Source organism: Cyrtonyx montezumae, unplaced genomic scaffold, assembly GCF_038088225.1.
Source record: "Cyrtonyx montezumae isolate F1298 unplaced genomic scaffold, pur_monq_1.0 scaffold_1, whole genome shotgun sequence".
NCBI lineage: Eukaryota > Metazoa > Chordata > Aves > Galliformes > Odontophoridae > Cyrtonyx > Cyrtonyx montezumae.
This window is the reverse complement of record NW_027071825.1, coordinates 10,451,091-10,738,886: the sequence shown is the minus strand read 5'-3', so window position 1 is coordinate 10,738,886 and position 287,796 is coordinate 10,451,091. Positions and strand designations below refer to the sequence as shown.

Genomic DNA, 287,796 nt, shown 5'->3' with positions numbered 1-287,796 from the left:
GCTAATTTCTTTTCTTCATCATTTAATCTCTTTTCCCCCACAGAACTGTATTTCATGTGGAAGTTCTAGTCTTACTTGCTTTGCCTGGGAGTTGGGTCACACGGGAATTCTTACTGTTGTACCAATAGAGTTATGCTGATTGGAGATACCTTCTGACCAAGCTATCGAAGTAGAGATGTCTGAAGATTGGAGCCAACAAGTAGTAGTGTTAGTCCACAATTTGGAGAGATAGAATAGTTAAAGAAATCTGTCCTTTCAGCATAGCACAACACTCAGTGATATCTGAAAGAACTTATATTTAGAGCCTTCTGTGAGTTTGTACGATCGTGCATTTTCTCTACAGTAGAGCAGGGGAGTTTCATGTAACTAGCTGTTGAGTTAGCAGCTTGTCCTACTGGCAGTAGGGTATCAGCATAAAGAGTTAGAAATGTGCTTGGCTATAGAATACATTCAAGTGGATGTAACAATTTTCATGTGTGGAGCAGAAGATAAGTATGCCTGAATTTTCTTATGAAATCTGATGCAATGTAATGGGCAATGCTAATGCATTATGTAACAATCCTGCCTTTCAGATTCAAAACTCACAAAGTAGCTGGCTTTCAGTAACACAAGATATTGTACAATTTCTCAAAAGGACTAAATCCAAGGAGCTTCTTTCCATTTAGAGTTACAGATCATTGTTTCTAATGAGTATTCATCATATAAGCTAATTTTGAAGAGCAAACCTGAGATTTGGAAAATGTTAAAAAAAAAATTAGATTATCTGATTGAAGAAACAAGTAAACTCTTCTTATTTGCCATATAACCATTTTACACCAAACTGAGAAAATCCTGTTCCATTTACTCCTTTTGAATTCCCTATGTACATCTGGCTTAGTGCAGTCTAAGCAGTTTTCTCACTGAAAACCTTTCAGCTCTTCATTTTGCCCAGGAAATGAGTAAAACAACTAGGCTTTTTCATTCTTCCAAACAGATGGCTTTTCTGGCTCCCCTCTATACTTAAGCCATCCAGAGCTGACAATTAGTCGCAGGAAGCAAAGTAAGAATTCTAGACTTCTGAAGTGTCACAAAAAAGGACAAATCACTTTCAACATTTCACCAAAGTATTCTATTTGCAAACTCAGTTTATCTTATTGCATTAAAAAATATCCTTTTTTTCCTACCCCAACTCCAAAAGAAGAAAAGCAACTTATTTTCTTGCATACATTCTGTAATAGTTACTGCTGTTTAAAACATGGCTGGTCTTAAATTAATAGCTTCAGCCTAGCATTCAGTGATTCAACAAAGCCATAAAGCTTTTTTCCTCTGTAAATGCACGAGCACTGCCACATTGTAAGATTAAAAAGTCCCTGCTTATAATGCATCTAAAATTACAGGTGTTTGCTTATGACAGCTGAGTCATACTTATCATAAAGAACTGGTATTGTCACAAAATGCTTCTCTCTTAAAGGTGTGTCAGCTGAGATATGCAGATTACAAAAAAAAAAGTCCATTTGTGAGCAACAGATCAGTGATAGGTTTTATGGATACTTGAGACTATAGGCCAAGACATTTGATGACCGGTTTCCTTACAAGGAAAAGATGTGTGTTGTATATTGGTATATGTATATGGATAGATTTAAAAAAATTGAACAGGATCCTGATACTTCAATAGGAAAATCATAGGCTGAATGAATAAACAGAAAACTTAATGTTTAAGACTGAGTGGATTAGCTAACAGTAACATTGAGTTGTGCTCAACTAGCTCTCATCCATTCCAGGATGGTTTATTAGGTTTGATCAGTACTGTGAAAGCTGACTCTACTGAACCTTAGGGCTTCAGATAGAGTCTCTGCTCTTGACCAGGACTTGCTGTGCAGCCACCCAAGCAATTCCCCACGAACCAGTCAGTCCCATACAGCTGGCCTTCGGTCAGAGCAAATAAGCCTGAGCTGAACTCCAGAGAAGAATTCAACTGTAACCTCCCTCCTGCATGCCAGTGTAGAGCTGGTATAGATCTTGGAGCAGTAGCAGAGACCATAAACCTTGTGTCTAATCACAGCATCACGTAGGCAAGCAGCAGTAGCTTGCCAATGCCCTTCTTGGAGCATGCTGGAAAGACACCAGAGCTCACTTAGCTGTCCTTTGGATCAGCTTCTCAATCATGCCGAATTGTGTAGAGTGAACTTTGATTTCTGTTATGGTTTTATGATTTTTGTTGTATCATCCACATGATGTTATGATGTGAAATATCAATAATACAACAAAAATCATAAAATCATAACGTTGCCCCCACTATAACATGAGGAAAATCTGTCATTAACACAGTTTTCCCTTGATAAGAATGTTTTGTTGTTGTTGTTTTTTGTTACTGCCAGTGGCAAGGCCAAGAGTGTTGTTACTGCATTAAGAAGTGAGGCTGCCCACAACAGAATATAGCTACCAATTACTGGTGTTAGGAAGAATTGTTGCACAGAAAAAATGGTTGTGCCAAGACTTCGGGTTTGGGTAGATTATATGAGTAGCTGTGGAAGGGGAAATGTGTTAGAGAAGTGGGATGGTGCTGGGCAGGACCGTGTTCCTATAGGCTCAGCATTTATTTAAAAGCTAGTACAGCATCCTGTAGGGAAGGAGCTGCCAGATAGCATGAACAAATGGAAAAAGTTTGAATTGTGGAGACAACAGAGTCAAAGTAGAGCCCCATCCAACCAGCTTCAAAGAAAGCAGGTTTCTCAGGGTTTAAATGTAAATTTTCTTGGGTGGAGACAATAAGTATAATAAGAATAAGCACAGTAAGTATGCTTGATCTCCTTGCTATGCATGGCTTGTCTTTGCATACAGTTATTTTCCTCTGGTAGGCTTGCTGAGCCAAACTGCCCTGTGGGTACTCAATTGCTGGATTCAGGCCAGCGAAAGCAGGGGCACACAGAGGTGGATTGCAGCCCAGAAGCATCCCCTTCATTAGCAGGAACCATTACCAGTAACATTGCACCATTAACAACGGTTGCTCTGTTATCATCCCATCACTAGACGTTACTGCTTCTTAAGCAAGACAGCGGAGCGTAGCGTTTACGCACTCCTCAGTGAATTCAAAGCAAATCCTGGTCTGGGGTGTGGTTAGGCAATATGGTTGGACTGGTTCAGACTTGTTGCCAAAAGGTGTCTTCTGCCAAGAGAGAACAGTCCTGCTCCTCCCCTTTGCTGGCAACACCTTTGCCCCCTACTTCTCACATGCTGTCCCTGTAGTCCATCGTCCAAAGCAGCTTACTTCTTAGCCATAAAAATTAACCCCCCAGAAATGGGAACAGCTTCTTGGTGGCTTGGAAGGTCTGATTTAATGGGTGTTCAGATGGGCACCAGTGTGGTAGGGGGGAGTGTGCGTGGAAAGGGTGCTGCTTTGTGTCAGCAGGCCATCAGATCAGCTCTGCTGTATTGCTCAACTGTGCCCTTCGGCAGCCATGGGAACTTGAACAAAATACAATAGATTTTGCTGTGAGAACACTCAGTTCTACTGTGAGAGCACTAGCACTTGGCTGCGGTGCAATAATGTCTTCAACCACTGCAGCTGTTGAGCTGAGCAAACATATTTCTGCACTGATCGCAGTCAATGCCTACAGGTGCTTCTGCAATAACAAAAGCCTCTGTTGCTCTTTAAGATTTGGGCACGTGGACAGAAGACTACATGAGAACAGCAGCAGAGTCAACAAAAAAAAATTCCCTCTCCCTCTTGTGGGATTTCTGTTGTTTTGAATCCCTTCACAGGATTTCCCAGTCAGCAAGAAGCAGGGGAAAGTGAAAACCGCTCGAGAAAGTGGAAAAGTGACTGAGGTTTCTGTGCAGCCTCCAGGACTGCATGGCCAGACTAGTAATTGGGGCAATTACGATGATGTTAAATTGGAAAGATCCTTTCTCTGCAGAAGCACGGTCAGTCTGCCCACCACAGCAACCGTCCTTAAAAGAAATTGGAAACATTTCTCTCTAGGTAATCTTCTATTACGCAAAGCTGATGCAGTTTTGGCTTTTCTAGCAATTTGCAGAGTTGCTAGGGGTTCTCATTATGTTTTTATTGCCTTACATAAGCATTTACGTAGAAAACTCGAATCTTTCGATCCCTTGTCGCCTGATGCTCTCCAAATCCGTAAAAAACGCACAAAAACAAAACACAAACCAGTCGGGTTAGAGAACGAGAGATGCACGGTAGCCCCTCTCCCTTTGGCAGAACGCATCGGTAAATAAGAGGGGCTGATTCGCGGGGAAAGAGGATGCAAAAATACGGCGTTAAGGGTTGATTTTTCACACACCAAAAGAAGAGACCCGGCCGCGGAGCCGCGCCCCGCTTTCCGGCCCGAGAACGGATCCCCCGCAGCGCGGCCTCCTCCGCGCGCTCCGGGAAGCGGCTCCCGCCCCGGCCGAGACACGGCCGCTCCTCGGCGCGGCCTCACCCGGCGCAGCCCCCCGCCCGGGGGCAGCGGGCAGGCCGTGCCGCCGCGCCCGCCCTCTGCCAGCAGGCGGAGCTGCAGGGAGCGGGTCCCCGCCGCAGTGGCTGGAGGGGGAGGGGAAGGAAGCGGAAGGAGCCGCCGCCGCCGAGCTGAGGGGAGCAGGCGCTGTGCGGAGCCGCCGCCGCCGCCGCCGCCGCCGCCTGGTGCGGGCAGCACAGAGGGAGCGAGCCGCGCGCCGGGCTGCGAGGGGGCGGCCGCGCCGAGAAGCGGGCACCAGGTGAGGGCTCGGGCCCGGGCCCAGCCCCGGGGAAAGGGGGACCCGGATGGTGCCGAGTTCGGAACCCGCGAGGGGAGGGGGAAGGAGGAGGAGGAGGAGGGAAGGAGTGGGGGGAAGCCCCCACGTGACCAGCGCGTGCGGGAGGAGGTGGCGGCTCGCGCGCCCCTTTCGAATCAGCTGGCCGGCAGCGGAACCTTCTGCGCGTGCGCGGCGGCTCCGCCTCCCCCCTCCCTCTCTTCCTCCCTCCCCATGCCCCCCCCCTCCCTTTCCCAGGCGTTACGTGTGTGCATGGGTGTCCGTGCGCGCGCCCGGTCCGAATCCGCGCGGCTGGGGACACGTGCGCGGCGCCGCGGCCGCCATGTTGGGTCTGAGCGAGCGTGCGCGCGCGCGCGGGGCCGGGTCGGGGCGCGGGGCGGGGAGAGCAGGAGGAGGAGGAGGGAAGGTTGGTGGGGGGGGGAACAGGGAGAGGAAATCTCGCGAGGTCGCGCGGTTCCTGCGGGAGCGGGCCGGCTGCGGGATGGCGGCGCGGCGCTGGGCGTGCTGGGTAATGGTAACGGGGGCCCGGGGGGCGGGGACCCTGCGCGCAGCCTCCTCCCCGCCGGCGTGCCCCGGGCCGCGCGGGAAGCGGGGCGGGGTCGGGCGCCCCGGGGAAGCGCTACTGGCTCCGCTCCCGGCCCTCCCTTCCCTTCCCCCGCCCCGGCCCGGCCCCGCCTCACCTCAGCTCACCTCGCGCTGCGCGGGCCCCGCTTCGCTCCTCAGTGCGGCGCCCGTCCCGGTGCCGGAGCCGCGCGGCCGCCTCCGCGCCCGTGACCCTGCGGCGGCACCTGCGGACGGGGCCCGGTCTCGCTGCGCACTGGCTGCCGGCAAGCCAGGACGAGCCCAGGACCCTTCGGCTCCTGTTCGGCCCTTGGTTGTGAGCGGCCGCGCGGCCCGGGGGCCGTGCCCGCGCCCCACGGACACCGCGCGGTGCTGTGCCCGCTGCCCCTGATCCTGCTGCTGCACTCAGGTCTTTGCTGTTGGACGCCTGCTGCTCTTACCACAGCGCAGAGAACACATCGCTGATCTGATGTCCCGAGCTTGCAAAATACTTTTCAGTTTCCTATTCCACTTAGTTGCCATAGCACCAGAGTGTCCCTGTTGTCCCAGGTACCCTTTGTCTCCCGGCCCTGTCCTACAAGGGCAGAACATATGGTTCTGTGTCATCCTTATGGCATCTTGTGTTCTCTCCCTGATTGTCTCAGAGCACTGACAGGAGCCGTGCTCTTGGGGTTGAACTCTTCTTGTTACTAATCTCGACTTAGGCTGATGCGTAATGATATCGAAACTTTCATAAAAGAACATGTTCTTAGGGCTCAGATTTCCAGCTGTTACCCAGAAGCATGTTTGCAGTCACTGTAAGATGCATTGTAGCAGCTCCTTGGTGGTTGTAGATGTATTTTCATGTTTTCCTTCGGTATTGCCATTACTACTAAACTAATAATATACATATCATTTAGGGATCAAAACTTTAGTTGTACTCTATATTTTAGATTAAATACCAACTTGTACAGCCATTAAGGATGTGCCTTTTCTGTGTATTTATGCCCTACATTTAATTACAGCACTTTTCCCCCTGTTAGCTGTTGCAAGGACTGGAAAAACATCTGTTGAAGAAAAAGAGCTCTAGAGGAGAAAAACTCAATTCTTTTAAAGAAAAGTGTATGTAGTATAATTTTGGTGATCAGGTGAAATTTTCACTCAGTTGAAGCCATTCATGAAACCCTCTTGCCTTAGAAAGGGTTAATCAGCAGTTTCCTTCAGCACGTGGCTTCTAGCAAGTCATTCAGAACATGAACAACTTTGGGTGTAGATTTCTGCTTATTTCATAAAACATGGTATGTCTTAAAATTACAGTAAAGGCTTTTTGGGAAGGATTGTTCCACAGTGTGGCCATGTGTGTCAATAAGGAGCAGCAGTTATGACCTGAAACTGAAATGCTGATGTGTCTATTTGTTACGTAGTCCAGTAACGGTATTTCTTGCATTCTCAGATGTACCACTGTTAACTGAAATGATTTTTCTTTGCATTGCATACTACAAATGTGTAATTAATAAGAGAGAGACGGTATTAAGTAGCTTATTTACTGAGCTATTTAGTCATGAAGTTTAATGATGTGTTTTGTCTCTGGGAGAACTAGTAAATGGGATTTTTGAACACAGTATTACACATCTAGCATGCAAAAATAACTTGATCACTGTTTCACAGACTTTAGGAGGATATCCTGTGGGCTTCTGTTCTGTTGTTTAACAGTAGCTGACTGCTTTGACACTCACCGTTGTTTAAAACGTAGGGTGATGTCAGATCCCCTCTGCTGTGGATGGGGATGGAGACTTTCCTCTCCCAGGATTTCTGGGGTACTGGAGGACATGTTGGGTTCTGGTTCTTACAGATTGTTCTAGGTACTGGAAGTAGATTGGCATCTTGTCAGTGATAGTTGCCTGGTGGCTGCAAGGTGATAAGAATTTCAATTTGCTCTTATACCACTGTGTTGGGTAAGTGAAATAAGGAACTGTTTGTTTATGTTTCAGAATGTACTCAGAAAGTTGGAGTAGAAGTCTTGGCAGCCTGTCCCATTTCCAGTTGTTTATTATCTTTTTTTGTTGTTGTTGTTTTAATTTAGTCTTTCACATTTGAAAAGCTCTTTCAAGTACTTACAGCTAGTCTATCAGTGGTTGCTGTGTTAGGGCTTTCCCCAAAATGGAAGTCTTTGCATTTTGCGAGAACTGTTGTTACAGATTTCTTCAGCCCTAAAGATCCAGATTTGAAAGAGAGAGCTTGCTTTTCAAGTATTTAGCATTTGCTTATATCCACAGATTTACATTGTACTGACATAAATCCTAGAAATGCAGTATTGGAAAACCTACTGTTTGTTCCCTTTCTTCCAGGTTTGCTTAAATATACTTGGATTATTACAGGCAGATATTTGTAGAAGTTGTCCTTCAAATCTTGGAACAAGAAAAAAATCTTCTACCTCTGTAGGAGGGAGAGAAGTTACAGAAAGGGGAAACTTTCTCACTTCTGGAGTGAAAAAGTTCTTAGTTTCCAATTTAAGTGTATTTTGCTGGAAATCAAGCTGCTTGTTATAAAAACTTGCTTCTGATAAAGTTACACTTTAGTCTAATATTGTTCTAGCTGTAGCAACATTGTAAACATGGCTTGTGCTGCAAAAACTGCCTTTGGTGTAGAAAAACTTCTAAGCATTTATTTTAGTTCTGTGAAAATCTTTCAGTTTGAGTAACTGTTGAAATACTATTAGGAAGTGCAGAGGTAAGCATTACATAGTACTTTTTCTTAATGGACGTTGTTCTTTAAACAAAAAGCTTTTAAAAAGATTATATGCAGTTTCATAATCAAAGCAAAATACTTGGTTTTGTTTTTGTAGCATAATAGCCTGATAACTTCTACAGTTTTTGTCTCAGCCTTGTGTATTAATTACAAGCTTGTATTTAATTGCTTCTGCTTTTACAGACAGTTATCTTAGAGGAGTTTTTTTATATCTTCAGACCAAAGCTTAAATCACAACAACTGTTCTTGAAAGTTACTTTAAGCTTTTAATGCTTATAATGAATTCAGCTAAATGTGGTAACGCCAAAAGATGAGCTGTTCCAATCCTCTGCCCTTTGGAAATACACCAGGACTGCTCTCTCTGCTGACCAAGTTCCTTTTTCATTGCTTGTTTCAACAGCTCATGGCTCCTTGTTAAAGTTTTACTTGATACTCTATTTAAATATTTTTGCTTTGCATTAAGCTGATAGCCCTTTGTCCTGCTGCTTCTGAAAACAGCTGACTCCCCTTGTAACAATGTTTTCTCTGTTCCATTAGCTGCTCTCCATTTCTGTTTCTGTGTATCAAGCTTCATCATAAGACATAGAATATGAATGTTGACAAGGTAGAAAATTTGTCAAGATTTGAAAGGTGTTTTTACTAGTTCAGTTAATTATATAAAGGTGTTTTTACTAGTTCAGTTAATTATATTTAAACACAAATATTTGCTTTGATTAATTGAGTGCATATGTGCCAAACTGACGTAAGAAAGATCAGTGCAAAAACTTCCCCTTCAAAGAATGCTGGCCAGTAGCAGGGCAGTGGGATTCTGTCTTTTCCAGCTCTGACCTAAAACATCTGATTCTGTCCTTAAAGTGCAGTGATTTGAGCTTGATTTAAAGCAGTTATTTTAGTTAGAAAATATAAAAATCCAAAAGCAAATGTGTGTTCTTGATAGTCTGCATGTTGATACATGAATGGTAATATCCTGCTTTTTGTTTTTGCCTTTTTGTTTTGTTTTGTTTTGTTTTGTTTTGATTGGTTCATGTATATACTTATATATCTGAACTGACTTTTTCAGAGCTAGAGATTTTGGGAGTGAATGTACTATTGTAGTATGTCTGTTACAGGCAAGAAAAACAGGAGCATGGCCCAAATTTAGAACTGGAAGAGCTATGCAACTAGGTTACTTTGCCACTAATACTTTAAAGGGGGAAGAGAGTGCTGGAGCTTCCCCTGTGTGTTTGTGTATGAAAGTTTTCCAGCACAGTGATAGAGCACAGTAGTGCTGAAGTTAGAAGTTTTATCTCCACAAGTAAAGAATCCAGAAAGACCAAAAATACTGTCAGAGAAGATTTGCCATGCTGGTTTCCACGTGTTAATTAAATGCTCTAAGGATGTTTCAAATTGGAGGAGCACAGCGAGTGGAATTTAGCAGGTGTGTTTTCTGAGTTTAATCCTGTTTAGTCTTTCAGTTTGTGACTTGGGTGATACAACGGCGATTTACTAATTGCTAGGACAGAGCTCAGGCTGGGGGGAATACAGGCACTGCAGTGTGAAATGATCTCAACGAACTGGACAGATCTGACGGAAATACATGGGATGCATTTCAGTAAGGAGAAATGTAAAATAATATGTTTGGGTGACAACAATATTAAAATGAGAAACAACTGGCAGGGCCACAGTTCTGCAAATAAGTAGCTGTATCACAGAAAGAACACAGATGAGTCATGCAGCTTTTACAAAACAACAACACCAGGAGTCACGCTGGGATATAGGCACTGGGTTGTTGTATGTAAGCTATGAATTCCTTCTGCAGCACTCAGCGTAGGCCTCAGATGGTGTACTGTCTCTGCTTTTTGTTACTGTGCTTCACACAGATTAGGACCAATCAAAGAGTATTTAGAGGAAGGTTGCAGTAATGGACTCTGAGGGAAGGATCAGGACTGAAATTGTTTAGGCTGTAGCAGAGATAGGGAGGCATAATAACAGGCTTTGAGTATGGAAAAGATTGCTTCAGAGAGGAATGTAATAAACTGTTCTCTCCAGGTAGGATAAGAAATAATGGTCCCAAATAGCACAAAAGAAGGTTTTGATGCTAGAAAAAGCTTTCTGGCTCTATGGATAGATAAAAACAAGGTTGAATGTCTGAGGGAGGTAATGGGATATCTGTTGCTGAAAATGCTCTAGAAAAGATCAAATAGCCTCCTTTTAGAGGTGATTTGGGTGTAGTTGGCCTGTCCTTGGTGTAGGGGGTAGGGTGATTTGTCAGCATAACATCTACACATTTTTATGATTTTTATAATGTTGTTATCCACGAGTAAACCAAACGAATGAAAAAACAAAACTGAACCAAACAAAAAATGTGGACCTTGTGGTAAAGTCTGATGTGACAGTCTGTAAGATTTGGTTTGAAGAGATGCATCAAGTACGTTCATTAAAGTGTTGATTTGTAAAGCATTTTTTTAAAACTTCTGTAATGTAATATTAAAATCACTTGAATAGGCATCCTATTTTATATTTAACTTCCTCTTGTGTGGTGTTTATGAGTTATCTCTTATTATCAGAAATAAACCGAGCTGGAGTCAGAGTGTTTTTGAAAACAAAAGAAAAACAAAATTAAAAAGATTAATCCTGGGGAGCAAGGGAATCGGATATATTGCAAGCTTTAAAACAGAGCAGATCATGCAGCTTCAATTTCTCACTGTGAGACAGAGATGACAGCTGTTATCTGAGAGATGTATATTGAGTGATAATCAGCACAGACAAAGATCTTCAGGTTCTTGAAGAGTTTATAATATAAATAGTGTTCTTCAAAATTGGTTTGTGTTCCTTAAATTAGGACTAGATTTTAGTCTTTCATCCCCATTGCTGTGTAATAGTAATAGCATGCTTTCTACTACATATGCTATTGCTAAACAAAATCTCTCCTTTGAGAATTTTTTCAGTAATTTGAAAACGTTTGATGAAATGAAGGAACTACCTTTGAAACTGAAGAGCATTTAGGATTAGAAGTACCGGACAGTCTGACAGAGCTATGTTTTGAACCAAATCCATTTTAATAATTTATTCTGAAATACTTCTGTTGAAAACCACATGAGTACTTCTTCTGTGACCTTGTTCAAGCTTTTCAAATTTTTAAAATTTGACAAAGCTGTCCTGGGCTTAAAGAATAATGAAGGCCAATCTCTGATGTATAGGTCTGTGCTCTGCAATTAGAAATAAAAGTTCAGTGAATTCTTTGACGTTCTTGGCATTTAAAGAGAGTCGAGAACTGAGACTAAATAATGCTTTCCCTCTATTTCTTCTTAATTGTAATTAGGCTTCTATTGCGTTTTTCCATCTGACCAATGGTATGAATTAAATGTTATAAACACTTCAACTCTGTGGGATATCATCATTCTGGTGGTTGATGGGAAATTGCTCACTAGATCATTGAGGAACAAGGTGCTGGTCGCAGATGTGGCACTGGTTTTAGGTGTTGATTTGATATTTGGAGAAGGTGAAAGTTAATTCTAAGGGTTTCTTGTGATTTAGTTAAATAAGTATGTTTTCAGAGCTGTTACTGCTTTTCTAGAAATTGATAAAGGAATAAAGAAAACACTGTCTGCTATATTAGAATGATGTAAAGTGAGAATTTGTTGCTTTCCTCAATATTTTAAGTCCTCCAGGGATTTTTTTCTTATACGTATCACTACAGAGCAGATGCTTTCTTGTAGTATTCTAAAGGGGTCACAGTGTCTCAGAGTAAGGGCACAGAGGCTTAAGTCTTGGGCAGAGACAAATGCACCTATTCCTTAAGCTGCACCTGATGAGCGAGCTGTTACTGAGAAGGAATAGTCAGAACTGCCTGACAGCTGAACTGCTGGGGGAAAAAAAGCTGTTCTTGCTGAGTGGTTGGAGAAGTATTTCTTGTAGAGTGGTCTGGGGGACCTCTGTGACTGTGAAAGGATTTGCAGTGGGAATCCATTAGGACAGATTGTTGTTTTATTTCTGCTTGGGCTCTTTTGTTTGTTTGTTTTCCCCATTTCCAAGTGTATAAAATTTCTTTGGCAACTTTTAAAATTGTGTTTTGCAAATCATTCTAAAGTTAGAATGTATCGGTACATGTTTTCTCTTCCGCCTACTGCCTTCTTGTTATTTACTTGCACTTTCTCTGTATATGTGTTTCTGAAAGTCAGAGTGTAACAAGCAGCAAGTCTTACTTGCTATTTATACGTGATTAGATGGCTTTTGATAGTAACTACTCTATCTAAATTGCCCCTTGAAGAGGTCTGACAAGGTGTCTGTGTTTTGCTAAGCTGCCAGGGCTGTTCTCTGGGTGTTTCCTCAAAAGCAAGGTTCTGGGAAAAAGGAAGCTCATCACAACTTCTCCCCTCCTTTCAGTCTGCAACTCCTCTGGGTTTTTTAAATGTTTTCTCCTTTAAAAAAAAAGTAGGCAAAGTAGAAGGCTGCTGCATACATATATATTTTAAATTAGTTTTCTGGTTTTAGCAAATTCATGGTCTCATGTCAATTTTCTGGAAATTCTGCCATATCCCATGCATTGCAAAAAATGCCAAAAGGCTGAAAACATTATTATTCAAAGTATCAGTATAGAGGCTGCAGTAATGTAATTACTTTTCCTATATGCTTGCATAGTTTTAAGTCCATCTGGGAGAAAATGAATTTCAAACAGAACAGAGTGTAGTTATCTCATTTCTCTTCACTGAGATCAGCTGTAAATTTCTCTGGATTGTGTAATTGGGAGTCCGTTGATCCTTTGTTGAGAGGATTCCTAAGGTATTTTAGATAGAAAAGGTCCTTCTCATAGTTGCTGCCATCTCACAGCCAGTGCTGGAAAGGACAATGAGAAACACTGACTTTTTGTATCATGTCTGAATTCATATAAAGCTTTCCTCCACCCCAAAGTGGAGCCTTTTCAGAGTTTATTTTCCTATTTCATGTTTCATTTCAGGACGTTTCTGATGCTGTTTCTTATAATGGTGAGGTTATTGACCCGTAGTGTGATTGGTCTTCATGTGGAAACAAAGAGAATCTTGCAAATCCTCAAGAATCTTCTATATTTTATTCTCATAAATGGATTGCTTTATGGAGAAGCCCATTTTGCTGTCAGGACCTTCCAAATTCTCCAGACTTGTTCTTTTTTTTTTTTTTTTTTTTCTCCCGTGGTTATTCTCCTGCTCCCTCTACCAGAAGCCACCCAACCACCAACAGTATGGGTTATTTATTTCTTGTTAGCATTTGTGATTTTCATTTATATCACTCCTAAGCTGAAAATATCCCTGGTTAATTACTACCCAGAAGTAGTTTTATTAAAGCTTCTGGTATGACATGAGGGATTGTTCTTTTGTTTTTTGGGGTTTTTTTTTGGCCTTTTTTTTTTTTTCTGCTATCAGAATTCTGAATGCAGAGAGGGAATGTTTTACCTGAGAAATTCTCTTTATAAAAAGAGTCAGGGGATTCTCTATCAGAAACAGCAGAGCTCTGGGAAGGCTTGCTGTGTAATATTCTCACTACCCTTTTCAGGCTTGATTCGTGTGTCACTATGGCTTTCTTACATGATGTGTACCAAGTAATTCCGTGGATGTTTCTTGTTGTATCTGTTCTCTCAGCAGGCCTGATTTGCTGAAGTAATATGAGCTGAAATTTAAGGTTTCTACATATCCTCGCTCAGATGTGTCCCTTCCCGCGTACAGGCTATCCCTGCAGCTTCCCGAGTGGATTAGCTGGTGCTACTGCTTTGAAACATTTCTTTTTCTTACACTTCTACTATTGACTTCCGTATGAAGTGTGATGATTGTTTCATTTTGATTCTCACTGACTGTATTTTCTGTAACAAAATGTTGAAAACAGCCCAATCAGTTACGAATAACAATGCAGAAAATCTTCTCTTTCTGTTGCCTTCTTTGTATCCCCCAGCTTCTGTCATTGGAGACATGCATCAACTGAAGTTAAGTTTTCAAAAGAATTAATTGTAACAGTTTTACATTCATATTAACTGTAATGCAGAATGAGAATAGAGTGAAGTAAAGCAGATTCTGTGACCCTTGATTAGCAGAAGCAGATGTAGAGAATGCTTTTCCCCATGGTGTTCACAACACCAGTAATGTAGGTAAGTCCTAACCTAATGTAGGTTAGGACTGGTCAATACAGACAGAAGCCATAGCGTGGTTGAATTGTGTTCCATGCATCAGTTATAAAATATTTGTATCCTCAGAGTGGAAACATAGAATTCTAAGTTAAACGAAGTAACTGCTCCTCATGCTTATAAAGAGCTAAGGATAAGGGGCAGCCTTTGAGAAGGGCTTCACGTTACAGCTAACCTGATCCAGTGTCTATCTGTCACCAACATACGTAGGTCTGGGCCCTGCTTTCTGGTAGCACATGTGCTTGTCTGACCATTACTGTAAGCCTGTTCAGGGAGCTAAACCAGCGGAAAAATAATGGCTCTTTTGTAGGGTTTGTATTTTCTAAATCAGCTCATTGTGAGATCAAATTGAATACTAAGGCAAATGCATAGGAGAAATCAGGATGGCACGTCAGGGTCATGGGGAGTGGGATTGCCTGTGTTTGTAGATTAAATCAGTTAACTGTAAAATGAAACCTCACCTGGGAAGTCTTGTTGAAAAATTAAATAGAGAATGACTGAAGGCTCACCAGAGTTATGTGTCAGCCTTCTGGGTAAGGAGTGAGATGATAGGTGGATGTGGCTTTGTGTGCTGTATTAGAAAGATACTGGGGAAGTGGTGACTAGGACACAGCAATGAACTAGGAAAATACTCTTTGGAGTAGTTTCTATGTAGATACAAGTGGAGCAGGGGTATCACTAAGAGAGTTGCATTAATTTATGTTCAAAATGATGAGATCCTCATGGAAGTTACCTGCCTAAACAGTGGAAACCTGTTTAAATTAAGGCATGTTCTGAAAGGGGATCAGCTGCTAAAAAAGCAAAAACAAAAGGTGTGTTTCATTGAATCATAACATACACTGTTGATGAAAGTGCTGTTTTCAGTGCAGTCTCCTGGAGTGGCCAAATGTATTTTTAATTATTGTGCTAACTCACACACATATTTACAGATATACGTCTTTACTTTAAATACATAAATGCTGTAGACTTGCTCTTCCTCTCTATTTAAAGAGAATAAAAATGTTTCTAGTGTTTTCCTCAATTAAGCAAGGGCTATCCAAACAGTATGTATACAGCATTCCTAGGAGGAAGCAGCAACCACGTTACCTGGCAAATCCAGGGGGATTTGTTGGTCAGGGGACTTGAAATTTCTCAACAGTCCAAACATTTTAGAAACATGCTGAGCAAAGTTTGGTAGTGTTTGTGTTAATAGAGCGTTCATTTCACTGCAAATAGTGATTGGAAATTTTAATGTCAGGATTTAATCTAAGACCAATAGAGCTGATCTTATGTATTCTTCCCACAGACATAATTGTAAAAAGGAGGCTTTAACCCATGCTCTGTTGGGAGGATGCATGTACTCCTTTGGACAGTGCATTAAATGTTTTCATTGATGGCATTAAGGGTTTCTTTTTTTTTTTCTTTTTCTTTTCTGTTCTGTGTGAAGTGTGTAGGTATTTGAAATGTTAGCATCCTGTTAGAACTGTTCAGTCAAACACTTCTAGAGTAGGGATATATTGATAACATTATTTCAGTGATGACAGAAGAAAAGAACCATGGTAATAATGTAGAACTTATATAAGTCTGATGTTTTGATTTCATCACTGTCTAGAGGCAGAGTTACAGAAGGATCTCACAAAACTGAATGGATGGGGGATAAATAGAAGCAGAACCTCATTTTCAGTAATGTGAGGTAATGCAAAATAATAATTAAAAAAAAAAAAAGACCTCCCTGACTTAAAGTCAGCTATTTCTGCTCAGGAAAGTGTTTTGAGAGGTGCTTTTATAAAAACAGAATTCAGTTTTCACAAGCTGTCAAAAAAAAGTAAATAGTGTTGACTATTATTAGGGGGGGTTCATAACGTAAAACATTGCTATTCTGTAGTAAGAAAAAATCCATAGTGTATAATATAGGCCATTCTTTGAACGTTTTATTCATCACCGGTCTATCTGCCAGGCTTAGCACAGAATAGCAAAGGAAGAATGATCAGAGGTTTGGGACAGCTTTTCTGCACAGAACAGCAGGGCGGTAAGCCAAATAAAATATCCATTAATTCTGTGAACAGACAGCAGGTAAATCCTCAGGTCTGCCGTGCCCTGTACCATCACTGTATTTCAATACTTCTTGTGTTTGTAGATACAGTGAAACTAGCTTTCAAAGGTTTGGGGTTTTCATGTATTTTTCTCATGTTGTCGGGAAAGGAATGTAATTAATTGCATATTGCCATAGGAGAGAGAACGTGTCACTGAGTTATGAGTACTTTGTGCATTCAAGGTACAGCAAAAGCTGCTTTTAGGAGCTATATTCTTCCTGTGTTTCTGTTTTCTCTTTTATGGCTGCAGCATTATGCTGTAGGTAATACAGTTATTCATAGTGAAGTACTTTCATATTTTTAGACAATAATTGTAGATGTTCTCTAAGAACTGGCAGCTGGGGTTTTGGTGATATTTTAAATCATAAAGCTAAGCAGTTTTATGGATGGCATGTAAATTACATTTGTCAGGTTAATCCTTGCTTAATACTTGATGTCAGCCCTTCAGAGGTACTAAGAGGAATAAGCATAGCACTTGGTTTGACATAGCTCTCTTAAATTTCTTACAATAGTTTGAAAAACACTATGCTTTAGAAAGGATCAGAAAGGCTTTTCTGGGACATAACTGGCAAATAATAAACTGTAAGCAGTTTATTATTAAAAGAGAGCAACAGAGTCTTCTGCTTGATACTTTTCAGTGTCAGTGCAAGTGTCAATATGTATGTCAGAGTGAATGAATGTGACTTCTAGCTTTGTTATTGATTCTTTTCAAATTCATACTGTAAAGATTCTGAGCTGTGTCTGTGGCAGATTCAGAGAACTGCTGATCACACTGTTTTCAGTCTTGTAAGAAATAATCATTTTAACTAATTGAGTCTGTGTAACTGAATAATTCGCTGGGAGAATAATAATAAAAAAATTTCTTTACAATGTATTTGTATAAATTAATGTAAGTTCAACATAAATAATTTTCCTGCTTAGTCTTAGTTTTCTGTAATTTCTTGAGATGGAGTTCTCAGTATGATGTCAAGGTGCAGTGTGTGAGATGGTCAAGTGCCTGTAGCACAGGGGCAAAGGCTGCGCATAAGAGCAGGAACTTAACTGCAAGCACAGATTTTGTGTTGCTGTGATGGATTAGCCATTTATGCAGGTATCTGAACTCTGACAATCCATTTTTGTTTGCTTAGGATAGATGTGGAAACTATATAATTCACTCTTTTTGCCCCAGCTGCTGACAGCTCCTTCCTGTTGCCAGAATCTGGTAAAATATGCTGAAGGTTGACTGTAGCTCTTCTCCTTTGTTCTTGTACTTTAAGAAACTCTCTAGTGGCTGAATCTGGAACTTGAATCACCTTTTTTGTTTCTTCAGGCCTTTTACCTGCTGTTACATGGTAATTGTGAGGAATGGTAGGATGAGCATCATCTTTTTTTCTTGCAGATGCATATTATTAAGGATTGTAGGCAGTATATTCAAACATACTTCTATATAAAAGGTTAAATTCTTTTTATTGTTACTTTATTGAAGTGTGATTGTACTTAGCATAGTATATGAATTAAAAATTCATGAAATAAAAAAATAATAAAATATTACTCTAGGCATGAGTTTTGTCATCTCAAGACAAAGACTAAAAGTCAAACCTGTCAGAAATGAGTTTCAGGAAAATACAATGTGAAAAGCTTAGATGTCAATTAAAACCTTGAGTTCTTGCGTTCTGTTAGGGGAGGATAAAACTGAATGCATATAATAAAGTTACTGGTACTCGCTGTATTCATTTGAAACATCTATGCCATTGTAGCTGCAAATGTATACTTGGTTTATGCAGCAGCTTTCCATCCTGGGTAATACTATGGATCTTTTCTTCTTCATTCCTGAAAAAAGTGTATACAGACAGAGTCAAAAAGTGAAGCTGAAGGTAAAACTGAGTAACACAGAAGTGTCATCCGGTATGGTAAAATGGAAATTGTCATGATAGTGCCTGTATTGGGTATCTAACCTTTCATCATTACTACTTTCTTTTAGACAGATTATGGATCTTGATATCCATTTAAAAAAAATGAAACATTAGATTTCTCTTTTACACACCCATCAGTGGGTTAGCTTGAATGCTGAAAAATTACAGGAGCTCAAGGAAAGATGGGGAAAATTCACGGAAGAGAAATGCATTGAAGTTATTACACAGACAGAAATGACACATGACTTGGGAGGACTCTGAACTGAAAGTAATTCCAGGTGGGAAAGGTGTTGTGTATTCCGTTCTTCTCTAGGCCTTATCTTACACCTGTTGTTGGAGACAAGGTACTGACTGCATAGACCTTTGATCTATGTCAGTGAGAGGAAAGATGTTGGAAATAAAAAAGAAAAAAAAGAATAGACTTGCTTCTAAAGAAATGAAGTTTTCAGAGTGAATAGACAACATAAAAGGGAACTGGATACCTATGTGCACAGATAACAGATACATTCATGTGCTTGGACAGTAATAGAGAAGTCTTTTTTTCTCTGTAAATGTAGTGCAGTTTCTCAATGTGTGGAACATGGTATATATTTAGAAAGTGCATGATAAAGTATCTGAAGTATTTATAAAGTGGGATGAATAATACAGTTGGGAGGAATTTTGCACTTTGTAGGCAGTCTTTCATTTTATGCTTGAGCAGTGTGGTAGTTTTGAAAGTAAATTCCTCTTTGCAGGTACAGAAAATAATCAGCTGGGTACTGCAAAACAACAACTCTGGAGAACAATAATACTTAAAGCAGAATACCTGACTATTCCTTATATCACAAAGTTGGGAAAAGAAAATGGGAAGAACATTCAGAGAGTAAACTGTATTTCAGAAATATGTTGACAGTTTAATGGTAGGTTTAGAAGAGCAGTATAAAATCTTAGAAAGCTTTAGAAATGCATTTTTAATCTATAAAATATATCTATTTGCAAGTTAATAAGCTACCAGGAACAAAAAAAACAAAAAACAACAGCTGATGAATGGTCATATTGTGCAAAAACTTTTGGCTGAGCCTTTCGTGATAGCTGATTTCATACTGAGATTGAAGCAGAACAAGAAGGCTGAGATGTTAAATGTGAATGCATTCCGGACAAACTTTTTATGTGTTTCCATTTAATACTATGAACAGAGGCAAGGCAGAACACAGAAAATCAGGAAATTAAACAGTGTGTTGTTCATCAGTTGAATGTACTGGTCTACCAGGACTGAGCAGAGCAAGAGAAAGCAAAATTGCAGTCAAGCTAAACAAAATTGCACGATTTAATCATAGTTCTATCAAAATTATGTATATTAGAATGAAAAACAAAAATAGACTACTTTTGTACTGTTAAATCAAGGAAATTCTGACTAGCTATGCTACCTGGAAGCAGTTGAATGTAGGCAGAAGCAGCTACACAAAGTAATGTACTAGTTGAACTGGTATCACTTCTGTTTTACATATCAAGACCAATTCAGAATTAAGAAGAAAAGATATATAAAAATGTTCTTATCTTCTTCAATAATGTATTGAAGGTTTTTTCTGTGGCCAGATGAAGAGCAACAATGAAACTAGAAGTGATTGGTCACTGTAAGAGCTTTAAAAATTCAGTTACTAGTGCACTTAAAATACCTTTGAATAGTTTTTAGTGGAAATTTCAGTAATCCACATAGACTGAAATATGCAGTGGTCTTATTCAAGAGGCTTATGTTCAGAAGTGAGCAAGGATGAGAACGTTGAACTGAAGATGGCTCTGAAATCTGCTTAATAAGCTAAGTGTCGCCTGCAAAACAGAATTTTGGAAGAATTTAAGAATAAGATGTTGTTTGTAAGTGCTGGTATCTGTTGCTCTGTCAGGATGCTCAGGCACTGGGAGGAAATGTCTTTTTACTTTGCAGCACTCTTGGGGCTACTGAAGTGAGCCAGGCTTGTTTTCCCTGTAACTGATAAATTCAGCTCATGAAGAATACTGCTTTGAAAGACTATTTGCAAAAGCAAAGCTGTCATATTTACTTAAGTGTAGCCAGCAGTTGTGATTTGTATTAGACCAAACAACAAGAGGCAGTGAAAGTAAATTCTTTTCTGTATGGAAGGCTAGAGCAAAAGGATATTTTTGCCACAAATCACTGTTGTGAGAACTGCAGCAGTGGTAAGGTTCTAGCACAGAGACCTATCAGTGAAGTGTTTGAACAGATGCACTGTCTCAGATTGTTTCTGCACAAAATAGACATTTCTGTACTTGCTGTGGGCCAGAGACTTGACTTGGTGTATTTGATGGCACTATACAATTTCCTTAATCATAGAGGAGAATCATGGAATCACTGAATGGTTTAGGTTGAAAGGGACCTCAGAGACCATCCAGTTCCAACCCCCTGCTCTGGGCAGGGCACCCCACCAGCTCAGGCTGCCCAGGGCCCCATCCAACCTAGCCTTGAGCACCTCCAGGGTTGTGGCACCCACAGTGCCTCACTGCCCTCATGGTGAAGAATTTCTTCTTATGTCTAAATCTTCCTTCTTATAGTTTAAAGCCATTATCTCTAGTCCTTTCCCTACACAGCTCTGTAAAAAGTCACTTTCCAGCTTTCTTGAATGCCCTTCAGGCTACATGCCTCTGCTCCTGCTTTCCAAATTTTCTGGTTTGGTACTTGCCTTAATATTTTTTGCAGTGGCTCTTGCAATCCCAACACATGGGGAGAATACCTGGTTGTGAGTTTGTACTGTTCTGTCTTGTACATCCATCTTTGACACCATTGTAGCTTTTTGGGACTTATGTAGCTGACACTGTAATAGTCTGTATTAAAAAAAAATAAATGAAAAAAGAACCTTTACTGATGTATTTCAAATACATGCCTTTGACTGAAAATCGTTTGGGATAAAAAATACACAGTTTTGTGCAGTACAAGCATTACAGTGTACTTCCTAAGGCAGCATGCTTGCAATTATTTTGAAAGTAAATCAGAGTGGCTATTTCTAGTGTAGTGTTCTATACATATGAGCTGTAATACTACAGCTTGCCTTGGGGCTTTTAAGGAAGTCAGACAGCACTGTTTTCCTTCAACTTCCTTCTCATAAATAAACTATTAGCAGGGTTATTAACTACTTGATGATTCTGACAATTGCAGCCTACCTTTTGGGAAACAATATCTTTTCACGCTTAGTTGTTGTTTTTTTGTATGTTATAGAAATTAACTGAATTATAAATTAAAACACATTTTTCTTGTTTGCTTTATTGGTATTTAACTGTATGGTTAAGAAATTAAGGACTATTAGAGTCTATTTTACTAGAATAATATTTTGATGAACGGTTACTGTAACCAAATTACTGTTACTGATTTTTTAACGAGCTGCTTTCCAAAAGCCTGTTTAATTTATTGTGTCTGAGATATCAGTCACATAGGTGGTTTTCTTCAGGTAACAGCAAATTTATTTAGCAGCTGAAAGGTTTTAAAAGAAAACCAGTGAGAATTTCATTGGAGTGATGTTGTGGAATAGGGAGATGGAGTGGGAAGGCTATTCAGTGATAAGCAAGACGTGGGGTTAAGGATATGGTTTTTTTTAAGTGGTACATTGAAGTTCATGGTGTATACTGTTTTTAGTTTTCTTGAGAAGTTAATTGTATTAGACAACAATTACTGAACAGCAATCAATAAAGCAAGAATGTTTAGTTAAGGCTGCTCTTCATGGAATGCATGAAGATGCATTGAATGAATCACATGGAATGCAATATTTTATTAATTTGCAAATTTGTATTAAATGACTTTATAGTAGTTGAACTTTCTATGCACGTTTCCCATAAGTTAAGATGAAGCAGTAGTAGATATATTAAGTGTGGAGTCTAGTTTATTGTTCCTTTGGCTTTAGTAGCACCTCACAAAGCTTGCATCTTTTCATTTTAACCACCTAGACCCATGTGAAAAGATAAAAGAGAAATTGATATTTTCACCTTAGAGCTTTTGTTAGATTAATTTCATAAAACAGTTCTACAAATATTTGTGTTTAAAAAGCTATCACAAATATATGAGGCAAATCCTCAGTGATGTGTTGAGGTGGTGTGTATGGAGGGGTGAGTGGGTGAGCTCCCAGGTTCTGAGAGCTCTCCTTGTCCAGTTAGTCCCAATTCTGATTTCTCTCCCACTCTATTGTAAGCTTTCTGTCTTCTGCAAGTTCTTGGTGATTTCCAATCTCTCTTTCTCCTTGTAGTTGATATCCGCTTGCTTTGTTGATCTGACCACTTTCCTTCCCTCTCCGTTTGTGTTTAGCATTCCCCTTAGCTTGCTTCCATCCCGCTTCCACCATGCGTGGAGGTAGACAAATTCCTTGAACAAAAGGTCAGCAGTCTCTTAACCAGTAGGAGGTTTGGTCTGTGTTTGTTCTTTTTCTTCTGTATTTGTGCACAAAAATGACTAATTATTTTGACTGAAAATTGAGGAGAAAGGAAGCAGGGTGGGAATAGCAGTCCAAGGCAGATGCTTCAGCGTACGATTTCAGCTCAAAATCTAATTTGGCCAAGATACAAGAAACTGAAAGCAGTTTAGGGCTTGTCTGTAAGGAGAAGAAATCTGATAGAGTACTTCCTTTTCTCAAGTTCTACTGTATAGTTACACCTGCATAATTTATACTTGCTTTTATATAAATTGGCAACCTTATCTTAGAATTTGCCTAGGAAAGGGATTATTCCTCTGTTGTATCTGTCCTCCTTAATGCAGGTTGCAGCCTTTAGATAAACTGCTGCAGACTGGAAGAGTTGCAAAGGGACAGATGGGCATTGCTAGTCATTCACATATAACTTGCTGTTTTGCCCTTTATTTTGTGGTTTAAAGAAAGAAGGTTCAGTGTAAAGCAGCGCAAAAACAAAAAAACAAAACAAAACAAAAAAACCTGTTATGTGGTAGAGAAGAGGAGGTTAAGCTCTTGTTTCTTTTTGGACGTTCTGTAATTTAAATACTAGATTCAGCTTACTCTTCCTCAATATAGTTTGTTTTCAGAAAGAACTAGAAACATTTTTTTCAGTAAGATACTTCCTAAACATTTCTTTTTTCAGTCTTGTCTAAGAATAGGTTTGTCTGTCCTGGTGAGCCCTTCTATTTTGAGGAAGAAAATGAGCATATTCATCTATCCATTGGATGTTTCCCAGTTTAGGGTGTTTTTGGTTAGGCCCATCCCTGCTGATTTGAAGCGATACAAAATTGATATTTTATTCTACATTTCTAAGTTTTTCCTTTTTCTTCTTTATTTCATCTTGCTGTCCTGTTACATAGTATGAGTAAATAGAAGTAGGCCTATTCAGGCAAATGGTATTTGACCATATGTAGTGTAATTTGTGTCAGAGATGGCTGAAATCTGAGAATAATTCCAGACTGAGAGGTCTCATGACATGTATTTATTTTTACTCTTGCTACTTTTAGACTTACATTGTGGCTTTATGCAACTTATTATATATTATCTGTGAGCGTGGATTGTTTCTGTAGTTTGAAATTATTGCTTGTGTTTGATATATGAAATGTGAAGTCAGAAAAATATAGAGTGTTCTTCTGAAAACTAATTTCTTGCTAATGTAGTTATGTGTGGGAAGAGATGCTGGCATACTTAGTTTTGATAGACTGGTGAGTATAATATAATGTATATATGTGTTAAATAAAATTCATCCCTAATTTGATAATACCACTTTGCTGGGAGGTGATATGCTTTATTTTTGAAGAGAAACTGAAGTCCTGATAACCCGAGGTCACTGAAGGTTCTCTTCTGTTCAAAGATGGTTTTTGTCTTGAACAAACACTTTAGTAAGTGATTAGATTGTATGTACATGAATAGCTCCTGTGATATTCGTTTGATACTGTAAACTTTTCATTTTTGAAAATGTTTAAAATAACATGCTGCTGCTCTACAAAGAATTTAAGAATTGTTTTATGGAACTGAGGAGCCCCAGTTGTATTTATTAGCTTAGGTGATCCCTGGGTATTCTTTACTTCTGAAATGCACTGTATCTCAGCTGTGCTATGGAAGCTTAAAATTTATCATCTGATTGCTTTTTCTGTCTCTGAATCTGTGTTTTGGAATGTATGGATGGTGAGAAGGCAAATGATGTAATCATTGGGAATGTGTAGCCTGTGAGAACACAGAAGCCTGTTCAGGATGCCTTTCATGTGATTTTCTGTGGAAAATGCAAACTCTTAAGATGTATCAGCACTCCTCCCACAAATAAATAGAGTCCTGCTAATGGTTAAAGATTGTGTGTATCTGTAATGCATGGGTGCAGTAATTGGCTAACAATTTCTAATGTGAACATAATTGACAGTAATCACAGAAAGGAGATACATGGTGAATGTTAGGCTTTTTTAATCCACTTTAGTGTAGAAGACTGAGCTATACACACTTGGTCAGATTAAACTTGGTTTTTGTCAATTCTGTTTTGTGTCTTGACAGAAGACTTAGGAAAGAGATTAATGAAAGGCTACTTCTGGCTACCAGTGTCATATCGTCACTGTGATACACCAATGGGAAGTTCTTGGTGTATTGCTCTGTCCTAGAATGTGAGCAGTGACCAGTGATTCCTGACAGATTCTGGAATAAAAAAGAGACGTTTATAAGTTGAGGAATATGGCAGACTTTTCTATCCTCATGCGTAGAAGTCTGTTCTTTGAAGAGTTCTGTGCACTGTAGCAGCAGGCTAGATAAATACTAGGACAGTGGAAGCAGCATTTTGAAATTAGGGAAATAAATTTGGGTGAGATACAGAATAATCAAGTGAATGTTGTGTCAAACTTCCTAAGTTATGCACAGTCCTATATTCTGAAGTCATACCAAGTTATTAGCAAGTTATTCTTGCTAATTATGTTTTCCAGTCTTTAAGCAGTAATTAAGGTGCAGTTGTTTCAGTGTATCTTGCCTGTTTAAAATTTTACTTCCAACCACACCCAGCAGATTAAAAAATAATAATAATAACATACTGACTGAGTAAAACTTCTTTGTTCCCCCCCCCCCCCCCTCCAGTTTCTCCTCATGTGATATTTATGTTCTTTTTGCTGTTTGAAAAATCCTCTTGCCCTCCCCAAGGCAACGAGACACAGCAGGGATGGTTTCCTTCCTGCAGTGAGTAAAATAGGGTTGTTTTAGTGGAAAGTAAATTGGAGGGGATATAGTATACAAATCTGTGAAAAGCCTGATGTTGCTTGTTCAGCCATTCCTGAAACAACTTATACAAATGTTCTTTAGTTATGGACTGGTAAAGTAATTACATATTTTGAGATTTAGGCTTTCTTCTGTTTGATGCAACATTTTTATGTTGCTTCATGCTTTTCCTATATTTTTTATTCTGCCAAACTTAGTGAGCTATGGGATTTTTATTTATGATGTTTGTTTTTTGTGGAAGTCTGTCAAAACCTGTCTGCACTTGTGGTACTTAGGTGCCTTTCCTGTCATTTAAAGGGATCTATAGGAAAGTTGGGTATACCGGTTTAAGTAACTCAGAATGACAAACAGAATTTCAAAAATAGAATAAACTTGATAAAGAAGGAGGCAAAATAATAGTCTGAAGTCACTGTGTAGTGGAGGTCTGGATGGGGTTAATCTCTGACTGTTCAGGATGTGTTCCTGTGGTGGTTAGGTGGCAGCTGTTCCTTTTTGCTCATTCCTTTCAGTAATTTGCCTCTTGTGTTTTTAAATATTTTTCCTTGCCTCCTTGTTTCTCTGTTCTGTATTTGTCTTTTGTTTTGACAGTTCCCTTGTTTGTTAAACTCTGAAGTTCAACTGAATAATTGAAATCTCATTCAATTTAGTTATCCTTGTAAAAGAATTGGTGATATTTATGTAACATCACTCTAGAAGTACCTTTCCTTATTGAATTTTACTGTAACTAGATACAGTTCTGTATATGCACATAGATACAGTATGTACAAATAGATACTGTTCTGCACTTCCTTTGATGATTTTATGTGAAGTGTCAAATTAATGGGGAATTCATTTTCTACTCAAGGCAAGGTTGGATGTGGCTCTGGGCAGCCTGGTCTAGTGGTTGGTGACCCTACCCACAGCAGGAGAGTTGAAACTAGATGATCTTTGAGGTCCTTTTCTACCTAGGCCATTCTATGATACTTTGACTGATAGAAGTTATATTTAGGCCCAAAGTAAACAAGACCATTTCACAAGGCTTTGTATATTTATAATCCAAATATAATAACAGTGTAGTGTGAAAAATGTGGAACAGCTTGTCAGCTTGGGGTTTGCACTATGAGGTTTCTGTGTTGCAAGTATGAAAATAAGTTTACTTTTATGTGGTCAATTGAATACAAATTAAAATTCACTAATCTCTGTTCTGTAGCATACGTCTCCATAGTACTAAATTTTCTTAAGTGTGATTCCTAATTTTTTTCCTCATTAGTTGTTGGGTGTTGGTGTCACCACCCAAATCTAGAGAAAACTCAAACCACCACGTATCGTTTGGATCTTTGGATTTATTTCTGCCTTTCAGTATCAGAGTTGGTTCACTTCCACTATTAGGAAGGTAGTATGTGGTGGTATTTTCCTTGTGAGAAAAGTAAGTTTATTGTGAACTCTGGGAAATTGTTCACTTGTATTGTGTCAGTTAAGCGTGCGGTCATTGTAGATTTTGGCTTCCTGCTCAGCTGATAAAAGCTGAATAGCAGAAATAATTATTTTTCACTATGCGTTTAGTTATATTTGATAATACATTTCAGAATTTGTAATAGTAAACTGTATTTTTACTACTTTCTTTCTCGTGTTTCTCAAAGTATGTTTTGAGGTTTGAACATGCTATTGCAGGGCTCTGTTGTGAATTCATTTTCATGCACATCTTAGGCAAGCTGTACTGTATCACTTAATCCAAGAAAAATATTTTACATTTGAAACTTGAATTAGCATTTCATGTTCTTAATTACTTTATAACATACTGTTCTGTATGGGGACACTCTTAAAGCTGGTAATTGCTTCTTAAAAGAAAAAGCTCTGTTACATACTGCGGCATCTTTTTCTTAATGTTAATGAAGTAATTTACATGTTTTCTTGATATCCTTTGTCCTTTTCTCAACAGTTTTCAAAAGCTTGCTAATGTGATGGCGTAAACTAGTCAAAAGGCATTTGGATAACATGATGGATGTCAGCAGTGGTGCGTGATATTGTTGAGGTGGCACAGTGAGAACCTGCTGTGTGAAACGTCAGAAGTTTTATATTTCTTCTAGTTTTGCAATGGTAAGATTTTTGTTTTGTTCTAAGTAACAGATAGTTCTGTAAGGTTTGTTTCCTCAGAAAGTAATAACAGCAAAACAGTTAATATTTTGATCTTGTGTATTATTTCTGGTTTCTGACAAGGTTGGCAGTAAGTTCTTGCAAAAATGTATGTTGAAATTTTATTTAATATACTATATTGGTATCCATTTCAAACATCCGATATTAATCCTTGAGTATACTGGTCATAATTAGAGCAGTGTAGGTGAAGAGGAGTATCTAAATGACCTTTTTCCTTTTTGTGTTCATCTCCAAATGAGAATGCACTCTAGAAAGCATTGAGCTTCTATGATAAAAGGGAGTGTATAAGGACAAGTTTATGCATACGGAGAATAAGTATGAATCACCATTGTAGACACAGGAGGAACACCAAAGCAGACAGCGTTGTTAAGTGTCAATTGCTTAAGAGGTGTAACCGTCTTGACCCATTCTCACTTCTCTGCAATAAGACTATGTGACACTAAATAGTAGAGTTTTGAGTATTTATACTCTCACTTATGTCTGAAAATAACTTCAGGAAACAATCTTTCTCCTTTTGTCATTTTAAACCTTCTTAAAAAAACATCTTAAAAAGTTTGATTCTGTACTGAAAATCTTAAGTTTTCACATCTCATGACAGTTGAGCAGGTTTCTGACGTCTGGAATTTGGCTAGATGGAGGAGGGATGCTATGCAGTTATGCACAAATGTGAATCTACTCATGATCATGTATATTATGATAGATTTGTGGTGAAGTGCTGATTGACGTGTTGACTTTTTAAAGATGAAATGAATAGAAGAGGTATAAGACTAAACTAGTGCTTATGAAAAGTGTTATTTTGAGTTTGGGCAAATTGAGTACTCCCACTTTTCACCCTGAAGTCGCAAATATGTGTACTCTCAAACTGGTTATTCTAAATTTAATGTTGAGTCTGAATTTTCTTCAGTGTAGGTTATAATTCATCCATCCGATTTCATGAAAAGTTTAAAAATGGAGTGGGCTTAGTAGAGAGTAATTTCTAATATCTCAGAGGAAATTACTGACAGTGTAGCCATACTTTCTATTGATGTAAATGGTGCAAAAACTGGAGACAGTGGTTGTAAATTGAAAAAGAGGAAGCCTGTCCTGTATTTGAGAAAAAGTAGATTTTTTTGTAAGGACAATTAAATATTGGAACAGGTTGCCCTGAGAAGCTGCGGAATATCTGTACTTAGTGGGTTTTAAGACTCAGCTGGATGTAGCCTTGTGTAACCTCGTTTGAATTTTATTTGAGTGGGAGGTTAGATTATGCTGCTTTTTGAAGACCCTGCAAACCAATGAATGATTTTATGATTATGATTCTGAGATTAATGAATGCAACTTTTTTTTTTACAGGTTTAATTTCTTGGCACAGAAGTGGTATTTATGAACATGACTATGCCATGACATTAGATAGATGTGATAATATGTGCTTCAGAATTGCTTTGTCTGTAGATTTTTTTAGTAATTTTTTTCTATTTTTTTAAGGTTTCCTGATGAGTGGATCATGATGAACATACTTTAGGGACTTGCCATAGTATGGCTGCTTCTCGATCTACTCGTGTTACAAGATCAACAGTGGGATTAAATGGCTTGGATGAAAACTTCTGTGGTCGAACATTAAGAAACCGTAGTATTGCTCATCCAGAGGAAGTTTCACCCCATCCTCAAGTACGATCAAGGTCACCAAAGAAGAAGCCAGATTCTGTGCAAACTCAGAAGGGAACTAATGGTGGAAGAACTACTGATTTGAAACAACAGAGTGCTCGGGAATCGTGGGTGAGCCCTAGAAAGAGAGGACTGTCTACTTCAGAAAAAGACAATGTTGATAAACAGACTGTGGAAAATTGTGAGAAAAGACAAGGAGAACCTGTATCACCAGTTTTGAAAAGAATTAAACGCTGTCTACGTTCAGAGGCACCCAACAGTTCAGAAGAAGACTTGTCTACTAAAACAGAGAAGGAATCTTTGGAGCGTAAAAGCTTAGTGTCGGACAATGATGCAGTCTCTCCTGGGACTAAGAGAGCTTGTCGATGTCTTATATTGGATGATTGTGACAAAAGGGAAGTTAAAAAGGTGAATATTTGTGCAGAGGGGTTTAATAATTCTGCAATAGTTGAAGAAATCACAGGCTATCAGACTGTCAATGGAGTTGGTGAGAGAGACTCAAATTCTCTAAACTGTGATGACTGTCAGTTTGATGGGAACGCTAAGCAAAACAGTACTGGCTCCTGTATACCCAAGGACAAAACAGTAGCAGAAAATGGAAATTCATTTGCCCATTCTTCATTGTTGCTTAATAGCAGCAAGGAGGACAGTGTTGTAGACCATTATGTGCCTTGCACAAACTCTCAAGAACAGGTAAAGTTAGAGGACCACAAAATAATAAGTGACTGTTTGCCTGAGGAGCATGCTCATCAGGCAGATGAGCCAGCTACTGGGTCCTTTTCTGAAATCCAGTCATCTTTGTTGAGGGATTCTGAGGAGGAAGTAGATGTAGTAGGAGATAGCAGTGCCTCTAAGGAACAGTGTGCTGAAAACACCACCAACAACCCGAATACTCATCGTGACAGTATATCAATCTCAGGTGAACCTGAACCACATTCTTCAGTGCTGGACTGTGTTTCAGCTCAAATGACATCTATTTCTGAACTTCAAGAACACAGATACACATTGAGAACTTCACCACGAAGGGCTGCTCCTGCCAGAAGTAGCCCTACTAAAAATAACTCTCCATGTAGAGAGAATGGACAGGTTGAGGAAAATAATCTTAGTCCCACTGAAAAGAATGTACCTGTAGGTATTAATAATATCAATGGATCTCCCAAAAATTCTGAAGAAATTAAGCAGAATGAAAAAGAGAGAAATTTTAATACAGATAATGGGAGTGATGGACTAAGAAAGCCACTTTCGGAGGCTAGGCTTGTTGCTGGATATGTACCATCTGCCAAAGAAAGTGCCAACAGCCACACTGCAGAGGATGAGGAGGAAGAGCCTGATGTGTATTACTTTGAGTCAGATCATGTGGCATTGAAACACAACAAAGAGTATGTGTAACTATGGTAACCATGAATTCTGCTTTTGTCTTACAAAAATACATAATAAGTATTTAAAGTACTTTTACAAAAACTTACCTGCTTTAAAATTTTCATATTCTTCAGTCTTCATTTTTCTTTCTTGCTTCTACCTCAAGCAAAATTAAACTATTTAATATGCAGTATGGTACAGCAATGTGGTTTATACATTTGTTGTGATGGGAGTTCTTTGGACAGAAATTGTTTTTGGAATCACATCTGTTATTTCTTTTCTCTAGAAAAATAGCTGGAAGCAAAACCAAAGGATTAATCATCCTCTTTCTAATTAAATGAGTTCAGTTACATATCAGTGCCCCTTATAGAGAGCACAAACAGTTTGCAGATTTGTCATTCTATTGTATATAGAATTTAAGGTTTGATACTTTGTTTTCTTGCTCATGGGAAAGACCATTATCTTATTAGGGAAGGTGAATTTACTAACTGCAGCAGTTTGAAAACTTCCTCCAGAATAAGTTAATTCCTGCGTTGTATACATTCTAATTATTAGATAAGTGCACTGACTCATTTTTACGTTTACATAGATGTCTGTAAGTAGAGTTATGGTAATAAATATATGGTAAGTGTGACAGTGATTCCTTAAAACAGAAGGATTCTTCTCTCAGTGAAGAAAGTTTACATAGAAAAAAATATTGTCTTCAAAGAGTAAATCAGCCCAAATTTTACTGAACAGTCTTTGTACTGCTCTTCTGAGTTCTGTGTGTTTTGCTGTTTAGTTGCAATGATTGCTCGTCTTATTTGTTGTGAGTACAGAAAGGCCAAATGTGAGTAAACTTGTTTGCTCTGTATTAAGAGCTAGAGCCACTGCTTTAGTTCCTGTAAATAATTAGAGCACAACTATAATGATTATGGGATACTAAGTAAAGGTGATAGTTTAGTCTAGCAGAAGTTTGTCTGTCTGAGTAGTTGCGTTACTTTCACAATGAAATTTTGCTCAGTGTTGGATGCAAATGCATTTAATTTTTATTAGAGAAAACTGTGGTTTAGAGAATGATTGAGGCACACTGACATGTTAAAATAACAATGAGAAATCTACAGCTTTGGCCATCAGTCCAAAGTGTATGGATACCTTTCCTGTTAGAGAAAACGTCAATCTTGTCTAAATTGCAGATGAGGTACACACTACTTGGCACTGCTAATAACTTGCTGTCTGAATGCCTGTTTTTAAAAGAAAGTGCCGTGGTTTTTATCTTCTATTTTATTGATTTTTGGTGAGAAAAAGTGAAATAATAGAAGTCTCTTCTAAGTCAAAAATCTCTATTTTTTACTTTTCCTAGGGGATACGTACTTTTGAAGATAGTTTTAGCTGGATGCTTTTTTCCTTTAAAAAATGTTACTAATACTGGAAAATTTTGGACAAAAATGATTTATTTTTCTTCATATAATAGTCATATAATTGCAAGTAAGTCCAGTATTCCAATGGTTTCTCTTGATAATATGATTCTTCTAAAGATCTTAAGTCTGTATTTGGTATTCTTGAATGCCTTATCAAAGTAAGTTATCTTTTATCTGGAACTACATTGTTCAAGAATTAATAAAATACAGTGCAGTACATTCTTTCACAGATTTAGAAATAGCAATGCTCACCACAGACTGCTCTTAATTCATGTGCTACAGTTTTTGACTAGCTGGATTATACCCATTCAGTCTCACTGATTTTTGAAAACATTAAGTTAAAAACATGTTAGCAGAAGTGTTTTTTTATTAGTGAGACACAAGAGAAATTTGAGTGTTCCTGCATTATCAGGTAAAGGCTATATTCATGTTTCCTATTATATTTATAGCTTAGCAAAGTGTGTGTTAGTCTTATTAGATCTACAAAAGGCATACAGTTTTGTTTTTTCAGCCCTTCGTTTGTGATTAAACTTGTCTTTGTAGGTGATTTTTCCTCTGGCTTATGTTTCTGTTCACTTTTGAAAGCAAATTTGGAGAGAGATTAACGTTTTGACTAGGATCAGGAGGTAATATTGTTCTTTACATCCTCCATACAGGGGAAGAAAGGCTGTATTCCTCCATAATGAAGAATCAGTTTATGCCTATAGACTTAAATTATTTCTAATTTTATTACATTGCTTGGTTACATGCGCATTCATACAGCTGATTTTCACTCTCCAAGAAACTATTGCAACATTGATAAGACTTGAATATAGGAAAATCTCCAACAGCTAGTGATATGGCTTGCCACGTAGAAAACAAGTAAAAACATATTGTGATACTCTTCTGTATGAGTATCTATTTTTTCAGTGTTGTCATCTTTAAGCAACATACATACATTAATATTTTGAGAAAGCTGGTGATGCATTAGAAAAATAATCACAGATAGCAAGATGTGGAATATTATTATTCTGAGAGAAGGTTGAAATGGTGGGGGTGCTGCACAACCCTCTAACAGGATATATCCATCCTACTAAGAAGGATCCCAGATCTCTAAACAGAAATTTTATTGCAATGTTAAATGTTTGTATCAACAGCAATGGGCTGATCTAGAGGCTCATATCATTGGAAAGTATTGCTAATGTTAATTACACCCCCACTTTGGATTTTTTGTGTATTGTTGTAATGCTTCATAAAAGTACGATTCGGTGAATATTTGAGAACTGTGCTATATTTTCAAGCTTAGAAGTTTTTGTTTTCTCTTGAGATATTTTCATAAAACCAGAAATTCTACATAGCTGAATTTTATATGTTGCACTTACTGTTTTGCATGTCTTTTATCAATAGCATCTAATATCTTTTTGCTGTTTTAACATTTTAATTCTTTCTTATAGCGCACAAACTGAGTTTCTTTTTTTCTGTCTTTACAATAACTTCTCAGTATATTTTCCACTTTGTCCTGTGATGATGTTTCATTTAATGTTTTGTTTGTTTCTTTTCCCCTCTGTTTTCTGTTTTTGGGGTTTGTATTGTTTGGCAGGCATTAGGGTTGTATGAGGGGAAAACATTCTGCTCAACACTTTTCTGTAGTGCTACTGAAGACTTTTGGTGAAAATGTAATTGAGAATTGAGTTTCCATGTACATATAAGGCATTGTACAGTGTCTTTCCGAGATCAAGTAATTGATGGGTAGCTTTACAGGGAGTTATCTTTACAGGGAGTGCTTAGGCCTGTAGATACAGACACAGTAGAAAACTACATGAACACTTGCCTGCAAGCATAAAGTTGCAAAAGCCAGTACATTGTGTTTGTTAAATAAATATTCTCATATCTTTGTTTTTATTTCTTTGTAATATTTAAAATTGTAATAGTGGTACTGGCATTTAACCTGAAGACAGACAGATTAGAATGAAATAGTTTAATACATCTCTTGAAACCTCACCTTATGAATTCTTACTGTGGATTTGAAAGACAGGAATATGTTAGATATTCCTGTAAGATCTAATACTTAATTCACCATTCACAACAGCATCATTAATTTATTTGAATGTGTTTAACTTCCAGTCTTAAATGCATGTGACGAAAGAAGCATCTCTTTGGTACAAGTTCTGTATTTTATTCAGCTGGTCACAAATGATTCAACCTAATAAATCAGATTTTAGAAATTCTCTGTAGAATTTCATCTCATTGCACTTGCTAGAATGCAGCCTGCTGCATCTTGGCACGCTAGTCGTTTATTTGTTATTACCAGTTCTTCTTGAAGTGCAGCTCTAATACAACAGTATTTATCTCCATATTTCAGATATGTTTGAATATGTATGTCAGAAGAAAGATTGAATATATCACACAGTATGGACTGATCTCAATGTGAAGATAGGTAGTGTAACATTCCTTTGTAGTGAGTTTTTGTAGCTATGAGTAGCTAGTACTGTAGAATGAATTATCTTTCTATATTATTTTTCAGGACACCTTTGTCTCATTTTTCTCTGCAGTGTGCATGCAGTTTTATTATGAGAAGACTGGTTGGTAGATTTTCAGCATCTTCAGGAATACAACAAATTGGTGCAAATGAAAGATCAAGTTACTTTTCAGTGGCAGCTTTATTCCTTCCTGAGGTGGAGAACGTTAGAATTAAGCAGTTATTTTGTATATATATAACCTCTGCTGATTTCTTAATGGAAAAATATTTTTCAGCATTGATAAAGTATAAATTTTAATGTTGGAGGATACTAGAAGTTAGCTGCTATTTTTTATAAGGGCATATGTGCCATATGTATTATTAGATTGGAGCGTGTTTTGATTCATGTGTGGTCTGCTCTGCAGCGTGGTGAGATGGCATATAGTGATATATTTTTCTTAAACTACATACTAATGTAGAATTTAAGCGTAGGTTTTCTTTTTCCCACAAAGCAGACAGATCCATATTCTCAGTAAGTACCAAAACATTGGCTTTAAGTAAAAATCTCATTTCATGTAGATCCTGAATGCTGCAACTAATTTATGTGCAAAGCAGAAAAATAAGAGAAATCAATTAGAAACTCGTAATACAAGTTTCTGATCAATTGCAGAGTGGTAGTGCAGATAATTTCATTACTAAATCACGTTGTGCTACTGTAATAGGTATAGCACCAGATCTGTTAATTTAGTCCTTATTGTATTTTATACATTATTTAGATTAATGTATTCAGGATTTTTAATTATTTTTTTAGGTTCATTATTTCTTTTTTTGCTGTGGTTTTACTGCTAGCATTATTATTACTATTTATAACATACTTATTATATTCTTATAAAAGAAAAAGTAGCGAATGATACAAAATTACTGCAAGATCAAAGAAAGGTTTAGTAAGAGTATTTTCATAGTCATAGAATATGTTTTATAATTACATAAACTATCCAATAAACATTAAATGATAGAGCTCTTAATCTGTGAGAGGTAATGCCTTGGGCATTGGCTGTGTCTGCTTTTTTCTCACTTGTAATAAGTTTATTCCGGTAACTATTAAACATCAAATACATTTGTCAAATTCATTTCTCTGTCTTAGAATATATTTATCTTGCTGTCAGCCACAGTACTGTCCTAGTGAACAGTGTTACCAACCACAGAGCAATCCTCATTTTAAATAATGCATCCTGTGGAAAACTGTCTCCTTTGCTCCTTGGATTCTCTTCCATTCTGATTTGCCTGGCTCCTCCTTTTCTCCTTTTTTCTTTCTGCAGTTTTACTTCCAGGAGTCCTCTGTTGTCACTTCCTGACCTGGAAGAGGACACAAGCTCTGTGGTTCAGAGTAGTATGTCTGCATTTGCTTGCCTTTCCCTTAGTGGAGATGGTGGTTGTGATCTCTCCCACAGAGAACCTTCAGGAGCTCATTTATCTTTCAAACTTCTTTGATCACCGTAGTTCAGAAATCCTGTGGGAAAAAAATGCACAAATTTAAAACAAAACCCTACCAACTTACTATTTTAATACAGAACAATGGTAGAAATTCATTTTCCCACCTTATCATTAAAAGCACTTAGAATTTATGAAGGATCCTAATAGCAAATCAGGTCCTGATTAAAAATAATAATTTTTAAAAAGAGGTTTTAATTTATAAACTCAACACAGCTGCATGCAGAGTAACATTCTGGCCACATCTATGCACGAGTGATACTTGTTACAAAAGTAGTATGCATAATGACATTTAAAAGTTTTGTTAAGCCAAAACAAGCTGTGTCTTTCCTTAATCTATTTTCATAGTGAATAATAACAAGTACATTTAGCTTTCATATTCCATCCTTTTCTTTCCTCCTTTACCCAGAATTGTACGTTTTGTTCCTATAGCAAGAGCATACATCTAAATGGGGGTTTTCTTTCCTATATTTTAGTGAAAACCTGCATAGGTTAGCAGAGTATGAGTTGAATGAGTTCAGTAATCAGTACCTTCAGCTTTCACAGATTTTAATTTATTTTATGAGATGGGGTTTCAGTTCAGCTGCGTGAGTCTTGTGGTAACATTGGATGCTCTTATTCTGTCTCTGTAGGGAAGCTCCTTGGCTACTTTCCTCAGTATCTTTTTAAGAGAAGAATATCCATGTGGAGATAATGAAATTAGAGTGGTGCTTTCTCTCACTGAAAGAATTGGAACTGTTCTCATTAGAGATAAGAAGAGAGAAGTAGAAGTTGGGGGTGTGCTATTTGTATTCCTTTCCATGCCTCTTGTGAGAAAAAAAAAAAAAATTCCTCTGCAGTTTCTGCATGTCACTCCAAGCAGAGAATGACAGGGGCCTACAGCATCTTCCCCATTATCATGACTGTCCCACAGGCAAATACTTTATAAGGTGCTGTTAAAGGAAGATCAGCAGGCTGTACTAATGTGCTAACTTGGGAAGGGCAAATGGATGATTTTTTAGCCTTTCGTGTTGACAGAACTGCAGCAAGGTACACAATTGTTCAGAGGCACAGAGATCTAAGAGCTACTAAAAAGTTTGAAAACTAGCTGGAAATGCAGTTATTTGCTGAGGATGGTTTAGTATGGCTAATACTAAGCACTCTTGGATTTGGTGGACAGCTCTTGACAGGAACAAAGCCTATGGAAATGCATGAGTGTGGGTCTTCTGTTTCTGAGCCAAAGATAAAGACTTAAGAAGGAAAGGGGCATTGTAGGTTCATAACCAAAAAAAACATTATTCAAGTGCTTAAAATAGGAAGGGAGGAAGTTAGAAGGAATGTGTAACTTTCCTTGAGCTGCCTTTGAAATAAGGGTGCAATGACATCCTTTTAGCATCCAGGTAAAATACTGCAGTAGAGTTTTTTGGTTTAGTGATGGTGGTTGGGTTTCATTATGTATCTGTTGTTTATTTGTTTGTTTTTTTAATGTCTTCCTTTAAAAAGAATAATTTTTGTTGTACTTCTTGACTATATATTGTTTTAAATTAGTGCTTATTACAACTTCATCCTGCATTCAGAAATTGCAATTTTTTTTGTCATCGAGGTGAACATGGAGAACCTGCTATGTGTAGGCTTTGGTGTTGCTTCATGCATAAAATAGAGATATGATTTAATAATTTACATATCTCAAAAGTATTCTAAGTGGCCTAAAGTAGAAATATTATTTCTGGATATAGATAGTACAGTAAATCACTGTACATATAAAGAGAGCAAGTTGTAGAAGAAGGAAAGTTGATTATGGATTGCAGAGTTGGCTGTAAGTCAGTTACCTTAGTCATAGCATCTTAGCATTAGTAAGGAAAAACATACCTTGTGTTGCTTTCTTCAGGTAAAGGTGTTTTTGTCCTGACAGGAGTTGATGTGTGCCAGGTCTTGCATTCACTTGGGAATCCCAGCCCTTTTCCCTACTGCAGTAACAGATTTCTAAACATCTCTGGTGGACATTAGAATAATTTGCGATAAAAAGTACATTGTTTAAATTTCTGTGTCATGACACTGGCAAAGATTTCAGATGAAGCTTAAGCTTGGGGCTTTATCTGATGTTTCTGGACAAAATTTCAAACAAACAAAAAATCCCCACATTTTTCATTCATTCATTTGTTTTTTTAAAAAAGAAGATTCGTCTTGATCTGACTAGAAATTTTCTCCAGGAAGCTGCCTTAGGTTAAATTGGAAATTCTAAATACATTTTCAAGTACTTAGACTAATACTAGGGCACACTTGCATTTTCTGCATTAGTTTACAGTCCTCTAATGCAACCTGATTAATACACCAATCCTTTCTTAGCTTAGCATCTGATAAGGATTTTTTCTGAACTGCTGATACTTTGCCAAAATCCAAAGTGATTAACTGATTAGGAGAGCATTTTAAAATGTATTTTGCTAGAGTGCCAGTAGATGGCACTAAAACAAAGACTTGCTCAAAGCCTCCCAATGAATCATAGATAGTGATAGTTGTTGGAAATACAAGTTTCAATTGCTGCGTATGTTTGCAATAATAATCTAATAGTGATAGATATATGCAAATATTTAAAGGCATAACTTTGGGATAACATCTGAAGTGTTAAAAATCAATAATGGATTGCACTAAAAACAAGGGATTAAGTGATAAATATTCACCTCTAAGTCTGTAAGATGGCCTGTGTGAATGCTGTGAGACTGGGGTGGTAGAAGTTAGACCTGTTAATAAAAATAAGCAAATGTGAGAATATTTATTGCATCATTGGAGGATATTATGTAGTCATCAAATATTGAAAAAGATGAAGTTCATATTAGGAAATAGGGACTAAACCTTGGAACTGAAGGGATTTCATTCTATTAAGTTTAATTTATTTTCATGAGGGGAGAATGGATGTAATCCATCTGTCTCTACTTTAAAGATGAGAAAATGCATTAAAGTTATGTTTCAGTATTTCATGATGAAAACTCAGCAAATAGTGCACTGTAGCATACTGAGTTAATGTGCAAATTTACTTTGGATAAAGGTACTTGAGATAGAACTTCCTTTTTATGGATGAGACAGTACCCATACATGGCTTACAGCTTTCTCAATTGTTCCTAAATGTTTGTGGATTAAGACTTTATAGGGGGCTTGATTTCAGAGAAGGCTCTCCACGATTTTACATCTGTCCCTTATGTTGTCTAACAGGACAAAACTGATGTTCCACATTTATCTAATGTAATTTAACTGAAAAGCCTCACTCATTAATTTCATCCTATTTGCAGATGTGGTTCACATACCTAAAAGTTTAAATCTTCCTTTCATACTGATTCTCAGAGAACTCATTCACTTAAGACTTAAGAGTATGCTTTCCCCTCAAGAAATCTTCAGAAACCAGAAACTAGCATCTGACTCGTAGTGTGACTCTGACATGAGTTTATTTAGACATGCTGAATGACACGGCCTCTTGTAGGTGCTGCTGCTGAGTCATTTCATGTACAAGTTGTGGAAACGCAGAAGTACATTGTGTAGGATGAAAATCTTCCTGCGAAGTGAGCTGTGTTTCAGGTTTACATCCTAGAAAGTTCATTAATTTCAACTGAGAAAAGTGTAACTTCCACCAGGGTATGGCTGCACTTTTCCTTAAGTAATGGAAATTTAGTCATATGACTTTGTTTTGATTTAGCAGTGAATATGAGATCATTTTCCGTGGTAATTCCTCACAAACGTTGTAGAAAATTGTGTAGTTTCAGCCGGACGATTCTGAGGTGGTGACTGTGTGGTTGCCTTTCTGACATATCCCACAAATCTGCAGTGAAGTGGAGGCCCAGGTCGCAGTAACTTTCTCCTTTTCTGTGCCTGATACCTTTCTGTGAGTTCTTGAGATTTTGGAGGATGGTGGCTCACAACTTCAGGAAGTAGTTTGAATCATAATTGTTACGTTTATTTACAAAAACCTTTGCAAAATGTATCATGAGATTCTTATCTACTTTTTGTTGTTGTTGTTGTCTGGAAATGTCTTAGAAATTATGTGCACACACTGTTTTTTGATAACGTGGTAACGTATTGTGTCAGAACTGACAGACTTCAAGAAAATGCCAACTCTGTTATTTGGCTTAGTATTTTGCCAGAGAAATGCTTGGCTCTGTTGTGGTTGCGTGGGATCATAGAACTAAAAGCCTGCAGAAACATATGAAAACGGCAGTGATTTGAAATGTAAAGGACTTATGTGGACTGTTACACATTTGGTTGAAAACTTGTGTTGGAACTTAAAAGGATGGTTCAGTGCTCAGCAAATATGACATAACTGAATGTGGAAAATTTTAATTATTTTTGGTGTTTTCCTTAGAAAGTGAGTCCCCAAGATCCACATTTTCCCCCATTTAAACAGTTCTTATTTTTGTGTAATAAAGCTGCACTCCTATTCCAGAGCTTCAGAAAATATCCTCTTGTTAAAAGCAGAATGTAGAATTTAGAGTAGCTTGAAGTAAACACATTTCTTTTGCAGAAGTGTAAAAAAGTACTGTGAACTGTTTACTCAGAACCTCCTTCTCTCCTCAAATATTTTATAATAGTGCAATGTAACAGCAGATCAGCATTGTGTGAAATGTTTTTGAATGATTCTGACACTGTTGTTGCATTTTATGCATTTCCGTGAAGACCAGAGGGGTCATTTTTGTGCCATTGAACTTCTCCTTACAGTGATAACTTAAATCACCTGAATGCTTTAATAAGGTGAAGTAGTTTGGGTTCACTGTTCTTACTTTTTTTGTTACTTCTCCTTAGCATAGTTTCTTCTTCCCTTTAGAATTAATTACTGAAGGCCACCTCATTAAAGTGATTTCTTCTCTGCCATGTGAATCCTCAATTTAACCAGTACTCCTTGTAAAATGTATTTGATTGCCTTTTTCCTTGTATGTATGTCAATGTGGAATATAATGATTATTTCCTTTCAGTTCCATTTTAAAAAGCAATCAAATACAGTTTGAATAAAGAAGGTAAATAAATATCTGCCTTTCTTTTCTTGAGCCATTTTAACATCGTTTTAAGTGGAAATTCTTTTGAGTCTCCATTGTTATGACTGGAGTTAATTCCAAAGGGTTGAGGCTTTTTGTTGACCTTCATCTCCCTGAGTATTTTTATTAGCCTGTTTATGTTTCACTTCTCTGGAGCATACAAGGTGGTCCTCTGCATGAGGAGTACTTCAGTGCTCATGAGTGTATGGATGGAGGTTGCTCAGCACAGAGATAAGCCGTAATCAGAAATTACTGGTAAAAAGTTAAGTGAAGGTTTTGTGATGACTCTTCTGAGCCCATATCAACTTGAATTGCAGTATTCTCCCAGGCCAATCTTGATGTATACCATCACAAAATTTATTTCTGAAATCGTTTTGTGTTCCCGGAATTACCTTACTAGTTATTTAATGAGCATTTCAGGCATCAATTGAATTTAACCTGAATATGTGCAGATTAATTTAAGTAAGAAGTCCATAAGAGATTTATATATGTTTTTTAAATAAACTCAGCACTTTAGTTTCAAGCTGAAAAACTTATGGCTTTAGGTTTGTGTTTTCAGCTATTACATTTAAGTGGAAAGAAAATTACCTTTTCTGGGGTGATGCGGTATCTAGGCAGAAACTGAAACACTTGATGGTATGAAGCCTGTGTTGTGCCTTGAAGCTGTTTTAAGCCTCCACTTAAAGTCTTACTCGACTACCAATGTAGTAGATTGAAAATCTTCTATTAACACTGTACCCTCTTTTTATAGTATGTGTGGAAATGATTGCGTTATGATTCTTTTTACTTTAGCAACAAGGGAATAGGAAGGAGATTTTACTGAAATAGTTTAGTCGTAAATAGATCTCACGTGATTTTAGTATGCACTAAGTTGCATCTTGCATTGAACTGAAATACAGTTGTAATACTAAATGTCAGAAGACATTTTCCTGAAAGCATTGATACGTAGTAATTTGTAACAGGGCCACAGGTGGATCGGAAGCTAAAGTGGGCAGCCATACCTGTAAGGCTAATAAAAGGATTGCTTCTTTATTATAAGGCTGTGTTACTGTATGGTGTGATTTCCTCTCCCGAGTTCGCTTTACAGAAGACAGTGTGGGCATGCTCTCTTACCTGGTCCAGATGTGAGAGTCATCTAAGTGACTCTTTAGCATATCTGTTAAATAGAAAATCAGATTTGCATGAGGATCAAGCATGGCGTATCTGAGGGAACACTGACGTTTCAGTTAACTTCTGTATTCTTAAATAAATCTCTCCTGTATGTATTTATTTGTAAATTTCTTTCTGTGGTTTATTGTCATGTTTTCAAATTGTTATTCTTTTCTCTGAAATGAAGCTTCTCTGAAATGTTTAGCTGCAAAGTTTTTAAGAGTCATACATACTGTAGGTGGTTGAGTACACTGTTAAATTTTGGCAGTAGAATCGTTCATGATTTATTTTGGAGTGAGAGAAATTGCATCACTTTGTTCACTTTTTTTCTTGTAAGTGAAGGATATAGATCATAACTGTTGCAAATATGAGTAGCTTGTCCCTGATAACATTGTTTTAGCTAGCACAGGATTTTGGTTTAAAAAAACCTCAATGCGCTAGTAGTAATAGTAGTATTTTTTTTACTGGTTTATATAAATTCATCTACTTAAAATAGTTTTGATAGAATTATTTATATAATTCAGTAAAAATGGCTGTCATCTGTTTCTAATAAGCTATGAAATCTGTTAGATACTAGTAGATAATCATGGCTAGTATTTAGGTTTGGGGTTCACTCTGAAAGACAAATTTAGTGAGATGTTTTCCTTTGTCTCTGTAGTTATCAGAGACTGTTACAGACGATTGCTGTACTCGAGGCTCAACGTACTCAAGCAGTTCAAGACCTTGAAAGTTTAGGCAGACACCAGAGAGAAGCACTGAAAGATCCTATTGGATTTGTGGAAAGACTCCAGAAGAAGGTATTTCAATGGGCATTTCTTAAGTCTTACTCAGAATTTTTTTTAATAACTAGTGATTCATCATCTGTAGAAATTGGAATTCCTTATATACTTGTATAAGCATTAGGAGTTTAAAGCCCTTTCTCTGCTGAGAAAAAAAATGGCCCGTTGTTTGCTTATTAAATCTGTAAGAGAGAGCTTTTCAAATAATTAATTAGATACGTTTTCTTTCATTTTTTTCTTATGTAGAAATGTAATTTTAAAATTTCTAATTGTAATGTGAGTGTGTTAAGATATCTTGAAATCTACAAGTCATAACAGTTCAAGGATTTGTGACTTTTCTCATTAGAGAAATTCAGTCTTGTACTATTGAGTGAATTTGGTAGGGCAATTTTTAAAGAGCAGGAAATACAATACGTAAAACGAAAATGAACACTAAAAAACGTCTAGAAGAGCGCTGGGTAACATAATTAAAGCATTGTATGAGAGAGGAGAATGAATTTTGATAAGGAAGGATCTTCTTTTCAATTAAGAAAAAAACAAACACAACATTCACAGAGTTGTTAGAAAAGGTTTAAAGGTTGAATATTTTTTCTCTGGCACGTTTGCCAGTGACAAACTTCTAGTCTGGCAGCAACATTCTGTATTTCAGTGGAAAATGAATTAGGTATTTTACAGTGCCCTTTCCCTGAGTTTGTAGAGACATAGATTTAAAGATAAGTCTGTTCTAAGCCCATTGGTTTCAGTGTTTGTTTTCCTTTATGTTTTGGGATGAGTTAATAGCATGCAAGGCTTAATAGGTTTCATTTGATAATGTGTTATTTAGGAATTAGTAATGCTAGCTAAAAGCATCTGGTGCATGTAAGTTTCTGAACCCAAGGAGCAATAGCTACTCTTAAGCTTGACCTAATAAATTGGTGATCCTTGCTACAGTTGTTGTGTCCTACATACAAGACAGCAAAATCTGTGTAAAACACACGTTGAATTCCTTGATGGGATGTGTTTAGGTTTGTCAGGTGATAAAACAAATCTGCAGAGTCCTGTGGTTTCCTGTGTTGTTTTTTTTTTTTTGACTTGAGAAAGGTACAGACTCTAGGCAAACAGTATTTGTAAACAGAAGTCAGAGAGACAGCGATGAGAAATTGAAGTTAGAAACACTTTATTTCAACTATAAAACATTCATTTTAAAGTCTTACACTCAATAAGCCATCATTGACCGTGCCGCTGCATATTTCATATGCACTGTTGTGTATTACTCTTGAAAGACACTTTCTCCTTAAAAAGACTGTGTGCTGCATGGCACTTCAAAAATACTGATTTTCAATTTTGTTGTTAGCTAAAAGGCAGCATCAGGTTTTCATGACATTTTAGGATTTGTAGCTATTTGTTTGGATATACAACTCCTACATTAAATATTGCTTTTCAATGTTTACTTTTTTTTTCAGGTTGATATGGGTCTTCCATATCCTCAGAGAGTTGTTCAACTCCCTGAAATTGCATGGGACCAATACACCTCTAGCCTTGGAAACTTTGAGAGAGAATTCAAAAACCGAAAACGTAACAGTAGAAGAGCAAAGCTAATTTTTGACAAAGGTAAAAGGAGAAAGAGTGTATGTTACAGAAGCCAAGAGACAAATATGGAGATTTAAAAAATCCTTTCCTGTGTTCCCGCCAGTAGGTATACCTGCAAGACCAAAAAGTCCCTTGGATCCCAAGAAGGATGGAGAGTCTATTTCATACTCTGTCTTGCCTTTAAGTGATGGTCCAGAAGGTTCTACAAGCAGTCGTCCACAGGTAGTTGCCACAAAAGGAAATTTTTATGAAATAGTAACTTTAAAAATATCCACAGGCTCATAGTAGTTAACTTCTACCTCAAATGCTGAAGCTGGACCTGAAATTCATGGACGTATTGAAATCTATTATACTGTTTTTTTTTTTAATTTAGGCAAAACTTACTTCAAATTTTCATGCATTTCTTTGGTCTGCATTTGGTTTGACTTAGGTAGGAAAAGGTTCAGAGTACCCTTGCCACATGTTTTCTAAATAGCGTTTCCATTTTATGTGCTCTGTTTGATCAGATGATAAGAGGGCGACTCTGCGATGAGACCAAACCCGAAACTTTTAACCAACTGTGGACTGTAGAGGAACAGGTAATGCAGAACTTTCCATTTATTTTATAGCTGCTAGAACTTACATTTTAATAATGAAAACAAACTGTGTAATAATATTCAATTAGTAATTAGAAGTGTAGAGTCACATATATGTAGATATTTGTACTTTAACAACTCACATCTATATTAAAATTGTTTTATTTTTATTTTTTAACTGTTGATTTGTGCTTGATACAGAAAAAACTCGAGCAGTTGCTTCTGAAGTATCCACCAGAGGAAGTAGAGTCTCGACGGTGGCAGAAGATAGCTGATGAACTGGGAAATAGAACAGCTAAGCAGGTAACAAGTGAAACACTTTAAGAAGTAATCCCTCTCATTGATTTTTGTTGGGTTTTTTAATTGCTTTTTAGAAAGCACTGATATAAGTTTGTATCTGGATTTATTCTCACCTCTTGATTTGCTTATTTCTCGCCTTAGTAGTTGGCAGTCATTTTTATACTTGCAGACCAAAGAATTGGTTCTGTACTGGTGCCCATATCCACAAAAAAAGGCAAGAGAGGAGACAATGAGTGTTTCTGCATCTGACTTTTAGGAGGTTTTTTTTTCCAGTAAAACAGTGTAATTTCCAGTTTGACCAGAAGAAAAAATGCTGATGTCTTGTTTTTACAGTATTTTAATTTCTTCTGTTTAGCTGTCACGCTTTCACATAAATGAAATAAGCATTTCAGTGTAAAACATCACTTCATTTTTAGTCATACCTATATTTATAGGTATATTTTTTCATAGTGGAAAATTAAAATGTATTTATTTCATTTCATAAACAAAATATAGGAGTACTTTCTCTGTGATACCAGTGTATAATTTATGTGTTACTGTTAAGACCAAAAAAGTTTAATTTCAGCAGGTTAGAAGCTGCTCATGTTCCTTATCACTACTTTTAGTAGATCTCCTCTGTATTTTTAAAGAAGATGATTTTTTGCTATGAATGCCTTTGAACTGTCTGGAAATATGATAAGTGCAGTGTTACAGGATATGTAACAGATCGAGTAGTTCTTGCAGTGATGAAAGTGATCATTTGGAGTCTTTATATTGTGAACCAGTGTAATGATACTGACAAAAATTTGATGTGGAAGCCTGTAATTCTTCATTTGACATTCAGCTGTTGCATGTTGGTTTTTGTTTTCAGGTTGCCAGTAGAGTGCAAAAATATTTTATTAAACTGACTAAGGCTGGTATTCCAGTTCCAGGAAGAACTCCAAATTTATATTTATACTCAAAAAAGGTGAGACAATATTACAGCAGAAATTCCTTTCTTTTTTTTTTTTTTTTTTTATTTGCATTTGCATGCAAATTAAAACTTAATCATTAATATTTTAGTGGATTTGATTAGTCTTGATTACAACTTTCTTATTTACAAGCTCCCCCAATGTATTTCTTAATTGATGTATTATTTTGACATTAGCAATGTAGAGTGAATTGGATGTTGTGCTAATTTCACATCAACGCCTGTTAATTGAATAATCTTGGGGAGATGAAGTGTCAGAAAAGATACTGCATTTAGATTGCAGGCAGAAGTAATAGGGATGGAGAATTGATCTTAGGTGTGTTTTTTCCTGATTTGTAAGTTTACTGTATTTGATCTAGAAAAGGATAATGAGAACTGTATTGAAAGAAGATTAAGAGCTCTATGCTTCGTACTGTACAGTCATCTTTTAATTAACAAAACCATAGAAAATTAAGTATAATGGTATACTAAACTAGCACGAGCACAGCCTTAATTCTAAAATGCTGTGTTTTGTTGTGATTTCCAGTATGTGTGACCATTAAAATAGAAACCTAGTACAAGTGATCATCAAAATACGCTGTTTTTCCTTGTCTTGGAAGGAGTGAGAAAATAGAGTTCTGAGAAATCTTCTTACTTTGCAAAAGAAAAGAGAAGACTAGATTTTTGTGCTGACCAGTGGTATGTTTTGAGGTAGTATTCTTGGGTACTAATGAGAACTCTAGACATTCGAAGAGGGCAGTCTCAGTGTGTGTATTGTGAGGGTTTTTTTTTTTTCTTTTATTTCTGTTACCACTATCTTTAAAGAAGTTGTTTAAAACTTATTGGCAGTAGCATTTTGTTAAGTGACATTACGTTGTTTTTTGTTTCCATGTGTCTGTAATGTTTTCTGATAATGAATAGAGTAAGCTTTACATTGTTTCTGAAGAACAATCTTTTAGAAACTTAGTTCCTTGAAAGTTTTGGACCTGAAGATGCTGTCAGACAAACCTGATAGGAAGATCTGCCACTGTGTATCTGTAGTGATTTAAAATGTTGCACACACCCACTTATCTCCTAGTTTCCTCTGAAGTTACTGCGAAGGAGGAGTACTTTATCAGGAACTTTCTAGTGTGTTTTCTAACATGGTAATGCCATTTTACTTTCACTAAGAGTTTAATCTGCTATTCTACTCTATAAACAGAGGCAGGGAACGTGTAGATGCTGCTTTATTTCTTGGAAAAGTGCATTCTGGTAGAAGGACAAAAAAAAAAAAAGCCCCATAAAACGACTGATATCATATCATATCAACATTGATATCATAAATACTGCAGTGAGATTCATGTGTTACTTGTATGCTGCTTGTACACTTGACTGTACTGTGGGGCAATTTCAAAAGAGTGGAAATTTGCTTCTGAAAATAATCTTTTGGGTTCTGTATTCACATTTTAAATACATTTTTAAATGGGCTTAGTCCTCCCCTTTTTTTTTTTTACCTCTTAATTTTATTTGCAAAGACTGCTATTATTTAACGTGAGAAATGCTGCAGGGCATCACTGTATTTGTTGAGTAATAGGAGAACTTAATTAGTACATATGTGACCCTTAACTGTATTTTTCACTGATTTGAGCAGCGATCCATAGAGCATTTTTTGCTGTTCTGCTTATATGCACAGCAAACTAAAAATTGAAATCATATTTTATAAAATCCTTAACGCTCTCAAACTGCAGTGGTAATGCTGCCAACTTAGAGATTTTTCTCAGGCTTATATGTTGAACAACTCTAATGCTTACGTCTGCTTTTACAGTGTGATTAATATCCTTATTCTTATGACAGTGTTGTAAGAATAAGGTCATTGTGCCCTGATTTGTAGCAGTGTAGCTTCTACATTTTCTGTTTGTAGCCCACATTAAAAGATAAAAATAAAACACACAGTGGATGAAAAAATCTTAACAAACTGTGTATGTGAAGGAGTTGATTTCTCAGTCTGCTAATATAGCTATCTACTTAGTATATAGATTGTATCAGTCTGTAGTTATTCCCTGTGGACAATAAGATACTGTGACAGAAAGAAAGTGCAAGGGAAATTGAAAGCCTGGATTGTGTTTATGCTGTGCTTATGTTTGTTTTCATTCTGAGTATATACATGCAATACGAACTGCAGTATCTGCTTTACTGCCAGAAATAGATGTATAAGTATCGGATGCTGATCCTTACAGCACACATTTCTGAGGGACTAAAATACATTATTATATTTAATGTAAATACTGATGTCAAGAGAGGTTCTTCCCAAGGGGTGGTACTTCAATTTCTCCACGGACATCACCTAGTCTGGTTTTTGAAATGGTTTCTGGAGAGGTGAGAATCCTATTTAGTTCTTGAACATCTTGTTGAACTTACTGATATACTGATATAACATCTCTTCAGATAAATGATACAGGAAATTATGCAGAATACTCCAGTTTATTGTTTAACCATTGCTAGCTACTAGTGAAAATAATACAGAACCAGCGATTCAGCACTCCAGGGTTTAGTTCATCAGTTATGACTTATCATTTTCAATGTAATACATCATGTTAATCGTGATTCTAAGAATCTTGTTAAAAAGCAGAATATGTTAAAAAAAAAAAAAAAGAATTCAGATCATTGGTTAAATTTCTTGGCCATAACTGTATGCATGATAATGCAAGTGTTTAAGTGTAAACACCTATTTTTCTTAAATTTCAGATCTAGTACTGGTTATGTATTATAGAACATTTCTTCTCAGAGTGGTGATGCACTGGCACAGGCTGCCCCGGGAGGTGGTGGGGTCACTGACCCTGGAGGTGTTCAAGAACCATGGGGATGTGGCACTAAGAGACGTAGTTTATGGGCTGTGTTGGTGGTAGATGACAGTTCAACATGATGATCTTTTCCAAGCTTAATGATTCTATGAATGCAGATCTGTTTTCCTTATATTAACAGAATATTTAAATCATTGTATCAGCTCACACTGAAATACAGCCTAACCTTGCAAATGGAATTATGCTGGCACCTATCTTAAAAGAAACCAGAAAGGAAGCAAAACGTAGGAAGTCAGTGAGTGTTCATAAGGCAGGTGGAAAAATTCAACACAAGTGATGGGACATCAGTTGCAAACAAAATGTTCGCTTTTATTCTGTGCATTGTCATTCTCCTGCATAAATGAGGTACCAGTTTCCAATCTTTATTACTTCATATCTTTCTTTAGGAGTAAATGGAGCTAGTATCAGTACCTTTGGTATTTCTGTCTGCATAGCTACATTTCATCCAATATAATTTCTTTGCCTTTTTCAACTACTCATAGGTTTAAAATAATGTTAGATGTTGATTTCCTCTTCAAAGAAATGGTTTTGTTACAGTGGTATGGATTTGTAACTGGTTTTAGGAACTTCTGGGACACAAATTCTTGGTAAATGAAAAAGTAATAACTATTTTAACTATTTTTTAAGCTTTGTCTACATGACAACCTAGACAGAGGGCAAGACTGTCCCCTCTTCTATAATTACAAAAAAAAAAGCAAAAAAAAAAAAAGCTTTTCATGCTTAAGAGTTTTTGATTCACACTGTTTTCATTAAACTGTGGAATAAATTTAAGATGCTTAAAAGGTAGGCTGGAAAGGAGCTAAGTAAAAAGTCGAGTCAGTTTCATTCACCAAATATTCTTCTATTTGGTATTAAATATTCTTCCATGGGGAATATGTAGTGAGGGCTGAGTGCCTTTAAGTAGTCTACTTTCAAATTGCTGTGCATTCTACACCTTTAGACAGCATCACAGTTGAAAGGTTTCAGATGCACACTAATGGAGTAATTTATCTCCTCTAACATATCTTAGGTTCCTTTTCCAGTCAGCAGCAATGAAAAAGAACCTTCAGAGAGCATGTATTCCTAACTTGTATAAATGTCTTTTGTGGTGGAATGAACTGCTTTTAGCATTAGCTTTTTCTCTCCTTAGACTAAAAAAAAGAAATGTGGACAAAATTAGTCTAGACTTGTATTAATTTGATTCTCGGAAAATCTTAAGAATTTGATGATGTGTCAAGCATGGAGATGTGTGGAAAAGTACTTCTTTGCTTAGTCCCACATTAGCAGTGTCCTTTGAGGTTTGGAAGTCATTAGTATCTTTGCACTTTGGTTCTCAGTCTTTAAAATGATGGCAGTTTTATTTTCTGTTTTTCTACTGTCTCATTTGATTAAGTGGAAGTGTTTATGATGAGAGCACTTTCTTGATAGGTTTTTTACCAGATCACTGTTCATCTGATTTCACCTCCTGTTGGGAAAAAAACTCCACAATATGAGGCTGTACAAAGCTCTGATACAGAGATATAAGTAAACATAGTGAAGGCAGGAATGACTTTTTGATAAGGTTTTATTTGATAATGATTACTTAAATGATAACGAAGTAATGTCTTTAAAAATGTACCGTTTTTCCACTGTAGTCATCAAGTAGACGGCAGCACCCTTTAAATAAACATCTTTTCAAACCTTCAACTTTTATGACATCTCATGAACCTCCAGTTTATATGGATGAAGATGATGACAGATCCAGTTTTCACAGCCATATGGATATTGCAGCAGAAGAGGAAGTATCGGTATGTCATTTAAATGAGTCAGAGAATATATTCTTTACTGTCCTCTAAACTTTTAAAATGAATGATATGAAGATTAAGCATCTTTGTCATAAAAGTCACTTAAATATTTTAGTCAGATTCATGAGCCATTTTGAATTTGCAAACAATCCACAATTGTCCACAATTGCAGAAAATTTAGACCAAATCAGAAAGGAAGGAAAGGAAGAAATTTTAAGAGTTCTGTGCTGAAACAGCTTCTAAAATGTTTTAGTTATATAGTTTCAAAAAGTCATCAGACGTAACATCAGTTTTAAAATCACATAAACTGTGTAGATACAGTTCTAGTTAAAGCTGTGTTGTATTGCATATGGTCCTGGTAAAATTTAGTCTGTTGGCATCATTGCTTCTTGTCTTTTTTTGCTGGCAGAATTAATTATGGATTTTCTTTCAATCTGCTTCAAAGCATGAACTAACAGACTGAGTCCTCAAGCAACAGACTCCAGTAGATATCCTATCCCACTGTGTTATTATATCATGCAGTGTTCCAGTTTCCTGGTTTATCATATGCAATAAGGCATGTCTGAATTCTTCTGGTTTTACTTACATCCACACAGTGATTCTGTATCCTACTATTAAGATGTTTGGCAAGGCTCACAGCTTGTTGAAATCACTGCAGCTTTACTGTGCTTAGACCAAAGGACCTGACTTGTAACATCTTTTTTGGTGAGTCTAGTGCCATCTTGTGTGTGAAATAAGGCCACCCAGGATAAGTCCATTCTTTTTTTTTTTTTTTACTTTTTTTCTTACGTGCACTGCAGAGTTTTCTTTAAATTACTCAGTCTTAATGGCATCTTTGCTCATACTGTCTTCTCTCTGTGATGGTCTTTTTGTTTGTCTACTGGTATTTCTGCTTCTTTTTTTTTTTTATTCCAGTATGAATCTTAAAAGGCGTGAGAAGAAAAATGCAGATTAGAAGAAATGCAGATCATTATTATTTTTTAATATTTTTAAATATTAAAAATATTTTTATTTATTATTTTAAAATAGTTATTCTTTCTGTTCTGAATACATTTTTTTCTCCTATAGTGTCGTAACTCCAGTAAATAGGAGCCAACTAAGATTAATTTTCATTATTTTGATAGAAATTGCTGTTTTATTGTTTTGCAGTGATAGTGGTGGATGCGTGCCACCTCTCCCTGGTTTCTTTTTTTTTTTTTCCCTCCAAATTTGGCTTAATCTTCTCTTTCTTCATTAGTGCAACGTTTCCAGATAGATATATTTCTGGTTTGCAGTAATGTAGAAAGACACAGGTGAGCTCAGTTATCAGAAAGATCCCTATCATCAGTGCAAAATAGAAGCAGTTTAGAAGGAAAGAGAGATATAATCAAAGTGAGTATACTGGAGTCTGCTTTAATCTTATCAGGTCTCTTAGTGACAGCCAGTATCTCAGGGAAAATACTGTGCATTGACACGGTTAAGAAGATATTTGATGTAGCTAGTAAATTGTAGGAAAAGTTTTCTCTGTGTTACTCACAATAGAAGTATCATGTGGTGTTTAATTGTAAAAACAAAAGATTTTGTCTGAGTATTACCAGTTGGCTGGGATAACCATTCCTCAGACATCACTGTAGTATAAATTAAATATTCTCAAGTGAAGACCCTTTGTTCTCAAAAGAGAGAATTTAACTTTCAGTTATAATTACTTTATGGTGTGAACAGTCTTAATTCTAGATTACAATGTACTAATCCAGAATCAAGTGTCCACACAAGGAGCTACTGTACCATATTTTATTCAGTATATGATTATATAGTCCTTTAAATATTTTCAGAATGACAATTAAATACTTGATATGGCCTTCAGAAGAATACTTAACACTAAAGAGCATGAGATTTTCCCTCTTATCCTTCAGTAAATTTACTAAATAACGCCGTCTATTCAAGCTTCACAGGTTTTTAAAAGTAAATATGGGTAATGTGTAAGCTATGTTTTGAGAATTATTACCTATAGTTCTTTTTCATAATTGAACATGCCTACTGGTATAGCCCGTAAAGACTTTGCATCTTTGAAGGCAGCTGACAGTTACCCAGTACAGCTGCTACAATTAAATAGGCATCTTGAAGTAGGCATCTGAATTAGAGTGAGAATTTCTGTCTTCTTACAGCATACAGTTCTTCAGTCTTTGCTGAAGAAAATTGGATGAGAAAAATCAGAGATTGTGTTTTTTATTTAAAAAGACAATTAGTTGTTACAGATTTCTGTCAAAGTTGGATGCACCACTTTGTAGGGATACAAACATTTTTTGTAATTCAGGGAAAATACAAGTCCATTTGCTCAAGCTATTAAAAGACAGTGTGAAATTAAGGGAAACAGCTTTGAAACTTCTGCTCTTACAATCATGAAATGACATTTCTCATCACTTTTTATTCTTAAAGGTAAAGGTGAGAATCTAGTACTGTTAAGATTGGCTTTATTGATTAAAAAGTACATGTAACTAAAGCTTGATACTGTCTTGGTTTATGGGTCTTTTAAAAATATGAATATATAGGACTTAACAATATAAATACAGAACTTCAAGTTAGGCATTACTGTCTCCTTTATCATACAGCAAAGGTATTCACCAGAAGGAAGATGTCTGCATGGTAAAGTTTTGGTATAATGCAAATAATAAATTATTAATTGCACAAATAAAATGTAAGTTAGTTATGTGTACTTTTTTCTGTGCTTCTAAAAATAATTTCCCAATTTGTCTCAGAATATATTGCCAACTTTTCTCAGATATTTATATTTAATGATTCATGAAATATGTTTTACTAATTATATTCTTAAAGTAAGTTGTATTTCTCTCTTTTTTTTAACAGGATGAAGAGAGTATTCCAATAACATATCGTGAGTTACCTGAATACAAAGAACTGTTAGAGTTTAAAAAATTGAAGAGACAGAAACTACAGCAGATGCATGCAGAGAGTGGATTTGTGCAGCACGTGGGATTCAAGGTAAGCTGATGCTCTGCACTCTGCTGAGTAACAGAAGAAATCTTCAAAGATAACATGGTTTGAATTTCCTAAAAAGGCTTTGTTTAGTACTCCAACTGTGGTTTCATCATTCTTGTTCACAGTGTCTGCTTTTCTTCATCTTTAATCAAAACAACCCAGGTAATTCACTCTTTCCCATACCTCAGGTTTCACACAATACGTAGAATGCTGTATGAAAATGAATAAGCATGCTAACTTTTCTTCATTCATGGAATTCATGAAAATATAACTCTAAAGATAGATTATATAACTACAGAATTCTTTTTTGGCATTGCACTCTGTCTTGCCAACAATACTCTGATAATAGTTCTCTGATTTTTGGAGTTCTTTTTCCTGCTCCTTAGACCAAGGAAAGGACAGTTTGAGAGTGACTGTTTTGTCTGTTGGTTTTTCACTACAGAGGGAAAAGGTAGCAGCTTCTTATCAAGTAATGTGTACAGAAGTTGAAACGATTCTGTAAAACAATGTCTATGTGAAATTAAGAAAAAAAACTCAGAGTTAAAATAGTGCGTTGTCCCAGTGTCAACCATGTCATAAACTATATGAAAGAAAAGATATTCTCCAGATTAGGTTTTCTGTTTTGCAAGGCATTTTTGTTGTGACTGCTACGTTGGAACAGTTTCTTCGCCTTCTTCAGAGTATTAGACAGCTACATTAATGTTCTAGTGACTATCTGTGTAAGAACGAAAAACATACAGTTTAAAGTTCAGTTGATAATAACTGGAAGATTGAGTTAGCCTCATTAGTTGGCAGTGATGGACTTAATCATGTTGTTAGGTTGCCAAGGCCTCCTCCTCTCTCCTCTCTCTCCTTCAAGTTAGTGGTTTTGTTCCAAAACAAAATCAAAATTTTCACGAGGTAGAGCAGCCTTCTGGGCAACAAACTACTTTGTTCTGCATAATGTTTTGTATGAAATTATACTGAAAAGTAAATTGTCATTGTGTACTGGCAAGCATTTGAAAGTTTCTCTGCAATTCCAATTTGATTTTATTATGTGTTACAATCTATGAAATTACATGCTTATGTACAGTTTTCCCTCGGGAGCGCTGCCTTGCGTAGTGCATGGTCACCTAATAAGCATCTCCTCAGAACACTTAGTTCTGCGTGACCTTCAGCCTTATTTACAGCACATTATTCAATTTCTACTTTGAATATTGAATTATTCAGTCACGTGTGGGCTTTTTAAGGTTTTCATTGCTTTAATACCGAAATACTTTGCAAATACTATTTTTTTTAATAAAATGAAAGGTGTGGTATCATTTCCGAGTCACACAGGAGCAGGAAGCTGGAGCACAGAAGGGGTAAAGGTTTCCATTATCTTTGGCTCTGAACTTGAGATAACTGGAACTGGATTTTTTATTTTTATTATAATGTAGTATTATATTGAATTTTATATTTTCAGAGAAAAGCTCTATGTATGCTTACAACTTCCTCCTTATCACTCTGAAAGCTGTTGGTAACCCTGTTTGTAACAGGGTTATTGTAACCCTCAGTGGATTGTTTGTGCTCAGGAGCAAGTTACTGTACTGTGCAATTGAGTTTCAGAGATGGCACCCAAAGCTCTCTCAGAGCACTTCATGTCCTGAATGAAGGAGTATAAGCTATGTGAGCACAAGCTTGTTTCCACATTTTTCTTTCCTTTTCTGTCCTGTCCATGCAGCACTCTTCCTGGTTTTGATTTTGAAAAGTTCTTCCCTCAAAGTCCTGTTCTCATAGTTTCATCTTTTTTTTTATCAAATCTCATTGCATTTCTGCTTCTCCTCTCTGAAGTCATGAACTTTCCATGAACTTTGTGTTCCTTTTGCATTTTTTATTCTCGCATTTAGCTGCTCTTAACATGGGCAGTTCCTCTGAGGGGAATAGTTCGTTTTTTCTTACTCAGATTGAGATTCAGGATTCTCTTCCTTTATCTGAACCTGTTGTCCCACTTCTTTTTCAACCATCGCTGCTTTCTTCTGCCCTGGAAAGCAGATCCTTGTTATGATATTTCACGTTTGGACTTTAGCTACAAAAAGGTCTTTTAGACATACAAGAATAAGCAGTGAGTACGGGCAGAACTGGGTGTGCTTTTGTTGAGCAAGAGGATAATGTCAATGTGTGGAGCATTCAGGTAGTGGAAAGCAGAGCGAAAGAGAGGTTGATCAGTCCACAGGGAGGAGGGCCTATCTCAGAGTATGAAGACTTCTTTATCCATGAACACACGGTCTGCAAGGAGAAGAATTCAGTGCATGCAAGCAGCAGTCAACCTACATATGTGCCTTCATATATGGCATATTGGTATATACTGTTTCTGACTGAAGTGATTTCAGTTGGTTTTCTTCAGTACTCTTCAATCTGCTCCACAGTGTGATAACTGCGGAATTGAACCTATTCAGGGTGTTCGGTGGCACTGCCAAGACTGTCCTCAAGAAATGTCCTTGGATTTCTGTGACTCTTGTTCTGACTGGTGAGTAGGATTCTCCTCTACTCATTATTTGTAATTAACGTGATTGTATCAGTGTGGCTTAATTGCAGTGCATGCTGGGTATCTACTGCAGCGTAGGATATGTATCCTGTGTTGAGTGAAGTGAAAGATTCTTTAGCATACGTTTGTGGGAGATACACATCTAGGACACACTTAAGAAATATATTGAAAAAATAATAACACATTGGACAGATTTGGTTTGGTACTGTTAAGAGTGGGAGAAATTGTTTTGTCAAATAATTTTTCAGTGTCAGATTTGGTTTGGTATGACTGTTAATGTGATCAGTATTTCTGAAAGTTCAAAATAAGAAAGTATTTAACTTTTAAACTGTTATCTTTTTCTTTCCCTTGCAGTCTGCATGAAACAGAGATTCATAAGGAGGATCATCAGTTAGAACCTATTTACAGAGCAGAGACGTTTTTAGACAGAGACTACTGCATGTCCCAGGGCACCAGTTACAATTATCTTGACCCAAACTACTTTCCAGCAAATAGATGACATGGGAAGCAGATCTACAATCTTGGGCTTACTATTCTATTTGAAAAATAACAATGGCACCATTGTTAATACTGTGCACATTTTGGAAAGACTGTCTGCTTTCCCTGAAATGTCGCTCACAGCATGACAGCTTCCTGGGTGTACTTGTCAAACTACAGCTTTGAGCTGTCATGGTCCTAGATCACTGAACAGCAGCTGAACATTCCTAGTGTGCAGAAGGTTTCACTGGGAGACTTTTCTTTCACCACGTTAGTCATTTTTAGGTGGTGAATCTAAACACAAAAGAAAAACATACAAAAGGGTGAGCCAGAAATGAGAGCACACATTGAAGATAGAGTAAATTCCAAAGGCATTGAAGAACTTGGTTATAATGAGATCCAGAGGAGATGAAGTATTTATATAAAAACAGTTTAGTAGCTTGCAGTTTTGTTGTGAAATAGTTTTCAGCACAGTAACTGACTTCTTTAGGCAAGGTTTTAACCAATGACAGTGTTTGCTTCTAGGATGTACTCTAAAAAATGCTCACTGTCTCAGCGATGGTTGGTTACAGGCCTTTATTAAATCGGAGCTGCTTAATCACATTGACTTTCAATTTTATTTTTTATTTTTAAACCACGATGAACTCTATTTACCAACAGTGAAGCACTATGGGAGGCAACCGTGGCATTGCTTCCTTAACCAGCTCATGGTGTGTGAATGTTATAAAATTATCACTCAGATATATTTTTTAAATGTAATGTTATATAAGATGATCATGTGATGTGTACAAAATATGGTGAAAAGTGCCAGTGGTAGTAACTGTGTAAAGTCTCTAATACTCAACATTAACTCCTTTAAAATAAAATACACAGCCTTCTGCCTCTGTATTTGGAGTTGTTAGTGCAACTCATCAAAGAAAACTGCCTAATATAAATCATATATATGGTAATAATTTTTCCTCTTTTGTAGTCTGCACAAGATCCATGAAAGATTGTATTTTTATTACTATTTAAACAGTGATTAAATTTAGCCTGAACAGTGAGCAAGGGTTCACATGCATTCTTTTATACTGCTGGATTTTGTTGTGCATCATTTAAAACATTTTGTATGTTTCTTCTTATCTGTGTATACAGTATGTTCTTAAATAATGTTCAATTGTCAGGAGAACTGTGAGAAATAAACTATGTGGATACAGTCTGTTTATATATAGAATGCTTGCTGTGACTTCCTTTCTGTGTAGTTTTGACTTTTTAATCAGAATGGAGAACGTGAAAAGGACATTTTAGTTTGTCGTGCGGATATTCACTATGCAGACCTGCAAGATGCCAGCACCTTCCTCTGCTGTGCGTTCAGTGGGAACCAGTGGTGTTCTGCACCCACTGAACTGTGCTTTGCCTTTTGCAGGATTAGCATTTTAGTTTTCTCCTGTCCTACTCATACTTGGTTCTTTCAGATTTCAGAAAAATCAGACTTAGGTAGCTTTGGTACGCTGTATACCACTGTCTGAGAAGCTTTGTAATTATTGTGACATATTTTTAGTTAATATATTTTTATTGAAATGTACAGCTGGTGATTCAGAAATACTTTATTATTTTATAACTGTAGTAGACTTCCAATTGCTTTAAAACTTGAATATTCCGAGTAATTAGCTATAAAGGAGAGTAATCTGACTTAAAAATGGCAATAAGAAGGGTAATTGGCCGGTTGCACAAGAGCTTTAATTATAGCCTGATCAGTGTTCACTTTCACAGAGACGTTTGGGCGCAGTCATTTTCTGCTTCAGAGAAAAGTAAGTTTAAGCATTTAATCTATTTAGAAGGTAATAGAGTACGGTTACCAGAACACTGAGCAAGCATCCTGTGTAAACATCTCACATACCTTGTATACGTAGATAAATTTAATAAACCTTAGCAAATACAACGGAAACGTTCACGAGATGCATTTCGGTTTTCCCTCTAGTTCAAAAAGAAGCCCCGAAAATCTCTCGTGCAATGAGGGAATGGGAGAGACCCTTTTATGGTGTTTGTAAGAAGGTGGAGTTGGTGAAGGTGTGTTATCAGGGAGAGGATCTGCGATAACCTGTTTGTTTGCTGATGGTACCCTGAAAAAATAATTGGAAGGAAGTAGCAGAAATCAGTGAGCATGTGCTTGAATGCAAATATCCAGACATTGATTTAGACAGCTTGGGAAGAAAAAAATCCTTATTATGCTTTGAATGAGATTGGAAGCAGAAGGAGAATTTGAAATCTGAATCACTTAACAAAGCAGTGTCTTGGATAAGTCCTTTTCTAATTGAATGTGTATAAATATTTATATTTCCATATGCATGCGTATACAGCTATTTCTCTTGCATACATTATGAGCAAATGCAAATAGATTCCTAACGCACATACACCCAATCAAGCATGGGATTCTTGGGGTTTTTTTTCCACAGGAACGACCATAAAAAGCAGAAAGAAGAACGAAACTGAAACTGTATGTTAAATAATCTTCGTATTTATTTATTTTTAATTAGCAGCTGACTCTTGCTTTTACTCCTTTCCTGGCAATAATGATATTCCACGTGTTTCAACCTGTGTTGTCATTACAACCAACAAAGATAAATACTCCAAAAAGCTACCCAGGTGAATCTGCGGCTTCAGAGTAACTGCAGATTTTTTTAATCTTATTTTTCTTAACTACTGCACAATACAGCTGCTGGTGCTTCGAGGCTCAGTGTAGGAAAACCTGACTTTTTCCGACTGATGAATTATTAAAGTCACTTGCTTAAAGCTGTTGTACTGCAGATGTTACTGGTCACGTAATGCCACTGTTCTGGAGCTGGAAAAGCACTTCCCAGAGCATCAGAGGTAAAATGTGGTCTATAAAAGGACCCAGGGAAAGAGGAACATCCTGGATTTGGAGGATAAGAACATATCTAATGCACTCCTTTGAAAAATAATTGAATTAGCATTTACAGGGCAAATGCGAGGAAGTGAAGGAAAACAGAAGAACCTGCCCTGAGTGGAAAAAGGACATACTTTGTAAGCATGCTAATTTGAGCTATATTTTCAACTTATGTACTGTGCTTTAAAAAAGGATTAAACCCACGTAAATTATAACAAAGGATCACTTCTCATTTTTGTATGTTTTATTTGTATGACGTCCTCATTACAAGAGAAGTAACTTTGAAAAGTACAAATCTGCCGCAGCGAGAACAAGTTGGACAGAACGAGCAGTCATGCAACCCGCTTCAACTGAGCGTGTGCAGCGGTGCCAGGAAGAGGAAGCAGTTGTACAGGAATGCCAAACAGGCTTTTCTGTACGTACCAGTAAACCAAAGAAACAATATTTCGGTTAACTTCATGGAAATAGGATGGGATATTTACAGATGTATTTTTTTGCACGTGTTATGGATATAGCCTACTAAAAATGCAAGCGGTGTGATAATCCCTGATCCCTGAATAATTTTTTCCCCTCTTTCCTGTTGTTTTCAAAGTCTTGTACTGACATTGCCGAAACAACAGATGATGATCTGAATTTTGCATTTGTAATATTTTTGTAGATTAAGGGTGTCTTCATTCACTGGTTCATGGTCAACATTATACGTAGACTTCAATATAAAAACTCTACTATTGTGAATAATTACCAAATTGCACATTTAACGATGCTATGCAGTCATTATTTTCAACTCAGTCTACAGAATTAGGAAGCCGTCATTCGTAACATCCCACAGTTTCCCACAGAATGGGGCTGTCTCAAACCTGGTGTCTGCTCTGTGGCAGTGGACCAACAGACTGACACCATATTCATTTATATCTTCACTTACAATTATTTTTTTCCTATTCCTGTTGTAATGGTGCTCTGGGGATGTCTGGAAACTATTTAAACATCTAGTCTGACTAATTCCAGCTGTGTGACAGTGGGGCGGAACAGAGAACAGATTTCAGTCACTAGAAACCAAGAACAAGCTAAGTGATGCCACAAAAATTTAGTGCTGCTAATTAAAGTAATAACCAATGGGAAAATTATTTGCAGCGTTCTTGATGTACAATACAGTGAATAACGCGGTTGAAGAGCTCACTGCTGATCAGGCAACGTGCCTGACTCCTAGTCAGATATACAAGGTGATGAAATACAAACCAGAGCTCTGCTCACCATGCTGCTTTTAGCCCGGGAAGAGCAAACAACCAACGCAACGTTCGGCTCTTGCTGTGAGTTAGTGTACAGGCTGCTTCCTATTAAGTGTGTTGTCTGAACAGAGTAGGTTTCATCCAAAATAACATACCACATGCACAATTCCAGATCCCTCCCAAGAAAGCAGTATTGCTTTGAGCAGCATGACTGCCACGTGCACACGTGAGGCTGTGTACACACCACTACTGCGTTTCCACTGAAAATGCTTCATCCTTTTTCAGCAAAGAATCAATTGACTTGCAGACTTCCAGGAAAACATCCTCTGCTGTTCCCTCCGCATCAACCTGCCAAGGAGACAAAGAGCAATAGTTTTGATTAAATCATAAAGGATTATCTTAAAATCCTAACTGTTGTACACACAGAAAGAAAACAGACAAAAACAGGTCCCACATAGAAGTTCTGTTTCATGTTACAAAAAGTGCAGAGAAACGGCTTCCATAAAAATCAGCCACCAGTTCCACTGACTGACATGAGAGGGCTCTGGAGCAAAGTGCATTGATCAAATGAGGGAGGTTGAGCTCTCTATCCAAACTACTCATATTTTAAAGTAAAATGACATCTCTGATATACAGAAAACTTTCAAAGATCACCAGAAAGTGATTTTTATGTGTAATACTCTCCATAAAAACCTTAATAGAATAACTTCGAAGCTGTGCCATTAATTAAAGGAATAGCATTCTCTAACTTGTGGATTTGTTCCTTGTCATCTGAAGGGTCAGAGTGAAATGCTGTGTCTGACCCAAGGATGGTGAGCTGCCATGGTTCTGTTTCTGTGTTTATATTGTCAAGTTTGCTGAATTGGCTGTGGTTCTCTTAGGCCTGCGGGCACGTTTCACAGCAGCACACATTTTGTTGTGTGACCATGACTTTTGTTGAAAATGTTTGGTTTTTTATAATGCAAAGATTCTGTTTTGGCTTGAAGTTGTCCAGGACAGCCGTGTTATCTTCTTGTGAATTGATGTCAACAAAAACAACACCAAATTGTTATTCCGCTCAGAGGAACAGCGTGCTGCACCACTGTGCACCAACAGTGCTCGGGGAAGGTGAACTTTTGTTTTCACCGTAGTGGCAGAAGCAGCTTTCCTGCTGGCTGTGCACACCATGCCCGTTACACCCTGTGGCCATTCAGTTCCTCCCCCATGCCCTGGTGAGGGTCTGGAGATTCCGTACCCCAAGTTTTGTTTCCCCTCTGTTTTGTGGTGTTCCACACGTGCATGCCATAATGTGCACACATACTGATTAGACCCATGGCAAGTTTCCTGAAGCCTGTTCTGAGCTGTGTGCTGCCTTTTTGTCTCCAAAGTGCCGACTAGGATGCCAGACAACTGTCGTGTTTGAAGGGGACATTCCAGCCCATCGTGCTTTCTGCCACCTCTGTGTTCTGCAGAGGAAAAGGAACTTGAAGGAAAGTACTTTTGAAATAGGCAATGAAATTCCCCTCAGACACAGCATTGTCTTGCAGCCAGCTCCTTTACAGCCTGTCTGCACTCAGCGTCCATGCTTCTGGTCTGCTGACAGCCAGGTGAGACTAATCCCCTGAGGGCAGTGTGAACCTGATGGCAGGCAGCCTGTTCCCTGCCAGTCTGACCAGGCCAGCTTGGTTGGATCCTTTGCTCCTGAGATGGGTGGCTCAGGCACGCCTGTGTAGCTCGACAAAATGTGAGTGCCGTACCCTTGGATGAAGCATGTGAGTTTGTGGCTTGCTAACTGGTACATTAGGCAGGCATTCTTCAAGATGTCATCTCCGTGTCTGTGGAAACGCCTGTCCTCTTCTTCCTCTGATTCCTCCCAGAAAGCTGACATAACGGGGCTGTGGCTTGCAGGGAACTAAAACAGCACAGCGTGAATGCTGCCTTGAACAGACAGCTCTGAGCCCGAGGCAGTAAAAAAATGCAAACATATTCTGTACAGCTCCTGCAAGCAACGGTTATCTGTGCTGGAGCTGCAGGGCACATGCCAGCCTGTTGTGAGCATTTGGTGGCTCCTCGTCCCAAACAGCCCCAGTGCTTCCTGTGATGGCCTCCCAAATAACAAAGGTCCAATTCATAAAGCTAACATAATGTTGTAGCACAGAACTAAGTTAATGTGGCACTACTTCACAGCTAGTACAGCATTAATTCAGTGGCTATTCTTCATATTATAACATGACTCATGAACCAGGTACTGTTTTCAAAGTTATTCAAGGCTTCTTATGTTAAAAGCAAGGTCTAGGTACAGTTTTATATAGTGCTTCTAGTTCTGAAATGTTTCTACAGCTCTAGATAGATTCTAATATTGAACAATGTAATGAGCTTATATGAAATGATTGAAATAATCATCTTCATGATACAGTGTTGCTCAATTTAGGATTAAAGTCAGGTGATTACATTTACTGTAATAAAATCTCCACTTGATGTGCTAACATCTTTGTCATTAAGTAAGAAATGCAGGGGAGACATGCTGCTGCCCCAATTCATGTTTGGGGTGAACTTAACCATTGTGTATTTTCTGTAACCCCACTACTGATGTTTCTGATGTACTTTTCCACAATGCTTTCTCAGCTAACGGGTCAAACCACCAAGGGGAGTGACAAATGCTGTTCATTTGTTCCTCAAGTACTTATCTGCTCACGTTAATGACTGACAACTCTTCAAAAGATGGAGCTAAATTACATGTCTACTGTCACTATTACCATTGATCATCCCTTCTCTAAAGGGAAAACGTCACATTTGCCCCTCCCTAGAGGAAGTGCTAATAGGGGATATTAGCATGAGAAGGTTCAGAAATGGAAGATTGTGCATGAGGTGGCGGGTGTTCACTGACTCAGTGGCCATCTGCTGACAGTTGTTTGTTTCATAACTGTTATGGGAAATGTTTGTGATAAGAATCGAATAGTTCCTACTTAAGCTGCACGTAACTTCACCTGAAAAACAAAAACCCAACACTGTAACAACACTATGAGGAAGAGGAGAAAAGTAAGAGAAAAAGAAGAAGAATTTGCTTGTTTCTTCTAGTAATATTGCTTTTCCTCAGATAACTGTTTGAATGGGGAACTTGTATTTAAGACACCTTCTATTTTGATGTTAGATACATAGGATCAGTCCTGTCTTGCTCGACTAGCAAAGCATTGCTCTCCTGTATTTCTTATTACCCTCCTACCTACTGTCACTTGAAAAAAGCTTTGAAGTATGAGTCTGACATTAAAAGCAGTCTTTTTTTTAATTTCCCTTCTCAATAGACAGAGGGCCATACATTCAAAGATATTTAAATCTAGGCATGTTAAATCACAAGTACATGCCTACTAAATTTTCAAACACACTTTTCTGTCCAGCTGCCTTTGAAGTCACTGAGAAATAAATTTTAAAACAACAATATCTACCTGCTTACTACAGCTGTCATAATATATTTCATTCATCTGAAACATCTGCTTCCCACAGAATTACTTAACTTGCAACTGTTGTTTTGGTGAGCACTGCTTTCAGTGCTCAGATTCCCAGCAAGCTCCTTGTTAAAAAGCACCAACTTGCTGTCATTAGCAGCAGTTGGATGTTCTGTAACTGACCATAAAAGCAATGATGAACAGATAAACTATATCTCCAAAACATGATTCGTTTTTAAATTAATTGGAAATTTCCTAACTCATCATTACAACTACTTTGCCCTCCAGAACGTAGTTTAGAATCTTGATGCCTCAGCAGAAATGACACTGTCATTCTTTGCCCTTTGTTTTGTCAGTTCCCCTTTCCTGGCAGATACATCCTATGAGTTTGATCACAGGTCTTCCTGTGATGAGCAGCTGGGAGTATCACCAGTGCTTATTCCTGTCAGGCTCACAAGTATTTCATCTGCATCCGAAGGTTCCAGGACCCTTTGTGCACGTCTTGTACTTGTACTGCTGTGTGGAAATACTGACAGGTAATCTTCGTCAAAGGGAAATTCGAAACAGTTCTGATCTTCTGGTAGCTTTGTCAGGTCACTGTTCTTGTTCAGAGATCAGCAGAATGGAAAAATGCTCCATTTCTATGTATCAGAGTAGTTATTTGTTGTGCATCAATGCACTATAAATCTGGGTTTAGAGAATGTCATAAAATTCTCATTGCTTAAAATGTGAATGCTGTTGCAACCACATAGCTTTGTCTTTTCCACATTAATAGAGCCAAGAGAGTCCCAAATGGCTGCAGACAAAGCTCAGTCAAACCTGATTTTTTTTGTCTCCAGTGTGTTGAGGAAGCTCCTGCCACTCACGTGTAAGGCCATTTCACATGCAAAGAACAAGCAAGCTAATTTGACAGCATGGTCTCAAGCACACCTTGATGTGGCACAACAAACCAGTTCCTCCACTGAGTACACATGGAGCATTTAATTTCCACGTCAGACCATTTCCTGGCCTCATGCCCAGCTCTGAATTTTACATTTGCATATTTAATTTCCCGCCTGTTTCGGGACTGAAAACTTCTAGGCTGGGTGGGACAAGTTAAACACATACCACCACTACCGTGTGCCACATACCACCAACCCATAGAAAACTGCCCAACTCTAAACACAGTTGAATCATACCAATATGCCAGAGTAATTTTCTTGTTAATTAAATCTGTTTAACAATTCTGACTTTCTCCTCAGTGGCAAAGCAGGGAGTGAGTGCTATAATTAAGTCCTGCAAGACAAAAAAACCACTACTTAATTAAGAATTATTAGCGGTGCTTAGTCACACATTGCAGTAAGGTGGCTAAAAAAGGTTGATGCTGAATCTCAGTGGTGATTAGGTAGGATTTAGGCTCTTAATATTCCTCTAAAACTTTCAACATCCTCTCCAATAGATTCCTTAGAAAGACCCTGACTGGAATCTCCAGGGACACACAGCTCCCACAGGCCCTCCACATAGGCAGGGTACTGTAACCACTGCAGAACTGGTGAGGAGAATTTGAACCAGAATAGTTTTTGAAGTCAACTGCACCGTGTGAGTAAGTGCTTGTAGCTACTTCTTGACTTAGACTATATGTGGAAATTAAACTGTAAAATGGATTCTCACAACTGTGCAACATAGAACCATAAAATCATAGAATTGTTTGAGTTGGAAGGGACCTTTAAAGGCCACCTACACCAACTCCTCTGCAATGAGCAGGGATATCTACAGCTCTATTGGGTGCTCTGAGCCTGGCCCAAATGTCTCCAAGAACAGGGCATCCACTATATCTCTGGGCAGCCTGTTTCGGTGCCTCGCCACCCTAATTGTAAAAAGACTTTTTCCTATACCTATTCTAAGATCACTTAACTTGGTTAAAAAAGTCACCTCCCTTTCCCATAAACAATAAAGTGTTACATGCTTCTTGTATGTAAGCTACAATGACTTCTGTTCCTTGCTGCAGACACACCAGGCCTGCTGGCCTGTACATGAGTCTGTCTGAGGGTGACAAGAATTATGTGGGAGGACTGATTTTAGAAGCTTACTGTTGCTGAATATTTTGGCAGTATTCTCCAAAAGCTGATAAATAGCTGAAAGTGTACTTGTCCACATCATAATGGCTTGGTGTGGGGGGGAGATCCCTTTACTTAACATTTAAAATGCATTCACATCTTTGATAGCAGATATGTATTTTTCATTTTAGTAAAAATGAGGTAGACGTATCTATATGGAGTACCTGTGTTCAAGAAAATAGAGCGCATTTTTCAACCTTTAAAGGGAATTTTACATAGTGATGTTTATAAAGCTGATTTTACAGAGCTTTCATACCCAACAGTTCCACTCAGAGGATGGAAGTATGCTAAAAACATACATCTATCAAAAGGAGTTGCAGACACCGTGCAGACACTGTGCAGATGCTGTAAGAAGTAATGCATGCACTGTTCAGGCAAAGCATGATTACTTTTCGACATGCAAACACACCATGTCACTTCCTGAAAAAGTAATGGTACAAGAGTGCAAAGCACACGTCCAGTTCTGACCCATAGACTAGGCAAGTCCCTTGAAGAACTAATGAGTTATGAACTTACAAGAGAAGACTGCACGTTTTGTCACTGCATAGATTGCATAAGATATAAAGAGGAATCATACAGCAGTAGGAATTCCAGCAAGAATTCATATCAAGTGAAATAAGGTAGAACATGAATGCAAAAATCTGTGTGTTTTATGTAGTTTCATTCTCTTTGGGGCTGTCAGTTGCTTAATGCTTTGAGAAACATGGTTGGTACAGCTCACTATAATAAGATTCTGGAGACAAAGAGAGCTCCACTTTCCTTATCGATTGCACTATGTTGGTATATTATGTATTATACTGAATTCTTAATGAAAAGCAGCCTTGCAATTTTGGCAAATAGTTCACGAGAAAAGAAAATATAAATAAAACTAGATAATTATGTTCTTGATTTTTAAAAATAATGTGGATTTTTTTCTTCCACTCTGTATTCTGGACACTTCTTAGCAAACGACACCAAACAGGACTTTCTCTTAAGTAATTAGTTCTGTTTTTCTTAGGACTCTGTCATTTACTCTCTTCCCAGGTCAGGATGTGGGCACACTAATTAGATGTGTGTTTATCTTTTGGATACTTTGCAGAGGAGAAAGGTTTGGGATAGGTGATCTGCTACATCCTCTAGAAAAAAACATCCATTGTATTTGAAGAAGTATTTTTGGCTTCTGTAAATTTCAGGACAAGAAGAATCAGCAGTTTGCTGTGATGGACCAGGGCAGCATGCAAGAAGAAATGTCGACTTCCCATGTATAGGAGATTACAGATGTGCCAACATATCCATCAGTTAATTGCAATGATGTAATCTTTCTTGCTTCTCTGAAAAGTATTGATTAGAGAATATATAAGTGCTTTAAACATCTCATTCTCAGCAGCGTAAACTGAAGAAATTAACTGAAATGAATACAATTATGTCATTTATTGAAGCTGAAAGGTATTTCTTGTGTGTGGGTCTGTTTTATTTCAGGATATACACTGTCAGTTGTGTAAATGTAACTAAAGGACTTTAGATTAACATAATCTTTCAACCTAATAATGAAAGCTTTTATAGAGAAACAAATCTTAATACCTAAAGAAAAGCTTTCAGTGTTGATGTTAAGTAAGAGTTTCTATACAGATGAGGCAGTGGTTCAGGATGCATTGTCAGACTCAGGGTAAGGCTCTGTTTTTATTCTTTCAAGTTGTACCATGGAACTCAGGAGTTTGCAGAAGATGCAAACACATCAAAGAGGTGGAAGGTGAGATCAGACTGGAAAGTGCAAAAACATACAATTCATAAACGGTGTGCCAGTGTTGCCCAAATATTGCTTATATAATGGAAGAAGGAAGCAATAATTTAATTCAAAATGTGAATCAATTTACCTTGCATAATTGTGTCTTGCTCTCGTAGTATGCAGTCAGAGGTTTTGCTGCTTGGTAATAGCCTTCAATTCCTTCCTTGATGGTTTCAGCACTGCTGAAGTGCTGACTGTTCTGATTTCTCATCAAAAAGCGACTGTGCATGGTTTCTGCAGAGCAGTCCAAACAAAACACGAGTTTTGGTTCCCCAATCTGAAAACAAAGAAAAAAAGTTAGTATTCAAACCAGTAGCCTGGCAAAACCTATTTAATTTGGAAATTCTACCTAAATAGACTTCAAGAAAATTATTAGCAAGTTACTTATTAGTGTAGGCTTATTATTATCATGTTTATTAACTCTTCTTATCGCAGCAGCGTTTAGATCCTAGTGTTCAGGGTCATGACTTGATTGGGCTCCACACATACAAGAAAAAGAGATATGATCTGAAAATTCTAGCTGCTTTTCTTGAAGCTCACCAACATGTTCATTTTTTGCAATTGTTTGGTGAAAGCTTGATGCAAACAGCACTGGACTCATGGTGTGCTCAGATCCAGGAGTTGGATTCTATGAGTCCCTTCCAACTCAGGATATTCCATGACTGTATAAATGAGGGATTTGATATATTGCTTCACATTTTCAAGTTGGAGGATCGTTTCCATATTCTGTGAGAACCCTACCACTTAGTGTATAGCTAGTGTCAGACTCATCCTGAGAGAAAGTCTGCCTTTTGCTAAATAAGTAACATAAGTAAAGGTTTATTTGTTTTTATTCTCAGGCCTTGGCAAAGCTGGTAATTGTCTCTATCTACATTTGATAGTTTATATTTCAGTACTTTCTGGATGAAATAGAACTTGCAGGAAAGAACAATACATTCCTGATAATATTTTAGGAGACAGCCAGAAGGTCTAAACACAAATCTCTATCGTTCTTTCTCTAAGATGATCAAAAACACAGATATCATTTGGAATAAATCTTGTGGTACACTCTGACATGCCCCCTGCTCAGGCACAGCTCTGTCTGACACGAGGTTTTATCTGAGCAACAACTGTTGGTCAGAGTGTACAGCGATAAATTCCACTCAAGCTAGTAAAATAAAGGTGTTACAGGATCAGAGATAAGTCATGTAATAATTTTTATGTGCAGTTATTTATTGAAGATTTCAATTATGCTCTCAAGCTTTTTCTCACTCCTTTCATCAGGGATTAAAGAATATCGCATTAGGAAAAACTGAGAAAAAAGTGTTCAGAAAGGATGGCTGTTCTTCCCAGTAGTGACTGTTAGAAATTTATGTTTTTTCCAAGGTTACAGCAAGGTAAATCTCAATTACTGATACATGGAAATCAATGTCACTGCCCCAGTTTGCATTCCATAAAAGAAGAAATATTCTATAGGTAAATATTTTGTGTTAGAATTTGATTGGGGATGGCTGGATTGCGTTGACCTTTCCACTACCATAATGACTTTCTAAGAGACAGCTGAATCGAAGGGATTATTTTGGACGGTTCAATGACAGACGTTTTTTCCAGGCATTTTTTTTGCTCACAGCTCAGAAAACATTAATGCCATTAGCATTAGCAGCAGCAGTATTGGGTTTGGGGATTTAAAAAGCAAGCAAAGCAGTTTTAACAGTGCAGAGATTTGAATCAAGAAATTAAAAAGATGTGGGCTTAATGATTTCAACAAATGCCCTTTTTTCTAATTGGTGCGAATTTATTCCCTCCCCCAACTCCTCATAAGGAGTTCCATGGTCTTGTCTAATTTATAATGGTATAAAAGGAGGAATAGTGTCTTGTTTGACTGACTGATTTACTATTGAAAAATCTATGTGGTTCTTGTAAAGGTTTCAGTACTCGTATTCTCTTGATTTCAGAACATTACAGAAACACCATTCTTAAATGTTAAAAACTGCAAAAAGTAGAAGTAATGTCCTTATCAAATTTATAGCAATTTTTATTACTTTTATTTTATTTTATTTTATAAGCTACTCCACCTGGTAATGTGGAGCTTTTATTTTAGTATTGTTTTCTACTTCTCATGTATAATAGAAACACTGAGGAGGGAACAAAGGATTGTGAATTTTTGCTTCTCTGGAATTATGGCTAGTAAAAAAATTCAGTTATTTCTTAGAAAGGAGAATAAGCAGTTTCTACAAAGCTAATTCTAATTAGAGCTGTCAAGCTTTTAAGTATAAGCCCTATTTCCAAAGTCTTCTAAAAAGAATCTCTTTGTTAACAATTATAATGCTTTTTGCACATCATGTAGATATGAAGCATTATTCACATGCACTTTGACACCATTAATATATAATGTCTCACGCTCCAACTAAATTCATTCAATTATAATGTAGGAAGAGATTGTGACCACTCTTCAGAAAGAACTGCAGAGCATTATCTCAATAATGACTCATTAAAAAACAAACAAACAAAAAAAAGAAACTTAGTAAACTTTCTGAGCAGGCAAATTTACCCTGTGAAGACTGAAGTGGATGCATTGATTCACAACATGTATTACAGCATATTCAACGATATACCTTGGGGTCTTTGTATTTTACTGAAAATACCAAGGAAGGCTTAGGACTACAGAATCTTTTGCTATATCCCAGTGTCTATTGAAACTGTTAATCAGCTAAATAAAGCAGAAATTTTTGAGAAGAAATGGATGATTCATTCAGGGGGCTTGTATAGAGAGAGTATTTTCTGCACATTTAGAAATGGAGAGTTGAGATTTCTGTGTAAGTCTTTGCACATACTGAGGAAATCAGTAACTCTGAACTGCCACACAGCCACTCACAAAACACTCTTTCTATGGCTGTTACCTGTTACTCATCACAAAAACGATGTCAGTGTTTGCTGATTCAAAGTGGCAGCAAGCTTTAGCTGAGGTCATTCAATTTTGAGAAGTTAACTTGGTTTCAGACCTGGTTATTCAGACCTTCATGTACCGTTCATGACAAGAGTACCCCCTATCCACTAGAATTAGAAAGCAAATGTCAAAAGTCATAATTTCCACTACATGAGAATGGCTCTTTGTTTTTATTACATCTAGTTAAAATTAGCCTTTACTTCTGCTGGTATTACACTGTCTGTGTAGGTTAAGTGGAAAAGCTCTAGTCACTGTATTGGCAGTGTGATCAGCAGCAAAACTCTGTTCTGTTGGCTGTTGGACAGGCTCTTGACAAGTCCCTGTTGCAATCTGTTGGAGGTAATTTCTCAAGCAGCACCAGAAGTATAGTTGTATATTAACAAGAATAGTAACAGAACTACAACTGCACAGTCACCTTGCTCTCAAACTCTTCTGCTTCTTTCAGCTCTCGGGGATAACCATCAACCAGAAATCCTTCCGTGTCTCCTAAACTGGTGATCATGGCTTCTTTCAGTAGCTGTAGGACAATACCCTGCATTGGAACGATAGGTAGTTACTTGATTAATTGATTAATAAGAATAGCTAGTACCTTAATTTACTACACTGACTTATGCCCTTTCATCACTCTGATCTGTTTTGCTAAAACCATGTCCTGTGATAGCAGGTGATTTCCTTTGGTACGTGCACATGTTTTGCAATCATACCATTACAGCCTATCCTAGAGGTTCCAAAGTATCCTCTAAATAGTTGAGGATATTTTGTAGTTTCAAAATTAATTTTAGTATCCGTGAAACTTTGTGGGCACTGCTGCATTTTCTCATCTAATTGCATTTGCTATGTCATTGTCATAATTATATTACATGGAAAGTGTTAAGAGATCCCATCTGATCAATCACACTGAGAAGCAAAGCAATCAAAATCAAGCCTCATCATAGCTTTTAGTTTCCCCTGAGCAGCACTTCCCCATTTCTTTAATTAGTAAACACACCCTACAATCTAACTGTACTTGCTGAAGACCCATCAAGGGTTCAAGCTCCAGACCTGCCACGTAAAAGTCAGGTCTAGCTGAGAACAACATACTGTCTTCATAATCTCCATTAAACTGCAGTCCAGCTGCTCTGGGATATCAGCCAGCTCTGCAGAGAACCACTGCAGGTATTATAAATTAGAATAGCTGCCAGGAGGACCAGCTCTGAATCTGAAATGCAAAGCTATAAAATGTACATAAAGTTACTGCTTCCTGTACTTATTCTTACATTTTGCAATGCATAGCGCAGCATCTGTCTTTCTGTATTTCGTGATTCATTTATATCACGTATGGAACTCAAATGTAAATTACTCCTGGCATAGAAAAAAGAAACAGGTGCCACATATCTGTCAATGAGGAAGATTCTCTCTTACGTTGCGTATTCTTTTTCCTTTAGTAGGAATTCTCTCTTATTCTCTTATTTCTACTCTTTTAGGCAATCTACCTACTGCTGCCTTTGTAAACTGTTAGCACTCCAAATAAAATTGTATCTTACTCCAGGCACAGGTTCACCACATTCCATGATGTCTTTGATAAATTTACTTCTTTCTGATAGTGATGATATCTCATTTTGGAGGAGGTCAGCAGTGGACAGATGGGTAAATCCGTATTTCTTGGCTAACTGTTCACATTGGCTGCTTTTGCCAGATCCAGGGCCACCTTTGTGAGGAAAAATATCAACAATTACAAAGGAATAAATATCTTCCTTTACTGAATTTATAGCAACTAAAAAAATGGAAAGAAGTTGATGACTCCCCACTTTGATTATTATTATTATTTTTGTTAAGCACAGAGACTACACTGGAACAAGTCATATATTTCCCTTTTGATACACCACAACGCTGACTCAAAAAACACGTACTGAAGTCAAGGAAATGTTTTGCAGAAGAGAACTTGTTCCTAAAGCACAATTACTATGTCAATGAAAACCATTAAACAGACAGGAAACAGAGGAGTGTATTTGATTCAGTACACATTCAGGCTTGCTAGTAACAACAAACATTAGCAAGCTGATCTTGCTAATGTTGCCAAACGTAGCAAAATCCCTGCCACCATTTGTGGAATGGAAAGATAAAGGCAGAGATGGTGACACCTGTCTGTGTTACAGGCACACGTGGAAGTGCAGCAGCCAAGCCGCCTTGCACCACAGCAAATGCAAGAGCAAAGTATCACTAAGCTCCAGCATTTCCCTCTAGCCAGGTCACTCCCACAGCTGCTGGTACACCTGATGAAGCAGCTGAACATGGGTGGAGGCCTAGTCCTGCTGTCCCTACAGTTGCACATCCCACTTGCTCTTTGTGCACACTGCAGGGGGCCATGAGGGCCTGGTGCTCTGCACAGCACCTTATCACCCCTCATTCTCCTTGCATTTAGCTGGGAGCTGGAAAAACACCTTGTCTCAGGGCAGACTCCATTACTCAGGTGAAGCTGCTGAGGTGATTTTTCCCCTGGGTGAAGTGCAGGCACCTGCTGCCCACCACAGCTGTGGGCTGGGCACTCCTCCCTCCCAGAGGCCCACAGGTGACAGCAAGTGTGAGCTGGGTAACTGCTGCTGAAAGAAATATCTCAGTAGCTGCCATTACACCAAGAGCTCTCTGTAGCAAGCGTTCATTCTGGGCTCTGTTCAGAGACGGTGGTTGCCTCATGCTCCGTGTGCTGGTACTGCCCTGTCTCACCTCCTCACAGGAGTGGCTGCTCCTCACTCCCATCCTGTGAAAGGCCTCAGCTGCCTGAGCAGCCGTGACTGCCCTACTCCTGCTGGAGAGGTCACCAAAATGGAGGAAAGTTATTTGTCATGGATCCTGCTCCTGTGGTGGAGGCCCCCAGAGCTGCTGGAAGAGCTGAGGTGAGCACCTGTGGGGGAATGGGGACTGTGTTGGCCTCCAGGAAGGGAGGGGGGAATACACTAAATTCACATCAGAAAGTAGAGACTGTGGGGAGAAATCTCTGGGTGTGTGGCAGTGTGAAGTGCTTTGATGGATCTATTCAGAGCTGCTGCAGTAGGAGGTAATTGTACCCTTGCAGGTAGAGATACTTCTGAAGAACAAAGCAAAAGATAAAAATGTGCTTTATTAAATAGGTGTTTTTTTTTTTTTTAAGCATGTGGCTTGTATTTTTCTTGTGACTCAGAACTCTGGCTATTTGGATCCATTGTAAGGATTTAAGATGCTAGAAAATATGCAATACTAAGCATTTTTTTATTTTATTTTTGTGAATGAACATAGGAATAACGCTTCCACCATACAGTGAATTTGGCATAATCTCATTCTGACTAGAAAGTTTTAACTTTGGCATTCAGTTTAAGAAATAATGGCACTGAGAATGTAATGTTCAAAGAAGTTACAGTACTGTAGCTGAGAATAAACTCCGGGCCGTAAGGCAGAAGCAACAAAGGAACAGTTTTGTCTGGTGTCAGCTGCAGTCTGCTACTTCAGATTCACAAATATAATTATCAACTCATGGTGCGAGATTCACACTTGTGCTATGGTTTTAGCTAGAAGTGTCTTTGTCACAGTTATTTTCTTTTCAGTGTAGGTTACGTGTTGTTTTTCTGTTGCTTTAAGATGAAAAAAATTATTTTGTAAAATCAGCCTTTGGAAGCAAATAAGGTCTGTGTAAGATTAGCTATAGCGAAATAGATGTGCAGGCATAAAGGACAAATTACCTGCAAGTACCTGTAATAATAAATTATTTCTGGTCATGTTTTTTAGATTAATAAGTTTGTGTGTGCTTGATTACATATTCTGTCTTCTGGCTTTAATCCATTATCAGAGCAGTAATTTCATGCTTCTTATTTGGTGTATACTCAGTGTTAAGAATAAAAATTTTTCTTTTGGTAAAAAGAAAAAGCTATAGAAAATACTTTCTGTTTCTTATGTAACTTCTCTTCAGTGTCCCTTCACAGACTAAATAAAACCAGATCTCTTGCAGAAATGACAATGTGAGAACAATTTTAGGTCATTTAGCTAGCAGATAAATACTTACAAAAGCTAGTCCTACCTCTGTTCCTTAGTAATTTAAAACAGGATGCTATCAAATATGCAGGCCATATGCCATAATAAGCATTACTCTTCTGCCAAAACATTCAAGTTGCCCGTCTTTATTTTCATTGAAAAATTCAAGCAAAACTGAGATTAAAATGCTGAGTCCTTTAAAGAGATGAGAATGTAATTAAATAACAGCTATGTGGTGAAAGTGATAATGTTTATGGCCGTTGCTATTAATTTTGCATCATTTAATGAATAGCAAAGCATCTTATTACTTGACAAATGTGTGTGACCCACTTTACATATTCTTGTGTTTTTCATAGCAACAAATGAACTCGCAACTCTTGTTTTTCCTGATTTGAAAAGGGATTGATGCCCCTAGGCAGCTCTGTTTTCCTGAGGTCTGAAGGCATACTCAGTGCTTATGCCAGCGTTAATTTATTTAGCTGAAGTTCAAGCATTAGTTAACATCCTAACTCCTTCTGAAGGCTGGAATGTAAGGTGACTGCAAAAGAGCTGTCCAGGTGGGAAAGGATGATAAAGAGCATTTTCTTACTAATTAGTACTTTCCTTCTGCTCAGGTATGTGCTTAAAGGAGTGCAGCTTCAACAGCAAACTAACTCTACAATTATGAGGCTTATCAATCTGTAGTATGGCAAAAACTGTATTTCATTCTTTTAGGTCTTTTTACTGAATATATGCATTTTTCTAGAACAATTGAGAAAAGTAGTCATTTATGAAAGTGTATAATGAACAACAGCTGCTTAGTGTGTTGTTTGGGAACTGCTGAGTCACAGCCTGAGCCACTGATTTTGAGCACCTGAAGGAAAGACCTGGTCAGCCCTAGGAGCACAGGTGAAGGCAATTCCCCTGTGCTACTGGAAGGGATGGAGCCAGGTTCCAGTCCTCTCTGACCTCATTTAAGGGCTGACTGCCACTGAGGAAGGGTCTCTTGTTGGAGATCCCTCCTTTTTGGAGTTCCTTCCCACCATACCTAGATCTTTGGAGACAGGTGAGCATTTGTTTTCCTTCTTTTGTAACACCTCCTTGTTCATATTGGTCTCTTTGCCTTACAACCCTTACATATGTGTAACAAAAGCCATTACAAAGATGAGAAACCTTCACTAAAACTTATTACACTGGTTTTCAAACATTTAAAAAAATTGGTGGTGAAGTTTCCACAGTAGCTCAGCTGTCCAGAGGAGGAAACAGGCCCCCACTTTTGTTATGAAGGCATGTGACTTTGTGAACACTACCAATTTTCTGATATGCTGTCATATTCTACTCTGCATCTATTTTGAACAAAGCTTGTGTTAACCTGTGACAGTCTGATTCACAGTTACTTGCTATTCAGAGTTAGTCATGTTCTTTTCTGCTTTTCAAATATAACATGCAGTTATAAGAGGTGAAGTGTAGAAAATACCCAGAGAAAGTGAATGTGCTGTGACATCTAGGAAATTGTGGCATTAGCATGTGAAAGCTTGAGCTGTGGTGGGTTTGGGCACAGTTCTTCTAAGGAACTGACCACGGGGAGCTAATGAACAATGGTGACCCAGCTCCTCATCATGGAGACCTGAGGCTACCAGGGTTAGGTTGACCAGGTTAGACCTTGATGAGGTAATGGAGGGCTTCCACTAGCTCTCAGTTTTTCTGGTCGGGGTCACAGCTGTGTTAGTGCAGCAGGGGAGCTCTATTGGCTGCATGACAGGCAAGAGCTCTGCAGGCTCCTGCTGGAGCTGACTACACAGCTCCCTCTTCAACAGCAAGGCAATGGGAAAGCAGAGTGTGTGTGAGTTGCCACAGTATAAGGGACTTGAGGCCTTTTTTGAGCCAAAGGCATAATGACATTTGTCAAAACAGACACGTATTGTTACTGGGTTTGCACTCAGGATGTGTTAATAGCAAAACTACAAACCACTTTTTGTTGGCCTTCACATACAGAATCCAACTACTAACAGCTCTTCAATGCTAGCATGCTTGTCCATTATGTTATTATTATTGTTGTGTACTGTGCATATTGCTTTAAAGCTCATTTATTAACTTAAAATAATTATAAACTTAGAAATTAGGCAGGTTGCATCACTCAGTGAGATTAATCTTGGATTCTATTGTATCTCTCTGTACTTTCTTGTACTATAAGATAACAAATACTTGAAACTGGGGCATCAGACTGAGCATAAAATTATATGTCATTCTGCATATTGTTCTTCCTATAGACCAGGTTAAGATTTAGAGGTCTGCCGATTGTCTTAGCACAGGTTTCAGTTCCATGATTCTGCTACCTGTGAAATTGTATAAAGAGATTCTGGGATGAATAACTTTCTGGCAGCCCTGCTGACTTAGGTGGCCAACTTTCCCAATTTAATTATTGGCTGCAAAAGTGTTTCATGGAGGGTGGTTCGAAGGCAGAAAAAGTGGTCTCAGTGGGTAGGGAGGATTGACAGCTGCCTGAGCAGCACTTCTGAATTTTTAACCACAGCCTGTGCTACATCTGTGAAAGATCTTGATTTAAGAAGTCAAGCCCTCCACCTGCTCCACCTCAGGCCCCGATCACCCCCAGACTATAACGGACTGCAATTCCATGCTTGTGATTCAAGTGCAATGGTCTGGCCTGGAGCACATCACAGTCATGAATTAATGATGGTAGAGAGAGCTGGGACTGCTGCAGGCAGAAAGCAGGGTCAGGAACAAGCAACAAGAGCTGTTTGTGGACTGGCTTTGATGTCAGAAACATTAGCAAAGTGGAACTGGCATATAGACAGAATGGGATGACTCTGTTTTAAGACTGCTAGATCTTATGAGTTTACTGTATACCACATAGTATGAACATTTACATAAAATGCCAACAGCAGAATTTTCAAGAATGTAAAAATTTATTTTAAAATGTTTCAATTTCTAGACCTCATTTCTGTAATGAGTGTCATCTCTGTATGATGGGAAGGTGCTTGCAGGTGAAACTTAGGTGTACAATGGAGCTCAGAAATCAGAACTGAAAGTAAGAGAATCTGTCAAACTATTCTTATGTTCAGGCTGTGATTTTGGGGGGGCCTTGATCAGTTTGGCAATGCTACCTGAATTATTTATGCAGATACAGAAATCTTAGCTACAGCTAATGGCATTTGAAGGCTCCTAAATACCACTTCATCTGTTGTTCAGGTGCAATTTCAGCCTGAGTGAAACTATATAGGAATGATACTGCATTAAAAATAAATAAAATCTTTTTCTGAAAGACTGTTTTAAGCAGAAAACATCCTGAAGTGCATGTTGACAGTGATGAGATGACCCAGGTCATGTCCTCAGGACATCACTGAGGTTTTTCTCTTACAGAAAGCATACTGGTTCTCTTTATGTGGGAAGTCAGAGAAAGCAGCTTTCATCCCTTTCCACAGTTGGTACTTTGATTTGGGTTTAAATTGTCAGCACTGCTCATGCTCTGCCTGACTGACTGTAGAAGGACTTCTCATACAAGTACTGTAGATTGATTTAGGTTGGATGGGGCTTCATCTGATAAGTTAGATAAGGTTGTTCAAGGTCTTTGGGCAATGATGTATCATGGACAAATAAAGTGCTTCCTTTCCTCCCCCTCGTATGCAGAAGCTAGTGTTTGCAGCTGATAATGCTTTATCTGCAAATGTAGGTGGGGATAATGCCTTCAGAGTGCCAGCTGGAAAGCTAGTCTTATTTACTCTGACCTTAGAACATAAAGAGTAGTGGGGAGTTTGCCTCTGATTCAAAGTGCAGTAAAATTCCTGGAAATGTTCTGCTTAGGTTTCAGCTCCAGCCAAATACGTCTGTGTCTTACAAAACTCCTGTGAGAGGATGGGGAGGGATAATGTACCCACTAATGCTGTTAGGAAAGGCAGTTTTCTGGATGTGCTATTGTGTACTGCATTAGCTAAGTATGATAAAGCCATGAGCTGATCATTGTGGTTACGGCTACTTTTCATGTTGCTCTGATGAAAGAGTGGTGTGTTGTTCTTGTTTGAAAAACTGCTTGATTTTGAAGCAAGCAGTGATTCCTTCCAAGTAACTAGTACGAAGCTTTCAGCTGAAAGTTGTTAATTTTCTAGTTATGTGGAAGAATCTTCTTTAAAAAAAGTCTGTGGCTTCTGTTAGTCCTGTTTGTGTAAGACTTAACATTAACATGGTTGTATTTCCTCAGTGAACTCCCAGAAAGCAAGTATATTGTAGACCTCTAACCTGCAAAGCCTCAGTGCGTGCTAAGTGTTGTGTGAGGTAATGGCATGATAATGGCACACAGAGCAAATGCACGAGTGAAAGATGTGTTTACAAAATGTTTCACATAAAGGTAAAGAGACCTGATTTTTCACCTGAAGTTATGAATAACATCTTAGCTAAAGCTGGTGAGTCAGCTTGGTCATGAGGTCACCCAGTAGTGCTGTAACTGCGCAAGAGCCATGGCTGTTTTGAATTAGTTTGCACTTGGACATATCTCCTGCTCTGAACTTCACACAGTGATTGTTAGCATAGTCAGTCACAGGTTAAGAATGTGATATTACATCCTAATTCCTTTTCTAAAGACTGAACCATTATGGTTGAATACAAGCAAGCGGTGTGCCCATGTGGTCAAGAAAGCTGATGGCATCCCATGTATCAGGAATGGTGCAGCCAGCAGGAGCAGGGGGGTGACTGTCCTTCTAGGCTTGGCACTGGTGGGGCTGTGCCTGGAGTGCTGCGTTCAGTTCTGAGTCCCTCACTACAAGAAAGATATAGTGGCCCTGGACTGTGTCCAGAGAGGGGCAATGGGATTGTGAAACCTCTTAAGAGGAGTGGCTGTGGGAACTGAACCAGGGACTTAGGGATGTGGTCAGTGTTTGTGGTGGTAATGAGTTGAACGAGATGACCTTAGAGGCCTTTTCCAATCTTAATGATTCTATAATTGCACTGTAAATACTCAGCTAAATAGTTCTTCTAATCTTTTGAAGAAATTGTATACTTATGCATGTATTTATTTAGCTTTGATTATTTTTAAACTCAGTTAGACAAAAAATACTACTTACCGACTACAAAAAAGATGTTTGATTTCTTCAGGTCTTCTGAAAAATCTAAGATAAAAATAAGTTATTATATTGGCGGCACCTACTCTTGCTGACTTTCCATGCAGCAAACTGATCTATTTTCTAGAAACTAGATTTGCTTTCTGCTCTGCATTGCAGAATAAACAATTGCACTGTTCATTTATATCCCACCCTTGTCGCTGTCACTGAGGATATGATTTAAAAGAAAAAAAAAATTACTGGAAAGCTAGACCTTGCATATATAAATCATCTTAAAAAACAAAACACAAGAACAGAAAATGAGCATATGCACCTTGATGTAATAATTTGCCTCCCAACCCATTGCATCTTTCTTTGAATGTATGATTAGATCATGATTGGTACAGAAATTATTTGGTGTACTGTATCAGAGACATAGCCACAAATTTCCCTGAATCTCAAATTCAGACAAATAATAATAATCTCAGTTGAAATTCAAATATGTTATTTTAGCACCACAATTCCAGTATGAACGGAAGTGCTGGTTTTTTGCTCAAGTTGTTGGGTGTCTTGTTTGTTTCTGGCCAGCCCCCAGTCACTACCCTGATTATACAAAGGTGGGGGTGGTCCTGCACCATGTGAGCTTGCTGGAGATTTGTCTTTAACTACTTGCAACGCACACTCATTTACCAAATTTAATTTTATGTTGATAGAAGCATCTATATCTCTTGTTATGAAATACCATTAAATGTAAAAGATTTAAAGGATAAATAAACTCACCTCCTGTGCTTTCGTAACCAGAAAAACTTGACTGATCCTCCTCCTGTTAATTAAGCAATTGACAAATTGAAATGGATTTTTCCTGCAGAGTAGTTTGAATTTCTTCTATTTGCTTATGTTTTCTCCATTTTCTAACCTCTGAGCTTTAATCTATGTTGACTGTGACTATGTTGACAGGTTTGCACTGTCACAGTCTGCTGTGTTCTGCAGACTGAAACCTGGAGAACCCCTGGTAGCTGGAGAATTCAGTGGCCTCTATTGCTTTTTTTTTTGTAAGGAACACCTTACTGTGTCCTTAGTTCCAGTTTCTAGCTGTGCTGTTCTATCATGCAAGCAGCTCAGGTGCATGCTGAATTGGTTTTGGTGGTATGAGAAGCTAGAAGTGGTGGGAAGGCAACACTGGAGCAGTGGTAGAAGTGAACTACAATATAAAGACAAAATTAGTCCTTTGTCTGAAACAATCTGAATTTGACTGTTGGAATACACTGCAAGACACAATTTGTTACAGAGGCTGCTGAACTGGAAGGAGGGATTGCACCAAGGAAATGGGGAACTTGGCATTTTGTTTTTTTTCTTCCTGATGCTCGATTATTTGGAATTATTTTGCTGTGTAGTTTATATATAACCACTGAAAAATTAAGGACACTGAGCAGCATAAGAGTCAGAGCAGGAACTGTGTGCTGTTCTTATAAGAACTATGTACATATATGCAGGTCATAGTCTGGATTACATAGTGTCAGTACATTCACGTTATCAGTGCCATGTATAGCCCATAAAATGATAACCTTGACAGTAACATCTGACATGATTGGTGTCTAATATCAGCACAGTACCCACCATGCTTGCTATCTCAAACATAATTAGAGTAGACAAAATTATATTCGACAGTAGCATAGAGTTTAAAAAAAAGCCTGTATTTTCTTGGAGTTCTGCTTCAGTATGGTGTCAAACAGCTGCCATCAGAAATGTATCGCTGTGTGAACAGATTAAGTAGAATGAGCAGTGTGGTGACCAGAATGGGCAAACTACTGGCTGCTCTAACTCGTGGGGCTTCTGTACTACGTGTGGATTTCTGCATTCCCATTTTCACTGAAACACAAGCACTCTTCATTAGGCTGAAGTGCCAGTACACTGACTACATTAGTGCTTTTATTCTGTGATTCTCCTGTTACACTGCGGCAGAACTGCTTTTTTTATTAGTAGTATGTTTTTAAAAGGCAAAATTAAAGTTTGAAGGGGGAGTATTTTGGGAGAATAAAGTAAAGATAAAAGATTGATTTATTCTTTGCAATTCAAGTGATAGTATTAACCATGCTCCTTCTTTGAAGTAGTAATACAATAATTCTCTAGACCTTGCAGAGCACATATTACATACAGAAATCCTATTTTTAGATTCAGCTTTTTATCGTGCCTTTGAAGTTTATGAATGCAAGTAATTTAGGCACAGAGTTTAAAGTCTCTTTAAAAATCAAGAACGCAGTCACAAGTTTACCCTACAATCAAATGAATGAGGCATTACTCCTTGCAAGTAGTCATACTGTTTCAAATAATGTACTTTTTTCTTTATAATTGCAGAATGGGACTGCCTCAGTAACCACACTGTGCTGCTCAGAGCAGCAGGTGATAATAAAGGATGGTTTAAGCCAGGAACAGGTCTCATTTAGTAGAACTGAAATATGTAGGAACAAGAGATAGAGGTGATCCTATATAAACTTTCAGGTTTTTTTTATTTGACAAACCTTATTTGCTTGAATAGACCAAGTGGTCAACTAGCTAAGCAGCCATGTTCACATGCAGAAAAAATTCTGTGAAAGGCTTTTGTATTCTAAAAAAGTGAACTGTAACAACTCAAAGTCAGGTAAACAACATCAAAATAATGCTATTTATTTCAGTACCTGCTTGTTTTTCAGGTACAGAAATACTGGTTATGAAAGATTTATTTCATGCCTTTTTTTTCCCCTAAAGAGCTCCATGTCTCTAGGAGTCAACTCAGCATGCAGCCTGATGTGAGTGGGACTGTTGGCCTGGGATAGAACAAGCTCACCATGTTCAGAGAATAAGTCACTATCAAAACTTTATTTTCACACAGATTTCAGTGGCACCTAGCTCAGAGTGGAAAGAAGTCCTGACAGCTTGTCTCATGGGCAGCTGTGAGAAAAGTCAGGAGGAAGAAATCAGAGTAGGGCCACAGTTTATTCTCCACAGCTCAGAAACATTTCCCCTCTTCTTCTTAGTCTCCCCAAAAATACAGCCACTTTTCCTGCTGATCTGGATGAAGAGATGCTGCCTTCACAGCCTGGAGTCCTTTTTAGAGGGTAGCAGAGACTGGTTAATCCTGCATTTGACAAGATCTAATTGTGTGTTTCTAGCAGTAGGTCTCTAACTTGTAAACAATTTGACTTCTGGGGGCTTGTGAGCACTGTTCTGCCTAGTTGCCAAAGTGCTGTTTAAGAGAGCTGTTAGATTTGGTTAGTATCACCAGTTCCTAATGTAAGTTGGCCATTACTATCAGGAATATAGCGATAGAGTGGCAGAACAGTTTCAGTATTCTCAGCGTAGCTGTTTGTGTTTAATTGAAAGCAAGGTGAGAAACAGGTCTTTTGCTAATGAGCTCTGGAGGAAAGTGTAATTTCAGCTACCTTTAAAGCCAGGTGCCATCTACAAATATTATCTGGAAACATGTCAGTCTGTGGGACACAGCTGGTCACTTAACTGCTTCGTCAATATAAACAGTATATTGGATTCTGTACAGCCAGCAAACTTCCCCATCTGTCTCTAGATGACATTTGCCTTCAGAGTTGAAAAATGTAGGCTTCTGGCTTGTCACGTTACTCATTACCAGTGAATAACTGAATGGCATGTACAGGTTAACAAGTTGTGCCTATCATTGCTAGATGTAAAAAGAAGTGACAGTTAGTCACAGCATGCAATGTGGAGGTGATACAAAATTGTCCAAATCTTTGAGTTCTGCAATTAATTAAGTAGGACTATTACAACATCTCACTTGAGAGAAAGCAGTAATATATATATATATATATATTTATTTAATGGGACTTTTTTCATCAGGATTTAAATATGATTGCTGTGAATGTTTGTTGCCTGAGGTGAGAGGTTTTCTGTTCCAGTCCTTTTTTTTCCACCCACATTGAGTTCTTATTGCCCTATTGTTGCTGTATGCTTTGTGAAAATAGTGGTATAAAGTGCCTGATACATTTTGTTCAAGTTTTCAACAGACATAGAGACTACTCCTAAGGAGAATGGAGGCATAGAGACAAACAATTATGATTAAATATTCATTTTGCATCAGGGCAAGCCTTTGAAAAAGTAAATGTTATGAGTAGTGTGTAACAGAGAAAGGGAGAGAATTTGGTTTCATTAGTCAGTGCTATACAGGATTATTCAGAGACACTTAACAAACTGAACAACACAGTAGTGTAGAAAGCTTTGTATCAATAAAAGCAATGACATTTGCAGGGGAAAGCACCAAATATTCTCAGATAAAAACTGAGCATCTCCAAGCAAACCAGTTCAGGAGAAATGTGAACCAAATAGAGAAGGTTTCTAAGAAATTGTATGGCCAAATTTATTTAAAAAAATATTTTTTAAGAACTGGAGGTATGCTATCAGGTAGACCTTGGTTGGTCCTTTTTAGAAGTTGCTATGGATATAATGATATTTTGAAGTGATTAGTCTGATTATGTATGGAGAAGAAAAAGCTTGTGTGAATATTGTTGGAAAAATGCAGAAGGTGAGCATTTATTCTGTTGTCTTTTCTATGGTATGGAGCATTATGGTAATATGATCTAAGTGACATGTAGCAACAGGGGGATGTGCTCCTCAGGGTCAGCTAATAAAGCAGTGTTCAGTGAAATAACAACACAGTGCACACTGAAATATCAAACAGGAATGTATCTGTAAATATGAGGAAGAGTTCAGCTGAGAACTGACAGCCAAAGGAAGTTAATAGCAAAAATACACTAAGATTAAAAAGGGGGCTACATTATGTGTGGAAAGAGCATTCAGTTCTAGTCATTGCTGATAGCAAATCCTAGAAGGGTTGTCCCATCTGATGCTTCAGCAAGTCGACCAATCTATATTACAGATCTGGATAATACTGAACTTGGGAGTAACTTCATAGTTTTCTTCTGTGAGATTTTTCCACCCCTTCTTCTGGGTTATTTGTCAAAAAGTTCTAAATAAATAGTGGAAGGACCCTAAATAATGCCAATCTGGGTCTGAAGTCGATCTGTAGGTTATTAGCTGGATATTTTCCACATGTGTATCTGTCATACTATGCCATACTGGCAGTTTGGTGAGCAAGTCAAATATACTTTCCAAAAAAAAAAAAGGAGAGTGGTGTGGGGAGGAACTAGACTATCTCTGTGTGTGTGTGTGTGTGTATAAACCTTTTCAAGTAAGCCCTTCCACACCTTTGACTTTGTATGTTTTGAATTTAAATATATATTTTAATTGTCTTTGTGAAGTCCCTGGAGAATAAAATGAACATTCACTGTTTCTATAACACATTGATACATTTCAATCAAATTCAAGCACAACTAACTCAAAATATGTTACAGACTAAGAGAATAACAGTAAATACATGCTGCTTCTATATCCTATTGCGTATCTTCCTCATTTTTGAACACCCATATTCTCTTTTTATCTACAAACTCAATTTGGCTCTAGAATGAGACTGAACTGAAAATGCATCGTGATTTGTGCCTAAAATTACACATGATTTTAAAGATTAAGTTTCAGAATGTAAATATTCAATGGAACATATCAGGCACAAATCTTTTAAACAAATGAAAACATCATGTTTCTCTGCGTAGGAAATATTTGTTGAGACTAAAACTTGTTATATGTGTACATTCTCTTTTTACTTATTAATACAAGTGATATCACGTGAACTGAAGAACTAAGGATGTGACTTCATTAAAGTGATCTCATCAGCACTCTTTCAATGGGGATGTAAGTGTATCTAACCATCAATTTTTCAGCATGCTGTAGTGCTGTTGATCTCTTTTGGCTGTGTTATGAGAACAAGTGTTCTGCATCTATAGCATTTTACTTTTACAAAGAACACTACAGTTCCACATAAATCTTCCCTGTGATTCCTTTGGCAATAGAGGTAAGGACGTTATCTGTTCTTCAGCAGAGATATTAGGTGACTTGTCAATAAGAGCACTATTAAATATGGAAGAGCCAGATCTAGGACTTAGATTTCCACTTTCACCTGTTTAGATTGCAGTACATTTGAAGCTGAATTCTTACTCCTTAATAAAACATGAAATTCAGCTTCAAATGATTGCAAACGATACTTCTATGTCTAGTACCCTTACAGTCAACTTCAGCTGTCAGTTAAGTAAACTCCCTGATTAAGAATGGTCAAGGGAATCAGTAAGCAGTGTGAAGTGTCTGTCAAGCATAATCAGGGTATACAGCTTCTCTGCTTGAGCCCAGTCTGCTCTGTCACCATCTGTGTGGTTTTAGTTAGACATGTTTGCAACTGGTCTTAAGAGGCATGTGCCTAATTCTGGGGGATGGTCTTTCAGATTAGATGCAGTCACTGCATTCAAAATCAGAATGGGGCCCTTATAAATGCAGTCCATCTGCATTCAGATCACAAAATGTGAGGAATCTGACTATGCATTAGCTAGGTGAAGCTGAGCATTGGAAGAAATTGAGTGTAGTCAGTGCTGAGCTGTGGAATTTGTCTTCTAAATTCCTGTTTTTCTGTAAGAGCAAACGTTTGGTTTTGATGTGATACACTAGGTTAGTTGCAAGTTTTATGTATGGGCAACAGTCCCTAGGAACAGATTTTTATGAGCTGTATTGTTCCTTACCTTTAAATTTGATTTAAGACTCAAATAGCTTTTTGAAGCTTAGCTTTCTCCACACTTTATGTTGAAATATGGCTCTGGAAAGAAGGGACTGCTATTCTCTGACCTCCTCTGATCCAGAAGTAATGAATGTGTATAAATGACATACAGTATGAGTACACTCAGACTTAGAGGTTTTTCTTCCCCCAAAAGTGTATTTTCTTACACAGTTCATACTGCTCAGTGGAGCAGAGTTGCTTGTGGCAAAAGAGATTAATAGTAATTAAGACAAGAGAACAGTGCTAATGTTATTTGAGGTGATTTTTGTTTGTTTGTAGTGCATGCAACCAGGAAGTGCAGACAAAATGGTTATTTCTAATAACATCTACACAAGGCATTTCCCTTTTGCCTCTGGGTTTTTAGCAAAGACAAGCATTTCTATGCTACTTTCCTTGTAAAATAAACCTTATAATATCTATATAGTGATGGAAATTAGTTTAACACTTGCAAATCAAGTTCATATATATATCTTGATTTAAAGGACATGCAAGACATAAAATGTATGTGATTATTAAGCAAGAAATATGTATTAGCTTCATATTGATTTCCAGGCACAATAGTGCTATAAGAAAAATATCACAGAAATGAATTTTTAAAGGGCAAACCTAGCAACCAGGGGTGGGGGAGAATGCATTTTCCAGTAGGGTAGCAGCAGCAATTGGCGTGATCAGAGCAGCAGTGTTCTGGTAATCTGGATTCTGAATTTGGGTTGAAAATCTGACTTAAAGAAGAACGGAGGCTGCTTTAATATATCTTCATGATTTGAAGGCATTGGCAATGCTCAATGCCCACGTTTTCTGTGCATAGTTATTATCTACAGCACATTTTAAAATACTTAATCACATACAGGTCTGTAACTCTTCAGTACATTTATTGTTATGAAAGTTCCCTGTACCTACAAAGTTATTCCCAGAAATATTTATTTTCTTTTAGCATTGTTCTTTTCTGTAATTTGCCATCACTGCTAAAATGATCCTACTCTATGTGGAGTATTTATGCTCTTTGGGGGTATTTAAACTCCCAAGGGGGCTTTTTGATAGATTAGGGCACTAATCGATCAGGGAAAAGTGTGGCAGGAAAACTTCCAGTGCATTTCAGCTGCATTCTCAGTGCTGTTCAGCTCCTGCTCTCAGGCTGCTAATGACACTACTAATGGAAGTGTCCCTCACATTGCATGCCATTGGCACTATCTGCAGAGCTGGGAAGCAGTTCTATTTTTTTTTTAGTTCAGCTAACAAATGCAATCTGAATTAAATTTTTCAGTAAGACTGTGATATGAGTGCTTTGACAAGGAACACATAAAGTGAAATTCAGTAATTTGCTTCTTTTGGAAAAACTAAAACTTCATGTGTTATTTTCCACAGGTAGCTTACAAAATATTACGCTTCTGATCACATGCATCATCACCACCGTTCATTTATATTGTTAGCTATCAGCTCCATTATTTAATGAAAACGGAACTCCAGGACTGTGAGGTAAGCTGTGAAAAGTAACCTGCCTTTAGTCTTAAAGATGTTGCAGCAGTTCAGTCTGTATTTGAGAACAAAGCAAAGGAGTCAAGGGCAGAGTGTGCCTTTTGCTTATTATCTTGTGAGCTTTCTAAAAGGACATTTTTTCTTACTCCTTTGAATCATTCTTTAAGATGATTTGTGATGTCTACAACAGGCAGTTTTGCTCAGAAATGTCTTCTCTTGCTCATTTCTAAGCTCTTTCTAACCCACACACGGTGTCATGTGCTGCAGCACTTGTCCAGGATGCACAGTAATACATTTTCCTATGAGCTCTGTTCTTCAAACTGCCAGTCATAATTCAGTACTGCATGGTGGGGGAGAGGCACTTTTATTTCAGGATGGTACTGCAAAAGTTAGCAGGCGCCTCTCCCTTGTGTGGCAGGAGGCAGCGAGTGTTGCTATGCCCTGATTACGTCTGCCATTTACAGAGAAGCAGATGTATGCACAGACACACAAAGCACAGAATTACAGCAGGGAGAAAGAGGAAAGAAGTGTAGACCCAGGAAATGTAGCTAATGAGAACAGACCTTTTAAAATATGGAAGTAGAGCATTGCCTGAAAGAACTTGGCATGGAGAAGGACGTGAACAGGGTGCTGTAAAATAAGAGCAGCATGTGGCCTCAGATCTGTGATTTGCTGCTACTGAGATATAAGTTGACAGCTGTGCTCAAATTTTTCTCTCTCAAAGACCTTTGAGACCAGTTTAACTTTTGACCAGGCCTGTTATAGGTTTACTGGAACACCCATTTTGTGTGTTATTAGGTACTTTATAGCTTTCGACAAGAATCTTCTACAGAATTTATAAAGAACTAATCTGTTGAGAAATATTTTAACTGTGAGAGCTCCGCAGATCCAATATGCTCTATTATGAGGAAACTGTAAAAATAGGTCAGTTCTTCCTTTTTACAACCAGTATTTAAGCCTAAATTACTAAAGTTGACAACATAATCATTGGATATGTAAGGAGAAAAAATAAACCAAATAGGAAATATATGCTTTCAAGAGGATGCACTCAGTATTTAAGTATTGCTACTATGCCCAGAGAAGCCATTCTGCTGCTTCAGTATGATGCAAGTGAGTTATTTAAAGAGTAGTTCTGTATCCATTAAAGCAAGATAATATCTTTGTAATCATTGCAGTTCAAAGCATAAAAGTAAAAATGTGAGTGATTAGTAAATATTTTCTCCAAAAATGTGCTGCTGCTTCAGTACTTTAAAGTACAAGAATTGTTGCTGAAATACTTTGAAGGAAGGGCTTTGGCAGAGGTCCCCTGGGGTGCTGGACAACATGAACAGAACCTGCCCACAGAATCAAGAAACGTCTATGTATTTCTTTATCAGCTTTATGAGCAAAGTGAAATGTTCTGATGTGGATCCTATTTGCATTAATTGTGTGGGATGCCTATTACTTGTTCCCCATGCATAGTACACATTCTCTGGGCTGTAAAGGTAGATGTGTAATGGGTAGAACTCATAAATCCAGCTGCACAGTTATTTGTGCATGGAAGGAGAAAGTCTCTTGTTTTGCCTCCAGAGAAACAAGCTGGTATGAGGAAAGCAGGTACAGTATTCTAACGCTATTTCCAGAAATATGCAGGGTGAAATATGGTAAATAGTAATGCTTTGTTCTACAGGCACCTTGCGCAAGTCACAGAACTGCCTGAGTTGCTGCAGAAATATTCAGTAGAGCGTAAATGTAGCACATCTTGAAGAACAGTGCTGTCAATGTGTTTAAATCTCCAGTAACTCACATGAGCTCATCCTCCTTGTAACCCTGTCCTCACTGAGGGGTAATCGTGCCCTGTCCTGATCACATCAGTGGCAGGCTAGTGTTTTGGATTCAAATGCAGAAAAGAAATGGAGATGCAAAGATTTCATCCATCTTAGGCAGCTCAGTCCCCTAACACGTGCCGCCTCAGAAAGTAATGCTAAATAATTTCTGTAAAAGAAGGAACAAACAAATATTTCCAAATAAAAAAATGCAGATTGAGTTCATGGCAATTTTGCATGCCCATTTTGCCATGGTTTGCTTGGGGAAAAACCAAGCAGTTGGCTTTTTTTTTTCTTGTGCCTTTAGTACAGTGCACCATGGTGATTTTGAAAGACAGAAATCTTCAAGCTAACAGAATGATACAGAAACACCAAATACACCTAGTTTGAGCTTATTAACGGAGCACTTTGTAACAGACAAACAGTAGTACTTTGTTTCTAGAGATGATTTTTTTTTAGCATTTAATAGGACAGTTTCCATGGCAACTTGAATTGAACAGATTGTTCATTGACTTCAGTACATTTCTATTAAGCATCTTTTCTCTGTAGTTAGGCCTGCCTGTCCAGCTCTTTCATCTATTAGGATGCTTTTGCATTGTCATTTTTTTTGCAGATATCCCTAAAGATTAGATTCTGCTTTTCTCAACTCTTTCTTCTTCAATGATTGTTTTTGATAGAGTTTCTCAACTGTCCTCTAAGTTTTCTTGAGTCCATTTTCTTTTCTGTGCCACACTCCTGTTTTTTTTAACAGTTTCTCTTTAGAACAAGATGTAGTTCAACTTGATTCCTCTGTCTTCTTGTGAAAGAGAAATGCACACAAAACCCAAAGGGTTTCTAGATATTTATGGTCCCTTTACTCAGATGTGCAATGATTAAAGCTGTATACTACATATGAATAAAGCTGCTGTCACACTAGAAGTTCCATATATTCTTAAAGATAAAGCAGGTGATTAATATAGTAGGTCTGATCACTTCAGATAATTTAATCAGTGTTCTCCCAATTTTAAAATGCAGCAGTTCCAATCAGAACTCTCACTGCTAATGTGGATGTGCCATTTGCTCTTCGTCATATTTTAATGGAAATGCTTGGAACATTATATTTGAAATCTTAAGTAACTCTTGGATCCAATCTTCAAGATGTAGAGAAAATGGAGTTAAAGCACGGGTACAAAACATAGTAAATGCTGCGCAATGACCTTTTGGTTTAATCCAGAGAGTTTTAATCAAAATGAGCTTCAAATATGCTGTTGCTTGTCCATTTTAGGTGTATGAGTTTTGCTTCTGCATAAGCTTTTAGGGCATTTTCATCACCTATGAATTCAGGTTTTGTGCTCTGATAATCAGTCAGGCCTGAAATGTTGTTATAGTCCTGGTAGCAATGGGGTCTGCTTTTCTTCAGTGAGCTTAAAGCTTCCTGTTACTCAGCAGCCCAGACTTGTGTATGTGCTCTGGGTGGGAAGTAACAGCAGCTTGCAAGCAGAATTGTCACTGCATGGCAACAATTTTTAATCAAGAGCTTGTTTCCTCTCAATATAATGAGAGTAAATCTTTTTGAGGGCCTTTTTTCCCCTCCACTAAACTTTGGTTTTGCTTGTTGCTTTTCAAGTGATCTGTCACATTTTCTAATTATAAAACATTCTGAATTTGCAGCAAAGATTGGGTTATGCAGTTTACTTAATTCAATAGATTGCTTGTCACTGCTAATCAGGAAGAACTTCATTATCTTTCAGTCTTTTTTACGTCTACTTTTCCTAGCTCTTTGACATACCAGAGTTGGGGGTGGGGGAAGGGGGAGTGGTAAGCAATCTTTGCATATGCTACTGCATTTACCTAAGTGTGGTCTAACTCTGGAAGGATGTGGAAGGAATACCTTTGTTATGAACTGGTAGTTTCCCTTGAGGCAAAAAAAAGTAATCGTGTTTTGTAGATTTGAGATATAATTCCCTTCCATACCAAGCCATTGAATAATTCCATGAAAACTTTAGAAGAAGCAAGTATATTTTTAAGGAATTTACTTGAAGTTTACATGCTATTATGTTTTATAGGTATCAGTTTAATTAAATGACTTGTTCAGGGGTGTATTCACTTCACAGTCATTATAACCTCTTCATTAATTAATTAAAGTATCCTCAGACTAGCCAAGGTTGTCTTGAATGCCTCATTTTCACAAGAAAATAATTGGATGCTCTTTTGTTCTGTAAGACTTTGATAGCATTCACTGAAGCCAATTTTTCAATACTCCCTTTTAGCCTGAATGCACTCGAAATAAGCCAAATGGTAGGTTTCTAATTAAAAACCCAATTCTTAAAGATAAGACTTGTCTGATCTCTGGAAACAAGTGGTGTTATATTAACAGCCTCTCTGGCAAAGTTGAGAAATTGAATGACAAATATAAAAGAACACCATGGTGAGCAGTGAGAACCTGCATTGCTCTTGAGAGCATTCCAGCAACAAAAGGCAATTGTGATTAGACTGAACAGGCACTAGTCATGACTGCAAGTGCTGTCAATAAAGAACATTCTATAAAGACTAGCTCTTTAGAAGCTACAATGTTGCACCCAAAAATGAGTGCCCAAAAAGATATTTCATGCGTTTCAATACACATTAAAATATCTGAAATTTATCAGCTTACTGTACTTTATCTTTTAATTGAGTCACAAGTAGTGTAATTGCTGCTCCAGAAAAGGCTGTAGAGAGCACTACTGTGTGAAACTTTGGCAGGTTCTTCTACAAAGCATTCTTACAATGAGGTATTGATGGCTATTTATTTATTTATTCATGAAGAATGCTTTTGGTTAGCCAATCTAAATAACTAGCTTATTTGTTCTGTAATACAATATTTGCCAGCTATAGATCTGAGAAGGAAAAGAAAAAGAATTAGTGATTTGGAATAATTGTTTTTTGTTAAAAAATAAAATCCCTCTTACCTTATAATGCTATAGAGACTTAGTGACTACAAGTATTCTAATTCCTGAAGTACTTGTGCATAGCAGCAGAAAACAATCACACTGTTTTCATTTGTTACATGAATTGAATTAAAAAACAACTCAGAAAAAGCTTGAGCTTTGTATTATGTATTTTGTAAATGAATGTTCAGTGCTCCATGTCCTCTTCTAGAAAAGTCATATCTAAACTTGCAGTACTACTGCTTTGCATTGTTTCAGTGATAGGTACAGAGAGTTTCTGAAAGCGTTTCTGTGTTTTGGAGCGCTCCTTGGTGAGGTGAGGAGTGCATTGGCAGGTGGAACCACACCACTTGCTCTCCTTGTTCCTGCCTGCTGGCAGGAGAGGTTATTTGGGAAGGGACAGCATATGTCTGAAGAATTCAGGTGATTCTTCATTGGCTTAGTTTACACTGGAGATTTTTCCTCCCTCATTTCAAGAACAAATAAATGCAAAGTTTTCTCTATATGTCTGCTTCAGCTGTGCTGTGTGCTACTCATCCTCAGCAGTGCCTTTGCCTTTAGAACATGGTACGTACTGCTGTAACCTCCAGCTCCTCTTGTTCAGAGACTACCAAGATGTTCTGCTAAAAACACATTTTTAGCAGCTCAGCTGTGTAAGGTTGCTTAGAAACAAGCCTTCTTATCCCCCACATTCTCATGACAGATTTCCTATGCAATAACATCACTGCATGACACATTTGTATCCAGACAAGCATTCCTTTTCCACTTGAAATTCTCAGCGTAAGGGTTGTTGATGCTTTACACAATTTGTAAACAGCATGCGGTAAATAGCTGGAGTATTAAATCCACTGCACAATCAAAACAAGCTGAAGTTTTGAGTGTAAGCAGTTCTTCACTCCTGAATTGAGTTATTGATCTTTTCTTCCTGAGAGTAATTTCTAATTTTGTTCTTCACACTGGCAAACTGGAATGACTGCATGGTAATTTTTCCCTTCTTTGCTTTGGTATAGAATATTTTTGTATCGTACCAAAATTTAGGTTCTAATAGCATGGTTGTAATTGTATTCTCCTTTTATATTTTCTTCATATTTACTGGATACGAAAATATTAATTACACAAATGCTTACATATTTTAAGTCATTGGTATCAATTATTTCTACTTGCAGCTGATGACAACCATTGTCAGCCACTTCATATTTATGTATCTCTTTATAACTGAAAGGTTTTTAGCATTGTTTACTTAATTTCTCCTTCTGTTTGATAATGGTATTATACTCTTTCCAGAACGATGGTATGTAGGTCTGATAAAATAACAAAAAAAAAGCTAACAGCCACATCTGGCAGAAAGAATAGTTGCTACTGATGAAGATAACAAGGTCCCATCATTTTTGTCTTCTTTGGTCTCATGTAAGACAGTCACACAACTTCTTTCAAATCTAGCTGGCAATTAAAAAATTAGTATAATTTTCATATATTTGTCAGTTTATTTTGTAACTATAGAATTCCTTATTCATATTGTTTTAACACACTTCAAACATTACAAAACAAGATTATAATTTCATCATAACTCTGCTAAAAGCCTTTGCCATTAAAAATGCTAAATTTAATGTCAACGTAATCCAAACTTTCCTGGGGTAGAGAATGTTTCATGAAGGATTTATGAAAGAATGGGATTTAAATTGGGATTAGGAGACAAAGGCTTGCCGCCCAATTGGCAAACAGCCAAACTGAAATAACTGAGACAAAACAAGCAGGAGAAGGGTGGTCCTAATATTGTCGCTTGCTTTAAAATTTCACAAGAAAATGTACCTTTCCCAAATAATGGGGAAAGTGTTGGAGAACTCTTAACTGCACTTTGACAAATAACAGAAACACAAAAATGATGTTCTTTGTCATCAAGTTGTTCACAAATCCTTGTGGTATGTTATGAAAATGCAAGGGTAGTCATGAAAAATTGTACGTCAGAACCCAAAACCTATGAAGCCACCATCCTTAGCAGTGTGATAGGCAGATGGCTTTAGAAAGAAAGTCTTAATGACTGTTAGTCTTCAATGTTTTAACAGCACAGAAGCAGAAATTATAGCACAGAAAAAATAATAAAGACATCTATGCTTGGTTTGGAAGGGAATTATATCTCAAATCTTCAAAACATGAGTACATTTGTACTTAATGTGGTACCCAAGCTGTACTTCATCTCACATGCAGTTTTATTTTAATTCTAGTACAGACCTGTATTTTTGGTTGGCTACAGAATCACCCAATGGTTCATGTTGCCAGGGTTGGAAGGCTCCAGTGCTCAGCCACCCTCATGGTGGAAAAAACTGTTTCCAGATGTTCAAATCGAACCTCCTGTGTTTGTTTGTGCACACTGCCCACTGTCCTGGCACTGGATACCACTGATGAGAGCCTGACTCTTGTGTTTGCATCCCCCCCTTTCAGACTTTGGTACATGCTGATGAAATTCCCTCTGAACCTTCTCCAGGATGGACAGTGCCAGTATTCTCACCCTTTCTTCATAGGAGAGATGCTCTAGTTCCTCAACCATCTTAGTGACTATCTTTGCATCAACTGCTGCGAAATGTGCAAGCCCCCTCTTTCTTTTTTTTTTTTTTTACATATGCCTTGGGATGTGGTACCCTTTGCTGCCTCCTTTTCTCCTGTATATGTAGAAGATATATATGTATAAACTTAGTTCTTGGCTGTGTATGGAATGGAATCAGTAGAAAAGCTGTTTTTGACACACTGTAAGCTTTGTTAGGTTTTTTTTCTTCCAATTTTTATATAGACTTTTTCAAGGGAAGAGTGCTTGGTTTTGGTTGTTTTGTATTTTGTGATTTCATGCCTCTTTTTTGAAAATCATTTCGTCCCATGTTCTTAAATATACAGTAGACTTGCAGTGCATTCCAGAAATCATTTGGCAACACTGTAAAAAATCATGGAGGGATGTCAGCAGTGTGTAGTAATAGAAGATATGGGCTCTTAATAAGAATTCATTCTTTTCTCATAATCAGAAAGTAACCTTTGTGGATCACAAATTTACTTATTGCCCTTAAAAGCACTTGTACTGAGCTATACTTAAATTTCAGAGATCAGCCACTCTGCTCAGACATTGTAAAGTCCAGAACATACATAATCTAGAAAATCGTCTAAGAAGAGGTCATATATATATATACACACATAAAAAATTACCTGGTCTTCAAAGTCAAATTCTGTATAAGCAGTATCTCCAGAATCCATAATCAGACTGCAATCAAGTTCATTTGTCCCTAAAATAGGAAAGCAAATTAGACTTCAGAAATGCTGGAAATTTGCAGTTCATGTGATGGACACTGTAGTACTTCCAGTTGTCACTATGTATGCAAGAACTTTAATCCAAGGTGTCATTCAAATCTGCTAAAATACCTGAATGAAATGTATTACATTAACAAGCCTTCAAAAAAGCTCCCACAAATCTTCAGTAATGGTTACACTGAATAGTGAAAACTGTACATTTTCTGGGCAGTGTGTTCTGCATGCCATGACTTGGACTTGTAAAACTGCTACAGGAATCCTAGCTTAGAGAATAGCACAAGTCATAGTTGGAAAAGAGAAAGGAAATACTAATCAGTGATTAGCAGGTACAGATCCTGGAGAGATGCTGATGGGGATGAAAGCAGCATGCTTCCAGCAACAACAGTCCTTGTTCCTCTCCCAGCCCTTCCCTAGATGATTGTGTGAATCTGTCCCTTATCCTTGCATCAGAATCAGCAAGTTGTGAGCCTCTTCCACTTGGGATGATGAATTTCAGTTGCTGAGAAGTCTTCAGCTTTCTAAAATTAGTTTAAGCTGAAGGTGCAGGGTAACAGAAAATCAGGCTAGGCGTTTTGAGGAGTCATGTGGGAGGGTGGCGACTGCTTAACATGAATGGGAGGATTAACAATCTTTCTTCTGTTTAAGTATAGCAAGGATGTAGCATGGACACCACCATCATTTTATTAGCATCACCACCTCATTCAAATTATCTTGCTCCTGGGCAATGAGGAAGGAAACAGTCTCCTGTGCCTTCCAGAAGTGCAGCCCTGAACCGAGTCCTACAAGTATTCAACACACTAAAAAATAGGCATGTGACTGCTGGATAATATTTCACACATTACTGAAATTGTGTAAGAAAATACTGTAAGGGCATACAAGGTTTTCAAAACACTGTCAGCAGTCACAGGTGAGCCCAGCCACTTGTCCTCCCAAGGGAAGCAACAGGAAACACCAAGGGGTGTACAATATGTATTTAGTGCTGTCTTTGTAGGGTGCCTGGAGAAGAGAAGGGTCCAGGTCCTTATAGCAGCTTTTTAGTATCTAAAAGAGAGTTGTAAGAAAGAAGGGTTTGTTGTGGTCAGACAAAGGGAAAAGGTTTCAGACTAAGAGAGAGAAGGTTAAGACTGGATATGAGAAGAGTTTTTTTTACAGTAAGGGTAGTGAAGCACTGGAACAGGTTGCCCAGGTATGTGGTGGATGCCCCATCCCTGGAGACACTGAAGGTCAGGCTGTACCTGGCTCTGGACACCTGACTGAGCCGTAAGAATGTCTGCTCACTGCTGGGGAGTTGGACTAGATGGCCTTTAAAGGTCCCTTCCAACTCAAATGATTCTATGATTAGATGGTGAGCTAAACGTTACTAGGACAGAAAACAGCAAAGAGAAACTGGATGTCATTCTGACTGAGGTCATAACTGCTTGACAGAGATGATGATTCCAGAGTGCCTTAATTTGCAGTCCATATTAGAACTGTTGCCCCATTCATCTTTGATGCAACTATTCAGATTAAGTAAGAGACACCAAGTCAAGTCTTTTACCTATCATCTGCTGATGCTTTGTTTTTGTTTTTTACCCTCTTGATGTTCACTTCAGCAGAATGTTACAGAAAACCCAAAAACAAAATAGAAAAGGGGTAATACTTTTTCTGTCACTGATTGTTGCATATATATATGCAGTGTATTCTCTGGCATATACACTTTTACAGACAAGTATTTTCAAAAGGCTATAAAGATCTATGCAAGCAAATAGAATTACAGCTACCTAGAGAAGAGTAATTTTTTGATTTATTTTACACAACTGTCATCTTGTTCTTAATATTGTCATTGCTGATAATATGATTTAAGTAAGACTGAACTGCTATTAACGATGGCTTACCTGGACTCATCAATCACTTTTAAAAGCACTTATGTGCTAGTATTTGATTAACTGTCACACAGCTACTACAAGCAGTATGCGTCCCCAGCTAGGAAAGTTAATATGAAATATGATTCTGGAAACTTAAACGATCAGACTGAAAATGAATACTCATGCATAATGTATCTTAAGTGACAAAAGCCATAATGGTTATGCAATTTTAATGTTGTCAAGCATCTTAAGGGACATTTTCTTAAACTAGGACACTGAATTCCTTGGGGAAGCGTAACTCTTTTCCAGAGAATATTCGCGAAAGGTCAGGAAATTCAAAAATCTGTCTCTTCTTTCTTGGCATAATGTAATCTAACAAAAACCATAACCATTTGTTACTAACCAGAGTACAGAATGCTCCATTCTACTGTACCTGCCAAAACACAAACCTAGCAGAAATATATTGAAGCAAATGGCTATTCCCAGGACAAGATAAAGCAGAGAGGGGCATACCTGTGATACTCCAGTATGTGTAAGCATGAATTTAAGTGCCAGATAGCCACTTGGCAACGCAGTGAAGATAATGCTGGCAGTAGACAAAGCTAGTGACGAGACTAAGGCTGAGAGGAGGATGTTAGGAAGAGTGGATAACTCAAAACTCAGCTCAACTAAATCTTATGTTGTAGATAACAAAGGAGAAACAGGAAATGTTTGCTTAAGAAAAGGAGTAAGTTTTGTTAAAGCTTTTGTAAGTTAACACGCCCTCTCGCTTTAAATGAATCTGCATGCTGTAGATCTGCAGTCCTACACCCAAACAGATTATTGTAACTTTCACTGTGCTTTCTGTGCGAGCTGTTTTTCCTTTGATAGTTTCATAGACTGAGAACTTGGCTAGCACTTGTTTACCAAGCACTAAGAGGAAAGTATTATAGTTCAAGGTGTCCTAATTCCTTTTGGATGGATGTCCCATTACATCTGATTTTTAGAAGAGGAAACTCAACAGTTAAAAATAAACAAAATGCATGAAAGCTCCACTGCCGTAGAGAAATAACTTGCAAACATTTGATCTGAAAAGATAGATTTGTGACTTGAAATATGCTTTCTCAATTTCAGTGAATGTATAAAGTGGATGTAAGGCCAACCTGGTAATTATGTGCTCTGTGTTCTCCTTGGGGAAAAAACAGGATTTTATTATGTACAGTACAGCACAATTAAAAATAAATCAGTTGGAAGTTTTTATTAAATCCCCCTTAACTGAATAATCAGCTCTCCAGGGAGAAGGGGACCTCTGGAAAAGTAGCAGCACATTAGCTAAAATGCATTCTCTTTTTTTGCTAGGTTTTTCATTTGACACTTATGGCATTATTCATAAGGGTTTCTCTTGCTAGGGACCTGAGAGGGTATAGAAACACAGCAGGGAGGGAACAGTTGAATTAATGAGTTGTATAAGGGTGTGCTGACAGGCACACCCTGCCAGATCTGGAAGGCATGGAGAATATGTCCCTTGACCCCAGAAGGGATGTGCTGCTCAGTTGCTTCATTCACCATAAGACCGTACTTTTAAATTTGTTGCTGTGTTTCCTGACTTGCTTGTTACTCCCAGACTGAACTGTACAAGATTGGTAATGTTAAGCTAAGAGGATATGGTTGTTATGGGCTGCTGTGTGGTTCCTATCAAAAGTAAATGTAGCCCAGAACCCAGAGCCACAGTGGTCATAAACATCTCTGGTCCCAGAAAATCTGTCAGTGCTCTGAAGTTAGCTTTGTCATTTTCTCCAAAAGCATATTCACTTCAGTTTTCCTGAATGCAAATATCAGGCATTGTTTTTTCACAGTTCACTAAATTCATTTTTATGAAGAAGCTAAATTGTACTGAACTGTCTATATTTAACCACATTTGATTTAACTTCTCATTAGAAGCTAGCTATGTATCATCACGTGAGGTAATTATGCCCCTTGAACCATTTGTGTTTTGGCAAATCAGTTAACGTATTTCCAATCCTTGCTTAAATCTGTTACTTATGTGAGGTCCTAGTAGCAATGCTATTCAGTGTGGTTCACTGGCTCTAATATGCCCATACTCATGTTTTAATAACTACAATATCTGCACTGTCTAATGCTGTTATAAATTAATTTAAAATTATCCTGTGAAAGGTCTTCTCATGTTATGGAGCATGCTCTGAGGGTACTTTCTAATAATTTAGTTAATATATGTCGTGTAAGCACTTGAGCAAAGACAGATGATTGTAAGATAAATTTTCAGTGTGACAGAATACAAACAATTTACTGAAGGACTGATTAGCATTAGAATGATAGCAATATCATTTGGCTGTCAGTAAGATGCTTCTAATACCAATTTTACTGCAACCTTACACTGTTGAATTTTGTGTCAGGTTGTTGCTATTAGCAACAGTCTTAATATGTCATAGGAGGCCACAATGAGAAATTGTATTATAATCCATAAAAACAGTTGTTTTCTTTCAGTGTATATTCTTACATGGTTATAACTGGTTCTTACTAGAGTATGAATTAAATTGATGTGGATATATTAAAATATTATGTTATGTCTCCTTTAGCCACTGGGAACCAAAAGGATTAAAAGACAAAAAGTGATTAAGAGAATGCTGAAATTGTGTCCTTTAGAAATTAAATACCTGGTCTCATAGGATCACTAGAAATCCTGCTTTGAATCTTCTTAACACTATAGGTGCTTGACTTGAGAACTAATTAAGTGATTGTGGCATGCTTTCTGTCTCCTGTTTAGTGAAGACTTCGTTAAACGTATCAGACTTTCAGGGAACTGACCAGAACTCATCCAGAACCACAGTTTAGTGGAAACAGATTAGCTTTTGCCATTCTGTTTTTCAGGGCTAACACCTTTATATCGTGTCTTCCCTCTTATATCACTGAGTGTTAACACATTTTATTAAGAAATCCACCGGTAATTATCAATTAACAATTAATAATTGACAGTTAACAATACTATACAGTGGGAATGTCATTTTTAGGTTTGCAGTCAACCTTTTCTCTGTAGGAATAAGGCTATGCACATAGGAGGTATGTGTGCTGCTTAATGGAGAGAACTAGTGGCCTTTGGTCTTGTGTGCATCTTATCTTGAAAATTACCACTAGAAACGTGTAGGTTTGCTAACTTTTTTTTTTTTTTTTGCAGACTTTTTTTTTTTCCATTTTTTACACTTCTTTGATAACTACTCTATTTCTTTTTGGACATTATCAAAACCAGCCTCCTGGGGGGGTTTTGGAGGCTAACTAGCTTGGAACCCATTTTCAGATCATCAAAATATGACCTAATCTTTCTGTCTGAAGCAGCACTTTGCACATGCAGTGTTAGCTGGTGAGAAATAATCGCCCATTTGTCAAAAAGAGCATCTTGATATACCTCAGGTGATTGTTCATGATTACAAACGACTGAAGTCATCTTGACTTGTCAATTTAGGGCAGACAAGTTTTCCCTTAAACAAAGGAGAGTTCAGATATATGATTTTTCTCTAGTACATGCATCTAATATTCGTTTTAATAGTAAAGCCAATATATTTTATGGAAAAAACATTTTGCCTAGAATTTCTTTTCTTTTTTTGTGTGCTCCTTTTCAAGACAACATTTCTGATATCATGTACCTATATAGCCCTCAAAATCTACTTGGAAGGAGGCCAGACATGCCATCTGTAAAAAAATAAAAAAATTAAAAAAATTAAAAAAAATAAATTGTGAAGGTACCAGGAAACATTTTCCTGTAAGCCTCAAACAAAATATTTCTGACAGATGTCACAGATTTTTAAGGCTTTGATTTTTTTTTTTTCAGCTGCTGTTTCTTCTTTCTTTTTTCCCAGTTCTTTGTACCTCACAGGCTTTTTCTTTGAAGGTATTCAAGCCTCAGTGAGCACATATAATAAAAGTGATAGTAGTAATAAACCTTTAAAAAAAAACCAAACAACTTTGCTGTCTTATGCTTACACACAGTTTCTTGAATTAGTATCAGATTTTAGGGAGAAAGTATGATGATCATTAATACCTTAGGCTTTCAGGTGACACAGATATAATCTGGAATTTAAACATGTCTGGCAACTGGAATCAAACACCATATACAATTTTTTATTAATGATATAGTTATTTGGTTTATCTACAGTGTTTTATAGCCAGCTTGTAGAAAAGCAGGATGCTAGCTGGGTTGTATGAAGTTATCAAGTGTAAAGAGCTTTATTTGCCGTTTGTTGTGGAATTTGAATTGGGTCAAGACTTTGCTACAGTACATATACTTGAGGAATATGAAAAGTATCCCACCACTGTCAAATGCAGTAGAAAATCGTGGTTCTTTAATCTTGCATTAACTCACCTGCTGCAGCCTCTTTGTTAGCAAATAGCTTATTGTCAACTGCTGAACTTATATCAAAGAATACTTCTTCTTCATCTCTGTCTGCATCAAACTATTAAGAAAAAGAAAAAGTGGCAATCAGACACTACTTACTACTTGGCTGATCATCAGTGTGTAATCCCAAGCTGCCTTAATTCATTAGGAGTCCAATTTTCTAGGTTCTGTCCATTGCAAATTTTATGAACAATTCATCTTAATTTTTACTAAACCATTTTGTCAATTTCTAGTTCCTTGTCAGGAACAAACTGTAGTAAAATTAACTTGATTTCAGAAAATGAAGTTTCAAAGCAAAAAAGCAATACTTGTAAAATCTATTATGTTTTAGATAATGGAAAAAAATGACAGAGTAGTGACCATTCATTTTCACCTCTTTTCAGATATAGTGTAATTAACTACGTATAATTTATAAGAAAAGCATTTTCAGGAACCCCTGAATTATCTGAAAGCAATTTGAGTAATGCATGTGTTCTAGTAGTTATACAAAATTCTCACACAAAGGTGAAGTATTTTTGAAAGTGCATCTGTTATATAGAAAAGAAAGCTTTCCTTGCATTGGCACTAGCACAGACTGTTCTCGTGTAGATATAAATTAGGGAGCAAATGACAAATAATTAATTGAATTTATTTTAATTTTGAATTCTTTTCCTTTATCCTGTCTCTTGGTAGTCTGACGCTGCATTTCCCAAGTTTTCTTTCAGCTCTCTCCAGTAGGTGTTCTCTAGGCCAGGTGACATTGTTTGTCAGTTTGGGTTGTTTGGTTTGTTTGTTTGTTTCCCTTAAAATATTTAACAAGATTCATTCATTTAGATCATCATTTGTTGAGCTTTATTGGAAGAAAAACTAAGTACATTTTATTACTCTTGCTTTAAAAGTTTTCTTATTTCTTGAAATTGAGGCCAATTACGTGACTGTGGAGAAGGGAAATCCCATAGCCCTCTGTTACTGAAGCAACCAAATAATGTCGTGTGAGATGCCTGTCGTTCAGTGCATGCCCCCTGTATAAGAGTTGATATTATCATTCACTTTGCATCTTCAGTGTAATATATCTTAAGATGCAGAAAATGAACCACGGGGTAAAAAGCACCATGTTACTGATTGTAAATCTGTGAACTTTGGTGTGTTCGTTCTTCCATGTTCGAAACTGTCGAGCACTTTTTCAGATATCTCACCAATACCTTTCTGTCTCATGGTAAGAAAATCTCTGGCATGTAAAAGCTCTGGAGAGAGAAATTCAAACCTCACTAGGAACTTGGCCGCTGACATTTATAGAGATTAAATATTTTTCTAAATATCTATTAGAGAGGATAATGCAATAGTTAATAAGTAGATTATGGAGATACTGAATTCCTTATGTAACACCCACCATTGCTGAACCAGCATTAGTCTTTTCATTATACTTTATGATGACTTAAGTAGCATCTATATACTACTTAATTAACCTAGTCTGTTATGGGCTAATGAAATTTGCTTTCTTATGGAATTTTCCATCAGCATCTCAGGGTAAACCTAAAGGCAAATCAGCCATAGATTCAAATTATTATTATTATAATTATTTAGAATGGTGGATGTCAGGAATAGTACAAAAAATATGGAAAGAACATTGAAGAGACGAAGAATGATTCTACAGACTAGAGCTGTTTGAAAGAAATAAAATGGAAACTTGTGTGGAGCCAGAGTATATTAGAGAGAGGCAATTGTTTATATATATACATATATATATATATATATATATATATATGTTGCCAACAGGCTAAATTCTCAAAACCTGAGTGCTCAAATTTGTACTAGCTCTGTTATAAATCATCAACATCTTAATAGGTAGATTTATACTTAGCTCAGTGCAGCAAGTTGTTTCTACCATGGATGAGCCCACTTTCATTGTCAATATATGGAATTTTCAGATTGTTTTTTCAAATCGATTTTGTGGCTCCAACCCTGAGACCAAACTCCAACTGCTCAGAAAGTTCATCCTGTAAAGAAGCACAGTTGTCCATCTGTCTGCGCAGACAGATTACTAAATTTGAGGAGTTTTCCATCTTGCTCAGTGTTAATTGAAGCACAAAGTGTTATTGTTTATTTAAACTTGCTTGCGTTTTCCTATTGGATTTCATCTTAATTTGTGTCAAAACTGAGGCTTCTGGAAGAAGTAGTCTTAAGTGAAATGTTAGGCTACTGATGGGCAATGTATTGTCAGTGCAGAAAGAGCGCCTTTGTAATTTCTTCCTTTGTAAGGAAAGTATTATCTCTGTGAATTCTTTTGTGGTAGCTCTCTCTGAGGAAGCACAGGGTATGCTTTTCTGTATGCTTCTCAGTAAAAAATATTTCTTTATTTCCGAAGGACGATGAGTTGTATAACATTTGTTGACATGTGTAAGCACAAAACCCAGTACACTGTAATCAAATTGTGTTTGATCCTTACTGTGTAGGTCATATCACAATTAGAGAGACGACTGACTTACTTTCTCATTAATAGTATTTCTTTGAGTAATTCAGTTTACCGTGAAAAAAATGTATGATCAATCTCAACATGTTCAGAAGGTTCCTAGAACTTGAAACGTCAACTTCCTCATTCAAAGAACACCAGCTGTGCTCCAGCACTTTATAAAATCTGAGCTTTGTAATGAAATCCTATATTGTCACCTAAAGAAAAATAATTTGAAGCTTGCACATAGGCTCATTTTTTATGCTTGCAAAATAAGAATAGTAATATCCTGAGCCACAGGAAGGAAAGGTAGCTTTCACAGGGAAAATGTTTTCAATGGAAAATAAGTAACTGTGTAAGTTCTTATCTTCACTGAATTGCTAAGCATTTTAAAATGAAATCCTTTGATAATTCTTGAATAAGTCTTGAATAAAACATAGAAGGTACTCAAACAACACTTCACAAAGAACAAACAGCAGACAACTTCTTTATTTTTAACAGAGCATGTCTAAACTGGTTGATTTCCTTACTGAAAACAATACCCTATCTGCTTCAAAACTCAGCTCCTAAAAAACAAACAAACCAAAAACTTAAATGTATGTATCTACTGGTATTTGTATGGATGGCTCTTTTTTCTTTGTAAAGTCAGTGGAGTTTGAAGTCTGGTCTCACTCTACGGTTTTTCCTTTGATAAGGCACTAATGGGGTTTATGTACCTTGCCATCTATTTTGCTGGGGCAGGTGAAGAAGGAGGAGCTCAGAGGATAGGAGAAACACATCTCTTTTAGAGACCTGGCCAAAACTCTTAGCCAACAGGATTTTTCTGGAGAATTTCCTAAGCATGTTTGGTGGCTGGACTTGGTAAGAACCTATAGAAGTGTTTTTTCCATACTAACACACACAAACATGCAAGTAGCAATTTCCATATCACTTCTATAGGGCAGTCTTGCTTCCAAGATGCATCTCCCTTTGATTAAGGACAGTTTGAGAGACTGGTGTGTCCAGCCTAAAGGCACATAGCTAATGAAGAGCTGGAATGGAAAACTGAATAAAAGTCTGAGTTAGGAGGTGCTCCAAGGTATATTTTTTACTCTACCCCTATAGAACTCAGGAAAATATTCAGCCTGAGGGAGAGATCACCTTCATTCTGCCTCCACTGGGTCTAGGAGAAATCGTGTTTTTATTGTATTGCACCTTAACCCTAAAGGAAGGGACAAGGATTACAGATTCAAGTGTGGATAGACGCTGTCCAAATTCCCACAGCATGAATAACTCATTGTTGGCAGTTTGCTATATACATCTCAGTGACATTACAGGAAGATCTTTGATCACTTGACTCTTCTCCAAATATCTCCTGTGCTGCATTAGCCAAATACTTCAGTGTTCCCATTGCTACAGCCCTCAGCTCAGTGAAACAACTCTTATTACAAATGTGATTTCCTAGAAAAGGTTATATACTCAACAATTGTAACTCACATATGGCGATTAAAACAAGTTTTAAAAAAATTCAGAGAAATAGAATACATTCCTGCCCATAAATAGTATTCTTTTCCAACTATACTTCGTATTTTGATTCAGTGAAAAGCACTGATATTGCTGCTAAATGCCTCAACATTTCCCTTTCAAGATGAACAGCATTACTCCTGTTAGCTTTTGTAGCAGAGTTTCTGAATGAAATTACTAAAATATTGCAGACTGGTCTTTTTGTGTTAGATAATCTCAAGATATTATCAAAATATGATTTTTGCCTGCATGTTGTCAGAACTTTCTAAGGTGGAATACTACCAACTGAAAGCTAACATGAGAAATCCTCCTTAATCTCAACTGTACGATAAAATATGAGAAATAAACTTGGATCCGAGGACTAGCATATGGGTTATACAATAAGCCTAAACATTATCTGCTGAAGTATCTTAATATGTTAAATCTGTATTTCATTGGAGAAAAAATTTGAAGTTTGTAGGTGTTGGAAACATTGGGAAGTATAGATGGTTTGATCTGGAGTTGTTCAAGGCCATGCTGCGTGGGATCTAGTTAGTATCTGATTTAGTGGTTGACAACCATGCCTGGGGCAGTAGGGCTGGAACTTTGAGGTCCTGTCCAACCCAAGACATTCTAGGATTCAAAGATTCTGAGTGGAATTTCAGATTGTAAGATTTAGAATGTTACTAGATTTTCCTTGGAAAAAAAAAAGAAAAAATCTACTTCTTAGCCAAACGTTTCCTGTGTATGTAAAATTCTGATCTAGAGTAAGCAGTGTTTCCAGTGGTGATCTCTATACCAATCAACTTCATAAAAGCATTGGTATTGTTGGTAATAAGTATCTCTCTATTCTTTTTTAGTCGAAGAGCATTACGTTTTGATTGTGTTATTGTTTGTCTCTAGGAGCATGACTTGTACCAAATCTGGGATAATGTTGAGCAAATGTCAGTTTGAGTTTAGGATTGGCTTGTAAAACCAGCTTCCAATTGTGCTGCCTCAGGAAGGACATGAATTTGTTTCCTGCAGCAAGGAGTGAGCCTACTGCTATTTTAATTTCTATACCAGAAAGTTCTGTTTAGCTGTATGAATTATTGGAGCATGTTGGTTACTTCAGAGCACTAAGGAGACTAACTGATTTATAAATGAAAGCTGGCAAGCTAAGGAGATAAAGATAGAAACTATTGCTTGAGTCATCATGGAATGTGACTTTCTTCCATGTAACATGCATTTTTTTAATATGAATGCAAAAAAGTATCCCACATGATTATGTAGGTTGAAAACATTTTTCTAAAATACCATAACTAGAAAAGTGGACAAAGTGGAACTGATTGTCATAATTTGTTTAATTTTTCAAAAGCTTTTGATGTTATTTCTATTCAGAGGCTATGAAATAAAACATATTTGTAGGGAAACGCTAAATAATATAATGAATTTAGAAGTGAGAAAGTTAACGTGATAAATATCTGAGGGATGCCTTGTCAACAAGGTAGCAGGCAGAATAACCACTACTTTGATCAAGGAAACAGAGAACAAATTAGAAAACTAGAGCAGCTCGCTTACTTTGGGTAGGGAAATGAAGTCTGAGAAATGGGTTGGGATATTGGCAAGAAAAGAGTGTAATGTGGCTATAGTGTAAGCTGCTGGAGAAAGATGAAATATTATACAGGCTTCATTTGAATCTTTCTTTCTAATGCAATTTCTTGACTTTTTTTTTTTTTGTAATCCTTTGAGTTAAATGAATTATAGAATACAGAAATAAAGAATATAGAAACTCTACTACTTGAGATATAGTATAGGTTAATAGATTGAGATATAGCTTATTGCAGGAAAAGCAATCCAAGTAACGTATATTGTGTATTTATACATCCTTTATACGTCACAACTCTCTTTTTCTTTAGTTTACACAGAAAATTATAACTTTGATATGCTAAGGGAGAATCTACAGCTTTACTTTTTCTTAACATCAATTATTTTATAAGCTTTGGGTCTTCTCTGTATTACAGTGGCTTCTGGGTAGTATTCACTGTCAGTACAGCTACTTTACCATTGCTGTATTTTTCTGTTGGATATTACATCATAGAGTTGCTTACATTGTAGATTATGTCACTGCCATCTTGTGAAATGGCAGATGGACATTTCAGATGTGAAGCTTCTAACTTTTCATTTTCTAAAGTTTTTGGTTTTCTTTCATTATCTGTTTGTTTAAAACTGTTTAAGCAGAATGATCTTAATCATACAACTGTGCAGTAATACTCATTTCTACTTGGACTCAGAAAAAATCAAGGATAGCAAACTGCAGAATCAAGTGTTATCAAAGAGACTGCTTCTATAGTATGTCAGCTCAGAGTTCATGAAAGGGATATCTTCCCTTCAGCCTTCACTGCAGTTGTAGTACTGACTTCAGTTCAAATGCTGACTAGAAATAATGGCCATTTAGAACATTTAAAAATTATTCTTTGGTTTTGATTTCTTTTCCTTTCTTATTAAAAATTTTAATAATTGTATTAGTATGTTTCATGTTATCCAGAAATGACATAGGCTCTGGCGTGATTATGGACCCTGAAAAACAGGATAGGCTAGAATGTGGGTTAGGCTGTAGGAGAAAACCTTGATTTAATTGTATTTTGTGCTCCTAATTACTTGACAAGCAGCCATACAATTGTAACTATGAATTAATGCATGTTTATGTTAACAATAGAAAACTACTTCAGTACAATCTTATGGAAGCACTGTAAAAGCAACACAGTGAAAATGGGCATTTCTTCATGCTTCTGAGATAAAGGACATATAGAAAATGAGAGATGCATATGACGAATTCCAAATTATCTACTTCCTATATTGCCAAGATTTTTTGAAAAGTGGCAATATGAATGGTTATAAACAATTTAGTCTTTATTTTAAACAGATTCCGCAGTTAAAAGAATATTAAGATGCAAACCTTATGAGTAGAACAAGCTTACTATTAAGTTGTGTGATGGTTAGTATCAATTCATTCAATACTAGGCCCAAAGGTATCTTTCTTTGCATTTTTTTTATGTTTAAGAAAAAAATCACAATGAAGCGATTGACATTTCTTTACCTTTGCTCTGAAATTACTTAGAGTGTAGGGGGGGAAAAAGACTATAAATATTTATATATATATATTTTAAATATATATATATATTTTTTCTTACTGAAGAGATTATTTGGAGTGGGAATTTTAGGTTCCCACTCTTATTTCTTGTGATTTAAGACGAACAGGAAGTAGAAAGCAAAGCGAAGTATTTTAAGCATTCCTCTCTTTTCAGTATTTTTTCCTATTAAATTCAAACACTGTAAAATTAAATAAATAAATAAAAGTTCACTCTGATGGTCACAGTCTTCACCAGAAAATACGTGTTAAGCAATGTCAATTCTGACTCAGTCTAATAGTAAAGTTGTGATAATCTGTAGAGCCAAGACAAGATTTGCAAAGTTGTCCAGAAAGTTTAGTTTCTAGTCATTAAAAGTAGTTGTCAAAGTCTTAATGAAACAACAGATCTTTGTATGTAAAACAATATCTGACTTTAGCCCTCTATTGAGGAAGGTGTGCTTGGTGATGAAACAACTTCACACTCTTCTAAGGTTATGTTTCTGGCTGCCTGCCTTTATTATGTATTCCACACGATTTCTTTGTCTTCAGAAAATTCCCATGGGGGGGGAAAATAAAAACTTACTGTAGGATAGCTGTATTATCCTCTTCGGATCCGAGCAAGAGTGACATCCTCATCCAAAGGATGCTCCCAATTACTAGTAATGTTTAGGTAATGTATCAACTACTTTTTCCTTGTCTGTACCTCTGTGTTATCATATGCATTATGAAATCTAAATGACATATTTCAGAACCAGTCTGTAGATGCTCTTTTTGGACACCTGGTACATATGTTTGCTCAGAGCAAGATTAGGGACAGAACTGCTACTAACATTGGTGAGAAAGCAAAAGATCGATTTGACATAATTTTGTGGACATACACATTTCATTTTCTCTTTATGGAATTGCCCTATTTCTTTTCTTTCTTTTTCTTTTTTTTTTACTAATGTAAAAAATACAGGAAATGTTGTCTTTGCAAAGTGTGCTGCTTTTTCTCATCACTTTTCCTCAACCTTTCTTTGTTACTTTGACACAAGACATTTGACTCATAGATAGCGAGAATGTAAGGTGATGAATTTTTCTCATATACCCTTCAGAGAAGTGTGTTGTTGCAGATGAATGAAGGTTAGATTTCACCTAGCAGGCATCAACTGTGAAATTCCTGTTAGAATCAGTGGAATAGTGTCGATTTACACCAGTTTATGATCCAAGCATTTAATGTAGAAGGACACATTTCTCTGTGATTATGAATTTTTAACTAAAATCAGAGAGAAATTTAACTAATTGTTTCCATGATTCTGCACAGTCTAAGCGAGCAATTGCAATTTAGAAACACTAGAAACAGCTAAAACAAAACATCAGAGGGAGAGCTTCAAAACCCAGCCATAAATTCATGGGTGAGATGACCGTAATGATCTCTGCCCTTATAACTTGATATAGTTTTGCATGCTTTATATTCATTCGATTGGGAAAGCCAATAGTTGTCACAACAGATCTGCAAATAAAAGGAGGCAAACAAGCTTTAGGATTATGATACTGCCTTCAAAAAATCATTGACAACTGTATAAAATAAACCACCTTAACAATGCAGAAGCAGGCTTTCAGAATAAGAACTTTAGATTAATCAATGTTAAGGTTGGAAGGGAGGGCTACAGCCGCTTACCCTGTTCTTTTTGGATAATGTAGACAAAATAATTTGCCAATAGTGTATGCATAAAGCTTGTAACTGCTGTTCTGAGCTGCTTGATTTCTAGAATAATACCCACTGCTGAGGTAAATGTCTGGGAATAACAGATGTGCCTATGAAATCTTGGCTCTCGAATTTTTAGCCTACATTTATTTTGCTTCAATTTTCAGTTAGTGGCATTGAAGCTCCCAGCTCTCCATCACAGATTTTTAAACAATTAACTGGTCTCATGTGCATATTGTGAAAACCAGTGCGTGCACAAGCCAGCAGCAATGATTCTGCAAATGCCAGGCAATCTGTCCACTCCTTTTTTAAAACAGAGCATTGGCAACTGCTTGAGGTCCCAGCAGCTACACTAATGGGCAGTTGTTAAATCAAAATTCTTTATTTTGTTGTGATTTTTTAACATGTATGTGGCTATGCATTAAAAGCCTTTTAGTTAGCAATTCTGAACTGTGCTGCAGCACCTTGAGTCAGTGGATACCAGTGGGAGATAATGTGAATATCAGACCAGAGTTTTCATCATCTGTTTTTCATAAGAGCAACATGGAAGTTCTAAAATCAGGCCAGTAGTTGATATCATGCTCTTTTTTTCTGCTATGAGATTGCAATTTGGTGAATAAGAAGTTATGAAAAACAGGTTCTGACAACTGTATGTATCTGAACACAATGTTCATAATGTTTGTCCCTGCCTCAAACACCACCAGAGATGGTGGAGAAGCCTCTCTGTTTTTATTGTTTCTGCTTGTGACTTCTCTAATTGCCATCAGTTCATAAGCTCGCTCAGTTAAATACAAATTCTCAGTGTAAAACATAGCACTGCTTTCAGTCTAGAGAGTAAACAACTTATTTTCCAAATGAAAAAAAAATCAACTAGAAGGGTATCTTTGTACAACTAACCTAATGTAGCAGCAGTATTTCTAAAAGCATTTCACTGTCTTTTCATGGGTGAAGAGGATGGCGTGGGAAGTGTCAGATATTTTTGTTTTCAAGTGTTTTTTGAAGGCACTGTTGCAGTGACTGGATCTGATGACTGCATTCCATACTGTCACTATTGCCAAGGAGGAAAGCTTACAGATTTCCTTAGCTTGGACTCAAGTGATCTAGCTCTCAGAAATTTTTGAAACTCGCTGTCCCAGTTTCCAGAGAGCTGTAATCTCTTACTTAATTCTAGCAGTTCTGGGGCAGGTTTATACTGCAAAACAAGAAGATCCTAGTTATTTGTAAAGCTTACCCTGTATTAAAATTGCACCAGGAGAATAGGAGAGCTAGCTAACTATGTATCCCCTGACAAATGAAATTCTGCCCGGCCCTATTCACACTAAACAGTTTCTATCTTCCATTAATAGCCCTCCATCCGATCTTGAGATGTTGACTTCAGCCTTCTTCCAGTGCAGAATGCAAGAGCCTGCAGAGAACCCCTTTATCTATGTTCCCTGTGCAAGCAATTGATTTTGCACACCAGCTGATTTTAACAGATCCCCTGATGTGAACTCAAGTACTCTTTTACCTTAAATAGTGAGAAGCCTGGACACTTGCCTATGATTTATTTTGCAGAAGGTTTTCTACATACTCTCCTCTCAGAGCTGCACCATTTTTTATAAATACATAAATTAAAAATAATCACTGGGGTGAATATTTGTCTTTTTAATCCTCAAGCCAATCTGCGCAGTAAATAAAGATTAGTTTCAGGTCTATTTTCAAGCCTCAAATGTTAGTTGTTTTCTAATAAATCTTTTTTAAGGGCTTATTTATTTATTTGTTTTAAACAGCACAGCTAGTGAATTTCTGGTGGAAAAAAAGTAATTTTATTTGAAATTTACTCATGACAAAAAGAGCAGACGTAAACTTTAAGTTAACATACTTTGCAAATATTGATTATTATTTATCAGAACGGTATGCACCCTTGATAACAGGCCTTCAAATAAATTCAGTTGAAATTTATTTCTAGCATCGCTGCCTGTTCAAACTGAGGGACAGCTATCATTTGAGGCATCTGTCAAAAAAATACTGTCAGTGTTTCTGAAATAGAGTTCTAACCTTAATTATGAGAGAGTATCCAGATCTGTATAACTTATTCTGTGTAACTCTTATCCTACAAAATTCAGTGCTTTTCTAAGAGATACTCTCCTGCATGTAGTTAAAGATATAACAAATGGCTCTCAGAACCAAAACAAAAATGACTTCAGAATTCATGTGGCTCCTGACCCTCTTTCTAAATTCAAGAGATATGAGAGAATATGAATTGTAATGAATGAAGAAAAGCTTCTGTTCACAGTACAGTTCTTGAACTCATTTGTGTCTTGCAACCATGAAGTCAATCGGAGTTGAAAGCTAATGTACCCACAAAACCTTTGATGGCCATTATAGAAGGCTGAGGCAACACAGGTCGATTGAAGAAGAGAAGAAAATTGTGATTATGTTATTGTAAAAAGAAAATCAAGAACAGAAATGAGCAGTACTGAATGTAAGTGAAATTGGTAGAATATTTCTAGCACAATTTGTGAGATAAGACTTCAGGATACAAAGGATTATTGAAACTATTTTCAGTGTGTTATAGACTGAGAAATTTAATAAGCAACTTGAATATAAACTGTATTGCCCACATCCTAGGTTTCCTCTCTGTAAGGGTTCTGTGCTTATACAGAAGTTAGTTCATTTTAGTAGAGAGAACCAAAAAAGCACAGAAGGTGGGATACACTAGGAAACCAGTGAAAATAGTGTTTTTAAATTGCCTAATTGGCCTCTTGCAGTGGTAGGAAAAGGAGATGGCACAGGCATTCTAAAATGTGTATTATTACCAAAACATAGTAGATGGTAGAAAGCAGGAGAAGATCTGAAATGCTTGCAGGACAGAGAATTTTGAAGTGCTAGTCTTGAAAATGTAGATGTTTTAATTTGACTTTGTGGTTAAAAGTGGGAGGGGAAATCCAGTGGAGGATATAAAGAGAATATTTTAAGATCTGCCTAAAAAATACTTACAGCAGAACAGATCAAGGGGTAATATATTTATTAAAAAAATCCTTGATATATAACCAACAGATGATAGCAAATTGTGATGAAAATATACCACATTTTACGTGTTAATGTCCTCTATTTGCTGTACCATGAGTGGCTGCAATGTTGTGCTTTTGGCATAAGAGATTGTGTTCATTGTGAGTGGGCACAACAGTTCTTCCTTCACAGAATATAACAATGGTATCTGTGATTGCAGTGTTCCAGTGACATTTGGAATTATTTTACCATTTTATTATTTAAGTAGATTACTGAATTTCCAAATGTGGCATGGTGACAGCAAGGCGGAGAGATATATTTACTAGCCATTAAAGTTCAGTAGTGTTCAGATGGGATGTTACAATTGCTACCTTGGAGAACAGAAAGGATGATAATTGTGCTGGAGAATAAAGGAAGTATGCATAGTTATTCACAAATTCTTTGCCAAGAATTGTAGGCTGTGTCTAAGTAATAGAAGGCAGTGCTGTGTGGAGATGCACATGCTAACTCTAAGTGATGTAACAGTGGTTGCCAGGAGCAGAACAGCCATATGAGTGGTTACCTGATGAAAGCATCAGGGAATATAAGAAGCAGGATATATTTATGTCAGTGAAGTGCTAAGCTAGTGCAATAGCAGTGTTTCCTAATTCTGAGGTATTGTGTAAGGGTCTTGAAAGCACTGCTTGGTAGTTTTTTGGTTTTTTTGTTTTTTTTTTTTCAGTTGTATTAGAAAACAAAATCCTTGAAAGAGCTATTAGAAGCATTCAAAATGATACTGTGCACATGTGAAGATGTACGAGGGGAAGGCTACTGTTCTCACATTAGCACTGTCTTGTGTATTGTGTTCCCTGAGTCAGACAATACATGAGTATCTGTTCAGCTTTCTCAGTTCCTCACTAACACTGTAGCTGTATCTAACGAAGTACTGTTGAACATAAATGCCAAAATAAGACTTGAGAATGATAGAGAAAAAAGCCACAGTGGTCTGGAACATTAGCTGCATCACTTTTTGCTGACAGTCTAAGCATCTCCTTCATTTTGACACTTCCTGAGCATTCACAAATATTGAAAAAGTTATGTTTACAATATATTAAAAAAGAAGGGAAAATCTTTTGTCTGTTTTTCATGTAGCGAATCTGCAGAAAAATATTAAAAAAGGAGGACCAAGAAAATGCTCCATAACATGGTGTGATGAGAGGACTGTCCACTCAATTTCATTTCACCCCTTTGAATCCAGAGTGATTGCATCTGCTATCAGATCAAACATTCGGTTACCTAGTGTTAAAAGGAATATAAATATTAAACAGCAGCCAAAACTACTAGATTAAGATTCGTGAAATATAGAAGTTACATTCCGTAATATCACCTAATGTATTTATATTTTATCAGAATTGTGAGAGTGAGAGCTTGTTGGAGAGATGAAAGACTGCTGGTATCTAAAATTCTTCCATCAATCAAATGTCAGCAAAAAGGGTTTTGACAAAATCAGGAAATCCCTGACTAAAAAGTTTTCACAGGGAATATCCACCAGGAGTAATCAGAACTAAAAATCACTTTTTTTTTTTTTTTTTGGTATTTGGGTAATTTATTTTACAGAAAAGCATGACTGAAATGTGGTTTTGGTTCTTCTGCTAAGTCCTCACAAAATCAGATGCAGTTTAATACAGGAAAATTTGCTCATGGATGCCAGATATTCTTGATCCAATGAAAAAAGTCTTCCCAGAGATAAAGTATTTTTTCCATGCTGATTTCTTAGCATGGGATTCTTCTAAATAAGAAAAAATTAATCTTCTGTAAATCTCACTTTAACTGCAAGTAGGAAATTAGAAGCTAATTATCACCCAAAGGACCCAGCTTAATTACTTTAAGGTGAACAATTTAAAATAACTTGAAGAGTATGTAGAGCATGATATTTTAAATATCTCTTGCAGTTCATTTCTCTGCATGATAACTTGGCTTAATCACTTAGCTTTAGCTCCAGATCTGTAAAAACAGCACTGTTAATTTTGAACATGCATCAGCATTCACAGTGACAGAAATAGATAAAATGTGAGACAATGTGGCTGTCAGAAACAGCTTTCCCTCTCTTGTATTCCTAAATCAGTTTTGAACCATATGCTCATCACTGACCAACTATATGGATGCAATTTTCAGTGTTTTTCTTTCTTTTTTAATCATCTGCTTTTTTTTTTTTTTTTTTTTTTGCTCTAGCAGTTAGTGGTTAAAGGGCAAGATTTCAGAAAGCTTGTGTTTACTTAAATCATCACACTTTTGAATTTAGAAAATAATACAGTGCTGTAGCAATTCTGTTCCCCTCAGCAAAGAATTACCAACCTGAAGGTTTTTTCTGCACACATGCATGTACACAGATGGCAAGTTTCCAAGCGTGGTCACTCTCTTGCAGACATTAGCATTTCAGTATGCTGAACTTACTAGCATAAATCATCCAATAAGAAGCTGAGAATATTTTGAAGCTTTGGAAGTATATATGGTGCACATGCTTCTGCATATACACAAATTAATCATCTCTCCAATACAGAATGAGTATATATTTATAAACGGTTTGCTTAGGTACATCTCCACATATATTTCATTCATAGACGTACTTTGATATGTTTTTCAAAATAATCTTGCTTAGTACATGAATGGATGGTGTTGAGACACCATGTAAAACCTAGCAGTGATGACAGGATATATATGCATGCTCTAGTTCTGCAGTTCCAGAGGAAATAGTTACAGAGACAGGCTTGCTCTCCTGTCCTAGTTTTCCTGCGGAAGAGCTATCAAATATAGCAGAGATGCACAGATCCTTAATTAGTGGTGGCAGCTAGGTGACTATCATTGTCTGCTGAGATTTGGTTACCTGTTCTAAGTTTCAGCATCTTTTTCACTGCTTTGAATCACCAAAGTTTCATTTCTTTGAATCGCCAAAGACAATGAAAAGTTACTCTAATTATTTCTCATCTAACATCTCATTTCCCTTGCATAGGATTTTTTCTTATGGTTACATAAGCATATAAGTTCAGGAATCCACAAAAAGATTCAGGGAACTATGCAGTAAAACACAAGAAGACTCCTGAACTGCAACCAAAACCCATGGTCTCAGGGTTCCCACAGAGAGGTGCCTACGTTCTTTGTTTGATTTGAGAAGTTTCAGAAATACTCAAATTTGGCTCTTGCTGACTCTTTCTAGTCAAGAAACAAGAAGTATCCTGAAAAGCCAGTATGGTAATCACAGTGAAAGCACACCTAACATGCTCCTGCAAGTCTGTGTTCATGACTACTGTATTTTTAAAACAATGCAATTTTTAAAACAAAATTGAGAATGCGTTGGTTCACTGGGACAGTTAATGGGAAATCTCAGCTCAACGTCATCTGTAAAGCAAAGCTCACATTTCTGAATTGTGTGGAGAAGGGGTATGCTGAGAAAAGGACAAGTCCATGTTTGAGTGAAACCATGTGTAATGCGTTTGTAGTACTTTGCTGCCAAAAGTCCAAGATGCATGGCATCAGATGGCATATTAATGCAGTCCCAAGCCTCTGGTGGAGAAGTGAGATCATGCAGGGGAGGTGCTGGCTAGCAGTCTCTATTCCTGGAATTATTTCAGGGAAGAGAGTGTGGGACTTTTTAAAGATTATTTAATATGAAACTGCATGGAGAAGAACATATACCACTACCACAAAAACAAGAGCAACGAGTAAGTCTTCCTTTTACCAGAAGAGATATAAATGCCTTTAGTGAGGAGAGGATTCTCAGAGCTGAGTTATGGTTTGTGAGAGGTGCCAAGTGGTGGCTCCCATCAGGTCTGAGCAGGGTGGAGGGTCAGATCAGGTGTTTGCTTACCATTTCCTATCAGTAAAGTCTGGACTGACCCTGAGAACTCCTGACAGGACCCACACTTCTCAGAGGGAAGCAAGGCAATTTAAGGGGAATGAGTAACGGAAAGTCCTTTGAACTCAGAATTCAGAGCTAATGAAAGAAAGAAACAAGACAAAGCAAAAGGCCTAAATCAAAACCAGAAGTTGGACAGCTATATGATAGCACAGAAACTTTAGAAATGGATTATAACTTAAACTTTCACTAGTGTATTGGTAAATCACAGCCTGGAGCTGAAGTTCATGTCAGTGTGCAGTGCTATTGAAAAATGCTTTTTATAACCAAATCAAGAGAAAAAAATTATATAATGCTGTTCCGTAGAGAATTTTTCCATGACAGTTGACAGCCATTAGGCTTGTTTGATGCTAATGAGGGCAGACAGCTCTATAAGCTATTTCCCTCACCCGCTACTGTTTCACTTCTAAATTTGTGCTCAAAAACTTGTTTCCAGCTTCAGCTGCTTTTTCTCATTTTTCTTCATTTCTCTGACTAGTCTGAAAGTCATTTTAATGTTTTGTGTAGCCCTAAACAGACAAGTGAGATACAAAGAGATTGGTAAAATCAGCATTTTCCGATGTAGGATGCTGTCCTGTCTTAACTGTTGAAATAAGGTTCGCAGCCTTCTTTTAATGCATAATGTTTCTCTCTCACTAAAGGTAGTCTTCCTTTTTTTTTTTTTTGAACACACACTGACTTATTAATATAACAAGGTTGTTACTGAAGCACTAAGCTTACATTGAATTTTTACAAATAGTAATTAATAATAGTAAATTATTTGTAAAAATAATATATATTTATATATATCAGATGAAATTCCAGTTCAAGGGATGACTTAATCATCCTTCAGAAAATAACTAGTAGCTGGGTGATGACTATCACTGGAGTAGGAATAGCAGAGATTTAAAATACATATCTGAATAAGACGAAGCAGGGACCCAGCTTTTCCTCTATCCTACAATCTTCCCATAATTAACTTTGGCGTGGTACAAATCACTAGTTTCTAAAATACAGGTTCTTTCAACTTCCCTGCATTAGAATGGATTATGTCTGATGGAGTGTTTGTAAGAAATAGATCTGGAAACAGAGTGCACTGATGTCTCAAATGTAGGTTGAAGTGTTAGTATTACATTTGTTATGCAGATACATACTAGTACATGCGAGCGGAAGATATGACTTCCACCAGGAGGAGGTGATGAGTCCTACACTGGTATTGGATCTGATAGCTTTGGAAAAACTTTTTCACTGATTAAAGGCTATGAAATTTTTAAGGTTTTTTTTTTTTTTTTTCTCAAAACCAAAAGAAACATCAAGCTCATAAGGAAAGAAGGCAGTGGGATTTCTGAGTGATAGCAAACATGAGGCAGAGTAAGAAAACATCTGTTATGTCCATTGATGTTTGATTAAAGGAATAGGACAGTAAGTTGGCAGAAATACAAATAGATTTCCCATTGGGCAAAATCATTTCCAACAAAATAAACACGTTAAAAGTAACTCTTGTCAAAACTCAAATAATGCTGGTCTCTAAATTGAGCACTAACAAAAGGAACAAATGATGATAAAATAACCACTTTTTAATGTTGAAGTTTCAAACTTTCTGTAGAGGTGTGTAGTTTTTTATGAGGGCTTAGCATATGTCTCCTTTAAGTCCCGTGGTTTTAAAAATGCCCTTTTGTAGGAATTTTTACTTGCTTACTTGTTCTGGAGTATACTTGCTTAATCTATTTCTTAATCTATTTTCCATACTTCTTTCCCAGATACTCCTTTTTTCCCATTTATTCCCCACCAACTTAGCTGCCCTAAGCATCTGCAAAGTGTGTTTTCCATATGCAATGAAATCTTACAGAAATGAGATCTGCCTTATGTATTCTTCATCATCTACAGAAAAAGATACCCTCATCTTCTGGCCATAAAACTAGCACTGCATCTAACTCCCAAGGCTCAGCTTGACTACTGCATCTTGCTTCGTAACAAGGGAAAAGCAACTGCTTTGGTGCTGCTCTAATAAGACATGTGAACCACAGTTTCAGTTCCAGTTCTAGCCAAATGCCCCCACATGCTTTCTCTACAAAAGACACACTTTCCCTGAAGAACTACACAGGCTTTCTGTAGGAAAAGCATTTTTAAAGGCTATAGAAATATTACAAAACCCATATTTCCCCAGTGATTTAAAAAAAACTCCTAAGACCTCCAGTCCTCTTATTCTTCCAAATATAGTTAATGACAATGCTCAACAAAGGTTCTCTGGAGAAAATGAAGCATTTCTTGGGATTTTCATTCTGAAATTCCCAAAGATATTGTATTGTTTTATTAGGACTACCAACACCATTAGATGTCTTCACATTTAAAGACACACTGACCAGTACGTGGAATTTGTGATATTTGGTGTGAGGAGAATGCATTTTAATTATTCAGGCTATTATAAGAAACAGAGGCCAGCTGTGATCTTATAGTACCGTATATACTACCAAGTTCCACACACTGTTACAAAAAGACAGCTTGTAAATTAGAACTTGTCACTGACTCAACTGTTGTCAACTGCTCATTGAATTAACTACAATTAAGTACTTATGTACTTCAGGAGCACTTAGTAGCCCTACTTCTATTGTCTCCATCTAGCTTTATTTATGCATGCAGCTTTTGATTTCTTTTGTGGTTAGAGGTTGTCTTTCTTGCCCTGAGTACTGCAGAAATCTGTATTCTTACTGATTTCCAAGTGGTCTATTTACATCCCAGTGTTCTCATCACTGTAAAATGAATGTGTAAAATGAATGGCTAAATCTGGTATCACCATCTTGGCACAATTTGGAAGATAGTTTAAGTCCATGACAATATTACCTCTCAAACATACTTACATATGCCTGCACACACCCTTTGACTCTCACGTACTGTTTTAGCATAGCAATTAAGAAATGTTATGGATTTGTACAGAACACAATGTAAGGAATATCATATACTGAAGTACCCCTTGAATTCATATCTACAGTCAGAAGACAAATGTTTGTTTTCAGTCAACAGAGTTTGTTTGTTTTCAGTCAACAGAGTTATGAAGAGCTAAAGCATAATTTATTTTGCCTATCTTAAAACAAAAGAAAACCAAATAAACCAAATATAACTACAACAGTTTTCAGAGGTATATAGTAAAGGACTTACTGTGACGATTAGCCCTTTTTCCTGGAAATATTTAACCAGTGGAACAGCATTTTGCTTGAAATTCATTAATCTTCTTTGAGTAGCTTTCAGGTTATCATCAGGTCTCCCTTGCTGTTCAGCACGCTTCAGTAACCTTTCCTTGAGCCTTTGATTGGAACATGCCAAGAACACCACCAAATCTGGGGTACAGATCTGTGGAAAAAAGCAGTTCAAGAAGCCTGTGAATAAACTGACTGTTCTGCAAAACGGAATTCAGCAATTCCATCACTAGATAAGGCTTAGCTATGCAACATTTACATAAAGTGGATCTTTATTATGTGATTCATTTTTCTATTATATCTTTGGGGGATGAGAAGAAATGATAGACTTGAGGAAGACCTTTTTCTTACATGAAGGCCTGTATATTTGTCTCATATGAAACTAAGGAAAATATTGAAGAAAATTTGTTACTTCACCCATGAAAACTTGTTTAGCCTTGCTTGCTGTTTTCCTTACAGGAAGGTTCCCCTAACTAAAACTCAGATCTTTATAAAGAGCAAAATACAAGTGCCCCATATTCTGCAGGAAATGTATGGTTTTCACTTCAGGAAGATTTTTACCTTCAGTAAGGGTAGCATTTGAAATCCAGTAGCTACTATGGAGATGACAGATGCCTAGGACTAGGGGAAAATAAACCTCTTCCAAGATCCACAGTGAGATTTGGGATGCAGTCTGGCATGGTTCACTTTTTCCTTTTTAATGAACGTTTTATAATTTCGCATGTCCCTTGGTAGTACAAATTGTCAGTTCAAATATTACATAAATATTGTCTGGACTTGACATTATTATCCACTTATTTTCCTGTAAGCCTTTCTCCATTCCTCTAAATTTCACTGAAGCATAAGTGCACTTTTCAAGAGGTTGGATGGCAGTTAAAAGGATTTTAATTTTTCCTATACTTTTTAGTCAGTGTGGCAACATCTGTTTTAGCCTCCACTTAGTAATGCTGCTTAATGCTTACAGGCAGTTTTCAGAGGCTGTCACTACTTAGTACATATGCTGGAAGAAATAGTCAGAAATGTGAATTCAAAGAATTTTACAATGTACAACTGTATGTTGACCACATTCATAATATCTGATTTTGTTCTTCTATCTAATTTACTGTTTTTACAAATAAATCTCTCTCTCTTGAACGACTCACTTAAAAATCTTGTTAAAATTGCCTTTTAAAATGTTTGTGTTAGATTTTTATGCAACATGGACTTATTCAAAGTAGCTCCATTAAATGAAGGTTGCTTCGTTAGAAACATAACAAGGAATTGGAAATTGGGAGTTTAAAGAACATACAGCAATAAAGAAATCCAGATTTTGACATAGATCTGCTTAAAGAGAGTACAAAAGAACATAAGATATCAAAACCTGTTGGGTCAAGGAGCACTATCTCATGAAAGGGAATGACTGATGCACATTGTAGAGGATAAAGCAGAGATATCTCTTTTCCCAGTGTGGATATGCAGCTGACTGTACCTTCCTAACAAATTCTGCAAAAAACTGTAACTGTAAATTAGAGATCTAGAAAAGTGAGGGACAAAAGTAATTTATACAAGTGAATAGCTTTATTTAGTATTTCCAATTCTGCAGATTCCAATAGCCATGAGGAAAGATGGTAAGAAATCTTCAGATGAAGCAGTAGCTTCAAGCTGTAACTTCAAGCTGTAGCTGGCCTTCTTCCCACTTGCAACACTTACTCCCAAACACTTTCAGGACTACCACCTACCATATACTCAGGTCCATGAAGTCTCACTAGACCTCCTCTGGTGTAGAACCTGAGCTCTTGCTTATCGCATAACTAAACCTTACACAGAGGACTTAGAATAAATAGATTTCCTGTTAAGTGAACAGCTCTAAAGGAGAAAGAGAAAGAGCCAAAGGAAAGGTCTCTTTGAAGCAAACCTGGGACTGCAGCTTTCCACAGTCAGCCTCAGTTCTTTAAAGAAACTGTGGCTGAGTAATTGCAACCTCACAGCGAAGGAGGGATCTGAAAGTCATTGTGACCCCATCAGGTGTGACAATTCTCATCTGCTTAAATCAACAAACTAGGCAGACTACAGCAGATACTTCTTTTCTAAGAAAATGGGAAAACATACTCTGGGCCTATTTTTTTTTAAGTTTCGAATTGTAAAATGAAGATAATAATGAGATACAGCATAGTAATTTCTATGGGAAATTAATTAGTCTCTTAATTATTTCCTATTACATTCTAAAATGGAAAGTTCTCTACGGGAACTAAGTATTGTTCTTAATTTTCCGATTTGTAATAGTAACAATCCAAAAGACAATATCAGAATCCCAAGAACCAAAGCTATTGATTCTGACAGTCTGGCTTTTGTAATTTGAAATACATTTCATTCACTGAAATAAAATGTCATCGAGAACAATGGCTACACAAAGTTCACAGAGCTTAGTTTTAAATGAAGCATTGAGCAAAACTTTTTTGGAAGTGGAAAAAAAGGTAATTCGAGTGTATGTGAGAAAGGAATACAAAATAGAGCCTGATTATGTGATGCCTTGTTGAATTCCTCTCTTTCATGCAGAATACTCATCATCATCATCATCAGAAAGTAGCTGGAAATCATTTAATAAACATGTTTCTGCTTGTTTTTTGATGCATGAAATAGGAATTTCTATATCCATGTGGAAACAGACTTAATGGCATTTACTATGTTTTCCAACATGCATTTATAACCTGCAGGATAAACCCTTGAAAGACTATTGATATTCCACTCCTGTTTTCATAAATGCTCTGCTTCCATTTATCTCAGTTGCACCCATTTGGAAAACATGCCTATAATTAAGGTGGAATGTAACAGCATAGTGTGGTCATATGGACATCTGATTACTTCTCCAGCAGTATAGATAGCTCCCTATAAATATGAGTATAGAACTGATTTTCTTTTTTTTCTTTCTTAACAGAGAAAAGAATTTTTTATGACTCATCTGAAAACAAGACTAATTCAGAGCTAACCGTTGTTGAGTATTTTCACTAGGGAATAAGGTTTATTCTTAGACCGAGCTTACAGAAATGGTCTTTTGTGTATAGATCCAGCAGAGATCCTTCATGCTGATCCCCCCTAAAACACTCATCTGATGTAGAAGGTAGATAGTCTTATATCCAGGGTAACCATATTTAACTACTTACAAACTGGGATTAGGCAGAAGAGAAAATCTTGGTCTATGGGAACAGATAAGTTTCTGTTACTCACAACTTTCAGAAATGTATCTGATACAAAGAATGTATGGCAACAGCTTATAATACCAGTGGTAGGAAATGTTCAGGCCTCTCATTCTTTTAGAGCAGTATTTACTAGTAAGTAAATCATACTCTCTTTTGGTCTAAATCTCCTTTCTTAAAGTAGTACAAAGAGTAAGTTAAGAGTATTCCATTCAAGTCAATATCAAGTATCATCGAGTCCAACTCCTGCAGTCTTCAAAGGCACAATAAATGAGAAAAAATTTTAACTCTATTTTTTTTCTTTAACTTTATTTCAACTCCACTAAGAAGTTCCCAGAAAACTGATTGACTTCTTCAGTACTCACAGCTATGAGGTCTGACAGGCTGAAATGAATAACTGACCATTAAGGAATTAAGCTGGTATAACTAAGTGACCAGAATGGCAGAGTTGCTACTGGCCTGTGAGCACTGATGAAAATCTGCTAAGACTTCTTTCCTGATCAAAATATATGGATGATAGGAACAGTGATATTAAAAAGCTCAGAATAATAACACAAAACTTTGAATTCTAATTTAAAATTCCTCAGATCTGCAAAGTGCTTTTCATCCACTTACTCCAGATTGACAGCATAGCTTGGAAACAGAGCGAGTTCCTTCTGGCTTCTAGATCTGAGCAGGAATAGAAGTGCTGTGATTCTGTGAGTGTTGCAAGTGATACACTGACTTATCTTAGGCACTTTAGTCACTGGTATGTGATGCGTTTTAATGCAGTTCTGCCTAGCAACACTTTAAGTACTTGCTGTCCACATCAGAGCCTGACAACATAATAAGAAAGAAGTCATAATTTTTTTTTTAACTATAACTATCTTTGGGAATGTTAGCATAAGTTGGTATGCCTTGGCTTGTTTACTAACATTTTACTAGAGAAAAGTTTAGCTTCTGGATTAGTTAATGGGATAAAAAAGTACAAGAGCAATTACAAGTGAATTTCAACTTGTTCTTTATGTATTTCTGTGCCATATATTATATAGGACAGGCATTGTAACCAGAGTTCAGATATATATGTATTCATTTAACTTTTTCACAAAATAAAGTGGTAATGAAAACTAAAATGTCAGGGCTCTGTGTGATAGCTATGTCAGCCGTAAAACCAAAGGAATTATTTTAGCATAATTTATGTTGAGGCTATGAGCAGATTCAGTGCAGTTAAATTCTGTGTGTGCCTGCAAGAGAAACCAGGTGCCGTAACTGACTTAATCCTTTTCTGCTGGCTATTAATACAGAGAACCACTTCCAATATAAATTAGTTTATCTTTGCAATAACTCAATGCAGTTCTTAATAGTGAAAGCAATATAATAGTGTATATAAAAATGTTTGGTAAGCAGAGTTCAAGGAATTACAGTGTGTTTGGGAGCAGTTCAGATTTTATGCCTTTCAGTTCTTTAACATTCATAATATGCAGAGGCAGAGAAAGGGGAGATGGTGTGGCTTAGAACATATAAAGTATATGGATAACAAAACAATATAGACTTACTGTGATTAATAAAGACCAGATATACTTGATCTCTTGATCTATAATTATTCTTGGTTTTTGCAGCCTGCTTTTTTGTAGACCTCCTATTCTCCTTACATTTGTTCAGCCTGTGTTTGAACCTTAGCTATTCTCTCAGTATCCTGTTGCACTCTCCTCTAGTTCCATACAGTGTAATATCTTGTTCTTTACATTCTCCCCCCTGCAATTTATTTTTGGTATGCTTGGAGTTTTTTTTTCTGTCTAGGTAAATAAGGGCAAAGGAGAAAGGTAATATGGTGGAAAATGCTACTGGTAAAATTCTTGGCTTATTTAATGCTTTCATGACACTACAGATGACTATCCCTTCCAATACACTCAAAGGATGAAAAACTAATAGTCAGCCTTGTTCCTACTGTGTATTCCTATTCTATATCCTATATGACTGAAAGAACAGAGAAGGCAAACATATTCTACTCAACCACATACACAATTACCATCATTATTTTAATTTATAAAATTAAAATAAATTCCATCGGTTTTCTAGCTGCTGCACAGAATAAATAATGCTGTAAAATCACTGTTCTAAAGGATATGATTTCATTTTAGAACACTTGTAATCAAAACAATTAGCAACAAACAGTGAAGAGATCATGTAGTATGGGAAAATGATTATATAAATACTTCAAGTATCTTTTGACAGTTCCCCTAATAGTAACCTTCACAATGGCTTGTGTCTTATAAAATATTCTGGGTTTTTTCAGGAATATAAACATGAAATGGTCTTAAAGGGACCATCTGTAAAACCAGTATTAGTCCCCAAGAAAGCTGATGATAACAAGAATAAAAACATATTTTTATTCAGAACTTTTTATCTATACATTTAAGTATTCTGCAGGTGAAGTCTTTGTAAGAATAGGGTATATGAATTACTGAATAATGTGATTTGTCTATTTGCCTATTTGTCTATTTGCATTGTGTAGTATTTCATCATTTTCTTCACAAGAACATTACATTGCTTAATAGGTTTTCTAATTAGAAAGCATCTTACTATGTAATCAAAACTTTCTTTCCTGAAGTTTCAACTAATTATTTCTCATATTGTCAGTTTTGGATAATGAGAACAATTCTGCTTCTTCCTCATTATAAACTATGAGTGGCTTCTATATACTGTGAACAAGAAAGCAATAACATTTCTGAGCTGTGGAAAACACCTGCTGCATCTTTAATTGCAGACCTACACAAATCATCACAACAGTTAATCACTGAATTCTCCACAGCTCAATTACACTCCTCATTGAGGGATTTCCGAGTTGCTTAAAAACGTTAACATGTTTGATGTAAATAATTTGACATGCCATGGATTACTGTCAGCCCCATCGTGTGAGGAAAGACAAGTACCATGTCTGCTGGTAGTTCCCTTGCCTAATCACAAGACAATCCATACGTGAGCAACATTATGGCTTACTAAACACAGGATTTTAAAAAACAGCAAACATTTTATTTTTGTAAAATATGTCAATATGAAACACTGCACATATTCTATTCCATTGGATTAAAAAGTGTTGTATGTTGAAACATGTACATCCTTTTTCTGTATTTACTTCTGTTGCCTTAGATATATTCATATACAAGGTCAGCTGCAAGGATAGATTAAATCAGGAGGTAGCTTAAACAGACCAAGTTTTCTTCCCCATATTGATTTCAGAGCAGGTAAGACTGAAATATGACCCTTTATGAAGTGCTGTGGGATTTTTTTTTAGAGGGACTCAGTCATCTATCTTCCAGGCAGAATCAGGCCTTCAGGACGATGATTTAGCAAATCCCATTAGACTAAAAATGAGCAAACTGTCTGAGAATATAATCAAGTCTAAAATGACTATATCCATTCTCTATTGTCTCTAGAAAAATAAGACCAATCTACAGCATCCTTGAAGAAATGGAACATACTAAAAAGGAGCAAAAGTCAGGCTTTTTATTTTTCCATCAGTCTTTTATCAAGTTGTCTTACACAATCAGCAAGGGCTAAACAAATCTGTAGAGAGTAATCCATCAAATTAAATTAGGAAATACTGGAATAACATATCTGAATGATGCAGTGGAAGAGTTCAAGCATACATGAAACAATTTTAATCTTTCTCCCCTTCCGTGGTGTGGTTGGCCAGAGCCTTTTCTATTACATTCTGGATTCCATATGTTAGTTAGTTTTCTAATGGGTCTTATCGTGGGTGCTGAAGTGATGTTTAACTGGTTTTCCTTTGTAGAGAGAGAATCTAATAACCTGAACCACTTAATAATTCAGATCCTGTCACTTCTTCCAGTTTCACCCCACCCCCTGTTCTTTCATCAACCACAACATCAGCACAAAATTAGAGTACCAAGAAATACACTTAAGTTATGCTATCACAAAATATACTGGAGATAAAAATGAGTCAAAGAAATGACCATTAAGCCTAAATTTATGCTCTATGTTTCAGTTATAATCAATCATCGATTTTGTTAACAATAAGGAGATATACCTAGCAGTTGTTGGCTCTTTTCTATAATAACTATTTTATCTATTTCCTTTAATTTCCTCAAATCAGTATTCTAAATTTTGCCCAGAATACTATCTCATAAAAGCACTTTAATGAAATGCCTCATTAACTGCTTCCTTTTGTTACTTCTGGCTTGGCAATGCCACTTAGAATTCAAAGTACGGAACTGGTGGTTTGCTAGCAATTGTGAAGTACTTTGAAATGCTCTGCTTGAAGGTGCTCTGAAAATGCAGCACTGAAACTGCAACCATTACTTGTGACCATAAATGTTACATTAACAGCACTTGGTAAGAAAATGACATAGCCTTTTTTTCTTTTTCTACTGAATTTAAGTATTTTTAGATGAGTTTAAAATATACACATGAGAATAACATCTGATTAGAACTCACAAATATTCTTTCAGCTGACTAAGTCCTAGAACTGTAATTTATAATAACCAAAGTGACTTAAAAAGAAGCACATCATTTCTGGTTCAGAAAACCTGCAAAACAGGCAATTTTATTCCAGTCTTTTCAATGCACAGTAGTAATGTGAGATTAAATGCATTGTGAATATACACATTGATTTATGTATGTTTCTCTTAGTGTACATTAAATTGAACAATTAGATATGGAAATGTTTTCCCCCTTTCTAAAGCACTAATATATATATATATAAATCAATTGTTAGATTTTATGTAATTTTCATCATCATGAGAGGATTTTTAATTACTGAGGCAGGAGACTTGGATCATTGGTTTTGTTATTATGCTTGCTTTTTACAAATACTGTCTTCACACTCCATTGCATAAACCAAAAGAATGACCTTCTTTTAGTCTGTAATTACAAACTTGCAAAGATTTAAAGAGCAATACTCAGAAATAACAACTCATCTTTCCTGGAATTCAAAGAGCCTAACTGTTAAAGAAATACAAACAAAATAAACAAAAACAATCTCTTACTTGGTCCTCAAAGGAGATTGCCTGGGCAACGTCTCTGGGAAATCCATCAATCACTATACCCTCTTCATCAGGGATCTGCATTAATCTCTGTTTGATCTCAGTTATGGTTGTTTCCTTTCACAGAGAAAAGAAGTTTATTCAGTATTGTGAAGTAGGTTTCCTTGATGGTGCATATTAAGACAGTACATACAGTCCCTTAGAAAGTAAATATTAACAAAGGATAGGCTTAACTCTGCTGTACCTGAGGGGCTAGTTCTCCAGTAGTAATTATTTTAGCAATTAAACTCCATTTTCTATTACTGCTTGTGCTGTGGATCTTCTTCCTTAACAATTCACCAACTGATATGTAGTTAAATCCATAGCGTTCTGCTATTTTCAAACTCTGTGTTCCTTTACCACTTCCTGGGCCACCTATTTTTAAGAATAAGCAAAACATTAAATTAACCATCATCGAAAGTACCCAGTCATATGAGACATCTCTGCTGTCAACACCAATCTTCCAGTGCCAGAGCACAGCTTGCAGTTGCGTGACTTGTTACCAGTCATTAGAAATGGGTCTCATCTACCCAGTTACAAAGGTAACAGTTTTTAAAAGTTCAAAAGAATACAAATTACTTAAGAAAAATTAAACATCCTCTTCTGGGCTTGACCTCATTCTAAAAGGAATTTTTCCTGATTTGTGGTAAGGGAGAGACAAATGAACAAATCTCCTCTGAACTCTTTAAATCCAAAGGAAGAGTCAAATACTCTTGTTTACTCATGGCAGAATCATACCAATTTGTTGGGCTCAGCTTGCTAGACAACTTGAAGAATGAACAGACCTGGAGCACAGGCAGAATAGATGTCAAAATCACAGCCACATTAGAAAGCGGGGAATACTGAAGTGAGGGTCACTCAAACAGCAGAAGTGAGAATGCATGTACAGTCAGAATGGGTCTGAACTAATAGAACGTGATAAGATGTGAATAGCAGAGAAACTGGAACCCAGTGTGTAAAAATAGGGAATGGTTTGGTAGAAATAAGTACTTACTTATAGAAAGATGTGTATCTAAGATGTGTACTAAGTAGCATACAAAACCAAAACCAATACAAATGTTTTGCTATTAACTCCCAATACTAAGTAGCCATTTTGGGAGCATTTCTGTTTGAGAGCATTGAGTTTTACTTCAACAGACAAAGATTTAGTCTTATTAAAAATATAATACACATTTTCCCAGAAAATTAAAAAATACAGCAATGTGATGGAAATAAATATGGAGACAATGAGCTGCCTTCTAGTAACAGTAGAACTCTCTCTTATCTTTGTCTGCATAACTCCCATAAATAGCTTTCAGGCATGTATATAATTAATACAGACTTGGCTGTACAATAATATTTCCAGGATTTCTTCCTACACTTATGGTACTCTGTGTAACCAGGCTCAAACCTGTACCGTAGCATTACATGTCAGAGAACTTTCAGTGCCACCAGCAGCTGTGAGCACCATTTCTGCACCCCTACTGTGCTGGTGACTCTGCCTTGCTATTGCAACTCAAATCAGGACCTTCTCTCATTTAGTTCACTTGCTGTTTCTTGCCAAACAAGGCACAAGTCTTCTCTTTTAGCAGATTAAATTAGGCTTTACAGCTATTCTTGAATATCAAGTCTTCTAGGTGATCTAGGGTTTTTTTTCAGCTATCTTCTTTGTTAGAATAAAAAAATTCCCTACATATACAATATCTAAATCCCTCATAGATATGCAAGCATTTGTTATAACAGGAATCATCTCTTCTGCTCAGGTAGCTACAAAGCAGCTTTGCTTTGGCTCTCTTCAGTTCCTTCTGATGGCACTCTCAGCCTTCCCCATGACAGCTACATTTCACCAAACCTGCTCTGTTTTGCTCCTGTATCAAAACCGTACCTGATACAGATGTTCAAACAGATAATACTATGTTGTTTACAATTTATTACAGGCTCTTGGTAATCTGGAACAATAGTGGGTTTGTAGTAGTTGATTCCCAGTGTGCTCTTCCTTAGGCAGATATAAAGGACAGCACAAAGAAGTGCCTCTGATTGCTGTTGGCTTGCATGGAGTAGATATCGCCAGGTGAATAAGTGCGTCTATTATTAACTGCAAGAATGTCTACTCACTCTGATTTCCATAAGCTATATGTACGAAGTCACAGGATTTGGTCTAATGTGCATAACAAATAATGTATATAATATATCCTATATGTTATGTGTTTATTCAAGTGTACCATTTGTCTTTATTAACTGCCGTGGCCTTTGTTTTTGCAATAATACTAGCTATAAATAAAAGCAGCAGTGGGTTGTGACTGCATTGAAGCAAAGGGTTTGTAAAACATTCTGGATCTGATGCTATGCATTATTCTTACAGATATAAAACTTTTCTTCAACGATGGAAATTCAGTTTATTTCCCTGAGGATGTCAAACCAGTTTGAAACAAAATGTTTTGCATCTTAAAAAAAAAAAAAAAAAAGATTCAAAAGATAAATAGCTTATATGTAGAAAATTAGAAACAGTAGAAAATTCGAGAACAAGGAAAGTAATCTATATATTACAGTAGAGTTACAAAAGATGCCAGAAAAAGAGAAACTGCTTCTTGAAAAAGCATCAGTCTCTGTAAAAGCCTAAAAGAGCTGAAAAAAAAAAAAGTAAAACTTTTTGAAACCAAGTACGTTTCTGTAAGGGAGACATTTCCTTTATCATTAAAGAGAAGCAGAAGAAAAGGTATAGACTGACACTTCTGTTCTTTCAATTCAAATTTGCAAGCATTAAGAGAGAAAAGATTTGCTTTAATGTTCATAAATCTCTCATGTATCACTATTTTACAATCCAAAAGAATATCCCTTCAGAGCAAACTGAGGTTATCCATTTACAACCTAATGGGAAACAGGTTATAAAAGAAAAGTGACTGGACAAAATTAATTCCCACAGCAAATCATTGTAATTTCCATTTTTGACTCTGATAAATCATACTGGCAAACTGCCTGTTTTCTTCTTCATTATTTCCAGTTATTCTGAGATTATAAATTACTCAAGAAAAGCATGATTATTTCTTAGATGTCTAGACTGCGGAACATTTGTTGCATCTAAGATTATGTTTGCTAACTAGTTTTAAGTGATACTTGTTATGCCCAAAAAGTTTTACTAAGGCAGTTGTTTTAATATGGTTTTGACTTTGCTTACGCTGCTGTAAATTCAAATTAAACGCATGTAGTAAAGGCTTTTAATTTAAAAATCAATCTGTGGACTGGATATAACAAATGAAAGGATCAGCCAACTATTGACAGCTCTAGCTGTGATTGATCCTTCAAACTGTTCTTATTAAATGAAAACTTTCATTTAATATTAACGAATGTTTTTCACTAAGTGCATTTTAAAAACAATGGTTTAAAAACATAGTGCACAATGTGGCTAACGACATCTTAGAAATATTTTTAAGGTATTCAGACTGTATCAGTAGTAAAAATGTATTCCTCAAAACATGTTAGGAAGCACATTTTTAAAACACAATCTTGTTTCCTAGTGTTAAAATCCTTTGGAAACTTAATTTTCCATTCATTTAGATGCATGCCATCCTGGCTGATTCTACCTGATTTTTCACATACTCACTTTGAAGCTTTACATTTCATCAGCAGATTTTTCTGCAAATGTAGAAGAAGAAGAAGCAAAAAACCACTGTTATGGGGCTACTTGGTGAATTATATACATGATAAATTTCATAAAGAAGAAGCTGCAAAAACCTTTATGCAAGCATTAAGATCTTAGGCCAGTGCATTACTAAAGTTCACTAATATGTGAAGCTGGTTCCCTAACTTCTGTTCATTTCAGTCTCCCACAGTGAATGGAACTAGTGTCACAGTAGCTAGGCAGTAAGGTAAATTAAGTCTAGTTAGCCATAAATAGGTTTCTTAACCAAAATTTTAGTGGGCATTTTATGCAAACTGAGAAGTATGCAACACATTTTTTTTGTGCACAATGTTTGTCTCTTGAAATATAGAGTGTTTTTTTTTTCCATTTTCTACCTTTTATACTTTCCATTTATGTTTTTATGTACTTTCTCAATTGAAAGTTGAATTTGGGAGAAATTTTCTTGATATTGCACAAAATGGGACAGTAGCTGTTAAGCTTCACGTAGTATAGTGTTGCTATCAGATCACACTATAACAAACAAGAAACTCAATTGGAAAATAAAGCTGAAATAGCCTTTGTGGGATGTTTAGAGTTCTCTATATGAAAGGGAAAACAAGCTCTGCAAAATCCATGCTCTGCTCACTGTAGGCTGGTGTTCGAGGATTTCACTTTAAATACTCCTGCACTCAGTTCCAGAGGTGAAAGCCAATCTCTTGCTTTTTTCTAGACTGAATCTTCATTCATCCCTGTACTGTAGTAAATTTCAATGACTTTTGTGGTCACTGAAAACAAGACAGTTTTTCTCCCCATTAAAAGGAAGGCTAGCTAATTAATTAAGATGAAAGAAGGGCATTTGGTCTTTTTCCATCTAACATAAACTTGATAGTTCAGTGGTGCATGGAGAGATTTGCATGTTGTGAGTCGTCATTCAGAAATAAAATATGAAGGTGGTACAAATGCCTAAGCCATTCTTTTGGCATACCACAAATATTTAGAAAAATGCCTGTTTTTCTGTTTGCAGTATATTCTATCACATTTCTGAGGACTGCTGGATGCAGAGCCTACAGCACATGCTGTTCCTAGAGAACCCACTTTATAATACAGGGAAGGCACTTCTATTTTGCTGTATGCTACTCTCTGTAACAGAGAAAATCTCTCTTTTTAGCATAAATATTTATATGTGATCTTTATACCCTGACACCTGTGCTCTACCTACTTAAGCTGTGCAAGAAAGACAACCACCCCAGATGACAACGAAACTAATTCAAACAAGTAAAATTCAGCCAAAGAAGAAAATGTTGATTTAGCCTTAAACTGCAGCTATCTCTTAATAAACAGTATGATTGTTTGAGGCTGGAGAATATGAGTTGCTTAAAAAGGGCATTAAACAGCACACAAGAGAGAACCTGGAGAGAGCACAATTAACTCTCTTTCAGGGCTCTCTCTCCCTGAAGTTGGCACAAGATTCACTTGCCAATAGATCTAGGGATTAGTTTGAATGTTACGCACTAGAGATAGAATACACTCAGGCCAGACAGGCCTAAAGATCAATTTTTAAGGTTCTAAATATAGAGGACAACAGTTCCTATCACCTATTTGAGCTGGCTTATCCATTATTTTAAATATCCCCTTTTTTTTGTGAGCAGCTTTGGGTGCACCTACAATAGGTGTTTCAGTTGAGATCCAGAGGAATAGTGCTTTGATTCACATGGGGGACCTGTCATGAAATGGATTGTTTTTGGTTAAACTGTACCGGCAGATATGCTCCAGAAGTAAAAAACAGACACTCCAGCCACTATCAAACACTGAAGCTACAGAATAGGACCACAAATGCTCATAGTAACTCCATTACAGTGTTAGCAGTTGGGATGTTATGTTCTCAGCACTAACAATTTCACTTTCTGATTCACTCTAATCAGGCTGTACCACTTGCTAGGGCAGATAGAATACCTACATTTAAATACACACAGGCATCTGCTGTGTTTGCAGAGCAAGTGAAAAAGTCAAAGCAAGAAGGACAAAATGTTGCAGAAATGAGTCTGCATTCATACCTATGACAAGGATAATTTTTGGTCGAGGTCTTGAAGGATCAAACACATCATATTCCTCAATTAGCTCAGCAGTTTCAGAAAGATCGGTGTCACTTTCTATAGAAAACTGTTGGATTGGAGGGAGTCGGTCATACCGTCGGTAAGGGAAGTTCGAATTTTCAGGCATCACTGTAAAATAGTAAGATAAACTGGGAATTGTGCACATATACTGAAAATTCAAAACCTATTCTGTACACAGATTTAAATACAATAGGCATGGGATTAGCTTTACTGTAGTAAAAATTACAGTATCTTCTAATCAGTGCTGGCTGTTACTTGTATTCCTCGCCTCTAGTTATCTGTTTGATTAAACTGGAATCAGTAGGAGTCCATTCTTTTTGGTGTTTCCTTAAATTTACAAACACTTCATTTTTTCTGTGAAAATCTGTTCATAGCACCCAAAGTTTGGCAGTGGCCTCTGAGAAGAGGGAGCTTGTGTTGTGCAGACAGCCTGTACTGCTAAGCAGAACTCCTCTGGTGATACATGTTGTACACAGAGATAGAATAGTATTCTTGTTAATTAGTTTAATGAACTGCAGGATGGTGAGGAAGAATAACTATGGCAACTAAATGATAAGCTAATTACTCCTTGGTAACATTACAAATAAAATAATTACAGGTATTGATAATGACATTTGTTTGGTTTTATGAGAAACACCTTTTTCTAAGAATTTGTCGTTTGCATAATATTTACTACATTCTGCATATAGCTTCAATATAAATTAGGCCAAATAAAGGTGTAAATGTGGTGAAGTTAGTACATACATTACCCATAAGGACCAACCAAAAACATCAGCCAAATGCATTAAGAGAACTTTGACTCTATCTTTGCAAATATTTTATGGAAGATATGAGAAATCTGTCCACTAATGTGTTAGGCATTTACACAGCAAACGTGCATTATCTGGTGGCAAAATGATTACAACTTCTTCTTTCACACATTTGTTACAGGAGGAGAAACCCAAATGTGAAAACACAAGTGAACAGAAGGAAGATCAGAAGGAGGCTTGGTCTGCTGCAGTCGTGAGTATAAAATAGTTCAATAGTGGATATAAACCGATTCATAATACAGAAAATATAAATATTTTCATACTTAATACATTACCATTTCTGAAAAAAGATCTCCTGGATTGCCCTCCATTGAGTGGAGGCAGAGTCTTCTTTTCTGGGCTGACAAAAGTGTCCCATTTCACTTTTTCTGGTCCTCCAAGCTCTTTCACTTTCTGTAAGCAGCTTTCCAAATATTCAATAGGGTCATCAGGTTTGTAACACATCAATCCATTCAACAGACTCTGCAGTGTCAGATCAGAAATACATACAATAATGATAGATGTCAGGAAAAAAGAAGTACTACTTTGAATTTGACCTTGCACAGAGAAATCTTGTATTCCTTGTACATTCAGACTTCCTCATTCAAGCCAATGCATGAGACTGAGGCCTGCATAAATTATATGATTTGAGCTTGTTGGTGTCACAAAAAATGATTCAGAATAAGGGGCTTATGGTTATGTCTTCATACTTGACTTTTTGCATCAAAATGGAAACTGAAAATAGTTTTAAAAAAAAGTCCTTAAATTTTCTTATACCTGCCACTGGCAAATATATGTTCAGCAATGCGCGAGCCAAAAAAAGCCACTTACGTACATGGTGTATTCTGTTAAATCACTAAGATGTATATTTTTGTTGGAAGACGTGTTAAGCCACAGGTATAATATGTGTATTCCTGAGTCAACGGTTTAAAGAATAACAACAAAAGATTTTTAAAAATCATGAGAAATGCCCTTGGTAAGCAGTGGAAATAACAAACAAAAAAAAACCAACCAAAGTTCACAGGCAGCTCCAGATTTAACAGAGTGGAAATTCCCAGCATTAGAAAATCCCTGTCTGTGCCATTCATTCCACACTCATTGTACCAATGTGCATTGTGGAGTGTGTGCAAGAAGGAATGCTAGGCCCTCCTCTGACGCATGGGAATTGATTTTCCTTGACAAAGTGATACATAGGTCACCATCTCACCTCTGCACAAGACAACTGCATCCAACCTGCTTCAAACAATAAATGTTATAGGGTGCTTTTTCTTCCTTTGTGTTTTTCCCAGTCTGCGTGCACATACTCTGAGGGTCATAGTTGATGCTAGTCATAAAGAGCTCTGAATCAGGATCTGCTCAGTTATTGTCTACAGTTTATAGGATAAGTGAGTGCTACTTATGTAGGTTTGTAATTATAAAATAGGGTACAATGTATTCATATCTAGGCGTTATTTTACTTACCTGACCACAGCAACTAGACATGTACACATTTCACAGATGTGCACCATTATTGTAAATTGCTAGCACCAGCCTTAAGCCTGCATAGAAAAACAGTTCGATCTGCATCTCTTGCTAAAGCATTCACATTTTCAGTGTGTCTGTAAAATGTAACCATGCTCTGCGCCCTGTCATTTCCAAACATACAGAGAACGATGTCTTGTTTCAGAACAGACTATGGAAATGGCATATGTGTGTTTTATATAGCAAGCGGAATGCCTGCTTCTGAAAAAATACATCTATTTATATAAAAATCCACGCTGCACGGGGAAGAAGTAATCACCGACCATTAGCAGCAGGTAACTTGCAAGAAGCCAAAGAGAGTTTGCTCCCTCCCGAGGGGCTGAACGAGGGCAGCCGCTGCCCCCGCCCCGGCCCGGGGTGCGCTGCGGGGCTGCCGCCTTCGTATCTACCGCGCGGCATCACCCGCGCCCCGGGGTGGGGGTCCAGCCCGCAGCGGTGCGGCTACGTCCTTCCAGCCACCTTCAGCCCCCCCGCCCCCAACATACACCCAGCCCCGCTAATCCTACCTCGAAAAGCTGCGGGATCTCTCTGCGGGCAAGATACTCCTTCGCCTCACCGGCGCTCATACCGGCGGCAGGGGAGTAAGGGCACGGCGGTGCAATGCGGGAGCCTCTCGCCGAGGCTTCAGCGTGCGGGCGGGCGGGCGAGCCGAGGCGGGGGGAGGAGGGAAGGCAGGCTGCCCGCCTCCCCGTCCCCGCTGTACGGAGGGAGCGGGAGAGTGGTTCTCCCTCTCCTCCCCCAAGGCAGGAGGAAGGGCGGGCGCAGGCTGCCGGGGAAAGTTTCAGGGGGTGCCTGCGGAGAGGCGGAGGTGGAAAGGGGCTGAGCACCGGTGATGCTCGGGCTGCTAAAAGCTGTAAGCATTGTGACCATTAGGTCACAGAGTGGGTCCTGACGAGGTCCCTCGTCTAACCTCCAGGGTGAGCTCTGAGCTTACAGCAGGTTGTTGAGGTCTTGAAGTGGTCTCAGCCTGCAAACCTCCAGAGGTTGCGCAGCCTCTCTGGGCAGCCTGTGTTTGGCCGGTCTTCTGGTTTCCTTCCATAGCGTTAAAGTCTGCCTTGCCTCAGTTTGTCTCACATCTACCACCATTGCACCATTGGGAAGTGCCTGGCTGCACCTGCATGGCAACCTCCTCATAAGCAGTGGAGAGCTGCTCTATGCCCTGTATGCTATCCCAAGGCTTAACCAGCTCTGTTCCCTCAGTTCTTCTAAGAGCAAGTACTCTGACAGAATCGTAGAATCATTAAGGTTGGAAAAGGCCCCTAAAGTCATTTAATCCAACCATCAACCCAACCCTACCATGCCCACAAACCCTGTCCCTCAGTGTTACGTTTCTGTGATTCTTGAACATCTCCAGGGATGGTAACTCCACCATCTCCCTAGGCTGCCTGTTCCAAAGCTCTTTCTGAGATGAAATTTTTCTTAATAACCAACCTGAACCTCCCTGGTGTAACTTAAAGCCATTGCCTCTTGTCCTATTCCTGGACAGCTTTGTGGATGTCTGCTGAGCTCACTCATTTACCAACATCTTTCTTCTAGTGGGGAGTCCAGAACTGGATGCAGTAGCAGGTTCTATTTGTGCTCTGATGAATGATGTTGAGAGTGTATCTTCTGCTGCATGCTGGAAGTTAGAGTAGATTATTTCAATTGCTTAAATGCCAATATCAAGTTTGATGTTCTAATTGGATCTATCTTTTTGATGCCGTTGATTTTTCCTAACACAAACAATATCCGTATAGTTTCACTGATGCACACCCTAACAGGACTAGATTAGCTAACTTCAAGCTGAGCATTTGTTTTCTGTAGCTCTGTATTTTTACTACAGTGGATGGGTCTTCCCAGGAGTCTTTCAAGAAGCTTCTCCTCTTGTACGTGGATTTATTTGTGTTTCAACATCAATTTGATACATTGCTCTCCTCACAGCAGCCATATTCCTTGTCTTGATGGCTCTGTAATTGCCCCTTTCTTCCTTTGCCCTACCTCCAGACTTTTCTATAGACACTTTCCTTTCTCCTGAAGAGACTTTGAGTCTGCCAGAGGCAGATCCATTATCTTCTTCAAACAAACTAGTCTGGAAAGTTTTCCAAGTGTTCAACCATCCAGTTAGTCCAAGTGATTTCAACTAGAAGGAGAGCCACAAATATCCCTTTGCATTGCTCTGCCACTGATGTCCTGTGTTACCCATCAGGTGAAGTATCTCTAGAAAGAAGCTTGGATAAGACAACGTCCAATATAAGACAGTGTCAGATCCTTAACAGCTCTATTTTCTATGAACCCAATGCCATCTTCTTAAGAAATCTGCAGTGATGTCATGGAATTAGAACATCTCATGCGCTAAACACGTGGCTTTAACTCTTCTTTCTATTGGTGAGATTTCAATACATCCAAATGTAAATTAATTGAAAAGTGAAGTATCTTATTTTTTCCTTAGTGTGTAAAAAGTAGTCTCCAACATCCTAATTAAAAGACACGAGTTTGTTTTTAAAAGACCTTAAATTAAGCTTGACAAGAGGAAAAATGAGTTAAATTTAATAGATACTTTCTTAAAATAAATTCTGATGTAAGAGTGGGCTAATGGAAGATGCCGTCCTATTTAGGAAAACAGAGCTGTAATTTTGGCATTTTGTGGTTTTAAAATTTATTTTTAGCTCATGCCAAAAAGTCTAGCTATACTATTATTGTCCCAGACAAATTCCATTCATAAGTTTTCACCATATCTATATTTATATATTCAGCTTTTATGGGTATATAACTATCCCATTCAATGTCCTTAAGTATTTTTTCCTTTCACATGCTTTCCATGTTGTTGTATGCATCATGACATCTTTCTCGGGAATGGGTTGTTTTTTTGTGTGTAAATTCTAGTCTGACATGTTTATTTTCCTCTACAAGTTACCTTGCATTTTGCTCAATTAGATCATACTACCAGGAAAAAAATTCTGACTTTCTGCCATTAAATTATTACCATTATGCACATCTAAGTTACTATTAAAAAATAAAAATAAAAAGGCAGAGGGATTTTTATCTGTTCTTTGTTGCACAAAATCAAAATCTTTGATACAGAAATTACCACCTCAGAAGAAGTATGGCCATTTAGGAAATCCATCAGACTGAATATGTCAAATATATCCGGAAGGTATACTTTTTGATTTAACAATATGGCATCTCCTTCTAGAAGTAATTTGTTATGCATTTGCCTGTGGCAAAATCCCCATATTGAAGCAGGGTCACAGATCACTGCTTCTCAAAGGCTCTGAATAACATCAGCAGCAAAGAATTAAGAACACATTAATTAAATATATGCATAAAGCTAGGTTATTTATTATTTCAGGTATGTATGTGCAACTTAAAGGCAGCTGCTTGAAAGTTAGCTGCTTGTCTTTTAACAGTATCTGATCAAGACTGTGGATGAAGTTGAAGCGGTTTCACTGCTTCAGAAAATAACACAGGATACAAAAGAAATTGAAAGAAATGGGAACATGAATTTAAACTCCGGAGCAGTGTCCACTTCTGAAGATACAGGCAGCCCTTCACAGTACTGGGGTGAGATAGAATTCCTGGTAATACTTCTACCACTTCCTACTTCTTCTGCAAAATGATAATTCAGAAGTTCTGGAAATTGATCTTGAAACTTCTAATAGATCCTGTATCACTGGGCTGATTCAATTTCCATTCTTGTTGGTTTTTCCAGCAAATAAATGAAGCTGAAATAATATGAAATTAGCATGGGATCAGCTGGAATCTGCTGTTCTGGGCCATCTCTTCTCCTTCTTGGTTAAAACAATTACATAACACCCAGAGCCTCCAGTGATAACTTAATTAGGTTCTGTTTTCAAAAATCACTTCAGAATCTCCCTGTATTTTCTGAGTCTTCTAGGTTTTTTTGGTTGTTTGTTTGTTTTTTATTTTATGTGTGTTGCCTGTTTAAGCCTTAGTGGTTGTCATTTTTTTCAAATAACCTGCAGCTCTTCTAGATGTCTTTATTGCATCTGAACTGATGTCCTTGGATTGATGTGCTTTATACAGCCTGGTACAATACATGTGGACAGTTTGAATTTGTAGATTCTGTAATTAAAACAATTATGTGCAACATTTTAAATCAAATATGCTGAATTATATGCTTCTGATCCTGAAGTAGCATGCATTTTAAAGTAAATACAGACCTTTCTTACAGCCCTGTATCACACTTAGGCTGTTGGTGGTATAAATTAATCCAAGGTTACTTAACTGATCCTTTCATTTTCATGAATGTTGTTTCCTCACATTTTCTACTTTGCTAAATCTTTTTTTCTTTTTTATCTTCATCTTTTTTTTTTTTTTTTCTTTTTTCCTACGAATGTCTAAACAGACTCCTTAAGTGAGCTACATCGCTAATTGAAAGGTAGGGAAAATTCTACCTGACAAAACCTAGTCTCTGGACGTCACTGAGTCTCAGAACTGCCATTTGTTGTATCTTTAGTGGACACAAAAATGAATGAAACCTGGGAGGGAGCAAAGAAACTTGTGCTCTGAAGATTAATACTTCAATACGATGAGAAAAATAGAAATTAAAGGCTATGATCACATCACTCCTTAGACTTTTTTTTTTTTATACACTAAATAGATGTGGCTTTGACTTTCCCATTAAAGTGTAACCATTATTCTGACCCTTTCCTGAACTCTTTCCAGTTTAGCAATAGGCTTCTTCTGCGAAGGCATCAACCAGGACACATTGTTCCAGAACCAGTCACGTCAGTGCCAGGTACTGATGTGATTCAACCTGCCTTTAACATCGTAACAGTTCTCTTTTCACGTTGATGGATTGAAATGTTACACTGACCTCCGTGTTGCAATGTGGTTCATCTTTGGCTGGTTGTCTAGCAGGCTCCTAGCAGCCCTGCTTTCTATTATACTACATGCTTCCATAGATTTCTCCCCTCTAGAATCAACAACTTTTTTTTTATTCTTAGGTGTATAGCATCATACATTTGCTTGCAGCACGTTTACCATATTACCCAGTACCAATACCCTCTCTGTGAGTTACCACTTCCCTAGTCTTTGCTGTCTTCCAGTGTTTCTGTGTTATTACCAGTGATTTTGTCCTTTTTTTTGTTGTTGTTGTTTATTTGTCTGTTGGTAATCAATAGAACAGTTATACAGCACATAGCCAAAACACAATGCCTATGGAACAAAACTCAACATTTCCCATTTATATTTCAGCTGGTTTTATTTTTCAGTACTAGTAATGAATGCATTGATTTCAAGGGTTCATACAATCCTCAAAATGTCTTTTCCAGCTGTTTTAAAACTGTAATACAAATTATCCAGATATGCAGATTTACTCAGTTTTTATTGCCTAAAATTTAGAATACTTTTCTGGCTACACTTTTAATGGAGAATGTTTCATCATTGCCCTGTGATATAATTACATCATCTGATTATTTCCCCGTATACTGAACAGAAATAGTTAGTGAAGGTTTCCAGTTGCTTTTGTTATATCTATGCAATCAACTTCAATCATCTTGCTAAGATCCTTTTCATTCTTCTATACGGAAAACCAGTTCTTTTAGTCCTGTTTCACCTGTCTGACCATTGGTCTTTTTGTCATTTTGTTTGCATTCTTGTTTTTTACAGTTTTTAAATCTCTGACTTTTTTTTTTTTTTTAAGTTCCCAGTATTTGTTATGGATCCTTTTCTTATTCTTAAGTATCTTTATTTTCATGCTAAATTGAATATTTTTCAATTTAAGTACTTAACCTTGAACTGGCTACTGATAGATACTATGAGGATATTGTAGAGACGTTATATTGCTTAATAAATTCAAGACTGCCACCTCAGGAAGTCCTTAAGTCTTAGCAAGACAGAAAGGAATTGATCCTGTAGAAGTTTATCTGTTTTTAATTCCTAAGATTGCTGCTTTCTATTGCTGGGTGGATCACAGTGAAATTAAAGAGACCTTCACTCTTATTCATTATGGCTTCTTAATTCTTTTTGTTTTATTTTATGCTACTTAAACTGGAACTTTGCAACCAATACGATTTAGAAATAACTTTTTGGGAAGATTATTTGTTTTTCTCAATTACCATTTTTTCAGTAAACTGAATTTTCAATGACTTAGAAAGGGTCAGATGCATTTTTTTCTTTTTTTTTTTTTTTAATACCCAGTAGTCTTTGTTTCTTTGTCTTTTCTTCCTAAGGAATCCAACCACAGATTTTAAGGTTCTAATCAAATGAATTTGTCTCAAATAGATACTGTCAATAAAGTAATTTTAGCTTGTCTTGTTTACTTTATGTGAGCTAAGGAAATCTAAGTAGGTATAGGAAAAAAAGAAAAAGAAAAAAAGAAAAAAAGGACAAATAAATACCACACACATCAGTAAATAAAATAAGTTCGAACTGAATAACCTGGGGAGATGGAAAGAAAAGAATTCAACCACAGCTACTAGAGTTCATTCTGGAAACTCTAAAGAGCATAAGATTGTTCGAAATTGTGATTTCCTGCTACTTATCATTTGGGTTTTATTTGAGCAGTATAATGTACCAGTGCCTTATTTGTATAACCAGTTATTCAATCGTATGGTGAAAATCTTTCCTACTTGAAAATCACCTTGATAGTAAGTATGGCTCTTGAAAAGAGAAGTCTCTTGATTTTTTTTTAATAGAAAGCTAAATGAATGGAAAGGAGTGACAACTTCCAATCTGAAGGGCTTAGAAGAGTCTTATGATATGACATGATTGCTCTTATTGAGAAACTTTCAACAATTTTTCACACTGATGTCTTTAAAATGGCTCATCATATTGTGATGTCAAGTAATGGGGAAAAAGGTGAGATATGTTTTTCTTTTACCTGCAGTCAAGGAGGATTCTAGACTGAGTTTTTCCCAGTGAGATAGAGCCTATGGGACATCTGCATTTACAGGCTTTTGTTTCAATATAGAAAACCCAAAGTACTATTAATTTTGAACAAACTGTACATTTAAACAGAAACTTTATTTTGTCACAGTATGATTTTTTATACCTAGAATTCACAGTAGAATAACACTGACGTGTTCTTGTTGAGATTGATTACTGCAATAACTAGTGTTCTAGTAAAAATCGAAGAGCCACCTGTTGCTACACTCAGTAATCATCACAAAGCAGTAGCTGTCAAGATGCAGGTTAGCCACTGTTGTTTCACTGTTAAAGAACTTAATTTAGGTTAAAGCTTTGTTTGTTTTTCATTTTTCATTATGAAGTGGGGGATGACTGTCCAAACCCTCCTTTATAAGCCTACAAAGGTTGTAACTTAGGAAGGTGCTGGCTCACAACTCTAAATTTTATTTTAGGAACAAATTAATTTTGATTGAGCTAAGTCATTTCTGAATGAGCTAGGGTTCTTGAATTTATCTATTTAACTTTTTGTTCTTGCATTGCAATGAATAGAACTCAATTTATAGGGACTAAAATGTGCATACTGCATAATAATTAGATGAAAAGCAGAACATAGAACAAGGAAAAGATTTATAAAAATCATTTTCAGATGCAATGAACTGTGTTGAGAGACAACATGAGAGGAGCTGGCAAATGTTTTAACCATGGAAATGTTTTAATGTTAATTCAGGATTCATCCTGACTTTCTGCTGACGTACAAGAACATTGAATTTAGTCACTGACTTCAATGAATGCTTTCTTGACATTATAACAAATGAGAATTGGATCAAATACCTGTTTTTCAGTAGAAGATGACACCCTGCCAGATGGCTTATTAGCAGAGGTAACAGAACAGTTGATGAAATTGTAATATACTGGTTGAACTTGTACTCCGAACAACAAAGCATGGGCTGAAAACTTCTGGCTAAATGGAAGAAGTGTCTGGCTTGATGCAGGATAGAATGTGACAATGAATAATGTTTTTTAACATTTGAAATTACTAAAAATACTCGGCACTTCTTGAGTCACCAAGTCCTATCCTCCTATCCAATAAAATTAAGTAGTTGTTCAGCCACAATTCCTAGCAGGGCTCCTTACATTCTTTAAGAAATCAAACTATTCTGTTCTGGATAGCAAACACACCTTGACTGGGAGTTAGAGTCATGACACAATGATCAAGAGAAGACCGTTAGATGTTTCTGGAGAACTTTTTACAAAGTTCTGCTTCTCCGTGAACATGTTTCAAGAGTCAGGTTGCTACAGATCTGCACAGCTGTACAAGTGACAGGTTCTCTGTCTGCAGTTTTCATATTTAATCATTAATGTTCAGGAAAAAAAACCCAATATTTTAAATGTGTTTTGATATGCATTTGAAAAAATGATCACTTGCTTCATATGTTTCTCGTTTTATATTCTGGATCTTATTGAGCTCATGATGCAAACTTTGATAATATCTTTCATTATTCAAGTTATCTTATAAAACTTTAGTCACTAATATGTTCTATACCTCCATCTATTCAAAAATTTGAAAGCAAAACTTCCTGTGTGTCTGCAGTTTTAAGAACGACTTTTACAGCTCTCTGACTATAGTGGGCCAGAAACAAAATAATTAACTTTTCCAGGTATTTAAAATTCTTTTCCCCTCCCCATTCTGTTTCATTCACTCAGTCTCTAGGTTAGAAGAATTATGACTTATATAGCTATCTTTCCTATCTGACTTTTATTATGGAAAAAAATGTTATGAGCAATTTCTGGAAAAGAACTGAATTTACCATTCAGTATTACTAATGCAAACACAGACATATTTCCCTTCCAAAATGCATTTTTCATTTTTGAACATATAAAGATCTCCTCTGAGAGAGCACATTCTCTTTCTAGAATTATAAGCAGATAAATAGCCTAATGGAAGAACTTATTTCAGAAAAGGATTTGAAAACCAATCTGACAATTTTAGATTATCATAACTAGATACAGAATTACTGAAGGAAATGGAAAAGATAGTTCATGCTGCTCTGTCTGCCAAATGAGGACATTAGGAAGACAAAATATGTCAAGCCCCTTTAATTTTAAATACTTTTGTGATAAAAATCTATCCATGGAAGAGGATTCACATTAAAAATGCTTCCCATAACATGATGATGTATAACAACCTCTCAAAAATAGTTTTCCTTATCTTCTGCAAATACACAGGTAAACCTAATCAGATGAAAGAATGAAAATTAATATATAGAAACAACACCCAAAAATGTTTAGTAAGGTTTGCAATATCCTGGTTTCAAGATACCAAGAAATTAACACTGAATGCTTTGAGTCCTTGGGTAAGAATTGCTGAACAGATGGAAAGTGTTTATTATATTTATAGCTAGTACAGTTGAATTATTATCTGATTATCATATCTATTCTAAATCAGAGAGCTGCGATTTCTGTACCTGATAAACACATTATTTTGTGAGATATATGATCGTTTAGCTAATAGATCTTATAAATAATATGTATATGACATGCTTAAACAGCGGCCTTTTATTGAAAGCTTGACTTAAATGATTTTTGAGCTCCAAAAAGATTTTCCTTTTTTTTCTTCCGCAATTGATTAATCAGTTGTCAGAGTGTCATATCATCCAGAGCATTAAGCTAATAATCTGTTAAAAAATGAACAAAGGGTGTCACAGAAAACAGGTCTGAATTACCTTCATAGTCTCTACAATCCAAGCTAGGCATATATTCAGTTAATACCTGACTCTATTGACTTGGACTGTGCTATTTGGGTTTTTGGTCACTGGACTTTGGGGAGTATAACCATTTCACTGATGTGAACTTATGGTGATGGTGAGGCAAAAGCCTGCTAAAATTATCACACTGAATGTTCTTTGAAACTGGAACAATATCAGGCTCTGTGCTTTAAATATTTAATACAAACACGCAATGATTATTCTTTGTTTATATTTTTTTCCAAGCACAAGACAAATATAATTTTTTCAGCACTTTATAATGAGAGAATTTTTGTTTAAGGAAGTCCTTGCTAGCTCTCAGAGACTTAAATTTCAGGAAGATGACTGCCATCTGAGAAAATATTTTTGCAAATGTACCTATGCAGATACTGACTAGATGAAACTGACTGTTGTCTTTTCTACATATAATTCACGTTCAATTAATGTGTAAATTCAAATGTCTGCATTAAAAATATATAAAACCATTAACCACAGTAAACATAGGTTTTAATTTTTCAAGAAATATTTATTTAATAGTTGAAATAATTTGTTCGTGTCATAAAACAGGACAGATATATACAATCAACAGATATGTATTAATGTATTGCTAAATACTGTTATCACTATGATTTCTTCTTAAAAATCTCATTAGGATACACTTCTCATTGTTATTATCAGAGGTGAAAAAAGAGCCTTTAGGTTTTATTCACAAGAAGATTGCAGAACAATATAGAAAACATTTTATAGAATTCATAACCAAATGCATTCTCATCTCAGCAGTTCTCCGCAGCTTGCACAATGCCCTGATCAATTTATGACACAGAATTTGTCTTTTAAGAAATGAAGTATCTGGGGGACTGCCTTGCCACCAGTTCACTTTCTTGCTGAATTTATTTCATTTCATCCACACTCCTTCTCAAGTAATGACCCATTTCAATTTTTTAAGTAAAATTCCACTTGGCACTGAGTGCCAGCACTTTAATGGTAAAAAGGCATTTAACTGTCCTACTGCACAGAAGGAAATTCCAACAACACTGCATTTTTATAAATCACAGCAAAATCTGGCTCCCAAGTATTATCATTTCAATTGATGAAGTCATTCTGGCATTTTTACTTGGAAACAGCTTCCAGTAAATATGCTCAAAGAAACGAGTACTTTTAATTCCAAATAGCATTAAGTATAATGCAGTTAGAGATTGAAATATGTTGAATTATATTCCATACTTAGATCAGCATGAATACTTTCCATCTGATCTGCAGCAACTTTCAGAGTAACCCACTAAAAGTAGCTGAGAAGGAGCCAGACACTGTGTTTGATGTAATTTGAACAGTCTAGGAAATTATTTAGGTTTGTTGATTCATCACTACATTTGTTTCTAGCTTACCAGTTACTCTAAAAGGTTCAAGCTATCCTCTTGTCTAAAATTTTTTTTACTGTTTTGATCCATTCCACCACACAACGCCAGGAAAAACAAAAATAATTGTTTGTATTTATGGTGGCTTTTTTTTTTAAATATATATTAAATCATTCCATCTGTTAAGAATATTTCTGTGAATATCTTAAAGGCCTGTATTTGAATTTGCCTTAAATTTTGCTTTTCAAGTACAGTCTTCCACTAATCAGTTCTAATAACTCATCCCACTCTAATCTACATAACCTTTGCTGGTAATTGACTACATTCAGTATACTCACTATTCAAATATTTAACATTAATCAACACTGTTGTACTTGGTGTCTGAGTAACCTTTTCCAAAGTTGACTCCATTCACTGTCTATATATTTCTATTACATTTTTCACAATATTAAATCTATTTTTTTTCCAGGTACTGTTGATATGCATTCAGCCTGTAATTCTCAAAACTTTGTGCTTGTATTCTCATTTAGCTGATGAGTAGTTCTCAACAGAGTAAAATAAAACCTTGCTTTTAAATGAAGGTTACTTGGAAGACAAAAGGATATATTTAGATTGCAGGCTGTAATTTAAGAATACACAAGACAGCTTTAAGTAATGATAAGGGAGCTAACATCAGTTCATCAGTAATATAGCTCTTTACTTGAGTTCATTTAACCAGCAAAGCAGAGAAAGCTTCAGCTTAGTCACTGTGAGGAGGACTTTCCTCCTCATGGTGAGGAATAGCAATGAAAAACCACAAAATCATGACACCTGAGACAGTCCAATACTTGGTATGTTTCAGACGTGTAGTAGACTTAGAACAGAGATGTCAGAACTAGAGTGGATTCTCAAACATCATGTGTTATACCCACTGCTTGAAATCAAGAGTAGAACTATGGTTTTGAATTTAGCTTTACTTAGAGCAATTTAAATGAGATTATCTTGCTCCTACATAAAAAGCTCATAAGTTTTCCAATTGAGAATGAACCCCTTAGAAATATCAATGGGAAAAACACAAAGAAGGGGATAATTTTAAAAAGATGGAGGCATTCTTTTATTGCTGCATCTTTCACATATTTTGTTACCTTAACAAAAGAGAAAAATTGATAGAAGTTTTCAGCACTGATTTCTGTTGAGAAGAAGTATTGTCCCACTAGGCCAAATGTAATATTTGATGACTGCTATTATACCTAACACAGTATAAAGCACTTCTTTTTATATTTTGTTTTCTCATATTTTACTTATATTTCTGACAGGATAAGCTGTTGAGACTGTTTGTAACCCACTGTCTTCTGAACATTAAATACTGTATTATTCAGCATATTGGAAACTACATACTTGATGAGATTTGAGTCATTAATTACAAAGCAACACTAATGACATGGTAGATGGTTAATTCATTAAGAACAAACGTCAAGTGAATTTCATTCTAGGGTTCGATATTTTTGTCAGAGTTCTAATTTGACCTCAAAAGGCATTTGAGAAGTGATTTATGTAATTTCACTTTATAAATAAGAGTGGAAAACATTGTCTAGTTTGATTCCAAGCTAGACATTAGCAACTGCGTTCTATGGGTGAACAAAACAGTTTCTGATGTGTTTAAGCAGTGTTCAAAAAGAATCTGTTAAAACAGTCCAGTAGAGTTGTTTCAACTTCATAATTTTAGAAGAAAGTTGTCTGTGTAGTAACTTTCCTTTGAAAGTTCTGTATTTATTACTATCATAACACTGTTGTAAATTTTTTATCAGAATTACCTTGCTATTGTGTATCTTTTTAATTACATTCTGTAGAAAAGCCATTCTGCCACAAACAGAAATGGCAAAAAAGAAACAAACAAAAACACTTAAACAAAATATCCTATGCAAACAACGAAGAAGTTAATACAGTCAGTCATTAATTTGATTACTATTTTCATTCAGGTTCCATAACTGGAGACCCAATTTTATCAGCACCCAGCACCTTATGAACTTATGAACTTATGAGCACAGACACCAAACTTTAGCAGACTCATTTGTTGGTTACAAAACCCAGAAGCAATATAAAAATGGGAGATATTCAGGGACTTTTCTGAATTTTCAAATGTATTGTTCTGACAGTCAAAATGAAGGAAGTAATAAATCTGCATTTTCTTAGTAATAATATAGTTGACCTATTACAGATGATTCCTCAAGAATCTGTCTTGTTGACATATTTCATTGCAGGAGTTTCTTTTCATTTTTCTTTTGGAAGCACAATAAATGAGCTTTTTTTTTTTTTTCCTTTATTGTATTTCTCCTGTAGAAAGTCATTGGGCAATATGTGCAAGTCTGATAAGAACAGTAGAAGAAACACAGGACCAGGATCAAGAGTACACAAAAAGAAGAGATGCTAAGAGATATACAGGTAATATAACTGACGTTAACACTAGCAAAAGTAGAGCTATTTAATTGGTATGTATATATATAAAAGTGCAACACACTTTGTGGCCAAAAATTTTGAGATAAACCCCAGTGGGCGCAAATTCTTGTTTTAGTAGCTTACAGGTTACATTTGCAATTGCTGCCCCTCCTCAGAGGAAGGCTAGGCACCATGCTGAGCAGGAGGAACCGACAGATGGCTCTAAGTGGGCAATTTCAATATGGTTTAGATTAGAGGATTAAGGCCTGAGCAACCTGCTGGAGGAGGGAAGAATCTGGAAGGGCACCAAGAAGTGCACCAATGTGAATACCAGCTGTAATCACAGCAGCTTTTTAAATAGTTGTTTTAATTACAAATCATTTTGGAATACACATTTGGTGTCCTTTCTAATTACTCAGCAGGAGGTTCAAGAAACATGGTGGCAAAGGTCAATCTAAAAAGACTCTAAGCATGAAAAATGCTGTGATTAGCATGAAAACAAAGCAGAATGAAAATGAGAAGCAGATAGCATAGACCAGATTTTTAGTCTTTATTCTAGACCAGTCTTTATTCTAGACCAAAACTCTTATACCAACATGGAAGCAAACAGAATGTCTGTACTGAGAGCTGCCTATAGGGCACAGAGATGAAAAAAAATAAAGGCAAAGCTTTTTTTACTATCTTAGCAGGAAAAAAATAACTAGTGATGCCCCCTCCAGGAATAATGCCTGAAACTCTGGGATGTTCCTGTGTGGCAGATGAATAATAAAGCCTATAAAAGACTGAGGCTGTATAGAAATGAAATTCGTAAGTAGCAAAAGGAATAGATCCATAACAAAATGAACTCAAGCAGGCTAAGGGAATCTAGAAGGCAATAAAAGCTAGAGAGACCTGAAAAGCTGAAGTGAGCACTGTATAAAGGAACATATAAATCAGATGGAATAATGACCATTCCTTTGGTCTCCAAAGTGCTTGTGAAAGTAAACTTGCTCTATCTCAGTTCTGTTTCCACTCTGGGCAGGGAAAGCATCAATATAACCTGAACACCTAGAATAAAAGAGTGACACTTGCAGTGTTGCTGCAGTTGATCGAAACACTGCTCACATGCTGCAGCAGACAGCACGTGACACGTGATGAATTTGCAGCTATGCTTTTACATCAAGAGCCAATTGAACCTTGCTGTGTGTTGCCACATAGAGTCATGACAAATAACAGCAATACTGACAAGTGTGCTTAAACTATTCTGTCTGTGAAACCCAGTATCTGAAATGTCTCATCCCCTGCAAGTAATATTTCAGCTCTGAATTGCTCAGCACAAGCAGTAGATGTCTGCAGAGTCCATAAGTGAAAATTTATGTCTACATCATTCCAGTTCTGTCAAATTCATGATATAAATGTTCTTTCCTTTTTTCTTACATAGCAAATTGTATGCAATGAAAATAATATAAAAACTGCAGTCAGATATTTCAAAGAATGCCATGATTAAGGTTGCCAGTGATACGCATTTCAGAAAGTTCAGGAGTTTTTTAAGTTAGTATGTTTTTGGTTTTAAAATATTATTTATAAAACAAAAATAGATGTTAATTACTTTTCATGTCAGGAAGGATTTCTTGTAAGGAGAGATTCTTTCTTTCAGTAACATTTAACCTAACTCTTTAGTCATTATGAATCATAGATTGAGAGAATGGCTTGAGTTGGAAGGGACCTTAAACACCATCCACTTCCAACCCCCTGCTACTCACTAGACAAGGTTGCCTGCACATGTGAGCTAAAAGGTAATGAAGACCTACTCATCATAAACACGAAATCAGCTCACCAGCTTTATTAAACTGGATGAGTACATGCTCTGAAAGATATCTGCCTGTCCTTTGGGATTACTGACACATCTTGAACACATCTGAGAACGATAACAGAAGAAACATTTGAAAGGGCAGGGAGAAATCTTATACGTGGTTCCATTTTAAATTCATGTATCATTCTGGAGCAAGAAGATTCATAATGCAGTTTACAGTTATGGACAAATGGACACAGATAGCCACAGCACTTCTCAGTGTGTTCACAACAGGCTCACACGGGAGACATGCTCAAGCATAACGGGAGCTGGTGGCTACGGTCTTTGTAAGGGAAGATGTTCACTAGCTTAAGGCAGAAAATGTGATCTAATCACAGGTGATTAGGTTTATCATGAGGAAACCAGTCATGATTATGATTTCAAACAGCAAACGTAATGTTCTAACATATCAATATATGAAAGTATGCTCTGGGCTGAGAAGTCATTACTGATGATGATGGAGCAGGAAACATTTCCATGGTTTGGGGCAGATTCTGTATCTTGTAATGGAAGGCACCAGACAATCGAGCTAAGATATGACAGGGTGAGTTGGTGGAAATTAAAAAATCATACTAAGCGGTTTGATAGATGGAATCACAAACCCGATGATTCATTGGCTCTGACAGATGAGCCATGCGTGCTAGGCAAGGCTACAGCAAAGACACCCTGACACAAGATCTACTCTCTTTCCTCTGCTCCCTTTCCCCAGCCCCCCTGCTGCCCTGAAGCTGCTCCGCTCTGCAAACACAGCCAAACTCCGCATCCTGCCCTCTCCGTGCCTCCCACAGCACCCAGGGATCCGAGCTCAGTTCTGGTACGAAAATAAGCGCGTAAATCCGCACTGAAAGTGTGTAAGTATCTGCGCAGCTCGGAGCTGTGGGCGCCCGCCTGCTCCCCAAAAGTAAACCGGGCAGCGCTGCGCCTCTCCCGCTGGGCGGCACCGCAGAGCATGCGCAGAGGCCGATCCGCCGCTTCCGGCAGCGCAGCGGGGCAAGATGGCGGCTGCCATGCACGCCGCCCGCGGGGGTCACGCCGCCGCAGCAGCAGCGTTGCTCTTGGGGTGCTGCGGTGCGGCGCTCGCCAGCGGCGTCCAGGTACGAGGGCTGGAGGGAGAGCGGTGACGGGAACGGGGGTCGAGCGGCGCCGCAGACTCCGTGCCGCCTCCTGGGAGCTGCTTCCGTCACCTTGCCGGCGCTCGGCGGAGAGCGAGGGCCCGGACCGCCCCTCGTGGGGCGGGAGCTCCGCCTCGCTCCGCCCCACCCCGGCTGCTGCGTGCCGTACCTCCGCCTCGGGGGTGGGCTTCGGTAAAGGAGTGCGGCAGATGTCTGCTGACCGGGCACGTGCAGCTTTCTTAGCAAAAAGTTTATGAAAAATCCCTCCTTTCTTTGAATACGTTTGCAGCCTTCTGAAATGCAGTTCTGCTATGGCAGTGCAGTATAACTTTCAGTCACGCAGGCTCTGTTTTTTTTTTCCTTTCTGGCCACTTGCAAAGCTGTGTGTGAATTAAGAGTTTCCCTGGGCTTCGTGCTGCAGCTCTGCCCGCTGTCAGTGGGTCTGTGGGCCGCATCGCCCGCTGTGCTGATTTCTAACGTCAGGAACATGCTTTCTGCACGGTGTGCTTGCTGCTCCTGGAGTCCAGACCCCTCTCTGTGTCCGGATCCATGCAGTCTGCTTGGAAAGGGCCCTGTGCCCTGCACAGCCTGGTGGGAGCCGTGGTCGGTGGAGATTGTTGCTATTGTCCTAGCTCCCAGATTCTAAACATGGGGCTTAAAACTGTAGATTGGCTTCTCTGCTAGAAACAAAAGGCTTCAAATTTCCTCTGAAGAAACAAAAGGAACAATAAAATAGAATAAAGCCCCTTACCTCATTAAGGAAGAAATTGTAAGGCAATAAATTAGTGTATTATGTTCTTGGAGCATAATATGTTATAGGCACGCATGGGCTTTCCTTGTTAAGTAAGCTGAAAGTCACTATTGGGTCTTTTGTTAGTTGTTTAGCAAGTTTCAAGAAAACATTAGCTAACTTGGGTTGAATGTGTGACATGGATTAAGAAAAATCACTGGCTTTGAAGGTTTTGAAAATTTTATTTTAGGTATAGTAAATGCAAGAATGCATCAAACATGCTTCGTGTTGTGGAAACAAAGGTAGAGACGGTCATTTCTTTCTTACTGCTGAAAACATCTAATATTTTCTTCATCTCTCAGGTTCAAGCAGAACAGTTCTTCAAAAGCGGGCATACAAATAACTGGGCAGTTCTGGTAAGTGCAACCCTGGCAAATTCTACAAAAAAAAGTTTACAGCTTTTCATTACATGCTGTATTTGTGACAGTTGCTCAGCAATTCTGTTCATTTGAAAGTAATGAAATGGATGGTAAAGACCTGGGAATAAATACATTTGAAGTGATCCCTGCAAATTGTTAACTGTAGTAAAATTATCTGTTCCGTGTAAGTGCACATTGAGCACTCGGAACATAGAGATATGTGGCAGATTTCATTAAACTAAACTTCAACAGTTTAAAACAGTTAAATTATCGCAGTGCAAATTGAGCCAATGGGTAGTTAAGATATCAGAGAAGTGTGTCTCTTTGACCAGGAAGGTATAATTTGTTTCTGATCTGTATGTCCTTAGTCAATCTGTTAACTTGTGATAACAGGCTTAGAATAAAAGAAATTTGGGCAACATAATGGTTAAATTGACTGTTCCTAATATTTTTCTTTGCCATGAATTTTGAATCATGCTGTAGAATTGATTCTTAAACACAGCTCAGGTCTTAATGACTAATTTCTTTCAGAACTCTGTCATGATTACTCAGTAGCAGATGTTTGTTTTACAGATACTAAAATTTAGCAATATAAAATTAAATTAAATAGTAATGAATTGAATTAGAAGGAATTATTTCTGTATTACAATTCTATTCTATAGTATTTCTATATTTATTATAGTATTTCTATATTATTTCTATATGTCTTTAGTATTTCTATATTTCTGTATTACAATTCGATTTCTATAGTACAAGCTAGAAACTATTAAAACTTCAAGTTTTAGGTTTAATACTGTTCACAAATCAAGACTTCTGTTAGCATGCTTAAAAAAACAGTGGAATATTCTGTCTGAGGAACAATACTTTCTATCCTCAACAGATTCTCCACAAGTTTGTTTTTTTTTTTTGTTAACAGTTTATGATTTGTCTTTATAATTATTATTACAAATTTTTTAAGCAATAATGTGGGGAAGATTTGGCTGCCATCAACTGCTTGAGGCCTGGGATTGTACTGCAAACCCACCTTGCCAATAATTGGAATTACTGAAATGTACTGTGAATAGCTAAATTCAGAGTGTAGGCATGTTTTCTACCATGTTGTAGGAGGTAATGTAGGGAAGGGGCAGATGCTAATGTCTTGCAAAGTTACAGCTGCATTTGCCAGGGTTAATTTTTAGAGTTATGAGTCTTGCTGAAAGGCAAAGGTACTCAACATGAGTTTTTGAAATTCCTAACTGAATGAACTTGAGGATCCTTTCAGACTGAGGTTTGATTTTTATTTAAGTTTCTTAAAGGACAGAGAGAAAGATATTCTGTAGCACAACTTTGCTTAAAGATGTTTAATTTACAGTTGAAGAATTTAAGAAACTGTCTGAAATACTGTGGTCATTCCTTCGTTTTTTCTGGTTTTTAAAATCAGGTCTTGAGGAAATTTTTCTGCAGAAGAAACTTGCTGTTGGTGTAGAAATGAAAAGTGAATTTGATGTAAACACAATGTTAAGGCTAGCAAGGAGCTGTAGCATGCTGCCTCTGAAAGTTTTGGAATCTCATTGGTTTGGGGTTTTTGAGGGCAGATTAAATAATATCTCACCAAGGGAATAGATATTTTCCACCCTTAATGATTCTATGAATGGCTCATCTCCTACCCTTCACCATGTTAATGTAATTGAACTCCTTCGATATTTTTGAGAATTTTTATTCAGATTTTGGTTAGAGCTTACATAGCTCTTTATTATGTTTGACTCCTTAAATACAAAGTACTTTCAGAGTGTTTTCCCCAGTGTGGTTTCTGCATGAATTCACTTATACGTTTATGCAAGAGTGCTCCCAGAAGGAGTTTGCTATACAGATGAAAACTCTTCCTTAGATTTTTCTTTCATTGGATGTGGAGAAAGTAAGTGGGGGAAAAAAAAGAAAAAAAGTTATCTGCTAACTGTTCTTGCTGGTTTATTCCCTAAAATGGCTTATTGTATAAGTACTTGGGTTTTATGTCAATTTTCTCATAAGTGAACATGTAAAGAGCATTTTTTTTTACACTTATTTTCCACATTTATTTCTTTGAAACAGCACATTTATATATGTGACCTATATATATAGGAATAATATGAGACTTTCTTGGTGTTGCTGTTTTTGATTGTTGATTGCTGTTTTGTTACTTTGTTAAATGCCAGTAGTCAGTGTCTTTTGATGCATATGCCCGGTCTACTTGTGTATTTTACACTAGTTAATGTGGTGTTGGTTTTTCTCTTTCCTTAAAAATTCAAGGTATGTACATCTCGATTCTGGTTTAATTACCGTCACGTGGCAAACACTCTCTCAGTATACAGAAGTGTCAAGAGACTGGGCATTCCTGACAGGTGAGGGGACCTTGGTGAAAGCAGTTCCTTTCAGATGTGCTATTAAAGTCCTTTTGCTGTCTGGAGCAGTATGAAAATACATTTTTCTTCCAATTTTAAGGTAGAAATAAGTGATTCTTGGATATGCTCTTTTATGTTGGAGTTTCTTTGCTTGTTTGTTTCAAAGGATTTGTTCCTTGTTTTAAATGGAAGGGTATCTGTTTGGTGACTTAAATCACTTGTCATCTGACAGAATTCATTGGGAAAATGGTTTGTGCTTCTATGAATATAAGTTGCTGTGATTTGTTGATGTGTGGGAGCAGTGATTCACTTTTTAAGATGAAAGTTTTGCTAGGATAAAACAAAATGAATTAAGGAATAGTTATTGATTGCTGTAATCATTATGTAGTTGAAGTTTTACGTTATTAGAATAGCTGTACTATACGTGATTAGATTAAATTAGTTTAACAGTTAACAGGCAAATTAACACCAAAGTTGTTTTGCTGGATGTGTGGACAGTGTGTTTTTTAAGAATGCCATATGGTACATGTTTGTGCTCAACTGTCTGCATTTTATTCCAAATAATGTAATTTACTTGGATTATTTTTGAGGATTTGTGCTTCAGTTATTTTGGATAGCATTTATCTTTTTAGTGTGTGTTGAGTGCATCAGCACTTAACGAAGAGCAAAATTACTCTTAAAATACTCATGTAGACATACAGGTGGTGACATGGGTAAACAATGACTACCTGTTATTTCATATTTTGATCAAGCCCTGACCCTGCCTGGTACTGATCTCTGGCTGCGTGCTGGTTGGTACAGCATTATAATAGTCCTCCAAGTGCTATTTTATTTTTCTTGTTACTGTGAATAAGGCAAAGTGTGTCAGGTGTCAGCTCACAGTGTTCCTTAGAAGAATTCTTTGTTAACACATAACCATGCAACAGTGTATCAGATGTGGTATAATAGTTAGAAGAACGTTTGTGAGCTCCTGGGATTTAATGAACAAAATAATTTTCGTTGTTTTTAACTGGTCTTCTTGAGAGGGCACAAGCAGGCTGGGATTTCTTCTGTGGAGCTGTATGAAACGACTTAGCCCTAGTCTCCAGATTTAATAAAGACTTTGTCACCTAGGTCTAGGTGAGTCTGTGTCACAGAGTTGCTCGTGTTCACTTGTCTGCACATTCAATGCAGCCTGAGTGAAACCTGTTGCTAGACAGCACCTAGCAGTCTTTCCCTCTGCGGCAACTTTATAACAGTGAGTACGTACATAAGGAAATACAGTGTAGCTAAGGAAATTTTCACTTAGAATGCCGGGAATCTTCAGAGAGTTATAAGCTACTATTTTAACTATGAGATTATTTTGTTCTAATTTCATTTTGACTTTTGTAGAACTAGAACGTCTGAAAGGTCTTCCTTGTATTTCACAGTCACATTGTCCTGATGCTGGCAGATGATATGGCATGTAATCCCAGAAATCCTAAACCAGCTACTGTGTTTAGCCATAAAAACATGGAGCTAAATGTCTATGGAGATGATGTGGAAGTGGATTACAGAGGCTATGAGGTAACCATACCTTAAATTACTTGGTCTGTGTTTTTATGTCTCATCTTATGAATGCTTAATGCCAGTGTGAAGCTTTCGATGTGGAAATGAAATGTGTGTTAGCCAGGGCTATTTATGTTTCTAATCTTAAGATTGTGCTTTTATTAAAAAAACAAACAAACAAACAAAAAAACCCCAACAACAACAACAAAAAAACCCTACTTATTTTTCTCTAATAGTTACAATATAGGAATCCACATTCTACTACCTTCTTATTTTTGTGTAGTATTCTTTCAAACCAGGAGATCTTAAACTGGACAACAAATTAATGTTTTAATAGTGCTGAGTAACTGTTGATAAAAGTTTATACAAGCATATAAGTGTGTACAGAAAATATGAAACTTTGTAAAGAGATGAAGATACAATACCAAAATACAAATATGATTTTTTTTTATTATGTTCTTTCCTGAGCATGGATTTTTGCTAGCATTTGAGCTGTGTATGTCTGCATGGACAGCAAATGAAGTTTTATAGGAGTTTTTACAGTCACCATTCTGATGATATCTGATCACTCAAAAGACTTATGTAACTGAAATTGAGCTTGTTTTTCCTCTCCTGAACTACAGAAGTAATTTAAACTTTTATTTTTCCATGGCAACACACACTAATTTTGTGAACATTTTATGAGTACATGAGCAGTTTTGGCAAAATAAAGGTATATACTGACAGGTTTTCAAAATGATGAGAAACATATTTAGAAATTATAATGGTAGTAGTCATATTGGATATAATAGAGCATGAGGCTAATATTAGTGAGATATAATACAGGATGCTATGTAATTGTGAGCTCGACTGCAGTAAAATCTTGAACAGAAGATGTCTGTTGATCCAGTTTGTCATAGAGTATTGCATCTTCCTAGATATGCTGCATATTGTATTGTTCCATTATTTTTTTAATGTAATCCAACCTAGAATTATTGATCCATAGTTTTATCTTTAGAAAATTATTTTATGCTTCTATTCCTAGGTTACTGTGGAAAATTTCTTGCGTGTATTAACAGGAAGAATCCCACCAAGCACTCCTCGATCTAAACGTCTTCTTTCTGATGACAGAAGCAATATTCTAATATATATGACAGGTAATTAGAATTTTCTGTGTACAATTTTAATGACATTTATTGTTCAGCTGGATGGATCTTTATGAAGGCATGAATTCCCATTAAGTTCATAAGTTCATAAGTTCATAAGGTTGGAAAGGACCTATAAGATCATCTAGTCCAACCATCCTCCTATCACTATCTCTACCCAACTACTAAATTAAGTCCTTTAGCACCTCATCTAAACGCTTCTTGAACAGCGCTAGGGATGGTGCCTCAACCACCTCCCTAGGCAGGCCATTCCAGTGCCTGACCACTCTTTCAGAAAAGAAATGCTTCCTCATTAAGTGCCCAAACAAAGAAAAGGATTGACAAATGATTTTTAACTTACCTTGTCATACTAATGAAGAAAACCTTTAAGACTGTACTTACAATTTAGACTGGAAACTATATTTAATAATTATACTGTCCTCGTGCTGGAGTCTTACTGAAGCAAGACAGTTTTTTTTTTTTTTTTAAGAAAGATGATCTCCCAAGCGAAGTATCTTCCCTTAACCTACATACTTGCCTAACTTGTGTTTTTTCTGTCAGGCCACGGTGGAAATGGTTTCTTAAAATTTCAAGATTCTGAAGAAATCACAAATGTAGAGCTTGCTGATGCCTTTGAACAAATGTGGCAGAAGAGAAGGTAATAAGAATGTATTATTTAGAGGTTAAATACTGTATTTCATGAACATGCCTGAAATCTTACTGGTAGGCCTAGCTGAACTTTCAACAGTGATGCTATTTGTTGTCCATAGAATTAGCTGAAAAATTATGTTTGTTTTAAATTTTGTTTTCAGCTTCCTACAGTGAGAGCTGCTCCTATGAATTGCTTTGGCTGAACATACCAGCTTAAAATCAATCAGTGTGAAGACTTCTGTTAGTTAGGTTGCTAGTAGCTATCCTTGTAACTAAAAAGCAAACTTTCTGTATTTCAATCTAAAGAAAATTGAGTAAGAAACCTGTTTTGTTTCTTTTAGATACAATGAATTGTTGTTTATTATTGATACTTGTCAAGGAGCATCCATGTATGAACGATTTTATTCACCTAATATAATTGCTTTGGCAAGCAGCCAAGTAGGAGAAGATTCTTTGTCAGTAAGTACACTCTTGTGGTCCTAAAGACAATTTTCAGAATACCTGAAAAAAGAAAGAATTGCTGCATTTTTTTTTTAATCTAAAATTTCTCTTCTTATTGCTTAGTGTTTAATGTGTTTAGTTATGAACTACAGCTTCATAACCTTCTAAGGTATATTTTCCTGATTTATGTACTGTTGCAAAGAAGTGGGCTAATATGTTTTATTTTTTGATGTTTTCTATCACAAATAAATAATAGCAAAAAACATTTCATAGTATATTTTATAAATGTAAAATAACAGAGAAGTGTAATTCAGTGTAAGGAAGATGATGACTCACCTCTTCCTTTGTCTACATGTTGATTTTAGCTATGCCTGTCAACACTAGCTTTTATTTGAGTATCTTTGACCTGACACTTGCTCAGTTCTATTTCAGTTCTTAAAAGTTTTGAAGGACTTGGAAAGGCTTACAGAAATTTTGAGGACCCACATGTCCAGTGAAAAGCGAGAGGCAAATCAACTTTGGCTAATTGTGGTAGTTAAAGTGGTGATAGAATTCTGTGCTTTCTGGTTAATTCATGCATTATATAGATTGGGCAAAAGTCTTATGGGAAGACTAATGAGAGATCTGAGTAGGAAATTTTCAGCCTAATGAAAATTCTTACACTTGGTATATGGAAAAAAATAACCGATACTTATACCCCATTGACATCACAGAAAGAATGATGGCTATGAGATCCAAGCCAAATTGAAAATAATCTGTCTTTCTCAGCTTTGTTTTCCAAGTCCTAAGAAGCTTGGGACAGTACATAAATTCACTGGACTTCTAAGAAGGAAGTTCCCAGCTTCTTGTCTAGATATAGTCTAGAAAAATGAAAATAACCCATGTATTACATCAAGAATATGTTTCTTAATGAGTAGTAATTTGACTTGTGTAATTTTCCTGTTCTGTCCTGCAAATGCCCAGTAACTGTTTCACATTGTTTTGAAGCATCAACCTGATCTTGGGATTGGTGTTCATCTTATGGACAGATACACATTCTACATGCTAGAATTCTTGGAAGAAGTTCATCCAGCCAGTCAGACAAATATGAATGACCTCGTAAGTAGAATCTCAGCATTCACTAATTCATTTTTTTCCACAGTGTTTTCCAGCTGCTTTCTGCACAGCTACTGCTTCTCTCAGAAGCAGCTTTGTGGGGAGAGCTTTTTTACCATTATTAAACAAAACAGTAGTGTAACATTTAGAGGATTGTCCTCAGTGTGAAAGTGGCTTGTTGGCTACAGAAAAATATTAACTAAAACAAGCCATTTAAGAAAAAAATCATTGAAAAATAAACACAATTCATTAAATATTTAAATAAAATGAAATATTTGTGCATAAGAAGTGATAGTTGGAAACTTCTGAAGTATGTAAAATCAACTTAATAGATAGCAGACACTTTGCAGATATGGAAAGGCAAGAATTGTAAATATTTTACGAAGTTGATTAAACAGAATTCTGTCTGTGCACTTACAAATGCACACATGGCTATGGAGGCTGATTAGTTTCTGTTTAGTTTCCAGAGCAAGACATGTCTAAATCTATTTGTGTTTGGAGTTTATTGTATCTCAGGTGAATATTAAATGAAGCTTTCAGTTATGAAGCAGGGTAAAAAAACAACAACCAGGTAATCTAAGATTAAAATGTATGCAAATGCCCTTATAACAATTAGATACATACACTGATAAAATGGCATAAAGATTAGCCATCTTTTGTTTACTGAATTAACCCTTCATGTCTGTTCTAAGTGATGAGCTATGCTGTGGTGCCTTCTAGTTGTAAATCCTGATGTGCTGTATCAATGATCTAGGAGCACCACTGACTGAGCACATGGTGTTTGATTCATTCACATCAATGGAGCAGCCACTCCTTTGTCTACACAGGCTTGTCCTAGCCTGACTGTCAGATCTGCAGTAGAATTCAGTCTAAACAGCCCCCACTTAACAGATTTTATGTTGACATAGAATTGATTCAATGACTAAGATTCAGGATTCCTTTACTGCAGTGACAGTGAAATTGCCTTGTAATTTAATACCTGTCTGGTCATGAGATACAAAAAACTTCAGTATTAATCTTTTTAAAGACTAATATGCTAGTCTTTTATTGACAGCACATCTGCTTCTACCCTGTTCATTCAAACAACATTCTAGTTTTGTAAACTAGAAAATGAATTGACATTAAAATAAATAAATAAATAGATTAATTCACATATGTCAACAACATAGAAAATGTTTTTGCTGGTCAAGTAGCTTACATTTTGGGCTTTTTGGAGAATATATTTGAACATTCTGCTTTGCATTTTTGTTTTACCTTGTATGCCAAATTATTAGGAATACCTGTGGAAACTTACACGATGTAAGATAATTTATCAGTGTATGACATCACAGCATGAATCTGTTTAATGCTGCTCTGGGAAGGGGAGAGAATGGAACCAATTATATGATTTGGTTTCAAAAAGTACTGAATCATGATATGCATGTATTTCAGCAGTGGTGCTATAGGACACATACAGATAATAGTTTGGCACTGGAATACACTGTTAGTATTGTTCTGGATTAAGAACAAAGAGCTAATACTTTATGCAAGCCTGATTTTTAAAATTCACACTTGCATAATCTGGGTAGTATATTAAGTGGCTCAGTAACTAGTTCACTCACAGCTAATGTGTACTTGTTGACCAGTCTTCTGTGTCTGATGTCTACTCTTTCAGAAATGCTCTGTATTTGTTACATGGCACCCATCACATCACCTATGCAATTTTCTGCAGCCGCTTTTTAAAAAGCTTCACTTCACATCCACCTAATGTTTGGATATTGCATTCCTGTGAAGAATGAGGCATCTTTCCTCCACCTACTTCCCACCTGCTCCATCTGTGTTGCTAAGGGGGTAGCAAAAAGCTGTGCAAATGACTGATTTTCAGTTTGATTGCAATTCCAAAAAAAGTAAAAACTAACGTGTCACACATTCAAACTTTCAGACACAAATACATTCTAGATGAGGCCTAATTTGATATGAAATAACTACAAAATTTGGCAAGAAAATTTTAAGGTAAAGAAGTTTCCATTTGTGGAAATCAGACAGCTTTATTTAATTAGCATCTTAATTAAACAGTTTAGAAACATCAGTGTATTAAGAAATGTATTTCATTTAGCCAGTTTCTTGTTTTGCTTTTTCTCCTTTGAAGACCTTAGTTATTAAAGTGCTAGTCTGCTGGGGTGTCATTGCTTTGCAGCCCTTTTTCACACATGTACTGGGTAGTTGGATTGTTAATACTGAAATCCTCTATTTTTCAGTGCCATTGCATATTTTTGTTCCAAATTTGTCTCAAAATAGTCCCATGATAGTAAACTGTTGTGGGACAGATTAAGAACAGTCGAATGTGGTATCTGTTTCATGGTTTCAGGGCTGATGCAGTTGTTTTGGAACATGTATTCTAAGACTTTAGAAGAGAGACCTCTGCATTACACTTCATATGACCAATTATATCATCCTAGCCCAAAGCAGCCTGGAGTAGAAAATTAACCCAAAATGGGAATAGTTATGGCAGAGTTATTGAGTCAGAGCTACTAGGCTTTGCTGACTGTGCCATGCTAATTGATCTTTAATCTGTTCCTCTGCTTACTTACTGACTGATATTTTTGCAATGATATGTGATCTATTGTAACTATTTTTTCCATCTTTTATTATAAGATGTTAGTTTCCTTTTCCTATCAAAAAGTTTATCTAAACACATTATTTCTGATCAGTCAGATATTTTCACCTTTTTTCAGTGATCTTCAGTATTAGTAATGTGAGAGCCATTAGTTTTCTCCTTTGTGTTAATGTTAAATATATTAACACATATACACTTTCTTTTTAATCTTTCTTTAAATTAAATTAGTTATAATACATGTTGAATAAATTAGGATCTTGGGATATTTTGTTTTCAGTTCTTTCTCTGTTAACAAATTCTGTATTTCTGTATTAATCACATGATCTCCACATGATGTGATTAATGGACCTGTTTGTGAGAATCACTTGGAAAATGTCATTTTAGAAAGATGAGCATCCTTGGTAGTCCTGTGCTTGAAATGTGCTCTGTTAAATGTTCTTTGTTGCAGGAACACACAAGGACTCATGTAACCTGTAGTGTTATCACCTAGTCTGCAGGCTGTCCATGAGGCAGTACAGTGGGCAGCAACGTTTGGTCAAGAAACTGCTCAAGGCACTGTAGACCTATTACCTATATCTCACAGAATTGTTTGCTATGGCTTTGTTTGGTGAGGTTGTGCATTTGGTAGTGAAATGCTTTCTGTGGACTGAGTAACAAACTCAGCTCTCCCAGGTCAGAGTCCAGAACATGAGGCCCTGATTGCCTTTCATGGCTACATAATTTCAAGTTGTGTAATGTTACTAAATAAACTACAAATTCTGTGTTCTAGCAGATCCCCTGGAATAAGGAATCTGTCTGGATGGAAAATGCTAGAGGCTTCTGTGGGCAGTGGGGTAGAACCTGTGCAAAAATCCCCAAATCCAAAATTTTTCATCCATAATCTATTGGTTTTGCCTTGAATAATTTCTAGATTTCAAACAGTTTTACTACTTAATAGGCATACTACTTTGTCAGATATTTCAGATATTTTAAATGTTATAGCTAGTCTGTCGTTGTTGTGTCTACTTTATTTGGTGTAAAGATATATTTGCAGAAAGTGAGTCCATTTAAACTAGTTTAATTTGTTAGTGCTGGTTTTGCCTTCCCACTGTTGGAATTTGTGCTGGAGGTAGTGCAACTGATATGTATATAAAATTAATAGTTAAGTAGATAGCTGATTTGTAGATGTTACAGGTGTGTCTCTGTGAACTTAATGTGCATAGTACAGCTTTGATATTTTAAGATCCTCATTCAACATTAATTCACGGACTGTAAGCCAGAAATAAGGATAAGGATTTTTTTTTCTGGTAAGAATTTAGATTCAGCATGAAGGCCTTCACAGTGAGCTACTTGTCATGGCCTGTGAATCATGCCTGCCTCCCTTTGGTACACATGAAGAATTTATACCAACTTCTGCTTTTGGGGAAGGTATAGCAGTATTGTTGCTTCTGTATTCAGAAATGCATTCTCACGTTTAATTAATCAATTGTAGTTGATGGTTGACTTTCATAGAACTCATATTGGTGTTGAGGATTAAGGCTTTTTGTTTACTCTTTTTAATGTTTTAGTTCAGTCATATTTTTTTGGCTGTGGAGCTTGTACCAAAATAAACGTGAGTTATGTATGGTATTTGTCTTACTTTTATAATGATTTCATTTTGAAAAGTACCTGTAGAAACTGTCAATTGATGAAGGATATGGCATGACATTCCATATTTGTTTCCAGTTTCAGGTCTGTCCAAAAAGTTTGTGTGTTTCCACTCCTGGGCATCGAACTGATCTCTTCCAGCGAGACCCTCAAAATGTTCTGATAACAGACTTCTTTGGGAGTGTAAGAAAAGTGGAAATTACAACAGAGACTATTTCTTTGGACCATAATTTAACTGGCTTTGAAAGCGAGTGAGTAGTTATTATTTATTATATTTAGTATATTATTTAGCTTTGTTCAGCAGAAACAAATCTGTCTTGTAACTATAAAAGAAAGAAGAGCTGTTTTCTGTGAAAGGATCAGAGAGTCAATTTGGACTTATTACTGATAAAATTGAGATTTGTCAGCTGAAAGTGTTGTTTAAAAAAATTCCCACTCCCTCATTCCATCTTGCAAGTAAATACTTCTAAAGACCAAGGTGTGGCTATCATCATTAACAAAAGAACTTAAAATTATCTTTCTTCCTTGATAGTTTAATGTGCAGAAACATTTTGTTTCAGTTAATTCCTTTTTACAGTACTTTACTTCTTCAGATAAGTTCTCAGTTCAAACCATCAGTTGTTTCATTAAAACTATGTTTTCTTAATGAATGCTTTGTTTCTGTTCTGCAAATTCTCTGCCTTTTTGGCTTTAACTGTCCAGAGAATTTCAGTTGCAGAGATGTAACTATTTATGTGAGTAACATTGCTGGTGCAAGTTTGTTGGTAGAGTTAACAAGGATTCTGTTTCTTTGTGAATAAGGAGGAATTATAAACTCCTTTGTATTTTTGGTATTCTGTTGCCACCTATTGGAAACATGTAAAGGAAGATGTGCTTGTACTGTAGAGTTTATTTAGCGTTGTACTTCCATTTCTGATACATCTTTTAGGTTTCATGATACCCTCCTCTAGGAGGGAAGAAAGAAAAAATAATCTACTGTAACTGAGGATACAATGGTTTTTCAACTTGTAAATTTATGTGTTTATTGTTTATTATCACTAAGGTAAAGTAAGTTGTTAGTGGATATCAGTTTCATTAATTTTAAAGGTAACAGTAATTCTGGTCCTTGTAATTCAAACTACCTTACACTAATTGCAGTGTATTTTATAATTTAGTTTCATATTGTACTTTGAACTGCATTGTGTGTGTTAGTACTCACCATCTACTAATTAACTCATTTTTTTTTGCTTTATTTAGAACAGTATTTAATGAAACTAGATTTGCTTTTACCTCTGAAGAAAAAAATAATTTCTAGGACACTATGAGCAATTCTAGTTTGTGGAAAATTTAAAGGAAAATCAGGTTTTAGACTTCTTTATTTCAGAGTTGCAAATTATACACACCCTCCTTTTCAATTAAATCTAGTAGTGAGATACATTTCTTGTTATGAAGTCTTCTGGTTAATGCTCTAGTTAAGGATTTTGCTTTTAGTGTACTAATAGTAGGTGAACTTTTTGTAAGCTTACTTTGTTGCCTACCAGAATGCTTAACAATGAATTGTACAGGATGCTTTCTTGGTCCTTATCAATACATTATTTACTATTTTTTTTCCTGTGCAGCTTTTGAAATGGGCTAGGATGTTTTGCTGTCAGGATGGAAGATTGGTGATTTGGTTTGTTTGTTTTTTCCTTTCTCTTGAATGTGTAGTGAAGATATTATTTTCATTTTATTTTATATTAATGCCAAATGCTACAATAATTTTTTAATGAAATTTTATCTTAATCAGCCAAGACCAGAATTTAATAATCTTTCCAAACAATCCTGAATAATCTTGTTTGTGCTTAATAGTGCTTCTAAAAGCCTTTGTGAAGATGAGAAAAGTCACACAGAACTGAACTTGCACTCCTTAGGAATTTGCCTTATAATGAACACATATATTTGCCAAGAAGTGTCTGATACAGAAATCAGAAATCCATACTCCCTAATACAAATGTGGATGTGTCACATAGGTCACTGTAAATCTGTGTGCACAGCCTTTATTCTGAGGACATCTGTGCAGAATTTTGTATCCTTTCCTTGTTCTGTATTGTATTTGTTATGCTTTTGTGTTAAAAAAAAAAAAAAGTTTTGCAGTGTTTATTTTACTTTTAACATTTGATGTGTTTTCTTCCACTCGTTCTTTTTTGAATCATTTTATTTCTGTTTTAAGCTTTTTTCTTCTGTTCTTACATATTGGTGGCAGTAGAGTGCTACAAAATGTTTGTGTTAGGAAGCGAAACTAAGAAAGTGAAGTAGGGACCCCAGCTTGCAGTCAGTGCTAGATCTGTTGGTTTTTTTTGGTTTTTTAAGTTGCAAGGGTCAAGATGTGCAGCTAAGCATATTGTTTAAAACATAACAACCAAACAAAACCACTGGCTGCACAGATAATGGGTAGAGAAGATGCTGCTGTGAGATATGCCTGTGCTTTGGAATTGTGCTGTTTGCAGGCACTAGCTCACTGCTGTGACTTTGCCAATTCTTTCCAATAGAACCCATTTCTTCTGTTACACAGTTCTTTAGCAATTACTTTGCATTGCAACACACTGAGAGCTCAGCACAAGCAGTTCCTGCACTGCGAGGTCAGTGTCAGTGTCTGGTACTGACACCAGCTCTGCTATTCCCAGTGTGGCCTTAGGAGTTCCCTTTTCTTGAGCTGAACTCATACAGAGAAAAAATGACTAAATAATCAAAAGGAGAAGCTTTCTTTCTATCTGTTTAGTAGTTGGTGACTATTTGTGAATAAAACTTCTAAAACTAAGGAAAAAAAAAGGGAATCCCCCTTTGTTTCCTTTCTTTATAGTAGTTTCAGTCTAAGCTATGTTCACTTCAGAGGGTTTCTTCCTGACTTGGCCTGTAGCTGCCACCTTCAGCAAAACACCTGGATGACATGGATCCTGGGGCTGTTACTGTGTGTGTGTGTCTAAATCACTGTAAGAGAATAATATGAACGTGAAGAACAGGATCGTGAGTCTTGGAGACAGGTCTGAGCATTGCTGATCAGTGCAGGGTATCTGTCTCAACCTTGGATTGTGGCTGTGCAGCCTGTTAGATCACTTTCTCCTGTGCTGCTCCTGTCATGAAAAAGAAGAGAAAATAGCAGAGAAAATGCTGGGAAAAATTAGGGATTAATGTTTCCCTAGAGAGTAGTAAAAGTTGAATTAAAGACAATATCATATAAAACCATCCTACTTTCATTGCTTTTGAGGTTTGGACTTCAGATTTATTAACTGTGCTGAGCTGAATTGTGCTCTACTATTGGGGCCATTCTAAAACTAAAGAGGTTGGCCACTTGACTTAGGAAGAGTGCTTGTGTGATAGAGAATAATTGTGAGTAATTGGTTTATTTGCAGTACGCTACTACTAATGCTGTCTCTGTCTTTTTTTTGATAGCAACTTTTTATTTCTGTTTCCTGTTCTTTTCTACTGGTTATTTTCAGTTTTACGTGCTTGATAGGCAAATCTGCTGTTGTGTATTCCTGAATACAAAGGGATCCAATTTGTGAAAAAATAGGTAATTTGTTTTGGCTAGTAGATGCTGCTTAGTGGAGTGGATTTTTCCTAAAATAGCAGAAACTCTGTTTAGAGATCACCATTAATTTTTGATCAGCTGCTCATGGAGGTGGGTGGGCACCGGGAGGTGGCAGCAGCACTATGGCAGCCAGGCCTTGCTGGGGTGGTGCTGGCTTTGGGTTGGATTTTTTTTTTCCCCTTTATTTGATCAGCTTTAGGATGAAATTAGATGAAGAGAGGAAGGAGGAGTTGAATTATTATTACTTCCAGAAATAATGCTTCCTATTTGATTATTTTGGCCTGTGACATCAGAGGTAGATATTGGTAGTATGGCAGTAGAGGTTGAACCTTCCCACCTTTATCCCATTACATTTTGTTGCTGTGCAACAGATGGCAGCAGAGGAGCAGTTGACAGAATGGCAACCTCCATAGTGTATTACTTGGTAGGATACATTTTCACTTCTGTAACATGGCTATAAAGTAAATAAAGATGACTGCCAATATCAAAAGGAACTGCTAGCTGTAAATTGTGTTGGGAAAACCTTAAATACACAAAAATATTATGCTTGGTTATTATGCTCCCTGTTTAGCAATGAAAACCAGAGTTGAGTAACAGATTTTTTTACTCATTTAAAATATAGTACTCATTTGCAAAATAGTAGCTTGACTCAAGTTTTGTTTGATCTTGGATGTTTTCTTCCTTTAGTGGAGTTTATAGGACATTCTGTATTTCTCCTGTGACAAAGGTTTAATACTATGCTGTGCTGTAGTCACTTAGTGCTTTTTCAGTTGAATACGACTCTGCTCAAACCTATGTATGTACAGTACAGACAGGCATTGACACACACACAAAAAAGAAAGCTTGGACAGTGGAGGTGGAATGCCCCAGAGAGGTCAATTTAGTCTCATCTAAAGTACATAAAAGTCAATGGCAATCTTTCTGTTAACTTCCAACTTGTTCTTCATCCATTGACTTTCATCTGCAAATTGACTTGTGTTATAATAGTTCCAGGTACTAGTCAGGTAATGACAAAATTTGTTGCATGACAGATTTAGAAGGAGTCCTTCAGTAAATTTAGCAGATTTTAACAATCTGAATAGCTGAGAATATCTTGGAATCACAGGATCTTCAGTCTAGATTTTTTTTATTGTTTATCTACTCCTTTTTGCATCTTTTTATGTAACATTCTTGTTTTTTTCCCCTCAATATTTCTTCTCATTTTCTCCCTTGTGTGATCTTTACCTGCTATTATTTTTACAGTTGAGTGGGCTGCTTTCTAATTCTAGTCCCCTGAAGTACTCTTCAGACTTTCTAGTGCTCTTCATATGGAGATCATGATTTGATTTTCTTGCTTTGCTACCCACTCACAAAATCCAAATTAATGTCTATTCTAGGAAGTACTTCTGTAGTTGTCTTCTATGTTTTGCCATTCAGGAATACCATGCAGTCAACTCTAATGTTTGTCCTGTATCTGACAAGAAAGTATTTCCATGTATGTGTTTTTTGAGGGCTTTGATACAGCATTGTAATTTCAATAAAATTATAGTAGTAGTTATTGTTATTATTATCATCATCATCTTCGTGTAAAAAAATACCAGAGCAGCTGTTGATCTTTCTTAGGTGTACTGTTTGTGTACTTTTTTGTGATTTCTAAAGAAAATTTCAAGGGAGTAGAAAAAATGGGGGGGGGGAAAGCAATGAGGCAGCTTGAAACAATTATTATGGGACTATTATGTCTTTGGAATTTAGTGACCAAGCATATGTTAGCATTCTTTATGCCCTAGAAATGAATCTGGGCACATGACAATTAAGTCTCCAGGGCTCAAATAACATTGCTATTTTTTTCATATGGTATTAAAGCATATGCACGAGCTCTTAGTCTTTCTCTGTTTTGATGTTGTGAAAAAGCTTACACTTGTTTTTTGAGTGCCTGAGGGATTACCTTCCAGATGGCCAGAGATTTCTGCCACTGAAAATTTATATCTTGTCCAAAGCTGTGGGGGAGGAAGGGGCATTTTGCCTTCACAACACATTTATATAACTGATGGCTAAAAGACCGTAAAACGATCTCTATCTGCAATTCCCAGCCCTTCCAATAGGAGATACTTTTCTCAAATCGAGTGTTTGGTGGACTAAAGTTCTTGCCATAGGGCTGTTAAATTTCTTACTTAAGTCCTTGAAGTCCCATTATTGATTTCAGTAAGCTGCAAGATGATCTGTTTGATAGTAAGAAGTTTCTCTGCACTGCTTATTTCTGGAGACTCTATTACGCTCTAAGAAGTTACACTTCACAGTGAGCTTTCTAGGGGCTTTAGTTCGACAGTGAAAATAAGAAAGAAAGAAAAGTATAAATGTATGTTGTGGGAGGAGGAGAAGAGCTGAAATCCTAAGAAGTATTAGGTTATTGCTAGACATCTCTGTTCAGTCCACTTAGCTGTTTGAATAGACAACTGGCGATTTCAGGCAAGGAGGGAGAAGGGAAGCCACAATTGCATCAAAGGATGGAAAGAAAACTAGAGGTGATTACAAAAGGAAATCTGATCATATAAGAAGTAGGTTTACAAGATGGCCTGCTGAGAACCATTTAATATTAGTTTACAAAGTGGTACTGTTTTATATGCTTGGTGAGGGGTATCAGAAATCTATATGAAGTGTGGGAGGAGGAATAACAGATGCTGAATATGTCTACCAAAGTTCTCAAGCTGCTGTTAAGATTATTGTATGCTATCTCTTGGACAGCAGAATATTAACTGTGTGGCAAGATTGATCTTACAGGAAAAAAAAAAGCTATAACTGAAGAACTTACTGCAAAATAGAATTTGTTCAGCTTTTTTTTTTTTTTTTTTTTTTGTCAAAGGCAGTAGACTATAATTGCATGAAGGATAGGTACTGGTAAACACCAGGAACAATGAACAAAAAGTAATGAAACACAATAAAGGGTTTTGCATGCCCTTAAAAAAAGTATATGGGAGGAAGAATGTGGGATACAAAGGGAGTTGGAGCAATTGCTCTTTCAGGATTGGTGTAGTATTTCTTTTGGATCCTAGCTAACTCACTTCAGTGGGCTCCAGTTACAGTTCAGATGTTGCTGTGACTGTAAGAGAATATAAGTAGTAATTGTGGATATTCAGCTTTCATAGAGTGGTGATGCCCATCTTCATTGTGCCAGGTACCATTAAAATGGCAAGACTAGATTAGACACAACTTCACATAATATTGAAAAAGAACTGAAGAGCATGAAAACCCTTTACTCATCTGTTTATAGGTCAGGGCCAGTTTGGAACATAAAGACAGGCAGGATTTCTCTTTCATACAGTGAGCTGGAAGATCCTACTGTGTATATTTGTTTACAGTCATGTTCCTATTTTGTATTACAGTATCAGAATTAGTACAATTGAAGGCAATATATTACTTTGTCATAAACAGAACTAACATATTTTGCAAACTGAAATTACTAGGTTTTTGCAAAATCAAACTGTTTCTTGTGAACATAGGAATAGATATCATTGGACTTCCAAAAATATAAATTGAACTGACCTACATTATTTGGGGAATTCCACTTTCACTCCACAAATATGATGGGGAATTAGTGAGAATGCAGTGTGACCTAAATAGTATTTTGGTAACTGTCAGGAATGAGAATTTGGGAACAAACAGAGGGGCAGGGTGTCTCCTTCCTGCCCCCTGAGTATTCAGACTGTGCACTTCATTCCAGTAGTTTCCAAGAGAGGACAGGAACACAGTGGAGACTGGATTTTCCTTTACTGTGATGAAGGGAGGAATAAATGCTGAGCATTGATATTCACAGGCACTTTAGCATAAGCTCTTTGAATTACATGATAGCTATTTTAAGTTTCTATTCCTACTGGTTAAAAAAAAATGGTGCTGAAGTCTAGCTGGCATAGAAATTTGTTCCAATATTGAGAGAATGCTTGATTAGAAATCAAAACACTTAACAGTGTTGCACCATCCCCCTGACACCCGTTGGCAGATTTTCAATTTTATAGTAATATTTTCCATGTAATTTCTCATATATTGCTACGTGAAGGGTACAAAAAATCAATCCTGCAGGGACCAGATACAGAAGAAAAGATGGAATAATATTGATTCTTTGTTGATACATTTTCAGACACTCTGAAGGATAACAAAAATTTTTTTGTTAATCTGTAAGAGTCATCTTCAGAAGATTATAATCTTTAACTTGAGCAAGTGTATGTTTACACCCTGGTGTTTATCATTTTAATATATATTTTTTAAATGCTGATGAACTAGATTATTGGTTTTCCAGTGACAGATGGTGGATGACAAATGTTTGGATTCACGCAGTTTCAAAAGGTGTGCAGAAGGGTACTTTGTGGAAGTGAGCTACCTCTTATTCTGCAAAAAGTTTAAGTTCATATTTAACATTGCATTCAACAGGGCCACAAAGATGATGAGGGGCCTCATATGAGGAAGGGCTGAGAGTCATGGGACTATTGAGACTGGAAAAGATTGAGAAGGGAACTTAACAGTGCTTATAAATATCTAAAGGATGGGTGTCAAGTGGTTGGGGCCAGGCATGTTTCAGTGGCACACAAAAACAGGCACAAACTGGAACATAGGAAGTCCTATGAATAAAATACGAATACACGAATAAAAACTTTACTTTGAGGGTTCCAAAGTGCTGGAATAGGCTCTCCAGAGGGGTTGTGGCATCTTCTTTTCTGAAGATACTCAAAAGCTGCCTGGATGCTTTCCTGTACAACCTACTCTATGAGAGTTGCTTTATCAATGGGTTGGACTTAGGAGTTGCCTCTGGAGATCCCTATGTTTCATTAATTAGGAATCTGAATAGCCCCATCAAGTTAACCACTACTGAAAGTGTATTTACTGGTATGGGACATTGCATGTTCTTAAGCCAAAGCTGGGCTTGTTTATTCTGCTTGGAATAGCCAATTTGGCTATCAGAATAAACAACTAAAATGCATGTTTTCCATGGTCCAGCTAGTCCCAGATAGTAAGTTAGTCTGTTCAGTTTATACTCCACTGGCACAGCAGAGCTGCTGCCCTCGCGGGGAAGGAGATTATCTGCAAAGAGTGAGCAGATGGTCTCTGTGCTCCCCACAGAGGGCATTGTATCATGGAGAGGGCAGAGCCAGTCCGTGGCTAGGAGTCACTGGCTTGGCTACCCAGAGCAGCCAAAGGCATCCTGCTGGCTTCCACTCCTTGATTTGCAGTTTGTGCAGAGCCCATATGGGCTCTTAAGAGGACAGGAGGGTGAGCACAGTTGTGTCATGCCAATCTTTTCCCCATGGCTGACTTCCTGGAACTACAGTCCAGGGCTATGGTTTAGCTGGAAAAAGCTTTCCAAAACTAGGGAAAAATCTGCCTTGCAGATTATACATCTAAATTTCTTTTGCACAGCACAGTGCTCTGAAGGATATAAGTGGACAGATTTTCAATGCAATAGGGAACATCATTTAAGTGCAAACTGTGTGAAAGAGGCAGATAAGGGTATGTTTTTCCTGTAACTCTACGGTAGCTGTTTAAATTTTACAGGTGGGATACTGTATGTTGTACTGTAATTGTATTAAATAATTAGGATGAGATAAAAATCGAAGTTGCTTGTATTTGTGCTTGATTTCTGGTCCTGTGTTACCTGCAAATGAGACATGTTGCCATAGGCATGTTTCAGCTGCTCTAAAATGTTAATATTTTTCTGTTTGAAGTTGTAGGACAAAAGCTACACCTCTACGTATTTAGCAGTTTATGACTCAGTTTGTGAAAAGAGAATAATGAACCTAGTAGTTATTAAAAGGTTTATCTCAATTCAATGGTAACACAATATTTAAACTTCATAGTTCCCTACTGACTAGCATTTGGTGTTTTTTTTTTTCCTGTTGGTTACTTAAGAGTCTGAACCATGTCTACCCGCTAGAATAAAATAGGAATGAAGACTGCTTGCTGTAGGTCTAAATTTTATCCGGGGAATTGGAGCAGAACAGCTACTAAGTGAAACTGCTCTGCATCTCAGCTGTAGAGGACATAACCTCTGTTGCTTCCTTAGCTGTCAAATAGTGCCCTACTTCATTTTCTTTTGTGTGTGGTTTTCCTCTGATATGTTTTTACTAATGGATAATTTAATACAAAATATTGTAAACTGACATATCTTACTAGATGCTGAGGAGCTTTTATAAATGTCTTCATTAAACATATAGTGTGTCTGTAAAATGGATAAATCTACAATGTACTGTAACTTTTTAAAAGTAAAAGCTTTATACAAAAGCTTTTTTTCAAAAATTAAAAAAAAAGTGATTCAATGGAAAAAAATCCTTAGAACAGTGGATCTCTATGTGGTTTCTGAATCTAATGGTACTACTGAAAAATTTTAGCTTAGTAGGAATCTGCAACTGTATAAAGTAATCTAGGAAGAACAGAAGAAAGAAGTGCTCTAGCTGTGGAAGGTAGAATTTCCATGCCATGTGACTAAGGTGGCTTAGGTTAGTGTTCACTACGATATATTACATGAATGGTTGTTACATTTTAAATGATGTATAATTGTTCCGTTTCTGATAAGCACCTTGAAAACAACTTTCCCCCATCACTGTTATTGAATTTTCCAGTAGCACTGTTGACTACTGAAAGGCCATGGTGTGGGACATGTTTCCAGTCTGGTGATGGAGTGGGGATAAACTGTGGTGGTGGGGCATATGTTCTGCTAACAGGGGGCTTCCATTAGTCACAGAATCCTTATTGCATTGGACTATCAGGGTTTTATGCAAACATAATTATTTCTTTAACACCAAGAGGGAGTATACGAGTCATTTGGTAATTATGTGCCAAATTATGACTGTTGTTAAATCATGTAATTCTAAATATAAAGCATTTTAAATTGCAGTACAGATCTTAAAAGATTATCATTATCACTGTGTTGAATTTGTGTACACATATATGAGTTTTATGGCAGGTAATAATAGATGCAAAAGATGTATTAGAATAATAGTGATTAGCAGTCTGACATGGAATTTATTTGTGATACTAAGTCACCGAAGGGGAACTTGGTTGAATTTGTAGATATTGTAGATAATTATCTCTTACTGGTTTCTAGCTGTTTCTTCCCTCTTCCTCTAGATGTGAAATGAAGACTAAAATAGCTGTCCTTTACAAGATATATTGAGACTAGGGAAAAAAGAAGGGAGGTGGTAGGGGGAAGGTCGTTTACATGTAAGTGATTATATTCTAAAATGCAGCTACGGAATAGACGTAATCTCGGTGTGACTGTTGCCTCTATCTAGCGGAACGTAAGAGAAATAACTACAGAAACTATGGCTGAGATATTATTATAAAGGAAATCCCACCTACTGAGGAAATCCTAGGTTCTTTTAATGTGCCAAATGAATGTGCAACCTGCACACTGTAAAAAACTGAAGCCTCAGTAAATATTGTGTAATATAAATTGAAGCAGGAATTAATTACTGTGTTAATACATTTTGTGCCTACTGTGCTCATCTTAGATACATTTTGCTAAATGTAATCGGAATTGTACAAAAGGATATTTATATAATAAAACTCAATTAATTATAAATTTGAGATTAAAAAGTTACAGGAATGAAGTGAAGGAAATTGTAGAATGTTGTTTATTCTCATCAATACTTGTCTTTATGAAGTAAAAGGATAATTTCTAGGTATGTTTCTTTTCAAACCAAAGTGGAAAAAAAATAACAAGAGAGGAGCAAATCAAGAAGTTGGTGCAATCAGAAATAGCAGCAATTTACATGTTGCTAATCTGCCTAAATCAAACAAAAATAAACTGTGTTTTTAAAAACTGAAATGAAGGATAATCTTCCTATCCATAATCTATGACAAAAAGATAAACTGTTGTTGTTTAGGCAAATGAATATTTGAATGCAACCCATCCCCAAACTAATGCAGAATCATTCTTAGCACTGAGTTCTTTGATGTAGTAATTTTCTTAGTTTGTAAATCCTTCATCTATTTTGCTAGTACTTCTCGATAGTGCTTAAGAGGACAGCAGTATAAATGCTAATTATTCTGATTTTCAGCTCTGTTGCAGTTTCCAAACTCTGCAGCGACATCAGTGTTCCAAAGAGGGTACAAACTTCCTTGCTAACTTGGTTCTTATCATTTATTTTTTTTAAGTATGCTGAAGTGCATGGCCCAGAGTTGTGGCAGTTGTAGAAGTGTGGTAACTAAGGAGGCTAATGAGAAACCTACATTACATATTGAGTATGTCTGCAGTGCTCTGCTTCTCCACAGGTCAAATGCAGAACCAGTTTGATGCTCTAGCTGTGCAACTGGTTGCGTTTCACAGGGAGTTATCACTCAGTTTGAAAGGATGGCCTAGAGGGCAAGATAGCCAGGGGTGACACTGGTAAGCTGCCAGAGGCTGTAGAAAGGCTAGGTTGTGAGAGTCTGCCCTGAGAGTGGCTGGATGATGATGGGATGGGTTGAAGAAGCAGTTTTGGTCAAACAGCTCAACAGAGAGAGGTCAGCAGGGTTAAGAGCCATTGGTTACAAGAGGTCATTTCCATGGCCTACTCTTGTCAACTGGACCAGCTGTCTTCAGAACAGCACTGTCTGTATATATTCAGGAGCAACATTAGGGGTCAGACGTCCACATCACAGTAAAAATTAGAAACAAATGCTACTTTTGGAACTTAATTAATGAGTGAGGTAGTTAAATCTACATTAAGCTATTAACAATAAACAGATAATATTTTTAATGCTCAGTCGTGTATATTGAATGAATTTTTTATAGTTTAATCAGACCAGGGTTTGTCTTGTTATTTGAATTATATTTCATGAGTAGAGGGGTAAACACCTGCGAGAGGAGCAGAAAAATATGACACTGTCTTGTAAGAAATATCAAAAGTGCATCTTCTATGCAATCAAGGAAAAGCAAAACCTCAAGAAAAACATAAAATAGAGGATTTAGTCCTGAACTTATATAATCATGGAAGAATAAATTTAAGAATCTGAGTGAAAAGCATTTGAAGATGGCTCAAGCCTTACCATGTGTACTTCATCTGTTTGCTGGCAAAGACAGTTTGTTTCTTGTGGGTTCTAGACCAACTTGGCAACAGACTATGTTCTAATGTGAAGAGATATCTTCTGAAAGTGACAGGAAACATTTCCTATATGACAGAGTGATTTGAATTGATGTTGATCTGCTGTGGTAGTGTAGCACTTAAGCACATTTAGCAGTTGCAGGAAAAAAAAGCGCGCAGTGATGATTTTGTTTATTTTTGTCCTGCTTAATCTACTTAAAACAATGTTGGCCAGTTTTCTTTTTTCTTTAACAAGAAAAAAGATGCCAGAAACCAACTTGTTTTCGTAAGTTGGCACACAAATTCTCTTTTCTTAAACATCAGTGTTTTTTTAAAATTGCTTTATCCTACATGTACTGGTCTCTGAATTAGTGTATTTTACGTGAATAATTTTCAGATGAAAATAAGTAAATGTACTCAGACATATATATAAAAAAAGCAAAAAGCTTCTATTGCTAGTTTTCAAAAAGTAATAAAGCCTAAATATTTTTTCCAGTTATGAGAGCGAAATAGCTAGATTCTCATCTAGTTCACTATACAGCACTTTAGTCAAGGAACTATTGTTATGGAGCAGATAAGATTAAAAAAAAAATCATTGGGTTTGATGAAAACCTGCATGAACAGTGGGGGAAAAAAAGTGAACGTTACCATAGCAACCACCAGGGCTTTAGACAGAAGCTAAGTAAATAGTGGAGAAATGTAACAGAAAATGTGAGGGCCATTTGATAAAGCATTAAACACTGAAAATGAAATTTTAAGGAAAACATGATTAATACTCAGCTTTTATCCCTTCAAAATTCCCAATCAGCAGCTGATTGTCCTTCAAATACAAATAAGAGGACTGTTGTTAATAAAGACATTTTTTTATGAATTTCATGAAAAACAGGTGACAGTTGCATGAAATATTTCTTTTTTTCCTCAACAGAGTTTTAGGCTACAATGTAAACCAGTGTGGTTGAGGAGGCTTTAAGAATGCCTCTCCTGTTATATACAGCCCTTAGACACAAAGTTTGCCTGATGGAAGTGGTCCCACAGTAGAAATACCATGAGCTCTCAGTGGGATTTTGTTAGCTTGACCGGCAGCATAACACTGTTTGGCATCAGATCAGCAAAGGGATCTTTAAAGTTCTTGGGCAGTAGAATTTCAGGAATGGGCAATGTTAGTAAACTGAGGGGGGCAGAATGTCCTGTATAAACAGGTTTATGTGATCTGCATAGTCACTTTCCCATGCCTTTGTGTCTGAACCTGTCCTCTTTAATTTACATGCTGTGCTTTGATTTTTGTCTTTTTAAATGCAGTTCATCTTTCTGGGTATTAAGCCTGGTATTTTGGCTCTATGTTGCTTCACAGTTGGGCAGAATTAGATGTTATGTGGGTGAATATCAAATGTACGTGTGGTAAGATTGCAAGCATCATTTCTTTTTTACTTCCTATGCAGCTGTTAAGTCTGAAATTTTGTTTTAGTCCCTGCAGAGTGGTCCATGTTGAAACCTAAGTAAATAAGTAAACTTTGAAAGTAGAACATTCACTTTAATGTTCCATCTTGAAAGAGTGTGAATACTAAAAGTTTGAGAGTTGACACAAAAAGAAACAAAAAAAATACTTTTTCCTTTCTTTAATGTACTATCTGTCTTGCTTTTTGTCTTCAGGACTACGTCAGCACCTGCTTGGTTGCTGTGTGTGTTGCAGTATGCTGGCATGGTGCAAGTGGCTGGCATCCAGTATCCATGCTGTACCATGCCCTAGGCTTTGCCTGTTTCAGTGCAGTTCTTGACTGGTGTTTGTTTCTTCTGTTCTTCTGGTTCAAATCAGCATTGTTTCTGAAGAGCCAGAGATATAAATATATGTCTGCGTTAAAGTAGGAACTTAAACTGGTGGAGTCCAATATGGCTGGCTTCAAGTAATTATTCTGTGTCAGAGCAGTATGTTATATCGGGGCCAACTTAGTGCTGTGGCAGTGTGGGGGCTTGGTTGCTGCTCCCAGATCTTTCCTGAAGACAAAGTTCTTTGCTCAGTGTGCCCACCTCTGATCCAAAAGCTCTGCAAAATCACATAACAGCATGAGGCCTTATTATCTCACAACCCAGTCTGCTAGGGCATTGAGGTTTTTTGTTGTATTGATGTGCACGTCAGATCAGATAATGCGTAAACATTATATTGTGAAGTAGTTTTCTGTGATGATTCAGTTAAGTTCCTGCTGCACATGTTTAGCACAAGTATAACAGGAATGTTTTCTAGTGCTGTTTTTGTACTGTGGTGTTGTAGTTGTGTGGGGACCCAGGAGTGTGGTGCTGTGGTGGGTTATGCAGGCTTGAGATGCTGAGCATGTTGTGAGAAACGAGGTCTGTCACTGGTGACATAAGCCAGGAACACAGCTGAACCCTGCATTTTTGTCAGATGAAACTCAACCCCACTAGGTGGTGCAAACAAATAAATCACCTTACAAAATACTCCTTGCCAGATTAGTAAGCTTGGGGGAAATGTGTATTTCACTAAATTAGAACACAGTCTTTAATTTTACCTTTGTAATTACATACATTAGTTATTAAAATGAGTGCCATAGACTTCTCTTTCCACGTGCAAGAAAAGGTGCATTCTGTTCTTTGCTGAGACGTGCATATCTGCCTTTCAGGTAGCGTAGGCTGGCAGTGGGTTGCTGTGTTCAGAGCTGAGGTGGTGACCTGCCGAGGGAGTAGAAAAGCTTGCTATGTTTCTGTGCTGGCAGAAGGACCTGCTGATATCCTTTGAGGGCCTTTCCAGGCAGTAAGCTGTACCTTGCCTGGGCCTCAGAATCACTCCTTTATCCTCAGCCAGTTGCACTTTGGATTCGCTTACCTTTGCAGCAATATCGTATACTTAACAATTATATGCTTACGAGAAAAAACTTTCAGCTGGTAAGCTAAAATACCTCACCATCAATTTATTGTCCTGAATAATTTAGTGTATAAAATTCCAGTAGAAATTCACTTTCGAGATGTAATGTATACAACTAGTCTGTAATGGTAATTGTGCTATGTTTATTAGGTCTGTGGCTCTATTATGCTTTAAACAAACAAATGACGACGAACAACAGAAAAAAACCCACAAACACTCAAACCTGAAAGCACACGTCATTGTGCTTCTGGATGTGATTATAATATGACATTATCAATTCATGTTGTACTAGCTATACCATTGTGTTGAGTTTAGACAATAACCTATTAATAATTCAGTCTTTTACTAGATTTTATCTTCTTCTTTCTTCCTGCTCAAAAGCCCTCTTATTGAATGGTGGCTTTGCAAAAGATAAGCTGGACAGTAGTTGGTCAGCAACTTCTTATAGTCACAAACTATTAGGAAAGGTACTTAAATTCTCAAAAAGTGCATTCTTGAGATTAGTAGAAATTCCTGGGGCCTTCCACTTATGGAGATCCATCAGCACTGTTGATTTTTGTCATGAGCCATATTTTACCAGAGTTCATATGGCTTCCCAGCAGACTTCAGGCTGCCCTGCCAGCTTTACAAGAAGGTGATGGCATCATGGCTCTGCCGAGGTGCTGAAGCAGCCCCTGCATGCACTGCCGAGTGAGTGCTGCTGTGAACATGTTGTCAGCTGCTTAGCAATCAGTGTGAGACAGCAAGTTCTGTGGTGCTGTTTTCCCCACTTATATCTGTCTTTTGGGCCTTTCTTTCACAAGGAGTGCAGTATGTTCATAAATGCTTTATTATCATGTTTCAATCCAGGGCTCTGTAATAAGACAATGACTGCAGCTCTGTAGGAAGTGAAAGTTGAGTACTTTTCAGTGCTGTATATTTACTGAAATTGAAATTTTTCATTTCAAATTGACTTGAATATTCATCCTTTAAGATGGCTGTGTTTGCCACATTTGTCCTAGCCCCTGTAAATGAAGTGGAAGTTTGTTTTGCTGTTGTTGTGGGCTTTTTTTTCTTAGTAAATAAGGCAAGGAGACATTAAAGAAGAAAAAGTAAACCCAGCAATGCTTGACATAAAATGCTGCACGTCTAGCCTGCACCCATGAAATCTCAATTGACCAACAGCCAATACATACACTAGTTACAAATAATAAACACATACTCTAAGTTTTACAGTAAGGTTTTATTAGAATGTATAATCTCTGTTAGTTTTGTTGTGGTAGGAGACCAACACGCTCAATTGCCATCCTACACTTTTGGCTTTTACTAACTCCAAAATCAGACTAGAATTTGTATTTGTATTATGATTGAATTAGAAGGATTTTATATATTAAAGCACTTAGGTATTCATCCTGAAAAAAGTGGTGCCTGTTGTGTTGGTCACTTGTATTAAAGTAATATGTGGGAGTCCCAGCCGTGAATGTGGATCCACCCACAGCTAAGGGTCAGAAGAAAGATGCCCACCTGCCATCATGGTGCTTACATTCAAAGAAGTCTAACAATTCTGGTGACAAATAGACTGAACATTAATGAAAACATAAGAGGGAAAACTGCTAATTTAGATATCTAGTCTGATTTCCACAAAACATAAAGATAGCAAGTTAAAAGCTATGTGAAAAAATGTGAAATGTTTCACTATATATTTGGTAATACATAGCATCCAAACCTTCATTTGGTGGTTGCTTGTTTGTGATTTCCTCACTTTGGATTTTTTTTCCTGAGCATATTACTGTGCAGTTGGAGTGGTTCCATTGTTTCTGTGACTGTTATTCCATATGCAGATGGTGAAAGAGAAATCTGGCCTCATTATCTGTACTAAATGAACCAAGAAACATAATTCTTACCTCAGTTTCATATTTGCCCTTTTTATGTATATGTGCATGCATACACACATGTGCATTGTGAAGGACCTGAGCAGCACTGAGGGCTTTGTTCTTTTATGTAAGGCATCTTGAGAGGTTGAAGTTTTTAATTTTTGACAGGGTGGTATTGTGATATTTTCTGCTATATGCAGTCTGTTGCTGGTAGTATCTACGCTGTAGTGTAAAATTAGCAGGAAATAACTTCTAGATAATGGAAGAACCAACTGCTGAGATTAGGTTAATAAACCTTGCTGGACACAGGCACAGCCAGGGAGATGTGTGGTTGGAGAGCATGTTCTATATGCATACTGAAGGTTTGATTTTAAAAGTTGAAGTCCAGTTTTCACAAATGACTACTTAATATTAGTCATCATAAGACACTTTTGTTAGAATAATAATTCTGCTGAGAAGTTATTTATTTACCTATTTTATCCGGTGCAAGGGAAACCCATGTAGATGTTCTTGAAAAATGTGCTGCTTAATTTTTTAGGAACTTAACATGTCATACAACTAGTTTTTTGCAGAATTATTTTGTTCAAGAAAATCTTGGGTGATTGTATAACCTTGCTTAATATATGCAACGTTGATGATAAGACCATTCCAAGATTTTTTCAAACTAGAATTCATATAAACATGGGTATGGATAAAAAAATGGAGACTTATTTTAAAAAGCCTTTTTGTATTAAATGTTTTCAGCCCTTTGCTGTTTTAGTAAAGCAAGTAAAACACTACAGAAAATTTAAGGTAACTGAGAAGGAAAGATAAGGAGGGAAGTGGTTGAAGTTCACTCAGAACTGCTTCTGTTCCTGCTTTAGCCTTGTCCCTTGAAGTCTGCAAAAAGAAACAGAGCTTATGGCTTGTGGCATGCTTAGACTGCATCTGTCTCCTCCTAGCAAGAAGAGAGTGAAGTAATCAGAAAACTGGATTTGGCAAGTGTCTGAGATGCTGGATTTTGTGTCAGGTATTTGAATTAGAAACCACCTTGGAATATTAGAAGCCTGGGTTGTCCAGCCTTCTGTTCAGCTTTGCTGCCAGGGATAACTTGCAAATCTAGGTATGTCTCTTGTCTGAGTATATCTGGCAGATACTGCTACTACTACAGCATTGAATTGATTGGAAAGAGATAGTGTCCCTATATCTGTCCCATCCACCTTGGACTTTGGCTTACCTTGACAAGTGGCTTGCCTTGCTGCTGCTGCTTCTGTTCCTAGGAATAGAACACCAAAATATTTCAAGCTGTAAAGTTCATAAAATCAGGGAAACATTGCTCTGGTTAATATGCAGTGGTCTATGGTGAACAGGAGCTGGGACCTTTCTGGTCGTAATACTAGAACCAGGACATAAGGGAGGATGGAAATGCAGATCATGAAATACCTGTATAAATTAAAATGTTGTCTGCTTTCAGATCACACAGTCATCAGTTCCTTGTTCAACGTCAGCAGACTCAGTGGCTTGCAGTACCTTGATGTCAAAGAATGTAATGTAGCTAAGTGTTAGGATTTGAACTTGAGGTTTCATCTGCTGTTAACAAAAACAGAACCAAAATCAAGACAAAAAATGATACAGGCTGCCTGTAAGAACAAAACAAAAGCAAAACAAAAAGGAAATAATGCTCTAGAAGATTAGAAAGAAAAAGCTTAAGAGCTGTATGTGTTCTTTGCACGAAATGTGAAGTAAAGCCCTCTAATGTGTTTAATAATATACTGTTACCTAGACACGTGTGCTGACAGGAGAGCCATTGGATCTTCTAAAGCATTTTCTGCTGGCAGTCAGCCGATTTGGAACACTGCTCAGTTCTGCCATGGCTGCTCAGAGCCAGCTGCAGAGAGAGGAACAAAGGAGGAAACCCAACTGGTGAAAGAAGAGAAAATGGTTAAGTTATGTGGTGTATTGTTTTGCTGTCCATGGTGTATCTATGTTTTCTGCTTTGTAAAAATGTGTTACTAATGATGCTGTATCCAAAGAGATAAAAAGCAAAATTTAGTATCAAGGGGAGAGTAGATTGCGCAGCAAATCACTTCTTGAAACCCCAGAACTGTAATTTTTAAGATTAATATTCTGAGTGCCCAGGATATAGCATGTTTAAGCTTAGTCTATTATTGGAATGAATATATACTCTTCTCTATGTAGAAATGTTTTAGTTCATTTTTTGTTGTTTGCTTTCTTGTTATTTCATACCAGCAGAGACTGGAAGCTGGCAGGCTGATTAGCAGCCCTTCTGTAAAGGATCTGAGGACTGTGGTGGGCATGAAGTTACATAAAAATCAACAGCAGACTGTTGTCATCATTAAGGCAAACTGCCTGCTAAGGTACATGAGATTGTTAGCATATTGAGCAATGATACTATTGTTTTTCCTTGATCAGTGCTAGTGGAGTCCCACCTGAAATACTGTCTGGCTTTTGGCCTTCCCCTTCAAGAAAGGTACTGAGGTCCAGGAGAGGGGTCATCAGAGGCTTGGCCAAGATGGTGAGGACCTTGAGCACGCAGCCTTGAAAGATGATTGAGAGGTCTGGGCCTACTTGGACTTGTAAAGACAGGAATAGTAACGGCAAACTACAGTGGTTTGAAATGCAGTTACAGAGATGCTAAACTCTAACCAAGGAATATTGGCTGTAGGTTGCAGCTTAGAAGGTTTTGGTTTATCATTAGGAGAAATGTTTTTTCAAAGAGGATGGATGGAGTAGCCCTAAAACTTGTTACGTAGAGAGGCTGGTGAGATTTTGGAGAAAGCTAGACAAAGCTGCTACTGACCTGATCTGGTGCTGGGAGATCTAACTAAGTGATCTCCAAAAGCCTCTTAGAAACAGTATTTCTTTAATCCCAAGTGACTATCTATGTTGTTGAATTTGAGTAAAAAGGCAAAAAAAAGTGAAGTAGGAAGCTTGAACTGCAGGGAGTACAGTAGTAGGTCTGATGGTAATGTCAGACAGAAAACAGACACCACTGCTACTTTGACAAATTCTTGTAGTGAACTAAATATTCTCATTAGAAATTATAACTGTATGGTACATTACACAACTCATGAACTGTAAAAACAGAAATACACACTATAGGTGTTGGGACTTAAAAACCCTTAACATTTTAGAAAGTGCTTGTTGAAAAATGGAACAATTTAGACAGATGCAGATACATTCTGTTTAATTTAAACATATGCAGAAAGAAACAGTGAAATGAAACAAAATATGAATTTAACTGTAATGGCTGCTAAATAATGGAATTTCTGTGTTGGCATGCTCCCATGTTAATTATTTGTTTTAAAAATACCTTCCTGCTTATTTTTCTGATGTTTCATGCACTGACAGGTGTAGTTTGAGCCTCAGTTACTATGTATAGCACACTTCTAACAAAATTGAACATGTGCTCAGCTAGGTAGAAGATAGTCTTTTCTGGCTGGTTTGGACCATCAGTAAAAGCTCCTCTGATATTGCTATACTTGTCTGTGTAATGTGGTCTGAGTTTGGGAATTCATGGAGACTCTTTTTTCTCCCCAACAAACTGTGTGTGCTGTGGGGGATAATTGAAGTAAAACAAGGAGTAGCTACTTTTTGCTGTGGACTCAGATGGTGATTTTCAATGATAGAGGAGAGACTTAGCTGGTCTTTTTATCTCCCATTTTTTATTAGCATTTTGTGCTTCAGCAGCATCAGCATGCTGAAGTTTAAATTAATTCAAGAGAGATTTTCTAATTTACCTAAAATGTGGAATATTTGAGATAACAGAATAAGCCCTCCAGGTCATGTGTTTTCCAGTGGCAGTAAAGTCAGTTCTGCTTAGTTAAGCTAATATTCTTTCAAATTCCTTTCCTGTGTCTTGCCTAAGTGTAAAAATTGGTGCAGGAAGAATAGAGAGTCCCTTCAGTGTCTAAACATATATTTTAACAAAAGTCATTGGCCAGACAAGAGAAAAGAAGGATCAGTCAACCTGTGGCTGAAATGCAATACAGATTTCCATCACCTCTTTTTAGGATCTTAGGATGGTTAAGTATATGTAGCTTGGCAGAAGTTAATCACTTGAGATTCTTCAGATGAGAAATTATAGCTGGATCACAGAAAGGCAGAGGAACCATTTGTTACAGTCTAGTTTTATACAGTTTATGAAGCAACAGATTAAAGCTGAAATGTGTCTGGCAGACTCTGGAAATGCTAACAGACCTTTTATGATAGTGTCCAACAGAAATCGCAGAGTGCTGAGAGACTCCAGGATTAAATCTGTACAACTAGTTTGGGTCAAAACTATCGATGCTTATTTGAAGGAAGTGAACAGATTGCAGAAAGTATTTGCATTTCCAAAGAATAAGATGCTTTACTTCTTTCTTCTGTACAAAAGAGGCCAAGTAAAGATCAAGTTGAGTAAGCTTACTGAAGTAAAATATTTTTTCTTTTCAATAAAAATAAGCAATACCATTTCCTTCTCCAGATAATAAATCTAATTGTGTCTAACATTGATTTAATTTTTCATTGCATCAGAGATCATTTTTTTCCTTTTTTTTTCACGTTACTTTTTTTCTTTCTTTTCTTTTTTTTTTTTTTTTTTTTAAGACAGAGTAGGTTTCAGAGTAGGCTACCTGCTGGGTTAGTTTCTGCAGACATGATGAAGCGCAGGTTACTGCATTCATCTACTCAGGGATCTCGATGTCCTTAGTTGCACTTGTGAAACACCTGCATATTTCCACTGTAGATGTATCTCCCTCTCTTCATCTTTAAATATACAGTAACTCAACCATTGAAGGACATGACTTTCAGACTTCACAATAATGAACTGCAAAAGGTGCAGATTAGCATTCCTCTGGACAGTCGTGCAAAGTCATACTAGGTAAGCTGCCAGCTCTTGCTAACCATTGCACAGTACAATAGAAGTGAGTGAAACTGTTTGTATTATTAGGCATATCAGATTCTTAGAAGGGGAACATCCGTATGTTTCTGAGCAAAGGTGGTGACAGTGAAGTTCTCTGTTGAATATTCTGTTAAATAGGTAAAACCCTTATTGTGTTGGAGAAATTGATACCATAAAGGTGACTTCGTGGAGAAATTCCCTGGAATGATGATTACTTTAGGGTATTTGCTTCACTTATATGTGACTATCAGTAAGCTGGATGTGCCTATAGGTAAATCTTGCATACCCTTAAAAAGAGAAGAGTTTATTTGCACATTTTTTGAGGAAAAGCAGAAGTACCAATGTTCTCTTCTGGCATTTTCCATGTAGTTTAGTGCTTCTGTTTGTTAAATGTACCTTAAATACACATGAAGTTAAGACTTAGCAGGTAGATCAAGTACCTGGCATTGATCCAAGGTCTAATTCTTAATCTTCTGTAGTATGGCTATGGTAGATGAATTTCGTAATGGCCAATTTTAAAAACTATTCACTCAAACCTGACATAGCTCATTTCAGTCCCTCTTTAATAGGAAACCTAATAACTTTTTCTGATGTGGTGCATAAAGGTTTGGTGTTTTGTTTTCATTTTATTGCCAGATGTAAGCACACTTGTGTATTTACAGTCAATAAAGCTATCAGTGCTATACGTGGACTTACATTAATAATTTCACTCTTTTAGCTTGGGATGTTTAATTTAGGCTGCTGCTGTGTTATTTGCGTTTTTGGTGACATGCTGACTGTCTGATCAGTTGCAGCATTTCTGCTTTCAAGCCACTTTTAGAAGTGGGACAACTTGTTGCAATACCTTCATTCACAGTTTTCAGAAGTTATCTATTAAACAAATGAGACTGCAGTTCATGAGTTGTGCAAGGCTCACCTTCCTTAATGTATTTTTGTTTCTGATAGCCTCTTCTCTTTACCCTGACTTAACACTCTGACTTTGATCTTGGTATAGTTTTTGAGAGGAGTAATTGTATGTTAGGGCTTACCTTTCAGGATCAAAAGTTTCAAAGAGGCGCAGTATTACCTGTGCACAGGTCATATGCGTGAAAGAATGTGCTTTTTTCAAACCAGAATATCTAGTGATTGCAAAGGCCTTAGCCCTACTGCTTCATGTAATTAATGAATGTTTACATTGCCCAGGGAGCCAAGCTTCACGGCTGCATTATGAAGTTTGTCACGATTATCAAGTCTTTCTCTCTCCTATAGTGCCCTAACAGCACATTTCTGCCATGAGCAAACCAGGTAGTGATCACATGCTGCTCTTTTTTTCTTGTATTTTTAAAACACTTGCATGAGATAAAATATATCTATGCCCTAAAGCCATTGCAGCTATTCTGTGTAGCAGACCGTAGCACTTGTGGCAAAATATGCCAATTCTTGATAGTAAGGATTTGTACTTTAGCACGTGTTGACTCTCTTAGGAATGTAAGAGCATGTAAATACAAATAACAAATAAGATTTTTCCCTAAATATCTTGACACATTTTACTGGATTTAGATTCACTTTCCACACTGTTTCATGCTTACTTTCCTCCATCGAAGAGCACTCACAGTGGCAGTATAAAAATAACTTCCAAATCGAATTTTTCAGGATCCTCCTCCTCTGCTGTCTCTTACTGCTTCCCACATTTCTTCTGATTTTGTGTTTCTTTCTAGTCTTCTCCATGAAAATCAAGATCTCCTTATGCTTTGCTTACCAGCTGTCAGGTGTGATGCAGTATATGCTGATATGCTGCTGTGTTAGCTTGCTTTGCCACTGTTGGCAGCACTCTGCTGTCATGCTCAATTGAGACAGAAAGAAGCATTTCTCACTGGAAATTAATTCATGAAAGATGACTTTTGTTTTTGTAGAATTGTTTTGAAAGACATCAAAGGAATATGTATTACAACAGATTAGCTCGTAATTTTATAAAGGTTTAAGTGTCAAATATCAATGAAGTAAATAGTGAGGCCAAATGATTTTGTGAAATTACGGTCTCAAATTACCTCATATGTGATTTGAGCACAAATACCATCCACTGAGATGACTTTTTGTGGTTTTTTTTTCCTTACATAACTGTTTTTTAGCAAAAATAAATGTAATCACAGGCATCTGGAAATTTTATAAGCAAAATACATCTGAAAGAGAAATGCTAGGTCAGAAAGATCACAATGGATATAACCTTGTTCTTGACCTGTTCTTCTTCCTCCACCCTACAAAACACAGGAGGAAATAGAACATCCTCTGTGTTGACCTCTTTCTCCTTTCTAGTTATGGCCTTTCTATCCTTCATGCCTTTTAGAAGAGGATTGTCTCTTACAGGTAATTCATCCAGCCTACAAGGCCCTTATATGAGCTACAGTGGGGCTCATATAAGATGGAGTAGCAGTTTTGCATTAAGTTTTTACATAATTCTTTATACTGACTGTTCTAATTTTGTTGCTTTTTTTTTTCCTTTGATTGCAAAGCTGACCAAGCTAGCTAATGTAATTCTCTCAGTGGAGAAAGAGACTGTTCTGTGCTTGTAAATAATACTGATTTTTCTAAGAGTGGGATGAGCATTTGGTGATAGGAGGTGGTGGTCTTTTCGTTCTCTTGCCAAAATGCCCTGCTGTAACTGTAGGTGATAGTACTGCAACATCATAATAATCAATACTATGCTACTATTGTCAAATTTACAAATACCATTTACTGTGAGTTATCTTGCACCTTAGCCCATATCCTCAAATGCCCAAAGTTTATTGATACAGTGCTTTATCATACTTGCTAGCTTAAGTTAATGACTTGCTCCAAGTAAAGGGTATTCTTTGGCAATATTTCATACAGCTTTTTTGTCACTTTTTTGAGCTTCCATGCTTTTAATGTATGCAGTTTAATATTAAAGATTGAGATACGTGCTCATCCAGTTGTGGAGGCAGGAGAGAAGAATCAAAGCTCTTTTGTTGTCTTGACAGCTAGTAAATCACTGAGTACAGAAGAACTTTGGAGAGAACAGTTCTGAATTCTTCTGAATTACCTCTGTGTGTGTAATTAGTGTACATATGTATACATGTGGGTGCTTATATAGTAATCTATCTAAATATTGTAATTAGTATACAGTGTAGTGTAGTTCAATTTGTTTGATATATATTTTTTCACAAAATAGATTAGAAAAAAAATAATCTTTCTTGAACTTGAAATATTCCTGTCAGCCTAATTTCAGTGTAAATCTAAATTTACTTTAAAATATGTTTATACTATTCTTCCCTCTCTCCCTATTTTTTTCAGTAAAGCTTCTTAAGGCTCAAAATTATCTTGTCAATGGATTAAAAAGACAAAAATTATCATTTAAAGAAAAGTCTTTTTCTGCAGTTGATGAGGAGGTTGTTGACTATGCAAAGGGTGCTGACTCTGTCTAGACAGAAAACATTGCCAATTCAAGTCCTTGATAGAACAGACAAGGTTTTTTCCTGCTAACATTCACTTTTGAGTAACTTTAGCTGTTACTTGCTGCTTCAAATCTTCAATTCTGGGATTTGAGAAGCAGTTTTTTTCCCCCGGTTTTGCATTATCCTTGTAAAGACTGCAAAAATAAGTATTCAAGATAGTAATGAATATTATGTTCTGTGTACAGTGTTTTAATATGTAGAACTGGGGCTAAGAAGTGAATATATGTAGCTCGTATCCATAAATCAGGGTATTGTATCAACTAACAGGCTTCCACTGGAACAGAAGTCATCTCAAATTCACTTCTAATGTGGATAACTAAATAGACAGTGGTATGTCTCATGCTGGACTAAAAAAGGAATTTTTTTCATACTACATATCTAAAATTATGTACACAGTTGTTATGTATTTTTTTATTTATTTCGGAAGGTAGAAAAAAAAGAAAAAAAGAAGAAAATACTATTTTTAGAAAGAATTAATGCCACCAGCAGTCAACTGAACCAGCAGAGAACTCGAAACTGTTTTAAGACAGCTCAAAAAAGATGTGACTACTTTGTGAAGAAAACAGTTGGATGCAATGTCTCCTGCTGAAAAAAATAAAGAGTTGGAAAGTCTTTTCAGTATTGGTGATAGTTTTTACTGGTATTTCAACAGAAAACAGTGAAATAAATGATTAGCTTGTTCAGTGGTGACCTCCTTGATGCACCGATCGTTACTACTGAAGTTTGGAAAGTGGCTGTTTGTGAGATCAAATTCATCATTGCCATTAACAGTCCCCTGTAAAAATCCAGTAAGTAAATCAACTGTTTCAGTAGACCAAATCCAATAGTCATCAGCTTGCTTATTTAATTTTCCTTCACTCAGCCTCTTACAAGGAACTTAAAAGCACTCCAAGCCATAGCAGAAATTCAGAAAATGAAAAGGGAAGAGATGTGCATTTACAGTTTTCTCTTTTATCAGAGGCTGTCTGTAGTTTCTGTCTCGTGCCTGGCTTCCAGACTGCCAATGAAATAACCCTGCAAGCCCATGTATTAGTTTTGAATGAAATAAGTTAGTATCTTGAGCTTGGAAAATAGCGTCTTGGCCATAGTTTTTGTCTGAAAGTAATTCCAATTTAATTTTGTAGAAAGTCTTCATTCTGTAGAGATCATCTTCATTTCTTCTCCTATTACTGAAATTCCTACGTTCAGAACTCTTTAAAAGAACTGATGAAAACCTTGAATGATATTTTTAAAATGTAGCAAATGATGTGTGGTTTCAGTTGAAGAAAGCACTGTGATTAAAGGGTCACATTTTCATACTCATTTGCTATCATTTAGATATTCTCTTTAGGAAGTGCATATGGATTCTGCATTTTCAGTGGTATCTGCAGTTTGTTTGAGACTTAGATATGTATGATGCATTTTGTTTGTGAAGTACTCTGCTCCTGAAGTTGATGTTTTTTGACTTTTTTGAAATTGATAATACGCGTTACTTTGCTCTTTAATGCAGAAATGTTTGTGTTGTTTTAGTCATCAACTGGATATGATATGCACTTGCAGAAAAAGGAAAAAGAGTAAATGATCCCTTTTGCCTTTTGAGATGGTCATATTTGACTTATGTTTGCAGGATTGAGTGAAGAATCTGATGTTATTAACACTGCTGAGTCTGCTTTGTGAACTCACAGAACTTCTTCCTGTGGGTTTTTTGATCCATTTTTCACAAATACTTTCTTCATTTGATACTAAATTGAGAGATTTTCATGGATTTCTGCCACTAAATTTGTGGTTTATGTGCTTTTCATGTGGAAAAAGTCCACAATGATAATTAACGTTCATTTATTGTAAATTTAGTATTTCACTGAGCTATGTAAGAATACGGTTTTGCTACATTTTAAGCAAAACTGTATCCTAAATGCCAAACTTTTTGAAGTGATATACCCAAAACTCTTAAATTTCAGTAATTTCATTTAGTAAACTTTTTTTTTTTTTAAACTTTAATAAATGTTAACTTCATTTCTTCCCAGGCTGCCAAAGGATGAGTTGGCAACAGGACCACTAAAATATGTTGATCAACTTCCTGTAGCTCAGATAATACACCAGGTAAGGCTTTCTATTTTGAGGAATTTCTTTGAGAATAAACAACATCTATAATATTTAAACTGCTTTTCTAGGTCATGCAGAATCACTGTGCTCTTGCTGAAAGTATGCAAAAACAGCATACTCTTGTTCAGATGACAACCATTAAATTATAAAAGGCTTCTTTAGAACATGGCAATGAAATGGTAACTTGCCGTATGACACAGATGCCACTTCAGAGGTTACTGTTAAAACTGTTGTATATATCAATGTTAAAGAAAAAAAATCCACAAATTGTCTGATTTGCATCTTTTCCCAAATCATATTCCTACTCCCCAAAAAGGCAGACAAACTAAAGAATTATTGTTGTGGAATTGTCATGAAGAGTTGAGAAGGAAAATAACAAGGTGTTTGCAGTATTTCTGCTTCCAACTACAGCACTGTCATCATACTTTCTGCTTTGCACAAACCTTTATTTATTTATTTATTTATTTATTTATTAATTACACAGTGGAAAACAGAGATTGAGATTTTGCCTGGATTGTGCCTACTGTGTCCTTTCTTAAAACCATTGCTTTTCCACTGATTCAGATACTCAAATGAGGGATGACAGGGTGTTGGGGCTGGAATTGAAATGCAGCTACGTTTTTAATTATAACATGTCTAATTTTAGTTAACTTATGGCAAGAACGAGGAAGAGATCTTTCCTCTGCAGAGGATTCTATAATCCCTTCTTGCTCTTTTCTCAAAAGTTCAAGGTGTGACAGTCCATCCTGCTGATAGATGAGATGCCTAGCCTATATACATATGTCTTTCTTCTGAAGCCTGATTGTTGGCTATTAGCCACAGTGGGCTTTGCCTACCTCATGGAAATACCAATGACTAAGTAACATCCATAAAACGTGGTGTCTGTAAATATTGAGTCTTGCATCTCTGCTCTTCCTGATGTTTTAAAGAAAGCAAAAATGTTCTGTTGCAGTTATTTGGAATTTTCTCTCCGTATTTGATTTTTGAACTTCGTAGATGCCAGACCTGCTTCAGGAGTGGATAATTTTGATTTCCCTAAATTAGGAATGAATAGGTCAGATTACTGCTTTCCTAATAATATCTCAACAGTGTGGAATCTTTCATGTAATCAGGTATAGAGTGAAAGATTGACCCGAAAGCTGGGAAACATTATGACAGTTCCCCGTGGGAGACAAAATGGTACAGTGATAAGCCAATGTTAAATAAATAAAGCTGTGATGTCATCCTGAGCTGGCTTTGAACACGTGAGGATAAACAGGAAAAAATGTCCAAATGACAAAGTTACTTACAAAATCCTGTTAGTAATAATTACAACTGTAGATCTTTCCAAATGCCTTTGTCAGTTGGTGTTTAGGAGCAGTTGTGTTGCATGCTGCAGGCAGTGCTGTTTTTACCTTAAAGGGAACACAAGCTCTACTTTAAAACTTTAAAGTGTACAGGTCTTTTCTGCAAGATGTAAGCACAAGGGATTTAAAAACTTCTGGCTGAAACCTTCACCTTTGGGAAGAATATCTGATGTGTTCAGAACATGGAAGATTGGAAATCAGGACCAGTTTGTATGTCAGGAACTCCCTGGTGTTGTCAGGGCTTCAAATGACCCAACAGCCCGCAAATGTCACATTTAAAATTCTGTCTTCAAGCCTGACTCTCAGCATAAATGAATTAAACAGCAGAGCAGGCAGCCAGTCAATATGTTCGTAACAGTGAGACTGAGCAATGAAACAGTTTGGGGGTTGTTTGGAATCAGTAAATAGAAACTGCACAGAATATCTCACCATAAGAAAAATCTCAATAGAAAACAGAATTAACCTTTTAAGATGCTTGACCAGGTGAAATGTCATAGTAATATTTTTACAACATTAGGTGGGTAAAAATCAGGAAGGGTTCATAATACTGTGTATAATACTGCAATAATAGAATATTATACTGTGGAAAGGCAAAAATAGGCTTTTATATTATTCTTGTCTGCTGTAACAAATTTACCAGTAATGTAGGCTCTGATCCACATGAAGCAGCAGGTCAGTCCTAATGTAACTGAAAATGTCTTTGATGTAAAGAAACAGAATAAAATGACCATTGTTTAGCTATCATGTCGGGAATCAGGCATCGTGCCCTGGTTTTATTTGTTGCTGCTGCCCTTTTTGAGCCTCTAGGTGCAGTGGTCAGCTAAGCATACTCTTCTCCAGTATGCAAGTGAATTACCATTTCTGAGTTCATAATGTATTGCTTCTGAGGGACCTTTGGCAACTAGAACATAATGCAAGGACCATGTTCAGTTTATAAGAACAAATACTTCTTTTTTTACTTGTAAGTGAAAGAGAGAAAGAAAATGAGTAAAACCAGTGAATGCTGTTTGTGGTATTAATCTGAAGTTAATCACTATGTTAATTCTGGGCTTTTTTTCCATATTAGCCTGTCTATATTTTACCACTAGCTTGGAATAACAGTGAAGATTGCAAATGATTTCTGTCGCATAAATCAGGATTTATATTATGGCATAAATACATATGAAAGCTTCCCAAAGACAAACAGTTATCCCAAGTCCATGTAATGTCAAGATGTAATTTAGTTATGTAGCAGCCAACATGGCCACTAATTTTATCCAAATTCCACTGTTGATTTATGCTCTTGAACATTAGTAAGACCCTACAGAGTTTCCTTGGGCATTTACATGTGATTTCCAGCATTCTCTTCAGTACTTAATGTCTGGTATTTTAAAAAAATATTATAATAGCCAAGAAGAATTATTTTTGGGATCTGTCAATTCCACAAGAAAAATTCAGACTTATTACATCCTAAAATACTTAATGAAAAGAAAACAAGATTCCAATTTGGAGTTTGATCTTGAACTTTATGGTACTAGTAATTATTACTGCAGCAGTTTAAAATCAAAAGAATGAAAACCCCATTCCCAGTTCCAATTCTCAGACAAATGTTAAACATCTAATGTAGTTAGACCATGGTTAATTAAAAAGACAAATATGAAGAAAAGAAATTAAACAGTAGAATAATAATGGGTAGTAACATCTAAGCCACTTTTAGACTTGTGCCATAATCAGACATATGTAAATACAATAGTTTTCTCAATTTTTGGGGAAAAGAAAAAGAAAAAGAAGGAAAAATGTGTGTATTTAACTGAAGTTAAAAAAAAAATACCAGTACTTGGTAAGGAATATAGTCATTAATATATACTTTAAAAATGGGAAAAGTTAATCTTTCAGAGGAATGCCCACCTAGGGTAGCCTTTCATAATGGGATTCTTTGTGTACAGTAATGCATGCAATGCTGCTATGTAGGATGACTTTATGAAAAATAAGGCCAAAAACAGGAGAAAAAGGGAGAGTAATTCTGCACTTGTCTTTAGTGCAAACAGGTCTATTGAAAGAATAAGCAAAACTGCATTTGAGAAGATTATTTTCATGTATCATAAGGATATTCATTGCTGGGCCTCCAATTCAGCATGATATTTTAATAAAAGTACTTAACTTCAGTGACAGTGCTCATGCTATGAATATTGCTATGTGGTAATATATTTTGCCTGACTGAGATTTAGGATAGTGAAGAGATTTAAATTGTTATAGGTGTCTTACTGATGGAAGAATGTTTTATTGATGAAAGGCATATTTCAGTGGATAAATGCTAGATTTCCTGATATTGTAATTGAAAACATAATGAAACAGCAAATTCAGAATAGAACACACTTGTATACATATTTATTATAGTCCATGGTAAAATATAAACCAGATATATTAATTTGCTGTTAAAACAGGATGGTATTTCAGGAAACCAACTTCTTGCTCTTGGCAGGGATTGGACAATTAACTTAAAAAGTGACCTGTCTTACAGTTCCAGATGTACTTAAAAATAAAGGGTTCCTGGATGTTTTCTCTTGTGGGGGAATGCATGAGAAAATGTTGTGAAGGTTTCCTAATGAAATTAGACTGAATTTCCTTTAAGCGACGTATGTTTGTTTTATAGCATTTTTAGCCAGTGCATTACTGCAGCCTTTTTCTGAGGATGATTCAATGGAAAATGCCTTTTGTCATCTCAGGAGTTAATCATGAGAGCATGCTAACAATGATGTGTAGTTCGTAGAATCACAGAATTGTAGAGGTTGGAAAGGACCTTGAGAGCATTGAGTCCAGTGCCCCTGCTAAAGCAGGTTCCTTACAGCAGATCACACAGGTAGGCATCCAGGCAGGTCTTGAGTATCTCCAGAGAAGGAGACTCCACAGCCTCTCTGTGCAGTCTGTGCTTTTTTATTAAACATCCCAGTAGAGCAAAACATATGAGCACCTTTTGGAACTGTACTATTAGCTTAGCGTCGTTTAGACTCAAAGGACATTAGGAACTTGCCCCATCAAGTCCAGCCTAAGGATATTGACTGAGGTCCAATAACAAGTAGGGAAATAAGAAATTCAAGAACAAAGGTGGAAAAGGAATCTTCAGAGTTACAGACAGGCTGATGGTCATTGAAGGCGACTGCATTACTGTACTGAGTCTTCCAAGAAGATCTATGTTTCCATAGTTTCTGGAGTTCTGTGAATAGTTCACTAAAAAATCTTTTTGGCTTGGAATTTAGTGTTTATTCATTCTTGGGACCTCGCTCTGATATATTAGAGAAGTTTTAGTTTATTGCATTCATCAGTGTTATTACTGTTTCACACTGGTTTTATTGGGAGAGATTTTTCTATAGCAACATTTGGCAGAAATTGTTGAAACAGTATTAGGAGAACAGAAAGCAACGTGTTGTATACATTTTTCGAAGTATTTTTGATTACCTGTGACACAATTTTAGCTCTGAGACATGAATATTTTCATGACCATGGATTTGAATCGTTGTCACCTTCTTTGTGAAACTAACCTGATATGTTGTCCTTAAAACATAACTTCAGTGTTTTGGGATCACACTGGTGCCCTGCCCTCACCCCATCACCGCCCTTTGGCAGTGGTTATGTTTCAAGGCCCTCACACTCATCCTGGGCCTACCCTGTTGGTGGAGTCATGCTTCCTGTCTGTGCTTTATGAAGAGACTACAGGGGATGTCCAGAACTTCAGTCAAGCATGCAAGGTGCTGATTAGAACAGTGGTAGCACAAGTATTTTTGGTTTTGATCTGGACAGTAATTTTGTTTTATGGATAATAATGTATTAAAAAAGCTTTTAAGTACTTTGATAACTGATACTTGCTTTTTACTGTGTCTTTACAAGTCGAAGGGTTCAAAAGCACCTTGCTATTCTTACATGTGTCAGACTAGAAGTGTAAAGTTTTAGACTCTACTATTTATATATTCTCTGAAAATCCATGCCTGGAGATTCATTTAAAAATAACTTCAAAGCATAGCTTGGTTTTAAAAAACCCTGGTCACCATATCTAGCTGACTGATGTCAGAGGTGAAATGTGGCATTTCATCAGATGGTCCAGGGTTTTTTTTTATGTTTTGTTTTTTTATTTACGTTTCTTAGGGAGGTTGCAGGTCTTCTCAGGAAAGCTTTTCTTTCTGCGAACTGATTTTTGGGGAGGATGATAATTAAAAAATCTAATTTTTCATATTAAAGATTCAAAATCCAATTTGATTTTAGGGAAATATGGGTTACCCAACACGGGGAGAACTTGAATCCATTTCATTAGCTGGCCAGAGGCCTTGCATTGTGTTGCCTTACCCTGGGACACCTGCCTGGCTCAGGTTTTACTTTTGCAATTTGGAGCAGCACCAGCTCCAGCATACTTAGTATGGTGCTGTGCTCTTAGTACTGCCATGTCCTGTGGCCTTTTCGGAGTATGCCAAGAATAGCAACATGTTCAGATAGTGTTCTTGTCTGTCTGTAGTGGACTAGAGGTGAAAAATCTGTTTCTGATGCATGTAAGGAAGGTCTGTGAATGTCTTCTTCCTCACCAGCTGACCCGAGCTCCCTTCAGGGCTCAGCTGTTTGGACGCCATATGTATGCAGAGCCAAGTCCAGCTGTGCTGTGCACCTTTTGCTGAACCAGCCCTTCATCTAGAGCTCTTGGGGTGTGTCTGTTTTTTTGGTTTTTTTTGTCAAGATAGTGTGTCTTACTGTGATTTTTTTTGGTAATTATCTTTCTTTTCTACGTTAAATAATTTGTGAATTCTGTAACCTGGTGGTAGTTTGCCTGCATTTTATAACATTCATGGAAGTGGTCTGAAGTAGAATCATAACTGGATGTTATCTAGTAAATAAAAATTTGCTTTTTTCTCTCCAGATGAGTTACATAATGTAGATTAAGTATCTCTCACTGTTGCATAACTTAGAAATTATTTCAATTCGTTTTGGCTTCATTTAATGCTACTTTGGATAAAACTCTCTGCTCAGAAGGTGCAAAGCAAACCTTCTGTCAGAAGCTGTTACTGCACACTTTTGCCAGCCACCAAGCAATTATGTCACAGGCAGCAAAGACATTCCTGCCAGCACTGTGCAGCGTGGTGCACACAGGTGCTTGGATGTTTACTCCCCACTGCTTCTTCTAATGTTAAGGCTGATTAGAAAAATCAGAGTAGCCCAGTTACGCTGTGTGTGTATGAGCCATGGAATGTATGTGATGTGCACTAGTACTATTTTCTATTAATAATTAACAAAAATTAACAAAATAACTAGGAATGGAATAGTCCCCTGTTTCTCTGACTTATTCCAAGAAATCAAGAAATACATTCTTGACTTGGTTATACCTTTTACAGATCTTCAATGGCAAAACATTAAATCAACAACATTTTCAGACAGTTCTTCGTCCAGAATTAGTGCAGCACCAGTGATGATATTAAATCCCTCTGTGTAAGCCATTAGTACACGCAAACGAGGTTGGCACTCTTTTTACCCTCAGTCAGAGGTCTCATAAGTGATGTCATAACACTCATGAAACAAAGCACATTTCTAAGTGTAGTGTTAAGTATTTTTGTAAAAAAATATATATATTCAAGTATATTTTTTTATGTGCTACTGTTTTTTCATCTGTTCTTCCTGACCACAGGATACAATGATGTGGAGTTAGCATAAATCAGTGATGATCTGCTTTTAAAGGCAAGACACAGCCTCTTCTGTTTTGTTACATTTTTCACCTGAACATGATGGGAAACCTTCTGGAAGCTGAGACTCAGTATTAAGCTGTCTCCTTTCTTTCCTCTTCCCATTAGAGTGTTGTGATGACTCTACCTATCCAGAATCATTATTTTTCTGTTTCTCAACCACAGGCTTTGCTTATCTGTCTCTTAATTTAAGTTGAAGTATTAGGTGGAATCTCTCAGTCTTTGAGACACGATAAATATAACTATTTTGGAATTATTCTTTTTTCAGATGCTGCTTCCTAAATCTTAAAAATTTAGCAGTAATTATGAGGAACTTCATTTCCATAACGATTGACTACCAAAATATTCATGCATGGAGAATTCTTTGTTTGTCTGCACACAACACTGCTTGTAAGAGCCAGAGAGAAAGCATTAGTTTTTTTGTCGCTGACTGAGCATTACAGGAGAACTGAATGTAGTATTAAATTCTTCCAATTATAGCTGAATACAATGGATTGAATGAATAAATGCACTGAAAGGTAGCTTGTGTGAGGCACCTAACAGCCAGTTGTGGGGTTCTTCCTTTTAACTGTTTCCTTGTAGAAATACAGCATTGAATGTTTTCTGTAAGCTAGGGATGGATGATTTTGCCATGACCTGTCCCAGCTGCCCAGTGGCACTGGAGATTGAGGATGGTTGTTTTTTCTTGCCATAAGTATTGCCAGACATGTTTCAGCCTGGCTTGACTACTGAATTTCTGAGGCCATCTATAGTAGGTGGTATAAGCCAAAATTGATAAAGCATACGTTATATTCCTTGAAAATGTTTGTCTGTATTTCTCATGTGTAGATGAGAGAAACTAATTGTTACTCTGGAAAGCAGAAATGGAAATAAATATCAGGCTGTAGTTTGTATTATGGCGGTGCTCAGTTTGGGCTTGAGAATACTGGTAATATGAGGCCCTGTGTGTGAATGTAGTGTCATTCATTTAACATGCTGGGCTTATGAGACATCACTTTCATACAACCATCATATAGAACTGTCATATGTACTATTAAAAATATATGAGATACCCAGGTTTTGAAGCAGCTATAGTTGTCACAGGTGCCATGTTGGGGCTGCAGCTTCTTTAAGGTATAGTTTCTGAAATAATTTACTTTTGAAGCATTATCGTAGATTTAAAATGAAGGAAGAGGTTCAAGAAATGACTGTAACATGTCATGCTTCAGAGATTGCTATGTATCTTCATGGTTTATTCATCTGAACTACAGGTAACTGCATCCGAAGAGTCATTAGTAGCTGTAAGAACTCTTATAATTCTTGTGTATTTTCCAGCTGAATCAGGCATGCGTTTCAAGAATCCTGTATGCACAAGCCTTTCAATATATTATATTGATCTTGATACATTTTATCTTGGCTTTGGTCTTGATCATGCCATGATTGCTTTTTATTGTACTTTACAGCCTGCCCACAACCATGACTTTAAGACAGTGGTTATTGTTTGTACTGTGCTGTAGATAGGCTTAGAGTTTTACAGAAAGAGACAGGTTCAAAATTGCTTACAGCTTAAAGTAAACTTCATATAGCATGTTGGCAAAAAGCAAAATAGAGTTAACAGTGAGAGATTTTATTTATAGACTAGGGCCATAAAGGGCTGTTATGTTAATCTGTCCTGACTTTCTGCACAAAGTGCATCGATCCTTTATTTGTTTTCTCCCCTTATTGTGACTATATTGAGGTCAGAAAGAATGACAACAAATAAGTGAGTGAGTAGAATTGTTAGGTGTTTAATCAAAATACCTTAATTATAGAGGGAATATAAATGAGGAGGACAATAACTGCAAGTTAGTACATGTTAGTGATTATTGAGAGGTATGCATGATATTGCAGCTGTTTTGGAAGGAGAAATGTGTGTGCATCCCAGGGGTCTCAATTGTTAATGTCATGTGAATTGTTGAATGGTGCTACGGATAACATATGAGTACCCATCTTGCTCTGTTTTGGGCAGCTGATATTAGAACTGCTGCTGTTGCTGACAATGGAGGGAAGTTATTTTTAATCGAGTTCTGTGATTTGAGGCTCTTTGTGCTTGTAAGAAGCTTGGGTAACAGCAGAGCTAGCTTTTTTATGAGAATTCTCTCTCCGGTCATTTTCACTCTCAGCATTGTAGCCCTTCTCTGTTAAACTCATAATTTACTTTATTAATCTTTTTTTGTTTCCGTGTGATTTTTTTCCATTATTTTTTATTTTTTTGTATTATGCTGCTCTCCATTTGTTAGCATTCTTAAGTCTGGATTCTTAGATGTTCTGAGTCTTTTTGGATTTATCTGCACTAGGTCCCATTTATTTGCTGTTCATTCAAATACTGGGAAAGTGAATACTATTTAGGTCACTGTGGAGAGTTGTCTCCAGTGGGGATAACTGAATAGGTTTTTAGTGCATAATGGTATGCAAATAATATACTTCTGACTCACATGGGAATAGACTAAATATATGCACAGGCTTTCTGTGACCCTAATAGATTTGTAGGCATCATAACACACCATGTGCTGCTGCAGTATAATGTCTGATGTACAAATATATGAACTGTGGTGGAGGGTAAAGAAAATTTTGAAATAACTCTAGTTTGTGACCCACACACCTTATTGTATCTGGAAGTGTATGCCACCAATATATCTGATTTATTTTTTAACATAAACAGTAAGCGTAATAATAATCACTGCTAATAAAACAGAAAGTTCTTATGCTTAGAACATACTAATTCGTTACACTGATAAAGCTTTTTCATGCGTGATGCAAAATGAAATTGAAAACATATAGGAAAATGATAAATAACGTATTCCATTAGGCTGTTTTCTTCATTTATTATGTTCACAAGGAGAAATAACTCTTAGAAATCTTGCTTCTTTTTAGCTTATTTTTTATTACAGGTTCTAGAGCAGCTCAGGAAACAGATGCTACTTTAAGAAAGCTTTTCTTCAGTGAAGCTTTCTGTGCAAGAGAATTCATTCTTCCTAAAACTTCATTTCACTTAAATTAACTTGTATTTCCACTGAGGATGGCTTAGAGTAAGCACAAAGGGAGGCTTAGCGGTTTAGACTTCCATCAAATAAACTGCATAACTAAAAAGAGAAGATGCCGTGCCTCATACTCTTGTACTTGAAAGTATTGTGTTCCTGCTTGTGGGAACTTGAGATTAGTAAAATTATAAAGGCTTTGCATTAAAAACAGGGAGACAGAATTAATTTTTGCTTAAGCAGGGAAGTGTCAAAAGCCTATTATGGTAATTTTTCAATTTTGTCTTAACTGTTCACACATTTTAAAATAGTTGTACAATTGAGTAGAGACATAATTGATGTGTTGTGGCTTCTTTTTCATTTCTTGTCCTTGGGCCATCATAAAACATAGCTGAGGTGCACTTAGAGGCTTTGGAGAAGTAGGTGTGCTAATTAAGTAGTTGACAGTTTTCATATCGTAGTGAGAAAATTTGCCTAATGGATAGAAATAGTTTTCTAAGAATGGCTCCCTTATTCTTAATTACGTCCAAGTGCAAAATATTGATATTAGATGAAGACAGCTAAGCCACAAAAAACTTAATGTGAACATGGAATTCTTAGCGCTAGAATTTTGGGATTGTAGAGACTGTCATGCTCATTACTATCACGGTAAACAACAGCAGTAAGGGTCTGTATGAAAAAATATTCCTTTAATAGCTTAATTCATTGTCTTTTAATATAAGCATCAATTCTATTAAGCTGAAAATATCAAAGAATGCAGAGCTATTGCACTTATTTTGTTAATTGTTATGGAATTAAATTATCAATCTTGTCTGTATCATAACACCTATGTAGGGATGTAGTTTAAAAAATAATGCTTGATCTAAACAACCTTTAGAACTTCCTTAATTAAAAGAAAACTGGTTTATCAAAACCTTTAAATGGCAAATTAATTTTTTTCTTTTAGTAGGTGCAGTATTTAACACGGGCATGTCCAACCCACAGCCCATGAACAGCATGCAGCCAGCCCTGTGCAGCTCTCAGTGCAGCCATCCCCTGCCCCTCACCATGGTGCCAGTGACTCTGCCCTGCTAAGTGGTACAGCCCAGCCCGAGTGTGCAGCTTGGCACCAACAGAACATTGGTGTCCTATTAATTCTGTATGGGCTGAAAGCAGAGATTGGGATGCAGTACAGTGCCAGCTCAACTTATGGCAAATTAGTTATGGAATTTGATAAGTAGGCTAAACAGTCTGACAAAATAGTGTCTGATGTGGAAGTACATATGGAGCAAAGATTGAATTCCTCCATGAATTCCTCCACTGAATTCCTCCATGCCAAAAAAGTCACACTTTGATGTCCATTGCTTGCTGAACGTTTATGGAGACCAAACAGTGAGTGTGAGCACAGTGAGGTGGTGGGTGGTGATTTCAGCAGTGGTGACAGTGGGGCATCTCAGCTGGTGCAGGTTTTTATAAGAGCATTGTGCAGGCTCTTCTTCATCACTAGTGAAAATGTGCAAATAATGGTGTTGAAAAGAGTATTTTGTAGCTGAAAATAGGCTCTATTGAACTGTGTTATTGTGCTCTTCCTATTGGTTGTAATTTCCGTGGAAATAAATAGGAGGCATTACTTCCAGAGCAGCCTTGGTAGATATGGCCCTAGGCAGTTACTCTTCACTCAGTGCAGCCCTGGCAAGCCAAAAGGTGGAGGGGAGGGAGAGGATGTTGTTAGATGTGCAGGCAAAGGGTGAAGTATTTGTTGAGTAAGCAATTGCTTACTCCTGATTGCCCTGGATATAAAACTAACAGTCGTGTGTTTGTGGTGGAGGCATGTGCAATTGGAGCCTAAGACTAAATTCTTTGACTTGCTCTGTTTTATCTGTCCCTGACAATGTGCAGGATCAGAACCTTTCTATAGGGAGCAGACTACTGAAGCTACAGTAGATTGTCCAAGATGGAACATTTAATTTCAGTTTTTCTGTTGTCAGTTCAGTGCTCTGTAATGCTTCAGTTTCTCACATAACCTTGTATGGTTTTTTAATCATTACTTTTTTACCGTTTACACATGGAAGTTCCTCTGCTAGGCAGTGTTTATTTAAATGGTATTTCAGTGAATAGTAAAATTAACAGTAACGGTTTTCCATTTTTTCTCATACTGTCTGCTATATTTCTTTTTCTGAGCATATGCAGAATAAGAAGTAGCTGACAGAATAAGCTCACATTCGTAAGGACTGAATATGAATGTTATCAATTTTAGCTTGACATACTTTGTAGCCCTGCCTGTGATGGTAGATACTTTGCTGAACATTTTTCCTCAGGTGATGGCACTGTTAGCTCCAAATATATTCACACATTTATCCCACTTAACCGTGTAAGCTTAGTGAGGTGTTCTTGGTGATATTTTGTGTTAAGTTAATTATAGTTTGTTTACCCTTCAGTAGCGTGCTGTGAGAAGCGTGGCAGTGTAGCTCACAAGCTCTTGACAGGACTGATGAATGGCTGGAGATAGAGATATTGGCAGGCTGCTCTCTGGTGCTCTGTCTGGAATTGTTTTCCTAAATAATTCAGAGAGTTGAAATTTGATGAAATCATTTCCATTTTAAGAATGGGTGGAAGGGGTAAATGAATGAAGACTCCGGGAATGAGAGAGCTCTGATCATATTGTTGAGCAGATAAGACAGCATCCTGTCTCATTGTTCTCCTGGAAATGCTTTGTGTGTGTGTGCAATTCAGCTCTGTGCAGGCACATACTTCCATTGTGCTTTACTGATCAGTGTGTGGCACCTGCCCTTAGCTGCTGTGCTCCTCGCACCCTTTCCCCATATGCTGACTGTTGTCTCTTGTGACTCTGGAGTAATCCAGCTCTAGTGGAGGGACACTGAACTAGTGAGGGAATCCCGTGCTTTTAGGAGGATTGCATGGGAGGAGTTCTGGAAGTCCATCTGTGAACAAAGGGCTGTTAGACTGTCAGTGTTTATATGGGGCTGAGAGACAGCGTGGCATCGGTAGGGTAGTAACCAGTGGTTAGTGTAGGTGGTAGGAAGCTAAAGGGGAACTGGTTTGCTATTAGGTATGAAGATTTATGGTTTCATCTTTTTAGAGGTCCTAGCTTTCAGAATGATGCTGATACTGCACATACTACGTGTGTTTATCTGTGAGGGAACATGCTCTGCTGTACCCATTCGTTCTTCCAGAAAGATGAACTGTTGAGCCCCAGGTAGCATCTGACTGATGAACTGGTGTCATGCAAATGTTATGGGAGAACACTGAATATTTATGACACCATAAATCTGCCATTCTTTCTCAATGGCAGCTGCCAACAAAGACTCTTTGCAGGAATGAATCTGCTCTCAGGGAGTCTTTGTTCTTTGACATATCAGGCGTAACATAAATGGCCTTCTGGTGTAGGTCTAATTATGTGCAAGCACTAGGTAAGTGCCTGTATTGCTTCCATGTTTTATGATTTGTTTTCAGGGTTGTATAGCAGCTAGAACAGCCAAAAGTTTTGGGTTGATAGTTCAGAAGAGTTCTTACTCCTTTTGCATTTTATACTCTGCTCACAGAGTATACACAGCATAAACTTGGGTGAGAATACATGTCTGGCATATGAGTGCAAAACAACTGCAAACAACAATCGCTTTTAAAAGCAGGATGTTGGTGAGGAACAGATCTGTCAACAGCTGTGGTACCCTGATTTCTCACTGAAAATGAAAATGTGTGGCAGTAGAAACACAGCTATGTTAGATCCTGCTGATATAAATGCGCAGACACTGTTTGCCTCTGTCCTTCTCTCCCCAGCTGTTTTTTTTCCTTGTGCCTAACTCATTACTATAATGCAGTTTTGAGTTTTGCAAGCCACAGCTAGAAAAACCTGCACTGGTACAATGTCCCACAGAGCTCAGGGCAAAGGATAACTTTTATAGTTGTAGAGATTCCAGAGACATTTAAAAAATGAGCAGTAAAAAGTACACTAATAGAGAATATTGATTTGGATTCCAATTTCTTTAAATGTAGCTGTTAAGATGTTTGATTAGATTTTGTACTCGGTATGACATATTGAATATAAGATCTAATGTTGTCTAACATCTGTTGTTAATACTGCCTGCCACCTGGATGTGAATGAAGAGTTACTCAGGGGATATCCTGAAAAAAAGCATGGTTAGAACCATCACTACTACTTTGAAATGAATAGCTAAATAATTTATGAACATCGTGGTTTCTCCATATGAAGAGATAAGGCTTCATTTGAATTTGAGAGATCAAAATTTTGCTTCATAATGGAAGTTTTGAGGCGTGCAATTAGTTTTATGAGATTTAGGAAAAAAAACCTGCTTCAGAGCCCATTGATTTACAAGTACTCAGAAGGGCTCACCTTGAGGTGGCGACTCCACAGGAGATCCAAGCAGAGCTCCCCAGCAGGAGGCAGGGGCACCTGGAGTGCATCTCCCAGGAGGGGATGGGAAGAGGCCTCTACTCAGAGCTGGGTCATTGGTTCTGGTTCTGCTCCCAGTGGCTTTGAGTTGCTGTAGCAACATCTGACCTGTAGAAGATTTCGAGATAATGTTTCCCTAAGGGAAAGTGGGCAGTGTATGCTGCCCTAAAAATAGTTGTGAGTTGGCACACTTTACACCTTTCCAGCAAATACAAATACAAGATAACTTTTACCCATGAGCAGCCTCTACAGACCTTTTTCATAACCTTTGTTCTTTTGCAGCAGCCTTTTTGTCTGCTTAACCCAACATTAGGGTAGCAGCAGGTGAGTTGCTTTCACAGCCGATCATTTTTGGATGTCCTGGCCATGGAGCTGCAGCCAGCTAGTGCACATTCCTGTTTTCTCACCTCCAGTCAAGAAAGTTTATCACTGTGTGCTGAACGTCTTTTAGTCTTGTTTTTGTTAATAATCCTCTTCTTGTTTAAATTAATACAAATGTTTTTGAGAAGAAGGATACTTCTTGAAATAATGGTAGCCAACTTCTGATTTAAGTTTAATTACTTTGCTTATCTTCTATTTTTACATGCTTCAGTTGGCATGAAGCTCAGTGTTAGCAAATCACGTATCTGATGTGGACTTAAGTGCTCTTTTATGAAAACTGTGATCGTGGCTTCCTAGAAGAGTATGAATGAATATGGATTTAAATATAATTTGCTTAGCAGACCTTAAATAGATGTGACTTCAAAATATATGTATTTATAGTTTTTCTTCATCTCCATCCTTAAGTATATGCATGCTTCTAAGTGTCATAATGATGATTGTAACTGAGCAGGTTAAGAGCTCAGCCCTCTTACCTCAGCAGAGTTGAGTTCTGCTGTGCTCATCTATCAAAGACAGATGTGAGTCATTACAGCTGCCAGTACAGAGCTGTGTTTGTTGGCTTTGCTTGTATCAAATCACATGTCTTGGTTTGGAGGCCCTGTAGCACAATCCCTGTTTGCCAGGCATCGTTCATATGAGCACTGGCTTGTCTAGAATTGAACTGCTCTGGGTCTCAGGTGCTGGGAATGCTCCCTTTGATTAGAAGAAGTATATTATGTATTGTGTCACAGGTTGGAAGATTAATGAATAACTGTTAAACCACTGAAAGCACTCTAAAGTGCTATATAATGCTGAGAGATAACACTGAGAGTAGAAAATAGTAAGTGAGCAGCCATTTTTGAAGTAGAGGATCATTTCTGAAAAGCCCTACAGATTACATATTTTAGAAGGAAATGAAAAAATAAAGCTATTGTAACAGCATTTGTTTTATGATGATTGTAAAATCTTCAAAGTACATATTTAAAATGCAGATGTTGGTAATGACATATTAATTCAGTTTAGCTGCTGATTTTTTTTTTCCTCATATTGTCCATGAGTTTTTGTTGATGAATGAACTTTCTTCACCATTTTATTAACATTGGAGATATCAGTAATCATGGCACTGTGGTTAATAAATACAAACCACGAGATTAGACAAAAGTGCTTTAAATTATTTTGCAGATTAGCAGGAACTGCTTGTGTCGGAGTTCTCTTATGACTTTAATCTTGCTGTGGGCACAAAAGAGGATTAAACTATTACTAGATGGCTGGAATTATTTGATTTCCCCCACCCCACTGTGGGGACTGCAAATCAAAACGGTAACTGACAAATTAGAAGTGCATACTTCCACTAAAAGCTCTGAGGATGTGTTTTATGCTGTGATTTAATTGTGATGCATATAAATTTGTTCTGAAATTAAACTTTGTTGTGTGTTTTCTGACAGGAATTACAATGATTATGCAGTCTGAAATTTTAAATGGCAAGTAAGCCTGAGTTTGTATGGAGCATCTCTGAGAAATATATAAAAGGCTCTTGACATTGTGTGCTGTGCTGTTGAATTTGGCTCCTCGGTATCCTTTATCATGAGATCAGTTTTCTTCTGAGAGGAGAGGCAGGTGAACTGTTTCAGCCTGAGGTCTGAGATCAGTCCTGGATTTCAAAGACCTGCTTTTTTTCAGATTTAAATACTGTTCTTTAACACAGTCCATGATATAAAATTAGGTATCTTGATTTTAGTATTGTATTGTGAAAGAAATGGAGATATTCGTTCAAATGGAGAATGACCAAGAAGAAAATTTTTTTAAATCTTCACCCTAAAGTTCATAATGTTTACCCCAGTGACCTAGTAATGATGCAGAACACTGCACTGACAAGCAGCGTGCACGATTTACTTCCTCCTATTGCTTGCTGACCCTCCAGACTTGTAGAGGTGGAGAGATCCACAGAGACATGCCCAGGGCTTGCCCTAGTAGCTGCTGCTTCTGCCAGAAAGCCCTAGGATCCAAGGAGGTGTTGTAATGTGTGTTATGATAAATAGACCAAAACTGGGCCTAGGGCACTTTGAAACTCCGGAGTTTCTCTCTTGAAGCTCCATACAGAAGAAGGTGTTGCTGGAGACAGAAGTGTTGGCTTGTCCCTTTCTCGTTGGGGAACGAGTATATTCCTAGCTGTAATACTGCTACGGTTACGCTGTGTGCATTGCTTTATCTGCTGCTACCATCTAAATGTGGGTTCTGAGTTTAATTTTTCTATACCAGTATTTTATTTGGGACACTGGTACAAAGTTGAGTTCTGCTGTGAGTGGACAGTAGGTTGGGGTTGGATTATAATGGTATTTATCAAAGTGTTTTCCATGTGATGTTTTAAATCTTATTTCTGTTCTGAGGTAACATTTTAAACTTAAACCATTCTTAATTTAATTACTACTTCAGCCTTAATACTTTTTATTTCTTAAATAAAACTAATTTTAATTGCAATAGCAAGTGCTGTATGTTTTACAAAACACTTTCAATGAAAATCTTGGATACTTTCCATTATGGTCCCTGTAGACCCATCCAGTTTGAAAATACACTGTTTTATCCTCTCCTTAATTACAGTACTTGAAGCAACTTTCTGCTAACTGTTTCTTAAGTTCCCAGAATAATGAGTCTACCAGAACTAAAAAGTGTGTAGCAGAAAACTGTTCACAGGAGGAAGCTTGCTGTTGCTTAGCTACCTATCTTCTTAATTTGGAATCTCCAGCAATTCAATGCCGACTAGCCCTTAAGCTGCTGAACGCATTTGTTCCTGACGCGCTGTGCCATTTCTGTGTACGTTTCACCTGTGTGTTACAGCTGTTACTGTGGGGAGAAGGGGGCGTTTATAATGGGGTTGTATTGTGGCAGAAATCACAAGACCTCAACAGAAGCAGTACTTAGTAGAGTTCTTATGTGGGTACTGCTACACTGAAATTCAGAATAATTTGTGCCAAAGCTGCTCGAGATCGGACCCAAATAAGGGAAAGTTATGCAGAATTTCAAAGTACTGAAACCTTCAGTCTTTTAGTAATAACACGTTTTCACATCAATTTAGGCGTAATAAAGGTACATAATTAGTTGCAGATTAAAATACTGCAGCACTTAATTTTTTTTTGTCCATTTATCATTTTATTGCAAGTGAGGAAACGTCTGACTTTCAAAAATTGCCTTCCAGAGAAATTTACTAGAATAAGATGCTGAATTAGGCCACGTTCATATGATAAATATCGATTTATTGCTATAATTTAGGAATCTAGAAGAAGCATTGTGTTCACTAATGCTTTCTAGTCAGTATAAAGAGACAGTTTATCTAGGGACTGCCTGTGGCCATAGAACTGGTATTCCTCCAGCTCTTGCAGGTATGCTGTAATGGTTTAGATATGAATCTGTGTAACCCCTTTTCAGGTATTCATAGGGTTTTGATGTCTGCATGCTGCTAATGGAAAACACTGGCATATTTCAATATAATTTTGTGCTCAATTAACCTCACTATTGACTTACAGATGTACAACAGAGTTGTGTTTCTTTGCTCTTTTACTGTGGTTAAGTATTTACATCAGATTCCAGTCTTTGTGTCTGTAAATTTTTTTTTGTTAAGATAATTTATTTCTAAGATGGCCAAGCTATTTTGTAGCTTCAGATGCTTCCTGGGGTACTTTCATGTTTTAAACAGTAATGTATCCTTCATGATTTAACACCGCGTCACATGGCTTTAAGCTGATTATTTCTGTGCCCTTGATGTCCCAGTGTAGAGACATGACTGCACTTGCCTTTGTTTCCTTGTGGAATTTCCTGGAGCAGCCTTCAGTACATGGTGTGACTGAATGTAAAACCATACCCATAGATCACCTTATAAATATTTATTCATATAAATTCTTTAAAGAAATTAAATTACGTGATCTATACAAAGTAGGAGAGAGAGGCTTTTAGTGTCACTGACTGCAAATTGAAGTCATTTGTCTAGAAGGGTCAGGTGCCACTTTGTGGTAAGGAATTTGTCTGAGATCCAAGAAAGGGAAGATTGATAGTACAAAGAGATTGATGAAACGGGCACTGCAATATGCATACGAAGTTATGGGTTAATTAGGAGGATTTAAAAAAGAAAGTTCCTCTGTGTGGAGAAGTGTCGTGTGCTGTTACCTTCAGAAGTGAGGTGTGCTGGCAGCCTGTTTGAACATTCAGAGTTGATTTCCTGAGATCTCTGTGCGGAGATGCCTGGCTGTGAATAGCAGTGAGGTGGCAAAGAAACAGCAATGCATCTGTTGCAGCTGAGTGCTTCTTAGGAAACAGTATGTGTTGTCTTTGCTTATGAACTTGGTTTTGTTGTTCCACATGTAAATTATAGTTCCTGTTCTATGACTCCTATTTCAGAGGAAATGAAATATTGAATATTTCTGGGTATCAGCTCCTTCAGGTATCTGAGGTGACAAGGCCACTTGTGCCACTTGCTAAATGCAAGCACGGTACTTAAGCAAAAATCTTAACGTTGTGTCTATGGAGCTCAGCAGATGGAAGCTGAACAATCCACAAACATTGTTTTCTTCTTGGTAGAGGAGATGTTTTGAAAGAACAGACGCTGCAGAGTGCTCCTTATTGCCTTCACGTTCACCAGCCACCTGGTATGATAACTGGAGAACGACAAGGCAAGCTTCTGTAAGCAAATTCATGCAGAAATTGAAACAGTACCATCTCTTGTAGGTTATTCACTTTGCTGGAAGAGGATTTTAAATTTGAGTTTAATGTGATGAAACCAAAATACACTGTGTGCCCCTTGTGCCTCTTTCTGTTTAAGGACAGAATAGTGCAGATTTTTCAGCAAGGAAGAATAAAATAACTCAGCACATGCTTCAGTATTTATTATTGTAAGAATAAATCATCTCTACATAGAGGATGTGTAAAGCATAGCTGCTGAGGGCAAGAGTTGACATAGGCAAGATGGACCGAATTATACCTCTAAATACCGTAATTCTGATACTTCTGTCATGATATTCTTGTCTAAAATTTTGCATTCATATGGATTCACCTTAGCCTTAGAGAGAGAGATCTTGGGGCATGCAGCAGTTCTTATCTTCCACAATCCATTTCTCACAGTATATGGAATATCTGAAATTTTTGTAAATAGGAGGAAGAAGGAGACAGACGAGTTTTATCTCACCTTACTGTTAAGTGTGTGATAGAAAAAAGAAAAAAAAAAAAAACAGATTGCAGTGCATTGCTTTTTACCAAAGATGAAAAAATTGTTGAAGGGACAGGTATTTGAGTTGTAGAATATATTTCTCCATTAGGGAAAAGCAGTTAGACTCAATGAGGCCTCTGGGAAATGTGACTGACACTAAAAACAATCCTATTTTGTGTTATGATACTCCTTTAATAATGAATCTGAGCTTTTTATGTGTTTAGATATGTTTATTTAAATAACCGTGTACAGGAGGAGCTGTAGAAAGCATTCTAGGTAATGGAAAAACAACATCTGTATTTTCAGTTCCTGGAACTGTTTTTCATACTTGCAACATTATTCTCTTATATTAATATGAGACCAGATAGGAGAAATTCTGTCCAAAGAAATGAGTTTGGACGTGTCCTACCACTCCGATACCATCAGTATCACCATCACAGTGGTGTCTCAGGCACAGTTGTAGTGGACTTCTGTGGTGCTTCGCTTCCTTGCGTGAGGTTTGGTGATGTGAGGCCAGGTGCCCTCACTTCCCATCAGCATTTGCACCATGTCAGAAAGATGCTTCTTCATGAAGAAATACAGCTTGTGTTTTTCTCTGCAGCCAGGATTTATTTATTTTCCTGATGAAGCTCAGTGCCTGTTTAATATGAAGACGTAACTACTAATGGTTTTTTCTCTGTTTGTTCTTCTATTTATTTATTTATTATTTTTTCCAGAAACCGAAACCAAAGGACTGGCATCCTCCTGGAGGATTTATTCTAGGACTCTGGGCATTGATTATCATGGTTTTCTTCAAGACTTATGGGATCAAACACATGAAGCACATCTTTTGAAGTTGAGCAAGCAAGATGTTTGCATTGACTGCTACTTTGGACACACTGGTGTCACCTGAGTTCTCCTTATGTGTATTATGGTTGTAGCAAAAAGCAGAGTTGGCATCTCACTTCTAAATGTTCTTTTGACATCATCTCTTCTGCCCCTTTTTCTGAAGTCTAACAAATGTTCATAATATTAGACAAATCTTTTTTTTTTGTTTTTCCCTATCATTTGCTTTAATCAAAATTTTATGCCTTCTTTCTGACCATCCTCTCATTCTGGTTAAATTTAAAAAAGAAGGGGGAACTTAGACATCTTAGCAGACTTTCTGAGGTAATAATCTAGAAAAAAATATGTATTTTCCTGCTCTGTTAAATAGAACCCTCAGGACAGTCCTTTCACCCTAGGCAGTTTTGGATTTAGGATTCTGAGTTGGTGGAAGTGAAACAAAAATACGATGACCTCACTGAAGCTACTTTAAATAAATGAATAGATAAAGCCAAAGAGTGGAACTCTGAGCACACCATGTCCACCAGGAGCACGACGCAGATGTTGTCTTTTGACTCCATGTGATCTGGATTTCAATTTTCAGGGTTTTCAATGCACTGGATTTTTGCATGAAGCATAACTGACTCTAGGGTCATGATGAAAAATGTTATAAGTTGTACTGCTGTATTCAGTAATTTTTGAGCACTTGGAAGATGAGATTTATAATTTAGGTTCTATAAATTCTGCTCAGGCATGTTGATTTCTTCTTGGATATGTAATGATGAATGCGTGCTGTATTTTGGCTGTGTAATACGCAGATGCTAATGAAGAGAAGAACAAATTTCTGCATGTATATAAACAGTAAGTGCCAAATAGGTGATGCTCTTGTGGTATGCTTTTGGAATCTGTTCTCTCTTAATCATAATAAAGCTGATGCCTATGTGGTCTAACGCTATTAGGAGTTATCTGTAAGCATGTTATATCAGAGCCAGTAATGTCTTAGAATAAGGTGCTGAGCATTTTCCTATTGCACAGAACATACAAAATGTGAGTGCTTAAATTTTTATTGCTTTCTGCTTTCCTTCTGTTTCAGACTGTGGAATCATAACCTCAGGTAACAGGTAGCAGACTTGTCAGAGACCCGTGTGAATGCAGTGACTGGGAAGGATGCAGAGAAGGCAGCCACTGAGGCTCTCAGCTGTTTCTTGGAGCTGATGCCAGAGAATGATAAACAACAGAAGTGTAGCTGATCTCCTCAGTGTAAAAACCCTTTTCTTCCCTATATCTTCTAGGCTTGGAGAAGATGAAAGTATCAAATGAGCCATTATCAGGAGGTAAATACTTGTCTGCTGCACTTTAACCTCACTATAAAGTTGTGGTATCTAGAATCCTGTGATATTTTTTTGCTGAGCAGCAGAAATTGCTTTCAGCATTTGCTGAGCTCTGAGAACAGCAAGTAAGCGGTACTGAAAACACCAGTGTCCTCACAATTTTATAAACTGTTCTTCTGTGGAAAATATTAGTGATTTCTTCTCAATTTGCCACTGAGAAGTTTTTATATAACTGAAACAACACATTCTGAAAGATGAAAACTCTGTTTACTTCTCCTTCAGAGAAGGAGGAACAACTCTGTGAAGCATTAGGAATGGATCTCTTTGTGCTGGTCTGGTGTGGTGTGTTTTTTTGTTATTTTTGGGGGGTAGCATTTTTCACAAACAGTAGATTCATATGGAAAACCTGATGTCAGGATGACTTCTCTTTAAATGCAAGAAGCTGTATATTCTCATACAGCAATCTGTTGGGATCTGTTGTAGACTACTACAAAAATACAGAGATCTAGTAGAAATGTGTAGATACTGTACAAAAACAAATCCTGCAGAATTTATTCTTAGAGGATTTTCCTGCGTTCCATTTTTTAAATCCAGCCTTTGATCCTTTTTTTCTATTGTAATGAATATTTAAAATCAAATATTTATTTAATGGGCCAGCTTTGTCACATATTTAAAAAATGGCTAAAGTGAAATTGATAGAGCTTTCTGCCTTGCTTCAGTTTGAATTACAGTTACTGGGAGCCCTCAAACCTTACTGAATTCTTTTTCTGCCACTTTTTGCAGGAAATGGTGGGTAGGAATGTCAACCGAGCTCTGCAAGTGGAAGATACCAAAGTTGCTATCTTTCTAAAACTTATCTGCTTAGGGAAAAGGAGGTAATTAGGTAGGTTATTAAAATGCAATTTAGAAATAGAAGCACTCAGTAAATGTGCCCGTGAAGGTGATTAAACTGAAGTGAGAACAACAATTATACTAAAATGCGACAAACTGCACCATTGGCTTTTCTAATGTTTTTATAAGCACAAAATAAGGGCTTGAAATACATGTTTCTCAGAGTCACCATAAAGTTGCCTGTACTACATGTATGACACATTATTTTTTATTCGGGTATGTTTTATTCCTTGAGTTGTTCTAGCCTGAAAACTGCTCTAGGAATGTCCCCTAATTGTCTGTAAATGTGTTTGTACAATTTTATATTTATTTTCTTTGTTAGTAATCATTTTTGCTGACAGCCCTTCACTTGGGATCTGGGCTCCAGGAACAAATGAGGACATCTTATACACCATTTGTGTTTTACAGGCCAGAAAATATGTCTGTGCTGTGCAGATGCTTTCTGTGTTGTGCACAGATGATCTCTTTAATGGAATCCAGAAAATAAGCAAGTTGGCAGCTCCTTTATGTTTCCTTGCGTAGAAACTTACAGAGCAAAATTAATTTTGGTATTTTGGGGGTCTGTATAGATAGGTCTGTGTACCAGACACACTCATGCTTGCAATATTTTGTATGTGCATGCCTGCAGCTTTGGCTACATAACTGGACTGATCTGTCTGCAGTGTGTTTTGCAGACACTGTTTGCAACACTAGTGGCTGATAAAAATAATTGTTTCATTTCAGTGTTGCAGCTCCCTGTCAAAATCGTGTATTGAAACTGTACTCACATGAAGAATTGGTAAGTTAACTGGGTTTATACTCATATATGCATTCTCTCATGCCTTTGCACTTCCATTCACTTCTAAGCTGTCTTTCAAGTTCTGTGCATTTGAGAACAGTTTTGTATGACCATGTCCAAACACTTACATAAATACACAATATAAACAAACTTCTGTAACAGACTGAAAGGTGACATTCCCTCACAAATCAGTGGAGAAGGATGCTCGAGTAGTGATGACACGATCGGCATTTAATTTGTCCCAGCCAACCAACCATTTTCTTTTTTATCTGAGTATCGCCAAGAAATGCTGTCTTTCTAGCATAAACAAAGACCACAAAGTCATCAGAAGTATTTTTACAAGTGTAGTACAGCGTATGCAGAGTATAACTCATCCAGAGTGTGGCCTGTCCCTCCACCTCCACTAAAAACTGGTCTCCATTATAGAAAGCAAATGAATGCCTGCGGATTGAATCCATTTCTCTGCCTTCATTCAGCAGTCAGGAATTTCCATTCTCTGGTACCACATCCTGGAAATGTGAACTGGAAGTGAACGGATCTCATGGCCCTTCAGATGGGCATCAGTGCATGCTAAAGCAGGGCTGAGCTGTCTGTAGTACTAACGCAGTGGTGTGTGAAAAAGCAAGGATCAGACTCAGGTATGAATTTATCATGAGTGGAGAGGATCTCCATGGTGATAAGGATGGGAAGGTGTTGTATACAGGATGATTTTGGGACAAAACCAGGGAGTGTCAGAAAACTCAGTCTACCAATGTACAGATCTTCCAGCTCTGTCACAGAGCTCTTTGTGACCTGGGAGAATTATGCTTTCTGGACCAATTCACCTTTGGACTGAAGACAAGCATAAAATATCTCACCCAAGACACTAATAGAACATAAAGTTATGAACTACAGAAAATAGTGTGCATAATGAAAGTGTCTTATCAACCGTAACTTCTACACTTCTTTACAATTATGAGCATAATAGAGATTTTATATTTTTTGAGTGTTGAAAAGCAATTTTTTTATTTTAAAAAATAAGAAGGAGAAATGATTCTTTTGGAAGATATCTTCCGCTGTGTGCACTCCACCGTTATCTCTGCTTTATCTCTTTCCATTAACTTCTAAAAATAACATGCTGTAGGGAAGCACATCTTGAAAGTGTTGGGGTTTTATGATGAAAACTTGAATATGCTGTGTAATGTGCTCTGAAATCAGCATTTCATAGCACTGATTTCACTTGCAAGTTGTTTGAAATTAGCCACTTTTTCTCCTTAATGAGGATTTCTGCCTTATTTGATGATTAAATTGATAGCATTTAGGGTTTCAGTTCAAAGTTTACGAACACGTACAGCTCTTAACGTTTGGTTCTGATGTGTTTCCCTCACCATGCAAATGTTAGATTTTTGTTTTTGTTATTTATTCTGTGTATACACACAGTGCACTGAAGCCTTGTCAGTACAGGCATGTCATCTTTGCTGCTGTGGCCGACAGGCTTGCCAGAGGTGTGGATTGTATGAACCCAAGTTATTTTGGTAGCATTGTTTGCAGAAGTGCCCTCCAACAAAATAAGCACTGCCAGGAACGGGCTGTCTGCAGAGTAAGAGCAATGCTGGCAAACCTCTAGCATAGATACTCTTTCTTTTGGTACCATTTTTTCCCACTGCTCTGATTTATTTCTTTGGTGGCACAGCTCTGTCGAGACTGAGTTCCTGGAATGCATTTTATTGGGGAGGTTTGTGGCACGTCACACTTGTTTCTGTGTCAAAGTCAACTCATTTGAACTGGAAATATATTTCTTTCCTAGCCTGCAAAAGGACATGCTGGAATAATGCTGCCATGTATTACAGGTTTCTTTGGTCCACTGGTTTTGCATGTAGTGAGCATTTATTGTTTAGACCATGTGCTTTCTTTACCTTTGGTTCTAATATAATGGTACTTATTTCCTTTGTCAAATGCTTTGATATTTACCAATGTCACATGCTTTGATATTTACCACTGAGGTATTGGCTTTTATATTAGCTATTGCTGTTTGCTTTTCGTTGGTTCCTTACTATTTCTGTGCTGGTTTGCCTGTCCAGGTTAAGTGTGTAGTTCAAAATACTGTGGCTCAAGTTGCAATGATTTTAGGTTCCTGTGGTCTTTCTAATGTGAGAGGAGCAATGAGCAGAATCATCAGTATATTGTGACAGTACACGTTGTATTCTGTACAGCTCTTTACACAACCTCCTTCACACTTGTCCCCATCTTTGCTATTTTTGTTTGTATAGAAGCTCTTCTGCATTTGATTTTATTTCTAATCTCTATATAGCTGCTTCTTGCCTGCAACAGGATTTGCAACAGTGACCAAGGGAAGGCTTTTAGTGTTTCATGTACTCCTTGCCTAGAGATGTATAGCTGCAATTAAAGAAAAAAAGCAACAGTGGGAAATGTTCCCGTTTGTCCTACACAAATGAACAATGCATTAAATACTTGGTAATATTTTCTGGTTTTGGCACTGTGTGCAGCTTGATTAGAGCACAGGTGGAATGGGAGAAACATCCTCACAGAAACCCAACCTAAGCTCTTCCCTCAGTCACATCATGTCTTGGATCGTGTTGTTTGGATCGTAACTAATGGGCTCTGGCTTGATCTGAGAAGTCAGCAAATTCCTAACACCTTATACCCTGCTAAATATGCATTATTCCCTTTATCTTCTCTATACTTTAGGAAGTATCTCGTGTCCTAAAAGCTACTGATGTTATCTTAATGGTTGTCTATCTTAGCTGTGTAAAGAAGCTGACAGACTGAAATATCACTGTGCATCTCTTAAAGAAGATACATCTGCTCTGAGAAATGAGAAACGATTAAGATAGGTTTCCTTGACTGTTAAGTAGGGTCCGGCCTTGCTCTCTGTCTGAGCTATAGATGCTTTGACATTGCTTCAGTGAATGAAAATGCAGTTAGCATCAGATGCTGTGGCTGCTCTGCATTGCACGTGGTGAGCGTGGCAGATCTAGCCCTGTATGCTTTGTCTAGGAGTGACCTGTGATAGATGTCAAGGGCAGAAAAGCAGCAGAAATACACTGCGACATTGTCTTCAGGAGTTCTGCTTATAACCTCACCCTGATGAGAAACCTGAGGTTGTATTCTCTGTTTCCTGTGCTCAGGTGGGTTCCTTGGATGAAGACCTCTGTTGGGATGTAGGAGCACAGTTTCCTTGTAAGCCTTCGAAGAGCAACCTTGCAAAACTGGTTGTGGGGATCCAGGTGGACTCATCACCCGGATCTTGTCTACATGCTTCAGTGTGGTATGGCATTACAGCTGAAAAGCAGCTGCTCAGAGGAAAGCCAGCACAGAAAGCTGTGGTATGCTGGAAGTTCAGAGCTAAGGTAACACGGAGCGTAAAACGGTTCAAGTCTGTAAACACTGTTCTGCAACAGTTTTTAATATGTAAAATGATGCATAATGAAAATTGTGAATCAATCACATTACAGTGACAAGTGTAAGGTGACAGCAAAAGCCAGAGAATGGGAGCAGCTTCTGCTTGTGCTACTTAGCCTTGGCATGGCAACATTTTTTTAATCATAAATCTGTTTGATCTATATCCAGGCCATAAAACCTCACTGCAGGCTGAAACGCAGCGGGATGTGCTGTAGTTTGATGCACTGCTTTTATACAAAAATACACGACTAATTTGTAAATTAGAATTGCAACGTTTTAAAAACTATGGATTTTTTTTGCTCTCTTGTAATAATTACAAATATTAATTCATATTATTGGATGGAATTGATGTTCCCTATACATCTGTGTGATTAATCCTTTTTTAAACGTCTGCTGTCTTCTTGGCTTCACCCCATTTCCCTTACAGGAAGTTTTATATACACAGGCGTGACTCAGAAAACACACCTTCACACTTCTTGTGATCTGGTGAATGCTGATCCATCGTTGGGAGTTGAGACTGAGTTTGGGGTTGTTTTTTTTTGTTTTTGTTTTTTAAGAAGACTGGAAATGAGCAGATAGTTACGATCTACAAAAAGTGAAGAAGGGATATTTACAACCATTAGTTTTACTCTGTTGGATGTCAGTCAGTCTAATATCAGTTTATCCTACATTTCTTCTTCAGATCCTTAATACTTCACCTGATCTACTTTGTGTTGATGAGTCTCTGGGGCAGGAGATGGAGCACAACGCAGTCTCACAAGTCCTGCTGAATACTGTAAGTAGATCACTGTAACCTATTTTAAAATGATCTATTTTTAACAGTACCGTCACAGTCTAAACATCCAGCAAGTGTGTCCTGCAGTCCTCAGTTAATGGGGATTCTAAAAGCTTACTTTACCAAAGTAGTTTTTATTATTATGTCACTAATAAAACAACAGAAGGGTACTGGCATCTCAGCACCTACTGTGAGCTGCACCACCTCCTGCAGTCATATTAGGAATGATCTGTAAATCAAATTGACAGAGTTCATCAATTCAAGTAATATGTGCTGGATACGTGCCCCAGTACACATGCTGAAAGGGATGTGCAAATTACAATCAGTTCAAAACCCATTCTGTTCTTCGTAGAATTTTGTGAAATGAAGTGGAAGGGATAAAACATAATCACTGAACGAGGGAGAGTGAGAGATCAGCTGGCGAGAGATGGCTTACAAGTAATTGGCAGAAGCAGAGATTTGTATTAATTTCGTGTGGTGAATGATGTACACCAGGAAGAGCACTAAAGGACAAGACCAAGGCAGAACAGGTTGTACTTTTTCTCTGTGATAGTGGGGAACACTGCAGCAAGAATGGCTCTCTTACATCTACACAGTGTTACAGGGGTAGCTCTGTTCTACCTCTTGACAGTGTGCTTTACTGCAAGCTGTCCCTAGAGAACTGGGGCACCTGTTGGCAGCTGCAGCAGTTGCAGTGAGATTCTGGCATGTCATGAGTTTAAACAAAACTGAGTTTGGTCCCAACTCCGTGTATTGCCTCTGAGGCTGAACTTGTTTGGTTTAGAGGTTTCAATGCTATATTTGTTCTCGTTTTAGTATTTGCCCAATGAGACATCTTTTGTCAGTATGTTCTGTGCAATAATTTCTTCAAAATAATCAAGAGGAATAGTCAGGGATTTTATATTTGTGGGCCAAAAGGAAAAATAATGGCGTCAATGAAATTTTCTTTATTCACAGCCAAGTATAACCCAGTAAGACACAGTGTGAGCTCCACATACAGAACTAGCATTGTCCACTGCTCATGTTTGCCAGACAGAAACTGCCAGGTGTAACTCCGCTGTTCTCAGGGAGACGATTTCATGGGCAGCTTTCAGCATCCCAGCTTCAGTGTGGTCCAGGATCTCTGAGATCAGTGAGATCTTGAAACAGTGGAAGGCCTGGATTATACATGTGCAGCATTACCATCTTTTTGGCTGGTATTGCAGTACAGCTTCTTGGTTTTAGAAATCTGGTTGTGTTGTTGCAAACTGTTAGAAACTGTGGTTGCCTGGTCTGCAGATTGCTGCCTCAGGAAGGTTGCTCCTCCAGCCTCCTGCAGGACCTCAGCGGGCAAAACAAAACACAGTCCCTCAGCTTTAGTTGGTCTCTTCTTCTGTGAGAACGCGGTGCTGTAAACTGATTTCTTTGGGACGAACTCTGCCTTCCTTCCTCCCACCTCTGGATTAAAATAGAGCAGTTTGATAGCACGGCAGCAAATTCACATTGATATCAAACAGAATTTTCACTACTGGTCTCATATTAACATGAGATGCCAGAATGTGAAGTTAGCTAGATCTGCACATGGGACCATTCTTGCTGTTAAAGGCTTTAGGCTGGAACGGAGCCCAACATTTTTAAAAGAAATGCAACGTTTCCAGATCAAATATTAATTACATGCTATATAGAATCATATCTTTCAAACAAATTGTATAAATAAAAAGCTAGGCCTTTCAAACCATCAGCAATATTAACTTTGGATTTGAAAGATTATGAAAGATCAGCAACCACAGAACTGTGAATTAGAAAAATACTGGCCTAGGTTGCATAAAAACCTCCATTAAATAAATACTCTAAGTAAGTCTTCACTATGAAAATTCAGCGGTGTTGTACTTTAAAAACCCATAATGAATTAACCATCCCATTAATGATACCAAGTTGCTCTTCACACATCACACACACGCACAGGAGGTCAGGCGGCCGAAGAGGCGCCGTGCTGGATGAACACACAGCTCAAACCCCTCGACCCTGCCTTCCTGACTTGTTAGCAGCTGCACATCCGTCCCCCTTTTGCCGTTGCCTCGCTGCCCCGGAAGGTCCGTCCCCTGGTGGCTGATAGAGGCGCTGACTGTGGCTGCTTTCACCCCTCAGACCGCCGCTTTGCCCTCGGGCTCACTTGCAGTGAGCGGTTCTGGTTTCCAGTCCGGTTGGAAGAAGTGGATGTTGAATGTCCGCGCCCAGTTCTCAAACACCCGTTTCTCTGTGATGAAGCGATGGTGGCTGCCCTTCCGTCCCCGCTCGTGGGAGATGTACATTGTGCACTCGTCGGGTCCCAGAGGTTCGTAGTAATGATAAGGTACTGAGAGATGATTAGGATCCCTGTGGGAGAAAGGAAATAGATGGAAGCCCCAGATGTTCTTTTTTTACTGATTGAAAGGATGTTATCTTTAATAAGCTGATGGGCTCAAATCCACTTTTACTCCCAGTTAAACTGCATTTTCAGGTATCTGTGTTTTTCCTGAATATTTAAACACATCAGAGCATGGCAAAGGTTTTTTTCTTTGCTCCTTCCTTTAATCCCCTCCTCTCAGTTAAATAAAGGACAGTGGCAGCTCAGAAATAAGGGAGAGCGCTGCAGGGCTGTGTTACTACTCTGAAATATGAAGCAAACTGCTTAAGAGATTTATATCTAGATAGCAATTTGTAAAAAGCTCTGCAGAGGTATTTACTGGAATGAGGAAAGAAAGGGAAAAGAAAGAAAGAGGGGCTGTGGTGATCTGTGTCACAACTTCAGTGAGCACACCTGCATCCAGGTCAGCCAGACCGCCCGCTGTGCCACCTTTATAATCAAACATCTAATGCTCGAGTCAGCGGGCTGGTGTTCTCAAATGGCAACTTGCACATATGTGTGTGAGCTGAAAATGCAGGCATTCACGCTGACCCTGTGAGCCCATCAGCAGTAACCAGCAGATCCTGGTGACACACAGCACGCACTCGTTAGGTGCTCTGGATACAGGTCGCTGTGAATGTCAGTGTTTTGACACTGCGTCCTGTACGAGGCACACGTATTGTGCTCACAATGTAATAAGCCACAATGCTTCACTCTCCCTTTATTCTCTGCATTAAACGATACCCATTATGTTTTTTGCTTTGAGCACGGACTGACAGGAGCTCATACAGCTGTCTCTGTCCTGAATTCAACTCCACAGTTCATACCAACAAACTATTTTGTAGTGGCAGACAAAAATAGCAGAAAGTTCATTGATTGAAATAGTACTGTTTAGTAAAGCCTTGGAACTGCTCTGTATTAAAACCTGAGCTAAGGACTCCACAACAGAGCAAGAAATCTCACACGGATTCAGGGCTGTCAGCTCTAATATTGAGTTGATTATTTTCATTTTGAAGAGCTAATATTTAAGCTCAAATTCAATTGAATGCATCCACAATCTGTCACTATTCTGTCTCGGTCATTATTTTTACTGGATAATTCTGTCACCTACGCAATTCTCTAATTCTCCTTATTTTACCATTATCCATATTGTATACGCAGAGGTAATGTATGACATTACTGCAGCTTTCCATTTGTAGCACAGATTAACGTTTTAATTCAATCAGTCTGGCTTCCTAGGAACACAACAGGGTGATCAATCTCACCACACCAGAATAACAGTAATATTGCATTTCTAGAATAAGATGGATTCTAAATGTGCTGTACACGTTTTCTGACTGGAATGTGTAAGAGAGTAAAAAGAGATCTTTTAATTTCTTACCTACAGACGGTGTATTTTTAATGTATAAAAGACCCTTTCCTTTATATATCATATGCTATATCTATAGTGTGTATAAAGATAAATATGTTGGGTTTTTTTAGTTACCACTATTAGATCTTAATCTTCAATTACATTTTCATATACGTTTTTGATACATTGGACCTTTTATTACAATTCTTAAATCAATCATTTGTATGATTCCTGCAAATGTAACAGGATACATTTATGTTTTCTTACAGCTACTTCACACAAGGACACCTGCCTCTTATTTAGACTTCTTCTCTGCATTGTAGATGGGTTTTCCTCTTTGTGTTCTCAGAGGGTAAACAATATATTGCTTGGTGGAAATTTACTGCTTAAAAATTATAATTAGCAAAGTTGAAATCTTATCTTCAGCAGTCTATGAATAAATGCAGTCACGAAGGAGGTAAGTAAGTTAACTGCTCAGGTCCAGTACTGCTCCATGAGCCAGTGAGGCTGCTGTGCTGACAGCAGATGTGGTTAGCATCCTCCTGCCTCGTTTTCTTCTGAGTTCTGAGGCTTAAACATCCAGAAGTGTTGTACCTTCAGGAACACCGAGAGGCAGTTACGTACACAGTACTTTTTCATCTGAAGTCTTTTTTCCTTTTGCAGCAATTCTGGATTCCCCCAGATGCCATGCTGGTAAGGTTTGGATTGGAATTCTGGCCTGAGTAACTACAGCATAACTGAAATTAACTGTACTGTGTTATCTTCTAACTCTGCAATTAGCTGGTGTCACCAGCAAATGAAACGCATGAGTAATTTCTATGCGGAAATTGCTTGCCACCTCATTTATTAACATTAAAACAGATGCTGTTTTATCACTGACTGATACTGGACATTAATCAGTATTTTGTCAGGCTTCGCATGCATATTAATATCACAGCTGGGAGGAATCTAGGGAAGATCCTTTGTAAAATATACTCTGCTTCCTGCCTGATCGCCTGCCAGCGCAGCAACAGCACAAGTGCTTGTACCCAGTGTCAGTCATCCTCTGTTTGCCACTTCAGTGCACATTTTCCCACAGATGGTTTCCACCCACAGCAAAAGCTGGAAATACAGCAGCAGTGTTTGCCTCAGAAGAAATGAGACAGAAAAACATGGCCATCCCATCCCGTGTTCTGGTCAACCTTTATAAACAGGGTTGTTGTAGAGCAACCCGCTGCAACTACAGGTGCTTGACTTGCTCTGTCAAATAACTCAGGCTTTGAAGGGTGAATAAAGTGTAATTAACACGGTGAGCAATGGGCAACACGCTGTGCCAGGACTCTTTAAGTTTTCTGGATAATTTTTTTTGCCCTGTATTCCCAGGAGCTCATTTCCTTGGTGTGCATTCTAGGCCAGTTTTCCAAACCATCTAAGCATTTTGTTATTAAGTTAGTAAGGTAATGGAGTGAGATTCAGGTATAAGGATCTAAAAGGCATGGCTATCTCCCATGCACTTTATACAGTCCCTTTCGTGCATCAAGTCCTCCGTATGCCCCAGCAAACGTAAGTAGCAAGGACTGCTTCTTTGCAGTTGCTTTAAAGCAATTGAAAGTGGAGATAAAAAAAAACCACTAGATTTAAAAGCGGTGCCCAAAGGAATAAATTAAAGAATTTCAAATGCCAGTTTTCAGGCAAATTATTGCAGATGGGAAGTGGCCTGGCAGTCTAATGAGGATTCTTCATAGGAAAATGATCTGACTCCGTAATCGCAGCAAAAATTATTCGTATCAGTTAAAATAAGGCTCAGAATTAAGCTTTAAGTTTCTTTTGAGTTCCAGAAGGCCCATGAAGGGGGGGAGGGAGAGGAGGAGGGGGAAGTTAAAGGGATCTCTTCAACACCTTGAATTTTCCTTGCATGAGGGAGAACTCAGAGATACCTGTGAGAAACCAACCTTTCACTGCTGCACAGAATCCAACGGGCAAGGAGGACTGGTGTTGCCACAACTGCATTAAGGTCTGTCTCTGTCCTTTGCAGATGCTGAGCAGCCACAAAGAAAAGCAGCAGCACTGCAGCTCCTGCAGGAGTTGTGCTATCTGTGCACTGCAAGCTGGCTGCTGCTGTAGAGAGGCAAGAGGAAAATCCCTGATTTCCATCCCAGGCAGCAGTGAGTCCTGTGTGTGCGTGTGGCAGACTGTTTAAGGCTGCTCAGAGAGGGCAGCGCTTCCTAGCAGGGCTGCCAGACTGCTCCAGTAAGAGCCAGGACTGTTGTGTCCCTGGGCACCAACAAATGCAGCAAGATGACTTGTGTTGTGATGGGAAAGGGAGAGGTGCGCACACTCCCCAAAAAGCTTTGTGATATGCACGCAAACATGGGCTTTCATCTTATTCTAGACCATGCAAGGCAAGATGCAGCTAACAGTGTGAAAGCAGTATCAAAGCATTAACCCTTAGCGCAGCTGAAATCTGAAGCCAAAAGGCATTCAGTGTTACATACAGCTTTGCTCTGTGTTACCACAAATTTATAATGATCAGGTCACCAATTTCAGTTAAACTACAAAATCAATGTCCAGTGAAAGTAAATAGAAATGAATCTAAAACATGTTGTTGCAATTAATAGTGACAGATCTTTTTAGTCGGCAGTGCAGACTGCTCCACCAGACTATCTTGCCTGCATGGGTGGGAAGCAGTTTGGTTAATGATCTTAAGCAAATAATTGGTAGCAGAATCAACTGTGTAATATTCATGGTACCTTTGAGGTGTCCTTCGTGTTATGGATGTGATACTAATTCAGTTCCACGACAGTGGTCACCCACACTCATTACTTACTCCACAGACCAATACTCATAAAATAATGGATATCTGCTGGAGTTGTGAATTTGGTGATAATCAATTTGAGTAGAAATAAGAATACTTATATACATTTAAATCTTAATGATTCTGTAGTTGCACAGCAAGTGAAGTACACTTCTGGCTGTACCACCTCATGCACACATGAGGCAGGCAGCTACCTCTTAGCTGTGTGAAATGGTAGTGTATTTTGTCTGACTGCAAACCAGAGAAACCTGCCTTAAACAACTACATCTGTTTGCAGAATGTTTCCTTCTATGTGCCTTATGCTTTTCTGTTTTGTTGTCTTATTTCTCTGAAAGGATGAACTGTTTAAATTAACGAGTGGCGGAAGAGCAAAGTTTAACTTCATTTATGGTAACTGGTGCACTTCACAGCTAGCTTCTTCTAGGCATGGAGCTATTGTTTTCATAGTTTGCTGAATAAACTTTAAGATATTCTGTCTCAATTATTTAGGATAAGAAATTACCTTTTTCCACTTTCACAAACAGGTAAGTGTATCTTTGTTATCCATGCTATAAGCATTGCAAGGACATTAAGATTTATTATGGCATTTTTTGTGTTACAGTTATATATTAAGTATTATATCCATTTCATTTCAGTGCCTCATTTCTTTGAAAGCCTTTCACATGGTCTCAGTTACAATTTCAGCCTCTCAGTATTTTGTGACATTTTTTGCTGGGTTTTTGTTCTTTTTTTTTTTTTGTAAATATACATACCTAAACTTATCTGACTTTGACGAGTAAGGAATCTGGCCTGAAAAATTAGGATTGAGCAATTGCTGTGCATTCAGTTGCTGTCTTCTGCATTTCAGAGAATCACCGAATGTCTTAGGTTGGAAGGGACCTTAAAGCCCACCCAGTCCCAGCCCCCTGCCTTGGGCTGGGTGCCCCCCACCAGCTCAGGCTGCCCAGGGCTGCATCCAGCCTGGCCTTGGGCACCTCCAGGGATGGGGTACCCACAGCTCTCTGGACAGCTGTGCCGGGGCCTTCCTGCTCTCTGAGTAAATAATTTCTCCCTAACATCTGACCTATATCTCCCCTCTTTTAATTTCCATTCCCCCTTGTTCTATCACAATCAGACTGTAAAAAATCAGTCCCCTTGCTGTTTCTAAGCTCCCTTCAAGTACTGTTAAGGCCACAGTGAGGTCTCCCTGGAGCCTTCCTTTCTCCAGGCTGAACAAGGCCATCTCCCTAAACCTTTCTTCACAAGAGAGGTTCTCCAACCCTATGAATAAATGCTCCAACAGCTCCACATCCCTCCTGTACTGGATACAGTGTTCCAGATGGGGCCCCAGAGGGGCAGAGCAGGGGGGGACAGTCCCCTCCCTCTCCCTGCTGCTGCCCCTCAGGTGATGCAGCCCAGGGTACAGCTGCCTTCCAGGCTGCAGGAGCACGCTGCTGGCTCATGTCCAGGTTCCTGTCTATCAGAACCCCCAAGTCTGTCCATCTCAACTGGATTTTTCGGTAAGAAAGACAGAGCAGCCACTTACAGTGTTGCTGGGGCCATAACCATTTCAGAACAGAAACTGAAGAAATGTCTTTGCCAACAGAAATGACAAGGGAATGAAACGCTGTGCTGGGGAAGGTACTTACGTTGCCTGAAATATCTGATCTAGTTTGTTGTTTTCCTCGGAGAGTTCATGATGAAATCTGGCAGTACATCACAGCATTTATCATCGGGGTTTTGTTATAATTTGTAAGAATTCTCACAGAGTGGGATTTAATGTTGACATTTTATGCTGTAATTTCTTTGGGGATTTTTACTGTTTTGTGCCCAGGATAAATGCATATTTTTGAATTATCCTTTTTAGTGCTCACAAGAAAGTCAAAGCAGTCCTATTCTCTATGACAGATGGGCTAACCTGTCACTGCAGCATTGCTTCCCATGGCCCCAAAAGGTATGCTGTATTGGCCAAGGATCCAGACATCAGTCTGGTTTTCAGAATGCCAGGGTGCTAGGCCCAGTTATGGCAGACAGATATTACTTAACAGCATAAAGACTGTTGATGTAAAACATATCTGCAAGGGTTTATACCAGATCAGAGCTAAGCACTGCCATTACCAGAAGTCTTAAAGTCTGACTCCCAGTATCAAGGATCCACAACAGGAAACCTTAACCAGCACTTCAGGTCTGAGGTCTCAGTAGGGCTGGGGCATCATGGAGCTGTGAAATGGACATAAGCTCTTGCTTTATAAACCAACACAAATGTGGCACGCAGCTTCCACTGGCAGAATTTGTGTTGTTTCTACCATGTGTACTTCAGATCCTGCAGGGCAGAGGAGGGTGAATACAGGACTGGTATTTAGTCTGCAGATCCAAATTCTGTGGGGTTTTTGGTGGTGATTATTTAGGAAATTGGCTTACTGAAAGACTGTAGTATTGCTGTCACGCAAACTCCAATCTTAACTTCAGTTGCACAGGAAGTTAATTTAGAAGCTCGTCACTGTAAGAACTCCTTCTCTTTATTAATTGTAGGGGCAACCTTTACAAACAAATTCAAAGTAATATTTTCCAGTGCTCCTTTTTTTCACATTAATTTCATGCCAATTACTGCATTACTTTCAGCTGATAAATATTCGGGGACGAAAAGAAACCAACAACACATTAATTCTCCCACACTACAAACAAAATTTTTTAATATTTTATATAACATAATTAAATGCTGTTTGTTGCTTTCAGAATCAGATCTTGGGACATGGTAATTAACTGCTTTAAGGGGATGGAAGATGTTTCAGAGAGAAAATTAAGGATTCAGATATTTATCTGTGATGTTCAGCCTCGTGGCTAATAATGAGTCCTACCTGCAGAAGTCCGGTGGCACCATGCCATACACATTGATCCTGTCGCACAGCTCCAATGCGATGGTCATTGTGAACCAGCCCGTGCTAAGCCAAGTGTTGGATATCTTCCTGAAAGCAAAAACAGAATTAAGTTTCCAGTCTGACAAATAATTCTTGAGATTTCTGAAACGATTTTGGGCGTTTTCTTTCATTTTTATTACAAAACTGAGCAACCGAGATGACTTCGCTCATTCATCCTGTAACAGTTTTTACTAAGGCCTTCTGTCAGTTGACTAATCTATGCAGAAACAACCCTGTCTGTAATTAATATTGGGCACAGCAGTGTTAACATTTAGCTGACCTTTTACCTTAAGTGAGTGAAACTTCAGGTCCTATATAGACACACTGGTGCTAGTAATGTGCTGGATCAACACCGCCTACCTGTAATCACTTAATGAAACTTGCATACTGAATAGTTAAGAAGACACATCACAGGGAAGAAGGCTGCTGAAAATGCAACCTCCCACAGCGTACGAAGGAGCCTATCTGCTACAGAAAGAGATGAGACCAAGTACATGGTCTTACTGTCAGCCTTCACACCTTGCTCACAATGCAGCAGCTCTCAGCTCCACTCTGTGACTGCTGGTGGGAATATATTATGCCCTGTCACAGACTCCTACCCACAAAATGACAATGGTAGTGTTTCTTCTTTCTAGCACTTGCTTGTCACTGCTGTTTAGTGGTTAAGAGCTGGCTGCTGTAATGGTTACGGGCTGCCCAGCACATGGGCTGCAAGTCCCAGTTCTGTGTGGAGCTCATGCACTGTCCCTGTGCCTGGGAAAAGCTGTATTGGAACAAGAGGAGCAAGAGATGCTGCTGAGAAACAGAGATAACCGTACACTTAAGGACAGCCTTGCAAGACCAAGTCAGGGACTGATCCAGGAAGGAGGGACCCAAAACCACAGCAGCCACTCCACACAAGTGCTATCATCACTAGTACAGAAATGCAGCAGACAGGAGCACGTGATGCAGCTTCCCAAAGAAGTGCAAAGCTACTTGGCTCCACGTACGTCATCTATAGGACAGCAAGACAAAGATGTCCTCAACACTGTCACACTGAGGAATGCCAGGTACTGAAATCTCTCATTTCCTCAGTGAACAGTGACTCAGACTACTGTGTAATTATCACAGTGCAGGAGCCAGGTCACAGGCTCAGGAGAGGCCTTCAGGCATTGCAAGGAAAAAGCAAGTAATTTCTGGCTTAAAATTATTAGGGAGGGGAAAGGTAGAACAATTGCTTTCTGCCTCTGACCCATGAGCTCAGCTAGGAAGTCCTCAGGGTAGGAGAGGTCTGTGCCTACAACCTGGCATCCAAAACCAAGAGAGCAGTCATACTTTGACAGTGCCCTGGGCTCTGCACGCGTCAGGAAACCGAGTGGGGCTGGCTGCTGGGTTACTTCCCTTTCTGCTTACACACACAGTTTGCAATTCAGGGTTTTCAGTAAATCAGAGAATAACTGAATGCAAATAAACAAGTTTTAAAGCCAAACAATGGAATCAAGATTTAAATTCAAGTACTGCTTTGGCCTCTTTAAATAGCACGGCTGTAGGACAGCATGGAGAAGCAGGGTTACAACATCTTGCCTTTTCATAAAAGATCTGAACAAAACTCCAACAAAAGAATCCTGTTTTTATACCTAATCAGCTGTAATGAAAGAATATGAAGAACTGTCATGTGCTTATTAGGGAAAATTATCAGATATTCTTTTATACGATGAACTAACACACAGTGCTGATAATTCTGTAGTGCACACTAAATTACAATTAAAGGCCTTTCTGCTCCACCAAAATCTCATTTATAATCTCTATGGAAATACTCTTCCTGCAGTTATTTCATTTATGCTTCCTTTATCTAATTACTATAATATTGGTTCTGAATCATATTTTCTTAATGTACCCTTATTCAATTATAAAGTTATTTTCAAGTACAGTTACTTTATAATACCAAGTACACTGCTCTGCAGCCTTTGTCATTCACCACACTATTTAACTGACAGTGTTTGCTGAAGGTTTCCCTTCATTTCAACATCAGCTTCTTTTTGGAAAGCACAATACATCCAATTACATTTTCTTCATCATTTCCAAGATGGACAGGAATGGTGTGATTTCTGCAACCCTGCAGTCAGACTTCTCTCTCCTCTGTTTTTTTTTCTTTGCAGGCACTAATGTTGAGAGCTCAGCAGAAACCTCCCAGGGAACAGCACACCATTCCTAACTGTACAGTGCTGCTCCTGCCCCCACAGCTACACCAATGTTTGTCCCTTATGTCTACCTGCATTTCTTTTCAGCTTTCCTCTTTTTTCCATGCTGCCTATTCATTTATTTTCACCTCCTGTTTTAACCTTTTAGTCCTTCCTGTGTGCTAAGCCCATGCTACAGCTCTACTGCAGCTCTTGGAACTTCCACGCTTTTGTAAATACTGGGCACACCAGTAATCCTTTGCACTTCTCCTGGAAGTGCCAGATGTTTAATTAGTAACAGATTATAACCTTGCTTAGCTCCACTCTGGGTGGACAAATCTGGAAGGGATGTACCACAGCAGGGTACCCCCTTGTTATCCTTCCCTTCAGTTTTGGTCGAAGCAGAGTTTGGCAGAGAATTCCACCACTGTTCTGAGGATAAAAAGACCTCTAATGGTCAGGAACTGAAGGAGTTACCGTGTGCTCCAGCATTAATGTGACTCAGTCAAGTAGTGAACTCTGAAAGAAAGGCAGATGGGGTATGAGACACCAAGTGGAGAAGCAGTCACCATCAGCCTCTGGGATACAAGAACTTCTGTTCCACTGGCTCTGCCCGAAAGACAAAAGCTGTGCTCATGTGTACAGTTAGAGAATTTCACCATGAGTTACTGTGCAGTGAAGCACCTCTTCATCTGAACCTACAGACCCTGCTCAATTTTTTACAGCTACATATTAAAGATGTAAAAAAATAGGAGTTCATTAAAAATAAATGTGCTTCTCTCCAGGAAGACTTTGGCTTAAATGCCCATTTTTCAAACATTATATGTGAAAACACTCAAGTGCTGCAGTGGGTCACTTATTAACATTCTGATTTGAAGATCAGCCTACGAGCCATACACAGTCTCATAAAGATGTAACTATTGTAACTTCCCTTTTCCCCGTTGGAACTGTAAGGTGAACACTTCTGAAGCACCTAATGTATGACTAATGTCTGTTTGTTTTACAAGAAGCTTTACAGCTGTGGTGTTCCAGGAATGCTTAAATTCAATAAACAGCTGTTATAATTCACTGAATGGTGGCACTTCCTCCGTAAGAAAACATAAAAAAACATAACCTATCCATTCTGATTTTTCAGAATCAGTAAAAAACTTTCAGGTATATAACCTCCAAGTGAGATTTAAACAGCCCCTACCTCCTCGGCTGTATAAGCAGTACAGTCAGATGCTGCCATGCTAAATTGATGAGGCAATACTCCATACAAATTATTTTGAGGCACACTTTTCACTTATGTTGCCAGTGATGTTATTTGGAGTGCTGCACCGTACCACAGCTCATGCAGCGGAGGATTTCATGGGTGTGATGGTCCCTCTGAGCACACCTCAAATGGGTACGTATAAACCACATTATTTTACTGCTGTATGACTTCCCCCCAAACGTATCCCCATAAATATTCTCACCTGTCTTTCCCAGTTTCCCGTTTGAAAAGGTCATCAAACTGAAGCATCTTGTGGCGAGAAATCATGTAGGCTTTTAATTGAGGCAGTATCTGATTCATCAGCTGCAGGTTGTTGTACACCAAGCCTTTGCCATCTCTCCTCATGTAGCTGCTGGGGCCCCAGAAGATGAACACAGCACCGTGGCTCGTGTTTAAGAGTTCATTGCGATTTCGCAAAATCCTCTGAATACTGGAGTGTGCAATGACCCGAAGGCTTGTTCTGTTCCCCACATCTCGTCCATAACCTCGAGTAGGAGCATCGTTCATTCGTATCACACACTCCGTCTCGTCGATTCTGTCACCTTGTTTACTTCCCAGGAGGTGTCCAGAGCTGGTTACCAGCGCACAGCTCCGGCAGTGCATTTTTAAAGGCTGCAAAAGACGAGCGTATTTCAGAATTAGCAGTGAACACCTCCCTGTGCACCACGTGTAACTCGTGTTTTCTGCATACATGGCACACTTTACAGCAAAAAACTCAGCATTTTGCATTAATCTCTCAGCGTTCTTCCCAAATAACTGAGGACATACTACCTGTACCTTTTATACAGGGGGAAAACGTGCATAACCCTTAAAGTTCCTCCATGGAGTTGAATCCACTGTTTAAATCCTCCTTCCCACTGTGGTTTAATAACCTTCATGTTCAGGGATCACAACAGCTTCTACACTGTTCACATCTTCTTCCGCTTGTTACAGCAGAGCTGTAATTGGACTATTTCTGATTCCTCCTCTTCCAATTTCTGCAGGAGCTAATCAATTTTGAAGTCTCCATAAGCACAAGAGTGAACAGCTTTTCAACCCTGGGGTCAGGACATTTGGCACAGGGAAGAGAATTCTATCTTGGTCTAATCCTTCCACACCACTTCCAGTGCCATAACCACGGCAGTGCTCTCACTGCGGTTCAGCAGCCGGAGCAGCTCATTAACATCTGCATATCTTCACACGGCAGCGAGTTAGTGCACTGAGCTTTTCCTCACATGTCAGGTCATATTTGCAGTTACACAACGAAATGACATAGGCAGTGCCCATTCAGTCAGCATCTGACCCAACAGAGGTAGGAGACTAAAACAAGCTTTCATGTGAAAAGAAAATGCTCTGCAAATCACACTGCTGAAATTAATCATCAATAGGTACATAAACGAGAGGCGTATATATGCTCACCTGCTGCTCAGTGTGAGAACTGAGAAGGGGCAAAGGGTTAAGAGGACCCCCAACAACAATACGGCCAACTGGGTGGTACAGCCTGTCTGAGGGTGTGCCTCTTCTCTCCATAGTGCATCATCTAAGACCAGCAATGCTACATTACACACCATGGATCTGTACCTGCCGTATCCTACACGCAGAGGAAGCAGCTGGAGCTGCTGTCCCAACCAGGCATGCTGGCATTCCTCTCCAGAAGAGACCAAAAAACACCCCCAAAATAAAACCCAATAAACACAACTGTGCTTGCTTCCCAGTCTGAGATTTTGGCTCATGGTCACTTTTTCCTACTGACCTTCCCTGAATCAGTCCATCTCACTTGTATTTCCATCATAACCACGAAGACTGGACTCGTCATACTTTCGTGGTGAGTTAACAGACACGTTTCATCCCAGAGGCTCCAAATCAGACACAACACACTGGGAGCAGTCAGCTCCTGCACGAGGGCTCTGGCCCGGTCCAGCAGCGTGCCAGGCACGAGACAATGTCCACTTCTGTGCTTTCATTTCTGTCTTAGGTTTGAGATTCTGAAGGTAATAAGCAGTTGCCATCTGAATTTGTTTTCCGTGAGAATGGCTACTGAGTTAACTGCTTTAAAAACAAAAAACCCAAATTACACAAATGGCATCATGATATAAGCAGTAAGCTCTGTGTCTCCATCTTCCCCAAAAAATAAAAGCCCTTTTTCTCTCACCTATGTGGACTGTAATCCAGAGCTAACGATACGAGTAGCAATGTTTGTGCTTCTGTACTCAGCATTCCTAGTGCGGTATTTACATGTATTTTCCTTTAAGCTTTCTTCTGGCACTTTGATGAATTACCTAACAAAAGGCTTTAAGGTGAACCAGCTTCTCCACCACCATGCTTGGGAAAGCAAGATGAAGTGCTAATGAGGTTAAAGGAAATGTAGTCAGCACCAATGTTAACTCACATGGGTTTGAATATTCGTGCTGCAAGACATTTTCACCTACAGCAATCTCTGCTGGTTTCTGGCCTACTGAGCTACAAGCTACTTATTTCTTCAAATGTCTGTGAGGAAAGGAGGGCAACCATCAGCGGGGTAGGGAGGGAAATGTCATCATCTGCTAGGTGATACACATTAATATTCCCACAACATCTGTCCTGTAGCTTGCTTGAAAATGGTCCCCTTTGGAAAAAAAAAGTCCTCTGACTGAAACGTTCAGGTATTACCCAACTAGTTCTGCAGTGATGTGTGGGGGCCGAGCACCTGCACCCACTCCGGGCCAATCGTTTCCACTCACCTCACAGTCTTTCCTCACAGATCTACAGATCTCACACCTAAAACTGTCAGAGGAATTCACAGCCAACAGCCACAACATTCTCACACCAGCTGTTTCTAATGCCCTGACAGTATTGAAAGCAGGGGGAAAAAAAGCTACTGCTGTAATATTAGCTCATCGGGAGGCAGCGGTTGCACCAGAAATGTCATCTACTTAAGCAATAATAATGGAGGCACAAGGCGTTTCTTTGGGATTGATGACCAGCTAGGAAAAGTTGATGGCCTGGAGAATAACCAGGGGCCATTAAGCCAGAAGAACATTAAGTTCACAGAAAGCTCTCTGCTAATGTAATTATTACAGAGATACGTGGGGAAAAAAGCAAATAAAAAAAAAAAAAGCAAACCCGTGACAGACGAGTTATATTTTAGGTAGGCAGTGCAACCCATACTTCATTTGTCTCGTTTCAGAATGTCCAAAAAAGGCACAGGGTGAGAAGTAGGTGACTTTTACAGCACCTGTGCTAGCTGCCTTGAAACACAGCCCTCAGAACACGTAAATCTGATGACATTTGATGGCGCCCATTGGCACCCACTGTGTTCAGGCAGCAAAGCCAGCAGAACAAGCTGCTCCCTGCAAGAAAGACCATCCCGGGAAGGGAAGGGAGCACGGGAATGCTGGGTGCTGGTGGACACCACAAACACACGCAGCCTGGCACACTGCGGGCACCTCGAGGTGCCGTGCCGCCAGCAGCCGCCACTGCCGTGCATTACGGCCCTGGAACCACTGCTGCTACCCCACATTCCTCTGCTTTGTTGAAAACCGACCGACAAGCAAGTGGGAATGAAAAAGCACTGCCACAGTTGCTCCTGCATTTTCCAATTTAAGACAATCTCTGCTCTGTTATTGACTTCAAAATCTATGCCATCCAATGATAGAAAGATGTTATTTTCAGACACTTTATTGCTCAAAAAAAAGAAAATCAATAGATGTTATTACTGATTTAAACTATGTTACTCTTAGATAAAATTATTTTCTGTGTGATGAAATCAAATGCCCTCTTTATTATTATTATTTTTATATTTCTGTTTATCATAGTCCCTTTGATTTTAAAGCAGAGATTTTAGAAGACAATTCCCCCAGTAAATCCAGCACTGGAAAGCACGCTTCTTCCTACCGAGCACTTAATGACCTACTTTCAACACCCCTGAGTTCAGATCATTCCATTATCAGTACTATAAAAGTTTCCTTTCTATAAATAAATTTTTAAAAGCGTATTTCATCTCCGCAACTGTGTGTCCAAAAGAACCAAAACCCTGACAGCGAAGAACACGTCATTACTGAGCTCAGCAGAAAAAGAGCACCTGTTAGTTCATTAACACCAACATTCTGAACAGATAACACTGGACGGTGCAGATGATTTCCAAATGTATCAGGAGAAGGCAAGAAGCAAAGCAGAGAAAAATAAGCTACAGAATATCCAAACTCCTTTTGGATAAATGATCTTTAACCAAACATTTGAGACCAGAAGTGCAAAATGCCAATGATGCTGTGAAAATAACGCCAGTTCCCTGCTATATTCTGCTTTGTAATATACTGATGTTGGAACAGGGCACGTGAGAAGAACTAAAAATGAAATGAATGTACAAATGCAAAGAGTTTGCCTTAGTATTTACAAGCCTCATGCACGTGACACACGCAATGATGCACTCACACCAGTCTCCTCTGAAGAGTGAAAATGAGCCTGATTCATACAAGGACATTTTGAGCAATACTTCAGCATACAAAAAACTGGAAGGAAGAGTGAAACAACACATGCAAAGAGTTCTGAACCTCAACCAACTCAACTTTCTGAGGTTTTCAAGTCTCTGTAAACTTAAGTTTCAAGGTGCCAAGTTCTGACCTAAGACATGACCTTGGTTTGGCCACAGACTTCTCTCTCGTATGTCTGGTTGGGGAGCACAGCTTACTTTCTACACTGCATACCAGCTCTGATTTTCCACTGAAGTTTCATAACTTTCCATTCTTTAACCCATACATCAGCAAGTACAGAGAGCTCTTAAAGAGGAAGAGAAATCCTCGGAGCAAATATGTTTGTAATTTGAGCTGAACCAGACTTTTGGAGCACTGGATGCTCTGTCGTGAAAACAAGCCGTGTTATCCACTGAAATAAAAGCAACAACTGCTTCGAAAACTGTGCCCCAGTGACCAACTGCACACACGTAAATAGGAAGGGTTAGGAGATGCCACTTCCCCAGCACTGTTAATCCTTATGCAAATCCACATAACAAGCATTCGCAGCAAAACTTTGCAATTCAAAAAAGGTCTGGCAAATCTGTTCAGGAAGATAAACGCGTGTCTGTTTGAAAAGATAAAAGATAAAACAAATGAATTTCGTATTACTTCTCTTTGTTTCTCAGGCTGTAGAACTTGAATATGCAGACGCTGTGGAAACATTAGCATCCTCATTTCCCATTGATTCTTCAGAGTTAATTATATAACTGGACTCTGCCTTCAGATATTTGTTGAGCAGAAGCAGTGCCACAGCCAAACTGCGGCGCGTGCATTCATCACGCCCGTGATCGCAGCGCCCTGGGTTTTATTTCTCCAAGGAGCAGAATATTTTTGTCTGCCATGATATTATGCTGATGGGCATCTGCACAACTTGTAGTAGAAATCTAATATAATTCTATTTTCAAATGGTCCCCAGGCGAATCTAATTCAATTTCTAAACATGAGGTTGGATTACGAAAGGAAAAATGAAGAAAAAAAAAAACACCAACAAATGCACTCCATAAAGCTTTCACCGGGATAATTTTCTTAGAAAAAGTACCATTCAGCACATTAGTCACCGAAGAGTCTTGTGCTCATGTGAAGTGTTTTCCGGCACATTAACTCTTTTTCAGAGACCTGCCTGCTAGTCAAAGCTTCCATTAGATTAATTAAAATATGGCTCCTCTCACTGGAAAGAAAAGGCACGAGTTTGGTTACAGGACATTGCCCACGTCTGGAAACCAAGCCCTTCCCGTCACATGAAGTATGAGCAGAAGCGGTGCAGGAGACGGAACAACGAGATAACGTCCTGTGTACAGGGCACTTCTCTTTTCTTATTTGGAAGCATGATTACACGGTGCTGATGTTTTCCCCTAAGCCACATGAAGTGAATATAAGGTGCAACCTTGCAAATTGTCAGCGCGTAAAAAGCTAAGATTCAGAGAGTAGTTTCCATCCCGCATCCTATAAACGTGTCCCATGTGGAAGATTAGTATCAATCATAGGCTTATTGGAGGGGGAGATAGGATACAATGATAACCTGGAGCTATCCACCAGAGTAATGGTCTAAGAAGAAAAAGCAATCAGAGAAAGAAAAGAATACCTTCAATGGAAGACAGCACTGAAAATCAGGCAGGAATGCATCACGCTGATGAACACGAGCTGCTTCACAAGAGAGAGAATCATATGAACAATATGCAGGCTCAAAAGAAATGGTTATTGCCTAATGTTTATCTTAAAAGCAGTGCAAACAGATATCCATATTACATCAAACTGCTTCACTTTTGTGCTGCCACTGAAGTACTTGCACTGAAATGCAATAAAGCAACAAGCACGCCGTGTTAACTAACTACACCAACAGTTATCGACAGCATTTTAGACAAACAGGAACTATTTCAACAATCAGACAGCTTGGATTTTTGCTCTGGAAAGCCTTCACATCAACTCCTCCAGTCTGTTCTGCCATGTTTTGGCAATTCTTCCCAGTTCAAATGCTTCATGAAAATACACCCCCAGCTGCTCCCTCGGTACCCGCCATAGCTGTGCAGGATTTTTATCTAGCTGTAAAGGTGTACAACATTGATTCTTAAAAACTGTTTCCAACTTAAGTCTTTCTGTAACATTCTCTGCCACTTGAATTTCACTAAATGAAAGCCATATCTCCACAAGGCAATTATGGGATAGCGCTGTCAAGGAACAAGCAAACCCCTCCAATGCAACCAGCTTTCACATATCGTCAGCACAACACACTCAGTCCAGAAGAAACTTAAGATCAAATGTCTGATTAGTAGGAGTTACCCACCCTGTAGAGAATTTTAACTAACACGTACCTTGTCTTGTATTTCTCTACCTTGTTGAAGTTGACTGCAACAAAAAAGCAAAGCTCCTTATTGTTTCCAAAGGTCTTTGTTTCAATAACTGTCAGAAATGTGTAACCTCACCATGTCCACCAAGACCTTTTCATTTTTATGTGGCTAGCTCCATGTAATCCTCGCCAGTTTATTTTGTATTAACCCCGACTGCTCTGTATGTTCCTACTTCTGTCCCTCTGAGGTAACAGTATGTGAGAAGGCAGAGAACAAAAGCAGGCCGAGAATTCTTTTTCCTCTGTCAGAAGATACCACCTGCAGGTTTTAAGTGTTTTTCTGAGGACGTTCCAGGTTCAGTAACACATGGTCTTGTACTACCTGCAGAGCAGGATCCCAGCGCAGCTTCTGCAGTGACGTCACTGAGGACAGATGCTGGAAACTGCTACTGGTGCTGAAACTGCTGATGCTGCACATTATGCCTACAGCATTCAGTAGTTACTGCATGTACATCGTCACTGGGATTTTCTCCCATGCATGAATGTAAAGAGAAAAAAAGAGCGTGTTTGGGGCTCAAATACTTGCATATTTACTTATGGACTTAAGAGCAGATGACAAGAAAACATCCCAAAGACACCTATTCAAAAATCCACATCTGCAGCTGAAACTCTTCAACTCTAGAATTTGTAACTTTTTGGGGGGCTACCACTAAATTTGAACTTAGAGGTTGGCTTTGAGTACTTTTCAAAGGGTCCCAAGTATTCCATACACATCTCTCCAACTAATTGGTTCCCATTATCACAGTCCTGATCCGGAGACAAACATACACATATTTATCCCATTGGGATGTCTGTACTGAGTCTATCTGCCAGAACGTAAGTTAATATGAAATTAAACACTCACAGGATAGAAACACTTTGCACTGAAACGCTCCTATCACTGAGGGTTAATTAGACAATCAAGTAAAAGAGATGGCACTCTGTCTGCCAACGTGGATTTTCCAAGGAGATGAGATGCTCTTAATTTAGAGCAGGAATGTCAAAGCTATCTTCTGACTAAGTCAGGGGTAAGTAAGTTCAGAAGAAAAATTTTGAGGTTAGCTGGTACCTCTGGAGGAAGCAGAGAAAAAGCCTGGATGGAAAGAAAGGAAGGGCTGTCCCCAACAAAGGCACCCTGATCTGCAGGGCAAATGAGGAGAGAACCCTTGAAAAAATGCATCAGGGAAGAGCTGATAGCAAGCCAGCTAATTACAGGGAGAGAGAGTGCCTGACCTTGCTGGAAGTATATTTCCATATCTATGTATTTCACAGACATTTATAACCGTGCCATCTCTTGGGGCTGTGGCACTTAAGTGCTTTTATTTATGTTTTACTGTCAGCTGATGTGAGTGAAGAACGCTTCCCAGGCACTCGGCTAACACTCTTCAGAAACACTCCCTGCTTCAAGATGTAGCTTATCTATACGCTGGGGAATGGTACTACTTAATCTACTGACCCAGCACGTTAGGCCAAGGTGTTTGAAGTGCAGAAGGGCGTGCCACCAAGAGGAGGAGGGAGACAGCTGTACCACAGAATGCCACCGAAATCAGGGGAAAAGGAACCATCCCTCAGCATGCAGCAGCAGATGGGAGCATCCCCAGAAAGAGGTGAGGTGTGCAGTACGAGCCCCAAGGGATTTCAGAGTGCTTCAGACACTTCTGCTTCTTATTTTACCTTAATAGACCTAAATTGCACTCCTTTACTATGATGCATGTGTCATTTGAAGTGCTTTTTACCTGGTAGTGACATTACGCTGTTCCTGCTCACTTCTGCCCCTGTATTTTTTTTGAGGGGAGTATATCTCACACTGGATCAGTCTCCAGATCTGTTTCACCATGGGAACAGCAGGCCAAGAAAAGTAGAAACAAGTCAGAAATAAACAACAACAAAGAAAAAGAAGAGAGGAAGATGGAGTATCTTCCTACAGTGACACTGACTGTACGTAAAATTCAGCCCAAAATGCTAAAGAAGGGTAATGGTGGTAGGGAAAGAATGAAAAGGAATAACAAAAAAGCACGACCAAGTACTGCCAAGCTGCAGAGGGTTTCCAAAATCTCTCAATCCTTCATCACTTCAAATCCCCATTACCTTTAAGATGTGATATGTGTCAGCAGGAAACCTGCACTTGCATCACAGGTGCTTGCTTTGCAGGTCGCTGTGCCATGCCCAGCTGCAGCAGAGATTCCTGGCTCACAGCAATGAATTTCTGCTGACGTTTCTTTCAGAGCAGTATTTGCATCCTAAGTTTTCCAGCACTGGACACGAAGGTCATATTTCCCTCCTTACAGCCCAATAGTGCCTAGCAACTAACCAGAACTTCTGAGAAATCCAGACCTCTCCAGGGCCACTATTTCAGATCTCAGGAGAGATAGAAGGGCCTTTTCCTCTTCTGGGGCAGACGCACTCATGTACCAACAGCTTCTGGTATGGCAACCTTTCAGCAATGAGTTAAAAGAGAAAAGCCCCCCCCTCCTAAGGTGTAAGCACTGCCCTGCACTGAGCAGAGATGCACGCAGGTGCTTCCTCCTGTCCGCAAGGCACAGCCCTCAGCTGCACACTGCTGTCCCTTCTGACTCACATCATGTCCCCAGCCTGGTGAGCCCAGCTGAAGGCACCCTGACACAAGTGCACACACACTCATGATGGATGTCTCTTGAGGACACCCAGTGCCCCAACACCCTACAAGACGGCGAATTTCACTTGGAGCACTACCAGCTTGTCCTGCCAGAACTGCTGCCTCCGTAGCACACAAGGCTGGGGGAGCCCTCATCCTGGGAACAAACCCTGCAGGGAAAGAGTGGCCAAACCCGGACACGTTTCCATTCAGGTACTGCAGCAGTGTGGGTAAAACCATTTTGCCACACGTCCTGCATCCCAGAACACCAAAAACTGCAACCCTGCACAATTTCTACCCTCAAAAAAAAAATAATAATCACACCACAGCCCTACTCTAATTAAACTGAAATTAATTATATCCTATACAACAAGACAGGTTCTGGAGGCTTAACTGGTTTCCTTTTTAATTATTGTGTAACTTTGTGAACACAGCACAAATCTTCTTTTTAACATTCTAAACACACTGAAGGGTTTTGTTTGCTTTAAAAGACTGCAGCGGATGCCACGTTTGCATTTAATTAAAAAAATAAGTTATTAAACTAGTTTATTTTGGTTCAATGTGTATTTGTTCAGCATGGGACAATTTCACATCAGAAATCAGGTTTTTTTTTTCAAATTGGTATTGAGCAATAAGACATCTGGGAAAGCAAATAAAAGGAACAGATCGATGTATTTTCAAAGGAACGCTTGTTAATACAAAAGCATTTGGTCTTGTCACAACTAGATTATTTTTGAATATTCATCATTTCTAAAGGAATCAATCCACATTCTGAAAGTTAAACACTTCTGGCAGGAATAAAACAGCACACACTAGAAACCAGGATGTGTGCAAAAACCCGGTGTGCCAGTTGGAAGTGCCCTCTGGTGAAGGGCGATGGGAAGGAGCGGAATCACCGTCCCCAGAGGGGTCAAGGAAAGGCACAGAGGACATGGCTCATGGGCATGGTGGGGATGGGCTGATGGTTACACGAGGCAATCTTAGCAGTCTTAATGATTCTATGAACCCTGTCTGTGTGTTTGCAGGGGTGAGAAGGGCTGTGGCCCAGGCACAGAGCTGGCAGAAAGGGTTCTTTCCATATCATGAGCAACCTCAGGCAAGAAGCGGACAGAGCTGCTGGTGGGTGCAGAATAACAACAGTGGGCACATGAAATTCAAATGAAGAAACAGCCCTCTGGTTTACATGTTTCCAGGGTGAGGCAGCAGCTAAGCAAAGATTCTTCTAAACTGCAATTTTACATTTGGGTTTAGGGGCTTTAGTTGGGCTAAGTCCTGCTTTAGACATCAAAGCTCTTCATGGGATCTAACTCTGTGCCTTTGTATTAAATAGAAGTCCTAGGGAACCACTTCTTCACAGTCACACACCTGATTCATCACACTTTGAAAGCCCACAATAAATCTGTCATGGAAGCCTACTAATTGCTAGTAAATCACCAAAGCTGGAAGTGTCACAAGCGCACGCAAAAAGAGTAAAAGTGAGGAGCACAGCATTCAAAGAGCTCTGGGGCGAAATCCTGTCCTGAACTTGTTATCTATGTGAAAATAAATGATGGATAACGATTACTAAACTTGAAATCAAATCTTCACGTGGGAACAATTCAATAAGGTTAGGTGATTATAGGACTATGCAGCAGCATCAATTACAGAACCAGAAATAGTGTCACAGCCCTCAGAGGCTGCAAAGGCTTTGAAATGCTTTATTCAGCAACAACAGAGGGCACCCAAACAATCCGGGGGGCTCTCATTTGGAATGAAAGAAAGAACAAACGAACCAAAGGCATGAGCCCAGATATGACTGGCAACGATCCTAACTTATCATCTGAGCCACCATTTGCTCTGCCAATTGATGGGAAATGAAGTGTGATCAATTCCAGTCCCTCGTACATCGTTCCCACTGACTGACCTGCCAAACCTTTGATTGAATAGTTAGTTAAGATGTGAATATCACATATTTTGCACAGAGTTCACAAGTCAAAGCCCTACTGTCATACAATGGAAAATAACCACATTATCTGTGACTTTACATCTTTCACCCAAGCCTCCATATTGCCAGAATCTGGAATAGAAACATAACAGCGCATAAGAAGTAGTAAAATCCAGAAGCATGAAATCTGGAGGTCAGTGTTACACCTCCAGTAATACTACACAGGTTTCTAATCCTACATATGGATAATAAGCCATATCAGAAGGGATTAAATCCGTGCTCCTCATTTACAATAGCTCACTTCCAGCAGCATCTATCCGTTTGCCCATCTCAACACCAGGGGAAGCAGCTCTATCCCTGGCACTGACATCAGCACTGACATTTTAATAGAGCCTCTGTTTAAGAGCGCTATCACCATCCTGCGGTTCCTAAAAAAGATTTAATCAAGTTTTGATACAGCAAAGCTCTGTAGACCAGATAACCAGCTCGCAGGGCTCGTGAAGAGATGGGGGTTTCTTCACTTCTGTCACCCAGCCCCACAGCAGCAGATGAAGGAACTGTTCCAAATCCATGAGTGAGACAAGCTGAGGCAGTGCTCAACACCACGATCCCAGCTCCAAGCAACTAGTGATCAAAGACACTGCATGTATCCCATACACTAACAGTGTTAACTGTGAGTATAAACAGTGCATAATGTGGTCTGACTTGCCAGTTGAGCCCTTTACACGCAGCACAGCGTTTTCACACGTGGCTCATACATGGATGCAGTGCCATAGTACCATAGAGGTGTCAGCAGACAACAGCTCATTCCAACCACTGTGCCGTGGTCTTGGCTGCACTCAGCAGACCTCTCTTTATCTTTCCTGCCTATTCCCTTCTCACCTGCCAATGGATAGCAAAACCAAAAAGAGAAATGTATAAAATGAAAAACACAAAAGAATCACCTAAAATACAGCAATGTGCCAGTGGCTTAGAAAGCAGAACTGGAAAAGCCATATATCCTACTCCACATCACAGGTGACTGATTTCTTCCCACCCTACGCTGTAATACATCTCAGCCTTTGCTAACACAATAGGAAAGCTCTTTCCCGGAGCTAATAAACACGTGCCCTGATTAGTGTTCACTCAGTGTGCTCCAATGGAAGGTGTTTCTGGTTTGCCCGGCAGCAGCACCTCAGATAATCCAAGGAAAACAGGTTTGGTTTTCCTTTTGGGCTGACAGCTGAACGAAATCCTAATGCCACAGCTTTGTGTCTGCAAAAGGCTTCTCTCTGGACTTTACAGCCACCCTATCCCTGATCTTTTCAAACTCACAGAAAATACCATACCAGTGTAATCCCAGTGCTTTCTGGCTGATTGTTTTTCTGATTCCCAAACTCAGCAGGTGTGCTATTGCTGGGACACGCTGCAGTGTATTTCTATGGCTGCTTCTGTAGCGCAGCAGTTTGCATAACACTTTGAAGTGAGTATTTCTTAAAGAGAGGAAATCTGCATTACCAAGGCAGCACAGGTACTGCACACAAACTATATATTCAAATTCAATGGCATTCTCTTTATGTCAAACCCGCTTTGCAGTATCAATGGGATTTGCAGATTAGGGAAGTGACGTGTGTCAGACTGACTGCCACACAGCATTTGCCTGTGACGTCCACATGCAGACTGTGCACTATGCAGACACCTATTAGGAAAGTAAGAATTGCATATTTACTGCGTGCAGGCTGGTAAAAGAATGGGATGAGTAACACATGCTCACAGACAGACAAAACGTTGCCATTCCGCCCTCCCAGAAATAACAGCTCACCTCCTGTGGTTATTTATCCACGGCCATCTGGGTCATAGCAATTCCTCAGCCTCTCCTCTTTTCAAGAGCAAAAACTTTATCTGTGGTTTTCTACAGGGCTGAGCTCTGGTGAGCATTAATTAAGCACTGAATCACTGCAGAAAATTGCCTCTTTTCTGCCTGCCGGCAAGAGTAGTTAGCAGGGGGTATATAAAATATGAAATAAAATATTCTGCCCTTTCCAGATTAGCCCACAGCACAAACAAGTACTAGCATTCTCTTTCTTCTTCTTACTCAGAGTGAATGGTACATCAGGTTCAAGAAAGACAGTTGCATCTTGAGCAAATTGGCTCCAGGAATCAATCAATGCACCTCAGCCAAAGAGCTGGGATGTCTGGACGGGTACACTTGTGGAAACGGTTACTAGGCATGCAGTAACAACAGCAACACGATGGGCTGACAAGATTCCATTTCCTTCTGAGACTGGAAAATTTTGATTCTGTTTGACAATAAATGTAAATTATTTACAGCACAAGGACTGGGTAGAGAGCACACAAATAGGGCACCACGTGGATGTGGGCAATTCTTACATACAATAATCAGGGCACTATACATGCACTGATAAACTAACAGAACTGAAGGCAGAATATTTCTATTTTAAATAATTTTCCACATATTGACTATTTATCTTAATACCATATTCTTTCATATCTGATTATCTTATTAGTATTTGGTAATTCTTTATTCAGCTAGAGCTTATTGAGTGGAAAAACTCGCAAGCGTTCAGCAGGTCAGGTAAAAAACGTGGCTAACAAAGCCTTAGTACTGCATAAGATGCCACAAAATAATGCTTACTAAATAGATTTTCACAAGTAGCAATCCCTATTTACTAAAGAAGCTGTAAACACAGCCTTGCAGTATCTAAAATAATTAACCATTCTCTGAGAAAATTAGCCATACAGCTTCACAGGAGGTTCCCCTTTACCCAGAATCATTTCAATTTCACCATCTCCAAGAAGGAGATCATATTTCCCCTTTACAACTCAGTTGCCAACTGTCTAACACACTTCAGCAAGCTCTCAAAGCCAAGCTGACATCATCCAATTCCTTCTCGGATCCAGGCTGCTTTCCTTGCACCCTGCTGATCCTCTCACTGCTTTTTCAGTTCCCTTCCCTTTCTTTCCTCGCTGCAAAGCTCCCAGCATATCTTCACTGTCCAAGATAAAAATCTCTGTGCCACAAATACATGCCACTGCAATCATACAACATAAATGAAGCACATCTGGTAAATTAAGAACTCATTTGAAGCACCTCTGAAATTCATTCTGGAGGATGAAGGGAGCACATCAAAAATTCAGGATGTTACAGAATGTGAATGTGAATTTTGCAACGTGTTAGAAATCAGCTGGGCATGCTATAGACTTCAGACTTTATTTTCTGTTTCTTTTGTATTTGCTGTCTGCATAGCATTATCAAAGACTTTGTATGGATAACACGGAGCCAATGGATTGCTTATAAAATCTGTTTCTGTGTGCATTCATCATTTGTTACAGACTATGAAAGTTGTTACTCTCGTAAAACCTATTTGGTATTTGTGTACAAGTTAGGGGTCTACATTCTAGGTTTTTTCTTTCCTCAGGAATAAACTGGAGGTAGCTTATGATTAGAACATGCAAATAAACAGCTTTTCTGGATCTTTGTAAACAACTTCTCTTCTGGCAACCATGTAAGGCTTTCCTAGAATCACGCATCAGCAAGAACAAAGGATGAATTACTGTACATAGCAGTCTTAGACTGATGATCAGTTCCTCCCGTTACCATACTGTCCACTGTTACAATATTTCATAATACTTCAAGTTTTTATTAAATCTCCAGCACTGGTGAGATGACAAGAGAATACATTTCTCAGAATGGCTGAGAAACTGAAAAAGTGAACTGCTAAGTATGCACACAAACTTCAAAAGCAAATGAAAAACTCCAGATATAATATCAGTGTTTATAGCTCATGATGTTGGACACGATTTCTGGTTGTTTGACTTGGATTGACCAGAGCTGCCATACAGAAGAGTAAGAAGGAGGAATCAGGGAAGGTTATGGAGCAGATCATCTTGAAAGCTCTGACTGGGAAGTGTTGCATCATATTCTCATATTTAACCTTGTTAGTGTCAGGATTCCCATCAGGGGCCTGGAGAACAGCGTTCCAGGTGCTAAGCCTAATGCATGAAGGGTAACAGGCCTTCAGCATCACAGCAAAACAGTAGAGGGCTACCTGGTCACTCCACTGCTGGTTCCCTCGCTTTACTCCCAGACACATACTTCCCCAGCACATCTATTCTGACTCCCCCTCCCTTTAACAGAAGCACTAGTGCCTACGTTTGCCTTACTCTTCACACTTTAGTAAAAGACTCCGTTGTACTGCTTCTCCTCCACTTCTCCTTCTGAAGAACAGGCTACTAAGGAGTCACCTGCCATATGTCCTGGTGAAAAAAAGTAAGGGAATTTGGACCACTGTTTTCCTCTATGCTTTGCCTTCATCCTGAGAAAAAGCCAGCAACTCTTCAACACCAATTCAAAGGTGAAATTTTTGCTCACCTTGGGAGAGTGTATTTATTGAGTTTCAATTTCTGTCCAGTTCTTGGCACTCAAATGCAGTTCTCAGGGCAGTAATGTGAATGAGAAGATTGTTCTTTTTGGTTTTTTTTTAAATTTGAGTGAGATTGTAACCAGCTCATTCAAACACTCAGCAAAATCCTTCATGCAAAGTGAGAGAGATGTTCCAAGCTGCCTTAAAAATTGATCCCAAATCAATGAGTCACCTTCTTAGTAAGTAAGACATGGCAGGACTGATTTCCATCACAAAGCCACCAGTGCCTTCCAGCATCCTGATGGCATTTATCAGTGACAAAGTCAAGGACTGAATGGTACAGATACAGATTAGAATTACTCCTAGGGCGTGCTTCAGCTGCACCACTGAAGAACTGTAACTACTACTCCCTAAAACATTTCCATCCCCACAGAGGAACATTTATGGTGTCCCAGAGGGCACTTTCAACACTGAGGAAAGGATGCTTGGGCCCTGTTCCAGCTGCTTGCAGGTAACACACAAGCCCAGCAATCCACACGCTGCTGGTTCCCGAGCCTTATGGACAGTGCAGCTAGGCTGGGAGGCTGTTGTTCTCTGGCACAAATCCCAAATTTGTAATAGCAAAATGTGATCATCAGTAGTTTTTGGAGAAAAAAGATATACCACGAGAAGACACCACGGCTTTTCTCCACGTACCATTATTTTGGCAGAAAAGAAGCTCCTAAAGAGCTGCTTCTAGGTTAGCAACAAATACACAATATGGTAATTTATCACTAACATTCCCATTACTACAATGAAACTAAGTACATTTTAAGGATGTCCACCCTCTTAAAGGTGTCAGGTAATTCCCAGTAAATTTCCATGCCTAGATACATCAATAAAACACCTTCTTAAACAGTAAAAATAATCCACCACGAGAATAACAACTGTATTTACCAAGTACATGCAAATAAATTAGACTAACAAAGTACCAGTTTAAAAACAAAACCCAAGCCTATTTGTATTTATCTGCATTGAACAGTCTTGTCCCATCTCCTTTGTTTCACAGAAGACAAACTGAAAGAGTGTGATTCTTTCACAGTCAGTAATCCTGCTGAGCATCACCTTTTACCTCAGCCTCTTCCCAAATTTGTTCCAGCTGCTGAGTGTGACAGGTATGCAGCAATATACACTTGGTGATAAGCAATTCTGACAACATTTAAGTTGACCTAGTTTTCAAAGTAGTTCATATGGCTTAGTGCAAAAGAAAAAAAATCTGTATCAATGAATAGGTCAGGAATGCCATTATAAAATTATTGTCTATACAGACTCTTCCCGAAGACAAAAAGAGACACTCCCTCTCTCTTCAGCCTTTTTCATTCTGAAGTTACTTTTACTTACAAGGGACATTACTGTCAGAGGAAAAAAGTATATTATCAAAAAATGCAGTTCTAGAAGGGATGAAGCTATAGAGTAAAGCAGTGCATTGCACAAGACAAGTTGAAATCACACCCTCACAGTCAATGTGGATACATGGGAACAAACGCTTCTACATTCCAGTCTCTTCAAGAACAACTGTGCCACTCTGTGATCACACCTACTCTCCTCTCTCACTACATACAGGTCTCCTCAGCATAAACCTGCTTTCTCATTTCCTCCCTTCACTGACAAAAGCAGCACTGAAAAAGTTACTCCTCTCACGTTGTCACTGCCATGTCAATAAGGCATTCCCCTCACAAGCTCTAGAAATTCCCATTTCTTTAGCTTTTCTTTCTGACGAACAGAAAACTACCCTTGGTCCTTCCACTACCAACTACAAAATCAAACTGACCTAATGTTTTCAACCAGACTGCTTCAAGTTTCCTCTTCTCACTAGATCTCTAGAGGCCCCTTCCACCCCATACGATTCTGTGATTCTGAGATTCTGTTACAGATCACATTTACCACAGCCTTGCATGTTGCCTATTAAACGTGATTCTCATCTTACCAATTGCAATCCTCATTGATAAGTGCTTTTTACAAGCAAGAACAATGGTACTTCATTTTTCTCAAATATTCAAGCGGTCAAAATCAGAAAAAAAAATTTAAAGTCCCTCCTCTGTCTCTTCCATGTACAATTCGCTTTAAAAAGGCAGGTTTGGTTTTCTTCCACCTACCTCTTAGCACCAAATATCAAGCTTAATTTTTTTCTCATATCATAAAAATTAATTAGGATTTGGTTCTGTCTGCTAGTTTACAATGTGGCTTAAGAGAAGCGAGGCAGAAAACAAAACCAAAGTTCAAGACTCCTTTCCATCACCTAATGCAGAAATCAAAGAAAGGGAATTTCTAATATGAACACCTAGAAGAAATGGTAAGCAGAGACTGTAGGGCATGCTTGCCCAAAGGCTAAAGAAGTTACCTTATGCTCCAAGGACTTCCATGAATTGTACATGAAATGGTCGTTGGATAACATACAGAAAGACAAGGAGGGGCTTAAGCCCCGCTCCCCCCAGCACTCAGCTCTCAGCGCTGCTGCTCAGTTCTCTGTGCCTAGAGGCACAGTTGTAACAAGAAGTAAAATGTGCTCTGACCCTCAGGTTAGTTTGCTGTTTGGAGATTAGGGTCATGCCCTCTGAGAAAGAACTGTAGATCACCTCAGACCAAGAAGACAATAGGGTTTTGCCATCTACATTCTTGATAAGCAGTCTAACCACCAGGCTACATTTCAGGGCAAAGCACAGGACCCTCTTGTTTGGCAGATGATTACACATGTTTTTTTTTTTTGCAAAAGTGCCCCTGATCTCTGATTTTTTAAGAAAAGGGCTCAGGTGGCTATTTCAGGATCAGGACTTAAAATCACCATAAAGGAAGGTGCTCCTTCAGAGGCACAAATAAACTTGAAGATAGGATACATGAGACATATCTCTTCTCTCACTGTTTCCTGTATCTCCCCGTTTTCCTTTTTTTTTTGTTTGCTTGTTTTTGTCCAGGTAACTGCAAATCACCTAAAGCATATGTCAGTGAGTACATATTTACTAAACAGTGCATAAAGTGTGCAGACTTGGCGTTTTATGTGCATACACAGATATACCTCCAAGGCCTAAACAGTATCTATTGAAATATTTAGGATCTTCAAATGCATCATTGTGTTTTACACATTTGATTCTATGACATTCCTGAACATAAGACAAATTATCATTTTCAGTAAAGAACAGATGTTATTTCCTGACATAAGAGCCAAGTAAAAAACATTTCTGAAGTTATGTAACATGTTTTCATACTCCTTTCTTACATCTTTACCTCCATCACTAGTTTTGTAATTCCCCGTAAACCCCTATGTGTATCTTCTCTGAGAACACAAAACACTTAATTCCCTTCTAATTTACAGGGAAGCACAGATACCACATTGTTTTCCTTCAACACAGATTTTAATGAGTTCTTGACAGAGAAGTGCCCACCTTATTAATTCAAACAACACCTGAAAGGTACGAAATCTGCAGCAATACTTCAACTGCTACCATGAATCACAAACTCTTTCAGCACATTTGAACTGTGACCTTACTGCTCTGAACACTGATATATCAATATAGTTATCTGACATAATGTAATTTCAGAGCCAAATCACATCGGTGACTTAATACCAGGTTCTAGATGAGAGTCTTATTCTTTGCTGATTACTTAGAAGAGTGCAGCCTAAACGGCCCTGCGCAAGGAGAAAATACCTAACCTACAGAAAATAAGATGAAGAACCTTACTGGAGAGATGAACTCTGAGATTTGAATTCTGCTTCCATTCCTGTTAAGCAGAAGTTCATTAAACTTCTACATCATGAGTCTGACCTAGAAAAGTAAATAAGTACTCTGTTATTCCCTTTAGACCCCTGAGTTACTAATAAGGAATTATAAATCTCCAGTCACTTTGTCAAGCAGCCAAATACATCCCAAGTGAAACACAACTGCAAAGTTCATAAAAATGAGACGGATGGAAATGCAAGACTAAAAATGTGATTTTGTTTTATAGACCATGAATTAATACCGCATTGTTTCCACCTTTCTGAGCTACAAATATGGACAACTAGGAACAAGGAGAATACAGCTACATTTGCTGACCTAGTCAGCTCTTTTACTGGCCCTTATTTGTCTCCTCCTTAAAAACATAAAGCAATTGCACTTATATAGCACTACCCATCATAGATGTTTAAGCTTTTTATGAAGACAGATTGGCAGTTTAGATGTGGAGAGACTCCGGAGCAAATAATCATAAACATTCACATGTGACTTAGACAAAGTCACTGAGCAAGCCAGTGATGGATTTGGTAATAGGACCACAGTGCCCTGGCTCACCCCTTCCAGCTCTAAAGACGACAGCATATTATGGGCAGTGATCCAGAAAAATGCTAAGTATATCTAATACTAGAAATTTATGAATAATCAAATTGAAGATGCTTATTGAAACAAAGCTAAGTTCTTCTACTTGTAGTGAAATCCTGGCTCTACAGAAAAACTTGACTCCTTTTGGCCTCAGTGGATCTAATAATTTCCATTCCTTTCTCAATGTTTTTGAATATCTACTTTACATTTGCTAATTTGTTTGTTGGATGACCTCAGTTATACTATCCAGGCTGTGTTAAATATAGTTGCTTGAATTGTTATTACCTACAGCAATTAAGCCTATAATTAGATCCCCTTCAATGTCTTCTTGACTTGCAAATGCAACCCTCTAACCTTCCCCAATTCCAGTTTACCATTTGACCCTGAAATATCTGACTGCTTTCCACGTGCAATAGCTCTGAAGTCCTCTTTGAAGTAATCTAGGAAAGAAGCTGAACACTACTTTTAGAAAAATCTAGTGAGAATTATTTATAATCAAGTTTCCTGTGTCTAGCTATAAAAGACCTAAGGCTCATTTACAAACCATCCTACTGCCATTTATTCCACTGCTTTCGCAGCTGTCAGTCAGGGCACAGTTCTGCCTTCAGAGCATTCTGCCTGCTGAAACTTCAAAATACACAACTGGCCATGTAAACATTGCATCTGTTAGGAATTAGGACATGTTTTTAATTCTGGCGTATGCTCAACCCATCCATCACCTTGTGAGGCTTCCTCAGACTGTGAAGAAACCCTTCCAAAGAACCATGAAGTCCTACAGGCCTGCCTAATCCCAATAGTGAAGACTAGTCTTCAGATGCTGTCTACTTGGCTGCTGTTTTTCCAGGACAGAATGGTCAGTACGTTCTGCATAGCGATTCTACACAACAATAATTAACATGGCTTAACAATTTGAATTGTATCTGATGTATTTGTTATGCTGATTTTTAATTCTCCATCCACCCCTAAAGCTGAAATGGCACCATTAATTACAAAGCTGAAATACCTTTCTAAAAATGTGAACGAAATCACTAAATTAAGATTGCCTTCATGAAACCATTGCTTTCTCTCATTAGCAATACAAAAGTTCAGTAATTGAAATGCATACAAGAAGCTGTTTATTCAGCTGGCCAAGAAACCTGACAGTTAGTGAAGGCAATCTTAATCTAAACAAAGAGAGGGTTAATTAAAGATATGCAAATAATTTGTTGTCTTGTATTTCAAACTAGGAGGTTCCTACTGTTCCATTCAAATAGATGATATGAAGAAAACAGAGCATTTGAAAGAGGTGAGATGTGAAACACTCAGAATTATAGAATCACCAAGGTTGGAAAAGACCTCCAAGATCACCTAGTCCAACTGTCCACCTACTACCAATATTTCTCCATGGATGTCACTTAGTACAATTATCCAAACGTCTCCTGAACACCACCAGGGATGGTGGCTCAACCACCTCCCTGGACAGCCCATTCCAGAGACTGACCACTCTTATGAAAAAGAAACTTTTCCTAACATCCAACCCGAACCTCCCTCAGTACAACTTGAGGCCATTACCTGTAGCCCTACTACTAGCTACGTGGGAGAAGAGGCCAAGCCCCACTTCAACACAGCCTTCTTTCAGGGAGTTGTAATAATGTCTCCCTTGAGCTTTTCCATCTCCAGTTCAAATAATCTCAGTTCCCTCATCCTCTCCCTGTAAGATTCGTGCTGCAGGCCCCGTACCAGCTTCATTGCCCTTCTCTGGACACACTCCAGGGCCTCAATGTCATTGTAGGGAAGGGATTAAAAAGAACCAACTGTGTGAAAATACAATGCATTAGGAAAATAGAAAAGTAAATATTGCATATTTGGTCTAATTTCCATGTATTTCAATATCCCACTGGAGAAATAAACATGCTTTATAACTACTGATACCTTCAGATCAAATTCAGAGACCTACTCTATGAAGGGGTTGGGTTTTCTGGCCACACACGTTATGTTTCAAATACAATGTGTCACAGATTTTCCAGCTTTGATGGAAAGAGACAGACATGGCTTTGGGCTGTGAGAAAGACCATGTTTTACAGCTATATGGGCAAACCAGCAAAAAATTCTCCAACTATTTTGTAAACTTTGTAAACTACACTTTGTAAAAGAGTGATGCTAGCAACTGGTCACTTTGTGTCCCCACTGCAGGCAATTTAATATCGCCTATCTTTTATTTTCCTTCTCTCTCTATTCCATAAAACACCAATAAATCCTCCTTCTCTTTAATCTACACTTAATTGGGTTTTTGGCTGTTATCTGGGGAAATTACTTTTTCACATTCCTGAGGGAAACAGAACAGCATCCTCAGGAGAGCGGAACACAACCATCCGGTCAAGGGCATGGGAAAACTGTTATCTCCTTTCAAGGAACTGCCTCAGAGGTCAGTGAGCACATTATGAACACAGAAAAGGCTAAATGACTGGAGGATACGATGCACCATCAGGGACTCAGATCCATGTAATAGACTACAGTTAGTGAGAGGTAGGATTATACACAAGCATGTTAGGAATAAGATGGATATCTTCACAAATATTTCAAAAGCAATGTCCTCACTAAAGCATAGTTCAGATGCATAAGTCACGTCACTTTAATTATAAAAGCAAACTGAAGTGGTAAAATGTCTTAAAATGTAAGAAGGCGTTCGCTCCATGATAAGCTATTCTTGGAGAATAATTTCTGGGATAAAACATCTTAACACTGTATCTGTGCTCGTGGCAGAAGATGACTGCAAAAAGGTAGACAATTCTTGATGCTAAAAAATATATATAAATTTATCTTTCATTCTGTTATCAAGGGAACCCTATTATCATCCAAAAGGAAAATTCTTTCTTCATTGATGCCCCCAACAGGGATGTCATGTATAGACTTTCCACTAACAGCTCACAGCATTGTGTAATTACAGAAGATACAAATAGACCAACAGATATGAGGAGCTTTCAATGGAGTTATCACTTTGCAAGTCTGAGCTTAGCATTCTTATTATTTTTGCTGCATTGTATCACTGTGCCATTTGGAATATTTATTCAGAACATTTGTATTCCAAGTATTTCCATTTTCAGAATACAATTTAATGTATAGACCGAGCAGCAGACTGTCTGCTTCCTGACAGTACTGATAAAAACCCCAATGTTTACAATGTAAAACTCCGAGAAGGAAAGCAAGAGACCTCTGCAGGACAAGCCCTCAGACAAGAGTATCTAGTGGTAAATCTGAAACAAGGCATGCTGACAGAGCCATCCTTCCTGCCTGCTACCCAGAAAGAAATGAAAGACCAACATGAGTACAATAAAAACTATTCTGAATATAAAAATAGTACATCTCTGCCTACCATGACTAGATTTACACTGGACACGAACATACTGAGAACATTTTGCTGTACACCAGCAAACACAGACATTTTCTGCCTAGTCGAAACAGGATGCTACTGAGCAGCCCGTGATGAGGTAGGACCTTTGTGCTGCCCGTAGCACTGAGCACTATTATCCTCAGCAGCACCCTCTGGCAGTGCCTCCCGCAATCCCAGCTTGCAGTCAAAACCCACTATCCCACTGTCTAGTACTGGTTTCTCTACCCCAAGGAATACGCCAAAAGATCACAGTTATCCATAATTCTATTTGGCTACATTGCAAGAGACATGGGGAGGAAATGAACAGCCCTGAAACAAACTGCTTTATGCATTATTCTAATGCAAATCTGTACTCTAAAACATTTCTGTGCATGCTAGGAGAAAGGAATATAAATGACTAAGAATATATTTGAATTTACCATTATGAAAAGCCGATTCATTATAACAAACCCCCAAACAAATTTAAATGTTAGGTCAGAAGTACAGCAGTGATGACCAGCTAATCAGTTAATTCACTCAAGATGGACTCACAGTCAAAAGATGCCACCTTCCATTGTTCCTACTTAATGTTGCAGATTCTAAAACATTTTGGTCTCGATCTTTAAAATATACAGACACTTAAATCTTTCTGAAATGAATAAGAATCTTCATCTAACCACTTTTGAAGAGCTGAGCCTCTGGATTTCTCAGGGTATTATCATCACAGTTAATGCAGTCATATAGAATTGAAATTGGCTTAGTCACACAATCCATCAGGCGAGGTTTGTGGCACCTTCCTCACTGAAGAAACTAATTTCCTATCAAACTTTTGAATGTTTTCAAGCTGCTTCAAGCAGCAATATTGTTTTGCGCAGCTTGATCCCCTCCTACTGATAATGGCTAACATGATGATATCACCACAAGATCAGGATTCTACATTAATGAAATACTGAACTGTACTGGAATTAGTGCCTACTGTAGCAGACTGGCAGCTCTCAGGGTGACCCCAGGGGCTCCCCACAAGGGTTGGACCTGGCTCACTTAAGCAGACCTGGACTGGTGCCACAGTGGAGCTGAGAGACACAAGCTGGAGACCAGCGTTTCTTTGGTGTTCGTGTCACTGGGCAGGGCCTGACAGCCTCAGGCTGCGATGAAATGGGGTCCACAGGAAAGGGAGTGGATGGGGAAGCTCTTCACATCCCTTCTCAAAGCAAAAGCAGAGTTTTTATGCAAGTTGAGCAAAGAGTACCTGTAGATTTTGAGGGGAATGCAGGTGAAGAAGACTGCTCTACTGGGAAAGGGTCCATTTAAGAGTCCTAAACATCAGATATTAAGCTCAACCCCAGAAATAGCCAACTGTTTTCAATTTAGGGCAGCCCATGTCCATCCAATCAACACATAAACAGTTTATCACAAACAACCTTTCTTTACCTTCAGAAAAACTTGTAGTCAGTCTTTCATAAAAGTCACCATGAAACTCTCTTTGGACAATCTTTTTCATCTTTTCCTAATGCAGCTTTAAATTAATGTGTTCAGTAAAGCAGGTAACATTTCAACTCTAACAGCCAGAATCAGGCTTGAGACTCATTTTATCTTAGCTGGAGATAATCACTTGTTACTAATGTTCAGTTTTAAAGACATTCCAGAATTTCACCAAATTATTATTACATAGATTTTGATTCAGATTCAGTATAGAACTGCACAGCTACATACACCAGTTTATTTTGTAACATTCCTGCCTGCAGACAAAGGTTGCAATCCTTGACTATACTTTCAAATAAATCCACAGACTTCAGGACCAATCCCATAATCTGATACAAGCAAGTAATCGCATCAATTGGTTTGCACAAATCCTTCTCAAATAGAAAAATGCGTACTTGTTTTGCTGAACTATTTTATGTGTATTTATTTCAGATGGAATGTGTGAAATTTGCATTCTGAATAGGGCACTGTACATGTCATACATCAGCTACATAGCAAGCAGTCACTGGTTTTTGGTGGAGGTGTGTTACATGAGCTGTCAATAGAGTTTGTCAAGCAGTACTTTGAAATTCAGTTATATCTCACTGGATGACTGGCTAATTTTATGGAGTCTAGACAGAAAGTCTGAAAATTAACAGGCATAAATTTGAATCAGTCATTCCTGTGCATTTAGCAGTCCCTGCACTACTGATATTTATGTAAAAATGACCAAAACTGTCTGGAATATCAATAAGAAACCCACTAGGCAATTAACCATCAACAAGTGCTGAAGTACCCATATAACGGCAATACAACTATGTTTGAAAGGATATACAGTCTCTCTAAATGGGGTGATCATGCCCTTAGCAGCTTATCAGCATTAAGTAGTGGTCACTCACAGTAGAAAATCTCCTGGATTCAGACTTAGTATGTACAGCACAGTGTTCTGTGTCACACACGCAAAGACTGGCTAGGTTTCCACTAATCAGTTCTGTGTCAAAGGCTCACTGATTGTTTCATCAACTCAGGTTTATTCTGAGGATAGCTCATCAAATTACAACAGCCGGACAGACGTTCAAGTACCTTACAGTGTTACACAGCTGATGAGCACAGTGTCACAAGATTAAACCGAAAAGAGGCAGAATCTTTCTTTCAAAACATATTCCTCTAAATATTAAGCTTCCTCCTTCACAGTATGCTTTGAAAAAAATTAACTGTGTCGTGCCAAAAAGCTTTAATATTGGAAATGCCATTACTAAACTGCATACTCCAAAATAACCTACTTTTACTGTGTGTCAGCAGTGACACTTCTATGCACATTGCAGTAATATGACAAACGTGGCCTTTTGTGTTCTTAATGGATCAGAACCAACACAAGGACATGAGTTGGTTGATCTGAGAAAGCAACAGGCAGATAGACATTAATTCAACAATGTACCTGATATATGAGGTAATCCCCATAGTAATGTTTCACATGCATCAGATATGTTGCTTTGATATTAAAGCTCTGAAAAAATATTTCAGCCTTCCTCTGCAGCCTAGTAAGCAGTTAATAATCTTAATCTTGTCTAGTATATCTTTAAACATTGTACAACATTTTGTTCTCTTATATCTACCACACATATTCAGCAGAACCACAAGCAACACACACAAGCATATATTCTCAGTCTGGTACTGGGAAACACATTTTTCCTAATAGATCATTTTGGATGATAGGAGTTTAGAGCTTCTGAAACATTTTGAACTACCAAAGAAACCTTCCACTGCAGTGACACCTATAAGAAGCACAGAAATCTGTACGTAATTCAGTTACTAACTTTAGTGTGTAGTATCTCAATAATTATCTACATTAGCCTGCAATTAAAAGAATGCAAGGTAGACAGTACCTAAAGCACTACCACTGGGCGCTTAAAAAACTTCCCATAGTTCAGATACAAGTGCACTACAGCAGTAACTTGACTGACAGTTCTGTTACCTTGCATCTTTTTGCTTTAACTACTGCCTTCCATCTTAGTCTTCAACAATTGAGGTCTAGGAACTGATCTATTTACTATGTATTTGTATGATTCCAGGCACATCTACGCTTGGTCCCTGTATGGGAACTGTTGAATGACAGCCCGAACCATTGATTGATCCCGAGGCAAGCACTGAATCAGCCATGGGAGCACAGGTGAAGGCAATTCACCTGTGTGACTGGAAGGGGTGGAGCCCAGCTCCATCTCTCCTAAACCTCATTTGAGGGCTGACTGGCACTGGGGAAGGATCCTTTTCTAGAGATCACTGCCTTTGGAGTGTTACAGCGTGAGCCTGGGACATGGGTGAGCATTCCATCTCTTTTTGATTATTCCCTTCCACTATCATCATCTTTCTCGTTATACATTTGGCTACCATATTATTTGAACTGCTTATTTTGTTAACTATGCAGTCCTCTACTTGCTTTTTAAAATAATTTTGTAGTAACAGAAAAGGTTCTCTGTTGCAATTCCTTAAAGACGCTACTCGATCGCAGCACCTCAGTCTTCATTTCTTTCTGGTTCTCAGACCAAAGCAATACAAACTCGTTCTACTCTCAAGAAAATACTGGATTTAAGACAGGGATAACCCTTCAGCTAAATGTAGTAAGCCAGGCTTACATAAAAAAAACAAACAAAAAAACCACAAGAAAACAACCCACCTCTCTGATCTAGCGTATACTAACTAGCACAGAATGACAAGTGAACTCTCCTGTAGCACCAGTAAATACTGTCCTTCTTTGCTCCGATCTTTCTTCAAACATATTTTCTGTCAATGCTGACCAGTATCTATCAATCTACATATTTCCATATTACTAATGTACAACACTACAAAAAAGATGGGAGAACAGGAGCCCTTTGTATGCCAAAGGCATCAGTTCTGGATCTAAAAGCACTAACACTTTAATGGATTACAACACATTAATAGCAACTAATGACAAGCAGGTTTAAGCAGCCACTTATTCTCAAAGGAGATTGCATCCCTTCATGATGACGTTCACAAGTACCAGGGGAGTCAATGGTAGTTTGGAATCAGCCTAGGATTATCTAGAGTCCGGCACTAATTGCTACAGCCCCAACTCAGCAAGATAGTTAAGCGTGTGCTTAAATGTTTAATTATTCTCACTGAAGTAACAGAAGAAATCACATGCCTAAGTAATTTGCTGAATTATAGCTGTAATTACAGACTATTCTTCCTGCCAGTATCTTTCAACAGCACTACAGAAGATGGATTCTTCGAAGTATGAGGACATTTCTAGAATGAGATCAGCTGTTGAGAGAAGTAGGACCTCAGTAGCAAAGTCATTCAGTAACGGCTCAGCATACTCTCAGTGAGTACTCCCATGTTGGTCTATCCCAAATATTAGATATCCCAAGTTTTCAGAGAGTCAATTCAGTGATGCTTCTAAAATACAGTACCATGCATTATCTGACAAAACTCCACTCCTCCCCAAGGACTTGTCAAGCAATAGAAAGCTGAAGTGGGTTAGGCATTAAATAGCATTAAAACTGATTCTGAAGTCCCCTTTCTCAAAGTCTTCTATACTGAATAAAAAAATGAAATCTTCATCCTTTTAAATAATTCATGATAAACATAATCCTGGGAATTTGAACACATAATTAAATGCTGCAATCATTAAACATTTATAAACTTTGACAAGTATGGTACAGTTGAAAATACCAGATATGTTAGTTACAGAGAAATATGATGTGCCCTGATTATTCACTGAATCCCTGACATGCAGTAACACACAGCACTGATCTTAGAACTTGGCACTTGAATCACTGCATTCAATGTTTGTTCATTACAGATCTTCACAGGCTATAAAGGAAGGTTTTGTCTATTTGTTTCCAGATTTTGCTTTATTTGAAGAAGCAGAAGTTGTATAGTGAAGGCACTAAGAGAGGAGAACTGGAGGGCAGGAGCCAGACAAGTCCTAGCCTGAAAGACATTATGGATGTAGGCATTTCAGTTATTTTTAATGATCGAGCTTACCAAAGACACAGCAGCACTGTGAAAGGCAGAGTTATTTGGCAGGATGAATACAAGTTCATAATAGCACATCTTTACCTTTCAAACTCACATCCCATCACAATCGTGACTAACTGATTCCTTTAGAAAAGCAAAACACTGATCACAGTCACCATTTGACCACAGATCCTCTTCCCAGAAAGCCTCTCTAAACCCTTATTTTGAGAACTGTATGCATTAGAAAACTTTAAGTTTCCTGAAGAAGTTCTTCTTTCCCCCCCACTCAGTTTCAGGTTTACTCAGTTTTACTGAAATACTATTTGTCTTGCAATATATTTTAAAATATATCATTTTTCCATCTATCAAATTATATTACCATAATATATGTAAATCTGTTTTTAAACTACCTAAAATGAAAAACAAAATACGTATTTTTTATTTTTCTGATAAGTTCTCCCAGAAGAAAAAGGCATTATGCTGATATCAATATATCTTTTCTTAGAAGCTGGTCCACTCACATACAGGGCAAAGAATAATGAAAGAAATATACCCTCTCATTGCTGTTATAATACAGCTCACTGGTAAATGCATACCAGTACACGTAGAAACAACTGAAGAAATATTCTTGCTATGGAAATTATTTGATATTAAATCAGCAATTAAAACAAATTTAATTTCCCTCAGGATTTCTTTTTATCTTAGAGCAAAATAAGCAAATAGATCCTATTTGTTTTCATGTTTATGCCTTCTTTGATCTTCAAAATACAGGGAAATGTACTGTTTTTAAAAATAATTTTGTATATTCAGAATCATCAATTCCTACTAACAAAGTCTCCAAATCACAGCCTTATTCTGTAACAGCATATAGCAATGCTCAGAAGGAAGATTTAACTTTCTCCCATAGGTTATTTATGAATGTCCATTAAAACTTACAAAGATGCAAGCTATTAATTTATCCAGTATATAGCAAAAATAGTGGTTGGTATATCCTGCAATGCCCAGTACCATTAGGTTTTTAGACTGCAAGTTTCATGGTCTTACATAAGAAACATGAACGTTTACAACCATCAAGAACATTATCTATCCTTGATGTATAATAACAAAGAATATTTATACCTCCAAATAACTGACCACATAGAATAGCTTTCATTTAGTAACCAATATAAGGATTCGGGCACCTAACGTCAAATTTAACTTCACTTTTATAACAGTGTATTTTGAAGAGGTAATTAACCAGAAATTTGTTCAATGCTTAAATGCAAACCATCTTATTTTTTAGGATTAAAGCTTTCTATTACAGAACAAAACACATCTACAGGAGCACAACTTAAAGACAGAGCTGCTTAATTAAACTCTACTGGGAAATTTTGCACTGCTGCAGGCTGGAATCCTGACTGGAATTACTCCAAAGTGGCATGACTTTCTGGAGTTCTAAGGAAATCTGTAAAGCATTTGGCAGTGGTTGTTACCCAAATCCCCAGCTGTTTCTGAACAGGTAAGCTGTCTGCATTAGTTTGACTATGGACATGATGCACATTAGCTAAAGCTATGGAGCTCAAGCTTAATTGCTTTCTAAGGACCAGGAAGTCTGAAGTGGAACCAAGCTGAGATATTGATCCTTATCACATGAAATAGGCAAAACACGCATCATGAGCCCTGAGCAGTATTATAAACCTCCAAGATACACATAGCACAAAGTCATATCTGAAGTTTAAAAAAGTTAAACTGCAGAAGTAAAAGAATACATAAGATATGATTGACTGTGTGAGTAGAAACTAAAAAAGTAGAAAGCAAAAAGGTTAAAAGCAAAAAAAAAATGTGAATTTTCATAGAGCATCATACTGTATTAAGAAAGCAGAACACTGCACTTACAGAGTTGACAAATCTCTACAAAAATTCTCAACGAGAGTACTAGAAAGTATAGTGGATAATAACATGGGATATTTTTAAAAGAAAAAGCCCTCAGTGAGAGGGAACACAACTCGTGATCACAGGCACACTCCCCCATCAGCTGGCCAGGTGGCATAGTGGGAAACAGGCAACGCACCTTGTGTTTAATCAATTCATTCAGAAGCTGCAAGTACATGGTGTATGAATAAGTTAAGTTTTTAATTCAAGAACCTCTGTGCTAAAGCATTAAGATTCACAGCACAAGTTTCTCCATATTTCAGGTTTTCTCATCTTACAAGAACCAAAACTGTTTTAATGTGCAAATTGCAACCATGTATTATATGACCACATATAATATGTATATCCACATATAGATGTCTGGTGAGAAAACGTTCTACTCTGTTATAGCTCAAAGTACTGTAATTCAGTCCTTGAGCTCCCACTGCAGCATCCTTCAGTTTTGAATCTGCCGTTCTCCAGTAGAAGACATTGATGCCAGTCACATACATAACTAAAGTACCAATACAACTGTTAGTACAGCTCAACATCTGAACTTATGCATATATGTTGGCAGAACAGTGGCTTTCAATCCTCAATAACTGTAAGTTCTTGTCAAATGAAACTAAAGGAAACACATCTCATTAAAGAAAAAGACTGAAAGTAAAGAACTGTTAAAAAAGAGGCGGGGGGGGGGAAGGGGGAGAATGAACAACTACTACAGAATATATTTCAGTATTACTATCCTTTAAGATAGCCCCTAGAAGTCACTGATGGATTTTGTATTGACTTCAGGATGTCAGAATCCAATGCAAACCATGTTCATTTAATAAATTCGAACCAAGTACAAGATGAAAGCGCTGTCTGCATTTCTGGAATGCCTAATGTTATGTTCACTGCCATCAAACCACCTGACATTCAGGCTGAAAACCAAGATAACCCTGAGGAAGAACCAGGCATTAACATTCCAGAACACACCACTGCTACTGATGGAGTGGGTAGCTTTGAAAAGCACTGAATTTTAGAGAACCATCTTACAGGAGGTACAGCAAGGAATATGGATTCATATGCATGCCTATCTAGACGTGAACAACCAAGCTACCTACAGGCCAACAGCTTGTCAAGGAGTTGCAAGATAAGGCTTTACAAACAGTCAAGGAGAAAAAGCAGGTTTAAGAATAAATCCTCAAGTGTGTATTTAGTTTTCTATAACCTCATAGACATGCTAAATTCAAGGAAGTATTTAAATTCATTAATGCTATATAACCCTAGCATTACTGACTTTCCTTCCAATTGTTTGTTGTTTTGCCACATCTTCTGCCATAAATCACTTAGATGACCCACGTTAAATCCCACAGAACACTGCTTCTGTACCTACAGCAATACTGAGTTATTTCCCACAGTGGGACTCCAAGTCAGTAGAATAAACTTATGGCAGTACACCTAGGGCACCCAAAATCATCACCCTTTATAAATATATGAATGCCTTATATATGCGGTCAGGACAAAATGAGGAACAGAAAGGGGAGGAAAGACATGACATAACACATGATGTACCTATGTGAAATGTTCCTATAGCAAATCATTTAATTCTAAGTACCAATTTACGTGCAGTTTTAAGGGTAACTGCAGGACACACAAAAATATACTTCTGGTAATAAACACTTAACAGCTCTAAATAACCAAAGCATTATAGCAAATGAGCATGGTGAAAAGTCACATATCCATTTCTCACTGATTTCAGTGGGATTCAATGTACCGTATCTGATAAATTGTACTGCCCAGCTGACACAACACGCATGGCACTACATGAATAATAATGCATTTTTTTTCTTTAAGAAAAAAGCCCTCATAATTCTATGAAAAAAGTACTTTGTATTTTGTATTGATTTTAGGGCACACAGAATACATTCTGTCCCATTAGAATCAATGAGGGGTGAAAATACAATTACTGAAAATAATTTGGATTAAGATAAATATGACTGACCTTTTAGCCTTTTTCCATGTTTTCAATGAAACAGGCTGACAAACAAATTTAAGATGACATATTACATTTAAGTGTAGTACAAAGGGGTAAGAAGACTTGTAACATCCAGAAACAAGGAATGGGCCTAAAACCAGAGAGTAAAACCACTCTGGTGAATAACAAATACATGAAGAGTTGATCTGACATATATATCTTATTACTTGTTTCTTGTCTGTCCTCCGTCAAGCTTAGTTTTCTATCTAAATCAAACGCTGAACCATCATCACTTTTCTCCCCAAAACAGGAATTTAGATGCTATAGCATGTGCTTAATCTTCTGGAAAACAGCATTAACACAAGCAAAGACAATTATATCAGAATATCACATAAATGGATTTAACAGACTTTTGCAAAAACTGTATACATGGACTCATCAGTCAAATTTAAACTCCTGAATAAAACGATGCTACTACTAACTAAACATGCCTAGGAAGAGCTGACAGGCTCTGTAGTGAGTAGCAACACACACCTGAGAATAACAGCAAACAGCATAGCTAAAAACAAAACAGGAGTCATAAACTTCACTCACAAAGTGTGGGAAGACGAACATCATAAAGAATATTGACAGAAAGGCAAATTACAAACAGTAAAAATCATCAACACGTTGTTTTGTAGTTGTATCATGAATATAGTAATACAAAACTTCTAAGTTCCCTCATGCAGGACATGGGGAAATTAATTTTCAAAAGCATAGTATTCCTTTATCTTCCAGGAGATGAATACTGAATGAGTACAAGTGTATTGTTACCTCTAAAGAAATATTTTCCTTCCTATTCCCACAAACTTAATCATGTTTCCTCTGCCTCTTGCTTTTTTAGAGCACCCTAGCGCTGTGGGGTGGTTCTTTCAAACTAATGAGATTAGAGACTTTCATTATCACTGCCTACTAGTAAAACGGGAAAATGTGTCTCACCAGACTTCAGAGCTGAGATTTTCAGCATTATGTATCCTGATGGTATATTCCAATTGAATGCACAGCAACAGACTGAACAGAGATGCAATGAGATGAGAAAATGACACAGAAAAAAGATTAAAAAAAAATCACACTGAGATGATATATAATGTACAGTTGGCATTTTTGAGCCTATTGTTCTCCCACTACAGGATTTAATCTTTACTGAAAGAAGACCGAGCATCTCCCGTCTCTGTCTTCAAAACAAACATTTCATTGTGTTCCACTTTGGTACTGGCATCTCCAAATAATTTGAGGTAAACACAGCTGCAATATGACTTAAGAGATGATTTGGATTTTCAGCACTGGGCTTCAAATCACAGCCTTTTTCTTTTTCCAAACCGGATTCACACAAATGGCAGGTGAATTACATATACCATCACTATCTGCTCTATGTCTACTCTCACTGTTACTGCAAGTAACAAGATGAACTATTCTGAAAACCAAACCTGAACAGGCACAACTGAGCCATTCCAAAAACTTTATCATAGAGAAAATACTGAATCTGGTGTCCCTCTGAGATCTTCAAAACTGATGTATTCACAGCTCGATTAAACAGCAACGGAGGTAAAGGATGTCTGCTACTTTTGCCATTAGATCTGATACCGGGAGTAAAATCAAACTGACACCATTGGATCATTCTGCAAAAAGAAACAAGGTAATCACAGGCAAGACACAGACAACTTGGTTGTGACCCTCCCCAGCTTTCCAGAGATGAAAATGCTTTGCCTGGATTTAGTGTCTACACTCAGGCAACTTTGTAGAACAAATCCATAACAGAAAAATGTAAACATCTTTCACTATCCTGCTTCTTGGCTGTGTCAGCCTCCTTAAACAAGTAAGAATTCACTGTATTTCACTAACAACCACAACAGACAGGCAGCAGGTCCAGCAAGTGTGGGTACAGACATGAAAGGATGTCTATTCCAGCTAGCTGGGTTGTACCTTTCAGTGAGCTACCAGGACCCTGCAGTCAGCCACTGGCCAAGAAACAGAGAACTCCCAAGCAAACAGTGTGGGTTGCCTTTCAGCCTTAAGTAGCCCTATGGATCATTATGGACACAAAGCCTGCCTAGCTATAGTGAAATTATCACTTTGAATTTTCACTTTTTGGCTTTAAAATGAGTCGTAACATCGATTCATTTTTCTCCTGAAGAGCTCAAAGCACTTCAGGAAGAGCTAGAAAGTGCTCAAGTCCATCACACTAAAGGAATAATCAATAGCATGGGACTGTTTCCTTGCCCTGTGTTTGAAAGTACCTGGAACCCCAGAGCCTGCTCTGCAAGAATGCTTTGAGGAATAACACTGACATAAATGAACACCAAATTGTGTAACTGTGTCTGTCCTATGTGCACTGCCCTCAGAGCCAATTAGTTCACCACCAGGAACAACAGCAAGGGCTGTTCGTAGCAGTCTATTCTTGCATGGCCTTGAATAAACAAGTTCTCACAGTGTCATATTATTTTCATTTTTTTATTGAGAAAAACATCACTCACTAAAGCCAAATTATAACTTGCTTTTTTTAAATGCTGCTTTTAGTATAAAGGATACATGAGAGAATAAAGCTGAGGACAGCATGGGCCTGCTCTAACTCTCTCCTGCGTCCATGAGTGACAGAGTCCCATTCCAGAAATGTTTGGCTGTTTTAATCTCTCTCTGTCTCAACTGAACCAAACTCAGCTTCAGTGTGGTAGAACTTACACACAGAATTAATATTTTAAATACTGTATCTCTCAAAAAAGCGTATGGAATTACAGCAAGGCACAAAGGTTTCTCCATCTGTATCTCTAGTTTCAAGCTGAGTGACACCTTCAAACATCAGACAAATGGTACTTCTGTTTGTTTTCTCAGCCTTTTTATTTGATACAAGTGCTCTTTTCCATTTTCTAAGATTTAGAATAAGATATTTAAAAGGCATTCAGGACTCATATTAGTATCTAACCAGCAGCAAAAGCTGTCACTTTTATTTTAGACCTCTTAGCTCCCCAATTACCAAGTTCTATTATCTGAAAGACGGTGCCAGTTCACAAAGATAATCAAGACAAAAGGTCAGTGGTCTACGAAAGGTAGTTCTGGCCTTTCAGGGCACCACTGAGACTTGAGCTTCAAGAAAAGGCAGAGCGTTCCTCATTAATATAATCCTAGCACCACTCATAAAGCCATACAGATTTCCTCACATCTGAGGATAACCTCTGAAACATAAGCCCTCCAAGGGGAATTCCACATAAATGATCATTGCACAGATATCCAGCTACCATCAGAATAACACGCAGCAATCATCACTGCCAACACCTGCACTTCATTAAAACCTGGAACTGCTTATAGAAAAACAAATGCCATTTTCTATTGCTGCCACCTTGTAACACAGTGAATTCTAAAGCAGTATTTCAAAATATCATTATTTCCCCACACCCCTGTTCAGTATTAGTACTGACACTCCAGTTTCTGCTGTTAGCATTCTGAGGACTTGTGCTCCTTTAACAGTGAGACCTATATGCGAACATGATGAGAAACACTCAGGAAGCATTGGGGACTTAAAAATTATTAGCCCAACTCTTCAACCTCCCACTTTTTTCCCTAAGCAGTATGAATCTGACAGAGAATACTGGACTTTGCATGAATATTCACCCTTCTGTCTTCAAATTCTAATCAATCTATAGATTTCAGCATGTCAGAGCAGACTTAGGAGACTGTCTATACACCACTGTAAGAGAGGGACTCTGGTGATCAGCAGCAGGTGCTGGGCTCCCACGTCTGAGCCCAAAGCACCGGTAGCCTTGGTGACAGCAATCAATTGGGCTGCAAGTCCGGGTACTAACCCAGCTTCTGGTGATTTCCAGGGGAGAATTCTATGTAGTCTTAGCAGAAATATGACTAGGCTCTTTGAATTATGACATTTCATTCATGGCATTTTCTGGCCTTGTGTGCCTCTTCCCCGCTCTGCAAAGCAGCATGTGGGAACTATTCAATGCCATGCTTTTGCTCTCCTAAGCAATACAAAGATAGAAAGTAACAAGAGTATCTGTGTATATAAGACCATTAGGAGGTGCACAAGAAGTGATGGATTACAACAACAAAAAAAAGGGTGTTTGAGGCTGCCTTCCCTGACAGAGTCTCAGCATCAACTGATGGATTATTTGTCAGAGTTCACCAATTGTGAGTCATGTAGCTAGCCTAAGCTACAATGCTGTGGCAGGGATATGTGCATTTCAGCATCTAATCAGAACGGTCTGGTTCGTGCACCTTTACTCTAAAAGCTGCAGAGTGGAGCTTTTATTGGAGTTTTATTATCCATGATAACAGAATTCACTACTTGAAATTCTCTCCTCCAACATTCCTATTTTGAATGTGAAGATCACAACTGTCTTATCTTCATTTCCACTCACTGAAAGGGAAGAAAAAAATATTTATATCTAACCCAAAGAAAGTGAAGAAAACAGAGGTCGCTCAGACTTCAGCTGCATAATGTCATGCCTGAGAAAAGACTTGTATTTCTTTCTGAAGATGATACTCTCTAAACCCCACATTTCTGTACCAAGTATCTCACCCCTGCTATGTAGAGAATACTTAAAACTTTTCATATCTGTATTTTTGCATTTGCAACTCATTGTACTTGCTCTTTACGCCTTACAAATGTTACACATAGGAAACTGAGGGCTGTCTAAACACTAAGCCTTCAGTGGATATCCTCCTTTACAACTTTCACTTACAACATCAAGTACTCCAGAAGTGATCTGCCTGCAGCTCCACATCTTGAGAAACTCTGGATTAGCATTCATACACAGGTTAAGGACTGAGCTGGCAACACTCTTAACTTTGATCTTAAAGAAATCTATACAAGCATATAGCAAAAAATTTCCTACTCTTCCCAGACTGTTCCTGGATTCCTAGGATTGTGATAGACTCCAAACTCCAATACTGTCAGTCAGGTACTTTATGTAATCACAACATTTATATTCAGTTACATTTCAAACCACCCTATTTGTTGGTCTTATTCTGCAATTGTTTAAGGATTTTATTTTTCTTTACACTAGAAGATGAAAGGATTACTTCAATAAGCAAAGAGTAAATGGCTAACCATTTGAGATGTGCTGTCAAAACTCTTCTCCCCAACCCTAAAATTTACTTGATTGTTAAGCATAATGTATTTTGATATAACGTCATATAATAGGTACCAAATCCACAGTACAGCGCAATATAAAATACATACAAAATATTTTTAAGGTGTAAGGAATTAACAAACTTTGTAGAAACAGCTGTGTTGGTATGATGAATACACTGCTTCCCAAAGGACCTCAGTCAAAGAACCGAGGGTGCCTGTATTTGCACGCCCCATTAAAGTTTATTACAGCCCCAAATAATGTGCAGCCCTGCTGCACACATGAAATACCACGCTCAAAGAGTTAACCTGCCTGAAGTCATTACAGTTGTTGCCAAACACACGTGGTTCCAACATGCTCTGAAAATCAGGTCATTCATTTACATGCCCATGTACTAATGCGGAGCGAGGGCTCAGCATCACACAGACAACACTTTGGCAGCATATGAAAGCCTAAACCAAAAGCCTTGGTTTATGCTTCAAAAGCTTTGTTCAGTTACTATCAAAATCTGCCCAAGTTCATGCATCCTGGACAAGTGACCACCACCCAGGAGGGAGCTGGCTGTGCTGCTTCCTGGGACAGCCAACACAGCACTGCCCCATACAGTGAAGGAGCTAGAGATGGCTGAGGGAGATAACTTGATAAAATACATGAGAAGGCATCTTTGGAAAATTCCAAGGTAACACTGTAATCTTCAATTTATGCAGCAAAACTTTTAAAAACACATACTTTAATAGTTTATGAAACTGGAACTCACACCCCACCTCAACCATCCACAGCTCAAGACAACAATTGCTTTCTCTTCTGTTTATCTGAACTATGCCTTCCTCCATCACGACTCTGATCAAGCAGAAGGTCTGCACTGAAATTGCACTTCCATACTTCTCTGCTGAGCAGTTCTAAACCAGAACAGGTATCTCAAATCCATTTTCAGGTGTATAACTCTTCCAATCCACTGTATATTTTCTCAAAGCTATACAGAACAAGGTCTGAAATTTCAGTTCCAAGCCAAGCATGACAGTCAGGTGTCTCAAATGACTGCTGTGGACCTATTCTGAGGTTAAGTCCCCGAAGTTTTCAACACTTCGAACACTTTTCAAACTCCTGTCTGAAATTCCTATCTGGACACTCAAAGGTCAAAACTATGGTCTGAACTTCTTTATGTTTCACTATCCCCCCGTGTAACAAGGAATTAATACTCCCATACTTTAAAGCAGAAGTTCCCATTTAATGTTTCTATGGCACACGGAGATCCTCAGAAGGAAGGCAATGTAAGTACAAAGTATTATTATTTAATGAGTTAAGGGACAGAACCTCTTGTTTCAGAAAATGGGAAGGTTGTATGCGTGTAAAATACAAAAACAGCCACTAGAAACTGCATTTGAAGGAGAAAATTCTCACTTGTTGAGGGTTTCTTTTGCTACTATTTCCAAAAGTATAGCCACACTAGAAAAGTCCCATTCAGGCAGCTAGCACACCTAAAAGCTTATTTGTAGCCATTTTTGCAAATGCTTGAACACTCAACCTGTATCATTTCATTGGATGATCACAGTACCCCTTTCAAGGATCATACGTATGCACAAAAATTGCACTATTGGGTTATTTTCAGAAAATTACTTTAAAAATCCCTCTTCGTAAATTTTGGCTAAGACAACACTACAGTACATACATCCTCATTCGATACCTACAGCACAACAACGTGACTACTTACCATCAGTTTTATGCCTTGCTGGGGCTAAAATATTACCTATAATCATTTACAATGGATTTAACTTTCAGCTTCACCACTCTTTTCATACACTTTCATTCAAGACTAGATATACTGCAACTATAGCACATTTCCTCTTTTGTGACTTAATGCTATAATTTGGAAAGAAAATGTAAGAGTAATTACTGATGTAATACAACATGAACATCCTGTAGACAACTCTGTAGAATTTTAATTAGGAAAAGCAGATTCATACAGTTTTCCCTGTCCTCCTTTCAATGTGCTTCCACCCACCGCACATCTTATTTTCATGAATTTAGTATTTTGAACATTTTGTCAACTGCCTTCATATTCACAAGCATAAACACAAAGCAAACTATGATGCTGGTAAATAAGGGCTTGAAATGCAATCTCCTTATAGAAATGTGTATGTCTAACACAGCTCCTACTTTTATTGATTGATCTCTCTGTGCAAAAATACAAAGACATAAATACTGGGAGAGTTGATTCTTTTAATTTTTTTGCACTTAGACATAGCCTCAGCCTAAAGAAGGATCTAACCAGAGCCTGACAGTTAAAGATTAACAGTCCTGCCATACCAACAGGCTTGACAAAGGAGCTTAACTTAATCCTTAAGGCAGCATAAGATGTCTTACGTGTATTACTGGGTAACAGCATAGCTTTAATAAACACAGGGTAATGTAATTGTCAGTACTTTTACTGATGTAAAATATGGGATACAAAATAAAACAAGAAAAAAGACATGTGTATTTGTTTTCCAAGTGAAACAAAAAGGAATTCGAATTTTTTAAAAATTACTTCAATTTTGAATTTTGAAGTCTCAGCACTTTGCATAGACTGGCACACAGAAAGCAATTCCAGTAAAGAAGACAAGTAGATGCAGCTCATCATCCACACTCAAGAGGAAACAGGACAGCAATTTTTGCTAAACTGGCTTACACACTGACTGTCAAATTTGTCCTTCACGTCTGATCTCAGCCCAAGGTTCTCACGCACTTCCTATGAGCAACACACTCAATTTTAAAAAGTCTGGAGAATTTAAATAACCACTGGTCCTTGGACTTTGCATGACACAGATGAAATCACCTCCTGCACTTACAAGAAGAATTAATCTTCTTTTGCAATTTGCTACTGACTGTGACAATTAACCATCAAAACCATCAATGTTCAAGCGTTAGGACAATTACCATCATTTTTTGACAATTTTTTTTTCACATTACACACTACAAATAAGAGGTGTCATACTCACAATACACTGAAAAAATATCCCTAGGAAAAGGTATAGTTATAACAAGTCACTTCTGAAAAACGTTAATGAAGCTTGTGCATGTCATCACCTAGATAAGTCTGAGAGCACTGATATGAGCATTATGTCTCTGTCTGTGTTTTTAGTGTAAGCCCTATTAGTAAGGTTCTCCTAACACAGCAATTTTACTGTACACCATATCAACACAAAACCTGAAAAGCTTTCAAGTCCTGTGAACTGTCTCAAATCTAGACTTGACCTGAAAATGTGTTAGTATAGGTTATATGCAGATATACATACATGATATATTCATAACCCACCTTGTGAGCTCTGACACAAAGACCAAGAGCCAGCTGCACCTTCTGCTGAAGCCCAGGGTGCTGTGCATTGATTGTATTTCATGGGAGCAGAATTAGGAGCCTTATGCTTGCAGCTGGGTAACAAGCTGTGCAAAGTTTCAAATCAACACAGCTGGGAATGAGAGGTGACTCGAAAGCCTCATTCCACTTTCCAGGCCAAAATGTCGACAGGCATAATTAAAGATACCCTGAAAGCTGCTCTGTATTGCACAAATTGCTGCAGATCAAAAGGGATCACTGTGCCGGCAGAAATCAGACACATAATACCAGAGATACCCTCCTGGCCCTGATATCCATCCTCCACATCTACCAGCTGCACAAAGTACCTCATTTATGCCCTTAAACCACCAGGGATACACCAACACTGCCACTGTGAACGAATATTCAGCATATCTGTAACTAGCTCCAGTGCTTTTTCTGTGCTGCTACTGAGACATAAAGCAGATTCGGGGAAAAGGAAGGATTTAGCTCTAGTTTCAATTCTACTTTTAAAATAACATAGCTTTTGGCTACTTATAAAAATTAAAAGCAAAGTCAAAATTAAATCTATGAATATGAAAATTAGCAATGGGAAGAGTAACATTAAGGCTCAGCAGTCTTATGTTAGTGAAGACATCATTAAATATCCTATCATCTTCAAAAATTCTTCACTGATTGAAATTAAGGTGCAGTTGTCAACATTTCCAAAGAAAAATACATAACAGAAACACCAGAAAACATGTTGCAAATGAGATGCCCTGTCTGTGTAAAGAGAAATAACTACATACAAACAACAACAACAACAACTCTTCAGCCTGATTTTCAAACACTGTTTTCTAACACAACACAATTAAATTCATTCCTTTGACAAGTATGCACCCATTGAAAATAGCAAAACCTTCCTAAGTGGTGACTTAGATGAGATGAGCAAGTAGTGCTCCATGAACTTAATTTAGGGTCTCAGATCAGAGTTTGAAAACCTAATTCACAATGCCATCTATCCTATTAGACTGTTGTACAACAGATCATGCTCTGCCTGTAGGTCAAGGCAGTAGGACACACACAAGCTCTGCGGTGCTAGCCACACAACTACACCAAATAGGCTGCTGAGTCCAGCAGATCCTTCCTCCCAGTCAAGCTTATTAGTTCTGGCTTAGCAACATGCTTGCTGCAGCTACTCAGCTGCCAGAGCAGAGCTGATGCATCTCCAAGCAGCTCAAAGGGAGGGCAAAGCACGCTCTCGTCTGCTGGCAAAATCCCATACAGACATATGCTTAGACATCATGTCAGCTGGCACTCAGCAAGATGGGGAAGCCCTTACTGAAGGACTGGTTATTTCACATAGTCCCATTCATGTTGGAGGTGGTTCTCATGGATAACACGAACAATATTGTAACGAACTGACTCAGTCCTCATCAGATTCACATATCAGTACTGAAAACAGACAGAAATCCAGAGCAGTGTTACAAAGAGCATAGACAAGTAGATGAATGAATGGAAACAGCAGTGATTTTGCTGTAGGTTTTTAATTTGTAAAATGCATTTTGGAGAGTCATCAGTAATGATGATTACTTTAAAGAATTTAAGAGTTAAAATCTCAATAAAATATAAAAGAGTTTTGGTTTGCTTTGATTTTTTAAAAATGGAGCTCACCTACAAATATCCAGGCACAGGACTGAGGAAGGACAGGCAGTATTAATTCTTCATCTCTCTGACAGCTGCAGCCAGACCACTAGCTGTATTTTGAGATTTTATGTTCCTATTTTAGAGTCAACCAATATGCTGAGATATGTAAAACTAACCCTTTTATAGTAGCATTAGGAATAAAGTGGACAGCAACAAAATTTAGGAGCACATTTGTCATTATTCTAATCTCCAGGGATGAAATTTAGTCAAGTATCTCAAGGACTGACCCAAGGAAGGCATATTGTAAGCTACAGTGGAGCAGAGAAGGGACATCACAGGTTGTACAACAGCACGTACTGACTGGAAGCTTCCACATTCTGCATAATGGTTGGGAGAGCAGTGCCTCTATGTAGAAAGCCAAAGGATTTCTTACAAGGGTTTGGAAATCATCTTTTCTAAATTTATTTCTGGCCAAATATTCAATCTCTGCAAAATACAAGGCAGTTCTTGTTAGCATGGCTAAAGTTAAAGAGAAGCTAAAATTGCAAATGCAGTTTCAGTCCCTGGCACTGCACCTGAGAATTGCTCAGAAATGGTCTGGACATGTCTGCAAACCCATTCCCAAGGCACTCCACACAGCTTCAGCCCATCCTGACCCTGATTGCACAGTGCAGCACAGCCCAGCTTCAAAAGAAACACAGCTGCCAAAAGGTCAGAACTTATTTGCTCAGGTACAGACTGACAAATCTGATTTCAAACTCAAGCTAACAAGCCTGTCTCCAACTACACTATACTGACCCAGCCTGCTCTAGCTTTGGGGATCTCTACATCTCACTTTATTATTCCATAATGATGTGCCACCTTCCCGTCAGTTGCCTCAGTTATGTACTTCCTCAGATGCTTACATTTTGTGCAACTCACACGGGTGAATTTCACTGTTACAGAATAAAGACGTCTGTCCACAGAGAATGCAACACAGACATGAAAGTTTAGAAGGTAGCAAGCTTGAATTTACTATCACATCACTATCTGCAAAACTTGCCCTGCTGTCTCAAGCTGGAACAAAAGGTTTGAAATTCCACGCAGGTGAACTGGCCAACAGAATGCGCTTGGTGATGAATGCAGTCTCCTGAAGCCTATTTCTCATGGAGCCATTTCTTAAGCATAAACATCATTCCTTTTACTCTTCCTGAGCACAAAACTTGTACATTTGTACAAACTTTCACTGCTGATTTTTTTCTTTTCCTTAGAGATAAGTCTTAGACTGATGCTCTGCTGAGTGTTATTACATCTACTCCTATGACCTGGTATAGCTGAGGGCAAGATATACTCTAATTTAATAGAGTCTGACAGTATAAACTCTACACAATATTTTGTTTCTGCAATATTAATGCCAAGACAATATCTAAGGCGGCTAATAACATACCAAAATAATTATATAATATTTGCTAAATAAAAATGTGTATTATGATTGCACACACAGTTTAGTGAGAAATATCTTCCTCCTCTTTTCCAGGTTATGTCTTACCAAGTCATCCACTCTGTAATGGAAATTTTTCTACAGATGCAATTAAGTCTTTATGTGTTCTATTAGAGGACGAAGCACATATATATATATTCTTCTTCTGCATTACAACAGTCCAGATTATTAAATCCCAATTAAGAAAACCTGATCTATGTTGCCTGTATGCCACATATACCTATTACTGTTCTCTTATTCCAAACAATAAACATTTTGCATTAGTTCACTGTCATTGTGAAAAAAACACACTCTAGTAACCTATTAGCTTGCCCCCCTCCATGTTTTAAAATAATCTGATCTTTTTCTGAAGTCTTCTTACAGCATTCCAGTAAGAACCCAATGGTTATTACTGCACTTAATGTACACATGGTACCCCTGTGAGTACACTCCAGGCACTAACAGCATGGCCAGATTTGCCTGCCCTCAGTTCTGATGTACATTCCCTGTAGGAATGTATATGTTTCTGAGCCAAACTTGGTCTTCTAATATAACACCACTGGAGGCACCACAGAGCTCCACATCTGCATTTTACACTTTTCCATTGCAAACACACTCTCTATAGGTTACAGCTTGGAACTGTCCTCTCTCACAATTTGAGGCTATTATTTTTAACTCTATTTGTATATTTGCAGAATGACAACAAAGAACAATTAATATCAGTGTCTGAGCTGAAGATATTTGCTTATCCAGCTGAGAGCAGAATTCGGTAATTAACCTGGTCTTAACACTTCTAAATGTGATGGCTGGAGCAAAAGAGTGATGAATTGCTTAGGGGTGAGGCAGAACAGGATGAGGTGAAACATCACAACGCTTCATCTCACCTTCAAAGTAGCTTTTGTGCTGTCACATCTGCTTATATCAGCACTGAACGACTGCTGATTTGATCATAATTGCCCTAATTAGAAGTTAAATTAATACACTGAGTTCTTCAGTATCAATGCCACCTCAGCATCAAGGATGTGCATACAGAGCATTGCTGAGCAATACAGGTTACATGAATAAAGAAGGTCACAGAGAAAAGGAAACGACTTGCAGCCTATTGTTGTGAAGATATCACACAGTTAGGATGACACTCAATATCCACTTATGCCCCAGGGCAAGCAGAAAGGGGAAACTTAAGGAACTCTATTGAGAGATATCCATCAGCTCCGAACAAAAATTACATTTCCTGTCATTGAAAATCTCATTTAGTTCAGACTTGCTTCAACTAAGGATTAAAATCCTTCAAAAGAACGCTTTGTCTTTATAGGAAGATGAAAATAGCCTAAAATGCTCAGTGAAAGTTGGTGTGCAAGAAGGGGATAGTATGGTAAAATTAAACGGTTATCAAACATAATCTACATTACCACGTACTGGAAACATAATTGTGGTCATTGAAATTAATGATGAAAATGTAAGACAAAAATTAACATTTTTTTCCATGAGAGGTGTGCAAATCTCCCTAGCAGACAGAGAGTCACCAATTCCCTGTCCAGAAGTACTTTGCATATCCACCAAATGAGGAAATTTTCCATGTCCACAAAAGATGATAGGAAAGGAGATAAGAGAAAACAGGCCCTTCGCACTTATTAAAGTAAGATGCATATGATATTCATATAGCAGGGAATAGCATATTTACTCATCCTTCATTTTCTATGATTCATATTAAAAGCTGTAATTCAGAAACGACACACAAAATAAATAAAAACATCACCATGTTTCCGTATTTTTCCTTCTGTGAAGAACCAAGTAAGAACCTGGCCTTAGTCTGCTGTAAAAAAGAAGGTAAATACTTGGCCAATATTATGGTATTGGATATTGCTGAGAAAATTAAAACACACGTTTGCATTAAGTGCCTTGATTTGACCACCTACTGACTATGCTTGCATTGAAAATCAGTCATCTAGATTTTGTGATACAGTCTCTGAAATAATCTTGTTTCAGCTTATATGAAAGAATAAAGCTGCATCACAATTAATGGCAATGATTTACCCTTCTTTATCTCCTCAACGACCAGAACACAGCTAGTTTGTTGCTGGTAGGTTTTTATGAATTAATGTAAAACTAGTAATATTAGGTATCAAACAACACGGGCATCTGAATGACTCTTTTCAGACATTCCTTTCCAACAACAGGCACAGACCTCAGCCTGGAGTCATCTCCTCTACTACATTCCATCTCCTGTGGCACTACTTTAGAAAGAATTAGGCAATAGTTACAACTGTAAAATACTGCCGTTTTATCACTCTGATACAAACATTCTTGATCTCTCTCAAGCAAGCACCCAATTCAGAATTCTACAGAATAAAAAAATGGTCACAATTATAGAGTATGTTCCCTTCCAAAAAACTCAATAAAATAGATGCATAACCTGCTCAAATATCTGACACCTCTACATAAATAATATTTGAAAATATTCCAAGATATTGCAAATGGGAATGGTGCCAAGCTAGGACTACTGGTTCTCTGCAGCGGTGCCAAGCAACCTGGAGAACAGAAAAACATGCCATCATTTCCCATCACTGTTGTGTATGCCACACTGCACACTAAGTACACACAGAAGATGCTGAAGATTTCAGACAAGGATTGCCAAAATGAATGAATCCAGTATTTTAATTTGTAAGGCTGAAAACGTAGGCTACTGCGGTAGCTCAAAAGCAGGAAAACTTTAAGCAAAAAATAGATGTTATTCAAATGTTGGGTACACGTAGTAAATTACAATTGTCTCTGCTCTGCATGTTTGTATACTCAGCTCATTCTCCTATTGTAGTTGTTTGTCTGTTCTGTTATTCAATGAACTTACAGCTTACCAAAAGGAAAGCTAAGTACCCTACCTCAAAAACAAAACAAACAAAAAAAAAAAAGAGTCCAAGAACCCAACAAGTCACTGCCCAAGGTCTCTATGGCATCACGTCTCGTTCAGATTTATGACAGATGTGTCCCTGAAGAATGTTACTCCAGAATGAAGTCTCCCCCTTGTGGATCTCTCTCAAAATAAAAGTTCCATCAAATAATTTCCAAGTCTGAGCTCCCTCCTTTACAGGTAAGGCTATCGGAGGCAATAAGAACATGTAATCAAATTATGAAAAGCATTCTTTGTCTTAATTCACTGGGTTTGATCCCATCTCAAGAAAGAGGAGCTGCTTTGTCCTAAGATATCTCACAATTCTGTAAGAAATTCATTTCAAAGAAACTAAAAATCTCATTCCCTGCCATCTCCACAGGACAGTTGTGAAAGTTGGTTTAATGAATCCTCTCAAACTTCAACCCCAAAACATCAGCAGTTTAACTACTTCGGTGAAGTTCAAATTCCAAACTATTTCCACCTGAATGAAGATAAAACACGTCAAGATTTTCCCCCAGTTCTTAAGTGGAAAAAGTTTCCCATTCTAGAAAAAAACCACTTTCATCTGAGAACAAGTTCCTGTGTCTCAGTAATTATGGCACTACAGAACTCTTTGCAATGCTTTCCTCAAAGACTGTATTAACTGTGACAGTCTCTGATCTGCATTAATTTAAAGGGATCACAAAGATTTCTGTGCATATGATAATTCACATTACCATAAATTAAGAAAACATTGTGATCTCTTTAATTATCACATTGGTCCTCGTGCTCTGCAATGGCATTTAAGCACAGTGAATGGAATTTGCACATTTTGTCCATCAGATTGATTTTGATTTTTTTTTCATTTTCTAAGAAGCAAAATGGCTTGAAATATTATTCAATTATGTATGTGACAAACTCATATTTTATTCGTAGTACCAACTGTTGAATCGATACTGGGTAAAAAGGTTTTTAACTACTCAGAGAATGTTCTCATATTCATTTCAGAACAGTAATAGAACGGTTAAATATTTATTTCTTGCAACTTTTGGAATTACTCTATGTTTCCTACTTTCATTAACAGTCTCTTATTTGTATGCAGTAATTGCTTTAAAAATATTAGCACTGTAATTTCTTGCCAGCACTGTGGTAAATCAGCAGAAAGTCTGCCTTCCCACAGAAGAGCATAATTCTGTTTCCCTTGACACCAATGACAGAACCTCTTTAATTTCAGGATTACATACGAAGTATTCATGAAAGATGCTCATTGGACAGTCTGGGACTCTTGTACTTTCTAACAGCAGATGCAAAACCTTAGTTGTGCTACTCTGCCAAAGCACCTCTGCAGCAGCAACAGCTATTCCAAGTACAAGGGCATCTGCTTCATCTGCTGCAGTCCTTGACCCCTCAACAGCAGCCATCAGCAAACCATGCTTTCTGCTACAAATGTGAGTTTTTAAGGATATAAGCATCTGGATATTATTAAGAAAAAGGATATCATTGATCCATTTAAATCATCCATCAATAGTGACTGTGAGCTGCTCCTGCACTGGGACATGCTGAGGGTGAGATGCTAAGAACCCATGTGAGCCTGCTGCTATTTTAAATGTTCTTAGGAGTTTGAGTTAACAAAAACAAAGTCTGCAGACCTAAACAGCAAATACAATAAAAGGAAGCAAATGATTGATAATTACAGTACTGCTATATTTAAAAACATGGGTACCTTACTAAGTACTCTGATTTCCTGGGATACAGTTTCCGTATGTGATCACACAGCACTACTGAAAAGCTATACTGACAGTAGTGACAGGCATTTGTAATACGTGATGAACAATGAGATGAACAATTGCTAATTACTTTTCCTGAAATGTCCACATGACTGTATAACATGGTGTCTGCATGTGACAACATCCATGATGCAACTCTGGATTAATAACTATCATTTAACGTATAGCTCCAACGTGCATACTTAACTCTCATTAAACATAACTGAAGGGTGTAATGCCACAAACACAAAACTAGATTGTCCTATTAAAGCAAACTATGGGAACCAGAAAAATTCTTTCTAACGTTCTAAACATGCTTTAGCTCCTAAATCTGAGTTCAGCATTTACTCTGCTACTGCCAACTGTCAAAAGTGCATGGACACAATGGGTGAACTTTATACAATGGTCACTCCGCTCCTTGACAGACAGTACAAAGACTCCGCATGGGAAACGAAGGCAGCTGCTCTGTGAAAATCTACCATCCACTGTTCTTTCACACTGTCATTTCTTTGCCACCAAAATAATACATACCATCACTGAAGTCATTCTCCTCTCCTTACTTTTCCAAGCCTATCTGTCACCATAATCAAGTACTTATCACCTTCCAGTCCTGCCATTTAAGTAAGCCACCGAAGCTTACCTTGCTCTCTCCTTGCAGTTCTCCTAACATTCCTTAAACCTCTCCAGTTCCTTCATTTGCTCTCACTCGGTGTTGGACTTTCATGCTGATAGCTATTCAAGCTGATTCCTCCATGGTCTCAACCATCACACCCCAAGAACACCTCCTCTGAAAACTGTTCACCCTTTTTCATTTCTTGTAACCTCACCCTTCCCCCTTCTCTCATCTTCCCCAATCCCGCATCCTTCTTTTTCCAAGCTATTAATGGCTGTGATTTATGAGTTCTCCATTTTTCGTCCTGCCAGAAACTGAGATGTTCCAGAATTCTAAATCCATGTTAAATATCTGGATCTTTTAAATTACCAAAACAGGTACACCTGTTAAGAGTCAAATCTGAGTTCTTCTCTTCCCTATCATCTCCACATGGTAATAATCCTCACTGCTTTGTGTACCACAGCTCTCTGCATGATCTCATACACTAAAATAAGACAAAGCAAGCCAGAAACACATCAGGGACTGCGTGATCTTCTTTTTGAACCAGAGAACTTATGTTGAAAGGTTACTAAAGCTTCAGCTGATGACTGCAAGACATGAGCTATGTGAAAGAAAATTTAGAAATGGAGTATATCTACGGGTTTAGGGCTATACTACGATATATTAAAAAGTCAGAGCAGCAGCTTTTCCCACAGCATGGGGAAACATTAAAATTGCCTTGAAAAATAATAAACATAGAAGAGTGATTTTAAATACATTTTAATGAGGAGTGTGTCAGAGATAGGAGAACCATCATTATGGGCTTACCAGTCCCAGATGGTTACACACACGGATGGCTTAAAAAGACCCATAGATCCTATTTCAATGATTACTGCTTACAAACATCACGTGCATACATATCCACAGTGCACGATGACGCTCACATTCAGGAAGGGCAAAAGAATTAGAAAGGAACACACCACTGGTGTACACACACTAGGAAGCCCCACAGCCAAACTTGTTTTTCCTACACCCAACAGACATGACATTTGAGAACTTTCAAAGAGCCATGTAAGAAAGAAAAAAAAAGCCTAGAAGGGACCGTCAGGAGCTATTTTTCTGTGTTAAGAGCACTACAGATAACTCTTGCATAGAAAGTGAAGCCAGAAGGAACAATAAAAATCCCTGTATTTCAAAGTCACTAATCTTCACACAGTACCTCTAAACTGAGCCTGCTAACCTGTCTGACAACACATCTTTCAGAAAGATATCAGACTGGATGTCAAAATGAGAAAACTGGGAATCCTTGTTTGTTTTTCCCATCCTTACTGCTAGAAACCTTGCATACTAAACATTATCTGGGAGTTTGGTAGAGAGGGGTCCTTGGAGCTTCCACATAAATGCAAGAAATTGAGCAGTGTGTACATGGCAGAGGAATCTGCCTTCCGAAAAAATTACTGAATATCAAGCATCTCTTCAGCAGATGTGCCACCCTGCTCACTTTTTGTCATTACATCTGTCCTCTGAGATATCAAAGCTCCAGTAAATGGGTACCACAATCTGACAAACCAGCCTTGTAATTCCTGCGTCAAGGGGAGGGACAACATTTTGTTCACCATTAGAAGTGCCCCCAATTTCTAGAACAGAAACCATGGCTGACAACAACTGCTTCTCAGGAGAAGGATGAAAAGGTCATTTGTATAGGAAATACAGCTCTCTTCAGTTTCCCGAGACTGAACAAGCTAAGAATAAACACCTTCCCATTGACTTTCCTTCGAGTAACTAAACTTACTTTAACCCTTCCTAGATGCTAGAGGTAGCATACCCCCAGCGTTCAGCACCAGACACAAAACAGTATCTCCAGCTGGACAAGGCATGAGAAAAACAATACCCCACAGATGCCCAACCGCTGGGCTGAACCCAGGGCCGGGAGCTGGCAACTGAAGGCTGCAGAAGGCAAACCCAGCAGCAAGACTGCAGAGCACCCCGAGTGTGGAACAGCCGGGAGGAAGGTGAGCTCCGAGGTACGGGGTCGGGTCGGAGGTCCCGCTGGGAGGCCGGGCAGAGCCAGACCCCATAGGGAGAGCGAACGGACCCCGCGGCGGCGGCTCACCTTGTGCTCCAGGACGCTGATGTAGCCCTCCAGGAGTCCGGCCCCGACGGGGAGCGCCGGGCGGTGCTGGCCGAGTTGCGGCGGGCGGCTGGGCATCGCCGCCACCTGCTGCTGCTGCTGCTGCCGCCGAGGCTCCGGGTGACCCCCGCCGCCGCCTCCGATGCCGCCGTACATGAGCAACAAGCTGGTGCACATGGTGGTAAGCGCCAAGCAGACGGCCAGCCCGTGGCGCTGCGGGGGGCAGAGAGAGGCGGCTCAGAGCCCCAGGGACAGCGGCCGGCCCCGCTCCCCAAGTTTCACGCCGTAAAAGTGTGCCGGAGGATCGGGAATCCCCTCGTCCCCGCACCGCCGCCCCCTGCCCTGCCCGGCACCGGCCGCAGCCCCGCTCCTCCGCTTCTCCTCCGGCTCCACCGCACCTGTCCTTCCCAGCCCGTCTCCCTCCGGACATCTCACCCGTGCGTTTCAACGAGTGCTGGGGATCGTAGCGCCCTCCTCGCCTCCTCGCCCCCCCACCCCCCTCCCGCACCACCTTCTCCAACCTCGTCCTTTAAGCAGCTCGGCTTCCCATCCGCTCCTCACAACGCACACGAAATCCCCAAACCCCGAGCAACACGAATAAAAGAAAGCAGGCGGAAAGTTCCCCGCCGCCGCCGCCCGGCTGGCGCTCGCCTTCCCGTAGCTCGGAGAGCCGCGAGGACGCGGCCGGGGCAGGCGGGAGCGCGTGCGCCCAGCCCGGGGCAGCCCCGCGCCGCTCTCCTCCCGCCGCCGGGCCGGGCTGAGCCGAGCCGTGCCGGCGCCGCACTCACCATCAGGGTCTTCATTTTGTGCGCCTCCCGGGCGCCGCTCCGCCCGCTCCCCGCTAGGCTCGGCATGGCGGGGGAGCCGCGGCCATGGCTCGGCCGGGGAAGCGCCGCCGTGCAGGGGATTAGGGGGGAATTACAGCCGGCCGGACCCTCGGAGCCTGCCAGAGCCGGGTCCTCGGCCGCCCCGCCTGCCTCCGCCTCCTCCTCCGCCCCCTCCCGCCAGCGCAGCGGCGGCTTCAGGGCAGGTGGAAGTTAAACTTCTGCCGCCCCTCGGGCGCGCCGCTCCGCCGCCGGCGGGGGCACGGCGGGCACGCGGCCCCGGCTGCCGGGAAGCCCCGCGGCGCGACCCTCACGTGGCACCGCTCCGGGTTTTCCCCGGCGGAGAACCCGTGGCTGTCCCCGCCGGCGGGGCGGCTGAAGCCGGCGGCGTTCAGGCAGCGGCTGAAATTCACGTTCGTAAAGAAAAAATCGACGCCCTCAACTCCTTGTGCGGCGCTAACACCGCCCTCCTGCACGCAACCCTTCCCCAAAGCGATATCAAAGCCTTTCGATACGATATCAGAGCCTTTCGATAGAAGCTCTCCTCTATTTTTTGTTGTTTTGCTCCCCGTGCCATCTTTGCAGTGGCTGAAGGTGGACGTTTCCCCCCCCCTCTTCCCCATTCTTTTACAAGCAGCATCCCAAAGTTATTTTATTTTTAATTGTTTCCTTCTCCGTGCTGATAGTCCAGGCATAAAAACTTTATGAAGAGACCTCCAATTACACAGATCTCCTGCTCTGTCAAATTCCACATATAAGGATGCGCCCCTTCTTC

General features: G+C 38.0%; 4 protein-coding genes and 1 long non-coding RNA gene across 8 annotated transcripts; 3 read left to right on the top strand and 2 right to left on the bottom strand.

The window, feature by feature from the left end:
• Nucleotides 1-4,526: 4,526 nt before the first annotated feature.
• ZZZ3 (zinc finger ZZ-type containing 3) lies at nucleotides 4,527-58,047 on the top strand. 3 transcript variants are annotated; one of them, XM_065740510.1, is made up of 13 exons: nucleotides 4,527-4,695; nucleotides 27,183-27,340; nucleotides 28,862-30,420; nucleotides 42,530-42,668; nucleotides 44,093-44,240; nucleotides 44,326-44,441; nucleotides 44,726-44,797; nucleotides 44,996-45,097; nucleotides 45,945-46,040; nucleotides 50,476-50,628; nucleotides 53,467-53,601; nucleotides 55,986-56,086; nucleotides 56,459-58,047. In XM_065740510.1, the coding sequence occupies exons 3-13, from the start codon at nucleotides 28,913-28,915 to the stop codon at nucleotides 56,601-56,603; spliced, it is 2,715 nt and encodes a 904-aa protein (XP_065596582.1). In that variant the 5' UTR covers nucleotides 4,527-4,695; nucleotides 27,183-27,340; nucleotides 28,862-28,912; the 3' UTR covers nucleotides 56,604-58,047. The 3 variants fall into 3 exon arrangements, with proteins under 3 accessions (XP_065596582.1, XP_065596569.1, XP_065596577.1); XM_065740497.1 differs by having other exon boundaries at nucleotides 44,323-44,441; XM_065740505.1 differs by lacking the exon at nucleotides 4,527-4,695 and adding an exon at nucleotides 5,191-5,239 and having other exon boundaries at nucleotides 44,323-44,441.
• Nucleotides 58,048-60,865: 2,818 nt separating this feature from the next.
• On the bottom strand, nucleotides 60,866-137,884 carry AK5 (adenylate kinase 5). 2 transcript variants are annotated; one of them, XM_065740520.1, is made up of 14 exons: nucleotides 137,774-137,884; nucleotides 136,043-136,229; nucleotides 134,899-135,066; nucleotides 129,452-129,621; nucleotides 129,211-129,324; nucleotides 121,012-121,203; nucleotides 102,252-102,342; nucleotides 95,952-96,028; nucleotides 80,695-80,737; nucleotides 79,939-79,983; nucleotides 72,427-72,590; nucleotides 71,319-71,435; nucleotides 68,066-68,254; nucleotides 60,866-61,042 (listed from the first exon to the last, which is right to left on the bottom strand). In XM_065740520.1, the coding sequence occupies exons 1-14, from the start codon at nucleotides 137,831-137,833 to the stop codon at nucleotides 60,941-60,943; spliced, it is 1,719 nt and encodes a 572-aa protein (XP_065596592.1). In that variant the 5' UTR covers nucleotides 137,834-137,884; the 3' UTR covers nucleotides 60,866-60,940. The 2 variants fall into 2 exon arrangements, with proteins under 2 accessions (XP_065596592.1, XP_065596601.1); XM_065740529.1 differs by lacking the exon at nucleotides 137,774-137,884 and having other exon boundaries at nucleotides 134,899-135,004; nucleotides 136,043-136,172.
• Nucleotides 137,885-153,410: 15,526 nt separating this feature from the next.
• Nucleotides 153,411-215,593, top strand: PIGK (phosphatidylinositol glycan anchor biosynthesis class K). The gene is given in 12 exon segments (XM_065740426.1): nucleotides 153,411-153,448; nucleotides 153,450-153,555; nucleotides 154,666-154,719; nucleotides 156,988-157,079; nucleotides 158,489-158,624; nucleotides 159,631-159,742; nucleotides 160,292-160,388; nucleotides 160,723-160,840; nucleotides 161,810-161,920; nucleotides 166,218-166,390; nucleotides 193,778-193,853; nucleotides 214,576-215,593. Coding segments are annotated over 12 exon segments (1,230 nt in total). The 3' UTR covers nucleotides 214,693-215,593.
• A 1,161-nt stretch (nucleotides 215,594-216,754) lies between these two features.
• On the top strand, nucleotides 216,755-221,804 carry LOC136051141 (uncharacterized). Its single transcript, XR_010622451.1, has 3 exons — nucleotides 216,755-216,877; nucleotides 220,792-221,013; nucleotides 221,748-221,804. It is a non-coding gene; the product is annotated as an uncharacterized LOC136051141 (long non-coding RNA).
• A 2,123-nt stretch (nucleotides 221,805-223,927) lies between these two features.
• ST6GALNAC5 (ST6 N-acetylgalactosaminide alpha-2,6-sialyltransferase 5) lies at nucleotides 223,928-287,119 on the bottom strand. The gene is made up of 5 exons (XM_065740538.1): nucleotides 286,986-287,119; nucleotides 286,180-286,410; nucleotides 234,864-235,273; nucleotides 231,188-231,295; nucleotides 223,928-224,195 (listed from the first exon to the last, which is right to left on the bottom strand). The coding sequence occupies exons 1-5, from the start codon at nucleotides 287,049-287,051 to the stop codon at nucleotides 223,964-223,966; spliced, it is 1,047 nt and encodes a 348-aa protein (XP_065596610.1). The 5' UTR covers nucleotides 287,052-287,119; the 3' UTR covers nucleotides 223,928-223,963.
• Nucleotides 287,120-287,796: the final 677 nt, after the last annotated feature.

Coding starts and splice junctions, on each gene's coding strand:
- ZZZ3 (XM_065740497.1), top strand. CDS start 28,913: ATGGCTGCTTCTCGATCTACTCGTGTTACAAGATCAACAGTGGGATTA. Junction 50,629..53,466: donor CAGCAGAAGAGGAAGTATCG/GTATGTCATTTA, acceptor TTTTTTTAACAG/GATGAAGAGAGTATTCCAAT. Junction 56,087..56,458: donor TGTGACTCTTGTTCTGACTG/GTGAGTAGGATT, acceptor TTTCCCTTGCAG/TCTGCATGAAACAGAGATTC.
- AK5 (XM_065740520.1), bottom strand. CDS start 137,833: ATGAGCGCCGGTGAGGCGAAGGAGTATCTTGCCCGCAGAGAGATCCCG. Junction 129,325..129,451: donor CTGGAGAACTAGCCCCTCAG/GTACAGCAGAGT, acceptor TCTCTGTGAAAG/GAAACAACCATAACTGAGAT. Junction 80,738..95,951: donor AATTTGACTTTGAAGACCAG/GTAATTTTTTAT, acceptor CTTAATTAACAG/GAGGAGGATCAGTCAAGTTT.
- ST6GALNAC5 (XM_065740538.1), bottom strand. CDS start 287,051: ATGCCGAGCCTAGCGGGGAGCGGGCGGAGCGGCGCCCGGGAGGCGCAC. Junction 286,411..286,985: donor ACAAAATGAAGACCCTGATG/GTGAGTGCGGCG, acceptor TGCCCCCCGCAG/CGCCACGGGCTGGCCGTCTG. Junction 231,296..234,863: donor CGGGAAACTGGGAAAGACAG/GTGAGAATATTT, acceptor TTTTGCTTTCAG/GAAGATATCCAACACTTGGC.